This window comes from Falco rusticolus, chromosome 11 (assembly GCF_015220075.1).
Source record: "Falco rusticolus isolate bFalRus1 chromosome 11, bFalRus1.pri, whole genome shotgun sequence".
NCBI lineage: Eukaryota > Metazoa > Chordata > Aves > Falconiformes > Falconidae > Falco > Falco rusticolus.
In genome coordinates this window covers 18,874,620-19,091,972 of record NC_051197.1, presented here as the reverse complement: position 1 = coordinate 19,091,972, position 217,353 = coordinate 18,874,620, and the positions used below count along the sequence as shown (strand labels likewise).

Below are 217,353 nucleotides of genomic sequence, written 5' to 3'. Positions count from 1 at the left end.
GCTTCTCCTCCCCTATATACCAAGCAGCTAACCTGTCAAATCCTGTTCTTCAAATCCTTCCTCCTGTTACAATGCGTCTCATCGCTTCTGAAGATGAAGATCTCATCTGCATTCCATCACCTTTGGTGCCTTATCTGATGTCTTCTTAAGCTCTAATGGTGACATCAGGCAGCTGCTGTGAACAGTGCAGTAAATTACACTGAGTACCTCTTCAGTCTTAAGCACCACTATAATGTAATCCCACCTGAGTGTAAACCCCTTCTTTTATTTATTTCTTCTGCTCTTTTGTCTCTAAGGGGTAATGATCATGTATTTACCATTGCATTAAACTGTATTTTGCCAAGTTTTTGTATTTAACTTTGAATATCACACTCCCTTTGGGGGAGGCATTAGAGGAGCTCTGTTAAAACCCAGCCCCAGTCCCTATCATCTACACTTCACGTGAATTACATCTCTCCACCAACTCATGAACCACTGGGTTTTGGCTTTTTCATACTGGTATACATAATATTTGGTATTGTCACACAGCTCTTGCAGTGTCACATGATGACCACTGCATACACAAGATCATCTTTAAGGTTACTGAACTGTGGCACATAGGTCACATCATAAACCAAGAATAAGAGCTTAGCCCCAACACTTTTGTTCAGCGTGCTGTTATTAAAGATAGCAAGCTCCTCTCGGGGGTGGAAAGAGCCCTGGGACAACGACGGTTGGAGGCTAAGGAGTGGAAATTGCCTTCAGGCCCTGCCTACCGATAGCAGCAGCTGCAGCACTGTTCTTTCAGTCCGTTGTTCCATAGAGATAGCAACCCAGCTGCTGGGTTGCAAGATAAAACGCGTGAGGGGCGAGTTCCAGGCAAAAAGGGCTGGAAGCCCACGAGATGAGAAAGGCTCCGGTCGGCCGGCCGCTCCCGGCGGGGTGCGCGGCTGGGCCTCCCCGGGCGGCTCTCCTCAGCGGGGCTGCGGGAGGAGGAGCCGCTTCCCGCCTCGCCCGGCCTCGCGCTGCCGCCCGCGGGCACGTGGCGCCGCAGCGCCCGCTCGCGCCCGGCGGGGTCCCGCGCCCGGCTCTGGCGGAGCGGCGTGGGGGGGAGCTCCGGACCCGGCTGCGCCAGCGCGGAGCCTGCCGCCCACCTACGGGGGACAGGGCCGAGCCGGTACACGGCTCCTGCGGGAGCCTCGGCTCGTCCTCGGCACGGCACGGTGGACAGCGCCCGTGTTCCGCTTCCTTCCGTCCTCACCGGCGGCGTAATGCTAACGGTCCGTCCCGAGGAAATCCCGGGAAGGCGGGGGCGCGTTCCAGGCACGAATAGGTTTTGCAAATCGCAAAACAAACCCGTTCTCGTGCGCTTTCTCTTCTAGTTATCTGAGAAAGCTGACGCCCCAGGGGCCGGGGGTCTGTTGCCGCTGCCCGTGCAGCATCCACCCTTACATGCTGAATTAAGCATTAACCCGATCCACTCGTTTGATTTCCTTATCCTTGCGGAAGGCTTTTAAGCAGTTTGGGAAGCAGTAGGTGAGGAGGTGCAGGTGGGCTCAGTACGGGGGGCTTGGCGCGGTGGCTCCCGCCGGAGAGCCCCGAGCGGGGCCGCTGGGGCCCGGCAGCGCACTCGGCTCCCGGCAGGCAGCGAGCACCTGCCGCACGGCACCGCCGGGCTTCAAACCACGCCGAAGCACCTGCGCATACATTTTGACCATAGATGCATAAAGATGGATATGTATTTTATTACAACCGGGTCAGGATGGCTTACGAGAGCTAATAGTGATTTACAGTCATGTTTTCTGCTGCTTTCATTACAGTCAAAGCGCTGTTTGGCAAGGTAATCGAAAGGCTATTAGTTTCTCATCCCATTTCAGAGGCAAACGAGAAAGGCTGTTTTGCAAAAAGTCATAAACAGTGAGTCAACGAAGACGCATACACGAAATTACACCGAGTTGTTCCAATCTGGTTATTTCTACTGAATCCAGCATTTATTTTTGAAGCTGACGGAGCGAATGATTTTCAGAGTAATCAACCAAAGGCGCAGCAAGGAGACCGCGGTACACGGATGCCGTAAGTAAAACTGCTGTGCCCAGCACCAGGAACTTTCCGGCAGTAATGAAGGTGTTAAGGTCGATGTGTCAGTCGTGTTCTTCAGCTTCCTTTTGTGTCACTACTAAAGCATCACGCAAAAGGTTGGACGGTTTTTCTCGTGGTGGTGTTTGCTTGCTTAGTTAGATTTTGGGAAGTCAGGTTAATCCTACGTTCCACACGGGCTCACAGGCACACAGTGACTAATTTTTCTGTGAATACTTCGGGGGTGGGGTAGTGGTGAAGAAAAGCACCTGTTGGCAAAGCCAGCATGCTCCCCGGGCGTGAGAGAGGCTGAAGTTTGCTCCTGCCTTGTCCGACTTCAGTCTCGGTCATTTCTGAACGGGAGATGGTGTTAAACCTCGATTCGCCCACTGCGGAGCCGTACTTCGGGCGGCCCTATAGTCACCGAAACGACGTTGCTGATGGCCCGAGATGTCTGAGAGCGAAGCCCACAATCACCTCAGAAAGACACGGAAGAACTGTGTCGGATTTCCTGGCTGCATCCTGGGAATCCGAAGCTAGACCCAGAAAACTGTGTTTTGGGGTCGGGGTGTCTGTGTAAAGCAAGGCGAGCCTTTTTTTCTTCGGGGGTCTCCGCAGGCGCGGGCGGTGTGAGGCGCTGCCTGCCGTGGACCCCCGCCACCGTGCCCGCCGCCGGTGCCTGCCCCACGGACCCTTCCCGAGCCAGCGGCCCGAGCACCGGCACGCAGGCGGAGGAGGCAATCGCTCCCCTCTCGCCTGGCTCCGCTCCTCTTTCGCCTTCGTGCTTGAATCGCCCTTAAGCTACAGTACCCACCGTGCGCCGGGGAGGGGTGGCGGTGGGGGATCTCGCCTACCCTTTCCATATTTAACCATTACCTAAATCCGAAGGGAAATGAGCAAACCTCTAGGCTTGGGTCTTAAGGTATTTTCAGCGCCGTTGGGCGTATTTATCCCAAAAGTTTTCCACAACAAGTTATTTCTAGTCTAGGGGAGGTCTCCGACGCCCAGGGCCCTGCCTTAGCCCCGATTGTACCGGCCCGCAGGGCTGGATGGCGGCGGAGGCGCGTCCCCCCGCTGCCGGGCCGGGCGCAGGGCGGGCGCCGGCTCCTCCGTCCCCTGCCCTCAGCCGCTGCCCGCCTTGAGTCAATCTGTGTTTTGAATCTGTGACTTGTTCTCGTTGCGGAAGTTGAAGGGGATCCAAGAATAGTTCAGATAGATGCGTGTAATTTCTAGAGCAGAACCCCGAGAGAAATGAAACGCCTGAGTCCAGAATGACACTTTGATGTCACTTCAGCGAGCCCTGTGAGGTGGAATACGGTAAGACATTTTCATTTAAGGAAAAACGAGAAAGAAAGGAGGGGGAACAGTGCTGATTTGTGAGGCACTTTTTTTTTTTTTTTTTTTTTTTTTTTGCAGAAGCTCCTAACGCTCAGGAAGTGGAATTTGTGGTTTAGGGGGCCGAGCTCTGAAGGAGTTGAGAGAGACAGAAAAAAAAAAAAAAAAGAAAAAAAAAAAGCAGCCAACTCAAGCACCATTGCTCCTTAAAGGGAGGCTAAATTTAAAATCACCCAAACTAGCAGGCTGCGGCGCAAACCCCGGCTGCAGCCCAGCTTCCTTCACCCCTCCAAATGGGTAAGCGCTTTTGCCTTGCTCGCCTCGCGTGGGCAGCTGCGGGCGGGCCGGGGTGGCAGCGACCCTTCTCCTCTCCTCAGCCCTCCTCACCTCCCCTCCCCTCCCCTCCCCTCCCCCCTCCTCCCCTCCCCGCCGCCCCCCGCGCCGCTCCGGCTCTGCCTCAGTGGTGGCGGCTCGGGGAGACGCCGGCCTCGCGCGCGGCCCGCGTGCCAGCGGGGGGTGGGGGGGGTGGGAGGGGGCGGGTGCCGGCTGCGGCCAGGTGGGCTGCGGGACTCGCCTTCCCACGGGCACGGCCCCGGCCTCGCAGGCGGCCTTGGGCGGCGGAGGCCGGCGGCGCCTCCGCGGCGTGGCTTTTGGAGGGAAAAGCACCGCGCCGGGGCGAAAACACGCGGCAGAAGCGGCGCCGGCGCCCGGAGCTCCCCAACGGCTGCGGCGGCGGTTGCTGTCGGGGAGGGCGGCGCGGTACCGGGCCGCTTTGATTCTCGCCCCCCACTCGGTGCCCCACTCGCTGCCGGGCCCCGCTCAAGGATGAACCGAGGCGCAGGTGGGCCCGGGCAGCAACGCTCCCACCCGCTCGCCCGGCGCTGTGCCCGGGGGCGGCGCCTCGCGGCCCTGCCCCCCGCCGGGCGCGGACGGGCCGGTGCTTCGCCGCGCAGCCCGGGTCGCCACCTGCGGGGCAGCTCCCGCGCCCCTTACCTCCTTCTCCCGTCCGCAAACCTGAGGCCACTGACGGGGGGGTGTGTGCGGGTGGAAGGGGAAGAAAGAAAGAAAAGCATCAGCAGCCTCCCGAAGTCCCCCAAAAGAACCAAACGCAGCTTAAGCTCGCTTTCTGCAAAGTGTGCAGCGTAACCGCAGGGGCGGGCCGGTGCTAGACGGGTCCCAGTGAACGTCTCCCGCCTTCCTCAAGGAGCAGGCGGGGGGCAGCTCTGGTTAGCCCGGTCCCTGTCCCCCAGGGCCCCCTGAAGGTTTCCCACCTCGTTTCTCTCCCCGCCCCGGCTTTCGGTGCCCGCAGCTGTTGGCGCCGCGGCACCTTGCAGCTGCGGACCGCAGCAGATTCCGTTTTGTTCGTTTTCGCGTTATCGTTGTTCGCGCTGGAGGGGTGAATCAGTCCCTCCGACAGCAACAGCCTCTCAGGCGTCGGGTTAGGCTGCCGGGTTTGTAACGACTCTCCCACCCGTCCCGGCAGCAGCCCTGCGCCCTCCGGCCCGCTCTGGGTGGCGGGCACTGATAAGCCGCTTCGGGGGTGCCTTTTGCTGGCGCCGCTTTTGCGGCGGCTGCCGGCGCGGACGCAAACATGGAGGCGCGGTGCGCCCACCCCGCCGAGCGCGGCCACGCTGCCCCGGAGGGACGGGGCTGCACATGACCGGTCCCCTCCCCTCCCGCCCCCGCCTCCGCAGCTCGCTCAGCCCCCCTCGTCCGACGGACGGTGCCCGGTCGCTGCTGTTGCCTGTTCCCCGCAATCCGGCAGCGGCCGTCGAGCGTGGCCGGGGCGGCACCGGGGGGGGGGGGACGACAGCGCTGGCCGGGGCCGGCGGGAGGCTCAGTAGCTGCGCTCTGGGAAGGGGGGGGCGAGGCGAGCGGGGCCGGGGGCGGTGGCCTGAGCCACCTGCACGCCGCCACCTGGCGCGCCGCCCCCGGCGAGCGGCCCCTCCCGGCCGGCGCCCCCGGCCCTCACCGGCGGGCTCGGCGCCTCCCCGCAGGTCGCCTCTCCGCCGCCGCCCCGCGGGAGACTCGGGGGTGACGCTCGCAGCCGCCGCCGTGCCCGGCGCTTGGAGAGGGAGCGCGGCCGCGCCGGCCGTGGCAGCACCCCACCATGCCGAGGTCCTTCCTAGTAAAGAGCAAGAAAGCGCACAGCTACCACCAGCCCCGCTCCGCCGACGAGGACTACAGCCTGCGGCTGGAAACGGTGCTAGCCCAGATCTGTGCAGGTAGGAGCCCCCCGGCCGCAGCCTCGCCCGCCCGCCCCGCGTCAGCCCGCTACCGGCGGCGCCAGCACCGGCCGGTGGCCCTGCAGCCCCCGGCACCGCAGCCGCCGCGGGAGGCTGGCGGGGCTGATGCAGGGCTGGAGGGACCCCGGCGGCAAACCTCGGCGGGAGCGGGGCCGCCGCGGGAGGTGGCCGGGCCCGCACTGAGGAGCCCCCTCGCCCCCTTTGTCCCGCAGACAGCAAGATCCCCGAGGACGCGGGGCTGTGCCGCACCGTCCTGCCCGATCCGGAGCCTTCCCAGGGGCGCTTCTCCCCGGAATCCCACCTGACCGAGGCTGCCGATGGCACCTCCGAGTCAGCGCCCAGCTGCGAGGGCAGCGTCTGTGACAGGGTGTCCGAGTTCGAGGATTTCTGGAGACCTCCCTCGCCCTCCGTCTCGCCAGGTAGGACCGGGGCGAGCGGCGCCGGGCCCGGGTCGGTGCGGCGGGGCAGCGGCTCACGGCTGCGTGCCGCAGGCCGAAACAAGTGGAAGGGACAGATTTGCCTTTTCCCACGCACTTCCACTCGTTTTCGGGTTATCTTTCTCGGGTTGCTTTTCCAGCCTGTCTGCCGGTGGTGGGGAAGCGGCGGCTGACAGGCTGTAGGAAAGCTGTGGTGCCGTCGGGCGTTGATTTTTTGGTTTCTGATTAATTTCTAGACGCAAGCCGGTTATGTTTTAAAGGTCCCGGCATTTTCCTACACTGGGTCCTGCTACCCCGAGTCAGATGTGTTTTAAGACAGTAAAAATTTCTACTAGGCGATCTGTATACCCGTAGTAAACAGCGTTCACTTTGTATTTCGTACTATATGCTAGACGTTTTCCCTAACTCCTTTTCAGGTTATTTCTTGCTTCTTGCCTATAAAAAAGATCCCTCCCTCCCTCCCTCCCCCTCTTCTCTCTATCTGTTTTTTTTTGTTGTTGTTTGGTTTTTTTTTTCTTTTCTAAAAACGCATTCGTGAAAAAACAGCAGAAAATAATGACGGTCAGATTTAAATACCCCAAATCCAGGAAACTCACACTTATGGCTGCAGCGCCTGTCTCTAGCTCCCTCGTCCTGCCTTTGATGTGGTTGGAGCAGTGGGAGATGCTGTCCCCAGCCTGGCGCGAATACTTATCTCGTTTAAAAAAACAATGGTGTTATTTTATAACAAAATTATTTTTATATAACCCCCACTTTTTATTGCCTCGGTTAAAAAGTGACAGCTGGAAAAAAGAACAATTTCTGTCTTAGCGAAGGAAAAATTGTCTCAGCTTTACCGACAGCAGACGCCAGCAAACGAATGCTTAGTCCGGTTTCCCCACCACTTTCCCACTTCGTCTTTTACAACGTCCTTGCATATCAACGGCTGATTGTGATGAACAGGGTTTGCATTTTGAAAGCCTCCCTCTATTTTAAGAGCCCTAAAGCCCTTTGAGGGGATATTCAAAATGCTGCCCAGTATCATCAAAGCCGGCCACGGGACAGTTTCAGTCTACAAATGACAGACCTGACCAAATGCAGCAGTCTTTCTTTTCCTAATATTTCTGCACAAAGTGTACCAAGTGCATAATTTTTGATCTAACAAATTTGTCCTCCTCTTCCTTCCCCAAACAATTACAATTTGTGCATTGGAAACAGGCCGTTTTCATGAGGTGTCTAAAATTAGACAGATGTAAAATGGAGCAGGTATTTACCAGGGTTGCTCTGCTTTTTCCCTCTCCCCACTCGTTTCTTCCCCCACTGTGGGGTTCATTAGCTCCCAGCCAACCATCCAGCTACCCAGGGAAGGTGTCTTTGCAAAATGAGGGCGACATCCCCAGATCAAGATTTTTTTGGTGGAGGTAGGGGAGGGCAGTCCTGGGACTTTCTGATTCCATTCACAGGAAGAACAGGAAGGTAAGGGACTCCTCTGGTAAGGGAAGGTAACAAGTACTGTAAGGAAAGAGCTTTATTAAATGAACCTCAGTGCACTGAGAGAGATGCTGTTAACGTTAATGATGAAGGCAGTGGCAGCAGGCTTAGATAGTCGGGCTTCCTCCCACAGCTGCCCCCCAACCCCTCTGCCTTGAAGCTGCTTCAGATTCAGTGTGAAGCTGGAATTCGTGCCTAGATCACCTCTGCAAGATGCACTGGTGAGAGACTGGATTTTTATGATTGTCTTTGTCTGGGTGGGGCACAGTTTCTATTCTTTGACAGGCAGGTCAGATAAGAAATGATGGTTCTAAATCATGCTCAGGGCAGGTGCAGTGAGTAGTACTGTCACCCCCTTATCCCTAGAAGTGAACGTAGGTGCAGGTTGCACTTCAATACACAGTGAAAGCCAGATTTCAGATTTGTCTTTGAGTGCTGTGCTGCTGATCTAGGCGGGTGCGCACAGACACAATACCTGTTAACACTCTAATACGTTGTTGACTCCATCAGTGCAAATCACTGTTATTTAACCTCACTTTCTACGTGTGTCTGTAATCACATGCGTTTGCATATACAGAAGGTGCCTGGTAGCTCAGTGCAACAGTATATTAGTATCTCCTGATGAGCCTGATCATGCTGCGGTCTTGGGGGAGGCTTTTACTGGGTATAATGGTGTTGTGCAGAGAGCATGGTGTTCTGTGGTCTGCGGAGGAGGACACCTGAATCTTTCTTTGCTATGCATATCAATTTGTTCCCAGCGATTTCAGGCTGAGTTTACCTTGCCTTCAAAAAAGGGCATTGATGTCTTTTCTCACAGAAGTGGTCTATACAAAGAATGCACAGAATTGCTAGGAAGAGTAGGGAGAATCTGTCTCTCCCTCCCTGTGCACCCCTTGGGGGCCTAGGTGCTGTGTAGCAGAGGAGAGGCAGACACAGAAGTGTCCAGCAGTGTGGCAGAGCAGGGTTTGCAGGTTGCCTTGACACTGGGTACAGGGCTTGGATGGCTTGAGCTTGCCCCTGAAAAGTATAGCGTGAGTGGCTCCCCTGTGCTTGTGCTTGAGAGGTCTCCAAAGCATGTGAGGTGATGGAAGGAACATTGCACGCAAACTGATCCGTGGTGCAATGTTTACTGTGTCCCATGTTGCCAATTCCAAGGGCTCAAAAATCAGGTCAGCCTTCCCTCTGCTCTCACTCAACAGACTGGCTTGGAAATCAAGATTGTAAGTAATACCTTATGGATATTCAGTTCTAGTGTTGAAATATTGAGGGTTTACATTTTGATGCTTTTCTTTACAGTCTGGGCTGCAAGTTGTCTTTAAGAGCGAAATAAAGTTAAAACAAGAACAAGCAAACAAAAGGAAAGCTGAGAGCCTGATGAAATCATGCAGTTTCAAAAGCTGGGGCTTTAAGATAGTTTTGAATCTTGTGATAAAATCGTGAGAGATGGCAATGCTGAAACTGGTTGCAAAGACACAAGATAGATGATGTGACGCTGACCACAACTTTTGCAGTCAGTGCAGAACAGGAAAAATCATGCTCATCATCATGTCAGCTAATGTGATTTCATAGCTCTGTTCAAACGTCCCAGTTGGTATGTGCACATATACTTCCAACCAAAAGACGCTGATTTCAATGGAAGAATTTGAGACTATTAACATCTGGATTTTTGTAAAAGATAAGATACAGTCAAGTCATTCATAGCTCAGTTTTCACCTCGTCTTCATTTCCCTTCTGTAACCCTCAGTGACCACCTGCCTATCCAAATAGACGGCCTAACACATCTTCCCTAGCTCACCCCTAGTTATCCTGGTTTGCCAATGGTTGAGAAAGCCATGGGAGCTGTGAAGTTGACAGGAATGAAAAAAGGCAAGATAGAAATTGTGGATGAACAAGTTTTTGGGTAAGGGAGGTTGTTATGGAAGCCCAAGTGGTAAGAGTTGCCTGTATCTTTGTGAATTCAGCAATTAATTGATTTATCTTTTCCTTGGTTCACTAAAACAATTATCCAGTGGAGATGTTTGACTCTCCCAGTGCTGCTGCCTATTGTGATGAGTGAAAGCAGAGCACCTTGGGCATTAATCAGCATCTCTGGCAGACACAGTTGGGGTCTGGTACCTCATGTTCCCTGCCTAACTTTGCTTTCCTCTATGCGAGGCTCCCTGAGCATTGGTGCCTTTAGGCACTGATCTCAAAGGCTGTGTTCCTGCCATTGCGTCAGGCTCTGCTATGGCCCCCAAGTGTGATTCATCCTGTGGTGCTCACTGCCTTGGTCAGATGCCATTGCCAAAGGTGAGCCTATTAGAGGCATCTGAAGCCATCTGAGCTTGTTCTGGTGGAAGATTGCTTTGATTATGACTGCTAAGAAAATCTTTTTGTGTCTTCAGTTTTTAATGCTGTCTATACCGATGGTTTTGTGAAGCTCTTTATTTTGGGTGGACACAGTTTCTATACTTTGAGAAACTCAGAGAAATCTGAAACAATCACGATTTTATTTCAGATGAGGACAAATTTTAGTTTATTTTTTTCTGAAAAAGCAATGCATGACATTCAAGCCTCTCAGAAGCTGGTTTTTATTTTAATTATGCTGTAGTATAGTTATGAACAGCTGTGGCATGAAGTTGAGAGCCTAGATTTGGTCATTTAATTGTGAAACAAGTAGTTTTCAGTTTTGTTGAACAGGTAAATCTCAGCACGCTTGCTCCTTCTGGCACCTCTGTAATGTTGTATTTGCTATATGTGTGTGTGGGATCTACATCAGATCTTAAACATGTGGACTGTCAGCTTTGATGCCCATCTTGGGACACCATAGATATACTTTTCTGAGGAGCTGCAGATAAAACCAAAGGAAGTTGCAGATTGAGTTGTTTAGTATCTCAACAGTCAGATCAACGTGTGCACACCTGGGCTCCCAGAGATGGAGACAGATAAAATTGGTGGATGCTTTAAGTATTTTGGTGGGGACAGCAGGTGAGTAGGTAGTACTGGACGCACAGACTCCAGTGCAATACAAAATGTCCTCCCATTGGAGATGAAAGGGCAGCCTTAATGTGCAGCGTAGGGGTCTGGCTCTGGGCACAAGTCCGAGTGCTGCGATGATTCTGCCCCACGATAGCAGCTGGATTCTGAAGCACACTAATTCTGATGCCCTTGTGTTTCCACAGCCTCGGAGCGATCTGTGTGTCCATCCCTAGATGAAGCATCCCCCTTCTCGGTGCCCTTCAAACCGTACACGTGGAACAGCCTGGGTGGCTCCGAACTGAGGCACCTTGTGCAAAGCTACAGGCCCTGCCCGACGCTGGAGCGAACCTCAGCCCTGGGGCTCTTCTGCGAGCGAGGATCTGAGCCTGCCCTCTACGGTGCCGAGTGTAGCTCTTCCCTCGGACTTTATGGTGACTTCGGCTCCCCGGGCCCAGGGCTGTTTGAGCGGCCGCCAGCAGCAGTGCCTGGACTCTTTGCTGAGACGCAGCCCGGGCTGCAGCAAGAGAAGGGGCCAGGTGGCATCAAAGTGGAGTCGGACCTCTTGTGTCGCCCATTGCTCATCAGCACTGGCTCTTACAAGTGTGTCAAGTGCAGCAAGGTAAGGATCCCTTTCTCCCACACTGGTTATGACTCTTCTCCAGCCCCTTCTCCCGGGCAAGCCTGACCCAGTGTGCTCTCTCCACTCAGGTCTTCTCCACGCCTCATGGCCTTGAGGTACATGTGCGCCGCTCACACAGTGGCACGAGGCCCTTTGCCTGTGACATGTGTGGCAAGACCTTCGGCCATGCAGTCAGCCTGGAGCAGCACAAGGCTGTGCACTCGCAGGTGAGAGCGGGGCGGGCTGCCAGGATGAAGGTCTGATGAGGGCCAGGGCCAGCTGCTTGCTTCAGCTGGCGCTGGGGAGCCCATGAAGGCAGTCACAGGGCAGTAGGTGGGCACCTAAACGGAGCAGAGGAAGAGAATGTGGTAGGGCTGCAGTGGGCAGCTGTGGGTGAGGATTACAGTGGCAGGTAGAGGAAAGGGTGAGCAGCTAGTGAGCAAAGGAGCAAATGAACAAATTAAAAAGCACAGGCTTTGTTTCCATTCCCCAGACCTTGTGTGCGTCTGTATTAAGCAATGGGCACTTTTGGCACTCCAGAAGTAACGGATAATAAATTTTCACTCCTGGAGCTGGAAATTGTAATGTGCCTGTGGACTTTTTTTAACAGCTAAAGCAACCCACTGTGCTTTCTTTCGATGCAGCTCTCCTCATTCTTTCTCCTCCCCTCCCCCCGAGAAGTGAATCTTCCCTTGTTTGTAGTCATTGTGTCTGTGCAGGAACATCTCAACGACCAGTCAGGTATAGAGCACAGACTTCACCCGTCTCGACACACTCTGAGTCACACACCAAAAGAATATGGTAGTTAATTTTGGTAGGAGGACTTGTAACATTTTCCACCTGCTGATATTGTGCCATATTTCCCCTTCACCCACCCACTTGACTTGGCAAATCTTCCTTCTTCAGATTGGCTTTTGGAGGATAGAATTACAGCAATGTTTTTTTGCTGTTTTATTTACAATTTCATGAAGTGTGCAACAGCAGACAGAGCACACAATGAGGGCAAATAGCTCATCACCCATTAAATAATGGTGAAAAGAGCAGCACTGCATATGGTGTCCATGGAGGGGACATTTCAGGGAGGGCACATTAAAAGCCAAATAAACAAAGGTGATTGTATGAAAGCATAGAGGAAGACGAAGGTGTGATGGTAGTTAAGGGATGGAAAGAAGAGATGATTTATGGTGGAAGAAAGTGGTGGAGAGGAGAGATAGCAAGGTATTAATACATTTTTTTGATATGTTAAAGTAGTAAGCCAAAAAGCTGTTTTCGCCTGGTGCTCTAGGTACCTTTCATTTGAATTTTAATGGAACTACACATAAGCAGTTAGTTGTTACCTTGCCAGCAGAAGTCAGCCTGCCACAGAGATTTCCCAGGACAGCCAAGCAGATTTCAGCACCCACTTTCCTGTGTACAGTGGAGAGCTGGCCTCTGAACAGTGCTGCAGCTGTTGGGCTTCCCAGTGGAGTGATCGTGTCCTGGGCCCCTGCTGAAATGTGCAGGCGGACTCTGGCTGGTTGGTCAGGGCTGCCTCCCACTTAGCCATTCCTGATAGCAGGAACAGCTGATCAATTGAATTTTTGTGAGGAGTGGTGCACAGCACTGGGAGAGGATGCATTATTTTTTTACCATGTAGTGCTATCATGCCAGTGTTAGCGTCTCTGCAGGCCAGCCAGCCCTCTGGAGAAGTGGAAGTGTTTGCTAAGGCAGAAGGGGCAACACTGATGTTCTGGTGGGATCATTGGTGTGGTGTAACGTGTGTGTGTTTGGGCTCTTCTCTGCAGGAACGCAGCTTTGATTGTAAGATTTGTGGCAAGAGTTTTAAGAGATCTTCTACTCTGTCCACCCACCTGCTCATCCACTCGGACACCCGGCCTTATCCGTGCCAGTACTGTGGGAAGCGGTTCCACCAGAAATCTGATATGAAGAAACACACCTTCATTCACACAGGTCAGCCCTGCAGCTGCTGTTGTGCAGCCCCAACTGTGAGGGCAGGTCTCAGAAGAGGTCCCTCTGCAGCAGTCCATTCCTTCTCAGCTGGGACACTACAGGCATCTCCCATGCCTCTCACTGCCTTGCTGCTGTTCCTCATGCTGTCTGAGCTCTACTTGTGCAAAGGAAAGTGATTTGAATGTGGTTTCATGAACAGCAGCTGCAAAATAACCCAAATCCTCACAATCCAATCGGTGCTCCCTTAATAGCATCCACCAATGTTTATTCAAAGGGCTTTTGTATAAGATGATTTGTAGAGTATTATATTCATGGAGCCTTGATTTACAGTGGAGGTCCCTGGAAAATGACAGGTGAATTTGATTGCAGCTTTTTTTTTTTTTTTCAGGATCTATCAATTTACAGTAGAAACAACAGGAGTCTCCTCCTCTAGATCAAACACTAAACTGAAGGGCCTAGGGTCCAACTCTTAGTCTAAATATTTGTTTAGAGATTGCCTGCACTTCCACCCGGACTTTCAGAGAAATGTCTGCAGTTTGATAGAGAATGGAAGGAGAGGTGCAGAGTTCTCAAGTTTCACTGTTAGTAATAAACGTGGAGACTAATAAAGTGCAGGTGAATCACCAAAGGAAATATCATTCAGTGAGAAGGCAGGTTTGTCAGAAACCTTTAAAAGAAAATCTTGCCTTTCAGTCTTGCACCATTCACTTCAAGTAGAGGGAAATGACGACGTGTGAGATACAGAAGCATTTGGAGACATGAAATAACAGCTGCAAGCCTGAGATTCAGATGACCAAAATCCTGTTTCCTGATAGTGACCACTAGCAGATATCAAGGGTGAAGCCTAAAAATGGCAAATATATAGAAAGATGGCCTTATATGTAGCGCTGCTTGGTTGGGACTTTTGTAGATGACAAGCAGCGAACAATAAATGTTACTTGTAAAGATTTTTCCACCAGATGTTTGCTGGATGAAAGTGAACTATTTAGGAAGAAACACAGAAAGTATTTCCATAGTCACTTTTTCAAATGAGGCTTGATTAAGTAGAATTTCAGCCAAATTCTGAATCAGTCAAAACCATTATTTTGTTGTGAGAACAGAAACTGTTCCTGAGCTTTTAAATTGCTAATAAAAAAACAGGTCCTTAACTGAATCAGAGATCCCTTTCATATGCAGCATACATTTGTGAACTGAGACTCCAACACATTTTGTATTATTTTATGTTTCTAAGAATCTGATCTTCAAACATGCAAAGAGTTTGTTGCTCCAGCTGAAGTCAGTGGGCTCTGCAGGTGCGAAGCCACTCTGAAAATCAAGCTTGGTTTTGTGGTTGGGTTCCCTTTTGTCTGTTACTTGATAATAAACACTATGAAAATGCACTGAGATCCTGCTCCCATGGAGGCCAGTGGAGTTTTGCCACTGACCCCTCTGTAGGAGAAGTTCTGGAGGCTGGATTTATTCCCATTTATGTTATTTGCCTGCAGGAGAACTTGCAGGCTGGCTTGAGGTGACTGCTAGCATTTCTGTGTGGGGAATGGGGAGAAGGGCAGATCTCTGGATGAACCCTGCCTTTTAGGGTTCACTTAAGGGCCTTCATACCTCCCTGGGGAGACACCCCGGCTCGCTGGGTCTGGCTTAACAACCTCCACCTATCTATTCCACCTGCCCCCATGCTGATGCTATAATAGGTGTCAGGCATTCAGCACGACTTGCGGGTCTTTCCAAGAGTTCCTCTTGTTTCTAGGACACAAAGTCAGTTTTAAAATGCACAGAGCCCATGCAGCCAAGTGATTTACCAGTTACAGTGTCCTGAGAGCACTCAGTGCTTCGGGCTGCTCCCAGGACTATACTGGGCCGATGGAGGTGCAGCCAAGTTCAGGCCCGCTCAGCTGCCGTGCAGGCTCTGTCAGTGCTTTGGGGCCCCCAGTTGTGTGTTTTTTATAAGAATGACTTCTTCGGTAGTGGCACAGGGATCCCTTGGATCAGCTCTAAGGGCCAGTGTGCCTTTTCTGTTTGCTCTGGTCCTGCGTAAGCAGCGTGTTGCCTCTTTCACACCCTCTCTCCTGCCTTCTGCTTGCAGGTGAGAAGCCTCACAAGTGCCAGGTGTGTGGAAAAGCCTTTAGTCAGAGCTCCAACCTCATCACCCACAGTCGGAAGCACACAGGCTTCAAGCCCTTTGGCTGTGACCTCTGTGGCAAAGGCTTCCAGCGAAAGGTGGATTTACGGAGACACCGGGAGACACAGCATGGCCTGAAATGAGTCCCAGCTGCAATACGGAACATACCTACAACACTAGGAGAACAGATTCCCTTGGCTTCCCCACTGGACCCAAGCCCTGTCCTGACCGCAGACCCTGGCATTACCTTTCTGACCAGGAGCTCAAGGAGGAAAGAAGAGGACAGGGCCATGCATTGAATGACTGTGAAAGAGGAAATCGAAGGCTGGGGTTTCTCTCTTTCTCTTTCCCTCTCTGTTTCTGAAATAACACTGGACAGTAAGCCTTTTAGATATGAAGCCTGATACTCCAAAGACAGATAAGCTACCTAATAATCTGTAAGCTGGAAAATATTTCTCCCTTGGCCAAGATGAACCCCCTGAAGTTGTCAGTCGCTTGAATCACCTTGCAGGGAAACATGGGCATAACAGTGTTTACATGGCAATGGCAGACAGCTGTCAGCATGTGGTGTAGGGAGTGCTCGCCTTGGTTGAGTGTCGGTGCTGAATGGCTTCACTTTTGGTTTCCTCTTGGGAAAACCTGGAGGGTCAGGACTGAACTGTGCAGTTTGACATCTTGCTGGTTTTTAGACAAAAGTACCAGCTTGGGCCTGATCCTGCTCTCGCTTGTTCTGGTGCACATAGGGAGCTGCATTAACAGTTATAGAGAGGCCCTTGTTATCCTCCCGGAGCCATCTCTGCACAAGGCCTGGCTGTGTGCGTGGGTGTTTGAGGCATGGGGGGGTTACTTCTTGCTATATCAACCAGGGAGAAGGAAGCTTGTGAAAAGTGGAAAAGCCAAAGCACAGATTTATGCCTTATACCTAGAAACCCATCCAACAAGTGGTCCTGGCTGCAGAGGGCAGGAGCACCAGGGAGGCATGGCCTTCCTGTCCAGACCATTACTGGCACTCTGGGCTTGTTGTAGTAACTGGAAAATAGCTACTCAATAGCATAATTTGTATATTTGTTTTTGTTGTTTTTTTGTTGGTTTTTTTTTAATTTTTAAAGGGAAACTCAGCTGAGGTGGGCAGGAATCATGAAAGATTATAATTGACTGAATTTGCCTTAAATGACCCTGCATGTACCTCAGTTAAAAAAATGCTGTTTTTACTTTGTTGACAGATTTGTAAATGTCCTTATTTAGATTTTATGGAGTGTCTTATGTTTATTGGTACATATTTATTGGAATAATGTTTTAAGTTAATAAAGTATTGAGGATGGTCCAGAGTGCTTTTCATTTAATACATAACTTCAGCACATTTGTGAATGTCAGCCATAACAATGCTACACCACAGTAATGGTTGGGGATATGGCATGTGAGGAGGGAATGCAGGCACAGCAGAATTTGCACAAGGGTGCACGAAGGTGATTGAAGAACACCACTGCCATATTTATTTGTCTAACTCCCACTGTTTTCACACTTTTGAAGGCTGGGGTGTGCTGTGCTTAAGACTATTGCTGTAAAAGGGTTTGGAAGGGAGACAGCAGTTTTAAGTGTCTGCTTTGGAACTGTAGACTGCCAGAAGTCCCTGCTTAGCTGGGGAGGAACTTGAACGTCCTCCTACGAGATTAAATGTCTGTGCCTGTGAGTTTGCAGGGACACCTGAGCAGCAGGTGCATCATTTATACTTAAGCCTGTTGGGACTCACAGCATTGCCTGCCTGCCTTTCCAGCAGGGCTTGCTCCAGCTGGCAGTTGCAGCCCATACAAAAGAGAAGCAGGAGGATGACGGAGGGGTCCCTTGTTCTTTCCCCAGTGGAACACAGCATGGCAGCCTGGGCTTTTAGATGTATGCATAACCTGGTGTGCCTACGTGGGTATATACTCATTTCCAGCTTTGTGGTTTCATTATGGATAAAACCAGCAAGCAGGGGCTCCCTGTGCCCTGCTGGGCTGGCCCAGCCCTTGGGGCACCCTGCCCACCCCAGGACCATGGCAACCTGCCATGGTGCCACCCAGGTCCCTCCACGCTGCTGTCTGCCACCTCTGAGAAGGTCAGACACAGCTCCATCCTCACCAGGCTGCCCTGGCAGGCTGTGCCGTGCCCCCATTCAGGCAGGGCCCATGCCACAGCTCTACGGTCCTGGCTTTTGTTGAACAGAAACAATCACAGTTGTTAGGGACAGAGGCTGCAGCACAGGCACCACAGGAGGTTCCAGGTGCTCTAAAGGCCTCGTTAGGCCCATTATGCTGGATTAATCAATGCACAAGTGAGTGTAGGGGACTAAGAGGTAACGGGGAAGGCCTGGTGGTGCCCTGGGCCCTGCCCAGAGCAGGGGAAGCTCTGAGGATCAGCTCGGCCTGTGGCACAGGTAGGCTCGGGGCGGCCCCGGGGCCACGCGCGGTATTTATTTTACAGGGAACTGCAGTTGTGGCCGGAGCAAGTGCTGGCAGGGGGTACCAGGCCACCCCGGGGTACCAGGTGTGGGGTGACCGGGGCACAGCAGCTGACCCCAGCCCTTCGGCCATCAGGAGGGCCTGTCCCTGCCAGCACAGCCTCCCTCCCTCCTGGCAGGCCAGCTGGCCTTACTCCAGCCGGCTCAGTTACCCGTGCCTGCACCCCAGAGCGTCTCACTTCCCCACAGGACACTGGTGTGGTTTGGGCCCAGTGTGACCCGCTGATTGGGGCTGGCAGCTACCGGTGGGGGCAGAGGGCTCTGCAGCACCCACACGCTGTGGTGGCAAGGCTGTTCTCCAAGGCAAGAAACTAGGAAGGTTGTTTTTACTGGTCTAAGTTGCGTTTTCCACTGGAGTATCTTACAGCTTACTGGTACGCCTCAGGGTACTGGTGAACTGTTGCTGAGGACCTGAACCCCTTTGCAAGGGCTGTGCGTGGCTGCAGGGGAGGGTGCTCCCCACCTTGCCAGCCCTGCTTGCATCCAGTGCCAGCTCAGCTGGTGGTTTGGGATAAACATGGCTACCTCTGGGGAAAAAGTCGTGGCTTTAAGGTGGGGAAATCGAACTGAAGAGGAGGAAAAGAGCATCTATCTAGGGAGAATCAGAACAGGCTACTGAGAGGCTGTGGTGCAAGTCTGAAGATTGGAAATATCTCTCTCAATGTTATTATTGCATACCATTAAAAATGCATTATGCATATTACATGACTCATTATTCATGAAGCAGGTTCCATACCTTTTGTCTGCCAGAGTAACAGTAGAAAGGGTAAGGAGAGACACTGGAGCACACCTTTGTTTCATTCTGTAAATTTTTAATGACACCTCTAGCTAACCAGTTGGTGAAGCTCAGTTCCTGCATGAAAGTGGAAAGGCAGAGCTATCTACAGGACGACTAAGCCTTTCAGAAGCTAATTTGAGCTTGTGTTCATCCACACCAACGATGATTAGATTACCTATCAAGTGTGCAGAGCTATCAGGATTCAGGGCTTTGAAAAACAAGGTGAATTTATCTGATTGATTTAAAAGACATGGGTGGAACAAGTGGGTTATAAAAAGAAAAAGTCTTTCTTATAGATATTAGAAAAGTACTTTTCCTGGCAAGCTAACAAACTTGTAACTTTGCTTCCAAAAGTTGTCTTGCCTGCCCAAACCCCAAATTTATTAGTCGGAATCAAAATGCTTTATCCAAATCAGTTAGCAGGCTGAATTAATTCATGAGGCAAAAACAAAGCAACTTATTAGGTTCCATCCTTATGCCAAGCAGAGATATTTAAAATTAAAATATGCAAACATCATCTGTGCTTTCTATACAGTCAGTTTCCAAAAGCTGATAGTAACACTCAGATTGGATATTGCAACACAAGGGAGAGAGCAGCTCTTCTGGGTCTTGCTCCTTCCTCAAGCAAAACTTGTTGCAGTTGATGGGGAGGAGGGAGGAAGAGGTTTCTAGAATAAGCTTTGGGTGAAAGATTGCGAGACTCGTGCAACTGTATTTGCAAGCTGTGCTGCTGTTGCATGTTGGCAAGGGAGTGCTCCTCAAGTCTCTGTGTTTTCCTTCCTTAAGAGAAAAAACCCAAACAGGTCAGTTGTGTCGAATTCATCTCCAGCGTAACCCCAGTTCACATCAGGAAAGGATTTTGCCTTCATCATGTCTTACTCTAAACTTAATAGTGAAATACAGCTCAGCATACAGCCCTTTGAGGGGATTCTGATTCAGAAAAGCACTGAAATATGCATGTAAGTCAATGAAGTGCTTCCCTAGCAAGGACTTTATAAGATGCCTGCTCAGAGTTAAAATTCCAGAGATTTTCCCTGCTGAATCCTAGACCTCATTCCATTGCCAAGCCACATCCTGTCTGTCTGTTTTCACCTGCAGTGGAGGTGGCTTCTGAGAATGCCAAGGGTAATCTGTTTGTTGTTTGGTTTGGTTTTTTTTTTAATTGTCAGTGGGGTAGTGGTAGTTTCTAGTATTTTTCCTCTGAGTAATAAAGCAGTCTAGATAGATTTAAGGCATGTAAACATCTCTAATACATTATAATGCATGTAAAGTGATGGAAGCAGATTTGAAAAAATATTTGCACATCTCAAGTGGCAGCCATGTCTGAGTATGTATTGGGTATGGGTATCTAGTTGTGTCTTTGACTTCCTACTGGGGGAAGAAAAAAACCCAACAACCCAACACACAAGACTCAAAGACTTTCCCAAGTCTTTATCGCACGAGTCTGTAATTTACAAATATATGGACTATAAATAGAGGGAACGCATAAATCTGGAATAAAATGTTTCATACATTATAAAAATGCTGGCCACACCTTGTTATAGTAATATTGCCTAATGGATTAACTTGGAGCATGTGATAAATCTTTTAAATAAGATGCAAGCAAACTACTTTTGTGCTTTTGTGTGCTTGTTCCGTGTACTTGTTCTCGTCTGGTGTGTGGGGTTTTTTTTGGTTTTTTTTGTGTTTTTTTTTTTGTAGTAGAGATGACATGACAAAAGAATACTGAATAAGACAAATCTAGAAACAAAATAATGTGACAGATAATGAAATTATTTCTTTCTTTTGATACCATCCAGCCAACTTTCTGACGCATGTGATCTCCCAGCCAGCTGGATACTACTGTGCATGTGCACATCCACCCCCAGCTCACCCAGGCCCAGCTTGCCAAGGTACTGGCAGCAGTTGCTGCGGCAATGCGGGACTTCTCCACTCCAGCAGCCCAGAAGTCACCTCAGCTGCTGGCTGCCAGCTCTCTCCTTGGTGTGCAGGACGGTGGTGGCTGGTCAGCTAAGGGCACTGGCAGGATCAAGGCACAGCATGTGTTTAAAATGGCCAATATATTTCATTGATTTAGTTACTGTAACGTAGCCAGCTGGCATTAAAGGGAAATTCTAATCCTTTGAGGTGACAGTTCGGTATGATATACTATTTATGTTTTACATTTTTTCTTCCTTTTTCCTATGCATAATACATGCCCAAAACCCACCGATAGACTCAGAGGGTGAGTTCAAAGGGGAAAAAGAGATATCAGTGCAAGAGGCAGGAAGCCGAACTCCCAGAGTTTGAAAGAGTGCACTCATCTGATGAGAGGCAAAGTAAATGTTTTCAGTGTTTCGTATAGGAAAGTTTAAATATTGCAGTGAAGAGCCACAACAAACTAATTGTATTGTGTTAAGTGATCAGCCAGAAGAGATTAGACATTTATTTGGTCTAAATTGCTTGCAGTGGCCACTTCTAGCGATTAATTTACCCTGATTTAAGCCAAGGGATCTTATGTTACCTGTTAAACCTGCTACATCCCCAGTTTCACAGTCAGCTTTGTCTCTGCTGTTGCCTTTTGCCTCTCTGAAACACAGCAACATGGATAGGCAGGTGGGAGGGTGAGACCAGCTCCCACAAAGGGACTAGGTGAAAAATGGTCTTGTTCTTTTTTACACAGCTGTGTAACTCTTTGGGCTGCTGCAGGACCGATGGTTGCGTGTGTAGACATGCCTTCTATTGCAAACCTGGCAGTCAGGTAGCTTGGCCCTGCTGGACCAGGATGCTCTTGCTCACACTGAGTAATAGCGGGTGTTAGTCAGGGCGCTGGCACCTCGAGCTCTGAGAGCAAAGAGCTGGCTCTTCCTGTGTGCTTGTGCCAGGCTTTGTGCTGCAGGGGCCTGACCTTTGCTGAGCCCTGCTGTGTATTCTCTGTATCTGCTGTCAGTCAGTTTTGGAATTATTTCTGTTTTCAGTAGCTTAAATTAACATTAATGGCAATCGAGAAGAGTCTCCTTCCTGTGTGATGTTTCCACCGTGGCTGAGGTGTTTTGTTTGTGAGCTCTGCTGCCCTGGGAGCTGGGTAGCCTCACTCCCTTCCTGCCCGCTTGTCAAGCCAGGCCTGGCTCCAGTGGGGCTTGCTGCCATTGTTTCCTACACGGATTTGGCAATCTCTGGACTGATTTCTGTGGCCAGTTGAGGTGGTGAAGCCGTTTGCCACCTCTTCGTTCATCCCGAGTGAGGGGGGCGATGCTCCAGCAGGCGCTTCCGTCCCAGTTTCCCCAGCTCAGGTTGCGTCACAGACCCTTGCAGGAATGGAAAAGAACGGTTGCATTTATGGGAGGAAGGGGTTTTATGCAAGTGGAGTGAGTTCTGTCCTCTTACTGTTCCCTAAATTCTAAATGCCTCTGTCTGAAACCTTTCACACTGCTCATAGTGGGACTCCAGTCAGACGTGGAGCCATGGAGGAGCACATGCTTGCCAAAGTGTGAAGTGCCTCAATCTGCTAGGCATGAAATAATTTCAGAGGGGAGATGTTTGACTGTTACTTCTCTCTTTTGAGACTGCTGTGGTTTGGTTTTAACTGTGGCTCTTTCCACTTGCCATTTGGATGTCCGTTTTGTTCCTCTGCATGTTCAGTTGCTGAAATCTCATGTTTGAGCAATTTTTTCTGCGGGCCTCTGTATGATGGAGAGGGCTGCCACAGCCTTTGTACTGATGCTCTGGCAAGATTAAGGACCTCATCCTCTTTGCTGCTGTTTTAGATCTCAGTAGTGGCTGGAGAACCAAAGAGCTTTCTGCAAAATGCAGGCATAGGGAGACATGGTTCTCAAACCAGCAAGTGTATTGGATCCTAAAGATCCCATACAGTAAATAGTAACACAAAAGGACAACTGCACTAGCTGGGTTGGGTTCCGCCACTGTTCATCCAAATCAGGGGAAATGCTGCAATTAAGCAGCATGACTAGATGTGTAGCTTGTGTTACAGCAAGGATGCCTGTGGCTGATGGCAGTGAGTGTCTTCTCAGTAAATGTTACTGCTCCCTGCCCAGTCCCTCGCCTGGTTAGCTGCGTGGTGGGAGTTCAGCCAATAATCAGCAAAGCTCCCTGAGGACACAAGTACTGGTGGGTGAATCAGGTCTCCAATGTGGTACTACTGCCTCTTGGCCAGAGTGGCCTGGTAGTGCTGGAGGTCTGGTGGGCTTTGTTTTGCAGAGGGGGATAAAAGATAAAAAAACCTCCAACAACAAACCCCATCTCGTTTCCTGGCACTTTTTTACCCCCTGAATGCTGTAGAAGCCAACCAATATCAGGCCTTGCTTCCTACCCAAAAAGCAGCTTCTTCCTCCTAGCTGGGCTGCAAATATTGCTGTGCCTGTTTGTTGCTGCTGTGGGGTGATTCAGTGCCGTGTGTTTTCCCTGACCCCCTCGCCCTCCGCTGGGAGAGAGAGGGGGGTCATGTCTATGTGAGAGCTGGTGGCAGATGCCCTTGCTAAAAGCTGGCTCCCACATGTGGGCTCCCAGCCAGGCCAGTGTGTAGCAGGGACAGGCCTGCAACCGCACAGCCCTGCTCCTGGCCTGCCACACATCTGGCCTTGTGTTTTGGGTGCTCTGTTTCCTGTTATTTCAGTCCCTTACTCCAAAGGGGTGCTCTTATGTTTATTGAGAATAAAGGGTGGTGACTGAAATCAGGGATATGGACTAAAGGAGCTGCAGTACCCCTCCAGCATCGCTCACAGTAGCCAGGGGACATGGCATAATCTCTGATGGCATTGAGATCACAGCTGCTCCAACTATGCTTCTGGGAGGTTTCATGTTCTTCACAGCATAACAAAGTATTTCGTCAACTTAAACAAGTGGGAAATGGGCCTAATTCCTCAGTCGGCAGTAAAAGTGCTTTTCAAAGATATTTTTTACTGTTAGCTCCAAACAAAACTGTTTTCATGTGACTGAGAATCTGACTTAACAGATTTATATGATGCCCTGAGGACTGAAATTCACTTCTGTAGGACAAAACCAAACTAAAATGCCCCTTTGTTTAAAGGCTGGGCCAGGGAGAGGAACAGGGGGAGTAGGGAAGATGCCATGAGTGTGAGAAAGCCGTGTTAACTCCACCTGTCCACACATACCCAGACTGCTATAGCGACTCAGAGTCCTATAAACTTGAGAGAGAAATTTCAAATAGCGTTAATTGCACATCTTGCTAATGGTGGTGCTTGGTTGTATGTTGTAACAGTGGTTGACAAAGAAGTAGGGGAAACTCCACCACAATACTTGAGAGAAAATGTGTGTGCCGCAAGTGCCTCTGGCACATCCGGGGCAGCTGTAGCCAGAAAGGTCAGGCTAAGGATCTGTCAGGTGGTGCTGAAGCAATACGATCACTCCACAGGAATGCCTCAAACACCTTGAAGGGGGAATATGACCTGAATATGGCTTGGAGGATGGAGTACTCAAATACACACCACAGTCCTGAGGAAGGAAAACCTCAGGCTCAACTCATTCACACACACAGAGCTAAGAGCATGCTGGGCCATCAGTAATTAGCTGGGGAGGGTGATGTGCATAGCATTGCTGGTGGGGATCAGAAACCTCCAGGTATGAGGCATATTGGCTGCAACGTATCTAGAGTTTCCTTGGCAGGGGGAAACCTCAAAGTGGCCTTTGTGGATTTACAGCTGCGTTAGGAGGCTCTGCGTGCTGCTGTGACACTGTGGCCTGAACTTAACTACTGTACCATGAGTACAGAAAAATGTGCTTCTAGGGGGTTCTCTAAAATAACCTTAGTTCCTGAACTCACGGTATGTTACTGTGAAGTGTCTTGGCCTCTGGTAGTGAACTTATGGCACAAGGGAATATTTTCAAGGAAACATATGGCCAAAGTTTCAATCTCTTTTCTAGTGCTGGTTTAATGGATCATGTTGAAACCAATCTGTAACTCCCTTTTTGGGGGGTGTGATGTTCCTGCAGCTCCCCAGTGTTACCAGATTATTTCAATGCAAGCTTAGTGTCCGAGTAAAGTTTTCAGCGTTAGTTTCCTGCAGGGGTTCAGAGTGAGCCTCTAGGTAAGCTGTTTGGAGGGATGGGTTGGCTGCTGTGGTGGTCCTCCATGATCAGGAAAGCTCCGACACCCCTGAATTTCCAGTGGGGTTGTGAGGCAATCCATTAGAGGGAGATATGTGTGGATCAGCATGTGGCTTGCTCATTTTTGTTGCTCTGAGCAATATCTGTTGACTGTTCAGAAGGCACGAGAGCCCCAGGTGTCAGGTGTTGTTGTGTATCTGATGAAGAGATTCACTTGTGGAAAAAGACTCAGCGAACTGTTACTCTTGTATACATTTCTCAAGTGCTGCCTGGGATGTGTTGCAGACTAAAAGAGGATTTTTTTGGGAGAGGTAGTCGAAGAGCATTGCTATGAATTTACAGTCCAACAGTCCCAATGAAGAATAAAATTCTGTTCTGTACAAACTTCTACCCATCGAGTTTGGTCCCGAGTTATCCAGAAAACAAGTATTTCACTAGGATTCTTCCTGTGAATATACTGAACATAATTCTATGTTTTTTTTCTCTGTGCTTATTTGGTAAATATCAAAAAGAATCTCTTTTCACACTTCTGTTCCTTCTGAAAGGCCCCTAATAGGAATGCTTATCAACTCCCAAAATGAAATGATTGGACAGAGGGAACACCCATAGGTGACTCGAGTGGTGCTGAAGTGTTTCTGCTCTGCTTCCCATGTTGCTTTCCCTCCCTCCCCCAGTTCCCATAATGCAAGCTCTGCAACTGCCAAAGCCACACCCGACTCATGATTTGTAGTAGGAGAGAGCAGACACACGCAGGGAATTGACACTTGGGTTGGGACCTAAGAATTGAAAACTGAAGCAACTTGAACTGCTCAAACTACCTCTCTGTTGCTTTCAACCTTATGACAAAAGCTGTTTCTCTGCTTAGACATGTGCTTTTTACTAGAAGTCTTTCTAATTAGCTGGGGCCAGAGAAATCGGAGAGGTGGGGGCAGTCACCTTCCCTTCCCTTGGAACAAGGTCAGCATTTCCAAAAGCTGCCCTCAGCTGGGAGCCAGGGAAACGGTGCTCAGGTTCTTGCAAAAAGCAGGCCCAGCATTAGATGCCAAGTACTTTGGAGGATGCGTCCTGAAGCGATAAGCTCAGTCATTTCTTCTTCACCTGACAGACCTTTTTGAGTCTCTTCAGGGCAGGAATGTATGGACTCGTTAACGTACTCACCAGTGATCTTCAGCCCTTCGACTATCATGTGGGTGAGCTGCAGATGCAGGAATGCACGTGTGTGCACACCGTTTTACTGTGCATCGCGGCACTTACAGCTGGCTTTCTTCCTGTGGTTAAAACCTTCGTGCCCACTTCTGGGATCCGAGCACAATGCGAACAACCTCGCAAAGTAAACACATCCACCTAGAATTTTTATTTTCCCAAATCACTCCTTTAGCTAATGTTTCAAAGATACATGTATATATACCACATCTGGTGCAAACCAACTACTTTCAGTCTGTTGGATCAGAGTCAATATTTGCCTAAGGTATTACAGACGGTCATGAAGTTCTGGCTAAAAGGAAAAGTGCGCTCGTTGAGGACTGGTCTCAGACTTACGTGTGAGCAAAGGGACACAGAGCTTTGTGACAGGGCATCCGTGACACCACTGGTCCCGCAGTGCTGGTGCTAGCGATAGTTTCAGATGATCCCCTGGATGACTGGCCCTGTGTGCTCGTGCAGACAGGGCCTGACTCATCACTGGTGCTACTGGGGGACTAGCACTGCTTGTGCTCTGGCACTGCTCTTGCACCTTCTCTGACCCACTGGGCATTCCCCCTGGAGCAGCTAGATGTGGCGGAGATGTTTGCAGCAGAGGGCTCCTTGCTGGAGCAAAGGTGGTGAATAAATCAGTGCTTTCTGCCCTGCTGGTTGTGTTCCTGTTCCAGATTTTTGCACCAAACTTTATTTTGTGTGACTTGTGGGTTTCTGGTGCTGCTGCAGTCTCTGTATAGGCTTCCTGCTGACAGACGTTCTGTACTTGCAGTTGAGTTGTGGAAGTTGGTCTAATTCAGAGCTCAATCAATCCTAGAAATGGTATTAAAATCTGACTTGCCTTTTGGTCAACTGAGACTCGCTTAAGTAAACAAAGGTCAGATCTTTAGTTTCTTTATCGGTGTTTACATAGCTGTGTATATAGCCAAACTCCCATTGCCCCAAGAGCATTTAGGAGCTGACTCACATGTGACAGATTTGTCTTACTTTAACTGAAATCAAAGAGCAAGAACCTGACTGAAGGATGACCTACATCTAATCTGTCCTGTTTAGGGTAAATCAGAGTGGTCTGTGCTCTAAACTGAACCTGTTTGTAGCTCCATAACCCTGTCAATAATACATGGACTGCATCTAACTCATATAGCAAGAGTCTTACTGGTGCTGGTGGGGTGTTTCTGCAGGTTAAACTCAGCAAAACAGTTGTTTCCTGGTCACTGCTGATTATTGTATATGCCAGGTCAGTGGGCGTTACTGTTTTCTCCAGTACTTCTGCTGCAATTCTGCATGGCTCAGCACATTTTGGGTTTGTGCTTATTGTGGCATCTGTTTTTCACTCTACTCTTCCTCAGGGCTGGGAACTAACATAACACTAAAGGCTACTCTTAAACCTTCCTGGAGAAAGAACTGACGCTCAGTTGCTGCACGCCAGATTGTGGTCAGCCTGAAATCCACTGCATTAAACTGGAAGTGGTATATCCAATGCTATCACAGAACAGCTTAATCCTCTGAAACCAGGGTGAAGGATGAACCCATTCCTGGCCAGTAACTGACCGTTACTGTTTGACAGAAGCCCCCCTGCAGTGGGACTACACCGCCTAAATGCTCTGTGGTTTGGGGTGCAGGTCAGTCCAATTAGCAGAACGTACACAGCAGGGTTTGACAAGTCCTCTCCTCTTTTGTAGCAGGTATTTATTTCAGATGCCTTTTTTTGATCTCTTTGTTGCATTCATTTGTTCAGTGCTGTGGTTCTTTTTCTTGCGAGTGACTTAGCAGTCATCACATGCTAAGAAAAGTTATTCCTGGTGATTGCTGTGCGTTAGGACTATAGGAAACACTGTGTGTTTTAAAAGTTGCCTAATGGTGTTATGGTCTCTGTTCTCATTTGCCTGTAACTGTGAGACTTACAAAATAGGTTGAACTCTCTTAGGTCAGTGCTTGAACTTTTATCTTGCTGTTTGCTTGGGTTACAGGCAGTCACTGTGGTTCAGCAATCTCTGAGAACGAGGTCTTGGGGAAATGTCACTCTGGCTCTGTGCCCTTCTCTTTATGAAGCTGCAGTTCCCTCTCGTGGCATGTTGGGTGGGATGTCTTCCCTTCTCTCCATACTCCTGTTTGGAGGGTCCCTGCAGAACTGCTTTGTCCTGAGGTGGGGAAATGCACCTGAAAGAGTTCATCCGTCTGAAGCCGCTGTTCTGTGATGGGCACTTTGTTCCTTTACCCCAAGATGTGTGACAGGGAAATGGGACCTATACCTGGGGAGACTAGGAAGTATGGACTTTTCTTAATGACCCTGCCAACTGCCTCTAGTTCAAGCTTGTGCCTGCATGCCTGTGAGTGGTGTCTGGATGACACTGCTGGGTTTGCTGCAGTCCTCTCCTAATGCAACGCTCTCAGCTATGTACCCAGGAGTCACTGTGCCACTCGTTACAGCTACTGACTTGACACCGGCACACAGACCAGAGGTCTTTTGACTGCTGCAATATTGGTGATGGGTAAGAGTACCTCTGCTGCTCGTTCGTTGCTCCGGGACATCGGGATCAAGGCTGTAAAAGGAGCCTTGCTGCCTCACAACAGTTTTTCTACTAATGGCTTTTGGGGTTTTTCCCCCCCATCAAAAATTAGCCAACACTTTAATAAACGCAAAGGCAGGTGCTGTGGCAATGTCAGCATTCTCAGTGCAGCTTGCACAGACCCGTCACTGTATGAACTCTGACTACAGGACCAACAGGCTGCTCTTTGTCCAGAGGATACAGTCTGGGCTGCCCTGCTTTGGAGGACTCAAGATTGGGTAATGAAGAAGGTGGGTTTCTGTATGATCCCTGTCTTGTTGGCTGCAAAAGTTGACAGGTATGTAAATAGGAAAGGCAGGAAACTGCAGGGTACCGCTTCCTTCATGCATGCAGTGGAAAGCTTCACTAGCAGTCCTGCTGCAAATGAGCAGCACCAAACCATAGAGGCTTCGTAGCGGCTGGTGTGATGCAGAGCCTGGTCTGACTCTGGGGTCGGAGGGGCTGCATGGTTTGTTATGCTTAGGTTGGACTTCTGCTCTGTCAGAGTGACTGTGTCACCACCACAGGCAACGTGTGCTCTGTGACCCCAGCTGTGAAAACTGAGAATGTTCCTAACAGCCAAACACATGACACCCATTTGTGAGCATTAAGCAAGGACAAAAAAACTTACAGTGAAATGGGGTGTAAGCCATTTCAGAAGACAACAGCTCACCCCTAAGGATATTATGATGGATGATGCCTATCTGTTGGTGGGAAAATTGTCCAGTTGAAGCATGTCTATTTTAGGTGTTAGGAGCGAATTACTGCACCAGTCCTGTTAGAACTGGAAAGTTGTAATAAAGAATTGGTGCAAACACCTACAGATACGGTATTACTGTGATGGCAGTAACACTGAAGATGTGCTGTTATCTGCCATGTACTGCAGAAAGATGTGCAGTATCAATACATTAGCTAAACACATAATAAGAGATCTGTAGAACTGAGTATTTCAGAAAGAATACTGCTTTCTAAGGCAAGCATCTCTGAACTAGTACCTAAATCTAAAGAGAGACGTGATTTCTGAGTGCAGTCATGAATTATGCTTTGGTGAACAAAGCTTTATGCTCTGTCTTCATCCGTTTCATTCTTAGAGGCATGTTTTGCATAAACTAACACAGAAGTCATACCATTTAAAAAATAAATCCTAACACACTAAATGACTGCTGTTTATGTAGGACCTCATCACAACCTCACATATTGACAGAAATATCATTCTGTTAGTCCATTACAAGTACGAGATCATTTTCTTATGCCTGTGCTCACAATTGCACCTACATGTGGTTTCAGGAAGCCTAATCTAACAGTCAGATTAAGTGCTTTCTTGCCTATGGCTATTTTACTGGAAATCCTGGTAATGAAGACCTCAGAATAAGCATTTGTGTCAAAAAAGCATGTTTTCAGTGCTTCCATCCTGGAAAGGGATGAAGTAAGGATCTGTGTTTCTCTTCTATTATTGATTATTTATTGTAGCTCTCACAGAGGATCGAGGACTAAGCTATTCTGTCTCAAAATGTCAAACCTTAACCTTTGTGCAAAGTTTCTGAAGTTCAGCAAGCTATGTGAAAATGGGCCACTGTGATTGAATAACGTTAATGTGGAAATAGTTAACTCCCACACAACACCGTGTTTCACCATCTGCAACATGATTTGGCTCTGCAATGGTTTCACAGATCTGTGACGCTTGTGCTGATTTTGTGGTGGTTCTCCTATTTATAATTACAACTGTACTTAAAGAAACATCTGTACTGAGATAAGTAGTATGTAACATTGATACATAGATGCAGATGCTAAAAATGCAATTATGCTTTTGTGCTGAGCATTTAGTTTTGCAGGCTGGTTTCATACCCTAGTATCTGTTGTTGCTTTCAGAGGCAGATTCTCATCCTACCACAGCAGCTTGCCTTCTTTTCTCCCAGGTGGGTCTTCTTGCATCTGGTTGTGTTAAAGCACATTTTGTGACTGCGCGATTCAGATCATGCTGTAGCACAGACCTACCCTCCCTATCACCCTGCAGCTCCACATGCTCTAACGTTGTCTGACAATTCTAGTGTTACAGATTCCTAACATCATGGCTTCTTCCCTGCACCCGTTTCTCCTCACTTTGCAGCTTCCTCCTTATCTACCAAACCTCTGTCATCTTCCTCCTCTTCCCTAAACCTCTGCTGCTGTTTCTCTCCTCTTGTGCTCATGCTGCTGAAGTTTCCATACAGCACCTGGTGCTGGCACTTCCTTATCCCTCTCTCGAGTAGACAAGTGCTAGTCAGGGGCTCTAAGCTGACAAGTTCAGCAAAAGCTATTGGTCTGCTGTCACACACTACATGTACCTTGCCTGTTGTGCTGATGCAACGCACCAAATGAAAAATGCCTCCACACCGATGGTCTGGATTCAAAAAAAATAAAACCCCAATGACCCCCCCCAAGACAACCCCCCCCCGAGAAGCATTTTCACCAAGAACCAATACTTACGATCTTTGCTTATAGTCAGCCCCATTTACTACCGGATTCTGCTCTGAGATCCATTAGCAAGCTGGTTTTCAATATACTTAATGTGTGTCCCTCCTGGTTTTTTTCTAATAGAAAGGTTTATTTTTAATAAGTACGCCTGGTAGAAGAAACTCAAGACTTGCAATCTTACTGGTTTGTAAGCACAGTTTCCACCCACGGCTAACTCCCATGCATCTATTTCTTCCTTCTTGGCCCCAAATTAACCCAGAACAACTGTTGGACCACTGGGCTTAGGCTTCCTTGGACTGTCTCTCATACCCTTTTTCATCTTTTACCTACTGGAAACGTACTGAAGGTCATTGCTGCTTTCAAATGTACTCCAGTTTTGCAAGATTCCTAAAAAATAATGTTAGTTGGTCTAGTTCATCCACAGTGTTGTAGGAAAGGACAACATCCTCCTCGTTTCTTTCTCACATAGACTAGAATAGTCCACTGTACCAAAGTGGCCATGTTATCTTCTTCCTGAGGTCCGTTTAAAGCCCCTGGGCTAAGCCAGTGAGTTTAGTCAGGTGGATGCAATAAGCAGTGGAGAACCACAGGATCTCAAACTCTCTGTCCCCACAGTGCTCCTGTCCTGTACTCTCCAAACATCTCCTGTGTAGCTCTGTCCCAACCCTTGGCTCTCCCTTACATCTGTAGCCTCATCTTGTCTTCTTCAATGGGCAGGAAGGTTATAAATAGACAAGAAGACAGACAAAGTGGCCCAGATTCCTCAAAGACCTCAGCATTCACAACTGAGGCCAGAGCAAATGGCCTGCTTTTAGTCTCTTTTTAAAGTGCCAGGCCTTAACATACTTAACCATGTTCAAAATTGAGTCTAAAGGTTGCAGTGGGTATATCCACAGATATGACCCAAATCTAGTGGTAAATACTTAAGAAAATCTGACCCAATTCAGCTGTAATGTTTGTTTGGTGTGGAGCCAAGTTATAGTATCAGCATCAAGGCAAAGCTTTGATGGAGAAAAATATGCCCAATGAACTTTTATTTTTCTTTCAGCTTTGGGTAGAGTTAGGCAAAAGAGTAAGGAAGGTATTATAGCATGTATCACAAAGAAGAAAGCAAATAAGTTTTTAATTTCAAACACATCTTCTACCAAAAAAATGATGTTCCTTTGCAAAATGGTGAAGGTGCCTGCTATCACTTTTGGTGAAAGCCATGTTAGTCCCCAGGCTATGAGTGTGGGTACCAGGAGCTCAGAGTGTATTTCTGGCTCTGCATCTGACATGGTCCACGTGCCTAGTTGAGTCACTCTCACTCCCCTTTCACTTTCCTTTTCTCTGAAAAGGAATTACCTATCTTTGGAAAACACTTTGAAATTGATGATGAAACTGCTAATTAATAATCCTCTTGAAAGAGTCCTCAAATGGTAAAGATCCCACCTCAATACATATAAATGTGTGTTGAGAAGATCATTAGCTCAGTCCAAAAAATCAGCAACTAAAAATAAGCATGAACCTGTGTTCTGCTTCTGTGATCTGTGACTGATCAGTTTGATCCATCTTCAGTGCTGAATTTGTGATCTTGGTGAAGGCTCTGAAACTAGACAATTTCTTACAACAATTAGTTAAAAGTAGGAATATCTCTTTCAGCAATAAAATCTTCCCTGAGGTTGCATTATGAAAGATAATGGCTTTTGATAGGTAACAGCCTATAGAGATACAAGGGCTATGATTCAGGGATTCCTGTATAGCAAGAAATTTTGAACAAAGCTGTTACAGCTCCTCATCCAATTAGTTTTAAAAATACTGTACTTCTACTAAAGAAAAATACATTAAAGTGTTCACACAGTCCAATCTACAACAAACAATTTGGGAAGACATGAAAATGTAAATTTTTGCAAACAAAAAAATAATGTTGTAAAATGTGTTAAAATGGCTGGATACCATTCGATATAATTTAGATTTCTTACAATGAAAAATTTTAAATTTCTTAAAATAAAAAGTGACTTTTAAACTTGCCTTTCCCCCCCCCTCTCCCTTTTCTGTGTGTTTAGAAATGTTGAAGTGAAACACACTGACAATTTAGACACTTTTTCAAGTTGAGAAATTAATCAAAACCAACCTTTTCCTGCAGAGGTTTCATTTTCAACCAAGTAGGCCTCTTCTGATTAAAGAAGTTGCATAAAAATTCTTAATCATCTCTGCACAGGAGCACTGCTGTAGCTGTTGGGTGATTCATATCTGTTTTAGAGACAAGTTTCATAATAATCTATAGATGCTGTTGTAAGAATCATTATATGAGTATCTGTCTGTCTGGTAACAGTTGTATGGCCTCGGGCTAGTGTCCCTCCAGCCTTGGAGAGGCCGCCTGTGTAAATGGGCACCAAACCAACATGTGTGAGCGAGCCCCTTTCAAGAAGGGAGGGGAGAGATGGCCCATTTCCCATCCTGTGCTGAAAAAATAAGCCCTGCAGGAGCTTGGTGTGTGGATGGGAGGCGTGAGGTGGCCCTTGCCAGGCAGTGCCATCCCTTCCTCTTCTCCATGCAGGGTGCAGGGAGCTGGCATGAGGGGCGAGAAGCCCAGGGGTCTCCTGCTATGGAAACTGACTGTTCGGTAGGATCTTTACAGGGGTAGACACAGAGCAGGCAGGATGATGAGTGCCAGCTGGTGGAATTAGTGAAGAGGTAAAGTAGAAAGGAATGGCCAGGCCCTAGGACAGGAAGTATAGGAAAGATTTGGAAGAGGGAAGAGACAGGAACAGAGCAGAGATATGAAACAAGCTGAGGTGTCTATAATTCTTATGGCTGTAATACCCAGTTACGAATTTTTAGTAAAAGGTTTTCAGTACCACTAGGTATAGGAAAACATGTGAAATATTAAGTTCATTATTTTTAAAAGCCTGTGGCTCTTGGAAATTGTACTTAGCTAGCTCTCAGACTGTAAGAGCGGATACTCTTAGGCTAACCTGCAGGGAACTTCCTTCCTCCGTTTGTAAAGGAAATAAGGATGTGAAGATACATATCTACGCTGCTGTGCCTCCCTCTCCCCACCCTCAGCACACATGCTTCTTAGTACTGGTAACTTTATCAGCTTTGCTTCAGGTATCATCTCCCTTGTATTCAAGGTTGCGAGGTAGAGATGAACTAGGGAAAAATAAATCCAGTTTTTGACTCAAACCCTTAAAATATAAACAACATAACCCAGAACCCAGCATTACTCTTACACAGATCTTTACAGAAGATCAGCCAGCAGTCTAGTACCAAAACCAGAGGTCAATGTTTTGCCTTTGAATCACCAGATTAAAAAAAGGATGTTTCTTCAGTGAAACCTGTACAACAGTGTTATCTTACAGATGCATATTGCCAGAGAGCCTTCAAGGCAGCTAAATACATATTTGTAGCTATGCTTTTAAATTTTAACCTTTTTTTTTTTTTTTCTTTTAATGCTATGACAAATTTTGAACTGCAGAGATAAGGTGACATTTAAAACCTGCCTGGATGCAATTCTATGCAACCTGCTCTAGAAGAACCTGCTTTAGAAGCAGGCTGGACTAGATGATCTCCAGAAGTGCCTTCCAACCCTGATGATTCTGTGCTTGACAGTTTGATTAAGAAACAAGCTAGCTGGTCTTACATATTTTTTCAGCATGAAAATGACCCTTCTACTACTTCTACGTGCCATTCTTTGCGGGACAGTATCATGAAGCCTTTTAGGTAAGTCATGGCATTACTGCTAAGGCAAGTTATAAATATTTGGCACCTTAGTACTAGAGAGAGTGTTGTCAACCAGATCTTGTCCCACATCAGTCCCTGCGATGGGAGGAGCGATGGCTTGCACATAGGCACTACAGCGGAAAGAGCCATGGGTTCTGCTGTAGCCCGTCCACGAAGACCTGGACAAATCACTTGACTCCCCTATGCCCAAACAGCCCTCTGTGACATGGGGACCTGCTACAGCAAACCGGTAGCTGTGGATCTGCCTGCTGCTGATGGGAGCTTTGCTCTGCTCCTGGCCAGCTCTCCGGTGCACTCTCGGTGAGCAACACATGGGGGCTCTGAACCAGGGAGGCTCAGAACCACACGTTCCTAGTGAAGAGGCCTCACTCACTTACCTTAGCCTGTAACTCAACTAGCACAGGAGCACCCGTGCTGCTTTGTGGCAAACAAGGAGACCCATCTTGGTCCCACAGCAAGGCTCCGGTTTAGCTCAAAGAGAGATAAAACTCAACAAGAAAACGTAAAGTGTTGTTCAAAGTAATCTTTCCAAGAGCAGACTCCATTTATACAGTAAACGTAAAACCTAAAAGCATCAAATGGCATTTGCGTTCTTAAGAAACAATGCCTGCAATGAGTTGAAAACATTTCAGATTAATTCATAGGAAACAATTTGTGTGATTTCTTCTGGGTTTTTTTCAAGTGTGATTCTGTTTTTCTTCAGCACTGCTTGCTGCTTGGGGTGTGTGGTTTGACACTCAGCTTGTCAGTTTAGTATTTTGAGATCGTGAGTTTTTTGAAGAGGGCACATCTGTGGTTATAGAAGAAAAACAAGAAGCATCAGATGTTCAGTGTACAAAAAGGTAGAGCTTGGGAGGATCTTAGAAATGAATAGTTAGCAGAGATGACACGTGTTTGACCCAGAGCTGTTGAGGGCTAATGTAGTATCTCTAAAATCACTCATTTTCCAAGTTTTCAAAGGCCTTCCAAAGAAATTATCTTAATAAGGAAGAAATACTTTTAACTACATTTCTAGTTGTGAAATTTTACAGTAAGCCAAGGATCTTAAGCAGCAAAAAATCTCCTTTTTTTTGTTGAGAGCCCACTGTTCAGAAAAAAAGAATGTATTCAAAAAAGCTTTTAAGTGAAGGGCTTCTCTTCAAAAAAATGAGATTGTGACTCCTAAACAAGGTATGTAATTACCAGGACAACCATTTGCTCTCATTTGCATCAACAGGAGCTTTTTCATCAGAGCTTTAAGCAGTAAAAATACTGCCCTTTGGGGAATAGAAGGCAGTGTCAGGGCTGCGGCTTCATCCCCCATCTTTCTTACTTCTTACTGGGATACTGCAGCAAAAGCCTAGGGACAGTTAAGGCTGATGAACATTTAACCAGTCTTTGTGCAAGAAGGACTAAAGTCAGACTGCAGAGGGCTGTAGGCTTTGGCAGGCTTCTGTGTGAAAGTGAACTGGATGTAAAACTTGCTCAAAAAATCAATAGCCAGTGGGGTTTACAACAGTGCCTGCCTTTATTAAAATGTAATGATTATTCTACCTAATTGAAACACCCAAGTTTTTTATCACAACAAGCACAGGTATTCTGAAGTTACCGTCTAACACAGAACTTCTAAGTGATGTTAGGAATCCAGAGTGATGCCCATCAAATGCTAAAGTAACATACCTATACTTTGAACTACAGCCAGCCTTGCTGAATTGGTACTAGCCAGATTTATAGCCATTTCTTCTATTTGTTACATTAAAAAGTTGGAATTGTCTACAAAAAGCTTCCTCCTGACTGTAGGTAGCACTTGCACTACTGGGATGTTTAGGGAAAATCCTGCTCAGTGACAAATCCTGATTAGGAAGTGTTTTTGAAATGTTTTTGGTTGTTTGTTTTTTTTTTTTTTTTTTTTGCATAATAGGCAAGATAGACATGCCTAACATATGGTTGCTATAAAATACCTTAGATGAGTCAGATCTTAGCTGGCAGCTGTATGCAGGGTTGTTCTGGCTTCTTAGATAACACTACCAATTATGATCTTTTTTGTTAGTTTACTGCACTGTTAAATTATATTAACCTGATTTGTAGACACTCCCATTTTAGTAGAACCAAAAGGCAAGATTTATGATGTAAATCCTGATCTGAGTGTTTACAGCTTAATAAAGCTGTACCCAAAGTCCTTCAAACTCCCTGTAGTGATGACTACTTCTAACCAAATTGTAGGGCTGTCCAGGAAGCTGCTGCTGCCCCACAATGTGTTCCATTCAGTTACATATCCCATGAAATTTAAGAGGCTAAAAAAGTGCCAGAAATGGCATTGATTCAATGTGGCTTGCAATGATGTACCAGTCAATAACCCCACTGGCTTTGTTCTCTGATCTTTGCATGCAGCTCCTGCAGGCAACCATAGCACGCAAAAATGTACTAAAGACTGCCTTTATGTGTAGGCTACCAAAGCATTCTGGGGACTGACTTCTAAGGGGGAAGCTTTCATAGTGGCGAGATGTGACTGCCTTATGATCACCGATGTGTCAGCTCTAGTCTGTTCTGGGAGAAGGGACTCTGTAGGGAGCTGTTGTCTTGGGGTAACTGCAGGCTAGCACAGTAAAACCAACAAACAGGTAGACATCTGGGCCACACTTACTGCGTTATTCTGATTGACACACCTTCTTAAGTCTAGGACTTCAGTCTGCACATTCAACTATGGTAGCAAAGTCACTGGGAAGATAAACCTGGCTCACAGATCCCCAAAACACTGGTCAGAAAGTTGGTGGCCTTTGTTCCTGGTCTTTCCAGCCCTGCCACTACTTTTAATGCTGCCTCAAATGTGATGCTGTACTGACAAGACTATTTTAAGGAGGATGCCCAAACGTATCTCACAGAATCGCCCATTTCCCAGGGCATGAACAGTTTAATAAAAGGGTTGTGCTTGTTTCTCATCTTTCTTCTTGCTAATTATTACTCTTTTTGGCTAGTCCTGGCTGTTTTTTTTAAAACTCCAGGTTGCCTTGCTCCTTGCTCTAGAGCTGCAAGAAACCAAGGGGGACTGACTAACGTTTCTCATACCTGTCCAGATCAGCCACTGAGGCAACATATGCTTTCACTTGCTTTTTGAAATGAGAGTGCTCAAATGAGAGCTACTTGAAGACGTAAGTTTCCAGCTCTCTCCCCCCACCTCACCAAATCCTGTTTAGCACCACAAATGCCACAGTTCATGTTCTACTGTGTCTTTCAGGCAGCCCACCTCTCAAAGCACTGTCTGCAGAGAAAACGTTCTAAGATGAAGAGTCACAAAAAGGAAAGCTCACAAGAGGAAAAGTCTCTAAGCAATATTACTTTCTGTCTTTGCTAATGGAAGGCACGCCTACTTCCTCTGACTCTAGAGGACAACTAGCTGTCAGGTGGTACAGATACGCAGCTGAGAAACAGAGGTCTTTATAGGTGCCTAGCCCTGCCTTGTATACCACCTGCTGCTTATGGAAACTTAAGACTTGCCAAAGAGAGGCTGATTCCGTGTTTTCAATATTTAATGCTCATTGGAAATGACAGTTCAGCATTACCTGCTACTCCACTGAGATCAAGCTAAACCCCACCCCCAGTACTGGGTGTTTGTAAGTGTTTGCAGAAATAAACAGTAAGTATGAAAAGCTGAGAGGCAAATTGTACAACTAGAGCGTAACCTCCTGGACATACTTTCAACACACTAGCATTTTTTTTTCCTGAAGACTGCCACTCACTTTAAATCTTTCGGGTTTAACTCTTACAGGTTAAGAAAAAAAATCTGTGGGAAGTAGTAGCCATGAAAATAACTGAACAATACGATCAGATTGCTTGCAGGAGCTAGTCCCCATTCAGATTTGTGCCACACTATTACTAAATTACTCCAGGGAGAGCCAGTCTACTATGGTCAAAGTTCTCAGCTGACTTTTTCTGCTTTCTTTCTGCCACCAGGGAATAGGGGCAGAGGCATTAACACCCCCCACTTCATACACTGCACAAAGGTATGATATGGGGAACCAAAATTTAATAGCATCATTTCTCTGTGAAGCAAATGGAGACAGGCTAGTACCTAAGGTTGGATGCCTAAATTTAGAAGGTGTGAATACCGCTTTCCCCTTCTTTCTTCCTTTTTCTTCTCTCTGATGCGTTAGCCCTTTTCTCTCCACCAGTTAAAGGTTAGCTGAGACTTAACATCCAGCTGAGCTGCTCATCCCCTCTTGCATTTTGTACAGTCCAGACTCTCTCAGACTATGGAGAGAAGGGTAGGACATGCAGATTCAACAAAAAGATTCACAGAACTGTTAGTCTGCACCATAAAACCACAACAGATGCCTCACTTTTCAACTACTCACTGAGACTGAAGAGTGAAAATACAGGTGAATCTTCTATGTGTTGTGTGAATACTGCCTCTGAGGCCCCAGATGTATCTCATGTATGTACCATGCTCTTAGTTGCTCCCTGCATCGGTCTTGAAAGATGGGGCAGATGTAACTTTCCAGTCCTGCATTAGACAGCAGCACAGCCATATCAGTTATGCTGCTCTAGATGTATTAAGGCACTTTTTTGTTTTGATGGTCTTCAATGAAGTAGATCAGCCATTTTCTGTTTCTTTTAACATAGAATTTTGCATTACTATTTGTAAGCATAACATGATTTGCAAACTTTACTAAGATGCACGATAATCTCTTTGAATACCTGATAATTTACAGGTTACATTGTGACTTGCCTACTCTCCTGAAATAGTGACTGACTATAAAGTGAACCACTCTGAATACTGTTCTGTCCTCCAAAAGAAAAATCAGCAACCTTTGTCAATGGTCACAAGGAATCGAGCAGCAACAGTGAAGGACTCTGCGTTAGGAAATTCAGGATTACAGAGTGCAGTACTTACACTGACAGTATTTACAGGACCATGAATTGAACTTTGATGTTAAAATAAGGCACAAAAGCTTTTTATCCATGCTCTTTGGTCAGCACAAAGGCTGCCCTGAATAACTGAACAATCTGACGTTCTCTATGTGGTCTTATTAACACTGTTCTCTTCCTGAGATTACCTCATTACATCTATAGAAAACTCTGTAAGAAATCCCTATCTGCACTATGCAGGTATGTCACACATTCCTCCTTTGAGGCTAAGAAGCTGCAACAGCATGAAGCAAACTTTGCTTTAAGCTTTAAACTGAACTGTTCTTCTATTCTTTACTATGTCCATTATACAAATCAGGAGAAAAAAAAATAACCACCACAGAAGTCTGGCTGCCCCCCTGCTATTGTAAGAAACACATCATACCATACTTGCCCTGCTAGAGGTCCACTGCCAGACAGGCTTGGATGCTTTACAATGTAACAGCAATGGACTTCTATGACTTTATGGTCCTTATGATATAAGCAGCTGATGGCTTTACCAAACTCACGCCCCGTTCCTAGAGTTGTTTAGAAACAGAGGCTAACATCCCATCTACCCTAAGCCTCAGATCCGCCATGTCCCTACACGCCTGCAGCTCACAAGTCAGTCACTAAAATTTAGCACATCCAAGATAAGGCTCAAACCCGACACTGAAGTGTCAGCTGTTCTCATCTGCTCAGCTAACACAGGGAGGAAAAACAGTAAGCACAGCAGGCGGCCACAAGGAAACAATCTGCCTGCAAACACAACCAAAATGAGAAGTGGGGGTGGAACTGAGCTGAAAAAGAGTAGTCTGTTAAAGGACAGATAGCTGTGGCAGAAATGAGCGTTAAGCTCATAAAGGAGGTCTAGATTTGAACACTTCTAAGCAGTTAAGCTGTGACAAAACATGCTTGTAAAGAAACTACATAAATGAACTAAATTTTTGGTGCTTGAGTTGTGCTCTTTGTACAGCTAATCAAGGCTCACGGATCCTCTTCAGATGAGTCTACAGCCTTTATCCTACTTGAAAATAACAAGTATATGTATACTTTCTGCATTTATTTACACGTGTTTTACTCAAGTCTAAGGGTGATGAAATCATTAAAGGCAAGTGAAAAACATCCTTTCAGGGCATTTCCAGCATGCTACAGAAGTCTTTCTTCTGGAGCGCTGCAGAAGGACATGGAAGGAGAAAGGTTATTCTGTTATTTTAGGGCAAGAAAAAGAATGAGTGAGCTCACTACACAGCAGCCAAGGAGGAGATGCAAAAATCCTGGAAGCTTACTTTTTTTAGCTGCTATGGCAGACAGTCAAAACTGCCACAGTGAACCCTGATAAAGAGGCCCTTGGGCCTGTGATCTATTCACTCTTATTACCAGATCACACATTTCCTACACAGTAAGTTCTGAAGACCAAGCCTAAAAATAAATAACAAAAAAAATCACACCACTAAACTGACAGGAAGTGTAAAAAGTTTCCAAATGAGAGCCATCAAACCTGATTAAACAGTCATATTCCTGGTATGATGTACATTTTAATGCCTTCTAGGTGTACTCAGCACAGCAGCATTGTCATGGGGTAGTTGTAATCTTTATGTCCCAAGGTAAGCGCACATGGAACAGAACGATGACTTGCTCAGAATCTACAGTAAAGTACTAACTAAAAATAGAAATATATGTAACTTCCAAAATCAGAAGCAGATAGATATAAATTCAAGGTTTAAGTTTTGCTTAGAGTATCATACCTATTACTCAGTCTTCTATAAGCTTATCTTTTGGCGAGGTCTTGACCTTCTTTGCATATGTATCAAGTATAAAGTTTTCCATCATGGTACAAAACCAATCTACCTTCTATCCAGATTACATCACACATTCTTATGAATTTGACATCAGACATGCTCTGATCACAACCAGTATTTTTTTCCTATTGCATACTTAGAAAAATGCATAGCTTTAACTCTGCATTAAAGGTTTTCCTCATTCTAAATTGTTGCTTTTACAAGTTATACTGAACATAACTTCCTATTACAAGGTAAGTTAGGAAAAGTCAAGCTTCACCTAAAGAAACCCGACTGCACAATGAGTTTTCCAGGGAAAAGCTGCATGGGCCTCTGTGTGTCAGGGGCAATCAACATGCTTATCCTGATTATCATGAAGGAACTACACAGCAATGAACTAATTAAGTGCAGAGTTTCCTTTTGCTGTCCAATTATAGAAATAAAACAGAGGCATAAACTCTTGCTTCAGCCTTAACTAGGGCTGACATTTGCTGCAGACTAAGCACTGTCAGTTACAACTTTCTTCTCAAGGACAGTGTCCTATGAACTGAGAACTATGCAATAAACCATTTTATGGAATCATTAAGAATTACTAGTAAATTAGTTTTAAATTGCATTTTATAGTCAATTAGTGACAGAAGCAAGTCTAAACAGTCTAACACACACAACTCTTAAATGACTACTGAGAGTCAAAAATTGGTTTTAGTTATCAAAATATATTTTAAAGTCCAAATTACTAACAGTTAGAGGCTGTCTACAAATAACTTTTACACAAATTCAAAGACCACCCCACAAGATAAACAGGCTATATATCAGAAATTTTTGTCTACTGTCACCATCATTCTTAAAAGACTATCGCTCCATGCATAGGGTCAACTAGAAAAATGTCAGCAGCAGTGTTCTTAACACTACAGGCTAATATGCTTTTTGCCCCCCCATTCTTCACCCAGTTCCTGTAGACAAATTTTGGCTGAACATTTCCAAAGCAAGAAAAAAACAAACCAATCCAAATTCATTTCTACAGCTTTTAGATGGTTTTCAGATTATTCATATTTTAACTCATCTTCATGCATACCTTGAACAACTGCTGTTATAATTATCTTCTCCACAAGACTTCAAAATTCTTATTCGTAGGAAGAAAAGGAAAAAGCAGAAGTGCGAGTACAACTAATACTAAATTTCATTTTTCATTTAAAAAAGGTTCCAGTGATTGAAGGTGTTCTTTTGTTCTATGTGCCACTATTGCAGATAGCAGGTGTTAAGATGATCACCTTATTCTGTAGGGAACAAAGGATTGAGATCAGTAATATTAATACACCAATTACTTAACTACCATAATACTATATTAATCAAATTGGTTGAATATGATCAGCATAAATAAGGTATTTGCTCTTAAATTTTTCAGCCTACCCAGGAACGCAAAATGCAATCTTAGTATTATGCAAAAAATACATGACTTTTAGCTCAATTTTGTGTCAGAAAAACTGGACATAACGATTTCATTTTAATAATAAAAAAACCCCATTGAGAATTAGCCATTGTACCCACACGGGATTTTTTTTTTTAATATAAATCATAGTAGAACTTGAGTAAAAATTCCTCCCAAAATTGCAGTAAACCTACTATACATAAACCAACTATATAATCTCAAAAGATTAAAGTGATAAGTAAGCAGCTGGCATTTACTGTAAGTGACAAAATGATGACACTCATTTCCATAATATATGTATTTCTTTAAGATGTACTTTACACATTTTCTACTCTGGCTGATATGATCTGTAGTTACTATGCCTACTTACAAAATGTTGAAAATTAAAACCGTTGCTAACTGGATTAGTTTTATGACAAGCAAAATAGCTTAAAATTGACTGACTGTTCAAGTAGGCAGTCCTTCCTAAATATTCTTGTTAAACTTTCCAGATCTTCATTTGTGAAATGCAGTTCTTCCAGCAATGTAGTTAGGAACTGTGTGTACATCGGGCTTGTCTTAGTATTCTTGAAAAGTGGAGTAATTTGTGACAATCTGGCAAAAAAAACACCCCAAAAACAAACATTTAATACAGAAAAGTGACTTTGCAGTGTCAGATGTAAAAAAGCAAAGCTTGTGAGATTGAAGAAAGGCAGTTTATAACATCACATTTGTATCATTACAGTATGTAAGACTGTATGTACTATATATAATACCAAATAACTGTACCAAAATACAAATTTTTATTAATATGTAGTGAAACAAACAAAAAAATCTAATTAGAAAAAAATGAGCTAGTAGTTTGTATGCCTCCAATCAGTTGTATATTGATGCTATATAATGTAGACAAACAAAATTCAAAACAAAGTGCAAAGTGTTATATAATTACACATAAAAAAGGGAAATATATCAGTCATTATTTTCTTCTTTACCAAAAACTTCCTAAACATTCATACTGTAAAAGCTGTATAGTTCTTTGTATAAGTAAAATATAAAAGAGCTTTTTACCCTAAAGTAACCAAGAATGTTTTAACTACAAATTATTAACAGGGCTCTTTGACAGAAGTTGTACTGAACTGGTAAGTCACACACTGTCAAACTTCATAAAGACATTCAAGAAGGTCACTTACTCGGGCAGTTGTCTCCCTGCTCCATACGCCACAAAACACAGAGTATGTCAAAATAGCAAATGCATTTTGCTTTAAGCCAAGACTTCTCTAAACGCTTAGAAGGCTCTTATAGAGGCATTATGGATTATTATTAATTTTACTTGATGCACGTGACCTCAATTAAATTCTGAATCTGAGGAGGAATTGTGTGAGTAATCGGAGCAGTTTCATTTCTTAGTTTTGACAGTCTACCTTAAAGCAGTTTAAATTACATTTCTTACATCCTGAACCATTTAAAAAATAAGCTTTAAGAAAGCTGGACAAAACTAAAACAAAGCTAACTTAATCTTGAGAAGTTTTCATATGGGATGCTAAACTTCAGTTTTAAAGCTAATACTACAGCAAAGATTTGCTATAGTGAAACTACCTTCTGTTTTGGTAACAAAATTAAGTGCTTAAAGTCTTAAAGTGCCTGCAGTCTTACAGTCCTTAAGAAAAGTAACAGAATCCAAGCAGGAGGTGTGAGATGGAGGAAACTATTTCTGAATTCAGCTCATGAAGTTTAGCTTTAAAATTCAAACAATATTTGGCCTTTCAAAATTTGCTATTCAGCAAAAACACTTTAAAGAAAATCTTCCATTTGGGCCTGATTTTCTGAACTGCTAAGCAGATGGAGTTCATCAAGTTTCCACTGATTTAAAAGTTACAATGAATGGAAGTTGAAAGTAGTTGCCAGCTAGGAGAGTAAAGTACATACATAAGAACAGACAATGGAAATTAAGACGGCATTGGTGCGCATCCCTAAAGAGAGTGTTATTCGTCATCTCAGATCACGGAAACCGTAAAGCACACATTTAGTTCCAGAATCAACAAGAACAGCAAGGGAAGGCATAATCTTCAAAGGATCCACAACCAAACATGCATATTGCTGCTGCTAAAACTTATTCATCAGTTTGGAAGGAGCCATCACCAAGCAGATCATCTACATACATATATCTGTATGGAGATGAGGTGAAAAGGTGAGCTGTCCATTTTCATTTGTGCTTTAATTTTATCCAAATCTATCTTTATCCTAAAGTCCTTTCCTGTTCTCTGCAAAGTATGGCAAAGGTAGTAATAGCTGGATCTACTTCCTAAGGACAAATATTAAGGAGAAAAAAAAAAGAACAACAAAAAAAGAACAAAAACAAGTATTAAAGCTTATGCCGAATGTTAAGTAACTTCAACACCAAATGTTACTGACAAGATCATTTAACAAGAGCTCATATCCCAGCAATAGCTAATTCATCTTGAATACTGTATTTAGATAAAATAATGCCATTGACACTATATAGGAAAGAGTTATTTTAGAGTGTATTTGTGAAATTATGTTCTTTAATAAGGAACTTAAGGTAGTCTACAGCTTCTTAAAAACTTTCCAGCTCAGAAAGCCTTTATGTGAGTAACAACTGAGATCGATATCCCTGCAGTCATTGGCATTAAAACCATCTCTGCTTGAAGAAAGCTGCATATAAAAGAGGATTGTTTTTAATTAAGCAAAAACAGTGACAACGCAAAGGAACTTACAAGACATAGTAAATAGAGTAAATAAATTTTTTTGATTTTGATTAATAAATAGACTTTTAATGTGTTGAATGATTTCCCATTTCTTTTTGGATTCCATTTCAGTACATACACATTTAACTAAGTATTTCAACAACCAAACACTAACACCTGGCAAGAAGGACTTTTAAGAGATGCTCAAAGTAAGGCCACAGTGTGGAAAGAAACAGATGTATACACAAACTCTGCTACATAAACTCTCCCACAAAAGAAAAGTATTCACAGTTGGATTTGTGATTTCTGGACTGAAGCCGTTAGGTTTGTAATGTCCTTCATGACAGACAGGACTGAGTTATTTCTTTCCTGGGGAGAAGTACAGCAGTTACTGTTTAAACTAGTAAAAGAGTGCCCCTGCCAAGGGTTGGCAATCTGCAGGTTGGTTTTTGTCTTATGATGCTTTATCAGCAGGGGAGCAGAGGAAGTGCCTGAGTGACCATTTCAGAATGTTAGTCTGGTGACAAGGACAGCGGGAGAAAGACCTGGAGATGTCGTATTACTAGTCTTCCATTCGCCCTTCTCAGGATTAAGTAGGTTATGTATGAAGAAAGACTGGTGGCATAAACAGCCATGACTTTCTCTGCTGCGAGGTGGCTGTAACATTGCAAAACATTCTTGGCAATTTTGTAGATTTACATGCATTTTTAGCTGAATTTTCTTCACCCTGCCTTGGGCTTAAGAGGATGTTAATAAGGATGTTATTTTTCAAAAAGAGCAGAAAACCTGTGCAGTTTTAAGTAATATTCTAAAACGGAAACCTTTATACCATGAGGCTCACATACTAAGCAGTCTATTTTTTTAATATATGCATATTTTATATATTTGTGTATATATATATAATAATTTATTTATATAGATTTTTTTTGAACTGCAGTCTGTGATATTAGAAAGTTCCATGAATTACAAGCATGTCCTAACTATCAAACCCTGTTTAACACACTCTGTTTAAAGAGTGGCTGTTATAGCCCACACTCAGAAAGAAAAAGGTATTGCTACTGCCAGAGAAACTGCCAGGCATTAAATACCGAGAAACAAAGTTAAAAAAACCAGACATTTTAACTGTGGATAATTTTTTTTCCCTTACCTGACCATTGTTTAAAAGCTGATTAAGCTACTAATTATCAGATAAAGACGGAGACTAAATAAAAAAGTAACTTCAGAGAGGCATATGTAAGTTTCTAGTAATTAGTTAAAAATCGCATCTAGATGAAACAACATGTTAAACACGAATGTATGTGCAAACATTTTGATCTTGGAAAACTCTGTCGTTTTGGCATTTAAATAATGCTTTAACTTGTCATTTGAAAAGCAGTTATCGTCAAATACTTTTCTACTTTTAAGTGGCTGTTGGAACAGAAGCAGAAGCTTCTGTCTACAAAAGGAGCAAGCACAAGCTGCTAGTTTGCACCGAGTGCTAAGTTCCATGCTCTATGTACTGGTCCAATGTATAGTCAACATACTGCCCAACAGAGCATTAAGGGCAGTGCTCTCATCCTTGCATGAAATGCTAACTGAATAAAACCATAATTGTATGCAAATAAGCCAGAGCAGTATTTGAAATCAATTTCAAGACACTGAAAGCTGCCATGACCCTCTCTCTGAGGAAACTATCATGACTAATTCAATTTAACAATATACAGGATTTCAGTTTAAGGATGATGGAACTGCCTCGAAACTGCAGCATCTTCAAAAGATGTAGAATATAAACAGGAAATAGGATACTTGGGACCACAATAACTGGCTACTGCAACAATGCAATAGAAAAGAAAAAGAAAGAAAAATATAATGCTTTTCTGTTACTTCTTTCACATGCTGCCACATGGATGTGGAATGAACTTTTTGTGAATGACGCCAAATAAAAATAAAACAAGCTAAAGGATTAAGTGATTTTAAAACAATCACCTCCAGAAGTACACAAACATAAATGTTACTGCCTAAGTTACACACCCATGCTTCAAAGGCTTGCCTTCAGCACACCCGTTAAAAGGAAACATTCACGCTCAGTTCATGGAAAAGTAGTACAGTATGTATCAGACTTCATGAAGCAGTGTCGTTTCCTGCACACCCACTTATACCATATGGTAAACAGGTCTTTGTAAAGTTTAAAAAGTGTTAAAAATGTCAAACCATATCTGATTGATAAAATTTGTATTTGCTGGCTATTCCACATATGTTACATGTTCAAGAAAAAAAAAAGAAATTCATGTGAAGACGAAGCTATTATTATTAAGCTATTAAATGACATCTGGCTACCGCAAAACATTTACATAGTTTCAGTGCTTCATCTCAAGACCCTTGCTTTCTATGAGCTACTTGCCTTACAAAAACATTTCACAAGTATACTTAGGAGTTTAATCTAAATTAAAATATTTTTAGAAGTCAGTCACATTATATAGAGTAAATTTAATTAATTGATATGGTAATGTGCACAACTCTTTCTTAGATCTATGCAGACCTTAATCAAGACAGCTGAATACATTCAGAAAATATGATGGTGGAGTGATATCTTTATGTAGTTTAAAGCACTGACTGGCACTTCCTACCAAAGGTGTGAATAATCCCTTCTAAAAAAAGCCCTCATTGTACAGCACCATCCTCCCCTCAGACACTGGACCTCAGGAATACCCTTCTGGATTTTTAGTTAAGGTGATCCCCTTTGAAAAAAGTTAAATTTTCAAAGCCACCACTGTGATATCAGCCAGGCAGAGACAGATGTCTGAAAATAGGGTTAAGAACATAGCCACTTAAAAGATTGTTCCTTTCCGTTACACAAAATTGCTCACTTAAAATTACTCAGAAAGTGTTGAGAATGAGTGCACATAAATTTACAAAGTATCATGCAAAGCACTTGTATACTTATGAAGAAAAGCTATATGCTTGTTCTCAATAAAAATAATAATAAGCTCCTCCTACAAAAAGGTAAGTATGGCCTGTCTTCCTAACTTTTCCTAATGGCAGAAGCTTAAAAAAGTAAAAGCAAGTGATTGTGGCAGAAGCCATGGATCTGAACACAATTATTTCAGTCCCTTACCTTATTTGGAACCTGAGCAAGAACAGAATTATAAAGCAGAATGACCAAACAGGCAAGCACCACCCGTCCTTCCATACAAAGCTTTGGAAAATAGGAAATAAACATTTTTGCCAGTTATAGGCATTTGAGCACTGTGGGTAAGTCTCTTAACATAATCATTACAACATAAAAGTTTTTTTCTTTTTAAGTCTCTCAGTTTCTTTCTACCTTTTGTTTTCGGCATTTAAGACTTAATTTTCAAAGTTCATTATAACCAACACGATTGATAACTATTTTTCTATCAGAGTGACAAAGTTACACTAATGATGACAAAAGTTTCTTGAACACTAATTTCAGAACATGGAAATGAAGCAAGAGCTGGCAGTACTTCTTAATTTTTTTTCCTTCCCCAAAAGGGACTTGGGGGACCTTATTTCTCTCTGCAATGGCCCCAAAGTTACACCAGGGGAGGTTCAGATTGAATATTAGGAAAGATTTCTTTGCTGAAAGGGTGATCAAGCATTGGATCAGGTTGCCCAGGGAGGTGGTGGAATCACCATCCCTGGAGATGTTTAAAAAGCACAGTCCTGGGTTAACACTTGGATGTGATGATCTCAAAGGTCTTTTCCAACCTAAATGATTCTATGACTCCAAAACCACAGACTACTGCATGTGTACTACAGGGAGCGTGCCAACAAGCCTCTGATCAAGGCGCCATCAATAGACTCTTGCCAAGGGTCTCTACCTGCAAGGAATTCCAATGCATTTTTTACTGTCTGTGGACAGTCAAAAATTGGACCATGGTTATGAGCAATCTAGTCCTCTCATCCCACCAAGCACTTTACCTGAAGGTCTGGTAACATGCACTAGGTACACTTAAAAGAGTAAGAGTGCTTACAAGCCTCTAACACCAGTTTGGGGTGATTTAACATAGCTATTAAAGGTTCCCTGAGATCAAGCAGCCATTCCAGCAATGTGCCGCTAGCACTATGCTCAAGCTTATTTGCTCCATTGATATGACATAAAGTCATGTCACATTGTTAACAAGGACTAGTTTAGGAGAAACAATGCTAAAAAACATAAAGCAACATAAGCATGCAGGAGACACACTCTGGAGTTTTTCATCATTACCTGTCAACTACTACAATAAAGTATTAAACAGAACCCTATCTGAATAGAAAAATCCTTTACACTAGCAATCTTCCAGGGCATTGTCAATATTCAGCCACAAATGAAAAATATTTTAAAGGAAACTCTACACTGAAGCGTGTTGCTGGGATTTGGCAAGGACTGGTTAGTGATCCAGTGCTCTTTTTGTGTGTGTGATCAAATGGCTCTGAAAACAGAGCAGCTTACCGAAGTCTAAGCCGTTAATTCAAAAGCAGGGAATACCACCATTGCGTGGGTCACAGATAATGGAAATTAATTTGGAAGTCTGTCAAATTTCCCTTCAAAATGCACACTTGCAAGACTACTAACAAGTCAATTCCAGATTGGGAAAAACAAAGTCATGAATGTAGGACAGCCCATCTTTATGAATAATGAATTGGTACTTAGAAGAATTAAGTTACAAGGCCATAAAACCACAAGATTTCCAGCTTTCCCCCCTCCACATACTTCATATGTTTTTTGGTGAACATCTGGGACAGTATTACAAAATATCAACTGCTTTTGAGATTTAGAAAGACTACTAACATACTCTTCTTTCCAGCTCTGTGCCTACAATTTTGAGTTGGAATCATGAGGGAAATAATCTCTGATTGCTTCTGCAAGGTATAAAGGATTGGAATGGTACTGCATGGATCGAAACAAGCTGTATGCAGCAATGTCTGCTGGCAAGTGGTAGGAAAAGTATTGTTTTTCAAACTGACCCTGTGGAAGACTGATGAAAAGGTGCTCTCCTGAGAAGCCCAGAACAAACCCTTCTGCACTAGAGCGGTTGACAGCCAAGCTGAGCATGTTGTACCACTTCTTGGACCAAAGGCAGGTTATAGGACGGTACCAAAGAGGATGTCATTACTTAAGACAGAAGCCCCTAAAGTTGTTTCAGTAATACAAGGTACTTCAATTTCACCAGCTGCCCAAGACTCCCTTGGCAGCTGTCCACAGTAAATTTCCTACTCCTTGCATTGTAAGTAGGAGAGCACAAAACCTCATCCAGAGATTTAAAGACACTTTTGAGCAGATTCATAAAAACTAATTTCAGTATGGTACTGCAGATCACTCTCAGTAACAGTTCATCTCATTTAGTGTTAGAAATCCTCTAGAAATACACAAAGTCATGTTAAATGAATGGATGGGGACAACCATGCCATTATAATGTGTTCTACTGCATCAACACACAAGGACTGGGGTGTTGTGGTTCTGTGTTGGTTTTGTTTGCTGGTTTTTGGTTTTTTTTAAACTTCTAATATATTTGCACTACTTTTATGTTACAGATTTGATGGGCTTAGCAATGCAATAAAAATGCTGATTAGTCAGAAATACCATTCTTTTAATATAGCAGTTTTATAGAATACAGTCTTAGATTCCATTTTATGTTCCTATCAAGTCTCCAACACAACTGATTAAACAGAAGTAATTGTTTTGTTTAAGACAAATGGCTAGATTGAGTCAGTTCAACAAGTGTTACAGATCAGCAATAAAACTCATTGAAATAGGTGTGCATTACAGCCCATAGACCATCTGTCTGTACGTATAACTGAAGTGTTGCCAGCCTATCAATCACTTAATAATAGTGCTTCATTCAGTTCATGGGGTGAACTGAAACACGTGCTGCGTTTATCTGTTTCATGAACCCCGGCTGAAAGGTGCTCATTTTAACAGAACAAGTCAAAGCATCTCTGTAATTCTGAACGTTCTTCACAGTATATTTACTGCTTGCATAATTTGAGGTAAAGTCCCTCACTTACCAGTGTATGACTGGATACAGTACACTAGGGACAGCAATTTTGTTAGTAAAGGATCTTAAATCACATCAGGGATTTCCACAGACCTTGAAGTATAACACATTCATCAGGCAAAAGTTAGTATCAGACAGAAAGCTGATCTGAAGCCCAATGTGAGAGTAGCTGTAAGTTAAAGATGCAACACCAGGGAACTTAAAAAAAAATTATAACCTTTGGTATAATTAAGTGGTTACAAAATCACGCTGTTTTAACATACACTCAGAAATTAGAAAACATTACAGCTGCAACTTATGCAATTTAGCTGTTATGCTCACAGCTTTGGTTAAAAATACCCCACTTGTTTCCTATAACTTTAGTCTGAGCATGATTTAAAAAGCTCAACACTTAAAAAAAATACCAATACCCTAAAAGTGAAAGACTGTCTCTAGAGTGAACATTTTCCATTAGAACACATTAATATTTGACAGACAATCTTGAACTAGAAGCATCTAACTTACAAGATGCAGAAATATTTAAATATATCTCTGGAATTAAGTCTTTTAAATTAAACAATACTAGTGTTGAAAAAAAAGTAATTGTGATCAGTATCATTTGCAACTCTGAAGTTAAAGCAACCTGTAATTTGGGGCCCTTTGTTAGCATATCCTATCAGTCAAAGAGGGAAGTCGGTATTCAGGGGCAGTTTTCTTTGATCTCCCCAAATATATTCCTATATTCTATTTTCTTAATGCAAGATAAACCACCCTAAAGGCCACAGCGTTGAATGATAACAACTGACAGAAATAAAGAGGCAATTTTCTTACTAAGGAAAAAAAAAAGCTACTTCTGGTCTAGTTTTAAATATAGCCTGAAGATCCTATTCTCATCACAAAGACAAGAATTTTGTAGCTAAAGTGCAACTTATGTTTTATTTATTATTTAACTTCCTTTCATTATTGTGTACTGACTTGTCCACAGAATCCAGCACAGACACTTTAATCCTCTGATGGCAACAGAAACTAAATTATTCATAGTTTAAAATTTTTGTCCACTACATTTCAATCAATGCTACAAACACCGATGTAAAATCAACAACTGGAATTCCTACATAATCCAGTATAGGGCAAAACTTAAGGTTCATTCAAAAGTTAACTCTGTTACTCATTTCTACTATCTTAATTTTTTCCTACGCAGCTTCCACAAATCTGGTCAAACAATTTTTCTCTTTGATAGATGTTTATGTATATACTTACAGAAAACATATTTTTCTTCTTTTAAAGTTCACCTTCCTCACACACTTTTCATATAGTTTGTGTCCAAACCTAAGTGAACTTCCGCTCCCTTTTAAAAGGGCCAAAATTTCACTTATGGTGCAGCCATGTGGATACAACTAGCAGTAAGAGGAAAGCATACCTACAATAACAAAGGTTTATCGAACCATTTGGTAAAAGTTCTTACTATTAACCAATCAGTTATTTGTAGTCAAACAGGCAACTGGCAATTCAGAAAACAATCCAAGGCGCATCTAAAGCTGTACCAGCCCAAACACTACTCTTTATACAACTGGTTAGAGAGTTGGGTCATGCCCTTGGGACCAGGCTGCACAGCAGAGTTCCCTCGTGTCATATCATGCTCTCCTCACACAGGCTTTGGACGCTGATTGAACATTTGCAAAGTACTTTGCTGGTTCTACTCTAACATACCATATAAAAGAGTTCAGTTTCTGTTTTTCTGTTAGGCTGTAGAAGGAAATTTTTTGCAAGGTGCTCCCTGTGTTTTAACTGTACTATGCAGGGGAGATGTATTGAGGCAACAGGCTTATAGCTGCCTTATCAGGTACTGAAACTGTTTAAAATGGATTTAATAAAATACAAATATACTGGGTCTTTTTATTTTTTTTAACCTAACGAACAAACTATTGTTTATGCCATTTTTTCCTCCCCCCTGAAAGTTAAAGATCACTCCATCAGCTGCCAGCTGTTATTTATAACAGCCAGGTGAATAACTTCAAAGACCCTGCAATGAAAAGATTTTATAATTATGTTGCACTGATACAAGACACAGAAAAGGAAAAAACTTGAGTAAATTCAGACTGTCCTCAAAATATTAACTTCTCTTAAGATAGATGACCTTTGACTTTTAATGAAGGACAAATAAAACACTTTCTTACATATAAAAAATTCTGTTTAGGTCAGCAATTAATTTTACAGGCAAAGTAAAAGTGGAATGCAAAGGCACACCCAAAATACGTGTTAAAATACATGTCTTCAAAGAAACTATCGTGAGACATTTCATCAAATGGTGTAACAATTCAGTATAGCCATTTAGTGTTACCTGTGTCAGTGCTGTACACTGTACTTGAAGAAAACATACCTTAGAATGTACACTGTATATACAAATAACTGAAAAAATTAAATTAATAATGCCTCAAAAATTAGACAAACATCTGAAACTCAATTTCTGTAACTCATAATTATGTTGTGGTAAAATGATACAGAATACAATTCTTCTCAGCAAGTAACTAGAAAATTGCATTTCTCGTTATTCCCATATTTCAGTTCCCTGTGAGCAACCAGTAGCACATAAACATGATAGCAACAATTTTTATTCAGCTGAGAGAAAATTTACAAGTCTATTGCTTTGTGCAATTATTTTAACCCTTGCAATGCAAGTAACACTGTTTCTTCTCATACAGTATTGCTCCTGTAATGCTCCTTCTCAGCAAGTTTCCTGACCTTATATATGCACACATATGTGTGTGGGTGTGCAGGTTGACAGCCAGCAGTGTGTTCAGGTGGCCAAGAAGGCCAACAGCATCCTGGCTTGTATTAGATACAGTGTGGCCAGTGGGACTAGGGCAGCGATTGTCCCCCTGTACTTGGAACTGGTGAGGCTGCACCTCGAGTCCTGTGTTCAGTTTTGGGTCCCTGACTATGAGACAGATATTGAGGTGCTGGAGAACATCCAAGGAAGGGCAATAAAGCTGGTGAAGGGTCTAGAGAGCAAGTCTTGCAAGGAACGTCTGAGGGAAATGGGGTTGTTAAGCCTGGAGAAAAGGAGGCTCAGGGGAGACCTTATTGCTGCTCTCTACAACTACCTGAGAGGAGGCTGCAGTGAAGTGGGTGTCTGTCTCCTAAGTAACAGGTGATAGGATAAGAGGAAATGGCCTCAAGTTGCACCTGGGAAGGTTTAGATTGGATATTGGAAAAATTCTTCACTGAAAGGCTGGTCAAGCATTGGAACAGGCTGCCCAGGGAAGTGGTTGATATAAATATATATATATATATACACACCCCCACACACCCCCTGGAGGTATTTAAAAGACACATAGATGTGGCACTTTGGGACATGGTTTAGCAGGACTTGGCAGTGCTAGGTTCTAATGGTCGGATCTGATGACCTCAGAGGTCTTTTCCAACCTAAATAGTTCAATGATTCTATAAAATAAAGTCAGTTCCCTTCAGGGAACTGTCCAGGAAAGGAACTACATATTTCAGAACATTCAGCAGGTGGAAAATGACAGCACATTCCCTGCAAGCGTTTGCTTGTGTTATGCTGATCCTGTAATGCTAAGCAGTTGGCTTCATGAAGTACTTGGGGATCACTGTTTTTAACATAGGCTTGGTCTGTCTAATGAGAAAGAAGTCAGCCAACACTCTGGAAAAACCCTGATGTTACAATGCAGCAACAAATTCAGGGACCTGTGACTACTTTAACATTACAGTAATGATACGTAATGGTCCTATTTGCCCCCTCTTAAAATGATATTTAAGAACTCTATTTTCAAATGCTTGGTTATTTAAAAATTACTACCATGACTGCCATCAACGCAAATATCATACAGGTCTGGCAAAAAATAATTACTTGGGCAATCATATGCAAAACAGTTTCCAGATTTCTTTAACAGTGGATTAGAAAAACCTTTAGTCAGACAAGAAGGCTAAGGAAGCACCAAGAATAGCTCAACATCTACAGTTTCTTATCGGGAGTACTCTTCATACAAAGTTTAGCTGGATCAGAGACTGTATTTCACCTTTTTGTATAAATAGATATGGCTGCAGGATGATTTTTTAAGAAACAAATGGAGTATGGTACCCACCTCTATATTACCATATTCCAAGTTGTTACTACAACATTAGTTCACAGACATGAAGCATCAGAAATTGTATGTGTGTGCCATTTAAAGCACTTACATTTGCTCCAAAAGGCTTCAATTTAGCTTACTTATCTGCATAAAGCCAAGGCAAAAAAAAGTTCACAATATAAACCCAGAAGAAATTGCTATCAGCTGTTTCTCTCTAAAACATCTAAGTTTCTTAGGTACACATCTAAAGGACAGGCCTTGTTTAAAGAGCCTCAATTTATTTGAAGTCTGTTTCCTGCTAACCAGCTGACAAATCAAAGGTACTGCTCAGTCCTACCATTTGTTCCTATTTCCCCCTCTTTCTCAACTTAGTCAAAATTTTAAAAAATTAAAATTTATTTTTACATTGATCTTTAAATCCTTCTCATCTTCTACTCATTATTTTTTATGTTCCACAAGGTCTTCCTGTGACACCTCTCAAATTCGGGAATCTACACCATTGAAATCTTTGGGCTACTTAGCTACATGAAATTAAGCACAGGTGTAAGTCTCTATAAGGTTAAAAAAAGCTAGGATGTAAGCTTTTGAAAGCCTGAACCTTTTAAATACTTAGTAAAATATACACTGTTGTATAAATTATTGTGCACCTAAAGTGGGGCAATTTAATATCTAAAAGATGCCTTTATATGCAAACCTGGTACATTTTATGAATTAAATGTTGCTTCATATACATAATTTTCGCAATTGCTGGACTTTTTAGCTGCCATATACTGGTAATCTATTCCTATCAATTCATTATCTCAGCGATATGCAAAACCAACAATTTCAATAAGGATTGAATAAAATATACTGTCTTACAGTTAAAACAGCTACAATGCAATATGCTTAGGTAAATAATTTGTCAATACTTGACTTTACAAAATGTACTCACCTGTACTCAGTCACTATGGAAACAATGATCATAAATTTGATCATAGTTTAGTTTCACAACCTTCTAACACTGTAACTTGATTATGTGCCTTTCAGTCCAATACACAGATCAAACACCTGGAATAATGCAGCTGAGTAAAGAGACTTGCTTCCTCTGTGTCCAAATTTTTTATTTCTGAGGTTAAATATAAGGACCTCAATATTTTTCTGCTTGCCTTTCCCAGTTTTGAAAAAAAATGCCAGTGCAGTTTTGGACCTCTCAAAATGAGGTTCTTAGAAGTCCTCAAAAGCTAAGAATTCTTAAGCACCTTTTCCCAGACATATGTAGCTCACAGTAGGTTTAAAAAAAAAAAACCACCAACCAAAACACAAAACAAACCCCCAAACACTTTTCCTGCTTAACTCTTTTATTTCCAGATCTATTACTAACTTGATGATCTCCAGTAAATCACTTTCCTACCCTTAATCTCAATTTTACCATCTCTGTAACAGAAGAACACTATTAACACTGATTTGTGAAAGTACACTGACATTAAGGTATACCTAAAAGAAGCAGAGTGTGATGAGGTTTGAAACAAATATGAAGCGCCATATGATTCTCATCTCTTCTTTAACCTTTTAAAAAACTGAATACCTAATCTCAGAAGTACTGAGTTTTATGATAAATGTGTTAGATCTATTCCGTGTCTTCTTAAAACGATCAGATGGGTAAAGAGAGATGGACAGAGAGGGTAGAGTAGATAGCGATATATACACTTCTGTGGAATAGAGGGTGTAAATGTGGTATACATCAAAATGAAATTAAACTTAGTGAGACCCCAAGCCTCTAAACAATCAAGCATCTGTACAGTTTTTGCACTGATGCTGGTTTTACACCTAATAGCATGTAATTATACATATACACTTCGCAGGTTCTGGACTGAGCTCCCATATACTGGTGAACTATGTTTGCTACCAGCCAATTAAAGCACGCTTTAATTTTTGGAAAGGAATGGGAAAAGAAGAACATGCACTTTTATGGACATGATTGTTTTACTTTCTTTGTACTATGCCATGCAAAACTTTATGAATACATGGTTATTTCATGTTTATTTATACAACATTCTGGTTAACTGATGTTTGCCATCTTACCCCAAGTATTTATTTTAATTATACACTTCATGTTAGAACAGCCACCTGCACCCTGATGCTAAATCCACTAGCTCAGATTGTCTGTAAATTCTGATGCTTCATCGTAGCCCACTGCCTAGCGACACACTTTATACATCATCTTCTTATCAGTGACATGTGCTTCCTTCCTTTCTTATACCCAAATACCCAAAGAGCCTGTATTTTTTGTTTTCATAAATAAAAAAGGATTCAGAAAATACTGTACATTTTTTGCCTTCACTGTTAACACCTTACATCACGATCAGAAGTTAATTGCCAGACTGGATGAGACCACTGGGTGTCAAAGTTTTTTTATATCTCAAGAAGTAACAAACTAAGATGTAGTCCAACAATTCCTATGGTATTAGAACACAAAAAAGTCTCCACTTCATCAGTGTACTGCCCACTATCAATTATCACATAATAGATAATTTACCTCCTTTCTGAATTAATCAGTTGTAATCCTCTCCTGTCCAAATTTTTCATGCCTCTGAGTAATTTGTAGTTTATCCCTGGTCCCTGTAGAATATTCCAGAAAAAACAACATTCTCCAACATAACATTATCAATATGAAAGCTACTAAAATGCATGTCTATTTCCCCCCTAACCGACATAGATCTTTGATGCATGGGTCTTTCAGCAGGTCTGTGGACCACTGTTACGATCCAAGCAAATTATAACTTAGCTCAGTTATTCAATTGACTTTGGTTTTTAATACATAATTCATTCATAAAGCAAGATTTTTAAGATCTTCATGTTTTTAGTCACTTTTGGGATTCTTCCTCCTTAAAAAAAATAATTATACACTTCACAGCAAAAATACTATCTGCCGCGTTAGGTCTGACAACTTTCAACAGCAATATGACAAAGGGAAATAGAATCTCCAAAATGAAGTATTGTCTCTCTAGACTGCCTGTCTTACTGTTTAGCATTACAAGGCTTTACATTCTGTAATCTGCATCAAGCACCATAAGGAGAGGAATGACTACATCTTCAAAAGATACTGCTCTTTCAGGGATTTTCTACAATCCAAGTTTTTCTGTTATAGTGGTTCCAGAAGAGTTGAGGAATACTACACTTCTGCTTTGTGCACCATTTACTTCAGTGCCAAAGACGACCAGGACACACCACTTACCCTGGCAGAGGTACTGTTACGACTCTGCATAGAACCAAACAAATTAATCCAGAACCCATGCTAACAATTCTGCTGGTACAAAATACCTGGGGATCACGTGCTAGGAAGCTGTAGTAACCTTTCCAGTGGTGTGTGTGTCTACTTTTTTTTTTTTAGTTCAGAAACTACAAGCCAAATCAACACTGATTTTCATCTTACAGTGTAGTTTCCCACTGCCTATGTGTCATGTCCCTATGAACACAGGCCGTTCTTCAGAAAGTTTACTAAGATAAAGTTAAAACTCTGAAAATAAAAGATGCAAATGTATGTCAAAGTCATGTTTTTCTTTTAACAGATGGGCAACGTTTCACGATAAAAAAAAATGTTTGCATTGAATGTATTAAGATTAATTATTAATAAGGAAGCAAGTATATTTTCATAGGGCCACAGTGTCAGGATTCAGTTGCAAAATTCACAGTTCCGTTTGCTCAGCAGATGAAGTTAAAATACATTTAGTTTAAAACTAAGTTAGGGCAGCTGTTAACAGCATGGACTAAGCAGGTCTTGCAGCATTAGTTCAGAACTGTCTATATTACTGTGTAACTTACTCTGAACTATGACATGACTTCCAATAAGCAAAGCTGTATGCAGCAATTACTGAAGGAAGAATAACATGACATTACAAAATAAATCTTCTAAATATATACACCTTTTCCAGAGCCATAAATTTTAAACAGTTCTCTCTCTAATAGGGCTGGGCAGTTTTTCCATCAGCTTGATCGTAGTTGTGGCATAGAGTTCAATAGGACGTGAACTCCACTGACTGAGTTAGCTCCCCAAAGAGTCAACATGACAAAACTGTCTTCCAAAATCTAGTATGCTATGTTTCAGAGGGCTGAAACAGAAGATGCAACAAAAATCTCCTGCTTACTCACACAAAAGGCAAAAATGAAGTGGCAAAGTACTTTTCCCTACTACCAGATTCTTAACTCACAAGTACATTTGGAATATAAAGTTCCCAAAGGCAGCTAAAGCAGAAGATCCAAAACGTTGTTCAGCATTAAAGTATTTCTAGATTCTAACAAAAGATTAGTCAGAAGAACACCACCATGAAGGACAATTTGTAACTGGTGATGCGCTTTGCACATCAGCTCTGCACAGTTGGGCATGACTTCAGTCTGAATGCCCACACATACAGCTGCTGGGAGCATGCAGATTTCTATCTCTTAGAGGGATTTCCAAGACACTTGGCAGAAAGCCATGACCTTGCTCTTCCCTTGCACTGGACAGCAAAACTGGCAGATGCAGAGAAGACAGCTTTCTGAGCCAACCCCCCTGACTCCATACAACAGAAGCCCAGGAGACCATGTGTGCTAAGGCTCCACTCCTGCCGATGATGTCAAGGACCAAAACTGCAAAGGAGAACTAATTATCCTGGACTCACCTCATAGAGTTTGTGCTGGGCACGCATGAAAGTTACACAGCGCATCCAAATCTCCCATTCAGAAGGCTACCCATGAGAAATACTAGAATGGAAAAAGGCTGCAGCTGTGTATGCTGCAATGCAATCCATGGTGTCACTTTCCTGCCTAACAGCACGACAGCAACAGTGGGGCTTTTTTGTATAAGGAGAAACGCCTTCTTTGAAACTGCTAAGGTTTCTCCTTTTATTTTCTCCCTTATGAATTATGAAGATATTTAATGAATTTTAAAGTTGGCACTGATTAATGTCCCAATTAAGAGCACTGCAAATCCCTCAAAACACCATTCTATATGTTTCTTAAGTAATACTGGAACATGCTAAGAGGAAGTAAAGTTATACTGATCTCCGCCACCATATGCAAAATAAGCAGATTTGAGTTTGCTTAGAAAGTGCTGATAAGTAAGAACTGCTTAACAGAAAACCTATTTGAGCTCACACTCACCAAATGACAACCTAAAATTAAGAGAGAAAAAGGGAAGAATATACTTCTTCATTTTTTAACGTGTTAAGAAAAACTTGCCTTTTCTCTATTTCACAAAATAATCTACACTTGGCCTCTATCTGTAGAGTTAGAGACAACACTATGACCACATTCAAACACTTCTATAAAAGAAAGAATTTTTTGATTTTTGGTCCTGCAAACTGTTTCAAAATGGGAAATAGTTATATTTTTAGCTTAATGATAGATGATCCAGCTGAAACCTGGAACCAATCTTCTATCATCAGATTTGCTAAATAAAAGATCACCCAGCTGACTGTCCAATTTTTATTTGTACATTTCATTCAGACACTTTCAGACAAGAACACAGCAGTGATATCACAAACATCTCAATTCCTCTTAAAAGTATTTTAGAGATGTCAGTGTTGAGCAATAGATGTGCTCTCGTGTGCAAAGAGGTAAAAACACATACTTGAACCCAAGATTCTCCAGTTCGTTATCTCCAAGAGAGTAAACCTCTAGAGTCCATCTCCACATGACACATTTATCTAAAGTGGCTGCACACATATAATGATGGCTTTTGTTTAGTGATCATGGTCATTTTGAGTTTTTTTAAATACTGCAGCCAAATGCTTATAAACTAATCCCAGAACATTTTGAAATGCTTCAAAGCTTTTAGCAGGGGAACCTCTTGCATAGGCTTTGTAGATGAAGCTGACCACAGTTCACTGGAACCAGCCAGCTCAGATAAGTAAGATGAAAGCAGACATTTCCTGAAAATATCTTGAAAGCTTTCCATTAGACTGTACCAGGGGTATACACTAAAAACAGCAAGTGCCCATGCTTGTGTAGCAACCCATCTTCCCACTGCTTTCTCCATCCTTTCTTGAACTACTGTATTTGTATCTATTTATCTGCTTCATTTGGTATCTTGCAAAGTTCTTTGGGGTAAAAAGATACAACTTCTGTATTCTAGTTTACAGTACATTATGAAGTAGCTATTACTGTAACAAAAAAGTCTGCTTAACATACTAAACATTGGAACAGGAAGACAGAAATGTAGCACTGCCAAAATTATTACAAATGACAAATAAATAAGAAATTTGATCTACAGATCACTTTAAAGAGTCACCCACCCCATGATAGGCATGAATGCAATTATTTGAACATAATTCTCTGGCTGTCAAAGTGTACTCTAAGAAGGTTGATACACCATTGCTGAATGTGCTGGTCATACAGGAGTGCCTCAGGCTAGATTTTCAATAAAGGCTGAGACTGGCTGTTCATATTTTATACGATAATTTGATTGAATAAATCCAGCTGTTCACTAGGAACAGGAAATGCTCCACTGTTGTAATCACCAGCATTTTATACTTCAAGAAATACAGTCACACTGTCTAGTTTCAGGTGCTTTGTTTCAGAGCAAGTAATTAGAAGCTCAGTTTCTTTAATAGTCAGTAGACTTAAGGGCACATAAGTACTTTTAATAGCTTTTCAAGTACCATTAGACTATAAAGGGAGCCTAGGTCTAATTTAAGCACCAAACTTAGATGTTAATGACTATGCAACATGCTACATCCCACAAAGAGTTAATATGCACACTCCAATGAAGAGAGGATAGCTTTATAGTAACTTAACGCAAAGCATTAAGCAGTGATGACACTTGAATTCAATACAACAGTAATGGTAATAGTTGTTCTGCCCAGTAGCATACACAAAAAGGGCTGGGGCACTCTGAAAGTGCACTGTGAAGTTAAGTGCACTGTTTGAGTCCTCAGTACAGGCTAGCCATACATGAGAAGGAAGCAGCGCACAACAGTATCAATGCATGAAATGGGTGTGCAAGCGAAGTCCAACAGTTGCTACTTTAAACAAAACAACCCTGTCCCCTTCCTAACAAAGCAAAAACCAAAATATACTCGTGGTCTTAGTAGTTTCTTTTGAGATACACCCTGAAATCCCATGCTCACCCTGTCTTCTGTACTCTCTGTTCTCACACTGCCTGCACCCCAGGGTACCTGTAATACACTCCTTCATCCTCCTGGAAAGAGGAAGGAATTACTATCCTCTTCCAGAGTGTTGCTTTAGGCTACTTCAATGTTTAGTGTTAGGAGTAAAATGGCTGTCCTGTGTCTGAGACCAGGTCAACGCCTGTGAATACGTATTCTGGAAATGTCCTCCTCCTTCAGTGACAGAAGCTAGGAACCAGCCACTCCGACTCTGGTCCCATACAACTCTGCAATCTAAATGACATTACACATTCTGCAACATGCATCATCTCTCAGTATATCTAAGGGGAAGCCAGAGAAGACTTAATAGAGTGCAATTTTTTTAATAAGCAATATTAATAAGATACGACATGTTACTTAGCAGACTGCTGGAGATGAGAAAGGGCCACAATCTGAGAACCTGTCTGCAAGGGGTTGCCCAGGGCCTCAGCACCCTTTCCCTACACACTTCTGGCTTCCACTAAACATTCAAGTTTGATTAGAATTCCGAAATAATTAAATGTTCTGGTTTAATCTTTCCAGAAATGATGCAACACTCATCATCTTTGAGCAATCTTAATACTCATTCTACTCCATCTACATTCTTCCACATCCTCTCTTAAGAGGCAGCTAAGAGAAGTTGTTCAAAATCTGAAGATCATGAGCTTGCAAGAACCTTACAATAAGCTGAGGTCAACAGGAGTTTTATTCATGATTTCACTAGAATAATATTAGAAATAAAATCTACTGTATTTTAGGGTCAAATATAATTCATTTGTTTACGGGTGGACCCTTAGAAAGCAAAAGTAAAAAGGGACTATGTTCTGCTTATACTAATTGCTACCAAGTCTGCCTGCTACTTGTATAACATTTTAAAGCAACTGTAAAACAATCAATCATTATGTAAACACTTAGAGCTCATCATATGCAGAGAGACCAGCAACATATTTTAATTTCTGAACAAGAGTCACCATTTCCTTAAATGTACAGAAACTACTTGAAAAATTCATAAGATCTGTTTCACAAATTACCAATTCAACCATAAGAATATATAGTAAAAATGACAAAAGATTTGTTCTTATAGTTTATAAAAAATTTATGCCAAGGCATTCAAGTAAAGTTACTTTCTGTGTTCTGATTTAATGAATCATTTGAGCGGTATCTGGCTGGGTGACACAGATGTAAGGCTCGCTGAAGCCTACTCTAATGCCTGCTGGTATAGTCTTCCTTGGGACAGTAAAGCCAGAACAATGTGTCAGACTGAAGTAATATCAAGAAAAGTAAGTGCAGTACTGGGGATGCTATGAGGCTGGCCCACAACACTTCCTGACCTGTGAATGTCTGTAAGTACCTCTCTGTCCTACAGGCTCCAGTGACCCAGGAAACCCAAAAGCAGCAGCAGCAGTGTGGTAATAAACAGTCTCTGGAATAAGATTTTTGCAATCTTGTAATTCAAGCTGAAAGACGTACAAAGATTGCTTGATGGTTTAACCCTGCTGAAAGGCAGGGCCTGACACTGTGTGAAACCACCAGTGATTTCTTAAAAGGTGAACTAATGTTAAATGTTTAATATGAATTTGTGAGAGAACTGTCTGGTTTACACACTGCAAAGTTTGCATCTTTAACTTCAGAAATGTACATGAATTTGGAAAATATAAATTAAGGGAGTTACTTGATGCGTATGACTACACCTCTGTGTAGAGGTTTACTGCAAGACACTATAATAAAATCAGACTTTCCTTTAGAAAAACCCTTGGAAAGAAAGTAATTCTACAGTAAGTAGAACAAAGCTAAGGAGGACTGTAGGTATCATAATCTTAAGCAATAAAGCTAATCCTCGTAAAAAATAAAATACTCTGTCGCAGTATTCCTTTCAGAAATTTGGGAGTTGCTAAAAAGGCTTTCCCCTCTCAAAGAAGTTTGCTAGACTATTCAAGCAAACATGTTTAGAAGCACACCCTATCTTTATGGAAATAATTAAACTTTAATCGTGAAAGTGAAATTTTTAAGAAATTAGAAGTCAAATGAGAAATGAGAACTGTAACAGTTATGCCAAATCCAAATAATACAATGCACATAATTTTGTCTTGCTGTCAGAAAGGGGAAGAGTGTCTGTCAGCTGCAAATGGAAGAAAGTGAAGTATACTCCTCCTTCACCCCAGCAGCCCTCTTTAAAACTCCCTAAAGCTTAACTTTTTTTAACATAACATTAAGTTTGTCCATTATTAACATGTTGTTGCAAGTGGGACAATCCTGTTTTGTCAAGAGAATTTAGTTTATTTGCATGAAAATAATATTTCTGTTTGATTCCCCAGTTAAAGCAATCTTTCCCGCCTTTTCTCTCTGATTTAAATATTGTCTTGATAGGCTAGTTTAGACAGTTGTGCATGAGAATATTTGACATTAAAGGGTACTTACACAGATAACAAGACAATAGCAATTAGAGTCCATTCAGGCATTTTGTGAATAATATTTCTGTTTGTTAACCTGAAAAATAGTTTAAAAAAAATAATTAGAACATCTCAGAGTGAAAGTAAACAGATTTTAACTGCTGAATTTTGATTTAAGGCTACCATAAAAGACTCAATACACTGAATTACAATGTAGCAATGACAGCTGTACTGAGTAATTCACCAGCTTCCAGACTTCTCTCTAATCTTACCCTGTAATTGAGGAGTCCCAGAATTCCCAATGTGTCTTTTTTTTCTACATCAAAGTGGGATGGGGAAGAAGCTAATTATTAGGTCACAAATAGTCCTGGCTACTGTGAGGGCTCTGCTCTCACTCATACCACTGGGAAATTCTCAGGAATTGCACATGTGTTTCTGAAAAGACAGACCTTCTTACACTTAGTTTCCTCCCTGTTGGCTTCAGATCCAGATTTGCTGTAAAAGCTAATGTTGCAGAAACCGACTGGATTTTATAAGGTACCAGACACAATCTTCTGATGATTCTTGTTTTTAAAAGGGAAACCCAGAATTCTAACTTACGCAATGGGAGCCAGTGCGCATATAAGAGCAAGAAAATGAGGAGCAAATAAAGAACCACATGGGTGCTCAACAAAAGTGCTGCTGCATTTTTATACCTGCTGATCTGTTTGGCTTAAATTTGTCGTAAGACAGATCTGCTTTAAGTTAAATGTTAATCTGACTTAAAACAATTCATGTGTTAATTGCTATGGCTGAATTTAGGCATGGCCCATGGTGTTCAAGACAAGCAGTTTCATGGAAAAGTCACAGCTACAACTGAAGCTGTGGTTCTGTGGGTACCCAAAAAGGCTAGCAGCGTTAATTTTATTCAGACAGAGCACACCATCCTGGGTCAAGCACCTCCTTATGTTTGTGTCCTTGCTCTCAGCTTCCCTTCTATGCAGCCTTGTTTAAATCCAGATCCAGAATGAAGCTACCCTATCATTCATACTCACTTCTACAAGCATTGGTGAAGATGGGTGGCTGCATAAAATTAAATACCTGGCAACAAATTCAAACCCAGGGTTTTCTTCCCCAGTAAGATTTTTTGTTTGTTTGTTTCTTTGGGCAAGTATATAGTTACCCCCTATAAATGTGTTAAAAAGGTGGAAAAATAAAAGTATTTGTACTTGTCATTGTTAAAATTCAAATTCTGTTAATTAATCCCCCCAAATTATACTCAAAATGGTCATTAAAAATGCAGCTATGAATAACATGTTTTATAGGATCATTCTGTGTTTCCCTAATTTAGGAAGATATTAATAAAATTAATTTTTATCAAGGATAGTAATGATCAAAGCAGTATTATTCTATTTTTCTCCTCAAATCTCCAAGTCTTTGAACAAAAGTAAGATTTTGAAGCAATGATTACTCAAGTAGTCTCTCAACAGCCCGAGTTTTGTTAAGTAATGACAGGAAAAGCCATGTTTTGTACTACATGTGCGGTGTTTTGTACTACGTGTATAGGAATTGTCACATCAAACTAGAACCGATAGTTCTCGGAAACACATTATTTTTCTTATTAAAAGAATCATGTTCACCAATTACTATTTGAAATAGCTGATGGCGTTAGTTGGCAACAAAGCTTGTACCTGGTAAACTTACATTTTCTGGCTATAGAAAAAGAGACAAAACAAAGGCTGAACATCCTGACTCAATACTGGTGACAGTGATAAACACTACCAAGAAATGCCTGACGGAATCATCTTGACAGGCAATTCATATGTAACATTCCAGTTAATCGGCTATGATGAGACACAATGGAAGAGACAGCTCCAAGCCACCTGGGAAAACTCTGTCAAATAGAGAAAGCAGCTTTATTTCAATGCTCTACAAGGAGTTACTATTGATTAGAGCACAGGAAGGTGTCATTCTTGTACGCAAACTGAGAGATGCAGTTATTTGTGTCAATTAACTCTTATTCAATGTTAGTATTGATTGGCAAGGTCTGAACACTAGTCATTGCCATCAATATGCTAGTTATGAAGGAGGTAGTCAAAAGACACAGATAACCAGCAGGATATGGCAATATGGATCTGCTGATGTACTACTGTCACTGGACTGGATGAACAGTCAGGCTTCCACAATGAGTAACCTTTCAGTACAACACCTGTCCTAAAACACTTGTGCAGCTGGAAAAAAACCAAACATTTCAGGCAGATCAGACTAAAGCTAGCAACCTACAGGTGTGAAGCCTTAAATAATAAGGAGCAGTGGAAGGGCAATCACTTTCCAGAACAAGCTGTGTGTCAACACCAAGGCCTCTGAAGAGCAAGCTTTCAGAAAACAGGGAAGTGCAAGTCCTCTGTAAAAATGGTTCATTAATTCTTTGTCTTGCCTCTAGCCAAATCCATGAAACAGAGGTCACTGGATTTCTGTCAGAAACACATAATGTGGAAATGTTAAAACTGTACAAAACTTTGTGTACATTAGTTCAGTTTTGCACTAAATTTTTTTCTGTTAAGGAGCTTGGCTAAATGCTCCCTCACCTACCCAAAGAAAGCAAATAATACACAACTTTTCAAAACAGAGTATCTCTACCCTCTTGGCCTCTGCAGGGCAGGATACGTAAGCCAAGAAAGTTGGGATGATCCCAAACAGTTGTGTGGGTTGCTTAGCTGCTGGTCTGTGGGTGTTGTGGTTCACCCCAACAAGACACACTGCAGCTGGACTTGACTGCTTCTACCATCCAGTAGGCAGCAGGACCCATGCAGTAGTTTTAATACTCTGTGAAGGAGCTCAGACTGAGCAAAGGGATCCAAGTGGCAGAAGCTGAGAGGATAGAGGAGTAAAGAGTAAGATGCATAAAAATTCCATCCCAAATGACCTCCCAATTTGCAGTGCCCAGCCTGCAAAGAAAGTGAAGTCTGATACAGAAGTTGTAGAAATACAGGGGAGTCCAAGGTTAAGGTAACTAGTAAATAAAAAAAGTAAACCCAAAAACCACAGAGAAAGAGCATACACAGTTGATTCTACTTCTTTTCTTTTAGATGTCTTTCCATTTAACTACCATCAGCTGCAAGTTTTGCTACCAGAACGCCACTAGCAAATGCTGGCCTGATTTTTAAACGGCACCTGCTGTGGCAGCAGATCTAAGCACAACCCTAAGTGTCTGTACAAGAACGTGGGACAGGGGCCACAATGAACTTGAAATTATAGGAAAGAAACTCAGCAATGCAGGAGCTCACCACCCTTTCCTCAGCAGGATTGCATTTCCCGGGATTTCTAGGAAACAATTTGGTAACAGGAACACTGTCCAACGGGGCATGGCAGATGGACACCAGGTTCATTATGGTGAATTGTTATCCCCTAACAGGCCCCCAGCATCACGTATTATGAATAAAATGCAAGAAAATGTAACTGCTTAACATAAAACCATCTTTTTAAAGTATATTTTTCTTTATACCTATTTATAAATTATAGTCTTGAGTGTTATTTCCTTCTAAAGTTTGGTTATCCTTACAATGAGAAAATACTTGTCATCTGTGAATCTATGAGCTCAATTTTTAACATGTTGCTATGAATTTGACTAATAGCTAGTAGCATCAAGTTATTGGTACCAAATGTACATCTCGTGAAAAAACATTCGCCTGAACAGGTCCATACTTGCTGTCTTTGTTTTACCCAGTATGTCCATGTTCTTACACTGGGAGAAAAAGAAAAAAAATGTGCCCCAAATGGACAAGATTGTCTTTCTTCCAATTTACAATTTATCTTTGCTGCAAAGTGAAGTCATCAGCATGTTTGCAAATGAAGCAGCCTCTGTGTTCACACATCCGGATTCTCAGGTGTAGGCTTATTTGACTTCAAGAATCTGACCTGTTAGTTTGGCTGTTTGCCTATTCTGTGAGGCAGCAAGCTGACTTCATGTGATTAGGACAAAGTTGTGACTTTAGGGGACCTCAGCTATCTACGATTTTTCCAGTATTTGCACCAAGATGAGCGAAGTTTAACTAATCCAGGTCAGCACAGGCAAATACTAAAGCACAGACTGTTTTTCTTCAAGCTTCAACTAGACCAATTTAACCATAAAAGACAGCTCCACTATGCCCCAAAAGAGAGCAACATATTTACATACTGTAGTATAATTTAGTTTGATGACAACCAGCCCAAATAAGCTACTATTCTAACTTCAGGCTCTCTTCAAGAGAAGCCCATTTACTTGAGAAAAGATGATTAATGTTCTGGTACTTTCACATTTCCATACAGAACATTGTCTATCACAAAGTATTGCTAATTGACTTGAAAGCCAGAACTTAAAATTCCACTTAGTAAGGGTAATAGGTAAAAGCCTATTAGTGAGCATATACACTAGATCACATACACTCATGATACATACTTAAAAGCTAGAAGATTGTCTTGGAAACAAGGTAAGACAAAGCTGTAATAAAAAGTCTTGAACACATCTTTAGGAAACAACTGTATCATACTCATTGAGAGAGCTCAATGTCAATGACGAGCTCCATAAAAGGAATTAAAATACTTGCAACCGTAAGATAGAGATGAAATTCTATTTTCAATATGAAATATTGTGCTTAAAAAAACCCCACCAGACTTTCACAAACATAATCGTTTAGCCTCAATTTATATATAAATAGCTAATTTTCTCTTGATCTTTTAACAAAGTGCTCTTACACACTCTGGAGAATTATTTGACATCTCAGTTTTCGTAACAAAAGCTTACAGGCACTGAGGGACTTTGTTTGGGAAGAGCTCTAACCATTCTAAAATGTCTCTTGAGATCCCTCTAGTGTGTTTCCCAGCAGTGGTGATTGAATAAAATGCTGCCCAAAGGAGGCTGAACTGCAAGTGTTCCTTTAAAAACCAATGGAGCTGAAAATCGTTGTTGCTTAGTTCTCCACATGCTCTTTTACCCTTCTTCAGCTAAGCTCTGCTACAGCCATGTTTTTTATCTCCTACCCTCTTTGGCAAGTTCTTCAGCCTGAAATATTTCCAGTACAAAAAGCAGGAAAGAGCACTAGCATTTGTCGGTGCTCCCTACATAATCATTAAGCATTTTAATCACACTAAAAAGAAAGTAACTTTTAAATTTCTATACCCTGCAAACATAAATACTGTTTAAACTTTATCCCAGGTCCCCCTGTCAAAGCATTCAACCTAAAATCAGACAGACCACTCATATTAAGTAAATTTAAACCTACATACAGAACTGGAAGTTCAAACCTATGCTTTCATCTTAACATCCATGAGCTAGCTTTTGTGTATCAACAGACCCTCCTTCTTTCATCTCTGATATGGAAGAAAGGGCCTAAAGGTTTGTATTACTTCCCTATTTCCTGTATTTTTGTATTATTTTACTATCAGTGACAATAAAACTCCACTTATGTTGATTTCTACATATATATATATATATATCTCAAAGGCACTTACAAATTCCTGTGTAGTGCCTACAAATGTAATCAACCATTTCCTGCCCAAAATGCTGAATTTCTAAGGAATTTATCAAGAGTCTTCACAGTAAGACAGCCCCATGAACCTGCTACAACTACCTTCACCTTACTTCCTAACAGAAGAGACTTAAAAACAAACTCAGAAGTGTTACCTCAGGGATCAGAAACAGTTCAGGGGAGACTGTTAAAATATGATGAATTACTGCTACATGAGCCAGGTATTGGGATCAAACTCCAAATTAATCAATTTGGTTCCATTCTGTAAATCCACAGATTTTATATACATATATGTATACACACATACTATGTGTTTTCAGAAGTCCATTTTGGCTTCAAGGTTCCTTTTCTAGAACTTCATATTCAGGCCACATTGTTTTTAATAGCAAAAATTATTTAAAATAGAAGTTCTGCTTTTGAAAACCTCTAGGATTTATTACATAATCAACCATATAGAAATAGATTGAAAGAGACCAAATGTAGTTTTTCCAGTTCTATACATCCATAAGCCAAAGCTACTAGTAAGCATTTAGACTGCAGAGCAACAAAACTGTTTTTAAGTTTTGTCTCTTAAAGATCTTATTCCAATAATAAGTGTATATATGCAGTATATTCATGCTGCCTAAACACAACCAAAAATATCTTCCCTGGTTTCAGTGGTGGTGTTAAAATAAAAGGTTCATCACAACTTAAAAGACTGCAATTGCAGAATCAAGTTCAAACATTAACAATTCTTTCTAATAAAAGAGATCAGGCAGAGTCACCAAAACAGAAAAGAGGATCTTCCATAGTAAGAAATCCTGCATATAAAGACCTGTGTTTTAGTGGCATCCTTCCAGACATCAGATAAATCATAAGGAATAAGGCAGGCAGAGCTGGGTTTCTATTCACCAAAGCCTAGATGCCCTGTGGCAAACACCCCATGAATGAGTTTTGGAAAATTTCCGTGTAACTTCGTGCAGGCTGGGGATGTGGGGAGAAGTTTCAAGAGTGACAACATCCACAGAGTTAGCAACTGTTGTTGCTGTCTTTCCTGACAATACTTCAAGATGCAGAACATGATCGAGGTCCAAGTTATGAGAGTTCTGTCCCAAAGAAAACCTAAAAATGTTTGGAGAAGTTACCAACATTCTGTTTTCCCTTCTTTATCCTAGTGTCTCCAAATACCGTCTTTAGGGCTTCTGACTGAAGCAGAAGCTTCATCTGTGGTGACAGCATGTCTGGTAGGTCTACTTCCCCTTGAAATCAGGAATACGATAGGTCAAGCTGGACCTTCTTCCTGGCTCTAGAAGTTAGTGGTAACAATTATTAATCACATTAAACCCATTTAGCCTGGCTGTAGTGAGCCAGAGCAAAAGAAAGTGACAGATCTCAGAAACTCATGCCTAATAGGAGGTGACGAGGTAGCAGAACCTTTAAAAGACTCACCATCATCCTCCAGAGACCACTGGCCTAGTTTTTAAAAATCTACAAATACTCCTGGTGACCTAGCCACTGTCAGGAGCAGGGAAAGGGTTGACTTGTTAGTCCACAGGGAATGTGACATTACCTACATTTAACACACAGCTAGAAAAGGGCAAATCTGCAATGGGGCCCTCTCTGTGCCCAAATCACAAATCATTCAACAACATGTTTAATTAATCAATCAAGAAGATTATCTAAATAAAGATCAATACTCACCGGAAAGTTTTGACAAGATTTTTTAGCTCTGTGTAAACATCAGCTGGGGAAATCTGAAGAGGGCCCAAAACTGTAGGTAATCTAGAAGGCAAAAGACAATGGTCAATATACATTTTCCTCTCTTCCTCATTTCTTCAAGTAGTACTTCCACCAAAGCTCATGAAAATTAATAAAAAGAGATCAACTTCTATGCAGCAGATCAGGTCAGTAGTTTACAATTCAGGTTCCTCTGAGTGGTGTTTGGGCAACACCTTCACTTTAAAACAGCTTCTTCTTATAAATAAGCTCTAGTTCACTATGAACGTGGAGAAGAAATTATGGTTTTACATGCATACTCTTATTAACTTCACAGAATTTCAGTTCTGACAAGACATTCTTACAAAAAAATTAAAGTGTTTAACATTATGAGGATTAGAATTCCAGGCCCCATCAATGTTTTGAATATTTCTATTTACTTGGTTCAAAAGTAACAATACAAAAGGAAACTACATGTCTAAATGAGGTTTGCAAAGAGAATGTATCTGCTAATCTCAGACTCAACATAGATGCAACAGAAATAACATTCCACTGTACACCTGATAGTTGGAATCACGATGATAGCAGGCTACTGAGAAAATTTCGAAAGAAAGAAAAAGAGCTACTGCCTCCCTACTTGACTGTGTGTAAAAATTGACACAGCCCACAACAAACCGCTCACACTGCTTAACTAGTAGTCAGTATCCCCAAATGCTGGAAATAATATGCATTGCTTTTCACATTTAGGATGAAAATTTTGCCTCTATTTACTTGTTTAATAGTTAATAATGTCTTGCATTTGAATATCCAGTTATTTACATTTATATGCACATATGCGCATGGTGCATCAATATTGCTGGAAGAATCAAGACTTTTGTTCTCGTTTACATCTCTACATATTTTAGGGAACTGAACACAGGACTCCTATGATGCTGGGCATATTCATATTCCCACTTCATCTGAACACACCAAGAAATCATGGCTTTACCAAAATGAAAACTGTCTCTCTTACTTGAGTGGGACAGGACTACTGAATCATCTCATGACATTTGAAATGATCAACTAAAGAAGTGGATAGTAAAAAATAAAGCCTTTGAAGAAACTAAGGAAAAAAACCCCAAAACATTCTGTCTTTCTTATCCTCTACTCATGGAATACCAGATTTTTAAGTTCAACAGAAATTTTGCTAGAAGCTGCAAATGACTAATAAACTTGTAGAAACATCTGAATAAGCAAACTGCTTTACCATACAGTAGTCATCCTTGGAATCTACGTGAGATTGACACCTAAGAAGGGACAGGTTTCTTCTAGACAACAACTTAGTGGTGAGATTCTAACATCTACCTCACCAGGCTCTGCAAACTGACACCTGCAACTATATCACAGATGACTGTCTCAGAAATAAATAAGTTCTTTAGGGCAGTAATGAGTTTAAATGATGACTAAAGCCACCAAGAAAAAGCCAGAATGTCCTTGCATAGTGTGTTTGTTACTTAAAATGATGATGATTGTGCACCAACCTCAACCTGACATATACCAAAGTAAAGGATACTTACACTTTTCTCAGTTTGTCAAGGACAATTCGCTTTCTAATCTGCATTTGTGCATTTGAATCAACAAGTGGGAAGGTGAAATCTTCCTGTTGATCATCCTGCATTAGATAAAAAACTTTTAACAGCTGTAACCTAGTCTTGAATTAAAGTCAACGCATCAAAATAGTCACAGCTTACCAATAAATGTTTAAACATAAGAAAACTCTTTATCTCTGAATAGAAAAAAACCCCAACCAGTAATTTCTTAACGGACAGAAAAGTTTGCTTAATCTGACCCAACATACAGTGTACAGCTAACATACTTTTCCCCTTCCCCGGGCTAGATACTTATCTACTTAGGATGACAGAAACAAAGAGCTTGCAATCGTTGTTTGAAGGCAGGCTTTATACAGCCTTGACACTATTCCACTGGACACTTACTCTTTCTTTGCTTGGATGCTCCTCTGCCTGTGCATGTGTTACTGCCTCTTCAGCCAAGATGTACTTTCCTTTATAGAACTCTTTTACTCGGAGTTCTAGAAACTCTGTTTCTTCTTTTAACTTCTCGTAACTAGGCACAGGCTTAACTATTCCACCTGGGCCTGTGAAAGGTAAAGAACAGTTCAAACTGTTTTCAGACTCCCCTACAGCAACAGTGTTAAGATCATCAGCTGTATCTAAGTCATCCTCATCAAGTTCTTCGTTCTCCTGGTTGGCAGTTGAAATGCTCTCTGATGAACACAAAGAAGTATAGTTTGGGCCATAGAGAAATTTTAAAGTTTCCTCAGTTCTCCATTCCTTAAGTGTTTGCTTAAGCACGTCTAATAAACTTCCTTTGGAATTAACTGGATGCCTCACCTCAGGTTTTTTACAGTCTTCTGAGTTAGCGAGTGTTCTTTTAAGATGTTCTGCCCCTCTTTTGCTCACACCTAGAAAAACTATCTGTGAACCACAAATATCTTCACAGTTTTCTGAAGCACTTGATTTCCCCAGAGTAGTAGTTTTTGAAGGCATTGCAGTTATTTTATCATGAACAGAGCAAGCACCTATTTCTTCTTGAGCATCTAATTTACAATTAGACAGTAGTTCAGTGGCTTCTACCACATCTGACTCTTCTGTTTTAGGGCTGGAACAGACTTTCTGAGCCTGCTTCTTTTTGAGGATGCTGTTTCTGTGCAATTGCTGTGCAAGACTGGCTGAACTTGACTGACTTCCTCGTACGACAGAAGAAACAAATTCTTGTTCAGTATCACTACTACTGTCACTGGCTGCATCATGAGAACCAGATTCACATGGATTTGAAGATGTCCTAGGATTTTCAATGTCAGATGCTTTAATTACTTCATCACGTAGTGTCACCTCTTCTCCAGACTGTCCACTATAACAAAACACAAGCCATCTATGAAATAAAAAATGGGTGTTCCCTGAAACATTACATAAGCTTTTCATTCTCATGTAAGGAAGATAAAGAAAGCATTTTTCCCTTGTAGGAGAAGTGTACTTTTTTTGCTTTAAGAATCATAGCTGCTCTTTCAAGTCTTCTTGAACTCAGAGAGCTGTTCTGCAATCAAGATAACAGGTACAGACACTATTCCAAGGAGTGAGCTCTCAGTTGCTTATTGGCCATTAGAAAAGAATAGTAAGCAAGGTATTTATTAAAGACAACAGAATAATATAAGACTTAGCATGACAAATAGTGCCATTTTAAAATGAAAATAGTCATCCTAAAACATAAAGGAATATAGCATGCTAAAAATCAGGGGGATGGCAGAGCTGTTTTCAGCAAATGTTAAGTTTGCCACCTAATGGCCAGGTGTTGCAAAAGAAAACAAACAAAAAGTTGCAATACACAGCAAGGTGCAGAGAGATGACAGAGTAGCATGATTTCATTTCAGTTGATATACAGATTTTTGATTAAGAAATACAGAAGCTTTCATCACACATAATTGGTACCATTTTCTTTATAAAGAATAGCTGTTATAAAATATGCAATGTACAAACAGTGTATTTGTTTCAGATTTCAACAGGCTCAAATTAAGATATATGGGCCAACAGCAGCTGTACACTAAATCGTGCAGATCAAATATTCTGGTTTAGGATCACAAAGGAAAAAAACCTTTGAGTAGGTTCTAATAAGGTTTTTTCTGTAACACAGGAAATCAAAGATTCTCCTTTCACCTGATATGATACTAATATTTCTAACTGTAAGTGCATATAACAAAAAAAATTATTGTTCGGTGTACCTCTGTCCCTCCTTCAGCAGCTCTATGTCTGGTGGTCTGCAAAAAGATGACACAGAATCAAGATTTTCCTGCTCAATCAATGCTCTTGAAATACACGTTAATACATACAATACATAGTTGATGCTGGAAGGGACACCTGGGGATCTTCTAGTCCAACACCCTCTGTTCAAAGCAGGGTTAGCAAGAACAGGTTTATACATACATGTTGACAGAACAGGAATCATCTGCCTGCAGAATGATGCTGTTACACTGAACAACATTTAACAGAATCAGCAAGTCACACAAATGTTAGTCAGAAAGGACCTCTGGAAGTCCCTAGTCTGACCTTCCTGCTTGTAATGCAATTGTCATTAGCACTAGTTTAGGTCAGCCACAAATTCATTAAGTTTAAATCTTGAAAACCTCCAAAAATGGAGATTTCAAAACATTGCTGACTATCCTGTTTCATTCAGCCATAACCTCAGTGCAATTTTTCCCCCGCAATGTCCAACTGGAACCATCCATGTGATACTTTATGGCCACCATACCTTATTAAGTTTTCTGCTGTCAAGCAAGAATAGTTTGGCTCTGTAATCTTTGTAACGTTTTTTCAAATACTTGTAGGCTGCTTTCAGATCAGTCTTTGGTCTCCTCTTCAACCAAGTAAACATACCAAGACCCTCATAGCTCATAAAGTTCCTATTGCAGTAACAAACCTGGACCATTTATATGAAAATGCTCCGTATTAATGCAAAAAATATGAATATTCAGGATATCTTTACTTTTTTAAAAATACTACTTTGTTAAAAATTAGGGTATCAAGTTATACTGCTTTAAGAAAACTGAGTTCAAAAGGTTTCCAGAAACTCTGAGAAATATTACTAAGTAAGTGCTGATAGGTGTCTTTCCAAAGCTCTATTTTCAGTTAATCTGCTTCAATTCAGCTACGAGGCATCACCACAATGCTATTCATTTTATCCAGCACTAAATGCTGAAATCCTCACCCACCTGTCCTATGAATGAAAGAAAACCTTTTAGGCGTGCAGTGAATGCAAGTCAATACACTAACACCTCTCAGACAGTACATAAACCCCCCCCCCAGATTTAAAAAGATGAAAGCTGCACCTTTCATATGAATGAACTGAGTTTGGAAACTAAGGGGGATAATATACAATGAATAACATTATTAACACCATATAACTCTTCTTCAGTTTTACTTGGAGGTTGTAGTGGTTTTTGTCAAAAGAATTTCAGATGTATATACGATTATCAGTGTGTGCATATGTACGTGACTGTGCAAACAGATACACCTAACCATGGACTATGGGGTTTTGTTTGTTTTTTGAAAATACTGCCTCCTCCCCACAACACAGCATAAATAATAAACTATGTCAAGTGTATCAGAACTACAGACTTTTGACGTTAAGAATAAAGGGAAATTTTAGAAATACTTTAAAGATGACAAAACAATAGCACAGAAATACTGGTAAACTTACTTAAACATTTTATGAAGAGACGTTTTACCAGCTAAGAATCCCTCAGATCAGATCTGGCTGCTCTAAATCTCTTCTCTCACTCATCAGGTATTTTGTACGACTGATCTGAACTGTGAAAATGAGCTCACGCATATAATTTCAGCTAGTTTCTTTTGCTGAAAACCAGGAGACCATGAAAAGTAGCATCTTGGAGAACGAAAGCTGAATAAATTCAGCTGAATGTTCTCCAGGCAAGTATTTTTTGTTAAACAGTGACACCCATTGGCTCTATTAATTATTTGCAAGCCCATGTTTCCTAAGGTAGGAACATGGGCTGCATCACAGTGTTCCAGAATGTGTATTGCAGTAACAACAGGAAATGGGTAATCTGAAATTTAGACAGGATAAAGAACCTCTTCATGTTACAGCCTGCTTTCAGGTCAAGCACTCACAGCCTAACCTTGAGCAATGCCAACTGCTGTGCTCAAATTAGAAAATCTCTTGTAACAGAGTAAGAGGAATATATCCTGTACTTTATATGGTTTGTAAAAATCCAATCCTAATAAGTACATTTTAAAGTTAATACAAGTTGACTTATTTATGATCAGTCTGCCCTCTAAATTGATATGGTCATGCCCACTAAGTATGAGTAGTACTGTCGTGTCAATTATTGTGATCAATAGGGCAACAATACTTTTAAAACAAACACCATGCTAAGCTAACATGTTAACATGAGTTACCTCTGCTTCAGCTGAATCATTTTGATGCACTGCAGCTAATTAATTAGCATTGCAGCTCGCACAGAGAAAATAATACTCTCAAAAGGAGCAACAAATGTATTAGATTATACTTACTTTTCTTCTTCTCTCATCCATACCGGACTTTTGGAAATTTGAGCTTCAAAATATTTAGATGCTCTATAGCAGAAGTTGCTGCAAAAGCACTGTGAACAAGAGAGAAAGCAAGAAAATATGACTAAAGACAACTTTAACACTCAAAGAAAGGTACAAAAGTCATTGTTCTTTATGCCTGTAAAATTAAGTACTAATTCACATTTCTTTTTAAGCCCATGACCAGGTTTTTAATTCATCTGAGAAACCAAACCTGTTAAATAGGTCATCCCACTCCCCACAAGCCACTTTAGTTTCTTTTTTCCCCACTTCTATGCTTTTTGGGCTTTTATTACATACTGAGAAGCAAGCCACTGTTGGATTCTATATAACATAATAATAATTTGAAAAAAAAAAACCCATGAAACTGTTCAAAGAGCAATCCCTAACCCAACAAGATGGTCACATAGTTTAAAAGACATGCAATAAAATGCAGGTGTTTAATAATGAAAATTTTGGATAGCAAAAGAACTTGCATGTTTTGCAGTACACAGAACAAAACCTAAGATTTTACAGCATCTTTGAAAAACTAACTTGCACACTTGCATTAGGGAACAAGACAAAACATCCTACTTCTTGGAGTCTTGCCTGGTAGCTTGAGAAAGCAGTTCTCAGAATTTTGTGTATCCCAGACTTGAAACCAAAGGCAAGGAATGTATACTAGCAACACTGAAGAAATTTGTTCCAAAACTAGAAACATTCATCCTACAATTTAGCATCAACTGTAGATGATTGCATATCCTGTGAGCAGGCAAGCAAGACTTTTACGCAGCCACACACATGAATATGCTTCAAGAAAGAAAGACTTTGTGAAGAGATTTGAGAAGTCCTCAAAGAAGAACCCTAGAGGCAGACACACGAAGGAATACATAATATGTGGAATACATAATATGTAACTTGTATTACACCAGGGCAAACTTCAGTTAAAGAAAAGGATGTGCACTTTGACCCTACTAAAGCTCACTGCTATACTGGAACAAAACAGACAACACTCCTTCACAAATGTCTTTAACAGATCAGCTGTACCACATTCAAATGCTACCCAAGTAAAACTTTCCATATTATGTTTAAAAATCACAAAAGAAAATAGGTAGGGTTTTGTCTTTCTGAAGAAAGCATCTAGAAACTGAAATGAATGAAAACCTTTATATTCTAACAGTTTGTAAAAATTTCCTAAGAATCAAACATATTGGCTCTGAATCAAGCCACTATATGAATGCTGCTACAAAATGTATTTCTGGTTGAGTCAGTATTAGATACATTTTAGAAACAGACTTGTTACCATACCTTTCTTTCAGTGATATCATAAACTCTGTTCGTTTTTGTTGAAATTCTGTACTTCTGTTTTGGCACCTAAAACAATATGCTTTCGTCAGCATGACTGTCACTTCCATCATGACTTTAGAGAAAATTAATTCTTAATTAATGTATTTTAGTATGTGTACTATGCTCTGTTTTAGCCAAATTGCATACTACACAACCATCTTTTCTCTCAATTCTTTTGACATTGTACCTTCTCAGATTTAAGAATGGCAATTTAATCTTTAATCACTTACGTTTCACACTCAATAGAACACAACTTTGGATCAACAAGAAAGTCAGTGCTAAACATAAAACAACAGAGCTGACATGGCAGAAATTTTACTTATGTATAAATATTGGGCTGTTACACACAGGTCCTTCTTTAATCCATATCTACTTATATGCACGTGACACTATACTGTCAGAGAGCCCACCACTACTCAGACAAACCTAGAGAGGAAATTACATAAAATATAATACAGTTTCAAAGTGAACTTCTGTGGGGACATATGAAGTCCAAATCAGTAAAACTTTTTGTACTCGAGTACTTTTTTTTCCACATAATCAGGTGTATCACAACTGGTATTACATCACAGGTTATGTAACTGAACTGTGAGTTCTGCTTACGCTCTGACATACCATACCTAAGTAAGTGTGACTATGATTTTGACACAGGCAATGTATATTTTTAGGGCAGATGTATATGCATTCACATAGTAATATCCCTGCATTACGTTATTTTTTCACGTCAATCCTTCTTACAGAGATATGCCATTACACTGAAGAAGGAACAAGATTAGAAAGTTTCTGTATGCACAAAGGAAGGCCATGAAGCCATACTTCGTTCATCTTTATTACTGTCAAAGTAGATGCTAACTGATTCTGTCATACAGTAATGCTGTCAACTGATCAAAGTTTACCTTTTATTGCAGAAGGATTACACTGAAACGGAATTATATGATGCCTGGCCCATTACTTGACAGTATTTTGATCTATGTTTAATATTTTAAGTGTAAAATTATAAAGCAAATGCAAGGCAATAAACATTGTGAAAAGATTCTTATAAGAGCATTAATAAAAAGCTACTTACATTTTCCAGTTTATTTTGACATAGAGGATATCCACATAGCTTGATGATAGACCGTTCATCAACAATGTCTTTATAGTGAGATGGAGTAATGAATTTTCCCTAAAATTACAAGAAAATAGTTCAACAACCAATACCGGAAAATCTGTCATTTTTTGTACTAAAAATATCTCACAAGAAAATAAATGTTTAAGATAAAAGGGTAAACCGGGAAAGAAGACAGACATACGCACTTCTTTTTACATATACAAAAGCTTTGTAATTTTGCCTCTAGTGTGGCACCTATTTTCATAATTTTCCTCTAATTACATGTTTTGTAAGCCTATTTACCAGGCTATTTACAGGACTAATTGTCATACCATTCCAGCAAAACCATGCTGCCAGATAAACTGTGGTGCATTAGAGAGACTTCATCTAAATTCACAGATGACATGATATAGACCTAAATTTTTATACTTCATCAATCAGTCCAGAACCACAGAGACATAAACAAAGGCTGTGGTAATAAAGTAAGGATTCATAAATGTATAGTCCTGCAAAACTAGGGCATGTTTTCACAGCAGAATCCTTGAAAATAACGCAATCATCATCAGAGCTGACGAGAGAGGGAATAAATGGTTTGTCTCCTTTAAACTGCAGCAAATTGCTCCGAGTATTTAAAAAAAAATTGAACACTAACATATAAAACAGTATAAAACTTGAAACACTTACAGAATTCAGAAGAAACTCTTCAGTAATATTCTCTTCCAGGAGTTGTTCAACAATATACAATGCTTTTTTCTCAGATTCAATCTTCTTTCTCATAGCAGCTGCCAGAGCTGCCTTCCTGTAACAGCATAGACACTGAATGACACAGAATGCAGATTTCCATAAACAATTCTCCAATAATACCTTTATTTCTTTTTCTGAAATGTAGTAGCTTACATTTTTCTGCATTGCACCGTGCTGGCCAAATCAGGCAACAAGTAATTGGACTAGTAATTCTGTAATAACCAAATTATTGGCTATTGCTTATTACAGCTAGTTGCCAACTTTGGTTTGCATTATTTCCACTCCAGTCAGGAAAAGTATTGACTTTTATTGCATTGCAATACTTCTACACAAGGTTATGCAACTCCACTTGCAAGAGCGGGAAACCCAGAAGCGGCTGGACAAAGGGCCTGCGACAAACAATTTACGGATTGTTGCCAGGAGAATGGGAGCTGGGTGAGACACGAAGAGCCTGAAGAAAAGGACTGGGACAAGATGAGTGTGAGGGTACAAAGGAAGCAATAAACCAAACACATCCCACTACAGTAGTTTTCCTGAGTCTTGCCACTTATTCTATGGTCAGCAAACACCCAAAGAGCAACCATCCAGATGTCTCCGATCTCCATTTAGCAGTGCTTCCCACAGGTTGTCAATGCACAGTCATTCTGCTGTCTTAACCAACCGAGATCTATGCTATACACCTGGAAGTCTGGCTCTACTACAGAATCAAATGAATATTCAGGTAATCATCCATGGCAGAAAGTGTTTTTTCCTCTCAAGTTTGGTTTTTCAAGCGAATAAAGAAAAATGGCAGGTATGCAAAGAAGTTAAGATGGCAAAAAGCAAGCACTACAGCTAAGGAAATACAACTATGGAGGTTAGATTTGTAAACTGTCCGCGTACTAAACAATGCACATATGTGCACGCTGTTAGAAGTTACATAGCATCACGCCGGACAAGTCTGTATGATGTTGCTAGGGAAGGCAAAAAACCACACAAGGCAGAGAATGTGATTTCAACGTGAGGCCAAACAACAGGAATGCCACATATTGTTACGTCAGAAATTGTACCTTTGAGCAGCATCTTCATTCTTCAGAGCAGCTGAAAGTTTATTCCCTAAAAATAAAAATATACAAATGCAGAAATATAGACATTAGTGTACTTTCTTCCTTCAATAGGGCAAAATATTGGAACCTGAAAAATATGAAAACCACTAAACTGTAAGCATAATCAAGAGATCTGCTTAGAAACTTGCTTTTGGTGGCAGAGCGCAACTTCAGTAAGCTAGTCAACATTCAGCAGCTAGTCAGACACACGTTTTGTAAGTGTGAGGACAGACAGGCCCAGCTCCCTCCATGTCCTCCTCCACCATGCTCTGTACGGTCAGAAAGCTAAAGGAAAAGTAACTCCGGCAACAATTCTGCGCCGCGCCGCACTCACCCTGGCTTTGCACCGGCTTCACCCCCGCACCCAGCGCGGGCACACGCTGCCCCTTCCCTCAGCTCCACCGCTGGGGCCTGCCCCGGCCAGGGCCCAGCCCGCCGCCGCCACCCCCGCCGCCACCGCCACCGCCGCCCCCGCGGGCTGCCCCAGCGCTCCTACCGCCCACCGACGGGGGGGGCCGGGCAGCTGGCCCCTGCAGACAAGGGCAACAGGGAGGGAAAGTAACGGACCCTGAGGCTGCCGGCGCTGCAGAAACCAGGGGCGCAGCCGCCGCCGGCTTGAGGGGACAGTGGGGGCACTCGCTGCCCGGGCCCCGCCTGGGCAGACCCACCGCCGGCAGCCGCCGCTCGCCAGCCCCGACTACGCAGCCAGCCCGGCCGCGGCCCACCGAGATCGCGGCTGCGTGCCCGCGCCGCCGACCGCGGCCGTCCCGCCGCTCCCCCCCCCCGGTACCGCGAGTTGGGCGAGTCCGCCGCGCCGGCCTACGGGCACAGGGAGAGCCCAACGCGCCGGGCGGGAGGGCCGGCACGCACAGGCTGAAGCCTACCTGCGTGCCGCCGGCCGAGCCTCCCCTGCGCGCCGTCCGGCGGCTTCCTGCCCGCCATGCCGGCGGCTGCCCGCTCCCGCCCTCTGACCTCTCACCCGGGAGGCGGAGCCAGAGCCGCCGCCGCCGGCGGGACGTGGCCCGGGCTAGGAGCGGGGGGCGGCGGCGGCGCGGCCCTGTGGCGCGGTGGGGCGCAGCCGAGCGGCGCTGGAGGGGCTGCAGCGCGGCTCCGCCGGCCGCTGCTGAGGTGAGGGGGGCGGCCGTGGGGTGTCGTAACGCAGCCGAGTGGTCGAGGCGCGCGTTGGCGGCACTTGTGTGCCGGCCTGGTCGTATCCTGCCGAGCGAAGGGGCTGAGGTGCGGTTCGTGAGAGGGGCGGGAGCTCGGTGACTGTTAGTAGTAGAAAGTTTCTTACGGTTCAGGTGCTGTCTGCTTGCCGCTGAAGCGTCTGAAAAGATTTATTTAGAAACCAGGTTAAGTATCAAGGCCTGAGACCGTCTGTGAGCTTGGCTGGTAAATCCCTGGATCAGCACGGTGAGCGCTCAGGGCTTGTTGCAGGGCTGTAAGTACATCGTAAAGTCAATGCCTGCTGCAAATGCAAGAATATTAGAATTCAGTAGTATATTTAAATTGTTCTGGAAGGATTGCTAACGTCCTGTAAAATAAAGAGCTCAAATAGCACAACGTGTGGTAATAAGGTATGTGATAATCAAATTAAAAGGACAGGTCAGATGTGCTGAGAGGTTGCAGGGACATGAAAATGTTAAAATAGGCCGTTGAGAGCAGAAGGTGATTTGTTTGTGCTTTGAATAATAAAATTCTCACATAGATTTTTTTTTTAAACTTTTGCGAGTTACCTGTTTTTTGTAAACATCCAGGTAGCCTAGTTATCTGGGTGTGTGATGTAGCTGAGATCTAATGTAAGAGGAAATTACACTGAGATGTCTAAGTATGGAACTTGGGTGTTGTGATGAACAGTTAGCTAATTATCCATTTGTAGAGGTAACTGACGCTCATTGTGGCCATATAACTAGATTTAGGTACATGGTTATAAAGATTGTGACTGCTGCTCTGAAATATCACATGGGATAACCAAGCTTGATTTCATTTGTAATTCGTGGTCCTGACTATGTAAAACTTTTTATGTACTTAACATTAGTCAAATGTTTAACTTAATTGTGTTTAGCAGCAAAGTTGTAAAATGATATTATCTAGAGGTAAAAGGCCACTGAAGTAGCCCAGCCTAGACACTAGAAAGAAATAAATAATACTGCCAGTGTGGTTGTGACTGGACTGTTGGTATAAACTGGTGTGGTGGTTGGGTCAGCTGTGCACATCCCAGGTGTCAGGTTAAGAGTGTTCTGGTCTTGGCTGAGCAGGACCTCCTCCGCTGGGAATAGTCGCAGAAAATTTATATCATGGGCATCTGCACTTGGTATGCAGTGAGCCCACACTTGCTCTGTATTAGCTGCGGTTTTCAATGTATGTGCCTATGTATAACCTGAGGCCTCCTGACTTCTTAAGATCAACCTGATACTACTTGAAAAATTGCTTCCCTGTACATAGAATACAGGGGTTTTTTTCTGCCAGTAATACCATTTTCTACAAATATGGGAAATAGACTAATACAGTGTACACCTTAAAAATGCATTCTTCCTGTTTTTTTTTTATCATGTACTCTTCATAATATCTGTCTGTTTAGGTTGTTCTCATTCCTTTACGGACATTTTTTTTTTGATAATGTGATTACTTTTCAGTCTCTGTTTTTACTTAATACTGCACTCTTTAATTTATAATAGTTTTCAATGCCAGAAGAACAAAGTCAAACTATAATGGCAGTCGATGAACTTCAAGCCATAATACAAAGATGTGTAAGTAGTTTTGGTTTTTTTCCATAGAAGTCATGAGTGTAGACAGTGTGCATTTTGCTTCATATATTATAATTAAAAGTAAAATGATGCCAAGACACCAGACAGTTGTTAGCAGAACTTCTCATTGGACCGCTTGTTTCACTGACCTGTCTGTGGTGCGTATCTCAAGATGCTTGATAACTTCTGCTTCTTGGAGAAGTAGATGTTCTTGTACTTAAAAGTGCCTGTCTGAAGGAACAAAACCTTAGCAGGTTATTTTAGAAAATAGTTCTTTCAAACAACGTATTGTAGTTAGAAGGTGCTATTCAAATACTGCTTTGTTTTCTGTGTTAGCTCTTGGTAGCTTTTTTAATATGTGAAAGAGCTATATAAAAAAAGATGAGCTACAGTGATGCTACATTTAATTTTGAAATGAAAGCTTGGATTTTCTTATTTTTTATTTGCCTTTTGTAACTATGGAGTTAAACAGGCATATTTTCTTTCTAGCAAATTCTGGAAGAAATTGATTTCAAAGGAGAAGATTTTAATCTGTTTCAAGTAGCAGGTCAGAAATGTTTAGAAGATGGGTACGCAGCTCAGTTATTAGAAATAATTCAAAATGAAAAAAATAAGGTGAGTTTAAGTTTGCACTACACAGGTTGTTCACTGACACCATTAAATAGATAAAACTGCTTATTAACAAGGGAAAGCTACTTCACTGTGGAGCAAGGCTGTACATAAGGATAGTTATTAAGTTGCTCTGTGTTAAGTGCACATTCTTGTGTAACTTAGGTAGGTCACAGAAACCAAGTCATGGTAATCTTAACAAAATCATTAATAACTGTTTTCCAGTGAGTTAAGCAAAAGGAAAAGAGAGGACAAAAGCATAATTAAGAGAAGGTGACAATGTCCCTCTTTAACAGAATGGGATTTCAGATGGTGTGCTGGGTCTGACTGGCATGGAGCTGATTTTCTTCGTGGCTGCCTGTATGGTGCTGCGGTTTAGATTTGTGACCAAAACAGTGTTGATGACACGCCAGTGTTTCAGCTATTGCTGATCAGTGCTTGTACAGTGTTAAGGCCTTCTCTGTTTCTCGCTCTGCTCCCTCAGTAAGCAGGGAAGTTGGGAGGGGACACAGCTGGAATAGCTGACCTGAACTGATGAAAGAGATATTCCATACCATAAAACATCATGCTTAGCAATAAAAACACATGGGCATGGGGACCTATTCGAAAGTAGCTGTTGCTTGGAGATGGCTGGGTGGGAGTTGATTTGCATTATTCCCTCCTCTTCCACCCCTCTGCTCTCCTTTGTCCTTCACTTACTGAATTGTCCTTACCTCAATCCATGAATCATTCTCTGTTCTGCTCTTCTGATCCTCTCCCCCACCCCACTGGGAGAGGAGAACAAGCAAGTAATTGGTGGGTGCTGCTGTCTTATCCACCACAGTGGATGTAATAATGTTAGTTACTTGCTATTATATCTGCCACAGATGGATATTATAATGTTGGCCAGAAGTGTAGGAGCCAACTAAGCTGATACTGATGTAAGAGATGCTAATGTCTGTGGGCATTTAGGGGAGCTGGGAGAATATACTAAATTATACACAGATAAATAGGAAGTTCAGAAAGAAAGTGAAGGATGGAATGTTTTGGCAATGTTACATGGGATTCACAGTCTGGTTTTGAATTTTTTGAGTTTGGAGTAACAACTGAAGATCTCGATCCCCTCAAGTTAAAAATAATTTGTCTAAGCATTCTTTCTTTCAGCAAAACTCCCCTACTTGGTCCTGTTTTAAGTGTATTGTCATATAAATTCTTAGAAATATATATTGAAATGTTAGAGTTAATACACTGATGAAAACTATACAAAATATGCTACTGTTTATAGGTATGGTAGAGAATACAATGTATGTCAAATATAGAACTTCATGGTAATAGTTGTTAAAATTTCAGTGACATTATTATGGTGTTGGTTACAAGCAGGACATTGATATGTTGTCTTTTTTGACCTTCATATATACAATCTCTGTGGATTTTGAAGATGTCCAGTTTTGGTTTATTCTCTGAAAATCTGGGTTTTAGGTTATCATCAAGAATATGGGTTGGAATCTCATCTCTCCTCTTGTTAGATGTATTTTCATGTATAAACAGGAAGATGATAAGCGAGAACACTGCCTGAAGATACTAGATCAGTTGGCACAGGTATGTTTTTTAAATACATGGTTATAATACAATAATTGTAGGGAGGGGAGAGGTCCTAATTTTCCCCCTGATTTCCAAAGAAAACAAGGCATGACTGCTTCTGGGTTTTTCTGTCCATTTCCTGTAACTTTTAAATGCACAGACCAGTTTCATCTGAAGCAGACGTAGGCTTAGTGTTCTCAGAGGTAATTAACCTATTACAAATCTTGTGAAAATAGTAATTGGGCAAAACAGAGACATAGCATTACCCAGAAGAAAAAGGCAGAGAGAACTGATGATGTTTTTGAGAGCCAGCTGCTGTAATCAGAGCAGCCACAGCAATAACATCTCTTGGCTACTGCAGATACAGTATGATTACCTGATAATTCTGATGGAGTAGTAGGGGAAAAAAGTTTTAATCTGTAGAAAACTAGTTCCCTTTCATTCATGTATTTAAAAGCAAACTCTATAGCTTGAGTTAATTTCACACTGAAGTTTTTCTTTTCTCTCTACATCTAAGGATTAGTTTGCTAAGGTACTCTGAGGCTTTTTATAGACCACAGAAATCTGGTTTAGTGTCACTATTTGTTATTGTATGTTTTCAGCTTATATGAAAATGTATACACTACAGAAGACATTACTTGTAGGGAAGTACTTACTGTTTCATATTTGTTTTCTTAAAGATTATCTAGGATGTTCAGACCTGCTTTCCTGACATTCAAGAACTTCTGTATTGTAGCTTGCTTGTGATGAATTTGTAGCTTATGACCGTGGTTATTAAAAAATATACATTGTTTCTCTTTTGCAGCTATGCAATCCGAAGGAGCTTTTTTTGGGTTTACTTGAGCAGATTGAACAGACATCTGGAGAACAAGTGTGCCAGACTGTCATGTTACTGCTTCAGCCTTTGCAGACAGGTAATATATAGCTTTTAATGTGATCTCTAAATTAAACTATTTTCTCATTTATTTATCAATTTTGTTTAGCCTTTGCTGGGATAGTTTCAGGATATGTCTGTCCTGACAGGCTTTACAATCTGTTATATTCTGCAAAATAACATGGGGTATAACTTTCATACTTATATTGGCCTGTTAGAGAAAGATTTTAGATAGGATTCATAGCATCAGTTGAAATAGCAATATTCAGCTATTTTTCATCATTTACAATAATATTGTCCTGTGACATTTATATTTAAAGGTGTAAACCATTCACACTGTTAACAGAAACAGAGAATTACATGGATTTGTGAAAATATTCATTATTTAACTTATAAAATATACTTTCATATTTTCATAGTGTAAAAGCTTTTATTGCAGATTGAAGCAGGTTGAAATATTTGATTGGTGAGAGGGAAGCATTCTTCTGGCTTACATGTAAAAACTAAAAATGTTGGGTTTGGACACCCATTAAGTAGGTAACAAGTAGTAGTTTCTGTTTTGGTATGGGAGATGAAATAAAGTGTTGTGTTTCAAGTTTAAGTCTGATTATAGCAATCACTGAGATTTGATATTGAATTATGTTTTAATTTAACAAGTGAAGCATTTTGGTAGTTAGAAGCATGTGGGTTTTTTGGATAGTGAATCTGCAGTTAGCCTGCACCGAGTGCAGCTTAAGTGGAGAGCCACTTGGGCTGCTTCCTCAGTTTGGGAACCCCTCTGTTGATTTTGCCATGGAATATAGAACAGTCCTGAGCTGCTTCAAGCAGAGTCAAATATCAGCAGAAAGGTTGGGCTGTTGTCTCTGGTTTTGCCAAGCACAGGAGTCAAACAATAAATGAGTTTTCCAGGTCAGGTAAACGAGTATTATTTCACTCAGGCTATTTCTAGAAAGATGTATTTATTTTTTTCAGTGCTCATCATGGTGCTACAGAGAAAGGAAGAATGTGTTGAAATGCATGACTGCTTTAATATCTGTCTTTCTCAAATATAAGGTCATCTTAACTACAGCATATTAAACTAGTTGATGTTTAGTTTTGCTGGATTTGCTCATGTGATTTCAGGTATCAGTCCCTCTCCTTCCCTGAAACTAAAGGCTTTCTTACATATTCATACTGTTTTTCTTCACCTTTTCATCTACTTAGTAATAACTGAACATCTCAATAGTCTCTCTCTTTTTTTATTTTCTGGTGACTTTTTTTCCTCCTTCTTTCCCCAGTGCTTTTGAAACTTCAGAACAAGAAGGCCTACTCAGTGGGTTTATCTTTGGCCATGATTATGAATCAGCTTACTCCCTTACCTGTACCTTACACAAAACAACAAATACAAGAAGATAAACTTGGTCTCTGTCAATGTTGTAATGCAGTGGTGCACTTTGCAAAACCTTTCGTGAATGAAGTTGTTAAAAACATGGAAGAGTCATCGGAATACAATGACATGGAGCTGAAAGAAGAATTATTAAAATTGTGAGCATTTTATGTCTGTGTAATGTATTCCTATAACTTAACAAAATGAACAGTAGGCATTTATTACGTAGGCAGTAAATAAATCATCTTACTAGTGTTTTATAATGCTGCCAACTTATATTAACTAATGTGATATTTTGAAAAAGGAAAAAAACCCTAAATATGCTTTACATATTTATGAAGTAAGAGAAGAAAGGTAAAAATAATGTTGTTGTGGGTTTTTTTTTTGTTTTTTTAGTACAGGGAAATGTTGAACAAATATTAATCTGTGCTGTGAAGCTGATTTGGTATTCCTCTGCTTCTCGCATTTACAACAGTGAGGATAACCAAATTCTGGAAGTGAAGTCTAAAGAATGCTTTTACAGCAGATGTTGGGGTTTTGGTTTTGGGTTTTTTATATCCTTGGAATATCATGAATGGTAGCACCTAATATGAGTATAGACTTCATTCTTGGTTATCAATGACACTATTATAGTCTGTATTTGTGACTGTATTGGTGATTTAGTTTCACCTCTTTATTTCAGCTGTATGAAAAGCCTGAAATACCCATTATTGACAGCTCAGCTTGAACAACTTGAAGGCATTGAAGAACACCCCTTGCGGCATTTTGCAACTGAAATTATAGTAAGCGCGGTCAAAATTAATTACAGTGTTTGCAAAACCAGTGGTCTAGTTCAGAATTACCTATAATTAGTTCTAGAGCTCATTTTGCTTCCGTTATTGGTTAGTGGGATGACTTACTGGGCTTACTTGTAAGATAATGCAGGTAGATAAAGGTCTGAAACAGTTTCAGGTCCCATCTCTGGATATTACAAATCTTGCAGACACAGTGTTGCTCCTTTGATAAACCACTTGGGACTGTTCTCTGAACCAGCAGCTGCTACTTGGCTGTAACTACTTCTTTTTCTTCATGTTATATGAATTTATTAGAATATTTGAAGGATAGGCTTTGCTGCAGTGTTAATGTCAAGGTAAAATCCACGTTACCTTTAATCCAGATGTTGCACAGAGACAAATCTCTAATATGCTTAGTGCAGTACCAGCTGATTATTAAAGAATATAAATTGATGCTTGACTGTTGCTGCTGCTGTAGCTGGAAGTTCATTGGGAACATGTCCATTCTCTGCTACCAATGCAGTTACTCTGGTTTTGAATGTTTTACATCACAGCTATGTTTTATTAAAGCAAGATTCTTGTGGGTATAGATAATTTTATTTAAATTTGCAGCAAAATCAAGTCTTACAAGGAGATAGTCAGGTACGGTCCAAGCATATGTTGGAACACAGAATGTGTATGTTTTCAGTAATAGGACTAGATGTGATTAATAAAGTTAGGGCAAGTGGAGCTGTGCTTTGTTCATGTTTTGAATGTGGTAAAGAGTCTGTCGTCTCCTGCACGTAGTCAAATGTAGTGGCATGACCCCAGCTGGCAGTTAAACCCCAGCCTAGTCACTCACTTAGGCCCCCTCCCAGCAGAATGAGGAAGAGAATCTGAAAAGGGAAAAACAAGAAAAACATCGTGGGCTGAGAAAAAGGCAATTGAAAAAGTGAAGGACAAAAAAACCCAAGTGATGCAATAGCAGTCACTCACCACCTCCTGTCAGCAGATTGATGCCCAGCCAGTCTCTGAACAGCAGTTAATCTGAAAAATACCAGCTCTGCCTGTGTTGTCCCCCCTCCATTTGTTGCTGAACATGATGTTATATGGTATGGAATATCTCTTTCCTCAGTCTGGGTCAGCTGTCCCAGCTGTGTCCCCTCCCAGCTTCTCACCTACCTTCTGCCTGCTTGCTGAGGGGCGGAGTAAGAAGCAGAAGGTCTTGATGCTGTGCAAGCACTGTTCAGCAATAGCTGAAACACTTGGGTGTTGTCAACATTTTCGATCACAAATCTAAAACACAGTGCCATACAGACAGCTGTGAAGAAACTCCATGCCAGCCAGACCCAGTACACCAAATGTAAAATATTTGTAAATACCGATTATCTCTAATTTTCAAATGCGTGCTTACACAGTTATTTTTGTTGGGCTGATAAAGTCAAGGAACCTTCTTGATAACCATTATTTTTTGGGTTATTTCTTAACAGTTTGTTCAGAAGCATGCTGGTAGTTCTTGTAATGAGATGTAAGAGTGGAAAATATTCTCAGTACTAAATGGAGTCTTCCCTCAGGATGGCCAATGCGCCACTAGTTGGGTAACGCTGAACACACAGTAACAGTTCATTTGTATGTAGATTGCAGCTATTTGACTTCAACTCTTACAAAACAAGCTGACCTTTTTAGAAGTGTAGGAGAACTGAGCATTAAATGATTATTAAATGATTCTTAATATTTTTACTGTTAACAAAAATACAGTTCTGGTTTTGATAACTGGCTATTACAATGCTTTTCTGCAAGTTGTTTTCTTAACTACAGATACACTTTTTTCTCCTGTTAATGTCAACTGTATGAAAGAATAGAGTCAAGTTTGAGCTTTGGAATTTGTTCTACCTTGTTATCCCTGGTTAGAGGAGAAAAATTCACAAGTCAAATACAGAAATACAGAAGTCAAAGAATATATGGAGCTATGTGAGAGGGAAATGGAGGTTACAGAGAAGGTAGAGGAGCGGGTGAAGCTGGCTGAGGGACTAAGGAAATCCAGCTATCAGAGAAACATGGCTGAAATGGCTGGGAACTGTGAACTAAAAGACAGCTTTTTATATGATATAGTGGAGGAATTAGTCCTAGAAGAACAGAGAGACTGGGCCTGGCTGTCATTTTGGGGTAGGGAATGGCACATGAAAATGGTGTTTCAAAAGGAAGACTGGGAGCCAGCTGGGATGCGGAAAGCACACATAAATATATGTGCAAATGTGCGTGGATGCAGAGGAAGTCTGGAAGTTGCCATGCAATACAACTGTTTCTTCTCAAATTTGTGTTTAAAAACTAAGCATTTTTGCACACAAAATTCTGTATCCAAATGTTAAGACTGCAAAGTGAAGCACATTAAGCAGTTAGCAAAACTTTTGGTTGTTTTTCAACAATAATTAGGTTTTCTATCAGGATCACATCCATTTTTTTCCATAGCATGTGTCAGCATAGGATGGAACTGCTGTGTGGATCAGCCAGGGACTGTGCAATGAAAGAGAATTTTTTCTTTGAGACCTTTACTTCATCTAGTGTAGGACTTTCAGGGTGTGCAGTGAAGGAGGCAGAGTTTACCAGAAGGTGGTCTCATGGTTAAGATAGTTGAAGGGTGCTCTGAAAAAATGCCTTTTTATCCTGCCTCTCCTGTTGGCAAGAGTCTGAACCTGTGGGTTTTTATGCTAATTATGAATTAACTTTTCTTCATTTTCTCAAGAAATCCACTTCTGCTGTTTGTGGAATTGGGTAATGAGAGCTGCAGCTAAGGTCAGTAAGGTCATGCTTTGACTATATGACATCTCGTGTAATCCTAATTTTCCAAAATGTGAAATCCTGGATATTCAGTTTGGACAACCCTGGAATAATGAGTTAACCTTGATCTTGCTGCTTCTTCATAATACATACAATAGGAGTTACACTACCTCCTAATCCACGTGAAGGTTGGAGGGGTGGATGCGAAAGCACGCTGGTATTAGTGGAGTACTCAGCTGTCACTGTGCTGTGCATCACTGGAAAGAAAGGCCATACAGGGTGATTCTAACTTCAAAGCAGGGCTTGCCATTAGCAGATAAACACTGCGTTGCATATTGATTAGCAAGCAGAAAACAAAATTCTGAGTATTCTGTGATCTGAAAAACACAGGGGTCCTGTAGTACAATGTCATCATGAAGCCATCATTATTCATGGCATTGTGGAAAGGGGAGCTGAATTAGGGGTTTGCAGCGTGATTTTATTTGTCTCTTGCTAACTTTTGAGTGCTTGACTTTGCTATCTTAGTAACGTTCTTCTGACAGTAGTTATTTTTCCTGCAGGGTCTTTTTTGTGTATGTGTATATATCATAAATACTCAACAAATATTTATAGTAATTTATACTTACGGTATGTAAGAGAATTTACTGTAAAAACAGTTAAAGCTTTGAAACTTAATTGGTAAACAGTTCTTTTAAAGGAAACTGTAAGCAACCTGTCTGTCTTTTTTAGGACATTTTGTGGAATGTAAGAGAATTGATACCGTTACTGTTTTTACATCGTAAAGGCAAAAGTCCACACTGGGAGAATCAGGAGTTTGCGGACATAGAGCAAAAGAATTCTGCAGATTCTTTGGCATGTCTGTCATATCTGATGTTTGTTCAGCATTTTGGTATTGATTGCTTTCCAATGGTATTTAGGTAAGAACTAGATTTCCTCACTTACTGTAAGTCTGTATGTTGAATATTCATTCTGAGCAGAAGAAAACTTTTTGTGAATAGATATGAATGAAAACTGTGTATTTCACTAGTATGTATTTTGTGTTAATCTTTATGGATTTATATTTTATGTAGCTTATATTATATACATAAGAATATACTCCAGTCCTGCAGACTGCTTTATTACAGTTTAATTCTAGGTGAGCTGTCCTTTTGAAGAAACTGGTAGGATTAGTCACATGCTGAAAATCTACCATGTATTAAATTTTCAATTGTGTATTTACAGACAGTTTCCATGTAAGAGTTACTAACAGCAATTTGACTTACTATTTTGTGTCTATTTAAAAACTTAATTTTTATTTTAATCAATGTTTCAAAAAAGACTAATCCAGTCAAATATATTATGTTCAAATGTATATGGCTTATGTAGTTTAATGTAAACCTGATTTTTCTGTTTTAGTCCATCATACCTTCTGCAGTGTAACATGATGCATGTTGAAGTGCTACTGAAAAGGTAGGGTTTATGGTATTTGGAGCTCTAGATAGTAGATGTGACCTTTTATAGTATTTCATAAAATCATATTTTGCAAGTACCAGAAAAATTCAGAGGAAGTTTCTAAACCTGAGAGTTAAAAGGGCAAGTTCCACAACAAGATGAATTCTTTCACTAAGAGGTCTAAAACATTTATTTATTGTTTTCAGCTTGTATTATGATACCGTTTTTAGGAACTTAGAAAGTCTGAAAATTAAAAATTAAGGTCTTCTAAACACATGCAGAATAATTGGAGCGTGTATTTACTTCTGTGACACTTAGTACTTATTTGAATGTATTCTAGTGTGATATGCAATCAGTTTCTAGCACTGCTGTAGAAGGGAAGTTTCCCTTTATGACTGCTTGCCATTTCCTGGTAAAGTTTAAGCAAAACTTTCTGGTCTCTTCAGTTTAGGATCTGCTACGTTTTTCTTAGGCTTGTAGAACTATGCAAATGGAATCATCTGGGAAAATTTTCATTTTCTTTGTTAATCAGTGTCTCGATACCTGTGAGATATGAGTTGCTGCTTTTGAGCATTTATAAATACTGAGGGGAAAAGTAATTTTTGACCCTGAAGAGAGGAGTCTAATTTTCATCAGCCAGTTTATTTTAAAAATCTTTGAGAACAATAATGAAGATACTATATTTAGAAAATAGAATGAAAGTTTTTGAGGGACAAGTTTTTTCTGATCTCTGTTCTAATATTTCTTCTGAAATATCAACAGTGTCTTTTCATTTAACTTAAATTTGATAATGTTTCTTTTTTTTTCCTAGAACAGAAGAATCTATGTTATCTAAAGGACTTGTAAGTTTAATACAATTTTCAGTGTTAGAATGTTTATTTTTTCTAATCTAAGTAATGGTAAAACTTCAGTTTCCCCTTCTAAGAAAGGTACAAACGATAGTTCAAATAATAGTTTTAGAAATATTTTGAGGCTTAATTAGGTATTCTTCAGTTTTACAAATGCTTATATTTTTTGAGCTTTACACACATGCATAAATGTTTAAATTACCATTATCATTTACATTTGTAGTTCCTAGGAACTTTGGATATCAGAATGAGCATTTATAGTGAAGGCGGTTTTAGCCATGAAATGTTAAGCGTGTAGATTAATGTCTTATATATGAGCAAAATGTTGGCAGCTGTTTTTTTCCCCACCTACAGGATCTGTTTGAGAACTCTTTATTGAGAATGGAAGATAATAGCCTTCTCCATAAGTATTTAGAATTCAGAGATTTTATTGACGTACCTCAGGTAATAAGAAGCAATGTATAGAAGTCTGTAAAGCTTGATATAAATGATATCTAGCTGTCTTACAGGTGTTTGAGAGGACATACTACTGAACCTTCATACACTTCTGTCATTAAATTGAAAATCTCAGTGTCTTTTTTTTGTAAGGAATTTATTGTCTTTTCTACCTGCTACAGCATGAAGTTTCAGTGATAATTAAAATATATTTAGCACATGTACAGGCCACTGAGGCAGGTGGGCAGTGAACTTAGCTGAAAGCTGGTGCTTGCTTGATTTTGTCTCTTGCAAATCTGCTACTTGACTACATTCTTACTTGGACCCAAAAGTATGAGAACAGTATTCTTACATAGCAGCCCTGGGATTTCAACCACTGAAGCTAACGTGAATTTCACTGATGAGAGTCTTCTCATAGGTGTGGTTTTGGGATTTTGTTGGTTGTTTGGGATTTTGTTGTTTGTTTTTTATAATGTCTTGGGTAGATTTTAGTTAGATGGTATAATGTAATAATCTGTATATAATTAGAAATTATGTTTTCTTTGTCCAACTGCAGGATTTGGTGAAAGTTATGACACTTTGTCCCATAGAGCATCTGGTATGTAATCTGACCTACAGAATCAGTGAAGTGCTGAATTTATTTAATTAATAGAGAATTATTAGAACACAGAATTAATAGAGAAAAGAATTAATCTGATAACATTTTTTTTTTAATTTAGAGAAAGAAGAGTTTAAATATTTTGCAGTTGTTCATAGACAAGTTTGACGCAGAAGGAAAATACACATTATTCAGGTGTGCATTCAAATTACTGTAGATTGTGTAATGTCAGCCTTACTACAACTTAATTGCATAGATACAATGATTTCTGAAAGTTTCTATCTGCTAAACCACATTAATGTTACTACGTTAATTTTCCAATAAATAATGAATTTTAATTGCCTCACAAAATCTGCTGCCTTATATAAGTTAGTGTTTAAGGTTACATAGTCATCTTACTTTTCTGTGGTGAAGTCCTACTTAAATGACATTATGGTCTTATTCACTAAGTTTTAAGCTAACTGTATAGGCAGCTTTGAAGAGATAATATTTTTTATTTTTTTTTTGTCTGAAGGTGTTTACTGAAGACAAGTAACCATGCTGGTGTGGAAGGATACATTATTAAAAATATAAAAGATCAGATTCACTTAGCGTTAACGGTGAGACTTACCACTAAAAGGGAAGTTGCTGTCTCAAAATTCTGTCGGCATTATATTGAGAAAATATGTACAGCTTAAGCTTTCAGTGATGCATTAAAAAAATACTTTTTGAAAAGATACATAAAATTGGGAAAGTATGTAATTAAAAATACTATTTTGGCTTTTTTCTGCATATGTATTTTTACATTATAATACTACAATTGTATTTTTAAATTGCACAATCTTACTGTATTTATTTAAGAAGTTACTATTACCTTTTCTGTGCTTGAAAATATATGTGCTGCTTTCTTACAGAGGAACTACTCGGTATTTTGTTTCATCCTCACAGTTCCTCATTTCTTGAGTATAATTCAAGTGCTACAATCCAGAGAGAGTTCTTGATTTTTCTTGGGTTTTATGATGACAGCATTATATTAAAGTGCTTCATAAACATTAAATTCATCAGAAAGCATTGAGCTAGATCAAAGCCATTTAAATCCCACATTTTATAATCATTTTTACCAGGAAGTTGGAAAAATTAATTAAAAATTAATTACTCAATTATCCCCCCCGCCCTAAAAATTGCGTAGGGCTTTTTCTAAACCACATTTGATTCTCAAAGATACTGTCTTTTGTCAAATAGGACAATATAGTAAATCTATGCATGTTTTATGCTAGCATAATTATATTAAAAAACAGTGAATTACTACTTATGAGATCGTAGTCTGTCCTGTATATTGAATCAGCAGGGGTGAAGATGATAATATGAAAACTGTTCCAAAAGGGGCTTGCACTAAAATTGAATAGGTAAAAGTATATTCTGAAATTTCATTACTAATTAATTTTTGACTATGCAGCTTCAGAATTCTCTGAAAAACTTTTCTTCTGTGTAGTTCCCTGGCTGTCAAAAAGATAAATAATTTTAAAATTTCATCATATGGATTTGAATGTTCTAGGTTTGTTGCAAAGAATTCTGCCATAGATACAACGATAACAATTTCACATTGCTATCCATTTATTTCATCTTAGTTTTTGTGCCCAGCTAGTCTTAATGTTTCCAGGTCCCTCATCTGATCTGACTTAAGACAGTTACCCTTCTCATCATCCTGTCTAATCTCAGTTTTCCTTCCATTCCATTTCTGCATTTAGACATGCACAAAGAAAACATAAACCACCTGATCATCTTTAAAAAACAAAAAAAATTGTGACACTATTATTATGAAATGAATAGAGTCTCTGATAAAGATAGCTTATTATTCCATACCTCAATATAAAAACAAAAAAGTGTGCCTACTACAATTTTCTAAGTTCATGTAAACAAGTATTAACTATATTGATGGTGGTATGTTAAAGAGGTGGAGAATTGGAGACTGCTCTGATGAAATCGGAAGGAACAGCTTGGCATGGACAGAGTACAGAGGATTATGAAAAAGCTAGTTTCTATACTTCACATGTAGTAATTAGAAAATACTACTTCCAGTGTTTGATTTTTTTTATTATTATTATTATTTCCCTTTTCTGTTTTCCCAAAATTATTGTTAAATTATTTAAGATACCTTTTAAGATTTAGCTTTCGCACTCAGCTGAACTTTTTATATTGTTTTTTCAGAAGTCATGTGGCAACACTTGGTTTACAGGACACCACCTGGTCTCCCTTCTAGATTTAGTGCTTTTGCTTCCAGAAGGTGCCGAGACAGATCTTCTGCAAAACTCAGACAGGTGAGTTATTCGTTTAAAAAGACTTCAAACTACCGTGCTACAATGGGAGGTATGCTGTCATTTAATTAATGAGGTGACCACGTCATCATATTTTAAATTTCTGGAACTAGAAATGGAAACGATTGCTTATTTCAACCATCCTTTGAGCTAACTCTGTCATAATGCTCAATCAATATCACATTGATTTTAACGGTAGGGAAGGAATTCCTCCTCCATTCTCTGAGAATATAAGGCCTCAGGTGTCAAGTTACAGAACTAATTGGTAAAGCATTGTTTCTTCAGGAATGTGTGGTTTGTCAGCTTTCTGCAGAAGCTATTGGAGGAACAGAAGACGTGTGGTATGTCGTCGTATGTGATACAGTGGAATAACAATTATCAGATACAGCTTCCAGCACACAGTCTTTTTGAGGCTGTTTCCCAGACTGCTGCTGGGAATCCAGTACCTCATGAGTGGAAATACAGAGCCACCTGAACAGCAAATACTTGCATTAAGTAATATAAAAATAACTGAAATGTCTTTGAAAATCTCATGTGTAGGACAAGACTTTCTCTATATGAGTAAATGTTGGGCTTTTAAATCAGAGGGTGGTAGTGTCCAGATGGACACATAACTACTTAATAACCCAGATGTATGATCTGTAATTGTTACTGTTTATCTGGAAAAAGCAATAAACAGTTTCCGCTAAAAAGTATGGTAAAACAAAAGCAAAAAGTATATTTTAAAAAGCACTCAAAAATAAAAATGCAATACACTAATAAAGAAAACTCACACTAGTTTCAAATCAACTATGGATGCATCACCAGTGATGCGTATTACAAATTCTGTAATATGGTTCTATCTCTTCAGAGAACTGTCCCTCACAGTCACCAGCCTTCTCCAATGTCCTCACAGTTTTAATTGTACTTGCGAAGTGTCAGCTGTTGCAACATGGACATTACTGCACACTGGTGCTCTAGTCTATGCTATATTGCTCAACAGATGAGTGGCTGCATTTTGTACAAATGGATATTTTTAGGATGTCTGGCTAATGGACAACAAACTATTATCCATGTAATGTAAGTCTGTACTCGAAATGATAAATAGTACGTTTTTAATTCACAGGATTATGGCGTCACTAAATCTACTGAGATACTTGGTCATTAAGGATTGTGAAAGTGATAATCAAGTAAGTACTTCTTTGAAAATTATTTGAAAATGATTGATTAGCTGACGGCTGAGAGCTGGTTTCATGTGAATACTGTTATCCTTGATTAAAAAACTTGGTTTTTGCGGTTTTCTTTGCAATGATCAGTAATCCAGAAGTGATGCTTTTAATAACTACATTAGGATATATGTGATGTGTTCCTTTGGTGAAATTTGATTGCATTCATACTTAACTGTTACTATAAACAAGCTAATCCTTTTTCTCTGCCTGATGAACTGTGGTCCATGTCCATAACTTTGGAGTATAACACCATAAAATCACATTTCTAGCAAGTATTCCCATGAGAAAAAGTATTTATTACCCTTTTTTATTTATTTGCTGGTATTCCTCAAGCCTGTGAGTGGATTTCTTTGTAATAATAATACAAACCTTTGCGGTCCAAGAGATCCATTTTATTTATCTTTAGACAAAATACTTTTTGTGCAATATGCTGGAAGTTGTTAGTATTAAGATTTCTCAGAAAGTATGTAATAATCATTATTTAAATAGTTCTTAGCTGTGCAAAACAATATTCTATATTTACAGCAGCTGTGCAGGTACACAGTAGGTACATGTAGAAGGTACATGGTAGGTACAGTTAGAAGCTTCTCTAGGTATTAGCATCAAAAAACTTTTCTGTGAGATCCATCTGCTGAAGGTAACAAAGGGAATGCCCAGACCCATCCAGTTTTCTGCTACATTCCTTTACCAGAAACAGCCTAGAATGTGTTACGCACAAAGGTAACATGCCAGCCTAAACTCGCACCACTGCAGTTCACCTATGTATTTATTATAGTTATAGCTCTTTACCTTCATGTCTCCTGTGTGAGGATGTTTGAATGTAGATATTTCAGAAACACTCTGCATATTTAAGCTTTGCAGTCCATTTAAAAAATTGAAACTCCTCTTATGTATTTTACCCATATATTATGCTACCTGATTTTAAAGCAGGATTTTGTACCTTTAGTTGTAATTCCCACCTATTTGTTCTCTGTTTAGTTTAGCTCTTTGTCTGAAGCAGTCAGCAACATTTTTTACTGGTAGATCAGTGCAGACTGTATTTGTAATTCAACTGCTGTATGGCTATTCAATGTGGTATATTATGATGGATGTGCTGGTTTTGTGTACAGTCAGCTGTGCCCACCTGCAGTTGATGGAAATGTGTTCCTGGATACTCAAGGGGAAACTTGGTTGAATTTCACAACTGGGTCAATGTATGGATTCCATATTCTAGCAGCTGATTTATAAGTGCTCTGACTTGGATTATGTTGCTACAGCATTGAAGAGCCAATGGAATTATTTGTGGTTTAGTTGTCTGATTACATTCTACTACCAGATGGCTACTTATTCTAACAGTAAATGCAACTTTGTTGACTCTCAAATCATTGTGTTCCACCATTCCTCTAGTTTATGCAATTCATAAATATAAATAAAATACAAAAATATAAATAAAAGCTTCTTATCCACTTTATCATGTAGCAAACAAGTATCACCTGTCTCCTTAGTACTAAATGCTTTGATTTTTGCATTAAAATATTTAATTAGTGTTTAAATTAGTGACAGTTTAAAGAAAAATTGCTTTTCAGTTTTAAAGTACAGTAAAATCTTTCTTGTCTTGAATAAGCAATGTCATGGTCAGATGAATATTCTAACCAGCAGATAAGTATCCTAAGGTATTTTGTTGTTCTCCCTCAGTTCCTTGACTTTATTATTTGGAGTAATGGATTTCAGCATATCGTTTTCTGTTTTCTAAAATACAGAAAAAAATTCTGATCTACCTCTAGAGCACTTTGAGATCTATGAATGCAAGTTTTCTAAGTGCCTGATTAATACTAATAATAATATAGCTTGCTTTGATTACTGAAACTGTAATGAAAAGTAATAGCAAAAGTGGCTTTCAGTTGGTGCATTTCTGATTTGCTGTTTATGTAATTAGTATTGATAGACTATATCCATTTCTCAGATTTGAGTGATTACTATTTAAATGCTCATTAGGGTCTGCTCAGTTTCACGTAAATGCATAGCTTTGTAAGAAAAAAGAGAATTTCGCTGTACAAGCTCTAAAGCTTAAATGTAGTAGCACAGAATTGCTGTGACAATGCTGTCTAGTACCTGACTTAAAGAACCTACAGTTTGAGAAGAAAATAGCATCACCTCTTCTGAAGTTTTCCCTTCAATTTAAGCCCTGCCAGTTCTTCCTGACTTCATCCCTGTCTCCCTTCATACAGTGTAAGTGGGGCAAAAAGAAAATGCCTCCTTTCATGTCAGTTCAGATGTTTCGATTGCTGTGTAACAAGCACTTCCATTAATCAAGTTTAAAATCAGTATTTTTCTGGAAAGTTATTTCTTCATTTTTAGCTCCATTCTGGTGGAAGTAATTACCAGTTTTATTTGACCAGTTAACTTTGTGCCATTTAGCATTAAAATTTGGTGAATTTTCCACTGTAATCAACAATACTATTTAACACTGAGAATTCTTTTTATCATCCTCACTCTTTGAGGATACTGCCTGAAGAAAGGAATCATATAAATGGCTCCTATATCTAAAGATACAAAGACTGCTTTGTATTTGTTTCCTTCCACAGTAGTTTGTAGCTACAGCCTTACAAGGTGCCGAGGCAGAGAGGCTTTCGTCGTGCTGCGTAGCCTCGAACAGCCTTGCTTTTTGAGTGTCTTTCCCTTGTATCTCTTGCTTCCTGAGCGCCGTTATTGAAAACCTTCTCTTACACATGCCAGACTGGGGAGAAGTTCATGGTCACTCCAGCTGCTGTGCCCAAGGACGGGGTAGTAGCATATCCAGCAACACTCCCAGAGTGCTTTTTAAACTGAATACAGTACAGACAAGACCCTTATATATTTGGGGAGCATGATGTTCATCAGAGCTTTCATTTGGCATTGCGATACAGGTTAATTCAGGAGCGTGAATTTAAATATTTGTTGCGGTTTGCTACTGAATTATCTTAGAATAATCTACAACTGCTTTTTACTCACTGTAGAGATTCTAGCCTGAGAATGTGGCTGATACCCTCTGCAACGTATTGAGATAATTTCAGCTTTGCTTACAAGAACAAGTTGAAAATGTGCATTTCTGTTGCTGTATCAGTCTATGTACTAAGTTTGGCCCCCCCTTTTATTATTTTTTTTGACTGCTTCATCCTCCAATTTTCAGCAAATAATGTGAGAGAGAGGAGCTTGAATATCCATTGTGATGCTACTCATGCTTAAATACATGAATCTGAATTATTTTTTTCTTCACAGTACAGAAGTTTGTTATAAAAGATAGTCCAAAAACTTATGCTCAAAAATTTAGGATTGCAATATGCTTTATTAAAACTAATCTGTGACCTTCTCTGTTCTGTTTGAATAGACTGGTGTATGGACCGCACTTCCGAAGATTGAGCAAAATTTTTTAAAACCACTGCATGTAGGACTCAATATGTCAAAAGCCCACTATGAAGCAGAAATAAAGAATAAGAAAGAAAATAGAAGAGGTCAGTTGTTTTCTTTTTTTCTTAGCTTTGTTCATATTTAGAAACATCAGAAATCCTTTGGAAACAAGGAATCGGTGAGTGCTGTATGGATGTCCCAAATGGTAATTCAGTAGTTGCTGTATTTGACAATAATAATTTTCATAATTGGTCAGAAAAATCTGAACATGTTTATCTTACACATTTGTAAACCTTACGGAAACTTGATAGAAATGTCACATGAAGACCTTCAAACCTTGATCTGCATTTATACTTTGGATTTTAAGGTTGATTGCAGCGTCTAAATCTCTCTGAATATATAGCCCTTAAGTTTGATACTAGGTGTGAGAGGTTAACACGAGAAGAAATAATTTGCATGGCAAATAGGTGCTCTCTTAAGGCCTGAGGGGAGTACCTTCTGGATTTTTTTTTTAAATTTTTTTAATCTTACACACAGGATCAAATTCTGCTCTGGGTTAAGCAGACACATTCCACAGGGTATAAGAGCTGTAGCTGCTTTAGGCAACCTCTGTGTATGTCAGATCCTCTGTTCCTTTGTGGCCTTCAGTATAATTAAGACAGACCAAGGAACTTGCTTCTGGTACCAAAAATGCCAGTACAGCTTTTTGCCTCTAGTCTTATCTTCTGTTGTTGTAAACTGTGTAAGTATGAGGCAGAGACAGCCACAGGTTGCTTTCAGAAAAATTCCCTATCATTCTAAAGGGAATCCTTTAAAAGCAGGAAGCTTTTTTCTTTAAGTCTCTTACATTTCACTAGCCTTAGACAAAGCTTAAAGAGATTTGGGAGAGAACATCCAACTTGTAACATTAAATGGTTTAGTCTTTCTCCCAAACGTAAACATTGTATGCATTACGTCAAATTTCAAATGTGCGGTCTGAATGTGAGTTTTTCAGACTTGCCCTTGTAGTTTTGCCTGCTGCAAGAACCTGCTTGAAACAGAGAAGCCTGCAGCCTTTTCTTAATGTCTGGATTCATTAAGCTAAAGGACCTCCTGCTGTCTCTCTGGATGTGGAAATGTTAAATATTTATCAAAAAATTTCCAGCTTTAGTAATTTTTTTTCTTTTTAAGGAGCATTTCAGCTATATAGAATGGTTTTGAGTTGCTGATATTGCCTGTTTAGTAATGTAGTCATATGTTACAGGAAGTGTAGAGAGAGCATCCAGCTCACACTGTCTTCCCCTTAAGGTTCAGCACCTTCTGTCCTGTGTTTGGTCAATCCCTAGGTTTGTGGGTTTTAAAAATTACTGTCTAGAAATACTAATAGCATGAAAAGAATATATAACATAAAAGTTACATGAAACAGCAGCCTGATCTCTGTTGGTTATTTTCTTCTACAGAGACACACAGTTCTAACACAGTTTGTTCTCTAACTGTTAGTGGGGAAAAGATGCCTGCCATGACTACTGAAATGCAGCTTCAGGTGAGTTTGCATTTCTTTCAGAGTTATTCAGAAGTACTGAAATTTTCTTTTTAATCTGGAGACAAATGTATATGTATAGTGGGTAAACAAAAAAAGATTTCTTCTAATAAAAATAACAATCTCCTTTTGTCATTTCAGGTTTTACACTCAGCTCTCTTCACGTTTGATTTAATAGAAAGTGTTCTAGCTCGAGTAGAAGAACTCATTGAAGTGAAAATAAAAGCTGTAATGGATGAAAATAGTTAGGTCAGCTGGAGTATTTAAATTAACGTACTTCTTACGAGATCATTTTGACTATAAGTCTTCAGTTGGAAAGGAGGCTGCCAACCTTTAAAGAAGAGCAATTTAGAGTAGCCTCTAGAGGAATTGCAAATGCTGCTCTTTATAAGTATTGTTGCTGGTATTTTTTTATTTTGTTTTGCTGTTGTTGTATGGGATTCACAGAGATGGCCTATTTACTAAAGTACTCCTCTTCAGAATTTGATGCTTTTCCTTAAGTTTATAAACTAAAACCAAGGGTGGATTGTTTGGGGTTTTGGTTTTTTGGGTGTTTTTTTCGTTCTTATGCTGTGGCAAGGAGGTATGGCTGTGTGTTATTTTTTCTGTTAATTTTCAAAATTTGTTAGATAATAGTTGCTGACTGCTGTTGTGAGTTACAAAGATTTTTATGAAGTTACTGGAGAACCATTAACTAAAAAGCACTGTTTAAGCACAAGGTATTTTTGTTAGCACTTTTAAATGTTGACAAACAAGCTTCTGTATTTACAAACAGGACTGTAAGGTATAGATAGATAATAGTAGAAACACTATGGCAAAGGAAGCCAGGTTTAAAGAAAAACAAATCAACTTTGAACCAAATAAGATGTTAAAACTTATTAACATAAAGCCCCACATGCTGTATTAAGATTTCATACATATACCTGTTCGTGCATGGGAAACCTGTATTTTGGAATCATTTTGATCTTCGTTATCTTTATTGATAAAGTTTTAAGATACATTAAATATTTGGGATATTGGGAAATTATTGTAAACAAATGAACTCATAAATTCAGAAGCAAGTTAAAAATAAGGATCCCTTTTCTATAGTGCGGTTAAACCACTTTTTATTTTCCTTCAAATGCACATTTGGTATAATGTATTCTATTTTACCTATATAGTTTTTGATATACATTTTCATTCCAAATGCATAATTTGTATGTATAATCTTTTGAAATGTAACTGTCTTTTTAAGAACATTCCATATTTTATATAAAATGTAGCCACTCTATTTATGAATAAAACCCCCAAATACTAAATTAATTACAATGCAACTGGTACTCCTGAAGCATCTTCCAAACAGGACTGTTTTCTATTATTTGGGCTTTTGTCATTGCCATTTTGTAACGAATATCATCTGCTCGTGGCTTGGAAGTTACCTTAGAAGAAAGAAAAATATTATGAGTAGGACACAGCAACTCTAGGTAATAGAACATCTATTTTTCAAATAGTAGAAATGTAAGATTATTCAGCAGTAAAATTTGAATCATGTTTTCTGAAGTAGATATTTAGGAATGATGTACACAGATGTCATTTGATGTATGCCTTTAGGTGCATGACCAGTCTTAAAATAACCAGTCCCATCAGCACTGCATTTGATTATCTGGATAGTATTTCAACAGGACTTGGGTATGGTAGCTCAGGATTAGAGTATTTCTCCCTTGGCCATGCCTGTTAACCTGCGGCAAAAAAGTTCATTTTGTAAGCCCTATACCAGTTAGGAATTCTCTGGCAAAAGGTGAGCTCATTAAACTGGCTTTGCACTGCAAAGGGTAAGAAATAATGCAATGGCAAGCAACAGATTTGTGATATGTACTATTATTACTTCTTATGGGCCTGTCCTGTTGATGTTTGGTGTCATTCTGAAGAAGCAGAAAAGCAAATTCAAATTTATAGGATCAGCAATAATCTTAGAAGCTTTTAGGTTAATGAGGTATTAAGAGACTGGGCCAGACATCAGTAGATTCCATAAAAAGTTCAAGTACAATGTTCAACATTGGAGTAAGTGACAACTTTTGCCATATAATAAGTGAGGGATAGCTTACACACTCTTAAAATGATGAATACTCTGAATAGGTTAATGCTTATTATTTTGAGATTCTCACTTCAGGAATGGCTAAAATGTAAATCCGTATTTGATTCCTAACATGTCATTCGACTTGCTCTTTTTATTTTTGGTACATGGCAGGCTGCTAGTATCTAAGTTAGAATTTTAATGGAAAAATGTTCTTTAACGAGGTTCAGTAAATAGATTTAATTAATAATTTGTTGATGCATACCAGATGTGTTGTAGATACACAGATAAAATACACTCAACTTGTAGAAATATACTAGTGTGCACATCATTAAAAAATCCACAAGTAGAGCTTTCAGATTGGCATTTTTAATTTACATTGAAGTTCTCTCATATTTAGATCTTGTGCTGGTTCTGCACTAGTAAATGAAGTGAAGCCATCCTGACTTAACAGTGGTAAATTAGAGCCAAAGTAGCTCCTAAATATCTAATTTGTCTTCATAGATGCTATTAAGATCTTTTGAAGTTAAGTTTAACAATGAAGTCTCTGCTAAAGAATCAGAGTAACAGCCCTATTTCAATGCATTACATGGATTGCGGTCAATAGGACCCAAAAAGTTCCATTAAGGAAAACCAAATATTTTATAGTTCCTGGCTTTTCCTGGCTAATATGCTTCTGAAGAGCTAATATTTTAAAGTATACGCAACTAGACTTACCTTAGCTATAGTTAGCATTAGCTTAACAGTTTCAGCAGTATTATGAGCTGGTATTATACGTAGATTACTGCCCAGGAATCTGCACATCAAAATAAATGAAGGGTAAGAGTACTTTTAGAATGAACATTTAACTTGTTATGCCATAAAACTCCCACATGATATAAACAACTTCCTACTGTGCCTCAGCACAAGTACATAGAAGATTGCTTTTATCTTTAAAGGCAACTGGAGAGTTCATGCTGTTTGTATAGCCATCTGTCCCGTTTCTGTACCAGTTGTTTAGTTGGGATTTGGAAGGGGCTCATTTCTTTTCCTAGGGCTATTTGCCAATCAATCAACACTTCTTAAGCATGTGTACATTTGGATAATTAAACTCTCTTCTGCTATATTGTTGAAGACTGTCTGTTCTCAGTGCCAGTAAAAAATGTTTGGGTTTTTTTAATGGCTTTGGAAGAACACAGGAAAGTATCTAAAAACACTGTGCTAAAAATACTTTGGAATTTGAACTAAATCTTTTAGTGTACTATCTAAATATAGCAATCTGTAGGTCGGATGCGATTAAGATAGCAGGATATTCTGCTACAGATTTCATGCAAAGACTTGTTAATTCAAATAATTTAACCTAAAATTCATTCTTTTTCTATAAATAATGTTACTCATTTGCATTCATTCTCGAGAATGGAATGTGAAGACATATTAGTATCAGTTGTCATTTAAGGCAGTCATGGAAGAGAGAGACATGAAAGCTTAGGCAAGTACAGAGCCTCTCCTTAAGACTTCTCTCTTAAGTGTTTGTAACAATGACAACAGTTAGCATTGCTGCCATTTTCTGTTGTAGAGCTAAAACATGATGGGGATTAACAACAACAAATGAGGAATTTTAAATAATAAAAGATTAATCCAAATGAAGTGCCCAGCTGCTCAACTGTATACTCCCCTGTGACCACCCCTTGTGACTACCACCTGTTCTTGCCCTCAATCTGTTTGATGACTTGGACTCATTCGCATTAAGGCCCATGCTGGTCAGATACCTGATCTAAACTTGGCTGCCCGTTCTAATTAGCAAAAATAGGTGTTATAGGCTGTGGCCTTCCCTAAGAGTAGGTACTCAGGTCACTGTTGAGTTTTACTAAAATCTGATGGAGAAACTGTGGTTTGATTTACATTTAGGGATTAGGGAAATAAATAGCTGTGACTTTGCTAATACTAGCAATGTGCTAAGCAAAGCATGAATGAATGAAGTGCAACAAAGAAATAATTACATGTACTTACCTAGATCCATGAAAACCCCATTTCTATCAATAATTTTGCTTCCAATTACAGCAGGTCTAAATTTAGTTTGTGTTTCATCAATTTGATCAATGGGCAGAATAGTGGCCATTAGAACACAGGGCTGGTCTTTGCTCCAAGGTGTTTTGAAAATTAACATACAGATTTACTGAGGATATTAGTGTCATGCTCATTTGAGCACTGATGATAAAGGTTGCTTTTATTCTGCTTCCCCCATGATATATACAACCCTACATAAAGCGTTCATGTTGTTGAACAACAATCCGATAATGTTCTTGTTAATAATAATAAAAATCCTCCCCCAACTGAAACAAAACCATAGATAAGCAGAAAGAAACAGTAATATAGGAAGACCTGAAAATACCAAGGGGCTTTGGTTTTTTGACAGATCTAACAAGTGACTTGTAGTTTGAAAGCATATGGCACAGATTTCAACCCCACCAATGCAAAAGCTCAGTCAGTAATTTCCATACTACAGCAGAACTCCAAGCTGCAAGGTAGTAAAAAAGCACGTGCATCTAAAATATAATTGTGCCTCATCAACATGAATTTGGTATGGCCTGCAATGACAAAACTATTATTTTTATTTTAATAAAGTTGATGACTTGCCAAATGGAATATAGTTTTAAACCATCACATTTGTTAGTGATGAACACATGCACAACATCCATTGCACATAAACACAAAGGAGATAGAGAATTGGCATTGCCATCAGCTGAATAACATGTTCTTGCTGAATGGTGGCAGAGCTTTTAAGACCTCTCATGAAAATTTATGGAATTTTCACAAATGGGTAATAGATTTCCTACATTTCATCCCATACACTCTGGTAGTCATCAGCATTTGGCAGTGTGCCCAGGATTTAACGGAACTGGTGCTAGTTTCAAGGAGGTAAAGATCAAAGACTTCTATAGAATAGTCACTTCTTTGATGTCAAGAGTGAAAATAACTGCAGTTAGGACTACTGTATCTACCAGAAAATGCTTCTGACTGCATGTTTGGAGCACAATCTGATAACTGTTGTCAGCAGGTATGTACTAAAACATGCAAGTTTTCAGGCTTCATTGGAAATCACAGATAATGTTTTAAACAAACAGCTTTGATGTCCGGTGTTACACTTTTGCTATAAAATAATATTATTTCAATTGTTGTAGTTCTGTATAATACACACTGTTCCAAGTAAACATTTTAAAAGCTGATAAATAATCTGTACTTTACAATATAGCCTTTTCTCATGAAGGAAACTTGCTTGTTTTGTTTTGAAAATGGCTGAAAAGTGCTGACAAGAGCTAAGAAAATTGCCTGGTTTTCCAGTTCAAGAGACAACTTTAAAAAGAATTACATTACATAGCCCTAAAGTGATTGAAAGGGATGTTATTTGCTCTCTTTTGCAGAAAGTCGTCTTTTGTTACCTATGACATATCAGACTGATTCACTTGGTATTCTTTGCCATTAATAAACATATGCTTTAAATAATTTTCCAGTGCATTAGTAAAATAAAATTCATATTCCTGAAAATAATTCCTAAAATAATATTCCTGGATCTAGGACTGCTACTTCATTTCTTCCTAGCAATAAAAAGTTTGGGTTGATGTTGAAATCATACCTTCTCTGAATCCTAAACATGACATTCCATTCTTCTGGGCCGTGAAGAGCAGCTGACAAAACCAAAAAGCTGTTCCGATGAATGTTTATGAAATTCTGAATTCTTTTGGAAAACTGTTCTTCTCCTGTCATAAGCAAGTCTTGAATGTCTGACAGTATAAATGCAACACCTATTGAAGAAATTGATGTGAATGTACACATCATGGCAGTAATGTGATTTAAGTTCTCACCACAAACCAGGAAGTAGAATTCTTATTCCACCATTAGTTTAAAAGGCAATGAACAAAACACATGAATGAATTTACATATCTTGACAATGAATTGCAATCATGAGCTTTGGCCTAGTCCTTATAGTTCAGGAAAACTTAAGATAAAGGATCTTGTCTACCTGTCTAAGTCATTTTCTGCTCTAAAAAGGAAGGATAGATTTTTCATGTTTGCAGTTTCAGTGATTTCCTGATCAAAGCTGCTCAAGGAACCCTCTCCCTAACTCCTTTGCTACCACCAGGTCTGCAAACTCAACTTGGAAGATGAAAGCCAAGGGCCTTGGGTCACTCTTGTGTTTACAGCCATGAATACTAAAGATCCTGATGGCTGTCTTACATGTTAATGGTGCTCAATGTGTTTGCTCGGTTATAATGAGAATTTACTAAGTTCAGCTGATGATCACCACATCTAGTATAGCTGTTCTACAGTATGTCCAAATAAAGTAAATACCAATGAACGCATTTCATCCCCAGAGTTCTCTGTTGAATCCTCTGATTTACATACAATCACAGCACAGCTCCTTCCACTGTTGCATGACATTCTGACAAGGCAGATTTTATTCAGTTCAGTGTAGCCTACAACAGGGCCTAATCTTGTACCCCATGGGAGTTTATGAGTTTAAAAGCATAAACTTCAAAGTACTGTACCAGAAAGGGAAAAAATCACGGATCCGATTTCTACTGATTCTGAATACCGAACTCTGTGTTGTTGCCTCTGTAGAACTGTAGAAATTTCATGATTCTAAATAAATTTTAAAGGGTTATTTTTAAAACATGATCTCAGCCAACAAGTTAGAAATATTTAAAGCATTGTCTGAATGATTACAGATAGAACTTTAGCATCATTGTTTAGAAAAATATTTTTTATTCCACTTGCAATAAAAAACTGAAATGTTAATTAAACTTTTTCAGTTAATGAGATTTTGAAATACTTGCATTGGAAGTTATCAAACAATGGCAATTTTGTATGCAGCCATTTCAGTTTGCCTCAGGAAACTCTTGCATAATACATAAAGAAGCGCAAACATTTTACAGTCTATTTTTGTAAGATGTGCTAAAGGAGGATTTACAGAAGTGAGGAACATACGGTAGTGTGTTTCTATGATTCCAGTTAATTAGACTGCATTATTTTCACAGATGTCAGCATTTCATTTAGAAGATAGTTCAGAACATCTGTATGGGACATGATTTTCTTTAAAGCTTTTTGACAGAATGCAATCCACTCAGGAAAACTAGAACATTGCACTATGCAATATAATCATCTACAGAATGGAGCGGGTTTGGATATATTTCTCAGCCTGCAAAAAGCATTTCTGCAGTATGTTCTACAGAAGCTGCTCAAATATATTTTAAAGGTTAAATCATGGAATCCTTTTTAGCTAATAACGTGTTCTTTAACCTAGACATTTAAAATGTAGCCAACCTGCCTATACAGGGAAGAGTACAAAATAAAGTCAGGCTAGCAAGTGAATCCTGAAGGAGACAGTAACCAGAAATGTTATGTTTTATTGGTCTGGAGAGGGAACACTCAATGACAGCTGCTTATGAGGTATAATTACAATTTTGGAAAAACTCTCTTCTTCAAAGCCACTACTGACAGTGAATTATTTAATGCACAAATATAAAATAACAGCTATGAGAAAAGAATAGCCGTACAGGGAAGAGAAACTCATAACCAAAACTGATACAAAGCACTACCTTTGTAAGAAAAGCCATCTTAAGATTTGTATTCAGCTGTTTCCATGGTGTTGCTCACTGAGAGTCCTTACTAACAGCAGCAGTTTTGAGTAGAGCTGGGGCTCATATTAGTAAGAATGAATTATGCTGGTAGAGCTGATGAGATCACTGCCCTCCAATACCTCTCACCATATTATGGATTAAGTTGCTCTTGAAGCAGTTCCCAAACTGGAACAGCTTACAGGCCATCATGCCAAGACAAGCATGCAAATAAAAATAGGCTTTAAACTGAGGTGATGCAGGAATTATTTCAATACCATTCACCCATTTATACAGCAGAGATGGGGTGATAACCTTGTCAGCCAAGCTAGTGTAAGATATTTTTGCTTGTGAATCAAAGCCCTCTTGCCTCTAAATTCTCTCCAGCTGGCATGAAATTTGCCTCAGCTGCAGAAACTAATTACCAGCTCCTTGACATACCCTTTCACTTTACTGGGGAACAGCCTAGGCTGCTGATATTAAGAGATATAAATCCATATCTGTAAGAATCACTATTTTAAACTGACCAGCACACTTACTAGTAATAGTCTACCCCAGTGTTGATACTGTATAGTAGAAAATCAAGCGCTTAGGGAGAAATCCAGAAAATTAAAAAAAAAATCTGATGGAATTATTTATAGTGCTAATAGAAAGCAGCATCAGTGCAGTACAAAAATGATGAGTCAGGAGGACAATCCTAAAGCAACATAACCCAGAACAGCAAGTGGCAGGAATACTAAATAGGTATGGAAGCAGCTAGGAAAAAAGCCACACACACACACACAAAAAAAAAAAAACCACCAGTGCTATAGTGGAAGTAACTTCAGAGTAATATCACTGTTTTATCCTCAAAAAACTATATTAATTGGTATTGAATAAAAAATTTCCATGTATAGAATATAAGAAATGCTTCTTTCAGTGTTTCTTAGCGAGTCAGATGCTGCTCTTAGTAAGTGGTGGTGTACCTGCAGAGCTGTACTCATAATAACTGTTGTTACCCATCTTGGCTGTTCCTGCCCACCACTTTCTGCCATTTTTTTCAAGGGTTTAGTGGTTCTGCAGTGAACTCTCAGGTGCCACCTTCTGAAAAGCCTGGAAAAAGAAAGATTAAAAATATATTACCTGCTAATTAAGGAGGTGAAATATTTAAGGCACGCAGATCCATTAAAGATCTGATTAAAAACCAGGGCACTGTCCAATTCCCCAGAATTTACACAGATGCCCACTAACACTGAACTAATTTAAGATAGCAGTTAGGTACCTAAACGGCTTTAAAGAATCTGCATCTGAGAACAGGGAGAGCAGCATGAAGAATAAATTACTTCAGAAAAACATTGCTAAAAGCACTTTAAACGAGTAAAGAGCATCTACCCTGTTTTGAAAGGGTATGTTTGCCACCGTGTATGTTTTACACTAAGATAATTTTGGGAAGGCTGCTCTGGGCCTTCTGCCAGGCCCGGAGCAGCCTGCCATGCTGTGGGCCTGAGCACTAGCTCTTTCCATGTGTGTTTGTATTTTACTCTTTTGAAAATACTCTTGGATATCTATCTGCCTTGGCAGGCGTTGCTATTTCAGCAGGGCTCTTGTGGTGCAGCTGGGGACACTGAAGCTGCGCGGCAAGAGCCTGTGGCAGCCTAGGGGCTGAGACGCACCTCACCTCACAGCCCCTCACCTCACAGCCCAGCCCTGAGGCGCCTGCCTGTGGAATGGTGGCACTGCGTGCCACGCCGGCCGGGCTCGTTTCCACAAAACCTTTGTGCCAGTCGGTTCCCAGTGTAAGTTTTAACCTGGCCTCTCCCCGTTTTCAAAGCCTGGTAAGGCACGAAAATGAAATCCCTGCGAGGCCGCCTGGTAAGGCTGGGCAGCGGGCGGGGACTCCCCGCCCCGCGTTTCCCGCCTTCCGGGCCCCGCGGCACCTCAGCGCCGCCGCCGGGCGCGGAGCCCTCAGGCGGCACCGGGTCGCGTACGGTGGGGCCGTCCCCTGGCCGCCGCCGCTGCCCCTTACCGGGGACGTGCAGCAGCTGAAACCAGCTTCGCCTCACAGGTCTGAGAATGAAGAGATGGCAGGCAAAAGCTCCCACCGGCCAAACGAAGCGCGCATACCTCACTGCTAAGAAAGTCAGTCATGTAATAAGTAACTAAAGGTAATTTGCTGATCAACCAAGTTAAGCAAGAGGAACGAACCCATTGTGGTGGTCTTAAAACCTTCCTATTTAACAAGAAGAGACACGTCCACAATGTTATCTTGCTACACCAAACGTGGGAACGTCCTGTCTGACAAGAAACCACAGTAACAGAAGCAGCAGAGGGGCGTCCTGAAGATGTCAGAAGCGACCTTGGTGAAGATAAAAAGAGCTGCTCAGCTTGCTTGAATTTGCACGCCGTTGGTGGAGCAGGAGACTCCCCAGCTACCCAGCGCTGTTTTGCTTACTTGTCGCTTGCTTTAATAAATCAAATTTTCTAATTGGCCAGTCTCTGTCATTTAATTGGACAGGTAAACTATAACAACTCAGGCTTCGGTGGGAGGTGAGGAAGCACCGAGGCCGCTGCCTTTCTGCCGGCCTGCTTGACTCCTGTCCACCGCTCTGCGTTTCCCTGCAGCGTGTGGGGACTGGCTTCTGCTGCTGAAAACCCTGCCATCTCCTCAGCGTCCCCATAAAAGTCTTCCAGAAGCTTGGTGTTGGCCTGAGAGACTGCTGCTGCTGCGGAAGTATAGATTGTGTGACATTTTTAGATGATTGAAGGGACAAACATGTGGAAGGACATCTGCCAGAACAAGTGGGTGTTATGAACAATGGTGGTAATAAGTCTGCTTTTGCATAGGAAAAGATCTTGAGGGAATGTTTTTAATGGACAGCTAATTCTGCAGCTATTTCTGGGGAAGAATATTCCAAATTATGTTCTGTGATACCCTAAATAGAGAAGCTACACAGTACAAAAATGTGAAAGCAAGAAACAGCACCAGTTTTACTGAAAGCAAAGTACTAAGAATGTTGGAGCTTCTTTTTTTGTCACGTACAAGGAAACAGTACTTCTTTTACATGGTAAAGAAGAGCTGGAGTGCAGAATCATTAAAAGTACTGAAAAAGAGCATTGGTTTATAGCTCTGCTCTTCACCCAGTATGTGACTCTAGACTCAACCCTATCTACTGAAAGGAGTATTTTTACTGAAAATCTGATACTGTAGTAAAAGCTTTTCCTTTTAAAACTCTTAGAGCATTTTAAAATAGAAAAAAAAATCTCCTTTCTGTATTAAAAATAATACATTTAAATAGCAAATTGTCTGGTGTGCTTAGAAATAATTAGAAATCTTAATGATTAAAATATTACTCTCTGTTTCAGACAAGAAGTGGATTCACATCTGGTTTCCTACTTGTGTCAAGCCCACCCAAGTTACAGTTAAGCCTCACTGCAAGGGAGCGGAAATGTCATGTTACTTTTGATAGTAAGTCAAATATTTCTAATACTGAATTTTTAAATTTCTGTGGAGTGTAAATGTGAATGTCAGGATATTCAAGGAAAATAACAGATGTATGAGGTATCCCAGCTGCAGTGTTCTGGAGGCCTGTGACAGGACCAACAAACTGTGAAGCTGTTTCCTGTAACACAGTGGAGCCAGATGCTCTGACTGCATACAAAAATCAGGGGTTTAAGAGCATCAGGAATTATTTAAAAATGCAATTATAAAATAATAAGGCAGTTTATGATGAGGATTGATGATTCCACTGACATCTGCCAACATGAAGTTTGAATTCATGCACACTATGAATGAATTTGTGTTTCAGTACTGGAGAAATCCCAAGGGTAAAGAGTAGGAACCGTTTTGTTGTAGTGGTTATACTTCATTTATAACACTATACTGTATTTGAATTAATATTTTGGAATATGTCTAATATATATATGCATTAATTGAATTACAACAATTCAGATGGAGAAAAATAATAGGAAGGAATAGAAAGACGATTCACAGTGTAAATATTTTTAACAGGTGAGTAGATTTTTGTCTCCTTCAGTGTAATACAGTTAGAAATGCACGGTACGTAAAAGAAAGGATAAATTATTACATTTGGAAAAAAAAATTACACAGAAATTTAAATACTGGATTCAGGCTCCTGGATACCAGCAGATGCCTTTTTCCCTGATAGCCATCCGTCATACATGAAGTTGGACACTCCCCGTACCCCACAACTCAAAATACTCACTTGAGATGCATCCAAGTAAAATGACGGGTAAGTGTGGGACAATGAGGAAAACCAAAACCTTAACAGAAACTGCATCCTGTCAGTATTTTGACTCCAGCTGTTACATTTTAACTTGCATAAATTCTGTGCAGCTGAATTGCAGTTGGCAAGAATTTATACTGGAAACTTAGTTGAATGTATTTCTGCCTGTCATTACATTTGACATAGTTCATATTTGAAATAAACATAGGACTCCTTCCAAGTTTGAAAGTTCTAAGGGGAATGCACCCCACCACCTCCTGTGTAAGAGCCACCCCAGCCTAACACTCCTCTGGCTCAAGCCAAGCTTATGCAGTGGGACATGCTAAGCCCTTGAACTACAAACTGCTCAAGGGGCAATTCTGGTAGTAGTTTGTTTTGCAATGCTATTTGAGTCTGAAGCGCACTACATGACTTGGCTTTCTCTTTTTATGAGCCTAATGCCAGACAGCCCATTAAATAGAGCTTGGATTTCAAGCAAATAGGTTTTTTCTGGATTGTGTATTCTTCAGAGCATTCTTACCCCCAGCAGTTTAGCTTCCAACATGTGACTTTGAGGGATCCTGTGCTATCCGCTATTATGAACTAAATTTACTACTTAGTTATGTCTGCTGTGACAGTTTCTGACATTTTGCTAGTCTTAGCTTTAAATCTCAAAAGCATTCCTTTTCCACGTACCTACATGGTGCATTTCACATATAGGTGAAGCTGCAAGAGAGAGAAAGGACAGGGCTGTGTCTGGGAGCATATTAAATAATCCCTGGGAGCGGAGCAGACAACCCCATTTAGGCAGGAATAGAAAGATCTTGGGATTAGAACGCCCATATGATAAAGATAATGGCTAAAGTACGTGAATGAATAACTAATTTATGACAAGGCAAAATCTTTCATCAAGTTAGTGTTTTCCTGAGCTCTCAGGCCACATCCTGCATGTTCTAAGTCAGCACCATTTTTTGATTTTGTAGCGCAGTTACAAGGGTATCTTCCTTCCGTATAAATTTTTATATGAGAACTGCTTTTTCATCTTCACACACATCACCTGTCTTGTTCTCTGATGACATGATCCAAGAAAAAGTTTTTTCCTTTTAGAGGAGAAAAAGGTGAAGTTCCACTAAACAGACAGAAAAGGAAAGAACACTTTTTTTTGCAATTTACAGAGCACAGATAAAAAATGATGGTAGCAGTTCACAAGTTCAATGAAGTACAACAACTCAGCATTTAAGTTACACGTAGGATTTATTATTTTCTGTCATACAGAAATCAACTAAGAATCTTTAGTATGTAGCATGGGGAAGAAAGCTTGTGGGACTATGCAACCATACAGAGATTCTGGAAATAGAAACTGTTCACAAGGAGTCATTTGGAAATATAGTTAACTGAGGCCCCAGCTAATTTTCTAGGTTTGAAAAGCAAGCGGGCGAAAAACATGCAAGCATTCACTTCTGAGAGTTTAACACCCTCCTCTCACTCTTCCAAAGACTGAGTGGTCAGGATATTCTAGGACCATAAAGCCATGGACTACAGGTAGTTACTCAAACTTTTATCCAAATGCATCCCATTATACATATATAGAGTTAATCTTGATTAGTAGAACATGATAATCCAGAATACGGAGACTGAAGTTTCCTCTACCACACAATAGAGGAGGATATTTTGTTACAGGTAAGAAAAAGGACATTTTGTTATCTTTGTTATCTACAGAGATCTTCTGGATCTTTGTAAGATCCACCTTGACTTACAGGGGGATCTCATGTTCATGTACATGAAAATTACCTCAGTCTATGAAGATAACAAAAAGTTTTTACAGTGCCTACACTGAATCTGGCATGTACATATGGGTTGTCCTGTGTATATGGCTCTTAACCACATTGATATAATTCTACTGAGAGGCAGGATGCCATGCTGCACTCAAAAGAGGGGTATTAAAAGAAGTGAAGAACTAAAACTATTTCATTAAACACAAGTGTAAGAAAATCACACAAATGACTAAATAAGGAATGCATAAATGAGGATGCTGTAGATTTACGTAATTTGGTGAGATCAGTCTCAAAACTGGCTTATACATTTAGAAAGTAAGTTACATGAGCCCAAATTTTTACTCTGGTTACTAGTCTTTCTGTTCGGACAGTGAAAACTATTCTGATCTTTATAAATGTTTATCTGATACCACTCAATAATTTCAGAGGGAGCTAAGAAAAAGTCAGAGTTGCTTTTACTTGTGTGCATAAATATAAAACCTGATGGATTACCAGGGTAATCAGGCTCAAATCCCCAAATTTGTAGATGTAAGCCTCTGTTCAGGTTCACTAGAATACGCACTCACCCTAATCCAGTTAAGTCATCTTCTGTTAACATACAAATGCTATTTTGGCCATCTATGTCCTTGTAAATATAGCTAGTTACTGAGTTATAGTCACCCACCCTCCGCCCCGCCCCCCCCCAAATATTGAGGCTTCAGTTATTGAAGATCTGATCAGTATTCATATTTTACTGCAATAGCAAAAGATCTTTTGTTGCATGTAATGCAAAAAGTTAGATTTCTTAGGACTTTGATTTTAACGAAACAGTCTTCTGAGCTGGGAACTTCAACAATAAATAGAGGAGAACAGAGAAGCCACTTAATGGAATTCCATTATTAATTATTTCATAGTTTAACTGCGTCCAGATGGTTCACCAGGATTAGAACCTCATTACGTTGAGTACCATATCAAAACACAAGTATGCACAGTGCCTGCCCCCAGTGCAAGTTCCATTATGTTTTCTGAAAAGTGAACTTTAACCTGAAAGGCAATCTGCAAATGTTTAAGTGAATTCGCTCCCATGTTTGCAGAACTGTGACCTAATTGACTATACAGTATGGATTGCAAAGCAAAAGGAAGGTCAAATGCAAGAAATAAACAGGTGTGTGTGTGTGTGTGTGCATGCACTGTATAGCTTTTTAAGTTATTAGTTACCAAAGGTTAAAATAAACCCCAACAAACCAACCCAGTATTTTTTCCCAGTTGATAGCCACTTATATAAATCACTTCTGTCTGCTAGAGGTTTACTTCCATTATACACATACACAGTAGCCGTCGATGGGAAGCTTGGTTTTAAATTAGCCAAAGAATAGTTTTAGCTGTATTTTTTCCAAAATTGAACACATTCAGGCTTATTTTTCAAAATCAGCATATATAGCTTGTGTTCAAGAGGTAGAGCTGAAAACCAGTATGGATTTTCTGCAAGAGACGAAAGCTTCTTAATTATACTGGATTTCAAATCTAAAAGCCCGTTTCCCTGGAATCATCCCTTATAACAAAGCTGCTACTTCTCATTCTGTCTTTTGTCCTCAGTTCCTCTGTAGTCCTGGCAAGAATGTAATCTATCAATGTACAAATGTTAAATCACCCCAGTCATGAAATATTAACAGAATGCATACAGTTATGACTCCTAAATTGAAGTCTTTCTAGCTGCAATTTGTCACGTCTACAATTGTACAATGTTACTAGTAGAGTAAAACTAGAAAATTATGAAATAGATATATTGGAAAAATTGCATTTCTAGTACATGCATTTAATATAGGTAAGGCCTGAACCTGCTTCAGATGAGGTCAACAGGAGTTTCTCCTTTGATGTTACTGGAAGCAAAATAATTCTAAATGTCTTAGTTCTGAGCAACAGATGAACAACATAATAGCAGTTTTTAATTCCTTCATGCAAAGGCTTAAATTTTTTGGAGCAAAGTAGAATGAACATGCTACTAATTATTTTCCAGATGGAAATAATATATATTCAAAGTTTTAAAGCAGTCTCTTACAGTCTGTACCTAGAGCAGATACATTAATTGTTCTCCTTCCACTAGTTCCTCCAAAATAATAATAAAATTTGCAAACTCAAAAATGCAGTATAATTTTGAAATACCATAAAACCTTAAGAAGTAAATGGGGAATAAAATTATTAAATGTGTACATAAGATTATTAAATATGCATATATGATCCAGAACTTAAAAAATATTGCAAGCCATATTTCTTTTACTTCATTACTAATCTTTTGCAACAATACCCAAAGTAGTTTTATTATAACGAGAACAGTTTTATCTCAAATAACTATTTCCTGTGAGCACCGTGTTCTTGCCTGCTGACTTTACTACATTTTACAAGGTATGGACCTTGATAAGGCCCTAGCAACTTTTTAAAATTTGAAGTTGCCCCAGCTTTTAGCAGGCAATTGGACTAGGGACCTTTGGAAGTCCCTTCAAGCATGCATTTTTCTGTAGTTCTAGGATTTTTCTGTAATTTTTCTGTAATTCTGTGATTCTACATCAAGGTTTTCTAAGAGAAAGAGTGGTGAATATACAGAGTGACCTTTCTACTACCCCTCCCACAAACGCAGACATTTGTCTTTTCTTATGCTTTTACCTGATTACTTTTGGTAGCAGACCAGACTGCCTGCTGATCTCATTTCATGCATAGTTATCTCTCCTGATCTTCACTTTAGCTCTCAGTCTCCTAATTTCTTTTCCTATGCTATATAAATATAGTATAATTTCATGGCTTTAAAAAACAAAACAAAATATATAATTAACTGATGTACTTTTCTAACTGTTGCCTCTCTCTTAATGGTTAAGCTGGGTTTCCTTCCTGCAATTCTGTCATACTCTACCAAACTGGCATGTGCTTGCCTTTCTTTCTGAGGAAGCCAATTATTTTGATCACAGTCCCTAAGAACATGTTCTTAACCAGCCTCAAAACTGTTATTTTATACTCATCTGTCTTGTGGTCCATCTTCAACGAAGCCAATGGTGCATTTTTCCTTATATCCTGTCATCCTCATTTGACTCCTGTCACCATCTTTGTTTTCCATTGCATCCCTAATTATCTTTTTGAGCAGATCATTTGGAAGAACCTCCACTTTCCTTAGTTTCCTGCAGGGTTCCCAGTGTTTGGGCTCCATTTCCTTCTCCTCTTTTCCCTCTGCAATACGTCTGTCAGTGATTTATTCCACAAATACTATCTTATCTAGCATCTATATGTGAAAAAGCTGCAGAGCTGCTTCTTCAGTCTAGACACTACCTTTCTAAGCAAAAAATGTAATTATGCCTATTGACATCACCTTTTGGAGGTCTAGCCTATTTTAAACTTAATACAGCCATACATGTGAAACATCCTTATTTTTCAATTTCATAACATGTCATTCAACATAGGCAAAACCAGGGTCATTATCTTAAACTCTAATTTCCATGTCCTCTCCTCTCCTCTAAATATCACTAAATTTCTTGTAGGATACAAACATCTTTACCCATTCATTCACATAACTATCTCATGTAGGCTGTCAGTATCACCTTTTGACTGCAACATTATCTTCTCAGGTTTTGACAAAGCTATTTCACTGCTCTTACTCATTCAAAATACTACTGCAAAGGTAAATCCTTAAACGTTATTTTGACTATGCCATCTCTTTCTTTAGTTTCTTCACTGATGCCCTTTAACTGTTTCATGAGATGTACATACCTTGTCTTTACTTTAGAGGTCATCCAGGACCTTTTAATCACTATTCACTTGGAGCCCATGACATTAGTTTTGTTTCTATATGAAGTTTTCAAACACACCTTTATCCATTCTCTCATGTTTTGCAGAAAAGGCAAAACAGTAGCAAAAACACTGTCAGGGGGCATGAGCTGGACTCCAGAGAACTCAAGTGACTGATACTATTTAACTTGAACACCTTCCTGAATGAGGGACTAATAAAGAAGGTCAAACAGAAAGAGTTTAGATGGCACACAGGGCTCGTCAGGAAAATAGATCCTTAGCTCTCTCATTATCCAGCCTCCAAATCTCACCCTCCGATTTCCCCTTCTCATAATACATACAGAGGAAAAAACTTACAGTATTTAAATGGATGGTATGCTGGAACCATTGCTAATCAGCTAGACAAATATTGACACTCTCATTTTACTTTCCCATCCTTTTTTTTTTTTTTTGTCTTAACTTGGATTATAACCACTCTGTGGGAAGTCTTTGTTTTTGTTCTGTGTTTGTACAATGTCTAGCCAGTGGGATGCTAGTCTCATTAAGCCTCACAGGCGCTTTGGTAACGCGAATTAAAAACAATACTGCTTTCTATTCTTGCTACTTCTACAGAGACGATTTGGCTGTGGGAAGCTGAATTCTATGGCTGCATATGTACCAACTGAACAATACACCAAATCCTAATCACTGATCAACCGCAACATTATTAAAGGAATTGCAATGACATAATTGGGGACTTCAGAAGCTAATTTAATTTTCATACAACAGGAAAAGTAAATGCAAAGTAAAAACAATTAAAAAACCTCTATAGGACAAACGTGGAACTCTGTGTGCCACTTTTCAGTAAGAAGTTAAAAATACGTATTTTTAACATAAAGCAAAAGTAAAGTAAAAGTAGACAAAAGGAAGCCTTCTTTCACTTTCTGTCACTTTTCCTAATCCTTTTATCTTCTCCCTTCCATCATTTCAGTTTATTTTATTTAGCATGTGAATGCCCACTACCAGGACATCACCAGAATTTTAAAGTTGATTAAACTTTATTGTAAACAACTTCTAGTCTTTTACTCAGAAACTAAGAAAACAGCATTCCTCAGCCTTCTGTAAGAGCTTCTCTAGAGTTTCATTTTTTACTATGGCTAATACTATAGTTTTCATTTATCCAAAAGATTATCCACTATTGATATACCTGGTAAACTTAAAGGCAAAAAATAGGTTTTCTTGATTATTTGCACTTCTAAAGGTTCTTCTAAATTCCTCAATATGAAGACTGGGGTAAATACAACATACTACATTTAAAATATTCTGAATTATAATATCTCAGACTATTTATGCTGCTAAAAGCTAAATGAGTAGGGAAAAGATTTTTATTATGAGACCGAACATCTTCCCCGAGTTCAGACTCCTGCTTCTTCACTGACATGAAGAGAAAGGAAGGCTTTCCTTTTTTTTTCCCCTGCCTTGATATTAAGAATGAGATAAAATTCTTCCTCTATTTATTTTGGGGAAAATAAAACATCACATTTACTTCTGTATCAGAAGTTCAAAAAAGTGGCTTTCTAGATAAAATTATGTTGCCTCAGAGCTCTTGATTTTGTCAGGTCCAAAGATAAGACAAGTTGTAACTTCTTTAGTCGTGTGCTTGGGCAACGTCATATTTCCACAGAACCAAGAGTTTCTGACTATGAACAGAATGAAATGAAGTTTCTAAAGAAAATTAAGGTGCACCGTTGGAATTGTGCAAAAGCTTGCAAAACTGACCATATTATCAGTGGTTACAGACAGCTTAAGTTGTGTACTTATCTTAGTTTTAACAAAAACAAACAAAAATGTTAGTGGCCTTTTACTGCCATATGGCACCCACTTCTGAAGGCACTTCTGTTAATGAGTAAGAAGAGATAGAATACTTCCTGTTTAGATTTTAAGCTATGTGAAAGTCAAGCCCTGCTATTCTATAAGGTAAATATCTTAGAGGGCCTAACCTTTCAGGGAAAAAAACCCTGTATGTTTCAGGAGGAGACCTGGTAAGAATTGCAAATAGTTTCTCACTCCCTTCATCCCCCATCAAATAAAACAATAAACAGTCCTATCCACACCCAAATTAATAGCCAAAAGCAGCAGAATGAGCAATACTGAGAAGTATATCCTATTTCACTCTTAGTCGGAAGAATGGTTATGTTGACATTTAGTCTCAATATAAAAGCTACACTAGAGGTATTAATGAAAATGCAGGAATCCCATTAGCCCTCAAAAAAATGTAGCATCTATGAGAACAAACAAAACCAAATTCCTGAGAATCTTGCTATGCCTCAGACAGCATCAGAAGGGTGCAAGTGTAATGAATTGAAGCCTGCAGACAATTCTAGTCAATGTCAGACTTCTGATGTATTGCTGACCATGACTTCGGACTGAGATATACTGTTGGAGGTATCAGACATACTGGTTTTTAGAACAGGAGCAGCATTCTACCAACTACTCTAAATTAATGGATTATGCCATTAAAAATGTTTACTTAAATATGTGCATTTCCAAGAAAGAAACCGTGCTCTTCCTATAGCACAGACTCTCTGAAGTCTTACATTTAAAGGAAAGACAAATTTATTGGAAACTTCTAAACAAAACAACCCAGAAATACAAAAATCAAATCTGGAAGAAACAGATGAAACAAGCTGCTCATACTAATAAGGCCCAAGGTAGATTCATATTGTAACTTTTATCTTTGAACATAAGTATATGTTTCCGTCATCTAAAGCAGCGTTGGCACATGTCACCTTCTGACACAACCATTCTGAATTTTTATTGTTGTAAAATGAAGTCACCATATATAGAGAGGGGGAAAAAGGAGGGGAATAGCTCTACTAATTGTGCACTAATCTTTAAATTCTTTCTCAATGAGAATATTAAATGTCAGAAAGAAAGATAAAAGGGAGGGTGGAAACCAAGATTTTTCTTTCATGTCATCTAATTTTTCTAACAATTCTAGAAAATACGTGCTCAGAGTTCATTTTTAGAAAAGACATACATTTAAGTCTTGAAAAATTATTGTACTTGTGATTAAATCTAGATTATAAATTAACATATTTACCTCATTATATCAGAAAGATTGCCTCAGTATCAAGAATTGCTTGTTCTTGACTGATGCAGTATTTCATTATTGTATGGAAACAACTCATCAAAAATAGATTTGGGGAATGGGTTGGAGTTCAGTTGCAAACAGCTGATCACCTTAATGATGGGTTTCCAGTTCAAGAATTGTCCATTCCCCTTGAGGGGACGAACAGTCTTCAGATGAAAAGCTTGCCACTGTAATGCTTGCTGAAGAATCATCAAGTGGAGACATTAGTTCAGTCCACCTACTGAATGTGTCAACTTGTGAGGTACCCTGAGGATTTGAACCATCCCGAGCCAGAAACAGTGTCTGATTGATAAGACATTGTGCTAAGTTAAGGTCTTCAGGAACAGAGTTTTTGAAACCTATATTTGAGTCCTGCTCAGATAACAATTGCCTGAGAAGAGTCCAGTCCTGTTCTGCAAACTGCTGATCTTCAAAATCCACATCTAGAACTGCTGTTTCTGAATCCATCCTCTGCTCAATTGCTTCTCCAACATCCATCTCATATATTGGAGAAAGGGTTTTTGAAGGCCGATGCTCATACATGCAGGTTTGTGCCATTGTGTCATAATCATCTATGTCTCCTGAAATAATTCACAATACTGTACAATGTAAAAATTGCAGATGATCCTCCCCTCAGGGCTGTGTAGAGCAAAATTTAACTCATTCAGGAAGGACAATCCAACCAGGTTAAAAAAGGGGGGATGGAGGGTTATACAAAATTGACAAAAATCGAGGCATTTATTTCCTATATAAAAAACAAGGTATGATTTATAAATTAAGCAGCAATCACCACTGGTAATTAACAATAACCTCCATAATTAAGTTTCTGATACAGAAAATGACAATGTAAATATACACTTAATGTACATGAAATTTCTCATTTACTACAAAAATTAAATTTAGACCAGGAGGTGCATGGAGGGAATTAATAGAGAATGATTACTGAATGGTGACTTAAGCTATGTCAGCTTAGAAGATAATTAAAACCAAAATTGTTTATCCACAGGCTTATTTCTACACTGCACATGCAAGGGCAGTTGCAGGCAAGGGCAAGCAAACTTAAAAAAAAAAAGTACAACTTTTAATGTCTTCTTGTTCTGTGGTCTGGCTGAACATAGATCATCATCAGCATTTCATTGCTCTTGAATACACAATAGTTGTAATCAACACTATTGTATATTTTTGATGGGATAAACAGACTGAATTATTGGTATAAAGAAGACAAAACACAAAACTAGACAAGTGTTCATCTGGCTACATAAAACAAATTAGAACTTTTCTGTATATAAGCATTAGTTCTAAGTATAATCTCTCTTATAGGAAATAAGCTTTTACTGGTAAAATTTAGAATTTTAGACATCTCACAAGCTCTAAATCAAAGTTCAGACCTGCTCCCACTGATGTATATGGCAAATATTCAGTTATATTCAGTGGGAGAAGGATTCAGACTTGTGTATAATATATAAATAAATTACAACAATAATGCATATAGCTGTTCAGGTAAACAGTTCAGTGCGCTTTAGTTAAGGTTATTACTGTAGTTATTGCACATCCCATTCACACATACTATATGGTGTCAAGCAGACAAAACAAATACTAAGATTCCATCAAAAGCTGATGCTGTCAATGTTAGATTGGATCAAAAATAACTGAAGTACAGACAACTGCATCCAATCTTTCCTTTAGCATTACATAAAATCTCTTTTCTTGTAGTCAAGTTTCTCATTGAACAGCAGGGTATTGACGGATATTTCAAACAGAAGCATTCTCTACCCAAATGAAATACTTAAAAATATTTAAATTTAATATAGTTTCAGCCAAAATTACTCCAGTTCAGGATTCAATCCCAGACAAATTGCCAAAGCTTTCTCTATTAATTTGTTTTTGAATGACTGAATGTTTCTACTTCTGTACATTACCTGGAAGTAAATCAGTATTAGCGCATTCAGTAGTTGCTGGTTGACTGTCTCTCACTTGATCTTCCTGAGTCAGTATCTGATTCTTACTGGCTTCTACAGGTTTTGCAGAGCTGCTCTTTTGAACATCGGAAGTAGTTTCTCTCTGATGAAGATCCAAATGACATGGTCTTTCTTGAGATTTTGCATCATTGTCTAGGTATTTATTGCACTGGTGAAATTCACTAGCCACCTCATTCTTCATATTTACTTTTTGATTTTCTCCTGGACACAGACTAGCTGCTGAATACACTTTCTCTGGGCAATTTTGTCCAGTCACTGAAGCACCTTGATTCTCCTTCCCTGGGATTTCAGTGCTGTGAAGATGTAGGAGAGGACTTTCACTTTTATCAAGTCTGTTGTCTCTATCCTTATGCTGTTTACCATCCAGGAATCCATCTTCAATTTCCAGTGAGTATCTTGAATAAACAGTCTTTCCATGGTGCTCTTGAGAAACATTGTCAAATACTTCTGAAGGAGTAAGAGAATCTACTGAATGCTGACGTGAAGTATGAGTTTCCACTCTATCATCAGATCCCAATTCTTCACATTCATCTACTGAAAGTAGAACAGATCGTTTGAAATTCTTAGTTTTAGAAAATTCCTGACTTGCAGTATCATTTTCTGTTGCGTCTTCAAAAGCCAAATTATCAATTCCTTGGAACTGTTGAGTGGGAACATCTGATGGAGGAAAGTTTTCTACAACATTCTCTGCTTCAGATCTGTCATCTTCTGTTTCATCAGCAGAAGAAGAAACTTGGTCTGCTTCCTGAGTAAACTGTGCATTACCAAAAGCAGAACTTTTGCTTTCTCTAATATTGGTCCTTGCACTTTCCTGATGGGACCAAATTTCAGGTCTTTTTCTTGGTATTTCATCATCACTCGTTGAATTAACACGGAAGAGATCAGAACCCTCTTTTTTCATTTTCACTTCTATTCTTAGGCTGCTGTCATAGATTTTTAATTCCTCAGGTGTACTTGTGTCGCTGCTGCTTCTTCCAAGAAAATCGTGGCATAACATGGTGCTGCATTTAGAAATGCCTCTTTCATTAGATCCTTCATCATCCTGAGAGCCTCCAGCATCATAATCTTCTGATCTTGGTTTTATGTCATCAGAGGATGTGGTCGCACTGCCAGTATCTGATTCAGGACTCTCTTTTGGATCTAGTGCACCAGTACTCCAGTGATCCACAAAGGGAATTTCTGCATTTTCATGGTTTTCTGACATTTCTGTAGGATCTGTAGGCTCTGTGTAACTAGGTGAACATTTTTCTGTTATTTGTTCTGTGGAACATTCTGAAACATCATCTAAATCTGCTGTCCCTGATTGGTATTCAGTCAAGGCTGATGTATCACATAGCTCATCAGCTGTAAGAAATCCCTTCATATGAATCTGAGGAGAGGATGTCTCATCCTCTTTATTGGTTATCATACTGGAAAAGCTTGGTAAAGCATTTCCACTGTAGTTAAGACCTGTTTCAGAGTTTAGTTTATCACTTTGTTCAGTACAAAGTTTTGCTGCTTTTGAATGTTCCACCAGTTCTCCTGACGTAGTAGCCTTTTGATTGGTATCCTTGGAAAAGTCTGAGTATCCATCACTGGAAGACTCTGCATGACAGTGAAATTCAGCTGTATTATCATCATCTTTCTCTCTATCTTCAATCTGTTTAATTCCAGTCTGATCTCCACAGATTTGTCTTGCTTCCGTTTCATTTTGCAGTGAAACATGCAGTTTAGAAATAGTTTCTTCTGTAATTAGAGGAGATGATTCGGACTGTATTTTGTATTCCACATTTTCAGAAGGATCTGGTAATTTCTGTTTATTGGGTTGACAGGATGCCAGAAGTTTATCTTCACTGCTACTTTCCATCACTGATTTTAAAGATTCACTCTGCTCTGCAGAATAGCATTCATTATTGCCACGAAGCTGACCTGCCACAGCATCAGCTGTGTTTTGTTCAAGTTTCTGTCCTGAACTTCTGTGCTCAGAGGTGTGCACATTCTTCTGGACAACAGGAGATTCACTCCTTGAATGTTTTTGGGCAGAGGACTGAGATTTTATTACAGAGTGCCCAGCTGTTTTCGGTTTGGGGTCTTTACTATTCACAATCTCTGCGTGCTTTGACGGAGGCAGAGTTTTAGGTGTTATTTTTGCAGTGGCTTTTGCTACAGGCGTTTGCGACTGCTTAACACTCTTCTTCTTGGCTGAAGGATGTTTTTCTGAGAGTGTTGTCTCAGCCAGATGTTGTAACACATTTTTTTCTTCATTATGTTTTGGAGACATTCCTGATTTCAGTGAATTTGGCGATTCCCCCTGAGGTCCTAACAAACAGTAAAAAACCAGACTATAAAGATTGTATACGCCAGTCAAAGCATAGTCACCAAATTAATGTTAGGGTTTATGTTGAGATACAAGCTACTCAGCTTTTTCAAGGGATTTAAAGCTTGTTAAAGAATCAAGAATTGAGATCTTAAATAGTAGACAAAAATACCATCTTGCATTTACATGCCACCTTTAAAACTAGAGCATTTCATAGACTATATATATAAAGGAATTCAACCTGTAACTGAAGCAGTCATCACTGCAGTAGAAAGCAGCAGCTGTCTCATAGTGCATAGAAACACTGAACAGTAGAAACACTGCACAGCAACTTAGCATAGGAAGTGATGAGTACTATATTCAATTTATATTGTGGAGGAAATGAAAGTAGGCAGAAAATAATTACATTAGTTATAATGTGATTAGAGTACCAGAATTAATGTCCCTGCTCAGTCAGAAAATATTGCAAGATCTTTAATGACCACAAATTGACAGGACCTGTGTTTTCTGTATAATAATGCATTTAAGATAATGTAACTTAAATATTCTACACTCTCCCCCCAGTAAGTGCTAAGTCCAAATGGGATTTAAAAGAGTTCCATCCTTAACACCTTGTATATTTATAAAGCAGGGTTTCCCCTCTGTGGTCTACAATGTCATTTCCCACACTTGATACAAATAGCTGTTGATATCAAGTATTTTGTTTGTGGGGTGGGCCAGTATCTGGAGTGCTGCTGCTAGAGGGGGGGGATCACCAAAACAGGGAAGCATGGAATAACAGTTCATGAAGGAGTCTGTAGTCAAGATCTTTGATGCATATTATAAGTGTTTGACCTACAGAATTTCTGTTGAACTCAGTCATGGTTCCAAATGCAGAAGTGCACAGGATCAGTAAATAAAAGACTGCAAAGCAGATTAGACAAGCAGAAGAAAATGCCAATTGGCAATGAAGACCATCTTTTAAATATTTTGAAGATGACACAAATTCATTTGCATTTTACAGTTTAGGATTATCACCAAAGGGAAAACATGGAAAATAAACAGAATTGTTCATAAGATTTTGCCAAATGCTTGTGCTAAACTAAAAAAAAGACAAAGCTTTGCATAATAATGGCAAACTGTTTCATTGCCGTATGAAACTTTACCTTGGTTCTTGGGAGAATTGGTAGGTGTGTTTTGAGCCTTTTGCTGTGCTGCAGAATTGCTACTCACATTGCCTTTTTTCTTTAGAACAGCTTGTACATTTTGTTCATTACACCCTTTTCCAGTTGATTTTTTTGTCAGACTGCAAAGAAATTATATCCATTACTTCCAAGCTTAAGATCTAGCAATGTTTAATTACACAAGCAATATATCTTTTAATATGCATGCATATATAAACATAGAAAATGCAACCTAAAAGGTATACTTTTTGAAAATAAAACCTGTATGTGTATATTTTTTTTTATATATATATATACCCACACACATAAAAAAAATGACCCATTTCACAATGCTTCAGCTGTCTTCCTGTCCGGTTCAGTCTAAGCTATCCCAGAAACGGTAAGTTTACAACACCTTGTGTAGTCATTAGCTGTTCCAGTATGCAGAATTCTGAATGACCTATAACAATTTTAAAATCATTAGCATGAAACAACCCAACACAAAAGCAAACCAATTTTATTTTACAGCTATGTTTCCAATAGCTAACTCAAATTGTTTTGCTAATAACGTGCGATAGACAACCATTCCCAGATTATAAAGAACACATTGACTTAACAGTATGCTTAACAGTTCACTTTTTTCACATACACACACATGTGCATGCACACACACACATATATATGTATATGTAAAACAGCATGCTGATTTCTAACATACCCGCTTGTTGTGACATTGGCCTCAGGCTCAGTCTTTTTTTTTTTGGTGGTGACTCCATTTGATGTCTTCACAGATGACTTTGTTTTCACTATTGTAAAGTAAATTCGAAGTTAATTATAGGGGAAAACATGTAAGTACTGAAAAAAATTCTAATATGTGAAGATCAGCTATTGAAAACAGCATAGATACTAAACTTGCAAAACTTTTACCATTTTATATTGCTATCAGTTGATCATAAAATAAAGTCAGTTAACAGAGGAAAAAGATTAATATTCTTATCTCAAGTTAATATTCATGTACAGGGGAAGAAGGTGACTTATCAATCTATAGTAGATTTTTTTAAAGCTTCCCTGGCTGGTTGTTAGTGTGTGACCAGCCTGGGACAAATCAGAAGGGGACTTTTAAGGGAAAAAAAAAAATAAATAATTACCAGTTTGTTTTTTCCCTTCCTCTACCAGTTTATCCTCTTTAGGTCCCTCTGACTGTTCACTGGTAGTCTGGATATCTATGTTTGAGTTTGCTGACTTGCTGGAAGTTGCTGCCACAGTCACTAAGGACGGAGATTCCTTCCCTGTGGTTTTTTTCAGTGGTTTTGTTTTGATCTGTGTGCTTGAGGTTACTGTCAGCACTTTAGGTCTGGCACCTGCAGTTTTTCCTTCATGGTTCTTTAGTCCTTTGCCACTTCCTGAATTTTTTTGTCCACTTGCAGATGATGTCTTTTCTATATCTTGCTTGGTAAGCATGCTTTCAGCCTTCACATTTCCATTATTTTCTATTTTTGTCTTTATAACAGCTCTAGCCTTTGGTGAAGCAGCCTTTTCCCCAGGTTTTGAATCCTTAGTAATCTTGGAAACTATTTTTTTGCCATCTTTCCCCTTTGCATCCTCATGCTTTGAAGCCTTATTAACAGTGTTTCTATTGGTGCTGGATGTATGTCCAGATGCTCCTAATCCATCAGATTTCATTTTATCCTGATTAGTGGAAGAATCTCCCCAGCTATCTTTCTTGCTGTGTTCTGTCCAGGAAGTATTCCTTATATTGGCAGATTCAGTAAGAGATTTGTTTAGCTAGAAAAAAAAGCATAAAGGGAAAAAAAAAAAAAGACATATAACACCAAACTATCCATAATCTTTCATTTCTGAAACACAATTACTTTTTTAGTACCACATGAATCTAAAGCAGCAAGATTCATTATATAAATAATTTTTTAAAGATTATATTTTAGCTCAGATTGCTGGCTTTCAAAGATACAGAATGCCTAGTGAACCTCCTGTGAAATACTGCTCTATATAGAGAAAATAGAAATATCTAAGTAGAGTTTCACTTTTACTTTGGACAAATTACTCTAATATTTATTTATATTATTAGTGTCTGCTGAAGTAAGATAACTGAGTTATATGTGCGTATTTTCCAATGAGGAATAAAGACTATGAATTATTACAAACATAACTCCCACAATTAATTTATAATATGTATGATCTTTTTAACAATTACCAACAGTGTATCCACAGATACGTGGCAATATTTATTCTTTCTCTCAAGTAAAGATATATACTGAAACATAAGAATTAAGTGCATGAAAGGGAAGCATTGTGATACCAAGTGTCATTACAATATGTCCAAGATTGTCAAATCACATGAAACCCATACTGGTTTTCTACTAAGTCGTAATGTAGTTTTGAGTGTGAATCTCAAAGTGTTGAGGGCACTAAAAAATATTTTATTCAGGGCAGTGGGTGTAACAGACCCATTGCCATAGTGGCTTGTGATAATAGCAGAGATTCATTAGCTCAGTGGCAAACCATTTACTCTGGGAAACATCAGTTTCATTATGTAGCAACAAGGGAATGTGAGATACTGAAAACAAATTCCTGTCTTTTATTTGAGCTTATCTGTTTGAAAATGTAGCAGAGCATGGGCTGAGTCCTAATAAGTTTCCAGTAATGGACATAACAGTTCACAACAGCAAATTAATATTTAATTTAAAACACATGATGAAAATAGTTTTGTTTGCGTGCTTCTGAGTATTTTTAATGTTTGGATCTAAAAGTTTACCTGAGAACTGCTGAATACAGGTTTTTTGCCAAGCCTTCGGTCATCACCTTTGTCAAATGCAGCTGTAAAAGGAACAAGCAGTTTATTTACTATTTAGCAGGAAAGGCGGCAGACAGAAAACAATCCAGCCTACTCAATTAACATAGTCTGAAATCAGAAAGCAGTTATTTGTGTCCTGTAATTATTCTAGGAAGGCTAATTTTGGTGACATGGCAAATATTAAGTGGAAATGCATGGTTTTATGTTCAGAACAAAAAATGTGGTGTCTGTGATGAGGTCACATGGCCATAAGCAAGTTGTTTAACTCTTCTGTTTCCCTATTTCCACAGTAAGACACACTTCTGTTTATCCAGGCTTAGCTCACTTCAAGCTTGCAGTGCACTGAGACCTTTGAAAGTGTACACTATTTAAAGAAAAAAAAAAAAAAAGACCTTCAAATTTAGAGTACTAATGACTTTTAAGTGATGTACTGTAATTTATAGCATATTTACTTATACTATTTAAATAAGAAATTAATTATATTATGTTAGTTTTCAGAAGTGGTAAAGCCAAAATATCTAAATGTACACAGTAAGATCATAGCGCCTCGTTAGATAGCATGCAGTGTAATGTCATGAGAGTTATCCCTGTGATTGTCATGCGGAATTGTCAGGCAGTGAATGCCTTTTTTTTTTTTTTTGCTTGTCTACTCTGGGAGGGAAGCATTTTTCAATAAAGCCTTTAAATCAATTGCGCTTGTAGAATACAAAAAGGATATTTATAGACACTGTACAGGCCCAGAATCAATAAGGTTTCGTTTTTGTTTGTATTAATATTTCAGCTGAAAAAAGGTTTTACAAAAAATGTATTAAAATTTTTTAAGCATTTAGTGCCTTATGTTCTGACATAGTATTTTTACACAGACACTTTTTTTGTATGTATAACACAAACAAAAATTCTGCTGGATTCTTATTGAAAATACAAAAAATAATTTTATATAGGTCTGTAAAAATCACACAAAAGGTATACTGAAAATGGCACCCCAGGGATCTAATCCTTTTTCTAGCAATGACTCTGCACATTAATACATACCAATATATTAAGACAAAATCCATATAAACTTGTGCCTAAGAAAACACAAGACATGTTGTGAATGAAAAAACCCATAATATCATCTGTCTTCTTTTGGCATTTTTCCTCTATTATAGCATTCTAATTCTATATAGGTTAAATCTCTAGAAGATAAAGCACCACCAGAAATCTTTAAGATGATAGTTGATTTAAGTTATCCTAGATATATTTCACTGGAAGATTAACATTTGTCTACCAGTGTTGTGTGATTGCTTTGCCTGCAATTAAAAACAGATAACCTATACAAACATTTCAGCCTGTCTATTTATATATAAATTATATGATAGCTCTGATTATAATTTAATCTAAAAGAAAACAAAACAGTTTCTGGCAAGATGGAGTTTGGACAACGAAGGCACACCTTAGTCTTAAATATTTTTTTGTATTGAAAGCACTTAGTGCGAAGCAGCCTAAACATTATTTACAATAAGGACACGATCCTCCTAAAAATAAACCACCCCAAAACAAAAAACCCCACCCTTGTTTCTAAAGCCAGCTGCTCAGCTTCTGAAGGATTTTATAATCCAGAAAGAAATCAGAAACCTATTTTATACAGTAGCAGTGAGATGCTGATTACATCCCTAAATCATGCTTAAAGACTGTCACTGCATCTTTCTCTCAGCATGTAATTTAGAATAAAATTTTCATCTGCTTGTAGATGTAAACAATTTTGTAACTATTGTATTTAGCTATTAATGTCTTTAACAGAAAGGACACCAAAATGTTTATTCCTTCTTTGATTGAAAAGTGATTTGATTTTAGAGAAGTCTTCAACACATTCTTTTCTTTTATAACACTGTACTGTCAAACCTAATATTCAACCATAACCTGAACTCCATCGTCAGTTCCACAGCCTCAGAATACTTGTGTATTTCAAAACAAAGAAACATTCAGAACAAAACCTCTCTTTTTGTTGGAAGTGCTGCCTGTTAAAATTTTGAGAGATCACTATGCAGCTCCTTAGGGGCTCTCTGCAGTAGCATACACAATATCACAATCCCAGTCAACTGTGAAGTCAAGCTATCTGCATTTACTCACAGTGCATGAGAGAAGCAATATGCAAAAGACAAGCAATATTCATACATTATGGAGAAAACAACAAAGGACAGAAAACGAATTCGTAGAACGGATAATCTGCTTTGTGCAAATTTAATTCATCCACAGTGCTTATCTCCTTAAAAATGAGACAGATAAGGTTTTTAATCCTACTGCAGTATTTTCAATGATTTAGAGTAGCTGTAAACAAGAACAGAATCAATCTACATGGTTTTGGTCCCTATTCTATCCATGCCTAAAAAGAAAAGCAGGGGAGGTTTTACACAGAAAATGACTTACAGATTTCCATGTTTGAAACTAGCTAAGCATGCTATCATGCTTCTATTCTAAAACACCACTTCAAAAACCTACAGCATCACAAATTTTGCTTTAGTTTCTATCTGGATCCACAATACGACTTATGTTTTATCTACTAAACAGATTGCTAAAAAATTCTAATGCCATTTGACGCCAGACATACCTGCTTGTATTTTTTGTTGATGGTCTGGCCTCGTCAGCTTCCAGCCTTCTGTGTGACGAACAGCATAAAAAGACTGAACCAGGAAGACCCAGAGCTTATCACGCAGAGCCTGGATCTTGCACGTAAAACCCTGTGTTCAAGTAACAAATCAGCAGCTGGTGAGGGGCATATTGTCATAGCAACCAGTCATTATTCCTTTCAGAATCTACTTACTCCCTAAGCTAGATCAATGATGTCATCACTTATATTTTATAATGGTCTGGTAGATAGAGATGGTGTTTTTTAAGGATTATTGCCCACCACAGTAATTTTTACAATACTTTTAAGCCAAGGCATACTACAGCACTAGAAAACATCACATTGATTCCCCCCTCCCCCCCCCTTTTTTTTTTAAATGAACCCCATCATAGCTCTTTACTGTCAGTTGTGTCACAACAAGGTCAAATACTCTAGGGAAAAATAATATATCTGATTAAATTTTCATTGCTTTACCAAGGAGATCTACAATAGCACCAGATTGCAGTAATTCATTTTGCATTTATTTTTTATTCTTTGTCATACTATTTACGAATTATACCCAGCATTACAGTCAATAACAGCTTAAATGTAATTATTCAGATTGTGCTGATATACATAGCATGTTACACACATGGAGACTGATGCCTTCCCCCGATCCAAAAAGCTAGATCCAGAGGCAGCCCTTGCTTCAGAGGACAGTCTTAAATAAAAGCAAATGTAGCTGTGACTTTTACAAAAAGAGGGGCAAAGATACATAGAAAGAGAACAAGCTCTCCTCTCCTGTAAGTTTAAGGTAATGCAACATTTTGGTAAGTTTTTCTCATCACAAATTTAAAGCAATAGTAAAGATCAGCAGAGCGGTAGTGCCTGTGGGACTTACCAGTAATATACAATAACTTTTCTATTGCCATAGATAGGGTTTCTCTTTATAAAGGAAAAATGTGTTAATATCCAGTAAACAAATGCCAACATTTTCTGCACTTCCAACAGGACCTTGGATTTATGCAGATGCTTTGCTGTGTGACCCCCGTTGCTGAACTGAGCCACATGAGCTCAAACTGTATCATCTGATTTGAACCATTACATGAAACAATACCAGAACAGTTTTTCCTGTAAACACTGCACATTGAAAAACCTACCATCTCCTTCACATTTGTGGAGTCCAACAATGTATCCACAGCTACAAGAAGAAAGCAGCTATTTTCATTATTAATACTTTTTTCAATTGCATTAAAAATTAGTTCTAGAAGGTCAGGTTTGCTGCTCATTGCTTGTGCCTGAGAAAACAACAAAAGGCAGCTGTTTAAAACAAAAGAATGTACTTCATATGCAAAAGCATTATTAAGCAGAGAGGATCTGCTAACACGCTGTGCAGGACGTATTCCAAAACTGAGCATCTTCCTTTGTATCCATTCCGTAACCCCACCCCTCTCCAGGTCTCTAGCAAATCATCCTGAGGCCTCTCGCTAACCCATAGGAACAAGCACACTGTGATGAATTTGCAGCCACATTTAACTCCAGATTCAAAGACAAAACGTTTTAACATCTCCCTATTATTTTTTTTAATCCTCTATACATATTAAAAAAAAATCTTTCATGGGAGAAATGAACCAGCTAGATGACTAAGTATGTTCTCCCAGCATGTGCAGCACTGGCACATTCTTGCCACTTGCAACAAAAATCAGTGTAAGTTTCAGTATACTGCTAATACTCATAATCATTCTTGTAAGTAGATGCTGTTTGTTCTAGGGGTCCGAAAGCTTTTTCAAAGTTGATGTATATATTTATTTATCTCTTTCCAACACAGAAGCTGTCCCAGTAAATTAACTGGAACTTTTGCTTAACTGAGGCACATAACCTGACCGCAATATCAACCCTGTGTATCAGAATATTAATGCACTTTAAAACAACACTGAAAAAAAAACCCCCATACCACCACCAGAAGCACCTTAGCACTGCCTAATGTTGTTTTTTTAATTATTTTCCCTAGAATTGCACTTTAAAGCAAAAGTTGAAACTATTTTGATTAGCCTGAACTATCCAAACTGTGATATAATTCAATTCATCTGGAAGCATACAATATCTGGAGAGCACTTTTACCTGCAATAAAATAGAGAAGCCTTCACTTTGTACTATGTGTAGGAAGTTTGCCACAATAAATGTTACACATTCTTCTTGTAGCCTAGATGCCAAGGCCACAGCTGTCTCTGTCCATTTCACTTGGGGAAGACTATTGATCAGCCGGTCACTCTCCATCAAAATGAAGGCAGCATTCTTGTGGTTCTTAAAATAAAGCCAGAAATTAGCCTGTTGCCAAGTAATCACCTAAAGAATTGTTGCTTGTAAAATACCTTCTGTTTGGTTACTGAGCACTTATGTAAGGATCCAATCATTTACTTATTTCTCTTCTTTAAGTAAAATTGGATTTTCATAATTTTGAACATTATATCTACCTTTGAAACTAAAGCAGAAAGAAAAAACCTACTGCTTCTGTTTTGCCTGCTGAAGTTAGGCAATAAATTTTTCTGTAGCATTTTTTCAACTGTGTATCATTACACACTGCAGTCCTGAACAAAATAAGGCAAATGTTAACTGGAGAAACTGAATAGAGAAAAACCTCTTAGGTACTGAAAGATGTAATAAATTCTCAAATAAAATGGCTAAGCGAAAGCTTTAGGCGAGTGTGGATGGCCTAGCACTTGGGATACATAAATTTCCAAGCATTTTCATAGTTATGAAACCTTTTGCTTTATTTAAAGGAGTCAGACATCAAGTACTTGTCTTCCCAGATGGAGTTTTAACTGAACTTACTCTTTGTTGCCTAACATTTCTCAAGAAATGTATTCTGCTTATAGTTACATTTAAAACAAGCAAATAGATTTGCTAATATTTATTTCCCTGTTCTGTGCCTTTGGTTCTTTTGTGGATTGCGTCACCATGGTACCTGAGGGCAACTTCTACTGGCTAACATATCACTTAAAGAGAACCTGCAATTTATTGTTATCCATATTAGAATGGATTGAAAGCTCTACTCAACATGACCTAGCAGGTCACTGATAAATTATGCAGTAAGATCAGTAACAATGGAGAAAACAACAATTCAGATAAATATTTGACACAAAAACCCCTACTGTAAATTCAAGTTATAATAATGTTTGTTCCATGCAAAGAAGAAAGCAGGAAGGGTTTTCAACATGAATATTATAGATAAAACATAAAATCTGGCCAGCCATTGTTCAACTACATTTTTTTTATTTCACTCATCTGTGGGCAAACCCAGTTTGCCTCTATGCATATAAGGTAAATTAAGGATAAAGTATATGTTTACGGTTTGAACTTGCTTCCACTGGACTCAATTACAAGCTTTTTGAATTGTCCAGAATTCAGCCCTTGCTCACAAGGCAATAAGCCTTGACTTCCATTAGATACTTCCAGTGAAATACAAAATGCCTTCATTGACTTCTAATTACATCTGCACTCTGTAGGAGTGGCTCTACCTGAATTTTACTTCTCTTTTGTATTTTTTTCCTAACCATTCTAAAATAGAATCCACTTATCTAAAAAACCCAATAATTTTCTTGCATGTAGTTGAGACACCAGGGATGAATACCTGAACAGTGTTTTAAACTGCACTCCCATTTTAATGTTTCTGTGTTCATCATTGTGGCTTCCAAGAGATTTACCAATCAGCAATTTCCTTTTCTTTACACCTTTTCTTCCTCTGAAGGGCTGCCCCACATTAACTAGGTTTTATATTTCCAAGACTGGTAAATGAAAGGATCGGTAGAATCATACTGTTTAACTGGGTGTAACTGGCTATAATAGCAGCAAAGAGGATCGTAAAACATACAGTAGCCCCTGCAAAATTACTGTTGGACCTTTTCTTTCTTCCTCAGGCAGCCTTCAGCATTTTTGCAGATGGTGAAAAACCCCACTGGGAATTCCACAAGTTTTTGGACTAGGAGTCTTAAGAGTTCAGGGTTAAATGATCACTCACCAGAACTGTTCTGTGGGCAGAAGAGGCTTATGCTTTATTTTTTCATTTTGCAATTCTAAAATCTTTCCAGCCTCCAGTCCATAAAATACTGGTGAATTTTGCAAAGACACACCAACACAAATTTGAAATCCATAAAATGGGAACCAAAACACACTTTAGTCCAGACTGCAAAAATCTACCAGAGAAGCTGGGTACATAGCTGGACCAGTACCAAGTACCCACAGTGCCACTATGATTCTGCAAATGCTGGTAGCTTAAAGGTAGCTCATGTATTTCAACACAAACTCTAAGCACAGCATCTTCATATGTCATAGACACAGAGGGGAAGGCAGGCCTGAAGTGGCTTAGGTTCACCTTTAAACTGGCCTGATAATGTTGCACAAGGGAGCCTGCATAGCCTAGAGCTGTGTCTACATATACTCTTGGCTACAGTACTCACCTCAGCTAAGTTTGGAGATAGGGGGTGGTGTTAACTATGAACATCTGTAGATCAAAATGAACTGGTCTATAATCCTGAAAACATTACTTAAAACTTCTCAAATATTTATACAACATATGACATACAAAGCTATGTATATATTCTAGGAACAGCTGAGTATACTGATCTAATGTAATAGCAGAATACCTAGTATGTTAAGAGCTATAGCTACTATCTTTATTCTGTTAGAAATTATGCATTGTGGCAGAAGGACTGTTCAGGTTTCATAACTGTGGATACTCTGAAACTTCTCTTGGTATAGCCACATAGCTCTGAAACCTTGTTTTTCAAACTTTCACCTGAATATGCAGTAGCAACTCCCACGCACAGCTGACCTGCTGGCCTCAGCACTGGATGGGATAAGTACTCCATCAAAGAAGTGCTGAGAATAACCAGCCCCAAGAAGCCTTCACAGCCCTTTCAGTGAGGGACAATTCTTGGCCAGAACCATTTCAGAGTGCTTCTCTTGAACTAGGGGTATGTTTGGCAGTATGGGTAGCTGTATCTGAGCTGCTTAGCTTGGATAACAAGTAACAGAGACATGGGGACAAGGACTTCAGCGTGAGATATACAAGATGTTACATGCTTAGTCTGGTGTGTGCCAGAACCAAAATCATCCTGTGAATGTTACCTGAGCTAGTTATAGTAAATTTTGTGTATGCCAGTCTACATTACAGCCATACATGTACAGTCCTGCTTAGCAGCAGCTATGCAGGTTTACCTTTAGTTCCTGTGCATATTCCTTATATCTCTGTTACAATTCAGTGCATTTACAGGCTAATTAATGGATCAAATTCCTGTTAACAGGTCTAGTTCAATTCAGTTACCTTAAGGCAACTCTGAGTGTAGTTTAACACAAAAACACAGTTAGAAAGTACTTAAGTTTAGGTAGATCTAAATTGGAAGAATGTAAGTATGTGCCACAAAAAATGAATGCTGAGCTTTGAGGGAACCAATTCCATAGTGTTACTGGGGAAGCAGAAGATATGTATACTATACTGTTACTTTATTTTTGAAAAGTCAGCTTGTCTGTAAACAAATGGCTTGTGATCACTGATATCCAGTTATCACCTGAAGACTGATAAAGTAGCGCATTTTTTACGAATTAGAATATAGTCAAAAAGGAAAAGGCAATCACCAATGACATATGCCACCACCTAACATCAAAATCGATACAGCAATTCCCTGTTCTTCACTACCCAATACATAATGCTGTGCTATGATGTCATGGCTGTGTTTCATAAACTTATTTTGCATTATTACTGGACTTAGATGTGATTGTCACTAGACTGTGTGCCATAAAGCATAGCAACGACATCTGCACATCAAAATCTGGTTTTTGATATAACAATAATAACATAACAATTTATGTTATTTTAATGGGAACTTTTACATAGTAGAACTGTACTACAGATTTAAAATACTATATTTGTTATTTCTTAAATTACATTGTAGAGCTAAATAAGGAAAAATTTACATTGCTCTGTTTTTATATAAACCACACTATACACTACTTACCAAAGAGTTAATCAACATAAGAAGACAGTTGTTCTGAAGTTCAGTAGGTAAATTGGCAAAGCTTCTCTCTGACAAACATTTTGCGAAATGTTTTCCTACCCATCTGTTGAAAAGAGAGCCTTTCTTAGGTAAGGAAGATGAAATCTGTTCTATCTTCACTTGTTAGCAAAAGTGAAACCTCTAAAGTATTGCAAAGAAAAAAAATGTTTAAAATGAATATTTTTTATGCCAAAATAAACTAAATCCTGCAAAATAAAATAATTTCAACAGAAAGCAAAGAAATGAAAACCATAAATGATAATTTATTTTATTTTACTTACTTCATGCAAGCAGCATATAGCTTTTCCACTCCCAATGAATGAGCAATAGCCATGCATTCTAGTACAGGTTGCTGTTTCCCAGGAACAGGCTGGAGTTGTTAGCAAATTATCACAATTATTGTACATTCTTACTTACAGAAACTGTACAGAAGTACAAATATTCAGTTCAAACAGAAGTACTGTTAGCTACTACGGTATTTAAGTTTGTTTGCCTTTATGCAGAATAGGGAAGTCAACTGCTTCCACATGTGTCAATAAGGTCATGTTCAGCTAGTGAGCCTAATGCATGAAAATTCTCAACTCTAAGCAGCTGTTTGTTTTTAAACTAATTTTACTTGAACAGAAATATTTTCTAAATATATGCCCATGAAATATGATATGCCAATATATGGTATTTCTGTATTCCTATTAAGAACAATTATATATACAATGGAACATATTAAATTATACTTCATGTAATTTAATATATTGAATTAATCATGTGGCATACTGCTTTTCATCAGTTGTAGTTTACAAGTTTCTATAAATAGGTGGATGATACCACAGGCCTTACTCCCATCATCAATCCTAGTGCATTGAGAAGATTTACACATAAGAATAGGGCCCATTGACTTAAGGTAACAGCTTGATCACACAGTTAATTATCTTGCAAATATGATGTGTAAGTAATAGAATCAAAATTCTTCTTAGGCTTCACAGCTCACAAGGTAGCATGAGAACAGACATACCTTTTGGAAAAAATTGCAGTAATCTCTTTTCAAAACGTAGATAGCTACTTCTTTCAGCCCATCTAGCCCGTACATATCTGCAATGCCTAATATGCGACTAAAGAGAAAGCAGTAGCAAGAGGAATAAAAAATCATTTTGATATATGCATTTTGCTTACAAGAAAGTTTGCATGCTAATTTCACGTCTTTGTTCAGTCAGAATTTACTGTAGAGATTGATAATCAAGTGTGAAAATTGCCAAAGAACTATCTTTGGACAGAAACATGTATTGACCTAATAATAATCTCCCAACCACCGAGTTCAGACTATGTAAGAGTAAGCCTCAGCCACGGGCTGAGAAACTGTTTAAAAAGACTCAGTTTCTCTATTTTAAGAGTAGCAAATGAAAAAGATATTTGTGCCAGTAGACTTCTTGCCATTTTTAAGTTTTTTTCCAAGGATTACCTAAAATGTTACTGATGAAATCATATCTGAGAATTATGTCCCTTCCAAATATGCAAAAGCACAGTGAGCAAACTACTAATTATTTTATAGAATAATAAATAACATTGTTTTATTTTCTGTATTGATTAGTTACCTAAATCTTGACATTGGGGCATATTGTAAACAATTCTGTATTTTTATTTTAGATAGATAAGCTTTGAACAACAATTTCTAACATTAAGAAATCATAGTATTTTAATGTTTAGTGGCAGACTTCAACAGCTAATATAAATGGTTTCAGGGAAAAATTCACACTCTTCAGAGCTTACTTCAGTAATACAGGATTATGTATAAAACTCTGATTAAACGCTATCCCAGAAGCAAATGCCAATATTTACATTGGTTACTATATATCATTTTTTATGGATCTAGGACTAACTACTTAGCCTTTGCGTCAAAATGATTCTTTAAACATAAATTCCAAATATTAACTGTTACATGTTATCAGACATTGTGTATGTTATTCTGAAAACTAAAAGGAAGGTACAGGCAAATCGGGAATTATTTTGGTTTCACTCTCCTTGTGTAGTATTCCAAAGATGGCTGCCACATCTTTTCCAGTAGCTGTCAAATAAACAAGATTTCTTCAACAGCTTTAATTTTGGAATTTCCTAAAGTATGTTTAGGTGTGATGATCATGATATTTGACATCTTTGTCTTATATATACTACATGAAAAATTTTCCTTTTGACTTTTAACTGAGAAAATACAGAACAAGCACAAACTACAATTAAAACATAATAGAATTTGGCATATACCCAACATCAACTTTGTCTGGGAAGTCCAGAATACCTCCATATATAAAATGCAAGATGATACTCATTTCTACCTGGCTTATGCTGCAAAAAAAAAAGAGAAAATATAAATAAAGACATGTCCAGAATAAAACACACATTTCTTAGCCAAAGTAAGCTGGTCAAAAGGCTGATACATCATTCAGCTGTTCTGTAAATGGAAGGTAAATGATCTGATAAAGTTAAAGCTATTTCCAAGACTACTGCAATGTAGAAGTATCTAAATGGACTATATATCGGGTGAATTATGCTACTCAATAGTCTTGCTGAAACTTTGTAATACTTTAAATCTCTGAAAAGAAGTCATAAGCAACGTAATATTAGTATCTATGTTGTTTACACTGGTAATATGCATAAAGCATTTTTTTATCATCTCCAAGCTCTTTACTAGTAATAATTTTTAAGCAACTATGTATTTAAAAATTGTTTTATAAAATTATTTTTAATTCTTGATTTTGTGATATATTTAAGCTTTTCCCACAATAAAAATACATTTAATAGTTTTATTGCAATGCTAAGGAGGAATGTTGCATCTCAAAATATTTAGAAAATGTCTTTATGCCTAGATTCAGATTAAGAAATATAGAACTGCACACACAGAGTAGTGTTTGCATCCTTGTATCGTCCCAGCACCATAATGCAGAAAGGCACAGAACATCTATTTTAATCCTCTATTTTAAAAGACACATCTCCTGAACAATACATTATATCTTACTTATGTACGTACATCTTGATGTGCAATCTTCAGAACGCACAAGTGCTGTGTACATTAGTATGAATGGAATACAGTCATGCAGATTAAGCTAAGATCCTTTAAAATGTTAGACATGTTTAAGCAACAGACATTGATGACTAAAAACAAAAGGAAAAATCCCCAACGTTGCAATGTGCTAAGAAGCAAAACCAGCACAGTTGTCTCTCTGTATATTAGTACACAAGAGCCATGAAATCAGCAAGTAGGAGTTTCCCCACAGCCTTGACAGCTGTTATCTTCTGCAGAATTTTCATTATTTCAGAGTAAGTCACATGTACTTGATTTATAAGTGTTTAAAAAAGACAGCATGGAAGTCTGTACCAAGAAGAAAACTGAACTAGAAAAAGTAAAATTATGGATATGATTCTTAATAAGAGAAATTATGTGATATTGGCATGAGAATATACTCATATAAAGATTAAGTACTTCTCAGGAGAAAGCCTCTACTGAAAAACAAGGGTGAAAATTTCTTAGCCATGTAGAAATCAATTACAGGGACAGAAGTGTAAATACTGGAGTAACTGTTGACAACCAGCCTCTAAAACATACCATGCATAGCATAAAAGCTAAGGAATCAATGAAAAGTTTATTGTTTTATAAGGATTAGGAAGTTATAACCAGATCAACAGATAACCTTCCTGCTTTGCAGCAGTGTTATTACACTGACAGAAAACTAAAATTATGAAAATATGAGAAAGTTGGCCAAGCAATTTTGTATTAGCACAAAACAATTTTGCAGCACTGTAAGGTACACAGTTCTTTCTGAAGAACGCTTCAGCCAACATCATGCCTGGAGAAAAAAGCTAACATGTACAAGTATCAGTATTAGTTTGCATTTAAAGAAAATTTAATATATTTCAATTCACTTTTCTGATACTGAGAAGAATTAACCTGGCAGACCCCAGTTTATCTATGAAGTCTTAAGTATTCATCCTGTACCGACAGCTCCATTATTTCCAGCTCTCACACAGAAAGCCATTGTGAACAAGCACACTAGTCAATTTTTTTTTAGTGTGATGCTGAAACAGCATTATTAAATACTATTTAAGAACTCTAATTAGTTGTCTTTACATTCTAGATACACACTGTACAAATAAGCATGAAAATAAATTACACTGTTCAGACATTCATAATACTTTTTATGACATGTACAACATGAAGTGAAAGAAGAGAATTGTAAAATAGACAGTGAATACTAAAATATACTCTAGAAAAAAGGATTAGTACTCTTCTGCTGATGAAAAAGATTTTTTCCCTGAACCATCTGACAACATTAACAAATATAAAACAGCATGTGTAGTGTATTTAAGTCAAAACAGTACACAGGAAATCTATCAGGCTGAAGAAAAGTGTCAAGGCAGATTAATCTTCAGTGCTTTATACACAGCACAGTTGTTATATATTTGCAGTTATTTTAAATAGCCTACCTTGCTCCCCTACGACTTGCAAAGACAACACTTACCCTTGAAGAGTGATGTGCTCTTGGGAGCTTTCAGCCCAACTTCCACTCAGCATAGCAGCAAAGTAACTAGATCTGGCACATAAAATGGCCCTAAGAGAGAAAAAGTAAACATTATTCCACTAGATACAAATATTTATTATGAGAGTCTTTGAGAATGTTGACGTAAATCTTTGCCCTTTGTGCATTAAGGTGTCATCTGTATACTGCATGCCTTTTCTTCCAGTATGTTTGGAATTTCAAAGTACGCTACCGAAAAAAAACCACACAGTACTCTAAATTTCTCAGTTAAAGCTTGTTTCTAGTATGACTGACATTCACACAGAGGACATCTATCATCACAAGCATTTTCCTTTTATATAATATAAAATTCAAATTTATTTTTCCTATTTACCAAATAACAATAAATAACCTCATTTATACAGCCCCATTTCAGCCAAATAATTATATCTTGAATTTCTTAAATTCTTTTTATATTACAAAATGTGTATTTATTAGAAGGAAAAGGAAAAATATACAGCTTCTCTTATTTGAAATTGGCTGGCCACCTAGCAGCACATCCTAAAAGTCAAAGAGACTTGATACTAACATATGACACAACAATATGATGTGTGTTTCCAGCACTGTTTAAGAAGAGTTATCAATTACTTCTGTTTAGATTTCTTACTCTTGCATTTTTAAAAGGCATGACTGGCCGTAAAGGGGCTAATTTGATTTACTACTACTTCCAAAGACAATAAAGAAACCCCAGTCCAGTAGCCTGTGTAGCTGAGTATCTCCACCAGTTTCACAGTCTTCAAAAAAAACAGATGAGACCTTTGCAACAGGAGCTTCTTAAGCTGGAAGTGGCAGGGCAGAAAGGAGGAGAAGATAGTGGATAAAAAATGCTTTATGATTCCAGCCTTCCAGATTTATATCAGTTGTAGTGTTAGCCTTTATGTATCTTATCTGGACTATTGCAGATGTAGACAACATTGTCATACATACAATTTTTTCCTGACTCTTACTAAGCTTCCTATTATTTATAAAATTACTTTATGTCATGTATTTCCTATGGCAGAAAAAGCAAAGTGTTATATTAGGCATGAGAATCCTTTCTTTCACATGTATTTCCTGACTCTTAAAATGTTTTAGAGCACTCTTATTTTGCGTAGGAAGAAGTAAGAAGAATGCTATTTATGGTCTCTTTTCTAGTCATTATGTAGTCTGGAATGTCTCTTCCCTCCTGCTTCAGAAGTCTCAATACTTTAAATTAGGAACTTCTCGCACATTCCTCCTGTGATTCATCCAGCAATAATAATAATGAAGCTTTTACAGAATATGTCATATCTCAGTGAAATATGTCAACACATAAATGGGTATTACATCACAACTTTGAGTATATGAAATTCTGAATACTCTCACGATCTTGTTTTTATACGATACAGTAACAATGGTTTAATGGAGATATGACATACACTATCTCCAATTTGTCACCCTCTTCCAAATAAATTTTAGTAATGAACAGGGCTAAATCAGCTTCAGGGCATAGTTGAAGTGGATTTCAAAGATTTATTTTAAATAACACACCTACTCAGTAGAATATGGACAAGTATGTATTACCTAAATATACACTGATAAAATTTTAACTTATAAAATACATGGAGATACCAAATGAATTTGAAGCAAATTTATCTGTGCTTTCCTACTGTCATGGTTTGTGCCACAGGTTTATTACTGAACAAATTTAATTTTCTCCACTCAGAGCTCTGTAGAATACAACCAGCACTAGGAAGACATAACTTGGCAGCTCTTCTCAGAGCACCACTGCTCACACTGTAAAGTCTATTGCAGGTTCATATGACTTCATGAGAAAGTAAGGAATACTGAGATAAGTGGGTGTGAGATAGTGGGGTCTTAAATTGTCTCCTGTTTGAGAACTTCCAAAAAACCCTTAAAATAAGTGAATCATACTGGTGCTTTCACCACAATAATACCGAAAATTAGACTTCCCTTATTGACTCCTACTGTTCACATGATGCAGTACTAAAGCAAGAAAGCCTTGTGCTTGTTTCAGAACATCATTGTTTTCTCTATGGTTTACTGCCATTTTTTTTGGTGCTGGTTAGACTAGTACATTGCTCCAGGCAGTTAAGTGGCCTAAATTAAAGAAGCACTGCTGACAGAATCTTTTTGTTGAGTTTCTTTCTACATTATTTTCTTCTCAAAGTTGCGGACCTGAGAAAATGTCTTATAGTGCAGACCAGAAGAAACAAACATGCCTAACTACACTACATTCTAGAAATTTAGTATATATCCTAATTCTGTTATTTAGAGAAAATAAAATACTCCCTTCACACTATTATGACAGATGTTCTGTAAAAATATTTGTAATGCCAGTATTGTAACCCCACACACTGGTTTTGTGTTGAGAAAATACAAAAAGTGGAGGGGTTTTATAATCCCTTTCTGCTATTTATGTAATAAAAGGGAACAAAACACAGGCTGTCTAGTTTGCTATCTCAAATGCAAACAGACTCAAATCAAAGGTACAAGGAATGGTACTGACACTTTATTTGCTTTCCCAAGCTACAGAAGTCCAATAAGCCAAAGTTCTTAATGGTGTTGGACTTCAGATCTAATAAAGGCTGTTGACAATCTTTACATCTACATGACTGCAGTAATGAAAGTAAAATCAGATTCTGTATGCAGGTTCTGAAGAGCAGAAAAAACCCTCGTAATTACTGCTACAGAAGTTTTCTACCTGTATGGTAATTTTATTCAGCATTAATAGCTGAATAGTTTATTAACAGATTTTTCATTTTCTTCAGACAGCACAGATTATTTTAAAGAAGGTTAGCAAACAAAATCTACACAGTATTTATACATAAGTGTATACTTATTATATCAGTTTACAATGGCAATCTTAGAAGTGCTAAAATGCCATTGTTTTCACAATAGTTGCCACTAATGAGATAAATTATTTTCATTAGTAACAAAGTATGGCCACTTCTCACATAAGACCTAAAAGCTATTATATGGTTCACAGCTAGATAATAGCACCAGCAATAACTTACTATAGATATACAGTATATATAGATATATAGCAGCATTTTATACTAGAAGGATTTTGGTTGAAAATCTTTACTGTAATACTTACGTACCTGTGAGCTTGAAAATCTTTGCCTTCTATGCAAATATTAATATCTGGACAACAGCACTTATTGTAGAGCATCATTAAGTCTTCTCCTAACACAGATGCAGCTTCTAGTTTCAAATTACCTGCAGATGGAGAGAAATAGCTATTTTCACTCTGTCCAGTGTAGACTGGATTATCAACAGCACACAGACAACTTGATTTTAAAAGAAGAATCTGACATAATGAGATTTTTTAGTATTGCATGTTCAAGCTAGAATTTTTCTTGAAACTTTTTCCAGACCATGCATATTATTTCTCACTTTGACTTGATATATCAGAAATTTGACCAATGCTTCATATTTGATACCTATATAAGTGCTACAGTTACTCTTTTGTAAGATTATGTAGGCAGCTCATTTTTTCTACAGAGACGTGGTACCTCTGCATTAAAGAAAAGTAGACTCTGAAGAAGTTCAGGGTATTGTAGTGCTACAAGCTTCTGCCTGAACAGATTCGTTGCTTGATCCAATCTTACTGACACAGCTGTATCAGCCATCACCTCTGGTGTAGATGCAGTCACACATTTCCTTGTGTTACTTATCTCACTCACAGTTGTAGCAGGGACAATTCTGAAAGATTCCAAAATCCTCATAAAACAGCAGTGGAACTAGTGTAATTTGCTAGAAAAGGCAAGGAGTAATGGAGGGATTCTGCTCTGTGGAAGTCCTACATGATGAGTACTCAAGTTTGCTGTATTACACAAAAAAAGACAGGACATAATGCAGATGAACATGCCTGATGCCTGACAAATCCTGTCAGATTTATTACGCTAAACATTGGCTGGGAAGTACTTCTGCCAAACTTCTGCAGCAATTCATTTCTTCGAAGTATGAAAAAACGAGGTGGACTGTAGCAAGGAATATCCACGTAAACTGTGTTATAACAATAGCTTTAATCTTTGCCCACATTTTTACATCTGTATAAGTATTTGCATAATTATGTAAAAGAAAAAAAACCAAAATGAACAAACAAAACTATAATTCCAAACCTACCTTCAGTGGCTTTGTTGCTTTCCGCATCAACAACCACTTCCGGAATTTCCTCTTCAATACAAGATGAGCAATCATCTTCTTTCTGCACAGCTCCACTTGGAGTATTCTGATCAACAGGTATTCTTTTAACAGCTCCAAGACAATTTACATTTGTTTGAGTGTTCTGAAGAGTAGCAGTGTTGTTTTCTTTTATTAATTTGGGTTCCAATACCTTTTTCATCATAGCCAGCTCCTCAGCTTCTTTAAGATTTTTATCAGATGAATATACAAGCCTAGAAGTTGACAGCAAGATTACTCCTGTATTTTTTTAATTGATCAAAATAAACAAATAAAAATTGACTTTTATTTGTCTAACATAGTTCATGACCAGAAAACCAAAGCTGGACTCTACAGTCCTTAATAATAAAAACCCCTTTTTAAAACTGTATCTCTGGCAAACTTGCTTTGTCAAGCATTGAAAAAGCATAAACAAGCACTACAAATAAAACGTAGTTATCAGGTTAAAAGGAACAAAGGTTTCTTTCCCTCACTTTGCTTTTTTAATTAAAGGAACTTTTTCCTGCTTTTTATAGCTCATATATTAATACTATAATCATCTACTGGCAAAAGCATAAGCAAACTGTATCACTAACGACTGATTTAGAAATCTTAGTATGACCAAGAAAAGGCATTTGATTGTCCTTTAATATCAAATTTACAAACCCCAAAATATAAAAACCTTCTAACATCAAGGTTACAAGTACAAAACCATAAGACTGGTATAGAGATATAAATGAATGTTATTAGATATAAAAATTTTAATTTCAAAGGAAGTGCTTGAAAGCATGAAAATTTGCAGTTAAGATTACCCAAGAGCTTTCACTTTGCCCATATAGTAATTCCAGCTTCCCACTTGCCCATCTGTTTCACCAGCTTATTTTTGGCTCAAGATCTGGAAATGCTAACAAAGCCCACAGTCTGTGACTGCAAAGATCTCTTATTTATAGATACTGCACTCCAGCAACTTAATGGAGCCTTAAGAAGTCAATGTAACAGATAACATGATTTATCAGTGGTTTCATACCACATAGATGAAGTTAGCAAAGTTTAACAGAAGAGCTAGTTACTTTGGATTTAGCAGATGTACTTACAGATCTGCATTTAGTCACTCATTCCATGGCAGTTTTTATTGTTAATACTGGGAACAATGTAATTTGACTATGTTATTTGAACACTATCCTCTAGAAGGGCAGAGAAAACATATAAAGAAGTCTTCTTCCTTAAGTCCTGTATTTAAAAGATTGAGTTAGGTAGAATTTTTTTTTTTAAATCTGTGTGATACACGTTCTTACTGAGAGAGAATGACAAGAAACAAGAATGTAGGGAGTGGGAATTTTAATATTTTATTAGATTTGGAAATCAAGGGCCAGGAAAACATTTGACAGGAGTAATAAATTTTTACAGTAGGGTTGGTGGACCCTTTTTATGTGGATTTTTAGGGTTGTTGTACCTATATGTGCTTTCAAAACTTCTAACCTGTGAACTTGGCCTGACCATGTTTTGCTTTTTGTATTTACAGTACTTTCCAACCCAGTGTAACAATAGCATGAGGAAAAGGAAAGTAATAACATGCCATATTACCAAGAACATTACAAGAACCAGAACAAGGCTGCTTGCTGGAGCAGGGAGATTTTGCAGTTCTTTAGAAAATTCAAGACCATGACTTCCACGCATCACTATGCTGCTCAGTACTTAACACTTGTGTTTTACAGCTCTGTGGCAGTAGGACTCAAGAACAGAAATTCAGAGTAGAAACCCAATTAACCTAAAGATTTCAAAATTCCACAGTATTCTGAAGTTTTGTCTTCACGTTGTTTCTGCACATTAGATCTTCCAAGAAAGGTCACTTCACACAGAGAATGCCACTACTAGACAAAATGTAATCAATTCCCACTTTATCCCTGCAGCTTCACCAGATGTAAGCAGATACCACAATTACAAAAGTAAACTGGTAATACATAATGAATGTGAAGAACTGCAGAAAGATCTCAAGTAAGGGTTTGTTGAAAGAGAATTGCCATTCAAAACATGTCACTTATTCACCTCTCCGTTGCTGCGGAGCTATTGCATATTCAACATGTAAAGACAGTACTAATTGACTTTGAGGGAGAAAGAAAATTAGCAGCAACAGATACTGTGCTTTGCCATAAATTCATTTTTAAAATATTTTTTGTTTACTTTCTGCCAGTTGCTGAAAAACATATCCATGGGGAATCTGATAAACAAGGCAATGAAGCAACAATCTGGGGATCCTCATGTTGTTTTCAGATAATCCACATAAGAAACCTCAGGAATGCAATTTTATCACTAGGTTGAAGTCATTAAAAATGGCACCCTTACCACAACTAGGAACTCTGTAAATAAACCAAGTGGCATGTTCTTGAACCAGAACTAAGTGGTTCTAGATCAGAAAAAGTTATTCTATTTGAAATAAGTTTTCTTCCTGTAAAAAGTCAAGGAACTTTCATTATTTCAGTTAACATTTAAAATCCAGCCACAGTCCTGGATTCATTACTTCCAGAAATTCAGCAGAGTATTTGTACATTAAGAGTCCTGCTTAATGCAGACTCTAATTTACTACTTTGAAAGACTCATGGAGGCATCCATAATTCAGCTTCACAGACAGCAATAATGACTGTGGCACACCTTTTAGAAAATTCCCTTTATCTCAGTTAAACTCCATTAGATGTTCTTTCTAGAATGGAATGTACTGCAGCTTTCTAGAATGTATTATATCAAAGTTTGCTTGACAACACCCTTGATTTTATAGGCTTATTGCTAAAGGCAGAGTAAGGCTTTCTAGACTGATTTCTGTGGAGTATCAAATGGTGCCTTCTTGCATAGATAAAAGCTAGGGAAATCTTTCATCCACAGCAAAATGCATAGCTTGGACCTTGGAGCTCAGATGTTTTAGTGATAATGTAAAACCATCTTTTTAAAACACAGAGGCCTACTGCAGAATTATGATATGAATGGTTTTTACCATTCCAAACCTCTTGAGCAGGCATTGTTTGATGTGATACCTTAGTTTAGCAAGTTAAAGTGCAAAAGATTACAATTCTATAAAGTTACAAATTTATTTTTTAAATCAGATAGAGGTATCATCAGGAGGTCTTAGAGCTTGACCAGTTTTGAACTGAGTTAAGTATTTACAAGAAAGCAGTTTTCATAGTCATCTGAACAGTCACAGGCAACATAAAAATGTTCCAGTTCTTCCAGTATCCCTAATGGTGGTCAGGATAGAAGTAGTTTGTACTCACTATGACCAAACAGCTTCCTAGTAGAACATACAAGGAGTATGGAGTTACTTTGGTTTTGTAACAACACATAGCCTACTTGGACATCTCAAAATGCTCTTTGAAGAAAAGTATGTACTTTGTGGGTAGTTTGCAAAATACTAAGAAAATGCTAAGTAGCACAACCAAACTTACTTTTGTGGTTCTAAAGATTTCATTCATTGTGTTGTTTTTAAAGGTGTCCTGAAGTTACATAACCTCTCATTCCAAATCAATGAAGCTAAATTATTTGGGAAGGTTCTCAGCCTTAGAGGTCTCTATAAGGCCGACTCCACACAGTCTTGGAAACCATACAGTGTCATTAGAAGAGCAATCGTGCGATTCTGTTCTTGGAACAGCCACAAAGCCATACAGACTAGAATCAGTAAGACATGCTTAACACTCACTAAAAATGTAAAAAACATGCTAACAAAGAATTCCTAAGACGATATTTGGGTTAAAAAAGAATTTTACATTATGATCCACTTCTTTGGTCCTTCAAGTCAAAAGGTACATTTCCTTACTGCAGGCCACACACGCTGTCTGCAAGACTAACAAAAATACCAAACAGAAATCTTTGATGCCACTAATGACCATGGAGACAACACAAATAAGAAGGGAAGTGGGAAAGGGCAGGTTTTATTTTTATGAAATACCATACTCAAAAACACAAGGAACCCATTTTTGTTATTTCCAAGAACAGCAAAAGTCACTGGAAATGACACCATTGTCACCAAACTTCACTGAAAGCTGTTAGGACAGCCTCTCCTATAGTCCCCAAAGTTGCTAACCAAATAAAACTACTCAACTAATTAGGCATCCACCTTTCAAATGCTCCCTACTGCAGCTTCCACTTGCTCTGAGTGAGAGTTCTTCACTGAGAGCACACCTGGAAAGTTACCTGCCATCTTCTCTTTACAAATGTTCTCCTTGAAGTTATACAGACACATACACACACATCACTGATGCTATTAGAGAAGTGCTTTTGAGTTCTTAGCTATTTAAGCAGACAGGATGTTGTACACGTTGTTATAGATAAATTGCATATATGCCCAGATTTGCAGAGCATCAGTAAAAAGATTACAAAGCAGTCCTGAACAAAAGCCATTAATGCCAGGGTAGAGGATATTTTTTTTCTATCTTTATTTTTTTTTTCCTATCAGCTAGCAACACATACTGATTGTTAATGCTAAAGTCTATCAGAAAATCAGAAACTCCTCCATCATAAATACTACGGATATTAAGAAACTGTCTGCACAAAAGTCCAACATATATGAAAAGGTGAAATTCTGCTGTTTGACAGCGCATTAGTTTAACTGCCCTGAAAAAAAGACACTATGGTAACTTTAGAACAGAGAGACAAGTACACATACCCAAAACAGGATACTTACCTGGTAGCATAAGGGATAATACAATTAATGAAAACGGACAAAAAAATAAATGTATTTTTTATTTACAAGTTGTATGGATTGCTGCATGTTATTTTTTATTAGGAACCTCATATAGCACATACCAGAACTTTGTAGTATCATAGAATGGTTTGGGTTAAAGATCATCTAGTTCTAAATCCCTTGCCATGAGCAGGGACATCTTCCACTAGACCAGGTTGCTCAAAGCCCCATCCAGCCTGGCCCTGAACACTTCCAGGGATAAGGCATCCACAGCTTCTCTGGGCAAACCATTCCAGTGCCTCACCACCCTCCTTGTGAAGAATTTCTTCCTTGTATCTAATCTAAACCTACCCTCTTTCAGTTTGAAGCCATTCCCCCTTGTCCTGTCTCTACATGCCCCTGTAAAAAGTCCCTCTCCAGCTTTCCTGTAGGTCCCCGTTAGGTACTGGGAGGCAGCTGTAAGGTCTCCCCAGAGCCTTCTATTCTCCAGGCTGAACAAGCCCAACTCTCTCAGCCTGTCTTCATAGCAGAGGTGCTCCAGCCCTCTGACCATCTTTGTGGCCCGCCTATGGACTTGCCCCAACAGGTCCATGTCCTCCTTACGTTGGAGGCCCCAGAGCTGGATAGAGTACTGCAGGTGGGGTCTCACGAGAGCAGATCAGAGGGGCAGAATCACCTCCCTTGACCAGCTGGCCATGCTTCTTTTGATGCAGCCCAGGGTATGCTTGGCTTTCTGGGCTGCAAACACATATTGTTGGGTCATGTTGAGCTTCATCTCAGCCAACACCCCCAAGTCTTCCTCAGGGCTGCTCTCAATCCATTCTGTGCCCAGCCTGTATTTGTGCTTCGGGTTGCCCCACCCCATGTGCAGGACCTTGCGTTTGGCCTTGTTGAACTTCATGAGGTTCGCACAGGCCCACCTCTCAAGGCTGTCCAGGTCACCCTGGATGGCATCCCTGCCCTCCGGCGTGTTGACTGCACTGCACAGCTGGGTGTCATCAGCAAACTTGCTGAGGGTGCACTCAACCCCACTGTCCATGTCACTGACAAAGGTGTTAGACAGCACCTGTCCCAATGCTGACCCCTGAGGAAAGCCACTCATCACTGGTCTCCACTTAGACATTGAGCCGTTAACCACAACTCTGAGTGCAACCATCCAGCCAATTCCTTATCCACAGAGTGGTCCATCCATCAAAGCCATATCTCTCCAGTCCAGAGACAAGGATGTTGTAGCAACTAGATTAGCACTGAAATATCTTCTGTACACATATAAAATACCATATTATACAGTTTTACTTAAACAAAGCTCTGTGTTATCACAATTTAACCCCAAAATAAAAACAAGCTATATTAACTTTTGTTAATAAAAATATCACTGAGAATGTAGAAGGTCTCTGAACTCACTCCCTGCCCATGGTTTTAATACATTCATGTCTTTAGCAAACCCAACTGCAGCAAATACTCTCATGAACTGCATTTAATCTTGGTGGACTTGCAAATATCTTTCAGTAATATACCTATAGCAGTGAATCTTTGTTAGTGCAAGTTAGGCATGTCATATGCACAACTTCAACTTACCTGAATCATTTAAGATACTTCCGTTTCTCTTTAGATTTGCTCAAAGAACTGTCTGCTTGATTTTTGCAGCTAAGATTGTTATTTTAACTGCATTAATTCCTTGACACAAGTATTTAAGTAAATTTCTTCTCATGAGATGCAACATCAGCTGCTTCGCTGCCTCACACAAGTGCCGATTAAATTTTCCAATATCTTGTGAAAGATAAGCATTTCAAAAGATGAAGAACCTGGTCCATAGGCAGTCATGGTCCCAGCGAAAGGTTTCTACCCATTTCTCACAAATCGAAATTATTTTTTCCTTGGGGTGTAAATCCATGGCATTAAGATACAGTTTTCCAAAGCAAGATGTTATTATCACACACATACTGAACATACTGCAACTTGACAATTTAGCTTCCCAACTTCCTCTGAGAAACTGAGATTAGATACAAACATAGGTTAAAAAAACAACAACCCAGTAAGAAAAAAAGACCAACTCATTGTTTCTATGGATGGGGAAAGGAGATAAGGTTGCCATTGTCTGCCATGTGTTTAAAGCCTGTTTTCATAGAAAGAAACAAATCATTATAATGAAGGCTTTCTTCCCCCAACACGATATATGGCTTCATGTGATATCTTACTTAATTCCCTCCCTCCTTTCTTGCTTATCAAAGTCTAACTATTCTCAATGACCAGGTAAGCTCACATTTACAGCTACAACAAACTAAATTGATGCTATAGTGACAAACACAGACCAGAGAATATGGTTGTATGCATGAAAACCATTAAATCAGAACAGCCTAGCTATTCAGAGGAGCAAATTCAAATTCCTTAATCCCTTAACTTGGGAAATAAAGGCTTTGGCTCACAATAATTTGGACTCAACTTTCTCAGTTTTCACTGTTCACTGAAGATAAGCCTTTACAGAGCATTTTAATGTCCACAATTCAGGATTTATTGTTTCACAAAATTTAACAGGCACATCAGATTTCCCATATTGCCCATATTTGTAGGTCAGGGTTTGTTAATTCTGTTTGGTTTGGAAGGGATGGAGTTTTTTTCAGCTGTATGGCTGAATCCCTTATGTGTTAATGCAAGGGAAAGAATAGTTGTGGAGCCAAAAAACGCACCTGCAAGTGCCACAGAAAGAACTTTGCAGTTAGCTTGTTTTCAATCAGTCAGAGAAGATACTCCTTGCATGGTAAGGTACACTATATCAACAGGCACGAGTGGTGAGACGATAAAAGGGAAGGACCGTATAAGAATAACTGTATTATAAACCACAAAATTTCAAGAACATGGAAGGCATGCTATTCTCCTGACACAGAGTGGTGTGCAGTCATAACCCACTAGAGGGGAATGCATAAGCCTAGATACCAAAGGTAAGATTGCTGAGGCATAAGTGTAAAGTAATTCAACATACATGAGCAGAAGTCATGTTTGCCTCCTCCAAAATAGACAGAATCCAATGGGGACTATGACTACCTAGTAATCAGTAAGAATAACCTCATGCGTAACTTAAAGAAATGTTTCCCTTTTTAGCTACTTTGCAATCCAGTGTTACGGAAATATAACTGGAAATTGTATTATATTTAACAAAAAAATATTCACAAACGTGTTTTATTTGGTGCAACTGCTTTATGAAAACCTCATGTGCAAAAGAAGGTTAAGCTGAAGGTTGAGCTAAGCCATCATCTTCTGTAGTGCCAGACTGATGTCATGTAATTTTAACAGGTACCCATCCCTGGCTTGATTCTTTTCCCCTGTGCACAGAAAAGATTCTGACAGAAACAAGCAACAACGAGATTACAAGAGGTGTGACTGAGTAACAGATGAAACTGGAACAATACTATAGTGTATCTGTTGTATTAATAGCAGTTACTACAGTCTAAGATTTTTTTTCTACAAGGGAAACGTGCATAGAGTCTACAGAAAGATGTTCCTGTCATCGTGCTGTCTAGGAGTTAACCTTCAAGAATGTTTTTGCCCGCACTTAAGCTAGACGTAGCATCCTTCTGCTGCCTCATACAGAACTATACAAACATAACACAATCAAAGCCTTGGCTGGTCTACTTTGAATCAACTACTGGTAGTGCAAATTAACTCCCGTGGCAGTAAATATCACAATGGCAATTGTATTCCTTTGTATTTGATCCATGTTATTGGTTTTTAACTGGATCTGACTGTCATTAGGTCCTTCTCTGTCCTTCCTTAAATCAGATCCCATTAATAATATACTAGGAGACAATGACAATAACAACTAGGTTTTTATTTCTAAAGCTGTATTTTTTCCAACTAAAAGAGTAAAAAGCAGTTTGCCTCTCAGCAGGCAAGATATTAATCATCTAATGATCTGTGACAAACTGTTGTCCTTCAGAGATGCTAAGTTTCCCTCTTCTTGAGGCAGACTGCAGAACCCTGCTTGAGCAGTCATCTCCTGCCATTGATGTGCTTGCAATTATTGACCCTTTTCTAGCTGCATTACGAAGAGTGACAGAAGGCTACAGGAGGGCAGTCAATATTACATTAGCTTCATCAGGCAAAAAAGTGGGGTGAATGGTGTCTAAAGTATGGATGCTGCACTTCCTGGTGACCAGCACTTCCTTGCTGGTATCTTCAGACAGTGCAAGTATAGGGAGGGAAACAAAGTAGCGTTCAGCTGCTCATCTATTTCATGCTGAGACTATGCAGAAAGATCAGCATGAAGTTCACAGTGTCCTCCATCCTGCTCAAAAACACTTGGGAGTTTGGGAAAAGGAACCGCACAGCCTTCAGCACACAAGTGACATGTAGCCCACATCTCTCCTGATTAAGAGAGACAGAGGCCCAAAGGAAGTATGTCTTACTGAGATGCATGCCAGATATAGCTTGTGAGAAAAAAACACAAAACCCCCAAGGAAAAATAGAAGCTGAATACAAGCAGGAAAAGGAATGAGATTTTCTTAGAGCTCTGATGAACTCTTCAATACTATACTAGTATTCCACTTCTACTCTACAAGCAAACAGTGTTTATAACCATAAATCCTAGGATTTTTGAGGGAAGACTACAATGTTCTCTTGGAGGCTCAACAGCAGCTACAGGTCTTTGTTACAACTCATCATGCAATTCAGATGCTCCAAGAACTAGGCTAGCTTCCAGTAAACCTCAAGCTGTAATTTAAGGCACTGTTTTGGATTTGTGAAGATCTAATTAATCTGCATCTTAATGCAGAGAAACCAGTGAGATTCAACAACTGCTGATACTCGCAGAAGTTATTGTTTGAACAATGAAATTAGGCTCTTTTCAACCAAAGCTGCTTCCTTGCCTTGGTCCAAAGCAGTTCACCACCACCAAACTCCACTGTATTTTGTATCACAAATTTTCACAGAATGTATTAGGTTAGAGGATTCAAAAGCTTTAGTATCAAACAGCACTGAAGACTACCCTAAGAAAAACCAACCATTTTGCAAAATGCACTTAATCCATAGCTTAGAATATATGGAAGCTTCATTTGAAGAGTTTAAACTCACAGTGAAAAGATAAAAGGTTTATAATTAGATGAGCTGTTTTGATTTTAGAAGTGTTTTTCAATACCATGCTTTCTGGAGAACATGCAGGACTCTAGAGATCATTACTTGCCTTCCAGCAAACACAGACAACATTGAAAGCAAGTATCAGTGAACTGTAGACATATTAAATGCTTACCATTAGGAAAACAAAGGAATGATACAACAGTATATAAATAATTAAAATAATTATTCCAAATCCCAATATCCAAATTAAAATAATTTGCATTATCATGCTTTTGCATTGGTCCTCTGTACCACCACTCACATGAATGTGAAGCAAATTAATGAAACCAAAGTAATAATGGAGTTAAGAAATATACGAGGCGTGAACCATGCTGTTTTGTTGCTTACTGCTTGGTTTGCTGATGCTCCTGGGCAGACTTTGACAGTAACTGAACAAATGCCAGTTTATCAGCCTGTTTCACTACAATGATTCTGCGTTTTAGATATTACCTGCAGTTCAAAAAGTTTTCTTTCATACTTACTATGACTTCTATACCCTGAATGCATATTTTTAGCCATCTGCTGCCTTATTTACAAATGTAAGGAGAATGAGTGAAACCAATACGGAAAGGTCAGCCTAGGTTATATTTTAGGCACTAAACTTTGAACTGCAGCATCCTTGCCCTCCTCTTACCAACAGTCTCAGGAACCTGCAAGCACATACATTTTTCTTGGCACATCCTGAACTCCTCTGAAGTCGCGGAAGCCTACCACTTTGCTCCTGTCCACGCCCCAAAGTGCCGGCTATTACATTGCAGCTGTTTTATAGAAGGTAGGTGGCACCACCACAGCTTTGTTAGAGAAAAGCAAACGCTGCTCTCAGTTCTCTGAAAGGAGGATTAGAGGCACTTACAGGCAAGGAGGATTGCAAGGTTGGTGGTGGCACCAGCCAACACCCTTCCCGTACTCACCTAAGGTTTGGAGCAAGACAAGCGAGATGTCAAATATGTGCTAACAGCCGGCAATGGGAACACATGTGGGCCCTTACACCAGTCCCTGGGGAGCAGCCAGCCTACACACTGCACGGCCGGCACGGCACGCCTGGCTCAGGGATCCAAGTTCCGTGGGAAAACTGTGCTGCATTTGGCCTAGCCCAGAGGTCACTAGGATTTACACGATGATCGCACAGCTTCTAACTTGACGCATCCTCATTGAACTTGATGAAGTCCTTCTGCGTCTCCAAATCCATAACTTCTTGGGTTTTTTTACCATGACAGAGTGGATTTTCTTTGCTGTTTTCACTAGGTAATCTTCCCAACGAGTGTATTAGTAGGCACAGATGGTTTTAAAGGATACATTCGGGATTTTTGCTGCGTTTTCTCTTGTTCTCTTACAAAGCCTTTACATACCACAACAAACTCACTACGGTGGAAGAGTAGGCCCATGCGCTGTCAGCAGAGGGACCAAGGCAGAAGAAAGCAAGTTACAGGGAAGTAAGACCTTTGCAAACGCTGCCGGCAGGCTGTGAAGATGCTGCTTTGAACGGGAAAGCTTTAAAGCAGGTGTTAATACCGGCAAGATGGGAAAGGAAGGCCAGGGGAGCGACGCCGCCACCAGCCGCCCCGGCCGCGCACTCACCGCAGGAAGCGCCGGAACTCCGCGGGCCCCACGCCGTCCAGCAGCAGCACCTGGCGGGGCGGCCCCCCGCACAGCCCGGCGAAGAGGCGCGGTGCCCGCGCCAGCAGCACGGCCCGGTGCGCCCGCAGCGCCGCGTCGCCCACCCGGATGGTCACGTCGGAGCGCGTCCCCTCCGCCAGCAGCCTACGGGAGCGTACCGTTACCGCCGGCCCCGCGCCCGGCCCGGCCGCCCGCCCGCCGCCCCGCGCCTACCTGCCGAGGTCCTGCCGGAGCTGCTCGGCCAGCGCCTCCTGCAGCCGCTGCCGCTCCACCGCCGCCGGGCCGGGACCCTTCGGCGCAGCGCCGCCGCAGCGCGCCATGTGCCAGCCGCCGCTCCGCTCCGCGCCCGACGCGGCGGCAGAGACGCGGGGCGGGGATCGACGGACAGTCCCGCAGCGGAGACGCCGAGAGGGCGGGCCGCCGCGGTCACGAAAACAACCGGGGCAGCGCTCGTCGCCGCGGGTGGCGCCCGCCTTCCCGCCAGCGCCGGCGCCAAGGGACCGCCTCACAACGAGACGCGGGAGCCCCGCGGTGCGGGCAGCGGCGCCGACCCCGCTGTCTCGCGGGGAGCGTGGCTAGAAGTGGCCTCCGCCAATAAGGGCCGGCGGCGCTCCTCCTGGCCCCGCCCCTCCCCGCGGGCCCCCTACCGGGGGGCGGGCGGGCCCGCCCCGCCTCCCCGCCCTCCCCGCGGGCTGGGCGGGCCCTCCCTGCGGAGGGGTGGGAGGGGCCTTCCGGCCCGGCCCCGCCGCGCCCCGGCTGCTGCAGGGGGGGCGCCCTCTGCCGGCCGCCGCCCGCGCCGGGCTGCCCCGCTGCCCCAGCCCGGCCGCTCTTTTACCGAAGAGCAGCGCGATCGTACGCAATCGGTGCCTGCCGCGACTGGGACGGCAGCGCCGGCTGTTTCAGCAGCAGAGTCTGGCTGCTGATTGTTGCCCGTTACCCGCGCACCGGCTGCACTGCTGCCGGGGGACCGGACACCGGCCCGCGGGCGCTCCTGGGGCTGAGCCGCACCGCCCGGCGCCGCTGCCTGGCCGAGGCACCCATCTGCTGCGGGGGCGGCACCCTTCCGAGGGTGGCAGCGCCTCTCCAACTCGAAGTCAAAAAAAGCGCGTAACTATTTAAGCTGATGAATGCTGAAAATATTTGAGGTGAAATTATCCTTTAGAGGCTGGTACCAGCCTCGGATGGAAAAGGCGAGATCGGTACCGTTACCTCGATACTGAGGGGACTCTTCCTTGGGTTTTGCGTGAAAAGCGGCGGATGGCCAGCCACGAGCTCACAGACAGCTAACAGCACCCTTGGTCCACGTCCCTGCCAGGATTACACCGGGTGAGAGGCTGGCGAGGGCCGCGTCTCGTACCTGCCTGGGAGACTGCGGCTGGAAAGGGACAACGCAGGTGGCGGTGCGGGGCCTGTTGGGGCTGCCCAGCAATGGTCAGTGCTCTCCTGCTCCGGTGTGGACAGTTGGCTCAGGCTCCGCTGGCTCCGATGCCTTCCCCAGCGGGTCCTTGTGCCTCCTCACCTGTCCCCAGGGCACTGCGCTTGCTCTGCAGGTGGAAAGGGAGCCCTTGGAAACCCTGTGGGCAGGTGACTCATCTCTTCTGGGGACTCGTTTTTTGCCTGTTTTCTTTGTAGTTAGCATCTGATTTTCTTCTCCCCTGCCATCACATGCAAGTTAATTCTACCCTCTGTTTCCATAATCACTGTGTCTCTTCCTCCTATAAACACAGGAACTTGGCAGCAGATCTTGGAGACAAGAACAGTAGTTGCTAACATAGAAAGGATAATGCCAACAATGAGGCATTATTTCCGAGAAACTACAGCAATCATAGCATAAGGAAGGCTGCGCAGCAGACAAGACACTTCAGCTATTCAAACCCAGTTTTTAGCTTCAGCAAGAAAATCTCTCCATAGCAAGTCACATAAAGGGAGTAGTGTAAGTTGCATTTTATTAGACAGAGGTGGATCTGATACATGTTACACCTTAATTTTCCATTTTTCTTGTTCAGACATGTTGAGTGTACAGATTTCCCATTTTTTAGTCAAGAAAGTAAAACACATCACACAAAGCAGCTGCATTCAACAATACAACAAGATACGTATCATTATTCACTTTGAGACTAGAAATGTGTCCAGAAATTTTTCAGTCATTCAGTATGCTAAAATATAGATAATAAAAAGAGTTAGATACTGTTTAATGGCAAAATACATTAAAAAAATTCAGGCGAATCTAGAATGAAAACTCATGACTGTCTTCAGTATGACACCACTCTATTGTTTCATTATAAATCTTTAAAAGGCACCACACATTAAAACTGTAAAGCAAGGGGGAAAACAAAACCAAGCAACTTTCCATGATTTTCTTTCTGTACAAATACATATATATCTTAAGGCAGGTGTCTTTATGTGCAAAATACAAGTATACAGGTAAAACCAATGTTGGTATCATATATTCTCATACTCACTTTTTCTTTTAGCAGTAACATTGGTGTCCAAATGTACAGTACATTGAAAACACTTTTCTCTAACAGAGCTCAAAATAGAAGGCAGGCTGGAAATATGGCCCTGATAACAATTAGGTTTTAAATCTGACAAGCTTTTATGTGGACTCCTTAAAACACATACATACAGTCACTCTCTTTTTCTTGTTGTCTCTTCCTTTAGAAAGGTCCATATCAGCTTGTTCACTATGTCAGGTTGATCCTGCTGGAGCCAGTGACTGGCTTCAGACAAAATAGTTAATCTGAAATGATTTTTAACATAAATCCGTGTAATTTCTGCCATCTCAACTTCCATAAATGCATCTCTTTCTCCCCACAACAGCAGGGTTGGCATAATGACTTCATGGTGCTGCAAAGGTAGACAGCTTTAAAAATAAAACAAACCACACTTAGTTAGGTCTTATTTTAAGAAAAAAATAACCAAGACAAATTTCAGTCAACTTAGCTTTTGAAGTCAACACAGAATCTCATTGCAAGCTTCCTAGGTTCCAAGATATCTTCTACAATACCAAGAAAACAGTCCTGTGACTTAAAGTCCTTTAATTTTTTTAAGGATGGTAAAATAGTTAGAAGATACTTTTACTGTAATATGTCTGTAATCAGCATTTGATTACAACGCAGGTCTTATTTTTGGAGCATGAGTGCAAGGTGCACAGCCCAGGAGCCCCATGACCTCTGTAAAAGGGAGTATGGAACAACACGGCCAGAATTTTGTTGTCAGTGGCTTTCCCTCAGTTGATGAATGCTATAGCACATTTCTGAACCTTCATTATTTACTGCAAGTAGGTTTTAATAAAATATGATGCTTTGAATAACGTTTAGATTACAGTGTTGAAGGCATTTAGCTACCTCAGTAACCAAACTGCCTTACCAAAAAATGGTTGCCCAGGAAATGGCAGCCTGCCATTTTGGGACACTATGGAAGATACCAGCAAGTTTTTCAGACCTACTCAAACTTAAATATGAAGTAGTACAGCTAAAAATAAAAGTACCTGTAGGAATTATATTCTGTAGAACACTGATGCCTGAAATGCTGAACTGTATTCAGTTACATTCATTCATCTCTGAAATTCATGCTAACATTCAAAGAGTATCCGAGTTCCCTTTACAAAGAGCTACAGTATGTTTTTGAAGGCCTTGGACTTACATACCTACATCTGTACGCAGTGAGAGAAAACTGTTGATTAAAAATTTTCATGGAGTCATAATCTTTTTAAAACTGCAACATCACAAGCCACAGCTTTGGCAGACTAGAAAGCGTTTAAAAATAAATACATTTATAAGACATTTGAAGAAAGTAAAATGTTAATGAAAATTATACCACCAAAAGGACCTATTTAAGCTTTCAGTATTACTGTATTTCATGTATTACTTTTTCTTAATACAGTAATTTTATTTGGAATATTTCATGAAATATTCTATAAATATTTCCTCACATTAAAGGCAGACATTATGAAAGATACAAGTAGCTAGAAATGAAAAAGTACTTCAACATAAACCATACTAACCCACCAGAATTTATTCCAGCTCATCTGTAAAAGAGGTGCTGAAAAATTGATCTAATTTATGCTTGAATCACTTGATCTTAGCCACATACTGTAACAGACTAGCCGTGTCAATTCAAAACAGATTCCATCTGATCAGATACAAATTTTTATAACATTAATGCTCAAACATAACTATTTTAAACCAGTAATGTATAAAAAAGATTTTTCTGATCAAACTTTTGTGACATACTTAAGTCCTAGGTTGAAACTTAAGAGTTAAGAGACTATGCTCTAGAAAGAGAAAGACAAAGATGATAGCATGCATTACTTTAAAATAAGAGAAAGACATTCTCCCTCTCTACTTATACATAATGTCAAGAAATATTAATAAATGGTCACTTTAAATAATAATTTAATTTCATTTTGATTGATGAATTTGGAAAATTCTTTAAATGGCTTTTGTACCAGTGGATTTAAAATCTCATTTTGCAAACAGCCTGACCTCAGCCACTAAACCATAGCTTATTCATATTATCAGTTTTAAAAATTGATAATCTGATGATCTGATTCAGTGCATTTAGATGCCTAATCCCTTTACCTTTTAAATCCACTGTTCTGGATCTCTTCACTATTTAGATGTGTATTTTTTCACTACTGTAGGGTTTACTATTTTCCTTTTGTGCTGAAGTGCCTTGCAAGATTTCTGGCCTCACTTAGGAAAACCCTACCAGGCTTTTTACGCATAGAGCATAGATGAACAACCTGTCATTTTTCATTGCCTATGAGCTACACTATATTCCTTTTCAGTCTGGAATATGGGACGTTACATCATGCCTGAAGTTTCTAGAAATCTTTAAAACACAGATTGCACATTTAGAAAGGGAAATTCCACTCAAGAAGTTTGTCTGAAAAACATGCGAACCTTCATATAGCACTGTTATGCAGCTATCTGTAAACAAATAGTGAAGCACTTCTTAACTGCCGTAAGAGAACTAATGCCGTTTTCTAAAAAAACAGCATATCAGAAGAAATTCAAGCTTCAAACGCTTACCTATCTCTCTTAGCCAAGCATAATACAAAAGCTTTATGATTTTTATTCCAAAAGTGTTTGTATCTAAAGTGTAGCAAAGGGAAATGACTGCTGTGCTATTTATACAAGGATGTGTTGGTGATGGATGGAAGTAGGTGATTTCAATCATCTCTTTGGAAATAACTTTCCAGAAAAATTAAGCTCTGAAGAATGAAACTCCAGGTGGACAGTAATGAGTTGGAAACCTTTAACACCTAAGTCACCAGTGCCAGCCCACTGAGAGTTACAGTGAATACCAGTCATGAATGTCTAAGTGCTGTTTAATGGCTTGTATGGGAGGAAGTAAAAATTTCAATCCAGTTTTAATATTTAATGATTCACACCCCATAAGGTGCAGCTATCAGGACTAGTGGCAAGAACTGAATGAGCTGAAGACTAATCTTTTGCTTCCAGTCCAAAGCCTGCTGCATTGTGGCTGATAGCACCTAAAATATTATTCTCTGAATTCAGTACAGGTATATTTTCCTTAGAGAAATAAAGCAAACAATGCACAAACATACACACACAGAGATGAATTAATAGCTGTGAAGATACTTTCTGATTAATAACTAATAGCCTGAAAGGCCTGAAAAAATACTTTAAACATATGCAACTCTTACATTTGTCTCATCTGAATCCCATAGCAATTCAGCTATCAGCTATCACAGATACTTCACTGTTATTGTCAGAGAAGCATCTGGTTAATGGGCGCACGCACTGATGTGAAGTGCTGTGGCAAACCTAACGAGCTAGGCTCAGGGCGTTCATGCCTCTCCAGTGCCTCATTAGCCCAACCCTGGGGGCTCCTGCAGTGCAGTTGAGGGGCCAGGGAGCTGCCGTGCAGCCGCACAGCTCCCTGTCGCCCTTGGACATCCCAGCTGACGTCATCAACCACTCTCTGCATAGCTTTAAATAAGTGTGCTGTTACCAGCACAGCCATCTCATTTATTTCCCATTGGTGTCTCTGCTTGGTGTTATCTTGTTTAGAAGAAAATATACCACCTCTCTACTTTCTTATTCCAGTTTTGCCTCTGAGCCTGTACAAAACAGGATCTAGCTCAGACCCTTGTTTTCCTCCCAGTATTTCCCTGCTGACTGCTCTCCTGACAGTGACAGCATGGAAGGCATGGAAAAAACAGTAAAGGTGGCACTACATTTGGACCTGAGAAAACGAAAAGTTAATCTACTTCAAACATCTACTGTTTGAGTATAGGGAAGAAAGAGAATTGTAGTTTTTAAAGAATATTGGGAAGCTGGTCTTGTGTTACAGAAGCATGCAGGAGATTTAGCGCTGTTGAAGACTGGAGGCAGTAAAGGAAAAAAAAAAAAAAAGAGTTCAGTTCCACTCTTCTTGGTATAGTACTTCAAGTTTGGTCTATAAGTTTTAAGTAGAGTATATGCAGAGTTCAAGACCTTGTGGCCCTGTTAAGTTTTTGGTAGATAAAAAGGGGGCATCAGTCTGTCTCTAAGGCCAAGTCAGCTCCTTCCAGGAAAGTTAAAACCATTAGAAAACTGCTTGAGAAAATAAAATAAACACTAACCTTGTGAATATCTCCTATTATGATACTATCTCTCAGTCTGAGTCTATGCATGCTCTGTGCTATACATGCTTACTGCGGCCACTGTCTGATGAGACCAATGCAGGAACAAAGAAAACCAACCAACAACAACCAAACCAACCAATCAACCAACCAAAAACCCCAAAACAATGAGTTAGGGGTAGTTTTATGCCTAGTTACAAAAAAACCTACCCCACCTTTTTATAAAAAACAGCCCAAACGTAATAAAATTAATCAGGCATGGTTTTGGAAAGTTAAAAAGTTAGGGAATGTACTTGGATGCCATATTATCTAGTAGTATTATGTAATAATAAGCTCTTCAGAGATCTTATTATTAGATAATATGAACTGTAATGCAAACAATTAATTGATGTTAATTTTGTGAGTATTACTTAAGAGATGGAATTTTGTGATTGCCATGGGTTCTGTGAATGAGGAAGGATCCTTGCTTTATTAGATTCTGAAACAAAGATTTTCCTTCACTGCACTCTGGGTGTTTCACCGTTTTGTGTGGATACCTCATACAGCTCACTCTGCATCAGGCTGCTTGACACCGAATGCATTTGTTGAGACCTTACAAACGAGACTGGCGGTTTTTTCCTTCTGCTTTAGCGGCAGAAGCTGCAATAACGTTTTTGGCCCCCAGGGTTCTCTGGAATATTTTAACTCGTTTCAGAATTTTACACTGACCTGAAAATATTTCTGTAATGGTTAATGGGTCCAGTTAACGCTCCAGGTTGTGAAAAAACATACAGATAAGCTTCAATATCCTCTGCTGTTAATCTGCAGCCTTTCCTTCCAATTCCAGTGGCGTGGCTTGTAAATAAACTTTTCAGAACCTACAAAAGGAAGCATAAAAAGCAATTACATAAAATAGCTAGAAAATGTGATTTCTCTCCTTCAATGGGGCACATCTTTCTAAAATCTGTCTATATATCGTTTAGAGTATAACGAATGGCTTAAATGTTTTTTTAGAGAGCTATGTGTAAAGCACACAGTAAAACTTAATTATGGTACAATTTACTTCAGAATAAACCAGTACAGGCAAATACCAGCATTACCATGTTACTCAATTCTGCACCCTGATCTGCCGCCTGTGACAGGCAAAGACAAATGCAGGCACATACTTTCCTCTGGGATGGACCCCAGCAGCTGACAGAGCAGGGGAGAGGATGATTGAAGACCTCCCCAGCTTGCTGTGCCCTGTGTGCGTGCAGCACTGGGTTATACGCATGTAGGAGGACGCAAGCCTCCAGCTGCTTTTTCCCTTTCTATATACTTGTACTTATGTTTTAAGGTTATACCAGGTGTTGGCCTTGCTGGCTCCTCAAGCAGAATTAACCACCTGGCTGAATCCAACACCCAGACTCCCAGTCTGCCTGCGCTGGAGCGGGCTCTGAGGGTAAGAGGATATCCCACTGCACACAGTAGCTTTAGTTAAGTCAGCAGGAATTCCCCAGGCACCAAACATGTCCCACTGGCATGGGCACAAAACCAGTTGACTTTCTAGATGGAGTAATATACTGTAGGAGGTTAAAAGTACATAACTGAACACCTCACAGAGATGCAAAAGCCAGAGTTAATCTCAGAACCTCTATGTACTTATATCCTACTTTATATAAGGCTTCAAAAGAAAAATCAGAAAGCTCTGTACTTTTTCCAGTAATTATAAATACATCAGAAGGGATCAACGTAGGTGACAATTCTTCCATCACTCATAGTTAAATATATAAACAAGAGCACTCAATTTGCTCACCTTGAAATCATTTAGTGTAAACATGAATTCAGGAAACCATGGCATTTGGAAAAAGAAGTAGTAACCAGATTTAATCAATTGTGATGGATGTCGTAGAATGTATTCTGAAACAAAAATGCCCATGAATTAAAAATGAAAACTGATGACTCAAACAAAATTACTGTTAATATTACTATTTTTTTAAACGTAAAGGAATGTTTTAAAAATATTACGTTAGAGCATGCTATGTGACAAAGGATGATTATTGTTTCAGGAGTAAGTACATGATGTGGCCATTAAAACATACTTCTTTTAGATGTGTTAACAGAAACAGTCAGCAAACCAGAAGCCTGCCAAAGATTAGGTGAGGGCAGTTAGACTGATGAGTTTAATTTCACTTAGAGATCAATTTGTGTATCTAGTCCAAAGCATTTTTTTTTTCAGCTGTGGAATAAGATCCATAGATACAAGCCTTTAAGTATCTCTTGTCATCAAGCATGTGATGCACAGAAATCTGTAGATGACGATCCACTTATATTCTAAAGACAGCATCAAGCCTGTTCACAGAAAGTACAGAATTTTTCTAGCAGTTGTCTTCTTGGCAATTTCAGGAACTGTAATCAGGGTTACATAGTGTCACTTATAAAGACATCAGAGTGTATATAACAAAAGAAAATTATATAGTAAAATTTGCATTGTCTTTTTTATTTTTAATTGCAATTTCATGTCTCTACGAGTAAAAGGGCCAACACTGGCATTCAAATCTCTACCTTCCTCAAGCCAGCCCAGAATGTATGCAGGTACTAGGGAGTCTAGAACTTATCCTTTACAGATGAAAATTCAGGAAGGCAAAACTGCACTCCCAACACAGGAGATCTCTCTGAAATATTAATTCTGACAGTGAATAAAAATGGGGTTTAAAACAAAGTAAATTGAAGTGTCAGCTATCTTCTGAGCATTCATATCTTATGCCTTCTTAAATTGCATCACCCATTACGTTTTTCATCGATGGACCATCATCAACACTGCTTGCTTTACTTTTCTACGCAATTTATAAAATGTGTATTTTAATTTAATCCACAGTAGAACAAATTTGATCCAGGGAGGCTTTATCAAGCAACACATTTTGTACTTTAAGAAATATGCAAACAAACACTAAGAAATACTATAATAAAATGTATTTGTCTTCTATACAGCCTGGCTCCTGTTCTCGGTGAAAATACTGCAAGAAGCTCCTGCTTGCTGAGGTGGTGGTGTACAGACCTTTCCTTGGGTAAGTGAAACTTACTTAACTACATGGCAAAACGTTATTTAGTATCTTAGAAAGGTGCCCAAGAACACTGAGGGATCAACATGTGTGAATGGTTCTGATTCCACAGTGGTGTAAGGTCAGATTTACATTCAACTGAAGTGAAAATTAAAGCTGCAGTGAATATTCTTAGCTATTTCTGCAGAAATTGAATGACTTTTTAAATGGAAATAGGGTAAGGTCAGCAACTCAAGAAACTAAAATTAGTGAGATACTATAATTTTAATTGCTGAATGATCTAATCCCTATGAAATGTTTTTTAATTCTGGGTAGTAGACAAGCGCAAAGCCTATCACACAACAAATTCTGCTAGTACACCTAAATACTTGTTTTGGCTCACTATTAATATGTTCCTGTGCCTTCAGTAAGCAGCCCGGAAAGGCTGTCTTGTTCCAATGAATGCTATACCAGTTCATAACTTGTCACTTGTCACCTAAATCAGGATTACATTCCAATGTCTGATTCACATTTATATAAAGGCTGTTTTATGCAGATTTAATAATGCAGTGAGGCCTTAATCTAGGTGTAATGTAATATGCACCCCTCTTCAGGGAATTTTTATCCTGCCAAAGTGGTATAAAACAGATTAATATATAGAAAAATTATGTTTGTGGAACTTCGAGGGTTAAGAAAACCATCAGTAAGTTTGGTTGCAAGCATTCCCACTTCCTACAATAAATTATTTCAAAAAGTCAAATATTTATACCTTATTGCTTCATAAAATACAGTCTAGATTGTGAGAGGCACTGCGTACTGGCAACTTATCTACTGAACATCTAAAGGGGCAAGTAGCTATTTCTTCAGTAACCTCAAAGCAAAGACAATCATAATGAAAATGCAGATACTCTGGATTAACAAAGACTACTATAAAACTTACCTGTAAATACAGAAGGATGGGGGAAGTTAACGACAATCAGCTTAGTCACCATTTCAGGGTAACATATAGCCACTAACCAAGCGATCATTCCTCCCCAGTCATGGCCAATCAACACACACTTGTTGTATCCTACCACATAAACACAGATTTGTGCTTTTATTTCAGTGGAATTTTTATCCATCCAAATTATCCCAGATATGAAAACCATTATTGGGCAAAATAGGCAGTTCAGCACATTTATTAATGTAACTATTTAATACAGCACTGCTTCCATTACTAATGGCCAGAAAAAATAGTGCGCTACTATAGTTTAAAAATTAACAAATTATTAAAATTATTTAATTGGACTTCAATTACACTTTAACTATACTACCTCAATGTCAAACTCAAGTCACTCAGTATCCAAATGACCATCCTGTTCCCATCTTGGCCAACATAGGGTCAGATATGCAATTCAACTTGCAGTCATTTTAATGCGTGTACATTTGTCATGTTGAGGGAGTTTGGAGTTTGAAACTGCAGACAGAAAGACTGAGCAATCTCCTGAGCCCCTCCTGAACAAAACTAATCCTTATGAATTTCTCTGACTATGGGAGGTTATCTAAGTATTGAACATCATCATTATGCAAAAAGTGGGCATTATACTTATAGCCATATATATATATATGATATAGATATAGATATAGATATAGATATATACACACATAATTACACACATTTATATACTTGGTAGAACTGTAGCTTTTCTCCATATGGTGTTCTGATGGCAATTTATAGTTCATGGCATTCACGTAGTTACTCTTCCATCGATAAAAATGGTAGTTTAACAGCAATAAAGGGAGGAGGAATCATCACAGAGTTTTTGGAAGCCTAACCATTCCTCCTTTAACCACTGCTGGAATACATACTATAGTATGTATCTGACACTATAGTGTCAGATCCGTCACCCATCCTCAATGAGGACTGTAATGCTGAGTACATACACTACAAATAAAATATATAGAAGCCCGTTTAGAAAGAAAACTGTTTAGAATTCCAACATCAATTTGGACACAGTTATCAAAACACCTTATAACCCCTCTTGAATAGAAATCTTTTCAAGCACTTTTGATATAATCAAGTTCTCCAAAAGAATTTAACTTGAGGTTAGAACAAAGATAACAAGCCTTAGAAATACTTTTTTTTAAAAAAATTAAGTCTTTATCAAATTAATTATGATGAGAGCACTTCTCAACCATAACCATGGCATTACCATGGAGATGAACACAACCGGCAAAGGCTGGAAAACATAAACACAGTGTGGGGACTGCCTGCCCAATCGTTTGACAACATTCAGACATCACAAAGCAAATCCTAAATTCAAACCTTAGAACTGGAATCACTGCTTTACTATTTCTTCATGTGAAATGCAGTAAGTTGTTTCACAGTCCCTAGAGTATCTGAGGAATTAAAATGAGTCAGAGAATGACAGTCAAATCCCTTGTCTTGCTACTGGTATGGAAGGGAAATACCTTTCACTAGGTGTTACAATTTATCACTAGAACGGCTCACTTCACTGGAGGGGCAAATTTTGCAGGGTTGCTTCAGCTCTAGGCTGTTACACTATGTATTTGCCACAGGGAGCAATATGTCCCTTGTTATCCCTTCTGTTCTCACTGTTGTGCAAGACAGTGATCCAGCTCTTGAGAACTGACTACTGTGCAGGAGTAGTATTCTGGGATATTTTTTGTTTAATACAGCAGATGTACAGCCCACAATGTTTATTCTATCTTGTTTGTGCAAGAAAAATGTCACCCGATTTAAATTCTTCTGTCTGCAAGTGCTATTAGACTTTTCATTCAGAACATTCTCCACTAAGTGCAATGGTTAGGAATAAACAAAGACCTTCTTAGTGAAAAAGACCACAGGTTTGTACTGCTGGATTTCACAGTACATAGGGAAGATTTTTTTAAAACTCACGATGGAAAATCATCTTTACATATTGTTTATACTGACATACGCATCATAATTAGAAAACAAACCTTTTCCATTGATAATAGTCCATAAAATGAGTATCCTTAGATTTATAGCTACACCTATCTGTAATGTTTATATATTAGAGAGAATTAAGTTAAAAAAAATAAAATCAATGCTAGATCTTTATGGTTTTTATTCCAGAAAATCAAGTCATCTATGAGCTGAGTAGTTTTGTCTTCTACTAACTTACCTAGAGATTCCAAAATATCCTTTATATCTGTTATCAGGCAATCTAACTTGTAATTTTCTTTGTGAGAAGGGGCATCAGTTTCTCCATAACCTCTCAAATCCAGAGCCACCACTCGATATTCACTTTTAAATTCCCGCAATTGATGGCGCCAAGAATACCTAACAAAGGGGGAAAAGAAGTTGGAGTTACAAAGGTCAAGCAGTATGATACCAAAATACACACTCAATGCTTTTGGTCCCAAATAGTTGAGGGTAAATTAGCATGGCTTTTTTTGCAATGAGATTCTTTTTTCTTTCTGTGATGTGTTGATGGTCCTTTATGGCTACAGTAGTTTTGTGCTCCCTTCTTGAACTACCCAGAGAGGAAGTGTGGACGCCAGAAAAGGAACATGGCCAGAACCTTACAACTGTGTTTCAACAGTTCTTGAAGTCTGGCATGGTCCCTTTGCTGCAAAGGAAGCGGGCATCAACGAGAGCACACAGAGGACTATTCCGTTTTATCCTTGGAGCTGTAGTATTGTCAAAAATGTTTGAAAATTTTTGTTTGTAATGTAATGTTTGAAAAGCTTCCTCTTCTCCCTGGCTTGCTCACACACACATTTGGATGGAGTGGGGAAACACGCCTCAAGGCACATTTCTTTGTTGGCCTTTTTTCCCTTTCAGAAAAGGAATGTCAGATAATTCATACACTAAATAAACTAAAGAAGGAAATACAATGAATCACAAATGAACTTGGTGAAGTTTATATGATTTATATTACATACACTTTCATCTGTGTCTCTATACTACCAGAATTGTTCCAGAACAGCTTCTCAATGTGTTGGTACTACACAGAGTACTTAATTGCTTGTGTTTCTATGGAAAAGAGTGACAACATTGCACACATTAAAAGACATACAAAATCAAGAACTTGGGCAAAGGCCTGGGCTGTTCCTCATTCTGTAACAGTATATAGTGACTAGATGTGTGTTAGGAAGCAAGAACAACAAGAAAAGAAAATGGTGGGCCTCATCCTGAAGAACTACCTGCCATTCAATTGTTATTAAAACCAAATAAATTTCAAAATAGTCAGTATCAAGACAGATGTGGCCTTATCTTATACTGTAACAAAAAGATCTACAAAACCCATGATCCTTCTAGGCATATAGAATAATAGCTGCATCCCTCTGTGCTAGGATCTAGCTTTCCCTTCTGCTCTTGTTTCAGGTCTTAGATAAACAATATATAACATTTGGATCACCAGCAATTGTTTAAAGTGAGGCACAGAATTCTACCTTAATTCAAACAGTATCTATATCAGACCATTGGCTCTTCCACTTTTGCTTTGCCTCCAGCCTATTAGGGGCTTGAAACATAAGTACTATTACAGTAACAATCATTAATTACAGACATTTGCATTCATATAAACAGAACAGTCAGAACCTTTTCATTTCAGTGCTGTATAATGCAAATACAAGAGCCAACTTCTCCAGGAATGAAATTTTAAAGGCATTATACAATGATGTGGAAGCTGAATTTGCCATGGTAACTGTTGTAGTTATCTTAGATACTTCAGTAAGAAGAAACAACGAGGCCCATAAATACACAAACAATTTTTGTTTTCAGAAAATGTCTACTTGCTATCCTCATCTTCTGTTTTCAGTCCATCATTTCAGCAGTCCATCAACCACCAAATGTCTGACCCACCAAATGGGTAGGTTTTATATTCAAAGAAATCCTTTTACCACATACGAAATGTAACTATTGGACAACTGCTTTGCAAGCAGAATTTGGAGATGTTGGTGAATGCTTTCATGTTCATAAGGTTTGATTGTGTAAACTATTTGGTGACTTTCACAACACATTCTTTCTGAAAGGCAGCTTGTACAAAATTTAGCAGCTCACACACAAGTCTTAGAGGTCCCCAACTGTCTCAACACATTATGCCCAATTTAAAATAATTTATTGTTGTCTTTCCACAACATAGGTATTGATTTTCAAGTTCTTATTTATCTAAAGCACTAAATAGCTTTATATTCTTAAGTGATTGTTCGTCTTCAGGCATTCTCAGCCACTCACTAAAGTCAGTATTGTCTGGTTATATTTGCCCTACTTATAACCTAGAGATATTTGAAAACAGAGGATTTGTAACAATTAAGAACTGTAACTGTGAATCATATCCAGTTTTGGCTTTTGGTTGTTTGGGGTTTTTTTGCTAGACAAACGATATGAATTTGATGCTGCTTTAAATATCTCTTAAATTGTGATTATTTTATCTTGTGCTTTCAAAACAATTTCTATTCTTGCATAAAAAATTCTTCACTGATTGAATTAACAAGCTAACATCAGTATTGTTAATGCAGCTATTTTGTTGACTATTGGCATGTAGTCTTCTTTTTAAAAAGTTACATAAACTGTGCTATTGGTGGTCCCAGTGACCTATATAACAGCTTCTTATTCCTTTTAAATGGTCAGATAATACAATATATTAACTGTCACTTAAAGCATGACTCACCATTGTAGACTGTAAGAACAGCTCTTTTTTTTTTTTTTTAATAATATAATGGATCTCAGTAGAATATGTATATAAAACGCTAAATTTTCTGTTATTATTCCCACTGTAGGGGAAATCAGCTGTAGTCTCAGCTGTCTTACTGGGTTAGAATATGTGTTATGCAAGGTATACATAATGTTTGCATAGACCCCTCCATCTAACTGTCTTTTTAAAACAAAGTTTACAGTTTTAAACCGTTTAGATAATAATTTATTACCAGAAAAATCTACTATTTTGAAAATCTATCTTAAAATAAATACGACTTTCTACTATCATCCTCAAGGCTTAGTATCTATAGGAAATTGCTAAGGGAACAGAACTGACCTCTGTTTTACCTGGGTCAATTTATCATGGTATGACCTGAGTCCAGCTTGAAAGATCACAGTTCCAACAGTGGACCCTAGCTCCATATCTGAGTTTAGAAAGGAAAAGGATCATTTAACTTGCTGAATTACTGGCATTACCACTTCCCCTATTCCCTTATTGTTTTTTTGCTGCAAGTTCTGTAAGCCATGCTTCACTAGTTAAACCTGGCAATGACAGCCTGAGCAATTCGGTTAAATCATTAGACACATGACTGCTTTTCATTGTTATAAACAAACATTTAGGATTGGGTTTGATTCATCATGCATCTTGTGATGAACTAATAATAGAACCTTTTTCCCTGAGTAGCATTCTGAAATTAGGCTGCACAATAGCCTATAGAACTCATAGTTCCTCTTCCCCTCCCCCAGTTAAAAATTAATGTATAATATTTTTAACAAATGCAGCAATCCATATTGCACTTAAATATAAAGGATCCTTATTTTAACACCCTCTACTGTAATTTGTAAGTTTAGCCATGCAGTAAAAATGTTATCCAAACAGGAAGTTCACTAAAAATGAGCAGTTCCTCCCCAAAGTTTGAAGAAAAGTGTACATACTTGGGGAAATATGGACTGACAATGCAAGAAAGATGGTTGGTTTGCATCAGCCTGCAGGATATTTTTGTGGATGCTGCATTAAAGAAATGTTTCAATGGTCTGCTCCCTACTAAAACCTCATGCTGTTAGTACTCATAGATACATAAAACGGATCACACTGGGGATACAGGTCACACTGGGGATACTTAAGCTGAGACAACCACTCTTGGGTATCACAAGCAGCCTCTTTTACACAAGAAAAGAGCATAGGGAGTTTTACCAGAATTCTGGGAAGCCATGAAGCAGCAGCATGAGTGGTTTACCCCTTTCTCCAGCAGCCACATAGTGGAATCTTAACCCTGAATCCTAAAACGAGAGAAAAAGCGTGTTTTTATTGCTGCATAGAACTGCTATACTGGAATTTGAGAATGAATATGGTTGCAGGCAATATTCTAATATTGGCCCTGAAAAAAATTGTCAGTTTTTGAAGCTGAAGTTGTTTGCAATTCTGAGATCAGGTATCTGCTACACCCTGGCAATGCTGAGTATCCCACACCCTGGCTGCCACAGCTTCTTCCGGGGAGGACCATCTTTAATACATGTCAGGCTGTGGTGACTGTGTGCCAGCTCAGCCATGAGCACGCTAACGTTTCTGAAACAGCACCGCCTGGCACAGTGACTGGGAAATGCAGATTATCGTCGGAGCTGGCACCTTGCTTTCACACGGACACATCATGCGCTTCTTGGAAAGACTTTAAAATACAGTTTGCTTTAAATGCATTTTCAGTCTTTCAGTTAGTTTGTAAGATTATGCAACTATTTAAACTATCACGTTGCATTCGGGCACAATAAAGGACCGTATAGATTCTTAAGAACCAAAAGCAATCAAAATTAAGTAACTAGAAAGGAAGTTGGTTTTGCTCGTTTTTACTGTTCAAGGGTTCAGACTCGCTTCAGAAAAGAAAGCCTTAATGTTACAATCATCTTTCTGCCCTGTCTATAGCCATTATTTCTGATGCACCTTTTAAGAAAACGGGTCTTATGAGCATTACCAGCAGGCAAGTTACTTAGCAGTGCAGAGGCTGAACACTGAAATACCATTGAAATGAATGGATGTACACAAGCTTATACTAACTTAAGGTCAAAACCAGCAGAATTTAAATAAACTGAAATTATGACCTAGAGGGATTACCGACTTCTAGCACAGAAGTGAATACATAAGTTGAGAAAGAGCTCACAAAATACAACATGCTGTTTAGAAGTCATGTAAAACAAACTGCAGGAGCAAAGGTTGTACAGCTCCTGAACAAATGTCTGAGCCTGCACTGTCTCTGCTATTTTAAAACAGGAAGGAAAACCCCATGCTTTTGCTGTGCATCAAGAGCTTGTATCAGGCCAAGGATCACAAATGCATACAAAAAGTTTTTCTTGCCACAGATCCTTCAAATTCTCTGAGCTACCTTGGCACTGCTAAGTCACTAGCCAGCTACAAAACCATTACCTGACATCTCAATTCTTGAAAGGCTCTGAAGAGGGAACGTAGAGGTTTTTATACTCACTACGGATATAATAGGGACTTTTGCTCAGTTCTGTCCAAAATTACACTGGTATTTCTCCTCTGGGAAGCCAATGAAGTTGAAGTCCGCAGAGGTAAAAGTAAATTCCTAGCAAACCGTCAGGCCATTACATCACCTTCACCATTTTCCATATCACTCTGCCTAAAGGATCCTTTTATATTTTAAAAAAGTAGAAGTTTCTCAGTTTCCTTCCACAGCTTCTCTTCTCAACTTCATGAGTAGTGGGTAAGCCCTCCTCCACCCCACTCCTTTCAGCTAGTGTCCTCTAGGGATTTACCCTCAATGTTTTGATTTTAGTCCATTTATTGCTTTTAAGGACATCCCCTTAACTCATACAAATTAAATCGTTGCTTGTACAGCAGCGGTTTGAACGTCACATGCCTCAAAGTAAGCCCAGCCTCTACCTTTCCAGCTGCTCCTTTCTGTCCCCTTTTTTCTGCCCCCGCCCCCCGACATCAGGTGTTGCCATTTTTTCTGAAACACTTTTTTCTTTCTTTTTTGGAAATCTGTACAGATCTGTAGGATACGTTCATTTGGAAAGTAACACATCAGCCTGCTGTTATCCAATGCCAAGAGTTTCATATTTCTGGAAACGAGTGAGACTGTCATATTGACAGCAATTTGATTTGCCCCCAAGTGGTCTTTTATCACTGTCATACCCCTCACATCCCCAGCAACCCATTAATTTGCTGCTTGGTGCTACAGGAAGAAAGAATGTAGCATATGGGTGAAAAAGCACGCACACACCTCCTAATGATACTAGAAAAAGAAAACAAGTGAATAATGACAAACCGAGAGGCTCAATAATTTATACTGCCTGGCAGAAGACCATCTGCACAGATCCCTGAGATCTTTGTGCTTGTTTCATTAAAAATAACACAAAAAACATTTGACAAAAACTGCTGTGCGTTCTTTGCTCCCCTATAACTACAAAGCAAACCAAGCTAACGCAACTTCGCTTAGACCATTTGGCCGAGGAGTAATGGCAGGTAAAGACCTGAGACAAGTATCAAACCCGGCTGCTGGCTTGAAGGGTGCAGCCTTAGGGCCGGGGCTCATCTTCGTGCTCCGCGTTCTGCCTGTGACCCCGACGCACGAAAGCGGCTCCCGGGGGCAGCCGTGCAAACCGTAAATAACCGGGAGCGCGGCGCAGCGCGGAGCGGAGCCGGGCAGGGCGCAGGGAGCGGCGGGGCACGTACCCGCGCTGCGGGGAGCCGGGGCCGCCGAGCGCCTCTGCCGCCCGCCGAGCCCCGCCGCCCCGCGGGCAGCCGGGCCGGGCCCAGCGGCGGCCCCCAGCGATCGCGGCGGGGCGCGGCACCGCTCACCGGGCGCAGCGCGCGCAGCGCGGGCGGGCGCGCAAAGGCGCGCAGGGGCGCGAGCGGGCGAGGGTGTGAGCGCGCGCGGTGCCCGCGCACCCGGGCGGGACGCGCGCAGGGGCGCGTGTGCGCACAGAGGGCCCGCGCCCCCCGCCCTCGCCCTCACCTTGATCCGGACGTAGCAGTGGGTGCCCAGGGAGGGGTCGTTGAGGCAGGCGGGGGGGTTCTCCCGCACCACCCAGCGGAAGGTCTCGCCCGGCCGCCGGCCGATGCTCCAGAGCAGCCGCAGCCCGGCGATGCAGGCGCACACCCCGCAGTAGCTGTACACCAGCGCCCAGAAGAGCAGCGCCCGGGCGGCCACCATCACCCGGCGGGCGGGCGGCGGGCACGCAGCGCCGGGTCTCGCCATCGGGCCCCGCCGCCGCCGCCGCCGCCGTCCCCGCCGGCCGGGAGCGGCTCGGAGCGCCGCCGCCGCCAGGAGCCGCCCGAGCGGAGGCGCCGCCGCGCCCGCCCCGCGGCCCCCCGCGGCCCTTGCCCCGCGCCGCCCGCCCCGGGCTGGCTAGGCCCCGGGCGGCTCCCGGGGGGCGGCGGCGCTGCGGCCGCTGGGGCGGGGGCGCTTCCCCCCGAGCGTCTGGCGGGGGAGGCGGAGGCGCGGCCGGGCGCGGAGCGGGGCGGGGGGGCTGGGGCGGCGCGGCTGCGGGCGGCACGCGCTGGCGGGGGTGCCCCGCGCGCCGGAGCTCTCGGGGGGTGTCCCCGTGGGGGCACGCGGGGCACCCCCGGCCGTGCCTGCCCTGCCCGCTCCGTCACCTGCGGGGCCGCGCTCGCCGTACGTGCGGAGGGCAGCGGCCGCAGTTAGCGTCTGTCAGTTTGTCACTGCTGCTACGCCATGACCCGTGTAAAGGCGATGCTGTGAAAGCGTTACGATCGCATTCGTTACTACGTGCTGTTACTCATGAGTATGTCCTGAAGGGGTACACATTTTGAGCTCCGGCACCAAAACTGATAGTTCCTTAAATTTAACTTACGGAGAAAAATGCTAGCAGAGGGAGTCAGGTCATCACGGCCAACTGTTCCGACAGAGTTAACGTAGCGCTGACGTCCCGGCCACCCGAGGCTGACACCAGAGGCCGAACGACCTTTACGCTGCGACACGCACAAGCTGAGGAGTCGCGGATGGGGCCACAGATGCTCTAAGAAAGGCTCCAGCCAGCACCTACCTGTACCAACCTACTGATACGCAGGATACGGGGTAGTTTAGGATCAGAATGGTTCGTGTAAACCAAAAGGGCAAGGAAAAGCATAACTGTATTAAGCAACTGATTTTTACAGGTTATAAAAATGCAGGTTATGAGAAAATTACACTTTATTAGTTCTGGGAGATGAGGAGGTGTGGACATAGCTGTTGTTGACTACAAGAAAAGTAGAATTGAGCTTCCACGTTAAATTCTGACAACACCTGATCCAGCTTGCTGCACAACCTGCTAGCTTTTACTCCTTGACCTAAACCCCTTGCTTCTCAGGCCAGAGGGTACGGGCAGGTTCAAGGCCTGTAGATGACGTACGGAATTAGACTCTATAACTCGAAAGTTATAAAGTAGGTATGTTTATTGCACGCAGATGCACGGGGGATCGCTCCTCCACAAGCGTGCATGCCCGAAGTGACGAACCATCTCACATTTATACAATAAAACAAATGAATATTCAATTAACGCCTATACATATTCGTTACCTAAACCCGCTTACTCTTGCTGCGTATGTTAATTAGCTTATCAGTCCTTTGCCTGGAATGTGGTGGTCTTGCAGGTTTGTAGGTGATTCATGTTCTTGTGACCATCCGATCTCCTCCAGCAAGGAGACTTAGCACTCCCTCCCTCTAGATAGCATTGGAATATCTCTCATCCTTTTCTCAATCTTTTTTAAATAGCCCCTTTGTTAGAGGAAGAAGGGCAGGCGTCTCCTCAAAACGGTAGGTGTCTCCTCAGAGCTGTGTGCCTATGTGACCAGACACTGCACCCATGACCGGTCACCATACCCACATTCCTGGGCAGACATATACAATCACAGTCGATGTCCATTGTCCCCATTTCACACTATTTCTCCATATCATAGAGGCCACGTGAGACTCACAGCTTAATAACCTAGGCCTACGTGCAACTGCCTGCCTTTGGGGGTAGATGGGGTTGCCAAATTCTACTTGCATTTGATGAAGACCAAAATTAGTTCTTGGTCCAGGTGAGTTTGAAGGATTAGAACCTAACTTCCAAGATATTTTTTAATTTTTTTTTTTTATTTTTTGCTCTGTCCAGCACTGCAAGTAGAGGCTGCTACAAAGATACCATGCATCTATTAACTCTAAGATATGGAATTTAATGAGCTATTTAAAAAAAAAATATGGATAAACAGGTATGCAGACAGAATATATATAATTTTTCACTGTGCATGGAACACAGCTTGTAGACAATTTTTGTCTATAACATACCAAATGCTTTCTCCTACTTGTTCTAAATTCAGAGCTGCAAATATAGACACTGATGCTGAATCCTAGTCCTGTTGAAGCCAGTGACAGAATTAATGCTGGTTTAAGCAAGTTCAAAATTTTAATTTTTAAAAAAAAATCAAATAAAAAACTCTTTAAGCAACAGAAAGGAATGTTATAAAGAATTGCCTGTTAGTGCATTTTCATGAATTTAAAAGTTTAAATAAGATGCAAAACCATTATGTGAATTTATTTTTTAGTACTAAAGATAACATCTTCAACTAGCTGTAAAAAGCTGCCTAGCTTCCTCTTATCAGAAACACAAACGAAATATCAGCAACCCACATCAGCTGACAATGCTGAATCATGCTGTTCATCATTCCTGCTCATTGTCTGAGCGTGAGCCCTACAAACTTAAGGTCAGGAGCTTTATCAGGCTGCTGGGGAAAAAGGTGTGGTGCTGTTTAAGGCTCCTTCAGTCTCTTGGGCAAGAAGAGAAGGAACATCAGAAGCTGATGATTCAATTAAGACACTAACCTCTGCAGACTCCAGTAGGATTACATGAATCATGCCTACCAAGCCTGAGCCTTCCGTTCATGCTCAGATTAGTCATATTGCCAACCCTAGGAATTAGCATATAGCTCATTTTTTATGCATCAGACTTTGTGCTAATAACCTTTTTTTGTAGGGAAGAAGCCTTTGCAGCTTCTCAATATCAGATGAGCTGCAGCAGGATTTTCCCTAAAGTGCACCTCAGTGAACCAGTGACCCAGTTAGATAAATTAGAAAGTTTGGCAGGAGCAAAGCAACCAGTATTGACGTTTATATCACAGTAGTCATCAAATTCCCTAACAAACCAGTAATCGGAATGAATTAGTAGAGAACATCCCTAAGAAAAACTGGAAAACAAAGGTTGGAAATCCTGGAGTTGACCACAAGCTTCCACTCATCTCTAAAGCAAGCCCAGTGACAGGTTAGACACAGCAGTCACAAAATGTTAGTAGCCATCTGGAATACAAGAAGAATTAAAGATGGAACTGTGATGTGCCTTTTTATAAGCAGGTATTTGGCCAAACTGAGCCATATTTCTTGTACAAACAGCAGAGCCAATTTTTTCATAAGACTAGAACTAAGTCTATTTTTAGTTTATGCATCACTGACTACCGAGTGTCTACTACCTATATCACATTTCTAAGTTATACAAACCTTTTGCCTGGGGAGTTTAGCTATGTCATCTCCAGCTATTAGATCAAGATCCAGTATCAGAACTGGGAAGAAGATAGCGCTTGGGGACCTAGCAGTTCTGAGTGGCTTTTGCACAAGGGAATTGCCGCACATGCTAGCTCAGCATTTCTGGGCACCTCCAGCTGTGCTACCTTAGTTGTCCTATTTGCCAAGGAAGCAGTAGAATTCCTCTTTTGTTGAGGAGCGTCTTCTTTGTATTCTAGGACCACGCTGTCTACATATGTGTGGCAAACCTGCTTGTATAAGCCGAATACCTTCCACACATTTTCCAGAAGAAAAATTGAATGAGAAAAGAAAAATATGAATAAGAAAAATTGAGAACCCCAACAACTATTTTTCTCTTTTCTTTACATTTTGGTTTTCTCACCTTCTGCTCTAAATTATTGTTCTAATGGGTGCCAAGCCAAACCGACCCCAGGGCAAGGTGTCCTACATGCTTTGACTGTGTGCTTTGTTCTCCATAATGTGCCATCTGCCTGCTTATCTTTTGTTAGTTCAACTAATCCCATTTCTCCCAGAGACAAAGAGGACAACTTCTCACATCACTGACTCTGCCTCCAGACTGACCAACTCATAGCTGATAGTAAAAAACCGTAACATATTCTGGGTATTAATGACAGATAAACTTTTTAAAGCTTGTGACTATCTTATCCTTCATTTACATCTCCTAGTGTAGACACAAGTATAAAAATGACACATTAATGCAGCTGTTTTCACCAATCATCAAGGTAAGTTAATGATGTAACAGAACTTAGCATGCATTTTAATTGTTAGGTAACTAACAATACTTGGTTAGTTTAAGCGGCTTCTTGTTTGCAAGGGGTATCTACACCAGTGGTATTCCTGCTTCCTTGAGTGTGGTGACAGCTTTGGGCAAACACAATCATTACCCGCTTAAGCTTGGAGGCCATCTGCCTTTCCCCTGAGCTCAGCCTAATGTCCGGAGGCATTAGGAACAGGTTATCCTCTTTAACTGACTTCTAGGTTGCAAATAAATGGTTTATCAGATTAGCAGCACTGACGTTATGTCTTTAAGTCATCATGACAATATAGAGTCATGGAAGCTGGAATTAGAAGGGGCAAAAGAATTGTTTCATGCCATTAACAACGCTACGTTTATATAGAATGGATGAAATGCAGAGAATGAATTCTTGCCCTTCCCTCTGTCACCTCCTATTTCCAAGGCAAGAGATCTTGTGCTCCCATTAACCCAGTCAGAAAGTACATCCACATGACAGCAAGGTAAGGAGTCCTGAATGTGAACAGTAATATTTTATTGCAGGACAAATAGCTATTAAAGATGTATAAACTACAAACAAGGGCAGGCCTAAATCCATAAAAAGATGTTTTATTAGTCCTATGCTTAATTTAAGATAGCTTTTTGTAATCAACAAGAAGGTAAGGTTTTTATACTTTCTGCTTCTGACAAATAGTCCAACATTAATAGAATCTTGCATTAATCAGAAAGTCTTTCAAACTCGAGTCAGAAGTGGGATAGTTCTGGTCCTTCACAGGAAGAAATCATCTGGCAAACATGCTTATACCCTTATCCAAACATCGTGTTAACATAAAATACATTAAACAGAAGATCAACATGCCTGGGCCTTAAGAGACATGCAAGTATACAGGATTTGCTGCTGAAATTACAGAGTTCCAGGACATGGTTTTTTTCACCATTGCAAATACTGTTACACACCCTTTAGAAATGATCACTGTTATAGAGGTCTTCTGTCACAGCCCAGATTCTGTGCAAGTGTGTCATAGCAAAGTGACTGTTTTAATAGCAATCATGTAGTTGACAAGACCTTGGTTTAAAGTAGTTCCTATAGGTACATATTTTCTATACTATGACGTAATACAGTCAAAACAAGAATTTGGCTATGCTCAGTATAACAGATTCTCAAGTGCTTCAGAATAAAATTGCTTTAAAAATGAGAAAAAAAATTAAGAAGCTGATATTTTCTCATATATATGCACAACATACAAAACTATAATCAAAAGAGTAACTATGTTCCACTGTGTAGCAGGCTAGATTACAGGCTGTAAACAAGCAGCAAGATCTTTTGATGCTTCAGGTGCCAATGAACAAGCTTTTAATATTAAGTGTTTTAAAGGAGTTTATGTTCTCGTTGAAATAGGCTTAACATTTAATCTTGTAACTAGTACATTTTCGAAGTTGTACAGTTTGAAGTAGTGTTGAAGTTCTGGTATTAACTACAGCTTTCAAGATATTCTTCAAAAGCTTCCATAATATCTCTCTGTAGATAGAGATCAATTACACAGGACATCTGCAAGAAAGCAAATTGGTGCATTTTCAGAGCAGTCAGACATTAATGAACACTGTGCAGGTCAAATAATTAATAGAGATTTAAAAAAAAGCTACAAAGCTTCTTCCCCTAAAGTGTATGCTTCCTCTGTTATTACAAGTTTGAGCATACAGGTTGTTGAAGCCCCCTCTGAGAAGAGCTGAACAGAATGAAAGCTTCAGTAGACCTTAGCTGAGTCTAGCGTGATCTCATATTGCAGGTCTTACATTCCATTGTACAATATTATGAATATTTAAAACTGTTTAATCTTAAAAAAGAAGTAGCAATTAAAAACATTCATTACCTATGCCAATAAAACTAGTAAGTTTTAAAAAAGCTCACTTTTGGTATTTCAGATGAGAACAGTATGACTAGCACTTTTGTTGACATGGAATATGTTAAGGAGGGTAGACAGCTTGCAAGACTTGAGGTTTGAATTTATTCAGAAGGCAGGGACTCTAAAATTTGCTTTTGCCATGCAATTATTCTAAGCTTATGGGAGTAATAGGACCAAGTAGATAGTTTTCCATATTACCTCACTTGAATACCTACTTTGAGTTTCCTAATTTCTGGACTAACTCTTCAGGTAGCATAGTTCTGTTGTTGTCAGTCATTCAGGTCCTTTAAAAAAAGGACCTGAACTAACATTTTTTATTCTCTACTAAAGTCAAAACAAAATCAGCTGGCAAGCGTCAGCAACTTACTGCTTCTCTCCTCCTGCGCTCTTGTTCCATTTTTCTAGCCAAGTTACGGTCTTGAACAAGAGTATGTTGTTGAGCTTTGGGCAGTTGTTCACTCTTACGCTCTTCTTTTTGAGACTCACGGTCTGTCACTGCTGTGGCACCCAATCCTGTATATTCATGGCCCCTTTAAAGACAGGAGAAGAGATTGGTATAGGACAAAAGTTGTTTCTTCTTTTTCTTTGTAATGAGCCTTTGCACCTTAACAGAATTCTGCAAGTAATTTAAATCAGTGCATACCACTCAAATTGCGGTTCTGTTTTATATGTTGATTCATAGCAATTTCCCTTTGCAAGAGGTATGTGCATGCAATTGGTAGGTTAAGGTTTCCCACTTTCCATTTGCAATCTGTATGCATACAGGATTTATATATATGCTATGCAAAACCTACATACACTTTCTCCGAAAAACATACACACTTAATTTTCTGTTACTTTATGGGCCTATGATATTTTGCTTCTACCTTCTTCAACTCATTATCCAAGGTAGGTTTCACTAACTTCAGGCAAGCATCATGTCTTATTCCATACAACTACATGCCTGGCTTCCTCCTCATGGAAACCGGTGGTAGCTGAAGGTGCCTGGACTGTTCACCATATGTTCTGAACAAGAAGTGTACTCTTCAGTCTCTCAAATGCTCTATTTATCAAAATAATACACTCCAAACAAGTGACCTAATCTAATACAGCTGGCGACGGGCAGGAGCAGGAGAGTTTAGGAACCTGCTCAGACTAATCTTCCACAGGGTCAAACAGACAAAAAAAATCAAGACTCCTGAAGAGGGAAATATTACAGAAAACAGAGTTCCAAAATGTGGCAAACAGCAATCTAAGATATTTCTGCAATGCAGTAGTTAGTAGGCAGTCAGTTATCCCACTCAGCAGAATAACAGAATAGACCTCAGACTGGGATACATATATGGGCACTCACTAAAACAGTGGCTGCAAACAGCTAGGGAAGAATAATATTTAAACGTATGTGGTTACAAACCTGTCTGGTTTTTGCGGATGGTTTTGTGGTTCCGTCCTAGCTTGTACCAGAGCCCTTTTTAACTCCTGCGCTTGCTCACTCTTCCTCTTTAATGCTGCTTTCCTGAATTCTTTGAAGCTGTCAGCAGATGCTTTTATTGGCGCTGGAAGCATCATTGTTTTACATAAGCTTACCCAGGAATCTGTATTCTTAAATCCTGTATCCTGAAGTTATTAGAAAAAGGAAGATATGGAAGAGGCAAAAATACAACTGATCATCCATTCTCTGCTTAGTTCTTGCATGAGCACAATCTTGTTTTGGCTGGATTTATTGGGGAATATCTACAACAAAATATCTGTACTTTGGCAGAATATTAGTGCAAATACAGCAATATAAAGTCTTCAATATGTTTTCTCATCAACTTTGAGATTCTTTAGCAATATGGCAGAAATCATTAGCATTTGTATCTATTCTTACCCAATCCTTTACATCCACCTCTCCATTTTTTAATTCCAGAAAACATGAATTCACAAGACTGAGCTTATGCAGGGTCCATTGATAATATTTCATTATAAAGAACCTCTATCTAATTTCTAGGTATAATCTTTACATAACAATAGCTTTGTATTAGGCTTGTGGATTTTGTTTTAAAAACCCGTTATCCCCCCCCCCCACACCTCTATAGTGGCATTTTCTTCACAGTGCAAAACAGCATAAACCCAATATTCTTAAGTACTGCTTCCACTAAAAAGCCACGTGTTTATGAAGGAAATACATATTTTTGGAGTTGAATTCAATAGGTTAGTTAATGGCTTTCATAAATGGATAAAATGCCTACAGAAAAATCCTAGAAATATTCTAATTCAACAGACTACATACGAACTTTTTAGGTCTAGAGGCTGATGTGATCAATTATTTAGACTAATGATTTTGATTTGATGCTTTCAAATAGCTGATTACCCCAGAGTAATTTAAATTATAGGTGAAAAAATTCCTCTATTCCTCCATTTAAGATAATCTATTGCATGCTAGAAAAAACTTTGCTTAACTTTCATAAAACTCTTCAGATTATTTCCCAGTTTTAATAATGTCATCAGAAGTGCATTGCCCTGTTTCAGAACAGATTTTTCAATAGTACCTAAGGTTATACTCCACACTGGCCTTATTTTTGTTACTGGATAAGCAAGGAAAAGCACACTAATAGCTTGAATATTAAAACTAGATCAAGGAACACTAGTTCCTTGTTCAAATATTAAACCTAGATGGTATAAGCCATATTTTTGATGATAACATAGATATATTATTTTTCACTTAATCTTATATAATTTACTTTCTGAAATAATCAGAACCCATAGATATTTTTTTTCTGTATTTGTTTTTAGTACTAGAAATGAGATAAATCTGTACAGGTTATAAGAATGCCCAAGACCAATCAGATACTTGAATCATAAGAGACCAAATTTTTAGAGCAGATCCCAGGACAGGGAATTATTGATCCTAGTAAGCATACCCCAGCTCTTCTCAAATAAGGTTTGAGCAACACTTACCTTGCTTGGAATAATTTTGGATTTTGGCTCTAGCGTGTTTTTACCATTAGGTATACAATAACCTGATGGAAGAATAAAAAAGATTTTTCACTCACGTTGATTTTATGGATTCTTTTCCTCAAAGCTAAGCAATAAAAAAATTAGCCACTCTGGGAAGGGGCTTAAGAATTTACACTGCAGTTATTTCTTATTATTAGGTTCAGAATGACAGAAATGCTCTCAAACATTTCCTAAGCTTAAGTTGAACCGGACCACTTCTCTGCTGTTTGAAGCAGGGAAAGGAACTGTTAAGCTCAACTATAGCTGAGAAATTAACTCCTGGTTAATTCTAGGAGAGGCCCCAGCAGAATGCCAAAGTATTTGGTCAGAAAGTCTCAACACAGCACCTTAGCAGTTGGTCCTCTCCTGTCCCCTCCCCAATCAGCCTTCTTCCGCTTTGATTCCAAATTATTTAAGAGTACATCATTCATTGTATAAACTTGTTTTGCCTAAAGCTTTCCAGCCTATTTCCTTTTTTTTTTTTTTTCTTTTAATGAGCAAATAGGTCAACTGGTAAGGACTAGTCATCGTATTTCCAGTAGCCTACGGGATGTACTACTACTCCATGCTGTTACCTCTTTTATTATTATATAATCACTATTAACTTGTGAGGTAAGAACCCCCAGCAGTTCTACAGGTAAAGTGGAAGTGCTATTTTGACAATCCACATGTTTTGTGTGAAAAACACTTTCCCCAAACATTTTAAGATTTAAAAAATCTTCTTAAATGCAGGAACAGATGCAGTTTCCTATAGTCATTATTGGTAAGCCTAAAAATAGACTTCTGTACTACTAGGGACTGGCCAGAATATCACAAGTGTTTAAAAAAACCACTTATTGTAGGGTAGAGTGGGTTGTTATTTTTTAATCTTCTGTATTACTTCGTTATATTCCCTTTCTAAAGAGCTTCTAGAATGAAAATCTAGGTGTACTATGAAAAAGCCACTATTTTAGAACAGGATATATACAACACAGACATTTTATAACGTTCAGCAATGATCCTCTACTGCAGTTTGAGACGTTTCAGTATTTAAGTAAATGTTTAATAAGAAACTTAACATGCTGTGGGTTTTTTTGTTGTTGTTATTTGGTGGGTTTTGGGGTTTTTTTTATGCAAAGGATAAAGGATGTTTGAATCTCAAAGGCTGAAGGCAAAGCATCAAACCCTCTGTCAGCTCATCATAAAAAGGGTTTTCAGAAAGACCTCACAGCCTCCAGAAGTCAAGACAAGAACAGTGCCTGGTCTGTACCCTCTGCCCCCATGCATTGCCTGTAAGATGGTATAATTGCAAGTAAGCAGGAAAGAGGTTCTACTATATAGTGGGATAAAACAGAATGAAAGACCTCTGAAGCTTTTTTATGTCCAATAGTACCCTGAAGTACTAATGAAGAGGGTTCCAAGTCCTGATGTCTTTGTTCGCATGGATTCCAGGTCCAGTTAAGCAAAGTCTACCTAGATCAAGTTCTGAGAAACTTGTATTAAGGTGTCCCTCAATACAATAGGCACCCATCTTTCATCAGTCATTTATCTTCATACAGGCTTGAGAGTCTTGAGCAATGAATACACCAAAGTAAAGCAAGAGCTTCATATACCCAAAAATATCTATCCTTGTTGTTAAGATCAATTTTATCAACCTGTTATACCCACCAAAAAGATCTACGTGAAGCAAATTTAAGTTTAATTTAAGTTTATAGACATGCCTGTCTTACACCTGTAGATATAATATAGGAATATGAGGCTGTGTCAAAAGTATTTGCAGTCGTGAGCCTTGAAACATGCATTTTAGGATACTTATAGCAATGCGAGCCTTCACAAAACCTCTCATAGAGGGACATTGCTTTTTTATCTGAAGGGAAGCTTGTGGTTACCTGTTTCATAAATCAAGCTTCTCAAGTCACCACTAAATTCAGCAATACACCAAGCCTGCACCCATACCATCACAGGTGTCACAAGTGTAAAATCAAGAACCCGTGTTTCAGAGATGCAGGTAACCTCACAGAAATGCTTAAGACAGTGGGATTCTTTACAAAATTCAACAAGTTGCTCTAAGCATCCAATTAAAAAATGAGTTTGGCTAGTTTGATCTAAGTAGGTGCATACAGTACTAAGCACTCTCTGTACTTCATATCAATAGATTGCAGGCTTTATGAGTTCCAGATAACAAAGTTCTTGTTGTTTAAAATAAAAAGTGCCATAACCCTGTATTTCCCTACAACTCCTTCCAATTTTCTACAGAAGCTAGTAGTGGAAAGGCTAAGATAACACTGAGCACAACTGGGGCATGTATCATTGCAGGAACAGTCAAACACCACTGTATTATGGAAGGGGGCAGATAACCATGCTCATGTAACAGTGTTAATAACTCTGCTATGCAACATAATACCAAAGTTCAAGTATACTCAAAGGCAGTCTCATTACTGGATAGTTCCCATGCTAAATAAAGGAGCTCCTCTACAACTGTCCCTTAAAAAAGGGGAGAAAATAGAAACAGTACAAATTAACTTTCTATTCCTAACCTTCATTTAAGACTAAGCATTAAACAAGCACAGAAGGGAGCAAGCTTTCTCAATTGTTTTGGCTATGCTTTTTTCTATGACTATTAGAACAGTGAACTTGTTTTATTCCTGCTTGTTTTTGCAGACCTTTAATGTATTAAGGTGACACCAGGATCTTGATAGTTCCAGTCATGCAGTATGCAGGACAGGAATTCCAGTTTAGGCACCTCAAAACTTTGTAAGAAAGACTATTACCTGAAACTATGCAAACCACGTACCAACTCCAGCAAGCCTCAATGAAAGGGGTCAGTATGTGTATGGGTAGGTGTGTTAAGACCATAAAAATACCACATAGAACATCTTGGAGAACTAAACTTCCATTTTTAGAGTTGCTTTAATACAAGTCAAGAACCCAGCATCATTCTTTGGCAAAAATCAGAGTTCATCAGTGATAAGGCTGTGCCTTTTAATTTCATCAAGTTTTCAGAAGCTTGTTCCCTGCCCTGTTCAAGCCTACACAGGTAGTCTAGAGAGAAAAAAAGTAAAGGAAGAACCTAAACAATCATGTCTGGTAACACTACACTTAGCACGGGTATTCAGTGTCCAGTTCAGAATTCTTTACTTTTAAATAGATATGAAGTCTGATGCAGCTCTGCATGGAGCACAGCTTTCAGGGAACCTTTCTTCTTGTAATTATTTCAAGTTTTTTCCATGATGGAGGCCTGTTTGACATTGCTTTACTGTCAGATCCTTGTCACCAAGAGCCAGAGATGGTGACTCAAAATACAAAGTGCCCTGGGAAAAAGAGCTCCATGAAGCTTCATCAGAAGACAACCTAAAGGCCAGTGAAGTTTGATAGACTGGAGCATTGGTTCTCTCAGACTTCCTGGAACACTGGGTTACTTATATCTAGTACTAAATCAGAAAGTTAAGTTCTTAAAATACATAAAGGAAATTACTTTTTAACACAGAAGTTAAATGGATGCTTGGCTCTTCATTATTTTTTTTTTAAAGCAGCAAATCAAAATGAAACAGAAAGAACAAGGGGAAACTGCATCCCTTCCATTATTCTGCAAACTGATTAATGTACATGGTCAGCATTTTATTTCCTTAAACCAAGTTCATATACATTTCTAACTTTGCACCCCTGATATCAGTTACAGTTTATTATGAGTATACATACTTTGTTCTTGACTTATGGATATTGAATCATCAGTTATCTCACTGGCTTGAAGTTTATTAGATTTGTCTAGATGTATTGTTTTCTCAGCTTGTTTATTCCAAGCAGCATTGTCAACCTGGGAAGTTGTGTTGGATACCTAGAAAAGAAATTAGACTTCAAAATATGTTCTGAAGTGCTAAACATTTGGATTCTTATACACCAGCAGAATTAAAGATTTAGAAGCTTAGAGCAGCAAATTGTCACAGGTCTAGCTTCTGTAAACACCAGGGAAGAATTAGATTTTGTTCATGTTGTGGTAGTCAGAGAATGTTCTTACATTAACACTTTGGATTTAGATCATGAACTGCTCAGAGGTTCCAAGTGGTGGAGTGGGTAGAACAAGAAACTGATACAAGCTCTTTGACTCCTGACATAGTACAACATCATAGAAGTTGGCTTTTATTGTAAAACCAGTTGCTCCACTCTGTCTTTATGGATCAGAGTGAAGGGCAGCTGCATCACTTCAGGCTTAGTTTTTCTCTATGCCAGATTGTGTAGTAATCCCCTTGAACTGGGGAAGGAGTTGCATAAACCTGAGTCTCATAGCATCTACTACTTACTGCCTTGGATAGTGGATGCAAATGGCCAACGATAAGTTGCTTTTATTCCTTTCTTGTGCTCATAGATTCAAGAGATTGTTTCTATCCATTTCCGAAAATAAAAGCTATTAAAACCTGGCTGTAACAGGTGTGTTTGAAACCATGTTGAGAAAGATAAACACCTTAAGATAGATCATGCTTAAGATCATGCTGCTCCAGTAACATCAATAACTTCCTTTGTAACTGAGGCCCTTCTAACCAGGATACTCTCCAAGAACGTGTTAAGGCAAATCAATAGTGACTAAATATTTCACAATCTCATCTACAACCCTGAAAGCCCCAGTTTCTGTGGCTTTAGGAACAGGAAAAAAAAGCAATACACTTCTCCAAAACAGGAATATATAGTGTAAGATGCCCACCTCTTTTGTGAAACTGTAAGGTTTACAGGGTGGGCTTTTAGCTTGTAAGCATGCAAGTATTACTTAAGTTTAAGCTATAGCACTGAAAAGAAATAAAATAAGCTTTATAGGACATCATAAAGTTGATATATATTGATCAGCCAAACTCTTTCCTTTTGTGTTGCAGCCAACAGGCAATGAATTAATGACCTATTAAAGGACAGGAATCACTTTGTTAGTGGGGTTTTAGATAACTCTTGTTGTAAACCTTAGGTGGCCTTTGTTGCACCAAATTCAAGCCTGGAATATTGCATTCATTGGGGAGAAGCATGTATTCACCTCTGGGAGAGCACGTGTGCACTGGGTGACAGAAGACTGATCTGTCCTTGGAGCACTCTGAGGGGTGTGCTGGTGTGGAGCATCATGCAGAGCAGATACACCTGAGAAAGAAGCAGTGTGTGATTTCCCCTAACATGCAAAGGGCAGTCCTACATCTCAAAATTAGGTCACCTTTTAGATCTGTAGATTAACTAGATATAAAGATATGTATCCTAGCTGCATGATTTGAGACAGTTGTTTTTAATTAGTTTTAAATTGATTTCTCAGTTAATCAGCTACTAGCTCAAGCTGTCTTTTACCAAAAACTCAGAAGCATCTGAAGTTTAGACCTTTTGAAGTGAGGGAGGGAAAAGTATAGCTCCTTGGATCAAGTTCCTAAGCAACATAATTTTTTTTCTCTGCCAACAGCAATCCATTCAGAGTGCCTATGGCACCAAGTCTTGAAGTCAGCTAATAGGTATTTCATACATAAACTTGAGTAGTGGTGATGGGTTTAAGCGTCTAGTTCCTGCTTTAAGGTGTTCAGTACTTCCCATAACCCTAGGTTCATTAAGGTATCATTTTCCATCTCAGAGGGAGGCATAAACACTTCCTCCTCTTTTAATACTATCCTGCCCCACAGGTGCCCCAGCAGTCTGAAACGCTAGCCAATCCTCAGTGCTGCCACACTTTTATTTACATCGTGCTCTTTATAACCCATACCCTGCAAGAACTTTTTCTATTACCCCCTTGATAAGCTTATTGGGGTAATACAAACATTAGTCCTGCCATGCCTTCTTTCCTTAGCAGTCAAGTAAAGCCATGATTCTTCCCAGAAAAATGTTACCTGGGGGATACTGGGCATTTTGTTCTGATGGTTTAAGTGATTTATTCTGTAAAGGCTGAAGCCCCTGCAGTACATCGGCAGGTGGCTGCTGCAGTTCAGATGATCCACAAATTTGCAAGCTACTAGTAAGAGATGGGGGCTGTGCTTGCAGAACAGCATTGGAGGTTGTCCTCTGTAGACACGGTGGTACTCTCTAGAAAGAGATTGCAGTAGTTAATATAGCCAAATCTCAGTTTTTATAGCTATTTGATTCCCTCTCCCCACCACCACCCACATTTCTATTGTTTATAGAATTCAGTAGTCCTTTATTGTGATACCAATCTGGCCTTTTCTAAGAGTTTAGGTGACAAAACTCCATAAGGTAAAGTTCACCGCCTTGATCTGACAGATACAGAAAACCCATAAGAACAAAATGCAATATCAGGATTTGAAGCCTGATGTTTGTTGTAACTCAAAATCAGTTAGGGGCTGTTAGAATTGGCTAAACAAAGCTTAATTCCTGTATCCTGTTTTCTCAAGTTTATTGCTGTCATTCCATCACTGCAGAGGCTGGACCTTTTTAAACCAAAAAGTGTGTTGCATAATCCCTCCCCTCAGCCTGTGCTTATGAAGATGCAGAAGCAGCAGCTGAATAACAAATTTTCAGCCTAGTTTCCTGTATCCAACTAAGCACTTTAAGTGAAAGCAAGTCTATTGTAAGAAGAATGAAGGCTTTGCTGTGATCTTGCTTTGCTATCAGAGGTCTCTATCACTGGTAGCTTCAAGGGACATTGCGAAAGGCAGCTAACCCTGACAAGAATTAACACCCACTGTATATACAAGAATAGAGCAATTCAATCTTACAGGCATTCAAAATTATTCTAGATTAAACTACTGTTGCTCATAATACCATAGTAATAAGTAATATAAAGTACCCTGAAAATTACTAGTGTATTGTACAATTTGTTTATTTTCAGGTATAGAAGTGAGGTTATGCATAGGAAGAAAAATATTTAAGTGGAGTTTGCACTGTTTATTAGGTCAATTCCATGCTCAAAGATCAAGTCAGCATGGAAATTTTTTGGGGGGAGGGGGGTGGGTGGGGTGGGGTGTGTGGAGAGTTCTTCCACTTTTTCCCTACTCCTTCACCTAATGTAGAATTATGATGATTTTAAGAGGTAAAAGCCTCAGGACTTCTCCCAGTACATCAGTTTTTATACAGATACATAAGCTACTTTTAACAAACAGCAGAATTTTTTATCTCCATGTAAATCAGTCCTACAGAAGTAGCAGCATTCAAGCCACATTCATTATTTCCTGATAAAGTTATGTCATTCCCAGTGCCATTGTATGTAGCATAAAACTTTGTTCAGGCCAAAAATATAATATCCATTCCAGTCAGTTTACCTTAGGCTTTTCCACAGAAGTTGGACAGTTCTGCCTGGCTCCAGTCTGTTTTGAGTAGGTTTCTGTAACTGCAAATACAGCGAGGTGGGCAGAAAGAGGGGGATGGAAAATATAAAACAAGTCATTCACATATGTTTCATTATTCACACATACAAGATTGAGTTGCAGTTGTACCTAGAGAGCCAAACCTCACAGTGAAAGGAACATTGTTATCTTGAATACTTTGACTTCAGCTTGATGTGTTTAGAGAACTTCTCCTGCAGGATCAAGGTTTTTGCTGCCATCAATGACTTTACTGTGTTCACTTCCCCCAACTGCAAAGGGCTGAGCACTCATCTCACCTTACACTGTTACCTCATACGGATACCTACATCGTAGACCTCTAGTTTGGCAGATCTGTTCTGTCCTAGAAAACTAAATAAGAGTTCTGTGCACAGAGAGAAACATCATTCTGATATCCTGATGCTGCAGCACTGTCATGTCCCTTGAACAAGCTTGAGACATCTTAAGAACCAGTGTAGACTTTGGCTCTACAGTCAATGCTGTTGGTACTTTTGTCCCTCAGCTAAGGGACTAAGCCTTACCCACAAGGTAAGGCACCCTTCACGCTGCAGATCAGAAGATGAAAAAAAGTAAATTACGCTTTCAAAACCACAAGAGTAGGCTGTAGTCAAGTCTCCAGGTTAGATACACAGACCTCTTGCTAGCTGATTTTGGTCCCTGAAGTTTTTCACTGGTAAGTTGAGTGGATTTGTAGGTTTGTGTGTTTGTTGCTGCCCCTGCCCCAAACTCAGTACTAAGACACTCATTTAATAGCACTAGAATTGAGCCTTCAACATGGAGTAAGCCTACAAGGGTAACTGAAATCCTTGGTAAGCGTGTGGAACAGCAGATGCTAACTGAGAAGGCAGATGTTTTGCCTACACAAAGACAAAAAGAAGCTTTCTGACCCGATTCACAGTCGCTGCTATCTGAGGAGCTAGAATCACTGCTAGTACTGCTGCCAGAGTCTGAGGAGTTGCTGCTATCGCTCAGTCTGCTTGGTCCAATACTGGGCTCAGCACTGTTTTCAACTGCAGGAGAAAAAAAAAAAAAATTAGAACAACTTGCAGTGGAGCAGTCCTCCTATATAACACTAGTATCAACCTTGTTAGATCTATCCTCGCATATAACCGTTCATCTTCTGCCATTTTCTTGTCCACTGTCCATTTAGCAGTGAATTCAAGACCTTTGTAGAAGAGGGAGATTCACCATCAGCAGGCTAGTTGAATTAATGAAATGGCCAAGGAGGAGCTGTAATCACACAACTTACAGTTCGGAAGTAGATTAAAACTGTGCTGTCTTAAGACACAATTCAGAGAGTTTCCCCCCTAAGTTTTCTTGCTGTTAAGAGACTGTTTCTGTGCTTGTTGCTGCTGCCAGACTTGCATGCTAAGGTCTTTACCTATAGCCAACTCTTCTCTTTCCCAAGCCATATGTACTCCAGAATTTTCATCTTTTGCCACCTCCCCACCATCTGACTATTTTGCATCTGCAGGGTTGATTTAACTCAGTTTATAGTGATTTTTCAGACAAAAAGCTTTTTCAGAGCGTGTTGCTCTGATGGAAGCTTTGAAAATGAGAAGCTACATGGATACCCGTTTCCCTGGACACGGGTCTGTGTTAAGTGCCAGCTTAAGCTCTTCCTTAAAAAGAAGTCAGATGCTAGTTGTAAAGGTTTCCTAGCCAGTTCCCTCCCTCTCCCCACAACATATCCCTTGCAATTTATTTCAGCTGCTTCTTTAAGCTTTTCTTTCTAGAATCTTTTCAAGCCCTCATGTGTATCAGACAGGAAGACTGTTGACTGAACTAATACCGAATGCAAGCCTGTGTCTTGTAGGGCTGCTTCTATCATTTCAGCTCACTGGTTTTACATAGGAGCTTAACAGATATCCAATAGAGGGCAATAATAGCACTCACTGGTTTAACAAGGAACAGCTTGACCTATAGTGGTAGCATCAGCTGCACTTATCTGTTGACAGTCCCTGATGAGAACCACCTTTAGATATGCTCAAGCATGTACTGAATTTCTAGCTTCGATATTGAAACACATTATTGCCTGAAAAAAACTGAATTGATTCTCCTAGGGCACTTCTTTAAGACTAAGACAACACAGCACACCTGTCACCAATGCAAAACTTTTGCTCCCATGAGAGCATTAGTGAGGCTGCAATCTAACAAGTATGACTAGTTTGTTGCTCTTGAATCTCTAAGCCACAGAAAGTGAGTTGCAAACAAATACATACTGTAGGACACTCCTCCTCCCCCTCCATGTTTTCACATGTCAGCATAAGGGAGAAGGTGTTCAGCATCCCTTAAACTCTGAAGCCATTATCATCTTTACTTGTAATAAAGGATTAGGTGCAAGAATAAGGAAGATGTTTTAGACAGTACAAGTAACTGGCCAAATTTGCTGCTGTGACTTCAGCTCACTCAGCATAGGAAGAATCTTAAGACTAGCAATGGGAAGCCTAAGAACTCAACTCTTCTGAGAAGAGAGTCCCCAGCTACATAACAGTACAGAAGCCCAAGGGGAGAATCCTACTTTTAATTTTATTCATTTGCAACAGAAATAACTTAAGAGTATTACACTTTATGTTCTCCTTCTTTAGGTTTAGTTGACCATTGACATCCAGTAGTCTCTTCTCTAGCTCTTGTTTCCTTTCAGAATCAAGTTGTTCTTTTGGCTTCGTTGTTTTTTTAGCTGCATGTGAGACAGAAGTTAATGTTGCAGCAAAACAGAAGACAAATCTAGCAGGTTTTGTTTTTGTAGGCATCATTTATGCTACATACCCTGCTGTTTTCTTGGTCTTTTCCTCAAACAGGTTGCTACATATTTCTCTAGTTCTCTGAGTGTTGAATCCTTTAAAGTTTCAAAGTCTATTTCTATCTCATCAGGGTCAGAATTACTCAGTGAAGGTTCTCTTGACTGTATTATATGGACTACTTTCCGAAGCTTATCTCCAGGGAGTTTATTTATGTCCAAACTCAACTGTCTTTTTTCATCATAATTCATAGGCTTGGCACCATCTTCATCTTCTGACTTACGTGCCAACAAGACCTGCTGCATGGTTTTCTTTGATTGACTGCAAGAAAAAAGTATACTGCAGTAACAGCAGTTTAAAAATAATTTGACACCCACGCAAGTCCCCCACACTTACATGTTTAAAGACAGCTTTTTCTTAGATTTCTTCTTGTACTTTAGATTTTTCTTCTTTTCAGTCAGGCTTTTTATTTTAGCTTCTTCCTTGTTCTTACTTTTCTCCTTTTTGTCCTTCCCTTTTTTCTTTTTCGGTCTAGGTAAGTATGCTTTGGTCAAAGCCCGCAACTGCTGATTAACAGCTTTAAGCTAGCAAACAAACAAACAAAAGCCAATAATCTTTGGCAATATAGGAGGAATAATAAAATGGTCCTAAATATCGCAGATTTGTGGCAGCTGAGCTGATATTAATAGGATGTTTGCTTTTTAAATTAGGTTTACTTTCCAAGCATCTTACTATATTATATATTAGTCACAGACTACAGATATAGAAGAGGTAAGGCTATTTATTTTATGCAGACATTTCTAACAGCATATGTCTTGTAGCATCCTGTGAGGAATAAAAATGCAAAAATCACTGTAGGAGTATCCAGCAGCCTCTCTTTAATTTCAAGTGCTTGGGAAGCACATAAGTGCCTTACTAGGTTAGATCTCTACAACATTACGGAATTAGGCTAGTGGGACTGGGCTTGTGCATCTTCAATCCATAAACCCCAAATATTTTGCAATATAAACCAGCTAGATGGAACATACCAGCAGCTTCAGAGAAAGACCTAACAAGTTAAGCCTCATGGGAATTAGAACGAAGATGGACAGACAATGAAAATAGAATTCAGAGACACTGAAATTCTTCACTATCACAAAGGCTGTCTTGTAGACATTTGGTTGACCTCACACCTATATTCATAAATTGATGATGTATATGCTACTCTTAAAATACTGGAAACTAAACCGCCCCTCATTTGACTAGCAGAACAAATGCTAGTTTTCCCTATAGTTTATAGGTACAGCAGCAGCAGGTTAAAGCATTATGTTCAAGCAAAAGCAAGACCCATTCCACTCAGGCAGTGAGGCAAAGCTCTGCTTCACATCAGCATGAGATTCCTTCCATTTACTTCAGAAAACTCAGCATGAAGTACAAATTCAATTACCTGCTTTTGTGGCTCAAAGGAGACAGAGCATAAGAACAGAGCTCTTTAGCAGTACGAAGGAAATGCCATTGTTGGAAGAATACGCCACTAAACTACCTGTGGAGTATCTGTGTGCTCTGAACATATCACAGCAACACTTTTTTTAAAAAGTTTGAGAGTTGTCTGAAGAAATGGTAGGCAAAAGTAATTTAGATTCACTAAAACCAGTTTGTATTTGCTGAGGCACTATTCACTTAAAGTTTGGAGGTGTTTCCAAACAGGAATGAAGTTCTGTATTAAGAAAAACAAATTACTAGAGAATCTTTTGAATACTGATTCTTGGTACTTAGTTTTAGAATGGACATTTGCAAGTGGCATTATCAGAGAGATCATAAGTCATGCACATTGAGTACTAATGCTTACTTGCTCCTGCAGCTTTCCAAGGTGCACTGTTCTTTCCTGTTCAGACTCTTCAAATGATTTTTCTTCTGTAGAGTCATCATTACTGCTCTCACTGGAATAAGCTTCTGTCATTTCTCTTGTAGGCTGTGACAGAGGAGCACTTGCAACAAGTTCATCAGGGATTTTGGCAAAGTGCATCTCGAAAACATCCTAAAGAGTTAAGTTTGGGAACAGCAGAGAGGTCAACATGCTTTCAGACTTCTAAAAGCATTATGAAGTTTTAGCTTGTTTTCTAGAACTACACAGCACCACAGTAGTTGGTAACATTAGTAGATGCTACATCAGGCCAAGGGATGACCACAAAGGAGTCTTACAGTCCGACTTTTTTTTTTTTTTTCCGAGACTGACTTAAGTGATAACTCACCTGAAGTTTTCTTGCCATAGCAACTATTTCATGGTCTGGAGAATTATGTTTGTAGCAGCTCATGAACATTAATCTAACATCTGTAGCAAATTCTTGTATATCGCTGTATTCAAAATTATCCAGTTTCTTCTAGAGGAAAAGAAAATTAATGCACATTTAGGGCTTAGGAGTAGAGAGCATTGCCATGAACTGGCAGAAAAAGAGGAGGAACAAGAATTATGATATACAGTATCAGTTTCAGCTTGCATCAAGACAGCATATATTGTAAGAACCATTATGGAAAGACCTGCTTCTCATGTCAACCTTGTCCCATTAAAAGAGGAAATTCTCTTACTTTGTTAAACAAATTTGCTAACTAATTGCTGTAACTACTTTGTAGCACTAAGTCAAGAAAACAATGTTTGGGTGATTTTATTTGGTCAGCTCAGCTCTTGTTTTAGATTCTAAGCATGGTATTTATTCAAAGTCTATTCCATAATTGTTTGAGTCAAAGTAATGGGCTAGAAATTGGGAAATAACCTTTACATTGCACAAGCCAATTTTCAAGATAATTCAATAAGCTATTGAAATTGAACCCTCCCCACAAAAGTGGATCTTAACCTGGCTAAATACTTCAACCCTAAACAGATGTACCCAGAGTTCATGACACTGTGTCTCTGTTCATTTTCACATAAAGTGTGCAAGGTGTCACATAAATACCCAGTGTTGAGGTTCCAGGGCACTTCACCAAGGATACTGAGATTCAGAGAAGCAAAAGTTGTCATTACAGAATTACATTTTGTTTTATAGAGCATTAGCAACGGCATCATGTATACAGATTGAAAGATTTTTAACAGGCAGCCTGCTTGGTAGTACTTCCTGGAGATGGTAATTCCCTCATTACTTGTATTAGCTTGTTCAACAGACAGGTAGATTGTGACTATGCACATAGTCACAATGAGACTTAGAAGACTTTCCTTAGCAAGCTGTGCCTTAGTTTGTTGAGGTGAGAGTATGTTGTTTCTATGCCCACTACTTCTCTGAAAGGAGAAGCAGCTTTCATTACACCTTTTCAGCTAGCACGATTAAAACTCAGTCATTACACAAGTTACTCAAGCAAGCACACAAATATTCCAGTTCCCTCCGAAACCGACTTACTTTAATGGTTCCTAGGTCTGTAGGACATTTGGTGATCCCTTGGTTCTCACCAAGTGAGAAAGATGCAACATTTACAGGTTTCAAGAAAGGCCATGAATATGCTGCATGTTTCTTTGAAAACATTTGTTTAAGTATTTCATTACAGTGTTTTAGTTGTTCTGACAGCTTAATCTTTTTAAGAATTTCAGGTGACTGTTGAGAATCTGGCAAGTATCTCTTCAAAAGCTTTTTCTGTATCATACATTCATTTTCACCTCCGCGTGTTTTAACAGCTTTCTTTTCATTAAGTGTTGCAGAAGATTCACCACTTGCTATGAATGTTGAAGTAGTAGGAGTTGTAGTGTCAGCCTTCCTTTTCACACCTTTTTTTGCCTAGGAAAAGAAAATTTCACAGTTCTGAAATACAGGTGTCCAGAACAGTGAAAGAATGGTCAGCTTTCAGGCTACACAAAGAAAAAAAATATCTAAAAATTGTCAGAAATTTTGCAGCTTTTGAAGTCAGAGCAAAACGTGGCATTTTCACAAGTTTAGGCTGAAAACCTACAAAGGCCTTACAAGATCAGTGCACCAAGCTCAATCTTAGATGTAAAGGAAGGAACATGGTGTATGGCAGGTCAGGTTGTGGTCTGGTTTTAGTCAGTTGAGAAGACTCCAACTGGCTGGTAGGTTATGAACTTACCACAAGGCGAGTGCCACGGAAAGGGGAAAAACTAGTGCAATTCATTTGAAGTCGGGTTGAACAGCTTTATGCACAAGGTTTATCTCTTTCTTTAACCTAGGTGGTATTTAGTTTGGAAACAATACAATGTGTGCTTTGTCATCAGCATTCAGACTCTTAAGTGTAAATATACACTGTAGGAGAGCCTATTCCTCATTAGAAAAGCAAAACCAAAGCTAAGTCAATACAAGAGTGTTTATCTGATGAAAACATCAGATGTTCATATACAATTCAGATTTGAGTTAACAAGAATTTGCTTTTGTGAGTTACTAACACCTTCCAGGTGAGTTACACAGCATTTAAACACACACACTATTTTTGGGGAATCAAGTATTTGATTTTCCTTGAAAATGTGAGAAGTTAATAAATAAAACTTAGAAAGACCTTTATTTTAATACTAAAACCAATCTACACCTCAAGGGAAGAACAGTTTCTACATTAAGGTGAAGCCTGCAGAAGTATAGTAATACACTTCATGAATGAACATCTTAAAGTTCACTTTGTTTCTTCAATAACTACATTTAAACCCCATATTTATAAGAAAAGATGTACCAAGAAGTCATCCCAATTTCTGCTTAGTTTCTAGGATTAGTACTGGCCCAGTTATTTAGCAGAGACCCAGAAGATTTAGAGATCTCTTACTATCTTCTATCACAATGGAGGTTTTGAAAAAATTTGTAATAAGCATGGCTCCTGTGGTTTTGCTGTTAGCGCCTGGAGGAGCAATTTCAATACCTTTCTTTCTGAAGGTTATTTGAGGAAACTTACTTTTGTTATAGGGACTGCAGCTGGCATTAAAGCAGCTAGCTGAGCTGCAGACAAAGGAGCTAGTGTAACCTGCTGCAGCTCTTGAGTCTTCACTGGAGGCTGCTTACTGCTTTCAGCTTGTTCCTGCACTGTGCTTTGTGCATTTGAAGTCCCAGGGTTGGGCTGCTGTGTTTCTGGTTATTTTAAAAACAGAAAGTTTTAAAGTTAGGTCTTAAGTGTTGCAGTTAGTTTCTTTCATAATCAAATGGAACAGTTAACAGAACCGTTCTTCAACATCCAAACTATACAAATGAATACAAACAAGACCATTGTTACACATAATCTGGGTATCCTCTACTATTCAGCACCATTAGTACCTCAGCTAGAATATTGTACCAAGTTAGGTATATTTGGCTTCAAGACAGCTGTGGATTAACCTCACAGGGAAGGTTAGAGACACCACACTAAACCCTGTACATTGAAAAAACATTCTTGCCAAGAAGAGAATCAAGTTGTTTTCTACAGACACATGAAGACCAAGCAGCAAAGGGTGCAAACTGCATCACAAAGGTTCAAGTTCCCTAAACATATTTAAACCTGCATATATTGCTTAGCACTAATACAGATCTCTGTCACTGATTTGAGGACAGTTTAGACCAAGTTTTTTCTGTATTTGATTTGGCTGATTAAATTAGTAATGGCTTTTCCAGCTCTGTGATTCTGTTTATTTCCCATAGAAGTTCACACCTATTAGTTTATATAACACAACACTGAGCCACACCATGATGTTCTCTGAAACGGAAGTCAGCTGGGTTTTTTTGGTTTTGGTTTGTTTTTCTTTTTTTTTTTTAACAAAATAAAGGGAAATTCAAAAAGAAGTGCTTAGAACATTTCAAAATTAGTACAGGCTGCACATTTGTGTGTGCAAAGGGAATGAGGGGACTTAAACAGCATCAATTCTAGGAAGAGTCTGTTATGAAAGCATCTCAAATTGTTGCAATCATTTGCAAACCAAAAAGCTAACTCAGCTTCCAACACATTTCTCAGAAGTCTTTTCTGGCAGTCGCTTGTACCTGTTCAATCAACATATTCTGCCAAGGCAATGAATTGCTTGAGATTTTACTTAAATAAGCTAGTAAAAGCAGAAAGTCAACTGAGTATCCCACTCTTCCTCCTAACCCCCTAATTTTTTTTTTTTAGAGGACCAAGAAATGCACTGCTTTCCCATATCCACCTACCAGATCACTGAAACGTAGCGTTGCTCCTCAAACATACCTTGAGGAGAAAGCTACAGAGATCTATCAAACCGTAATACTGTTTTGAAGAAACACTTGTTTTGGCTACTGCCAGCAACAAGGGCCACCATACCACATCACAGCATATGAAGTCATCAGGAGACTCTGAAGAGCTGTGTAGTTGCATAGTTAAATAATACAAGCATCTGTTAAGTGAGCCAGTAAGAACTGAGCTAGCCAATATTACTGCTCCATGGCTGTCAGAAGTCAAGTAATTAAGAGGTATCAGGGTGAAGGAGTGTCACAGCTCTTTGAAGACATAGCTAACATTTCCCCAACAACCGACAGCAGTACCTCCAGGTCAATTTGGAATGCTACCTCAGATGTCTCCAAATTAACCCACTGAGATGCACATGTGATTCCAGACACGGCGTAGTCTCAATTCTATCAATATAGGTATTTATTCTGTAGCAATGTTGAGAGCTTACATTTAGAAGTGAGCGCTTTGTACAAGTGAAACATTATAAAAACAATTAAAAAGACATCAGAAGTTAGTGATGATAACAAATTGCAGTCAATCATCTGGCCCCTTGCAACTAGGCTTCCCAACATCACTTCAAGCAATTTCCTCATAAGTTTGAGGTGTTTTGGTTGAATGGTCCTTTTTGTGGACAAGAGCATTGCATTTCAACAGAAGTTTGCCTGTGAAGCTATGCTGTTACACTACTGATTAAGTTGGTAATTTTGACTTTTGCCCCCTCTTGAACACAATTCTTTAGTAGAGAATGGGAAACATAGCTAGTACCTATAAAAAAATATTATGGCTACACCAAATCTGCTAAAGCCTTATAGCAATATTATTACTTGTCTGATATGTTCTGCTAAGAGTGGAGAGCACCTGACTGCTCCAGGGTTGAGTTGTGACAAGCAATGGAAGATTCCATGTTTCCAGCTTTTGCTGGTTTAATATATTAATAATTTAACATGTAATACAGGCCTTACCTTCTGGCTTCTTTCCTTTTCGCTTTCCTCTGTTGAGGATCACTAGTCTTTCTTCTGGTGGCATTTGGGCTATTTTCTGCATAAACACTTTTTCTAGTTCTTGGGCCATAAATACAACATCATCACCTGGCTGCAAAATATAGTCAGTAGGATTCAGAGTAAAGGAGAGGCTGCAGTAATGGAGGGCTACCTTGTAAAATAAGCAGTCTACAGAATCCTGCTCCAACAGATTGAAACAAGCCACCAGCACTAGAGGGGTCTATCAGTCCTTGCTATCCCTGCCCCCTGCCCCCAACTCACTTTAATACAAATTGCTTCATTATTGCAATACTCTTTCTCCCACTGACCTATTGCACAGTCCTACTTGCTTTACATCCATATACTTTCTACAGCAAAGGGAAAAAGGGGTAGATCTGTAACTCCCTTATTCATTCCTATGTTCTGAAGAAAGCTGTTCAATCTCAAAGATACCAAGACACAGCCAACAAACACCCAAGCACAAGGAGATGCTCACACTTCAAGTTCGGTTAGTTAAACTTGCTGGAGGAGTGGAGCATGGCTCAGTGTTGCTAGTCTTAGACTTGTACAGCAGTTACATGGTGCTTGCTGTTCATGATCTCCACAACTGAAGCCCAGAGATCTTGCAGGTGGAATCCTTGTGCAGAAAAGGCCACGCGTGCAGTAGTTGTAACAGCAGGGTAGACTTTGCTTACGTGCCCTCTGTCAGTCCTAGTAGCACCCCCACACCCCCCACCCCATTTCAGGGAAAATACTTTCCCTCCCAGAAAAATTGTGCAGACATTGACTGATTTAGTGCAGGCTTTAATAACCATTTGTTTGGTTTAGACTTGTTTGCATTGTTCAATAGAATCGATTACTGGTAAGAGGTTGTGTTTCACATACCTTGTTATATATGTAGCAGTTCAAGAACATAGTTTTAAAGTCTTCAATGCATTCAGCTGCTTTTGTGTAGTAATTGTGTTCCAGGCGCTTTTTAATGGTGCCCAAGTCCATAGGTTTCTTTATAATACTGTAATAATCCTGTCATTTTGAAAGACTTAGTCACATATCTTTAATATTAGGACATGAGGATTCTTACACATTTAGTTATGAAAGTTAAATTACAAGAGAGAAGAATTGTATTATGTTGGAAGGAATATTTTATATGAAGGAAAACTTTCCCTTATAGTCATAGGTACCACAGAAGTACCTTCACCTCATAATTTCTCCTTGCTTTTTCATAGAACATCAACCATTCAAAGGCCCAAAGAATTTATTTCAATAGGATCCAGAGCTATAGTTCTCATAGGTACTACTACCAGTATATGTACTTCTCATTTGTTATCTCAAAGCCATTTACCTGAAGTAGCACTCCAGTTTATAGAACAGAGGGAACAAGCAGACAAAGACAGAATCTGACAAAGACAAAGAGTCAGTCACTGACAAAAAGAAGCTGCCGAGTTTTCACAATTACTAATCAAATACTTCATCCCCTGGGTTATAATGGCTCTCCTCTCAGGGTTAGCCTAGTGAAGATGTGGCAATGTGACTCAAAGGCAGCTGGAATGTGAACTATTGCGATTAGTTTAGTACCATGGCTAAAAGCTTGAGATTAAGAGCACGAGGCTAATTCCCTGCTGGTGTGTTTAAGAACTCAGAACAGGAATATACCTGCTAAGTTCACATATACATTGCAATTGTGTGGAGTTACTACTACTTCAAGTGTCTTCTAAAGCTGTCCTAATCATCTGGTTTAGTGAACTAAAAAAAAAAGCTAAATACATCAGTGCAGACTGAGTTTACCAAAGCAAAACCAAGAAAACTTAAATGATGCACCTAATAATTAAGTATTGTCCATTTTGCATCTTTAACACTTGGAGGGGAGAGGCAAAGGAAGCAAATACCTTCATTGTCCTTGTTATGGGGCCAGAGGTTTGCTTGTTATTGTGCAGCAGTTGAACTAACACATACTTTTACAAGTCAAGTGGCTGCCTTTGAAATCCAGGGAGGCAGAACTGGCCTGAGGCCAGCTGCAAATGTTGCTGTAACTCTGATTGAATGACCCTTAATATTAACCTTAAGTGACAGTTCCTTCCAAGACAGAAAAAGGGTAAGAAAAGACACAGAAATAGAGTCACTTTGACAGTGCTTTTGGACAAAGTGACCAAATGAATTTGTCACAAGAAACAGCTGCAGATAAAGGCTTTTGTCGGCTCTAAACAGAGCCAATGATTTTGTAGCATTAGTCTTGGAAATTTGGGAGAACTAAATACGATTGATTTTTTTTTTCCCCCAGCTTAAGCAAAGGAAATGTACCATGGTTTTATTTAACATCTTTCTTCTTATCTACCAAGAGCAGTATCTTCTAGGTAATTTGAAATAGTGCTGTGTGAATAACCAGTGTTTTCATTTGGCTGAAAAAGCTGGTGTGATCCAAAACTGGAGTCTAAAAATACCTGAATTAAGACAATTTGTCACTTGACATTATGTTAATTCACTTTGTTGCAATTAAATTGTAACATAAATAAAATCCAGAAGGCAATACAGAACAAGAATTTTAGCATCAGAGCTTCTATTTCCTGGAAAAAATGTTCTACCATTGTGGTATGATGAGAACACTGTATCTCTTTTTCTTCCCTAAGAGACTTTTAATTCCTCTCAAAACTTCAGAGCAAGATGACTAAGTTGATTTGAAATTAAGTACAAGTGTAATTACTTCTATGCATCAACTGGATCCAGATTTGCCCATTTGGTTTAGGGTCAATCAAATCTGCTTTTCCATCATAAAGTATTTGACATTGAAAGAGCCTGGCTTTCTCCTATTAAAAATAGAAAACTCTAGAGGAAAAGAAAATACTTGTTATATGCAGCATTAAGAAATATGGCTAAACCAGTAGGGAGGTAGAAAGAAGACAAGAAAGAACACCAACATCCACAAACTTCAAGAGGCCTGTCTAAGCATTCTTATCATCCCTTAGAAATACTGATTTACTGCAGTCCTAGGTCAAAAAGCAAATTAACATAGATGAAGCATATAGTATGAACCAGAGAAAACCCACAGTTTTCTTGCAGACTTGGATTGATGAAAGCAGTTCATATGCAAAAGTTGTCTTCCACAGTCTGTTGCATCAGAAAATACTCTTTTAAACTAGCATTAATTCACAAGTCCTGTAATACTTTACATACTACTACTCCAATTCTAAAATGGTTCTTACAGGAAGATTCAGTGCTGCTGCGTCTACAGGCTGGTGAAATGGCCAGGAAAAGTTGTGCCTCCACATGGCTTTCATGACCACCCTCTGTAAATACTGAAGCTGGTTTGTTTGACAACCACTATTTTTGTCATTAATATATTCTGGTGGAGGAGGGTTAATAATAGGACAGCACCGGCTTGGAACAGACATCTTTAGCAATTTTGTATATCCGCTTGTTCAAAGTTCTTCATTATACATCTAACCTGGAGGAAAAAAATAGTATTCAGTGAAGGTATCTAGATTTAATGCTGTTTACATTTTCACTTCTTTTTGTAGAGCGTTGGTACTGTAGTCACAGGCATACCTTCATGGTTTAACCAAAACACATTTGTTTTACAGTGCACAATTGGTTGTGCTGCACCACTAGAGTCTAGGAATCCTCCACCTCCCCCCTTCACAAACTGAGTCCTGTAAAAGAGGTTGAACTAAGAAGCAGCTTTACAGCACATGCTGGCCAGTCTTACCTAGCACACAGCAATAGCTTGGTATTACCTTCCTCATGCATCTCAGCCAAGCCACCACACAGAAGTCCTACAACTGCCAATAAAATGTTTTAGCATAAGTCTATTTTGAAATAGTGCTTGTTAAGTTTGTGTATATTCACAGTGGTATTTTCTGCCACTGTGCATCAGATTCCTCATGTACCAGAGGGCTAGAAAAGGTTCATTCCTCTCACCAGTTTTGGATCTTTAAAGAGTACTGCAAGGAGCAACCATAGCAACCATTGTGATTTGTCTTCAGCGCAGTGTTGCTGTGCTGGACAGGGAAAGCAGGTACTCAGGAGTGGCAGAGGCTGTGTTTTTGTGTGCATAACACCAGCACTAAGCTAGGCAAGACCATCACCAAGCATGATTACAAAAGTTCAAGTCCTTGCCCACTTCCTTAGCTCATCATTGAGTTACAAACACTCAGTCAAGAGCTTCGCTTTCTTCTCCCCATTAAGACAAAAAGCACTGTATTTTCTCGTTCTAACATTAGTTCCTTGCTTTACCAATGTAACTATTTCTTTTGTGCATTCATTCGATCAAGCATTACTTATTCCATTCTCAATTTGCCCTGCTTCCTGCTAAAAAATCCGATAACTTGCTTTTCATCATGGTATAAAGTATTACATGAGTTTCATAAAAGGTCATAAACTAGGTAACTACTCTTGTTATCAGCACACTACTAGAATAGCATCCATGCCCTGCACTTGCAACTGTTAACATCCCATCAGACATTACATATCACAGATTTTACATTTTCACTTTTGTTCTTTAATTCGGCATTCAAAAGCATGCCTCTTCTCAAATAGCTCTTGAAACTAAAGAGCTGTTCTGTATTCTGTATATAATTAGACTGAACACATGGGGGAGAAATCAGATCTGTTTTATTGAACAGTATTGCCATCGAGGTAGAATTTTTCTTTTTTTCTTAAAAAAGCAAAAAATATGACCCCCAAATTGTTAATACCAGGAACAGTTCTCTGCTATGAGCCAGCATACCTACATGGTCATTAGATCAGTAGCAAGTCTAGTACAAGATCAGATTATTTTGGGATCCATAGGAAAGCAGGTTTCAAAACTACTGTTATATTATTATTTCTCATAATACTAATTTCACTTGAAAGGACTATTTTAATAGGTTAGGCATAAAGTTTTAGTTCCCACTCATACAAATAACAAGGTGTGTTAATTTTAACTTCAAGAAGAATTATCCTCTGTCAACTGTGTCTTCTGAGGAGACCAAATCTAGTACTTACTGTAAAGCAAATTTCAAAAAAGCCAAGGAGAACCTTGTTTTCCTGGAATGAGATACTCAACTGCCTTGGTACAGTATGTGCAAAACAGCTTGAGCTCTGCAGACAGAGAAGATAGAGTATGCCTTGTTCTTAACAGTGTGCTAACTCTCAAGTTAGGCGTTTATCTGCTGCTTGCTAGTGGTAGGCACTAGGAGTGCGCTGCAGTGGAGAACTGTGTCTCATTTTAATCCGGAAGTGACTTCATAATCTAGTGTCCCGCCCCCCTCTGTTCCCACTCCTTCCAGAGGGGCTTAGAAACATCATGCTAAGTGCTAACCTTTTCACCAGTGTATACATCTCAGAATGGAAAAATCCGGAGGCACAGATCATCTGCCTCTCTTTAACTGGTCAGTATTAGAAGACCTGGGAAAAGTTCTGAGGCAGTTTTAAGAACCCCACAACCCCGCCAAGTGCATCATAGTTTTCATCTGGCAGGCCATGCTATCATCTTTCCCTGATTCTTTCTGCCAAAACCCACATTATGTAATATAAAATGCAAGTTGTTCACCTTCCCCATCTGAAGCCCAGAGGCTAGAAATTGAAGACAGGAAAGGAAAGACTGGTTTGAACTTAAAAAAAAAATCCCCTCATAAAAAGCAGATAAAAACCATCTAACCCTGAAATAAGAACATAAAATAACATCTAATTTCTTGAATATTTTATAAATTAGCACAGAGGAGTCTCAAAGGGAGCACAAACTTGGCATCAAGAGCACCCAAGGAAGCCAGGAGACTGAAGTTTTATGTACATAACACATTGTCTTGGGCCTAGATGCCTAGCTTTTAAAACCTTAATTTATGCTGTGTAAACTAACTTCCAAGCCAACAAAAGAGCCAAGATAGCATCTTTTAAAGGACGGACAAGGGTTTAAGTTTTGGGCAATCCCTCCTTTACCACCTCCCCCTAGTCACACGACACTTCTCTAGCTTAAAATAAAACCCAAGTTTGTATACTGAAGCAAAAGTGTGATTGGATTCCAGCCAGGTAGATTGTTTGAAAATTTTCAGAGCACCCTTTTCCCAGCCCCATGTGCCCTTGAGCTGCTGAGACAGGTCCCAAAGGTCAAGCACTCTCAAAAGAGAAGCCTTGAGTGTTGCCCTAAGGTCCAGTTTGAAGGTTTTAGCTAACTTGACAGAGGTATGGTTTTTAGTTTAAGTATAAAAAGCAAATAGCTCATATGAATTACATCACTAGATAACTACAGGCTTTCTGCAATGCATCACATCTTGTGACAATCAGATTTCCTTTTTTAAAAAAGAAAATACTATTTGTGATCACAAATGGCTGTCTAAAAGCATACATTAGTTAACCTACTGAAAAGGCAGCTACCTCCCCTTGTTTTAGCTCAGCATTATAGGTAACAACACAGAACCTGTATATATTATCTTACTAGTCAGGAAGAGCAGCTGAGAGAAACATTAGCATACCACATACAGAACAGAAACATATAGTCCACCAGACTCTACACTCTCAAGAACATTTCATTCTTCAAGGCTTTTTTAACAGGTTTGTTTAACTGATAGTCAATTATCCCATTGAAGTTTTATAAACAATATTGAAAATCCCCTTAGTTGATACATTAAGGCCCCCCAAAACAGAGCACAGCCTTCTTGCTCCAAGTAGCATAATCTCATGTTTCAGAAGGACAGCTATTCCCTTACAGACACTCATAAAACAGCATTTCATTATCTTTAGGACCTCTCCTGGGATATATCAAACAAACATTAGTTGTGGGGACAAACCATAAAAATACTAGGACCTGAGACACCACTAACTTACAACTACCACTTATAACCAAACAGCCTTACTAGCCTTGGGTGACTCAAAGTTGAACTACCACCCTCAAAGCAGACCAGACATGTTTTTACCTGAATTTTAGGAAAAGTCACAACTCACTTCCTTCCAACCTGAGAGGTGAAGGAAGAAGAGAACTTTAGAAGAAAGAGAGAGAAGCCTTTATAATCTACTCACTCTCTTGTTTTGCTCTTTAGCACTAACTCAGCCACACACCTGCAACCCTAACTAAAACCTGCCCTATCAATGGTTCTCACCAGGAAGTTATCACTGTGAAATAGGAACAGCTGCTAAGGGCCAAGACACACCAGATGGTTATTTATGCCAGACCTACTCAGTATTTAGTCAATCAAACAAGGTGGAAGAATGCAAAAAGTGATTCTACTTAAACTGATTTTGGTTTGATTTCTTATCTTTAGCTTTGAAGTCCTGAATTTAAAATAATGGAAATGCTTATGTTTTATCAATTATACTGCATCATACTGTGTAATGGTATAAGAGGGGTATATAAATAGCATGTCTGGTTAAGGGCTGTGCAGTACTGACACCTTCTATTGCTTTACAGCCCCATTACTTAAATTAAAAACCAAATATATTTAGTAAATGCATGGTAACATAAAAATGAGAACCAGGTTGTTTCCTAGTATTTGATTTCTTGCTATTAAAACTAAAAAGGCTTGGAATTTAGCCAGCTTGTTTTGAATTTTGGCTTTGACAAAGCCTTTTTTTTCTCTCAATACACCTAAAGGTTTTACCCCCAGCATGCTGTAGCTCTGCAAAATCTGTTTTGCATTTAATATGTTGTTTCATTCAGGTGTTAACTTAAGACCAAAACCTTGGATTCTTGTTGTGTGATTGATCTGCATGCTGCTTTTCCTCTCTCTCTCTCTTTTTTTTTTTTTTTCCCCAACCCCCCCCCCTTCAGCAAGATGTCTTAGTGACTGGACCAACCTTATTTGGATGACTTCATTTTTCTGGTAAAAGTATGAAGTACTTGTGTAGGATCAAAAATATCTAAGTAGATCTAGCATGTGTTCTGACTTAAGCAGCCCAATCTGTTAGGAGCATATGGATGAAGTCATCGGGGGAAGCAGCAAACAGCTGCTTCCTCTGGCACCTCTGCTGAGCTGGGAGTAGGTAATGCAAAGTTTATTCTTTACAGGTGTTACGAAGGGGGTATTTTTATTGGGATAGCAGCAATTCCTGTATTTGAAGCAAAGCAAATAATAGAAATACAGCTCTATAGTAATAGAAATAAAGCTCAATAAAACAAAGCAAGGAATGGTGAGCAGAATCCTCTATAGGTAGGTCTCAAGGTTTGCTGAACTGTGTGATCTTCTTGTTAGAATGTTATTGGGGTGTGTGAGGTTTTGTTGTTATTGATGTGATTGGGCAGTGAGATGGAAAAGGTACTCAAAAATCTCAGTAGTGGCAAAAAAGAAGCTTTTGTCCATTAAGCATACTTGTTTGCTTCTTGTCTTATTCTTATATGTTTTATTGTCTTATTCTACTTTTTGTCTTTAATTTCCAGACTGTAACTGCTTAATGCTCCTTTGAATCTGTTTTTGTCTTGTAAAAACTTAAGTCTGCTGAATTTGTTAGGCTACCCTGCAAATGGGGAAACGCTATGTTTGAAAATTATACTAGTTTGGTTTGTAAGAGCTTAGAAAGCTGAGTTTTAAAGAAATCACTACCTTTGTGTATTTGATGTTAAAATAAGCTGGAAAAGTGTATGACAATATTTTTTGATTAATTTAAATATGGTATTGAAAAAAAAAGACTTGAAAAATATCACAGTATTCCTTGCTGGCTCCGTAGTTGCAGCATTTTCTATGAGTTCTGATTCTGGCTGTACGACCTGTAGGTAGGTAGCTGCTAATGATACTTTTGGCAGTTCTCCCAAAGGTTGTAACAGGGTAGAGAGGAGAAGAGGATGACAAAAGAGTAGAAAGAGGTTGTTACCTCTATGCTTTTGCCCTTACCTGATATATGCTATTTCTGAAACAGCCCTAGTGCCATCCACTTACATGAGAGGTAAGAATGACATTCCTGACACGCTCCAGCAGATGAATTTTTACAACTCTGGCAGGATGGTTGAGATGGAGTGGTATTTCAGTGGCAGACTTGACTATTTTCTCTTCCTGCATCAGGTCAGACTGTCTTTCTGAAGATACCTTATTCAGTAAAGGCTTTTATTCAGCTCTGTCTGGGAGACTGTAAGACAATGTCTGAGGGGATAGAGTGAGACTCCATAAATGTGGTGAGTATCATGGAAATAGATTGATGACTCTGGATTGGATATTATTTTGGAAATGGTTCATCTACTTAGAATGTTAAAGCAAGTATTGCTGATCATTCTTAAATGTCTACAAAGGTAGAAAATATGTTATGAGTGGGATCTGATCTACTGAACAAAGACATTCGAAGGTCCTGTGCATAGAGGGTAAATTTTTAAATACTTGCTAAGGAGATGTGGAATAATGAAGTATTTATTTCTTGTCATCTTTAAATAAAAAATATCTTGCTACAGGGTATGTTTTACAGTTGCTATAGATCATATTAGCTGAGATTTGAGAGTTTTATATGTTCTGGTGAAAAGTTCTCATACAGATAGCCATTTATCCCTGAATCACCGTGAACTCTTCCTGATTGTAAATGTCCACGTACAAATTGTCAGTGATGATAAACAATGCTAACTGCACACTGGGTCATTATGTGTTGGTAGCTGAGGATAAGAACCTAAAAAACAGTGTTACGAAAAAGAAATTTGGGCACCCAGTTTGAGCTAACAAGGAGGGTTGTTTGGTTTTTTTTTTTTTAAAACTGTGATTGGAAGGAACCCACTGACTTCAGTCTCCTCTTGTCACCAGCAACCATGTCTTATATCCCTCAGAAAAATGTTTAAGTTATGTCTTAAGGATAGCTGGATTTTC

At 39.6% G+C, this 217,353-nt stretch overlaps 7 protein-coding genes and 1 long non-coding RNA gene across 18 annotated transcripts; 2 read left to right on the top strand and 6 right to left on the bottom strand.

The window, feature by feature from the left end:
* Window positions 1-1,708: 1,708 nt before the first annotated feature.
* On the bottom strand, window positions 1,709-5,069 carry LOC119155198. The gene is made up of 2 exons (XR_005106639.1): window positions 4,384-5,069; window positions 1,709-3,355 (listed from the first exon to the last, which is right to left on the bottom strand). It is a non-coding gene; the product is annotated as an uncharacterized LOC119155198 (long non-coding RNA).
* A 320-nt stretch (window positions 5,070-5,389) lies between these two features.
* On the top strand, window positions 5,390-16,512 carry GFI1 (growth factor independent 1 transcriptional repressor). Its single transcript, XM_037404614.1, has 6 exons — window positions 5,390-5,615; window positions 5,849-6,055; window positions 10,705-11,120; window positions 11,210-11,347; window positions 12,905-13,070; window positions 15,151-16,512. Exons 1-6 carry the CDS (start codon window positions 5,501-5,503, stop codon window positions 15,327-15,329), a joined length of 1,221 nt encoding a protein of 406 aa, XP_037260511.1. The 5' UTR covers window positions 5,390-5,500; the 3' UTR covers window positions 15,330-16,512.
* A 3,599-nt stretch (window positions 16,513-20,111) lies between these two features.
* RPAP2 (RNA polymerase II associated protein 2) lies at window positions 20,112-83,267 on the bottom strand. Of its 7 annotated transcripts, none has more exons than XR_005106813.1 (15): window positions 83,172-83,266; window positions 82,252-82,297; window positions 81,143-81,257; window positions 80,435-80,533; window positions 79,330-79,395; window positions 78,007-78,095; window positions 75,699-75,734; window positions 73,897-74,833; window positions 73,480-73,574; window positions 71,909-71,989; window positions 64,771-64,839; window positions 42,965-43,114; window positions 42,167-42,368; window positions 33,679-35,237; window positions 20,112-32,953 (listed from the first exon to the last, which is right to left on the bottom strand). XR_005106813.1 is itself a non-coding variant. In XM_037404660.1 (13 exons), exons 1-13 carry the CDS (start codon window positions 83,227-83,229, stop codon window positions 42,359-42,361), a joined length of 1,851 nt encoding a protein of 616 aa, XP_037260557.1. In that variant the 5' UTR covers window positions 83,230-83,266; the 3' UTR covers window positions 40,829-42,358. The 7 variants fall into 7 exon arrangements, 1 of the variants encoding a protein (XP_037260557.1); XR_005106815.1 differs by lacking the exon at window positions 33,679-35,237 and having other exon boundaries at window positions 20,112-32,312; window positions 32,835-32,953; XR_005106816.1 differs by lacking the exons at window positions 20,112-32,953; window positions 33,679-35,237 and adding exons at window positions 35,407-38,674; window positions 38,779-38,927.
* A 58-nt stretch (window positions 83,268-83,325) lies between these two features.
* Window positions 83,326-107,083, top strand: GLMN (glomulin, FKBP associated protein). Of its 4 annotated transcripts, none has more exons than XM_037404664.1 (19): window positions 83,326-83,415; window positions 84,966-85,037; window positions 85,524-85,649; window positions 87,102-87,221; window positions 88,009-88,117; window positions 89,355-89,601; window positions 90,126-90,225; window positions 93,703-93,890; window positions 94,369-94,422; window positions 95,216-95,246; window positions 95,607-95,696; window positions 96,244-96,285; window positions 96,407-96,480; window positions 96,800-96,884; window positions 98,473-98,582; window positions 99,685-99,748; window positions 103,134-103,257; window positions 104,593-104,675; window positions 104,814-107,083. In XM_037404664.1, exons 2-19 carry the CDS (start codon window positions 84,972-84,974, stop codon window positions 104,919-104,921), a joined length of 1,821 nt encoding a protein of 606 aa, XP_037260561.1. In that variant the 5' UTR covers window positions 83,326-83,415; window positions 84,966-84,971; the 3' UTR covers window positions 104,922-107,083. The 4 variants fall into 4 exon arrangements, with proteins under 4 accessions (XP_037260561.1, XP_037260560.1, XP_037260559.1 ...); XM_037404662.1 differs by lacking the exon at window positions 83,326-83,415 and adding an exon at window positions 83,429-83,523; XM_037404661.1 differs by lacking the exon at window positions 83,326-83,415 and adding an exon at window positions 83,563-83,700.
* Window positions 105,234-115,079, bottom strand: C11H1orf146 (chromosome 11 C1orf146 homolog). Its single transcript, XM_037404666.1, has 6 exons — window positions 114,325-115,079; window positions 113,285-113,411; window positions 111,252-111,345; window positions 110,339-110,507; window positions 107,443-107,521; window positions 105,234-106,090 (listed from the first exon to the last, which is right to left on the bottom strand). Exons 1-6 carry the CDS (start codon window positions 114,444-114,446, stop codon window positions 105,971-105,973), a joined length of 711 nt encoding a protein of 236 aa, XP_037260563.1. The 5' UTR covers window positions 114,447-115,079; the 3' UTR covers window positions 105,234-105,970.
* A 2,677-nt stretch (window positions 115,080-117,756) lies between these two features.
* On the bottom strand, window positions 117,757-162,671 carry BTBD8 (BTB domain containing 8). The gene is made up of 18 exons (XM_037403739.1): window positions 162,338-162,671; window positions 162,086-162,268; window positions 150,694-150,965; window positions 149,667-149,784; window positions 146,527-146,616; window positions 144,275-144,355; window positions 143,034-143,130; window positions 142,306-142,394; window positions 141,986-142,088; window positions 138,093-138,275; window positions 137,132-137,269; window positions 135,975-136,104; window positions 133,349-133,410; window positions 131,724-132,360; window positions 131,294-131,381; window positions 130,579-130,718; window positions 127,078-129,435; window positions 117,757-125,739 (listed from the first exon to the last, which is right to left on the bottom strand). Exons 1-18 carry the CDS (start codon window positions 162,442-162,444, stop codon window positions 125,270-125,272), a joined length of 5,346 nt encoding a protein of 1,781 aa, XP_037259636.1. The 5' UTR covers window positions 162,445-162,671; the 3' UTR covers window positions 117,757-125,269.
* Window positions 162,672-164,044: 1,373 nt separating this feature from the next.
* Window positions 164,045-181,658, bottom strand: EPHX4 (epoxide hydrolase 4). 2 transcript variants are annotated; one of them, XM_037404732.1, is made up of 8 exons: window positions 181,358-181,469; window positions 178,579-178,664; window positions 177,721-177,808; window positions 174,865-175,022; window positions 172,659-172,787; window positions 170,494-170,597; window positions 169,428-169,576; window positions 164,045-164,987 (listed from the first exon to the last, which is right to left on the bottom strand). In XM_037404732.1, exons 2-8 carry the CDS (start codon window positions 178,640-178,642, stop codon window positions 164,753-164,755), a joined length of 927 nt encoding a protein of 308 aa, XP_037260629.1. In that variant the 5' UTR covers window positions 178,643-178,664; window positions 181,358-181,469; the 3' UTR covers window positions 164,045-164,752. The 2 variants fall into 2 exon arrangements, with proteins under 2 accessions (XP_037260629.1, XP_037260628.1); XM_037404731.1 differs by lacking the exon at window positions 177,721-177,808 and having other exon boundaries at window positions 181,358-181,658.
* Window positions 181,659-187,122: 5,464 nt separating this feature from the next.
* BRDT (bromodomain testis associated) lies at window positions 187,123-211,005 on the bottom strand. Its single transcript, XM_037404396.1, has 19 exons — window positions 210,808-211,005; window positions 208,496-208,633; window positions 207,593-207,722; window positions 205,377-205,549; window positions 203,891-204,262; window positions 202,754-202,882; window positions 202,351-202,539; window positions 200,919-201,106; window positions 200,551-200,843; window positions 200,348-200,461; window positions 198,669-198,791; window positions 197,719-197,780; window positions 196,333-196,525; window positions 195,507-195,607; window positions 194,192-194,327; window positions 190,475-190,536; window positions 188,949-189,151; window positions 187,923-188,085; window positions 187,123-187,200 (listed from the first exon to the last, which is right to left on the bottom strand). The coding sequence occupies exons 1-19, from the start codon at window positions 210,994-210,996 to the stop codon at window positions 187,123-187,125; spliced, it is 3,036 nt and encodes a 1,011-aa protein (XP_037260293.1). The 5' UTR covers window positions 210,997-211,005.
* Between the last annotated feature and the right edge of the window lie 6,348 nt (window positions 211,006-217,353).

Excerpts from the sequence above, each read along its gene's own strand:
- C11H1orf146 (XM_037404666.1), bottom strand. The coding sequence starts at position 114,446 with ATGACTGACTTTCTTAGCAGTGAGGTATGCGCGCTTCGTTTGGCCGGT. Across the intron at positions 107,522-110,338 it reads ATGTTTAGGATTCAGAGAAG|ATTCCTGGGCAGTAATCTAC; the intron begins GTATGATTTCAA and ends TTTGATGTGCAG. Across the intron at positions 106,091-107,442 it reads TAATGCTAACTATAGCTAAG|GTAACTTCCAAGCCACGAGC; the intron begins GTAAGTCTAGTT and ends CTTTCTTCTAAG.
- BRDT (XM_037404396.1), bottom strand. The coding sequence starts at position 210,996 with ATGTCTGTTCCAAGCCGGTGCTGTCCTATTATTAACCCTCCTCCACCA. Across the intron at positions 190,537-194,191 it reads ATCCATAAGTCAAGAACAAA|GTTATTGTATACCTAATGGT; the intron begins GTATGTATACTC and ends TTCTTCCATCAG. Across the intron at positions 187,201-187,922 it reads AGCGCAGGAGGAGAGAAGCA|ATGTCCTGTGTAATTGATCT; the intron begins GTAAGTTGCTGA and ends GCTTTCTTGCAG.
- RPAP2 (XM_037404660.1), bottom strand. The coding sequence starts at position 83,229 with ATGGCGGGCAGGAAGCCGCCGGACGGCGCGCAGGGGAGGCTCGGCCGG. Across the intron at positions 79,396-80,434 it reads GTCAAAATAAACTGGAAAAT|GTGCCAAAACAGAAGTACAG; the intron begins GTAAGTAGCTTT and ends ATATTGTTTTAG. Across the intron at positions 43,115-64,770 it reads GCTATTGTCTTGTTATCTGT|ATTGTCACAAATTACTCCAC; the intron begins GTAAGTACCCTT and ends TTTTTTTGCCAG.
- GLMN (XM_037404664.1), top strand. The coding sequence starts at position 84,972 with ATGCCAGAAGAACAAAGTCAAACTATAATGGCAGTCGATGAACTTCAA. Across the intron at positions 85,650-87,101 it reads TTCAAAATGAAAAAAATAAG|GTTATCATCAAGAATATGGG; the intron begins GTGAGTTTAAGT and ends TCTGGGTTTTAG. Across the intron at positions 88,118-89,354 it reads GCTTCAGCCTTTGCAGACAG|TGCTTTTGAAACTTCAGAAC; the intron begins GTAATATATAGC and ends TTCTTTCCCCAG.
- BTBD8 (XM_037403739.1), bottom strand. The coding sequence starts at position 162,444 with ATGGCGCGCTGCGGCGGCGCTGCGCCGAAGGGTCCCGGCCCGGCGGCG. Across the intron at positions 146,617-149,666 it reads AAAGATTTTCAAGCTCACAG|GGCCATTTTATGTGCCAGAT; the intron begins GTACGTAAGTAT and ends TTTCTCTCTTAG. Across the intron at positions 138,276-141,985 it reads TTATGTTGATTAACTCTTTG|AACCACAAGAATGCTGCCTT; the intron begins GTAAGTAGTGTA and ends CTTTATTTTAAG.
- GFI1 (XM_037404614.1), top strand. The coding sequence starts at position 5,501 with ATGCCGAGGTCCTTCCTAGTAAAGAGCAAGAAAGCGCACAGCTACCAC. Across the intron at positions 6,056-10,704 it reads CTCGCCCTCCGTCTCGCCAG|CCTCGGAGCGATCTGTGTGT; the intron begins GTAGGACCGGGG and ends GTGTTTCCACAG. Across the intron at positions 11,348-12,904 it reads ACAAGGCTGTGCACTCGCAG|GAACGCAGCTTTGATTGTAA; the intron begins GTGAGAGCGGGG and ends TCTTCTCTGCAG.
- EPHX4 (XM_037404731.1), bottom strand. The coding sequence starts at position 181,600 with ATGGCGAGACCCGGCGCTGCGTGCCCGCCGCCCGCCCGCCGGGTGATG. Across the intron at positions 175,023-178,578 it reads CATGGCTTCCCAGAATTCTG|GTATTCTTGGCGCCATCAAT; the intron begins GTAAAACTCCCT and ends CCCCTTTGTTAG. Across the intron at positions 164,988-169,427 it reads CATTACAGAAATATTTTCAG|CTGTCTACCTTTGCAGCACC; the intron begins GTCAGTGTAAAA and ends TTATTTTTAAAG.